The 261,674-nt window shown below is 36.9% G+C and overlaps 13 protein-coding genes and 1 pseudogene across 21 annotated transcripts in view; 9 read left to right on the plus strand and 5 right to left on the minus strand.

Moving 5' to 3' along the window:
* Nucleotides 1-5,601, minus strand: part of LOC121318280 (ETS domain-containing protein Elk-3-like) — an 11,461-nt gene extending 5,860 nt beyond the window's left edge. Inside the window, exons 1-2 of the mRNA XM_041254786.1 lie at nucleotides 5,333-5,601; nucleotides 793-1,001 (exon numbers count right to left, since the gene is read on the minus strand). Of these exons, the coding sequence (XP_041110720.1) occupies nucleotides 793-999 (207 nt within the window). The 5' untranslated portion in view covers nucleotides 1,000-1,001; nucleotides 5,333-5,601. The remainder of the gene's footprint in view (nucleotides 1-792; nucleotides 1,002-5,332) is intronic.
* Nucleotides 5,602-11,675: 6,074 nt separating this feature from the next.
* On the plus strand, nucleotides 11,676-23,464 carry LOC121318281 (leukotriene A-4 hydrolase-like). The gene is made up of 19 exons (XM_041254787.1): nucleotides 11,676-11,901; nucleotides 14,262-14,392; nucleotides 14,799-14,919; nucleotides 15,630-15,698; nucleotides 16,396-16,500; nucleotides 17,079-17,131; nucleotides 17,864-17,936; nucleotides 18,051-18,191; nucleotides 18,611-18,634; nucleotides 18,754-18,824; nucleotides 19,157-19,268; nucleotides 19,437-19,581; nucleotides 19,978-20,081; nucleotides 20,267-20,337; nucleotides 20,581-20,635; nucleotides 21,108-21,203; nucleotides 21,812-21,894; nucleotides 22,604-22,708; nucleotides 22,905-23,464. The coding sequence occupies exons 1-19, from the start codon at nucleotides 11,746-11,748 to the stop codon at nucleotides 23,041-23,043; spliced, it is 1,854 nt and encodes a 617-aa protein (XP_041110721.1). The 5' UTR covers nucleotides 11,676-11,745; the 3' UTR covers nucleotides 23,044-23,464.
* Nucleotides 23,465-25,697: 2,233 nt separating this feature from the next.
* On the plus strand, nucleotides 25,698-34,222 carry LOC121318282 (histidine ammonia-lyase-like). The gene is made up of 20 exons (XM_041254788.1): nucleotides 25,698-25,985; nucleotides 26,474-26,534; nucleotides 26,627-26,654; nucleotides 26,744-26,818; nucleotides 26,910-26,982; nucleotides 27,077-27,143; nucleotides 27,442-27,479; nucleotides 27,616-27,741; nucleotides 27,844-27,983; nucleotides 28,070-28,117; nucleotides 28,230-28,377; nucleotides 28,478-28,573; nucleotides 28,658-28,716; nucleotides 28,848-28,928; nucleotides 29,119-29,184; nucleotides 30,206-30,371; nucleotides 30,630-30,764; nucleotides 31,774-31,882; nucleotides 31,982-32,051; nucleotides 32,819-34,222. The coding sequence occupies exons 1-20, from the start codon at nucleotides 25,739-25,741 to the stop codon at nucleotides 32,957-32,959; spliced, it is 1,974 nt and encodes a 657-aa protein (XP_041110722.1). The 5' UTR covers nucleotides 25,698-25,738; the 3' UTR covers nucleotides 32,960-34,222.
* A 1,633-nt stretch (nucleotides 34,223-35,855) lies between these two features.
* Nucleotides 35,856-39,738, minus strand: LOC121319016 (annotated as a pseudogene).
* Nucleotides 39,739-41,371: 1,633 nt separating this feature from the next.
* On the plus strand, nucleotides 41,372-53,587 carry LOC121319017 (cilia- and flagella-associated protein 100-like). The gene is made up of 12 exons (XM_041256246.1): nucleotides 41,372-41,422; nucleotides 45,062-45,218; nucleotides 45,465-45,532; nucleotides 45,931-46,094; nucleotides 46,220-46,300; nucleotides 47,431-47,618; nucleotides 48,329-48,378; nucleotides 49,535-49,731; nucleotides 50,393-50,528; nucleotides 50,750-50,952; nucleotides 51,171-51,264; nucleotides 53,477-53,587. Exons 1-12 carry the CDS (start codon nucleotides 41,372-41,374, stop codon nucleotides 53,585-53,587), a joined length of 1,500 nt encoding a protein of 499 aa, XP_041112180.1.
* Nucleotides 53,588-55,156: 1,569 nt separating this feature from the next.
* LOC121319055 (small nuclear ribonucleoprotein F) lies at nucleotides 55,157-56,989 on the minus strand. Its single transcript, XM_041256278.1, has 4 exons — nucleotides 56,850-56,989; nucleotides 56,181-56,306; nucleotides 55,778-55,842; nucleotides 55,157-55,423 (listed from the first exon to the last, which is right to left on the minus strand). Exons 1-4 carry the CDS (start codon nucleotides 56,850-56,852, stop codon nucleotides 55,357-55,359), a joined length of 261 nt encoding a protein of 86 aa, XP_041112212.1. The 5' UTR covers nucleotides 56,853-56,989; the 3' UTR covers nucleotides 55,157-55,356.
* A 24,556-nt stretch (nucleotides 56,990-81,545) lies between these two features.
* On the plus strand, nucleotides 81,546-105,758 carry LOC121318283 (netrin-4-like). 3 transcript variants are annotated; one of them, XM_041254790.1, is made up of 10 exons: nucleotides 81,546-81,930; nucleotides 83,445-83,980; nucleotides 89,423-89,698; nucleotides 93,916-94,042; nucleotides 94,889-95,077; nucleotides 101,399-101,612; nucleotides 102,490-102,602; nucleotides 103,003-103,071; nucleotides 103,973-104,143; nucleotides 104,728-105,758. In XM_041254790.1, exons 1-10 carry the CDS (start codon nucleotides 81,765-81,767, stop codon nucleotides 104,865-104,867), a joined length of 2,001 nt encoding a protein of 666 aa, XP_041110724.1. In that variant the 5' UTR covers nucleotides 81,546-81,764; the 3' UTR covers nucleotides 104,868-105,758. The 3 variants fall into 3 exon arrangements, with proteins under 3 accessions (XP_041110724.1, XP_041110725.1, XP_041110726.1); XM_041254791.1 differs by having other exon boundaries at nucleotides 102,493-102,602; XM_041254792.1 differs by having other exon boundaries at nucleotides 89,423-89,497.
* Nucleotides 105,759-114,256: 8,498 nt separating this feature from the next.
* Nucleotides 114,257-126,678, plus strand: LOC121318284 (ubiquitin carboxyl-terminal hydrolase 44-like). 2 transcript variants are annotated; one of them, XR_005950589.1, is made up of 7 exons: nucleotides 114,257-114,323; nucleotides 117,885-119,385; nucleotides 122,105-122,303; nucleotides 123,105-123,213; nucleotides 123,627-123,832; nucleotides 124,472-124,654; nucleotides 125,252-126,676. XR_005950589.1 is itself a non-coding variant. In XM_041254793.1 (6 exons), the coding sequence occupies exons 2-6, from the start codon at nucleotides 117,946-117,948 to the stop codon at nucleotides 124,594-124,596; spliced, it is 2,079 nt and encodes a 692-aa protein (XP_041110727.1). In that variant the 5' UTR covers nucleotides 114,257-114,323; nucleotides 117,885-117,945; the 3' UTR covers nucleotides 124,597-126,678. The 2 variants fall into 2 exon arrangements, 1 of the variants encoding a protein (XP_041110727.1); XM_041254793.1 differs by having other exon boundaries at nucleotides 124,472-126,678.
* A 1,795-nt stretch (nucleotides 126,679-128,473) lies between these two features.
* LOC121318285 (methionine aminopeptidase 2-like) lies at nucleotides 128,474-140,865 on the minus strand. Of its 2 annotated transcripts, none has more exons than XM_041254794.1 (11): nucleotides 140,671-140,865; nucleotides 139,920-140,056; nucleotides 138,641-138,677; nucleotides 133,328-133,430; nucleotides 133,077-133,238; nucleotides 132,644-132,825; nucleotides 132,457-132,551; nucleotides 132,163-132,259; nucleotides 131,714-131,817; nucleotides 129,456-129,571; nucleotides 128,474-129,094 (listed from the first exon to the last, which is right to left on the minus strand). In XM_041254794.1, exons 1-11 carry the CDS (start codon nucleotides 140,831-140,833, stop codon nucleotides 128,842-128,844), a joined length of 1,449 nt encoding a protein of 482 aa, XP_041110728.1. In that variant the 5' UTR covers nucleotides 140,834-140,865; the 3' UTR covers nucleotides 128,474-128,841. The 2 variants fall into 2 exon arrangements, with proteins under 2 accessions (XP_041110728.1, XP_041110729.1); XM_041254795.1 differs by having other exon boundaries at nucleotides 139,926-140,059.
* Nucleotides 140,866-153,433: 12,568 nt separating this feature from the next.
* On the minus strand, nucleotides 153,434-171,110 carry LOC121318287 (vezatin-like). Of its 2 annotated transcripts, none has more exons than XM_041254799.1 (12): nucleotides 171,013-171,110; nucleotides 168,445-168,579; nucleotides 165,078-165,167; nucleotides 164,547-164,722; nucleotides 163,669-163,953; nucleotides 161,938-162,075; nucleotides 160,911-161,058; nucleotides 160,218-160,555; nucleotides 159,588-159,781; nucleotides 158,094-158,194; nucleotides 157,338-157,545; nucleotides 153,434-155,768 (listed from the first exon to the last, which is right to left on the minus strand). In XM_041254799.1, exons 1-12 carry the CDS (start codon nucleotides 171,046-171,048, stop codon nucleotides 155,215-155,217), a joined length of 2,403 nt encoding a protein of 800 aa, XP_041110733.1. In that variant the 5' UTR covers nucleotides 171,049-171,110; the 3' UTR covers nucleotides 153,434-155,214. The 2 variants fall into 2 exon arrangements, with proteins under 2 accessions (XP_041110733.1, XP_041110732.1); XM_041254798.1 differs by having other exon boundaries at nucleotides 161,938-162,087.
* Nucleotides 171,111-171,136: 26 nt separating this feature from the next.
* On the plus strand, nucleotides 171,137-207,035 carry LOC121318286 (FYVE, RhoGEF and PH domain-containing protein 6-like). Its single transcript, XM_041254797.1, has 21 exons — nucleotides 171,137-171,302; nucleotides 175,826-178,181; nucleotides 186,618-186,750; nucleotides 188,507-188,577; nucleotides 188,688-188,718; nucleotides 191,048-191,199; nucleotides 191,600-191,756; nucleotides 192,253-192,340; nucleotides 194,026-194,076; nucleotides 195,059-195,117; nucleotides 195,206-195,277; nucleotides 195,364-195,432; nucleotides 196,311-196,394; nucleotides 196,831-196,910; nucleotides 199,462-199,561; nucleotides 199,684-199,830; nucleotides 200,063-200,165; nucleotides 201,084-201,208; nucleotides 201,376-201,504; nucleotides 202,587-202,729; nucleotides 203,096-207,035. Exons 1-21 carry the CDS (start codon nucleotides 171,152-171,154, stop codon nucleotides 203,130-203,132), a joined length of 4,338 nt encoding a protein of 1,445 aa, XP_041110731.1. The 5' UTR covers nucleotides 171,137-171,151; the 3' UTR covers nucleotides 203,133-207,035.
* Nucleotides 206,948-222,442, plus strand: LOC121318288 (nuclear receptor subfamily 2 group C member 1-like). 4 transcript variants are annotated; one of them, XM_041254801.1, is made up of 16 exons: nucleotides 206,949-207,034; nucleotides 212,356-212,502; nucleotides 214,047-214,122; nucleotides 215,896-216,006; nucleotides 216,120-216,347; nucleotides 217,248-217,332; nucleotides 218,074-218,253; nucleotides 218,414-218,561; nucleotides 218,671-218,764; nucleotides 219,530-219,714; nucleotides 219,859-220,012; nucleotides 220,257-220,378; nucleotides 220,499-220,638; nucleotides 220,966-221,103; nucleotides 221,360-221,465; nucleotides 222,143-222,442. In XM_041254801.1, exons 3-16 carry the CDS (start codon nucleotides 214,060-214,062, stop codon nucleotides 222,315-222,317), a joined length of 1,929 nt encoding a protein of 642 aa, XP_041110735.1. In that variant the 5' UTR covers nucleotides 206,949-207,034; nucleotides 212,356-212,502; nucleotides 214,047-214,059; the 3' UTR covers nucleotides 222,318-222,442. The 4 variants fall into 4 exon arrangements, with proteins under 4 accessions (XP_041110736.1, XP_041110735.1, XP_041110734.1 ...); XM_041254800.1 differs by lacking the exon at nucleotides 212,356-212,502 and having other exon boundaries at nucleotides 206,950-207,034; XM_041254802.1 differs by lacking the exons at nucleotides 212,356-212,502; nucleotides 214,047-214,122 and having other exon boundaries at nucleotides 206,948-207,034.
* A 4,732-nt stretch (nucleotides 222,443-227,174) lies between these two features.
* Nucleotides 227,175-229,399, plus strand: ndufa12 (NADH:ubiquinone oxidoreductase subunit A12). The gene is made up of 4 exons (XM_041254804.1): nucleotides 227,175-227,288; nucleotides 227,873-227,955; nucleotides 228,697-228,784; nucleotides 229,152-229,399. Exons 1-4 carry the CDS (start codon nucleotides 227,200-227,202, stop codon nucleotides 229,330-229,332), a joined length of 441 nt encoding a protein of 146 aa, XP_041110738.1. The 5' UTR covers nucleotides 227,175-227,199; the 3' UTR covers nucleotides 229,333-229,399.
* Nucleotides 229,400-257,652: 28,253 nt separating this feature from the next.
* LOC121318292 (transmembrane and coiled-coil domain protein 3-like) overlaps nucleotides 257,653-261,674 on the plus strand; it is a 30,201-nt gene continuing 26,179 nt past the window's right edge. The window contains exon 1 of the mRNA XM_041254805.1: nucleotides 257,653-257,869. Coding sequence (XP_041110739.1) covers nucleotides 257,792-257,869 — 78 coding nt within the window. The 5' untranslated portion in view covers nucleotides 257,653-257,791. The remainder of the gene's footprint in view (nucleotides 257,870-261,674) is intronic.

Consider the following 261,674-nt stretch of genomic DNA (forward strand, 5'->3'; position numbering starts at 1 on the left):
CCACAACTACTGGAGGCATGTAAATGGCAGACCCAGAGCTGGATCAGGGGTGCTAGAAGATTACTGGTTCGGGAGACCTCTGTATTGTTCTTGGAAGAAAGGGAACTCTTTCCTTAAATTACCAGTACATGCTAGAATAAATTGGAAGGAATGAACTAGAGTACAGGTGGCAGGTATTATATTTTTGGGAAAGCTTGTTGAAGAACATCAGATTATCCCATTTCAGATAGGCATTTAGTGTAGCACAGGGGTCTGAGTTGTAGGCTGCTGTGCTCAGACAGCTTTGGCCATGTGGTTTATTGTCATCAGGTTTTTCCAAAATCACAAACACTCCTTGAAGGCTTACACCATGATGGAATGACCACAGTTTATTAATATGCACATTTGCATTACCAAGTTCCTCTACTGTACATTACAATACACTATCTCTCAACTGACGTCTGGAAAACAACCCATCAGTGTTTGCTGTGCCTCTGGGTTAATTACTCCTTCACACTCTTTCAGGGGCAAATTTCCAGACACAATTCAGTCCCTTAAATATAAAAATCTACAGTGATTCAGTAAATGTGGAACTCTCTTCCCTTTTAAAAATGTTGTCAAATCAGAGTCAGTGACTGGCTGATTCAAAAGAACTTTTTTGGTTTTATTTTGGTGTCAATAAGTATATTTATTGATTAGATATACCTGTAATTTATTATGGGCTTGAAAACATGTAGTAAATATAAGGATAAAGGACACCGTTGCATACTGAACAATGTTAGAAAGTAAACACGTCAAAACAGCAAGGCTCACCTTATCATAGTAGTAACGGAGCGCCCTGCTAAGTTTGTCGTAGTTCATGTTGGTCTTGTTTTTGCGAAGTCCCCACAGTTTGGCCACCTCCTCTGCCTTTAAAAGCTTGAACTCCCCGTCGTTGGATGTCCAGCAGATGAGGTGCTCGTGTTTCTGGTCCAAAAGCAACTGAAGCAAGAACTGCCACAGTGTGATAGCACTCTCCATAACTGCAGGGCAAAGGGACAGACCACCATTAAAATGTGATTTGGACAGCTGGAGTTACTTTGAACAACCTATGGTGAATCAGAAATAGCAATCCAAACTTTCTACATTTAATTAATATTTTTTATGTCTTACAGCTTCTTAGAAATGCAAGAATCAATGAACTTACTGGTCTTCCTGTCTTAATTACCTTGTTTATTTATGATGGAGAAGGGTGCTTTATAAGAAGGTTAAATTAGAGAAGAGTATTGCTGAGGAATGGGGTCATATTTGTGCAAGAAGTATGTTTGGGGTCATGAGTTCAATGCCACAGTAAGTGAACCTGGCCAATGGTGGGCTTTGTATTCAGAGGGTTAAGAGTATACCTTTAACATATGCAGGTTTCATAGTTAGTCTGTTTTAATGATATCTAGATAAATTAAGAATGAAATTTTGGTTTCTGCATTATATATGCTGTAACAGTTTACTTAGCTCTTTGCTTGTAATGGTCACACTTTCTATATAAAATGTACATTGCCACCGTACAGCTGCTTGTTATACTTTAAGACCCGATTGACCTTTGTCTTTTTAATGACAGAGACGTGGCTGGGGTTTCACTTTCCATAACATGGCACTAAAGTGGTCAGTCAGAAGCCAAGGCATCTCTTTGTGATTAAAACCAGGCCAAGTGTGCTATCCACTGAGGCTAAGATCTGAAACTTGTTGGCTTTGAACTCTCAGTTTTGATGCATACAGAGAACCTTCTGATTTCAAACAGGTATTGTTAAAAGCTCATTTATATACAGCTGCCTTTAAATTGTGAAGCCAGGAACTTAACCACAGCCAAGTGACTTCAATTGTCAAAGAACCAAGAGCCAAGAGGTCCTGAGTTTAAATCACACCCTTGCATATGTCCTACCAGCAGCAAGTTGGGTAATCCTTAGTCAATTGTTTTTAACGTAAAATAAGTAAAGGTCTCCACACACTGGACACAATGTGACAAGCGAGAATGTCATGACAACTGCACCATGACAAAAAAAACAAAACATTGTTTTTTTATTTTATTTTTTATAAATGTAGTCGTTGCCAATTATTTTTTTGTTATTTTCTTCAAATTTGAAATGCCCAATTATTATTTAGGCTCAGTTCACCGCTACCACCCCTGCGCTGACTCGGGAGCGGCGAAGATGAACACACGCTGTCCTCTGAAACGTGTGCCGTCAGCAGACCGCTTCTTTACGCACTGCGGATTCACCATGCAGCCACCCAGGAGCTACAGCGTGGGAGGACAACGCAGCTCCCGGACAGCTAAAAGGCAAGCCCGCAGCCACCCGGCCAGACTACAGGGGTCGCTGGTGCACGGTGAGCCGAGGAGACCCTGGCCGACCTAACCCAAGCACTATATCAACATGTATAAGGGTTTATAAAAGTGCCTGCCGCTCACTGCACATCAGGGAGTGCCTGGTGAAATTAAAATGGAATGATGTTGATTTTTCCACACAGAGCGAATTAAAACATTTCCTGTCAAAGCATCCTCAGAGTTTTGCATCTGCGTTGTAAACTATAAAACTGTCTAAATCAGGACTTCCTCCAATTCTAATTTAAAGGCGTCTTCCTGGGAAAGCAGATCCCAAACAAAAAGGTAGGAATTCCTGCCACGGGAGCCATCGCAGGAAATGTTAAGAAAAGGTTTTTTTTCTAAAGGGAAGATTTTCTTTCCGTGTCTGTGCCATTAAAAAACTCAAAACAAACTAAGCTTAATGTTCTTTCTAATCGGATACAACATGATAAAAAATGAGTCTCCAGAGTGCATTTTACTTGAAGCATGAAAATTGGCTTTTTTTTTTTTTTTTTAAAGCGTGGCACACTATCATCTTGTGCAACTGTAAAGAACAGGTTTTTCTGGGGGCGTGGTTCTACTGTATTTTTCAGTTTCTGAAGGGGAAAGGGGCCTGGAACCTTAACATTTTCTAAGAGTTGTGTTGACAATCCCGAACTTAAGATGAAGATGGTTTTGTGGAAGTTAACAACTATGTGTGATCCATCAACTATTCTTTCATAACTAGTTGTTCTACATAAACATGTTGATGCATGGTGACGACTAACAGGTATGTAGGCGTGCTAATGAACTCTGGAGTTTGTTTACCACAGAGCTAACATGTTTTTGTCATGATGCTGGCAATTTATTTTTATGTCTACACTTTCCTTTTGAAGCTACTTGTCCCTCTCATAAAAATTATGACTCATCCTTTAACGCAATTATCCCTTTCAATGACCAGGATGCAGCTACAGTATTTTATTTATTTATTTTTTTTGCTTTGGGCTTTTTAAGTGCTCTCCACATTTCTGTGCACAATGCATCATATGATTACTTTGCACAGTAGATCCAAAACAAACATCTTATCAAATGGCTGGCTGCTGGCAAAAATGGTACAATAAAGTGTGTTTCCAAAGATGCAACTTTACTTGGTAGTTATTTTACAATAAACAACATCTGTATGCAAAACATATTTTACAAACTGATATGCAATATGAGGCAAATACTCTATTATTCCCCTATTCAGGTTCTATTTCCCTGCCACTTACACTGTGTCTAATTATGAACTCTTAATAGTTTTGATGAAACAGAGCTTTCCTTAACATTAAGGTATATAAATGTTAGTCCATGGTGACCTTATGAATTCTGATTAGTTTCAGTAGCTCATGATGACATTTTCATGTACTGGCACCTGATAGCCCAAGCTATTGAAATCATGGTGACCTGCTTTTCTGATGGTACTGACACCTGTAATGTATTTTTCATGGCAGATGAAACATGCACATTGCTGCTGTTATGTGTTGTCATCTATTTTATTTTTTTTTTTTATTAATCTTCATTTTGTTTTTTAAGGTAATTACAACAACAGCGTTGGCATTACTGTTACTCACTGTTTATTTTTCAGACCTTTATTTACTATAAACATTCTTTACCATTTGTCATTAGTAATCTTACAACAACTGGTTTCTCCAAAGCCTATTAATAGTTGGTTAAGGTGGCTGCAGTATTCTGACTGCATAAAAAATGTACAAAAATCTGACAGACTTCTAGTGAACATGAATGACAGGATTTAACTAAAAACAATTTAGGACAACACAGGTACCTAGGGCCTCTGCAAAGATGCACAAGGCGGGCATTTAGGCAAGCTGTCTATGAATAAAGATGTGACTTGTTTCCTTTTCAATTGGTTTAAAGCCTCTCGGGGCTGCACAAAACCCTCCTGTGTTGAAGAACGGAAACTCCTAATGAGATTAGTTGGTGTGTGCAGACATGACTAAATCTACTCTCTTCCTGTACGATGCCAGTGGAAACTCCAAAGTGCCTCAGCCTCCACTTCTCTGCAGCATCACCCTACCTCTCCGAAAACAAACTACCCCTTGGAAAACAATAACCACCCCACATGCATTTTTTGCTCCTCCTGATAATTATCATTTCACAAAAGGACGCGCGCTAACAAATTCAGACAAAACTTGCAAATCTGTTAAAACCCGGACACGGGGAAACTCATGCCCCTCTTTGTTTGCTCCAGTGACTCATTTTCAAGATGCTGTCTGCTGCCAGTTTTAAACCGGAAGCGCATGGCAATTAGTCTTGCTGTTTCCAGACAAACCAGAAACTCTACTCGCGTCTTTAAAGGGGTACCGCCTTATTTCGTTAATAATTAATACAGTATTTTTTTTAGAACAACATTATTGGTAAATAACAATAAATGGACTTGACTGTTACAGATATAACATACCCTTTATATATATATATATATATATATATATATATATATATATATATATATATATATATATATATAAAAACAGTATTAAACTAAAAAAAAAGTTATCAATACACACGACAATAACTTTACTATTGTGGTTATAAAATGTCTCTACATTAAGGAATCTGATTAGCAGCACTTCAGCATCGCAAAGATAGAAGTTAAAATACACTTGTTGCTAATTTTAATAAATCTCCAATGGTACAAACTGGACCAAACTCAACAACATACACCCCTCCCCCGTTGGTTTCAATACAGTTGACTTAAATACTTGTTACCAGAATACAAAATAATGACTGCTGAGTTCTGCTTTTCCAGACAACGTACATACCATATCCCACATCATCATCTGTAAAGTCAGCAGTCAGTACTGTCTGTATATACAGCATTTCCCGTGAAACATTCTTTTTTTGTGGCTTGTACATGTTCCGTTTTTTTTTTTTTTTTTTTTTATTTTTAAGTTTAAAGTTGAATAATACTAGAATGTTACTTACAACACATTCTGAAAAATTGAAACTTCCCATAAGAAAATAAAACATGCTTAAACATACCCAGACCTGTGATGTATGTCTCTTCGATAACACTTTTAAAAAGAAAATTGTAATATCCCCTTGTTCTCCATTCTTACTGTCGTCTGAACTGTTCTGTTTCTCTGTAATGAGATCCTGATTTCGCAGGAAGTTGGAGCAGTCAGACAGAGAGCCGGCTCACTTCCTTTCCTGCATTATTCCCCAGGCGGTTTGCAGTCTGTGTAAACAGCCTTTTTCTCCCCTCTTCTCTGCCCAATGATGTCCAGCATCGCTCTAGTATTATAACACACATAGTAATATTGTAACACTAGCTACACACGGCTCCAAATGACGTCACCATCTTCCTGTTCTGTACCGCTGGGAGGAGCTCCTGTTCTTCCACTCGGCTCGAGCAAACTTCGGGGTTTTAAAGTGCAAGCAGATTAGTTGCATCAACAGCCAGCATGACCTGGTGCCACGCACCATTCTGTCCGAATTAAAGTTGTGAAAATATAAAGCAGAAATGCCCTAACTGGACTGAATACGCCTAGTTAAATTTTATAACTTGGTCTCCTGTCTTTGCCTGTAGGAATGTTCTACTGCACAGGACCTGGCAGACACAGCGGACAGGCGCTCAGTCTCAGCATATTGCACTGGGTTTAACTGCAGGCATGATGGCTCAACTGTTTACAAGCTAGTTCCAGAGGTACAGTTAAGTACTGTTATTTATGACAGATGCAGCAAGTGTTGAGCTAGGAACAGTATTATTTCCATGTCAGTAGTTTAATTGCGTCCATTAAATTGCATCCTGACGTTGATCTGAGCAAAGCAATAGAGAAGGCCTGCTGCTGTTACCGTCATCAGCAAGTCATTCTGGTTATCAACGCTATTACTACAACAAACATGCTTCTGGGCTTAGCACCTAGGAACTGTTTAGTAATCATGCACTGGATGGACAGTTTATTCTGTATAATTTACCATTATCTGTGGGTAAGTGTTCAGAGTCAGTCATTCCATTGACTGTGAGGTGGTCCTGTATCCTGCATAAAAACATTCTGTACCTTATACAAAAAAAGTAGCCAGCATTCTATTTGATAATAAGAAATTATGGGTAGTGGTCTTATTTCACAGTAACTCTGGGTATTAGCAGGTAGTAATGACAACAAACCTTACCAAATGTTATTTAAAATGGAATGATATACTGGGTCTTTACTATAGCAAAGTATGAAGAACCATCGGAAGAACAGTGCTAACAGTTATTTTTTTGTATTTATTTATCAATGATCCATCTAATGCATACCACTGGGCCATATCCGTACCAGTGCATTATCATAGCAGGACCACAGTCTGACCATTGTTGGTAATGCTGTGGTTTGCTAATGGGCCAGCCTGGCTTTCTTCAGGGTACTACTCTGATATCATAATTAATAACCAAGGGTTACCTTCCTGCAAGCGAGTGCAGGCAACATTTCAGCTTACTTTGCATTGCAACTCTTACAGCTGAATGAAACGATCAGTAAATCTGCTCTCTTTGGTAGCACTTTGATGTTGTTTTTTTATTAGTTCCAAAGTGAGATGCTTTACTGCAGCAGTTTCTAATGCAATATTTGACAAACCTCCATGAGTTTGGACAAAACACATCAGGTACACATAATAGTACTGGCATGTAAACTACACAAACTGTATTGTATGGTCGTTACATTATTTATTATACCAACGTATCACAAATAACAAATAAAATGGCAATTTTATTATTTTTATCCTGCCTGTCAAACAAATGTGTGGTTAGTACAGGGAAACAAATATTTTTTAAAAAAATGCTAACTGCTAGGTGTTGTTAATGTGCAGTTCCTGTTCTATGTTTTTTCTCCCATGGCTTTGTAATACAGTTAATCCACACAGTACCATAACTGCAGTTAATAAGGTTAGCACATTTTCTTAATGCACCACAGTAGCATGCATGCATTTTTATTTTGCCCCATCTTCCTTTTACAGTCTGTAGTTTTTCATTCTGCCTTTTCAATATCTCTGCAGAGGGGCGTTGTCCACATTTTACAACAATATAGAAGAAGGGTCCCTGTGGGGATCTGATCCACCTTCCTGCTTCCTGGAGGGATATCCTTTCATTTGCAGGAAACTTGGCAGGCACACATCTGTGTTCACATGACTTGCTTTGTCCTAAAATGACTCGTTTATAACATTTATAATATATAAAAAATTACAAATGTTCTAAATCTTATACCTTTATATCCCCATTTTTCATGTTTACTGTGATTCTGTTCAAGTTCATTATCAAATAATCAGCTATTTATTAAACTCCACATGTGAGTCATATCTTATAATGGGATCCATTTTACTGATATAAACAGCGGCAAATTAACAGGAGCTGAAGCATTCCAGTATTTCTACCAGTCACTGTTTAGATCTTTTAATAGCCTCTGCACTTTGCATGTTCTTTATAACTGGATGTTTTAAAGCATTTTAATTTAAACAGAAATAGAAAGTACTTAAAAAATGATTTATTATAAGCTGTGGTCAGAATAACACAACAACTACAAATACCCCCCCACCCATTTCTTGTAATACATCACTGACAGGGTCTAGCTGCCGTCCATTACCTCCTTACTTACTCTATTCGCAATGAAACAAAGAAAGCCTCCAATTGTAGTGAAAAGCTATTTGGTACAGTACCTATGACACTCTTGTGCCACTAGAGGTCGCTCCTATCAAATTTGTTGGTAATGTTCTTGCATTACTCACTTTCAGAAAACTGTATAGCACATATATAATATTAGTCTTGTTATTTACTTATTAACGGTTTCTATAAGTTCCAATTCCACCCTGTTGCTTGTTTCTGAGGTTTGCTTCTAATGCATTTTAAAGCTGCTGTTCTGCATTGAATGCATCTTACAGTCTTATTGGACAACGCAATCTGATCTAAAGTAGTTTGAGTTATGTAAGTCTATGGGGAAAGAAACTGTATCATACAGCTGAAGGGATACTTGTTCTTTACTATATTATAGCTTACACTTAAGGTTTAGATCATTTATTGTGTTACCCTTTCTGGTTTCAGTTCAATATTTCCAATACATTGCCTTACTTCTGAAGCTACACTATAGAGGGCCTCTCCCCAGCAAAATGAATGAAATGGCTTTCAAAACCCTAGTTACTACATCTTTTTACAATAAAATGCAATCTATTGCTATGTGATTAGTGTGGTCAGCAGTTTCAAAATAGTGGATAATGAAATATTTAAATAGTATTATATACTGTACAGCTTACCTTGGTTGATAGTCCTGAGTCTTGCCACTGACAGCTGCTTCTTTTGCTCTAAATCAGAGAAGTGACAGCAGAACTCAAATTCTAAAATAATTGTATTATTATTATTATTATTATTATTATTATTATTATTATTATTAGGAATAGAATTCATAGGCCAGCAATACCTTTGCAAAGACTTTTTAAAATGAATTTATGTTTTATTGCAAATAAGAATATGTAGCTGCTGTTAAACAAAACAAGAACTTCATGATTATTATAAGTTATATTAAAGAAGGTTAAGATCCAGTTTTCATCATAATTCAATAAGCATTTCTGGGACAGACAAAGTGCCTCCATATATCCCCAAATTATGTTACTTTCATTAACTTGTGCTAAAGAATGTTTTTAGCAAGTTTCATCAAATTGGACAAGGGGTTCTCTAAATGTAGGTAAAAATGTAACAGACACAGTCAAACAGAGACAAATACCTCTTTACACTCAACAGACTTGTACTAATGAATGTCTGTAACAAGTTTCATCACGTTTGGGAAAAGCCATTCTCTTTATATATGCAATACTGTCAGTGTGGCATACACAACCAATTTTTATAAATCTGTTTTTGTCTTTCACTTTTCTTTTTTTTTAATGCTGAGAGCATTTTATTATTATTATTATTATTATTATTATTATTATTATTATTATTATTATTATTATTATTATTATTAGAATGGTTTAGTTACAGATCTGCAACTTCCAATAAGACCAGTCACCAGTATGTATTTACAGTAAAATGTATTTCTTCAGAATGTTTACCTATTTTATTTTCTATAATAGAAGTTTTAATGAAGCAAAAAGAAAAGAAAATGCATCTCGCAAAACTCTGAGGCACAGTTTCATTTAGTGGATCTGGAGCCATCTGCTGGATGAGCATAAGGGACCAGGCCATAGAAACAGTACAAAGTTTAAAAGTAATTTACAGAATGTCTTAAAAAATAATGTTTTGATTAATTGTGTTATATATTCATTTTAATGGTTCTCGTCTGTTTATTTTATTTATTTAATAAATGTTCCTTTTTCATAGCTAAATTGCATTATTTGGTCTGTTTTGGGCTGTCTGCCAAACCAGAAAAAATATGCCTGTTTATAAAAAGTACTGAACATCATCTCACCCCTGAAAAATGCATAGAAATACAGTACATCAATTGAGCGTCACAAGCCAGCCCATCCCACTTAGAAATAATAATCTTTATATAGTGCCTTTCATAGTGGACCACCATCACAAAGTGCTTTACAAGATAAGGCTGTGTGAACTATGCATCAGCTGCAGAGTCATTTACAACAACATCTCACCCCAAAGATGGAGCACAAATATGTTCAGTTATTTGTTCAGGGTTATATAATGCATCAATGGCTGAGCTGGGATTTGAACCAGGGACCTCCTAGTTACAAGCCTGTTTCTTTAACTACTGGCCCCCTTCAGTACATGAAGCCCTGTCCTTAAAATACTTGTTTGCAATTGATAAAGACTCATACTGCAAGATTTTTTTTTTTTTTTAACGTGTTGCATTTGCAGACACACACAAATTATTTTGTGTACACCAAATATGTGATTCAGAATTGTCACAATCTTTATGAAAGGCTGCATAAAATAAACAACACAGGTAATGAGCTATATTGTAATTTTCCAACAGGTGGAATATATTGTATTTTATTAATGATTCAAGGGAATCAACCAAAATTACACATTTCTCAAATTATACATTTATTTCCCAAAAAATTGTGTCACAATTATTATCACCCTTGTTTTCAGTACTTTGTGCACCCTCGGCTTGCAAGGATAACGGCACTGAGCCTTTTTCTATATTTTTTTTTTTATGAGACTGGAGAACACATTGGATCTTAGACCATTCCTCCATAGAGAATCTTTCCAGATCCTTGATATCCTTCGGTCTGCGCTTATGGACTGCCCTCTTCAATTCAAACCACAGGTTTTCAATGGGATTCAAGTCCAGAGATGGCCATTGCAAAATGTTGAGTTTGTGGTCAATTAACCATTTCTTTGGGTGCCAATAATTTTGACACCTATATTTTTGAGAAAAAAATTATTACTTTTTAAAAATAAACGTTTTCTCTGAGCAATTGTATCAGTATAAAAGAATACAGTTATCTCATATTTTTTAGCATAAAATATAGCTCAATACCTGTGTTGTTTATTTTATACAGCCTTTTTTGCTCATCTTTATCAAGGGTGCCAATAATTTTGGAGGTGACTGTAAGTCCCTAGTACCTTAAAGGGTTAACTGTTTTTCATATCATTTTTTCATGTGTCAGTTTCAAGAATGCTGAAAGGAATGTGTAATAACAGGATAAGGACCCTGCCTGTTGTTTATGCTACTGTTTAAACAAAAGCAGATTAATTCCTTGTTGACCAGACACCGATGGAAATGGAATAATGCCAATTATTGTGGGATTTAAATGCTAATTCTGCTTATGTGCAGAGCGAGCTTTTTTCCAGTCACTACACGTGCTCTGCTTATTTTGTTAAAGCGCGTTCACAGCTTTTCAGCAGCTCATGTGGTAACGCGCAGCAGCTGCCGAAGTAAACACGCAGCTAACTGCACACTTTTATAGTAAAGCGCCAAAAATACACAACGTAACATCGAAAGAGTAAATTGAAAAGCACAGAAGTTGCAAAATTATAGCATTAAATCCAAATGTATTTCCAGCAGGCATTTACATTATTATTATTATTATTATTATGTATTTATTTTATCGCAATGTCTGCGCTTTCTAAATAAAAGCCCAGGGCTGTCAAATGTGCTTAAGCGTTTGTTAATATGTGCTCTTTCACCTCTTATGATGTTTGGAATCACTTATGCCATGGTAAAACATTTTAAAAACATTTATAAACACTGCATAGCGTACAATGTGACTCTTGTATTAAATGGTTTCCCGTTTTTTTCTTTTTTATCACGGGTTGATATTGACATTAGCTCACTGACATCGTTATTTCTTTATTGGAACATCTGCTAGGTGCGGTGTATTCTGGGGAATGTAGTTATCTTGCAATTCACGGAAGTGATCGGAACGGTAAAAACTACAATCCCAGTAAGCACAGCGCACTGCCCTGTCCGCGTGGATGTATGGTATAAGGCTGCAGCTGTGCTTTTTTGAGAACCTAATTGAACTGAATCATGGCTGCAGAGACAGATCCTAGCTCCTTGGCTTCTTTCTCCAAGTGCATCACCAAACACTTGAATCTGCGCTTTCATGTAGATTTCGACAGTCATGCTATTAAAGGGAACGTCGCTCTAACTATAGAGGCACTGGAAGACAAATTGTCTAGCCTGGTAACTTTGTCTATTTTCTTCTTAATACCGACTACAGTATATGCATGTAATTTATTAATCTCTAAATTAAAAGCAATAATATGTGAGCTATGTACAGTACATCAAGATCTATAGTATCAAATGCTTATTATGAGAATGTTTTTGTGATGCCTGCTTATATTGTGTGCCATTGTCGCTTTGTTATTGAATTACTGGGAATGAGTACGCTCAACAAACGCGGCCATCCCAGATACGAATCCTACTTATATGTGATTTCATTGCTGACTTTTAAATACATGCTGTTAGTTTTTGGAACAGTAAACTGCGTTAGGTACGGTAACGATAAGCACTGCCGTACCATCACGACTTTCTTAGCTTTATTTTGTCTGTCCCTGAGTTTGAAGCCTTAGATGTTTCTTGTTTGGCATATGACGTTACTTTGCGAAGTGCTGTCAAATGGAATTTACTGTGTGGTCGACATTTCCAAATGCAGACTGATTCGTTAAACCTCGAAGTATGAACTGTTTGAGCAACCACAACAGAAAGAGAATGCAAAAAGTTAAATACACTAAATTGTATTTGACTGTTAATCGCTTGTGTTAGGAAATTGTACAAGTTGAATCATGAAGCCCTTTTTGACGTTTAAAGCTGTTGAAATTTGATTCTCAAGTCATTTAAAAAGTGCTTTAAATTTCCTTAATGTTTTTATTAGTTTAACGTAAATTGTAAGGAAAACCAAACACAAGAGGGGCAAGAATCCGTACTGTGTACTGTGTATCACTATTAGTATGCATTGTGCTCAGTGGAGTTTGTACCGCTGTCAGTATGCATTGTGTTCAGTGGAGTTTGTACCATTGTCAGTATGCATTGTGTTCAGTAGAGTTTGTACCACTGTCAGTATGCATTGTGTTCAGTAGAGTTTGAAGACATTTAGAGAGTAAGCACATTTTAAAGAGTATTTTTTTCTTTTACTTTTACTTGTATTTACATTTGTAGCAATTACTGATTTTTAATTGTATAAATATAATTAATGCACACAATTTACATCTCAAAATAGATTACAATATATATTATAACATTAACAGAAAAAAAAAAAAAAACACCTTCTACCAGGTTTTTGTCCCCAAGACCAACCTGGACAGCACTGCTTCAAAATGATGTCTGCAAGGTATCTGAATGGCTGTGCAGAGATAAGTGACCATTCCCCCTTGATTCCCACCTTAAACTCCTACAGGGTCATTTTATGAGACTGTTTCTAGTGAAACATCAGCCCTCTGGGGTGTTTTTTGATAAGTAATCTCCTTCCAAGCAGTGACCATCGGTCAGCCCTGAGCTGTCAAAGTCTGTAGCTGCCCTTTGTGAAACAGACTTGCAAAAGGGAACGAGAGCTTTTACATATTACTGAATAGAAATGTACATCGGGGCAGGTGTTTGCAGAGCACATTCATTTGTCATGTGAAGGATAGCCCATTTATACAATAATGAGTGGTACACACAGCAGGTGTATCCAACTGTTTACAGTTTGAAATAATGCAAGGCCCTTTGGAGAAACAGTGAGGCTTCTGGGTTAACAATACAAAGTTCTGCCTTCAAAACTGACCTTTTGAAGCAGCACACCTGATAATGCAGCCTGTTGCCTTGATAAAATGTGGTGACTCAGGGCTTAGGCTAGATACTGGTGTGTGTGTGTATGTACGTAACACTGGCTTTTATGCCTATATTTAATGCAGTTTTTCACTGTTGTATTTAATGTACTATGCCCTGTATGTAATGTATTATGCATTGTTCCTCACTATCTTGTAAAGCACTTTGTGATGGTGGTCCACTATGAAAGGTGATAAGTATTGATTGAATGAGTTATAAAAGATTAAGACGCATTGATGTGTTTTAAAGCTGGAACGTAAACCTGCAATGTGTGCAATAATATTTGAGCCTTAGACTGTAGTCCTTTTGATCATATGTTTTTAAAGGCTGTATCAGTTGATGTGTTCTTTAGTTTTAGTAAATTCTTATTTTTCTAATTCTTTCTGGTGGCTCCTTTGTGTAACGTGTTATCAGATTTACTATCATTTGTGTGTCTTAAGCCTTTACGTCTTCCTCATTTTACATTTCCCTCTGTTTCTTTGACTTGTGCTGTTCTACATTTTGCTGTTCATTTTTGCAGTTTCACCCCTTTGTTTCTGTGTAGCTTTATGTTGTGTAATACTTGGCTATTCCAACATCTTTTACAAACATTAATTGTTTAGGATGCATTAGCTTTGCACAGCTTTGCCATATTAGTGAAGAAAATTGTTTTAAAAAATAAAAACATGAGGCAAATATTTATATTTATAGTGTTCTCTTTTTTTCAAGTTTAGTTGAATTTTTATGTTTGCCTTCAGATTTTGGACACAAAGGACCTGAAAATAAACAAAGTTACAGCCAATGGACAGGATGCCAAGTTTACTTTGGGAACGGCACACAGCTTCAGAGGCTCCCCCCTGGAGATCACCCTTCCGTTCGAGTTGTCCAGGTAAATGTGCAAGCAACAGCAGCTAAGTATGCATTTTAACATTGCTGCTTTGTGCTGTCAAAGCTTCTTTAGGCAGGAACCCTAAACTATAAACCTGGACGGCTAAGCCATTTATCGGTTGCAAAGCTCTCAGTATACACTTTAAAGTTCACACAGTACCGTGTGTTTTTTATTTATTTATTTTGTTCCGATCACACAGGCTTCACACACAGTCCTGACTGCAAGGTTTCCCTTGCCTTTATACAGGGGCTTATTCAGCCTTAACTCTGTTAATCCTGTGGCATTCTGGGAAATGTAGTCCTGCAGCTCCTGGACCTAAACCTTAAGCTTAATAGTATTTGCATGTTTAGTTTCACACAGTCATTTCTTAAGAATATATGTAACTGGGAGATCTGCCTTGTTTTAGGGGTCAGCACGTGATCATTGAAGTGTCTTATGAGACCTCACCACAAGCCTCCGCACTGCAGTGGCTCACCCCTGAGCAGACAGCAGGGAAAAAGCACCCCTATCTCTTCAGTCAGTGCCAGGTATGACACCTAGACCACACCCCCTTCCTTCAATACCACAGACACGGGCGCTGTGTAAATGTCCTCCTGCTGTAGATCCAGTATGCAAGTAACTGGTGCTGAACATGATGTGCAAAATAAAATGTAAAGATTTATTTATTTGTGTTCAATAGGCCAGGCCACTGGAACTGGGTCCCATGTCCTGTAATGAATTTGTTATTAACAAAAAAAAAACTAGATCTGGAATTTGATCTTTTTAGTAATTGCATGTCTCTCAAACTGGAGTGCAAATGCCATTGTTTTTTTTTTTGGTTTTTTTTTGCTGATCTCAATGGATTTAGTTGCTATCTAATGATAGGACAAAGGTTCCTGTACCTTAATCTGCAGTAAACCTGGCATGAAAATGTACTCTGATCCTTCATTATCAAGACTGAGCCAACCCACAAGTTAACTGTAACGCCTGTTTATTGCTCAGTGATGAACATTACAGCTGCTTTTATCTTGAATGAAAGGGTACATCAGCACTACATGAAAAATAAAACCATATATAACCAATTATAGCAGCACTGTGTTATTTCAGTATACGTCCCCAAAGTCTTAGATATAGCTCCAGCTGATCCAGAATGTTTGCAGAATGGATACGTATCTATAGCTAAGACTTGTTAAACTGAGCTATGCTTTACAGCTCTCTGGATCTAGATCATTATTTCTGTATAACTTGTTTGTTTCAGGCTACCCATTGCCGGACCATGGTCCCATGTCAGGACACCCCATCTGTGAAGCATACATACTATGCTCAGGTATGTTATTCTGAGAACACGACCCGGCCCTAGCATAAGCCAACTCTGTTATTAGGCTACAGTTGTATACCACAACACTTTATCAGTATACACTGTCTTATCAATACCTAAACAATACAATAGGAAACATTTTAGTCATTACAAAAGGGTATTCTATAGAGGCAGCAATGTGCAGTTGCTAAAAGAGTAGGTAGAAGCTTCCACTTCATTTTAAAGAGTCACAGGGAGGCTGTGGTTGGTGCAGTGTGTACTCCCAGCAGACTTTCCTCTAGGCTTCTCAAAGAAGTAGGCTTCTGTTAATTGTCACATAGCCTAAGATTTGATTTAAACTTTGGGTAACTATAGCACAGACTTACACATATTTACTACCCTGCCAACAGACGTGATTTAATCATGAGCCATCCTAATTACTCCTCTGATATCTAAAATGGTGCTGTACAAAATGTCCCAATATCTCCGTCAGTATTTAACAACCTTCTGTTCTTGTCGGAATTTTGTGTTCATTGTATTTTGGCATGTCCTTTGTGTATCAAGCTGAGACACGTTTTTGTACAGCCGTGTATTTGTGTTTATGTAACATTTAACATTCTACAGTACGTTTACAGTATTTAGGGTATTATATTTGCCATAACTGTAGTTTTATCATCATGTCACTTGGTTTATGTGTTGCTCAAAAGGGGTTTTCTCTTTGAACCAGGTCTCTGTGCCAAAGGAGTTGGTGGCTGTTATGAGTGCTGTCAGGGATGGCCAGGAGGCCGACCCCAAGGACAGCAGCAGGACCATCTACCGATTCAGGCAAGCTGTAAGTGCTAGAGCCCTTAGAGCAGGGGTAGGGTGACATGTATTTGATAGAATAGCTATTAAAGACAATAATTGAAAATTTGCCTTTTTTTTTTTTCTCTCTTCTCTCTCCCCCCATCTTGATAACACACATTAAGCCTTTATAGACCAGGCTTTTTCGGCCTGTCTATCGTTTTGCACCTGGAACGAAAGAATCGCAAAATAAGATGAATTAAACCTTTTGATGAATTGCATGTTTAGCACTATGAAACTAAAGATGTTGCTCTTTTTATGGTGGTGATCATTTTTAGCTGAACCATAGATAAACTAATAGTATGTTAATTGGTTGAGAGATTTTTCTAGGCACATCCTTTGGTAAGCGTGCAGACTGACATTTAAATACCACTGTTGCTGCTTTCATATTGACAAAGTTACAGGCAATGAAAGAGAATACTGCAAATAAACACAGCCCTTGAAGAGAGGGGGAATAATAATATAATGGCTCTTCTCTAGCCATTTAGAAATGACTATAAAGTAATTCTGAAGTTAGGATGTAAACAGAGTGTTTTTCGTCTAACAGTATGTTTTCTTATATAATAGGTGGCAATGCCGTCTTACTTGATTGCTATTGTAGTTGGTGCGTTAGAGAGCAGGTGAGTTCATGTATGCTTTGTTGGATTTGAGAATATGTGGTTCTGTTTACAGTAAGAGGAGGGTGTTATTTATTGTCGTAGTATATCTTTGGAAATTATAAGTAAGCTGTCAAGATTACTTGTCAATGTCTTGCTACAGCAGTTTGAGTTAAAAAAAATAATAAAAATAAAACAAAGAAAAAAAACACCAAACTTAATTCTGAAGGAAAATAAGTTGTGCATCATCTCAGTGTGTCCTAAGAAAGTTTGTTAAAGTCAGATCAGTCCTTCATAACTCTGTGGTCTCGCTATCTTGCAACAGTTCTGATTATTTCCTTGCTCCCTTACTTCAGCACCCGCCAATCGATAACATATGTTGCTTTGCCTCAATTGCACATCCTGTTTGCAGTCATACCAGCTTACCAGATCCAGCAGCAAAGCTGAATTTATACTGGCCAGACTGTACACCACTGTCGAGCGTTAGTTTTCAAGAAGGTTTTGAAGAGATTGTCTGTACTTCAAGGACATAACACTACTGCAAAAGCTTCCAATAAAATCTGGGGTGTTAACCTCCAGACTAAATTTTCATAAACTTCAGGCATTTTGCATTACCATTATTCTGGTAAATTTATTTATATACTTTTTCAGGTCCTCATTAGTGTAGGCAAGGCAACCCTAGAAACAATTTTGCATCTGTTCTGAACTCCTCAAGTATGAGTTTAAAACATCTGATTTTATCTTTTTATTTCACAGAGAGATTGGACCTAGAACTAGGGTGTGGTCGGAGAAGGAGCTGGTGGATCTGGCAGCCTATGAGTTTGCTGAGGTGGGTCATGTTTAAGTGTTTTAAAATGAATCTCTGTCTCTCTGATGACAACACATGATTAAACACAGACCTAATCGATTCAATTTCAAACCTGAATTTCAATTTTTTTTTCAGACTGAAACAATGCTGAAGACTGCTGAGCAGCTGGCCGGGCCCTACGTGTGGGGACAGTATGACCTGCTAGTACTTCCACCTTCCTTCCCTTTTGGTGGTATGGAGAATCCATGTCTCAGCTTTGTAACACCAACCCTGCTGGTAAGACAGGAGTCTTGTTCTAAACAAAATCCCTGTTTCTGTAAATAAATAAATACATGCCCTGTAAGGTTTATTTGCAAAGTGCTTGCCTTTAAATAATAAACAGGGTTTCTTGTCTCAATTTTTTTCAGTCTAAAGGATGTCGCCAATTTTTTTCTTCACATTTTTACTAGTTCCTTCAATGGAAGAGGATGTGGTGACTCTAAGCAGCCACTACAATTATAGATTTTTCATTTCCATACAGTAACATCCTATTGATATATGTGGATGAAATAGCTACAACAGGCTGGGTTATTTTGAGTGTGTAATAACTGGTGAATTGAGAAATTTCAAGTAAAATAATTTAGGATGAAAGATGAAAATGTCAGAGATTTCTTTTTAGGTTGAACAAGGGATAAAGTTTTTTGTTTCTATTTCAGGCTGGAGACCGATCCTTATCCAACGTAAGTAATCGTCTGCAGTTGTGAGTTTTAAACAGTCTGATTAAAAGCACACTTTGTTGTGTTCTAGTTCTGTCTAATTCTTATCGCAGCTCTTTGATTGTCGCTGTTTTTCTCTCTAGGTAATTGCACATGAAATCTCCCACAGCTGGACGGGCAACCTGGTGACCAACAAAACATGGGAGCACTTCTGGTACATTTTGGGGCAACAAGAACATTAAAAATACTCTGAAGTTTGCTGTATGTGCCTGAGGAGATAACACATATTGTAGTTAACAGTGATTTTTGAAATTGCAAACAAACTGGCTACATGCTGGCCATTATATTTTAATTGCAAACGGAGTAGATGGTGCCCCCTACTTCTTATATCACCTGTCCGGTCTGTACATCACTATGTGAGATCAACTTTGGTTCTGTTATTCGATCTGATGAAACCTCAATCCAGGCTGCTATGACTGCAAGAACTAAAACAGAAAACAGTAAGTAATCCCGCCTGATTAACATACAAGTTTGTTTCTCCATCAGGTTAAACGAAGGCCATACAGTCTACCTGGAGCGTATGATTGTGGGCCGTATGTTCAATGAACAGTTCAGGCAGTTCAAAGCTATGGGAGGCTGGAAGGAGCTGCAGGATTCAGTAAGTTAGTCAGGCTGTAAATGCGTGGAGGATTTTTATTTTTTATTTTAAATAAATACATTTTAAAAGACAACACCTTGTCAGGCAAACTGTTTATAACCACACATTGTTAGCTGCAAACCTGTACAGCAGGTGTTTGTCAACCTAAATAATTGTTTTCTGCTTTAGATTAACACGTTTGGAGCGAAGAGCCCCCTGACCAACCTTGTTCCTGATCTGAGTGAAGTGAATACAGATGAAGCCTTCTCCTCAGTGCCGTACGAAAAGGGGTTCGCTCTGCTTTACCATCTCGAGGAGCTGCTTGGGGGGCCAGGTAACCTGGAAGGCTGTAGTTGTGTATATGGGCCAGCTGTGCTGTGAAACAGGCCTGGCAGAAATTCAGTATTAAAAACATTTTGTTTATACAGCTTCCACTTGTTGATACAGAATCTTAGATTTGCCTGTACAGTGGATTTCATAAAGCAGAAAAATTCAATGAAAACAATTGATCGGGACCAAAACTTTGAAGTTCTCTTATTGGCTGATTTACTACAGAGTATTATTTAATTAGACAGTAGTTAAACCTGCATTTCTGGCAGCGCTTCTTAACAAACAGCGCCTCAGAAAGGTTATGTATGATTAGCAGTAAAACTCTTTACAGGAATGCCTCTGCATGGTTGCCTGATAATGGCAGCGTACAATTACTACATTGTTATTTTGTTTTTGACAGAGGTGTTTATGGGTTTCGTCAAGTCCTACATTCAAATGTTTGCCTATAGCAGTGTCACTACAGATGACTGGAAAAACTACTTGTATACATATTTCAAGGATAAGGTAGGGTATTCATATATTTTCATTCATCAAATAGATTAATACCTCTTTAAATTCAGAACAAGTACATAGCATTTCTTGTATTGTGATACGGGTTGTATTGTGCTCAGATTTTAGTTGGTTCACATCAGTATTTGTATGTAAACTAAATGCAGATAGTTTAGTTTACAGTATGAATTTCTTACCAGGTTGACATTCTCAATAAAGTAGACTGGAATGGTTGGATGCATACCCCAGGCATGCCTCCAGTAAAACCACAGTAAGTAAATGACTTTCTTTATGAAAAGCACACTTCTTGCTGGCTGGCAGTACTAGGTGTGGATGTGTTTCATTGTATTTGGTTCACTGTAGCTAGTGTTTTATTCCAGGACTTGCTGTAGTAAACACACGCTTTAGGGATGCCCATTGTGTGCTTCCTGAAGCTCAGTAGTATGTAATGGTTGGTATGAATGTAATTTAAAATAAGGAATGTTAAGCAGTAACCATGGATGTATTTCCACAGATATGACACAACATTAGCAGATGCCTGCATTGCCTTGTGCAAGAGATGGATCAAGGTTAGCATGGTTTTCATTGTGGATTGCAGTTTATTTACCAGTGTTGGCTGTGTGTGTTTTGTTTTTTTTATTGATTTATTTTTTTGTTTTTTGAACACACATGTACCGTGTATAGTATGAATAAGCGAAGTATGTTGTTAATAGACATTGATAACGTCTTGGCTTAAGTTTTCACATTTTCAGGAGAAAGACTAAATATGTCATTTTTTATTATTTTCCATAGAAGATATAGTCCAATGGTTTGCCATAATATTAGGATCCTTGCAAAGTATTGGTGCCAAATAACAACAGCTATGATATACTCTGTTGCATTAAAACCCCAAAAACACATTCGGTATCTGATGACAAATACAGAGAGCAGGTCAATCCAAAAAACACTGACTTCTAAGAGCACAGTGATCCCTAAACAGAAACCTTATTTATGTATTTCCTATAGTTGTATATTCATGTATTTATTTGTGTTTTCCTCAAGGCAAGCGAAGCTGACTTGAGCTCTTTCAGTGCCGCTGATCTGCAGAAGCTGTCTTCCCATCAAGTGATTGAGTTCCTTGCCCTGTTACTGCATGAGGTACTGTGTGGATTTAGGCTGCAAATTGTGTTGGGTCATCGTAAGTCTTGTATCGCTTGATTTTCAAGGTGTTATGTTTCAGGGTGTGAAGTACTGGCTGGTTAGTATATTGTATGTTACGCTTCTAAGTTTAGCCGTGAAAAAAGGTTTGATTGTGTACAGCACAATCTGTCGTATCCAATCCTGTAAATGCAATACCCTCTTTTACCCAATGGCCCAGTAGCATGTGTCATTTACACACACTACTGCTAACTGAACAGTACTGATGGAAACTGATTTTAATGCACATTTTGTTATGGGTTTAAAACAGTAAATTCAGCTCTTGGCAGGACAGATATTTTTACATCCGATGGATCCCTGGAACCAGCTCAATGGGATATGACCCTAATCCTTTATTAATAAGCACTTTATTAATAAGCAAGTAACGTTATTGGAGCCAAGTGTGAATTATGTTAATACTTTCTTCATAGTTTTATTTAGGTGTGTAACCTGAAACTTTGGACTTTCATACCAAGTTGTTGTGTTTTTTTTTTTTTGTTTTGTTTTTGTTTTTTATGGAGGACCTTTACTGTGGTTTATTATAAATCATTTCTGTTTGTCTATTACAGGACCCAATTCCTCTGTCGCATGTCAAGAGGATGCAAGAGGTGTACAACTTAAATGCTGTCAAAAATTCTGAAATACGATTCAGGTGTGTACAGGTGTTTTAGTTTTTTCAAAATATGTTATGTCTCTTAAAGTGCTGGGATTGCTTAAGTACACTCTGTGTACAGTACAAACAGCTGTGAATTTACATAACACCACTGTTTATATCGTTCAAATAGTCCTTTTTTATGATTTCATTTTAGATCAATTGAATTTTCCTATGTGAACTGTGTGTGTTTTGGGTCATGCTGGTGTACTGTAGCTAAATTTAAATAAGTTTTGGTTGCATTTAAGAATATTGAATCATCATGGAAAACTCAGCATGGTGTTTGCGGTATTGTAATTACTGAGAAAAAAACTACTGTCTGTCAACATATATTTTGTAGTTAACATGTTCTAAAGCTAGTATCATTAGATGGTGATATATAACTATATATAGACACACATTCAGATGTGAAATGGAGAACGTTTGTGTTTGGTATTCATTATTTTAAACTGCTCTGCCAGTTCATCAAGTTTAATATGAATTTGTGCTAAGTGTGTGATAAATAAACATTAATTACATTCAATGTCTTTAACATGGAATATCTGGCCCAATCATATACCATACTATTGGATGTCTTGTAAAGTTGGGTTATGTATATTAATACATGTTAAATATCTGCTCACCCCTCAGTTATCTGTTTTGGATGATGTCACATGAAATATAGCCATACTGTATTTAATTACATTCTATTATTTTGCATTTGCTGCAGGTGGCTGCGTGTTTGTGTCCTTGCTAAATGGGAGGAGGCAGTCCCTCTGGCCATGCAGATGGCTACTGAGCAAGGAAGAATGAAGTTTACTCGCCCGCTTTTCAGGTAGAGCCTCTTATCGGATTGAATTGTTGGTAGACAAATATTTAAATGCAGTTTCTCAATTTAATGATCAGTTACAGTAACTGATTTAGCGTCTATAAACTTATAGGTATTATTATTATTATTATTATTATTATTATTATTATTATTTGGGGTTTATGTTGTGATGTACTTTATTTGTTTTCTCCTTTGTTTTCAGAGAGCTGTACAAATTTGACAAGTACCGTGAGCAGGCTGTCAGTACCTTTCTGAAGTGTAGGTCTAGTATGCACCCAGTCACAGCCATGCTTGTGGCCAAGGACCTGAAGATTGACCACGGGAAAACCACTGCTTTCTAATGATTGGCTTAGACGTGCAGCATTGGCTTCCTCACTCTTGGCAGCAGCGCTTGTATTAGTGTAAGCTAAGGGGAAGTGACTTTGACCAGCAAAAAATTCATGCTGAATTGATCAAGGTTTTTCTAGCTTTGGTTCACCAGTCTTTGCAAGACTGTCTGATGCAGAAGATACAGATTTGGCAACAACAACAGCAAGCTTTTAATCACAAAAGAATGCGAAGGAGTGGGTGTCAAGCCCCTGATCCTTTTATAGAACTGATTTAAAAAAATAAATAAATCAAGTTAAATGATGTCCCAACCCAAGTGATCATATCGCAGCTATTACAATGGTGTTGACTGCTTTCCAGTGTGGATGATCAGCTGAAGTGTTCCACTAACTGAATGCTTGTTAAACACATGAAATAAAAATGCTTTTGACTCTTGTGGCGGATGTTTTGTGTTTTGTATCACAAAGAGATTGAGAAGCAAAACTTTAATTAAAATCCACATTTAGACACATTTCACATTCTACTATAGCTTAGGATGTAAAGCAAAATAAAATAAACTGGATCACTTTTGTTTTTCCTTTTTTGTTGAAATTTAAAATCTGTAGTAATAGACCAATGGTATTTGTCCCATAAGTTCTGAGTTTTGCCACAAGAGGGCAGACATGCTTCTGCAAAAGAACCCCAATGAGAGGGTCTACATTGGCTACTTATGGCCTGTGGCTGTAGACCAGGGGTGCCCAATCCTGGTCCTGGAGGGCAGGTGTCCTCCTGGCTTTTGTTCCAACTGTCCCCTAAATTAGTTTATTGGACCAATCAAGCCCTTATTAGAAGCTTAATTGGTCCAATTAAGCAATTTAGTGTACAGTTGGAACAAACACCAGGAGGGACACTGGCCCTCCAGGACCAGGATTGGGCACCCCTGCGATAGACTGTACAGATTTGCAGCTGTTTGCGTCAGGAAGGTGAGGGCTTCCTTGACACAGTCAACTCCCTAGTTAATTTCACTAATCAGTGTTTTGCTGCTATAGGGTTACTGAAACGGACCTGACACCGTTCTATATTATTTTTCTTCTGTTGTCATCAAGTTCTTTTGTCGTACAAATGTCCGGTAAACTAACATCATCCTGTCAGTAAAATAATGGATGATGCATTCCTCCATCCTGATGTTCAAAATGACATACCCACACACCTAGCATTACTTACAGCTTGCATTCAGCCATTTGCTGTTGAATGCTTGTTTTGTATCTACTGGATTTAACGATAATTGTTTCTTTCTATCCAGCTTGACGTTACTTGTCAATATTCATATAATCTCACGCATTAGACAAAATAAATAAAAAGGCCGATCTGATCTGTACCAATAAACGTTGCGCTGCATACCTGAAAATAACACTACACCGGCTATAATCGGATCCACTGCCCTTTTGATCATTAAAATAGATTGTTGTGTTAGTAGAGGGGGAAACTTATTGACAATGCTAAACTTAGTTTCCTAAACTTTTATTTATTTTTCTTCGTTGTGGATGTCCATGCTGTGTGGTCCAGTGAATAAAGAAATGGGCTTGTAACCACCAGGTACCCGGTTCAAATCTCAGCTAAGCAAATCACTGTGTGACCCTGAGCAAGTCTCTTAACCTCCTTGTGCTCCATCTTTCAGATGAGATGTTGTTGTAAGTGACTCTGCATCTGATGCATAGTTCACACACCCTAGTCTTGTATCTTGTAAAGCACTTTGTGATGGTGGTCCACTATGAAAGGCGCTATATAAAGATTATTATTATCATGATGATGTTGAAAGTCATTAGGCTGTCACATTTGTAAATACCCTTGCCATTTTACCTCGTCCCAGCATAGATAGTTTTGACACATTTACTGATAATACATGGCCAAGATTCAGAATTGTCTCTTATTTTTATAAGGCTGTTTGGATTTTCAGATTATCCTGCTAGTGGAAAAGCTGGTAAAGAAAACCTAATATGTTTAGTCACCTTCACTACAAACCCATGATAAAAGTTCACTGCTCTACACAGTGGTAAAAACATAACAAAAGTATAATAGAAGCACAGGCTAGCCTCAAAAATGAATCTTACACTAACTCTAAGATGATACTTCTGCACTCTGCAATTCTGTCAATTTAGACATTTCAGGGACCTAACCAGGATCCAAGAACATGGCTCAGTTTTACTATAGGATAAAGTAAATAGAATAACATGGTCAAAGTGGGATTGATATGTATATCTACACCCTTTCTGATAAACTTGTCACTTTAACATAATAAATGCCTGAACAGTGGAGAATACTCTTACCTTGACAACAGGATAAACTAACTACATCATGACGTAGTTTGTAAACTTTATATGTAGAAAAAAAAGTATAGAAAGGAGTGCACTGAAAGGTTGCTCTGTTATCCAGAAAGGAGATGTTAATCACAGTGGGATATTTTCCAGGTAACTGCAGTAAGCCTTACTATAAAGCTCCATAATGCATTCAATAACTCTTATGTGCTATTAATAAACAAAAACAAATTAACATCAAATACTCCTTTTCTTGACCAAAGGCCTATAATGTGTAAGAGTGGTTTCATTGGCTACTCGTGGCTTGTGGCTGTTCCCGCCCTGCCATATTAAGGGTTGATTACTGTGAGGTACAGCACACTTTGGATGTCAGTTTGGAGTTGCACTGCAAGCTTCCATCTCTGGAAGAAACACAATGCCGCGATTCACAGTGCATGTCAGGGATGAGTGGCTGACTGTCCCCTGCAGGGACCTGTCCCGCACAGTGCAGTGGCTGGGTCTCGAGGCGCTGAAACGATACATAAAGAACAAGCCGGATAATGGGGGCATCGGCTCCGTGCAAGAGGCCAGTTTCTATGTAAGAAGATGCCAAGGGCAAGGGCTGCTGGACGCGGATGACACTTTGGAAGATACGCTGGAAGATAATGATTTTGTAGAAATTGGTAAGGGGCAACCTCGTTCACTTTATAAGCCCATACAGAAATTTTAGCTAAACACTAGTTTTCTTCCATCTCTATTTTTAGCCCTTTTATTTCTTAATATATTACTGTGTCACCTGCGTTGTAAAAAGCCAGTTTTATGTTTAATTTCTAGACGTACAAAATACTGCTTAAGGTGTGTTTGCGTTTTTCAGATCGTACTAAAACATTTACTACTTGTTGTAATTGTATTTTGTTGCGTCATGCGTTTCCATAAGAGTTCTTATACTACTAGTACAAAATATGTTACCAATGAATAATATCAATGAAATATGATCAAAATAATTCCTGTTCTATTGAAATTAGTCACGTGTAAGCTCTGTAGAATAATCACCATATGTACTTTATTTTGAAAAAGTTGTGTAAGATTTTATATGCTTAGAAAATCATGTAATGCCCTCATTTATTACAACATGGTTGTATATGACTAAATATCAATGTTTTTATTTTAGTAATCGTCGGGGATACAATGTCTCCTGACTTCAATCCGTCTCAGCCAGGAAGCGGTCATCTGTATCCTTTTTAAATGTGTACTACTTTGGCTGTGATCTACAGTGCATGATGTGTCAAAAACAAACAAAAAAATCCTTAATAACTGCCCATAGTAATAGCCCATATCGAGAACCAAATGAAGTAAGTCTACCATACCTTACCATTACTGGGTTTGTTAACGTTTTAGTACGGTAACCCTTCATAATATCGTATTTTACCTTTGCTTGCAGTATATTTTGTTGGACGGGAACAATCTTACAAGCACTGATCTGGTCAGTTTAGGAAAGGGCCTCTACATGATTAAGGTGAGACACATTGGTTATGTCTGGATAATTTATTCTAAGATGCGAGTTTTACAGCTGGTTATACGACTATAATATCGTTGCTTTATTTTAGCTCACTCCAGAAGCGGAAAAGAAAGTCGGACAGTCAAGGGCACTTATAGAGAACATAGTGACAGAAAACAAAGGCAAAGGACATTTTATTCCCAAATACTATTTTTGACATTTCCAGTACAGGTATATGAATGGTTTATTAACTCTGAAAACTTTGTTTCCCTGTAGTTGTGTATGGAATCACAACAGGGTTTGGGAAGTTTGCTCGTACAGTCATCCCAAATAGCAAACTCAAGTAAGTGGTTGTATACACTTTCCAAATATTACCAACTTTTGAAAAAAATAGTGTAACCCAGAAGCAAGCTAATGCTTTAAGAAAGAGCAGTCTGTTAACATATTGAGTTGTTACAGATCTTGATAGTTAAAAAAGTCTATTGAAGTGTATAGACTGTATTCCATTCACTGCCATTACAATTTCAATACACAAATTAACCTAAAATCAATAGAACCATTTTTGTAGATAGGAATCATGAAAGATAGTAATGTGATTGGTTATCTGAGACAGCAAGTTTTAACTAACTTTTCTTTCACAGGGAACTGCAGGAGAATTTGGTTCGCTCTCATTCGGCAGGTAAGGAAGAAATTTCTTTGCCTTTTCTCAAATTGCTTTAATATTGTGAAGGAGTGGTAGATACAATGGGTAATGGGGAAAAAACAAGCCTAATTAAGTGTAGTCTATTGTTGATTCAGAATTTGTTTGATTTTAGGTGTTGGCAAGCCACTGAGCCCTGAGCGCTCCCGAATGCTCCTGGCCTTGAGGATCAATGTTCTGGCCAAAGGCTACAGCGGCATTTCCTTGGACACTCTCCATCAGATGATTGAAGCCTTCAATGGTAACCAGACCTTCAGTGGCATTGACTACATACAGAATACACAGCACATTATAACCAAAATGACTAAAACAGTAACCCGTTCCCCTTGCTGATTGCATGCAGCTTCCTGCCTCTCCTATGTGCCGGAGAAGGGGACGGTTGGGGCCAGCGGAGACCTCGCCCCTCTGTCTCACCTGGCTCTGGGACTGATGGGAGAGGGCAAGATGTGGTCACCCAAGAGCGGCTGGGCAGATGCCAAATACGTACGTTTTCAATAACTTCTTCACAGCCACCAGCCAGTACATTCACCTTTACACATTGAACTGATCATGAAAAATACTTTCTTTAGGTTTTGGAGGCTCATGGACTGAAACCTATATCACTGAAGCCTAAAGAGGTAAAGCATTCTCTGACTTCTGATGTAAAAATGTGATGAAAGCATATTAACTTGGATTGTAATCTTTAGTGCCTTGCTCCAATCTCAGGTTTAACATGTCTTTGCTACCTAGGGGCTGGCGCTCATCAATGGAACCCAGATGATCACGTCTCTGGGTGCGGAGGCAGTTGAGAGAGCCCTGGCTATCGCCAGACAGGCTGACATCATCGCAGCTCTGACACTGGAGGTCCTGAAGGGAACCACAAAGGCCTTTGACAGTGGTGGGTGTCACAGTGGATGACGGGAGTAATGAGAGGATGAGAACGGCTGGGTTAGCGATATGAAGCACTGTAGTGACAGTCTCTTTACATTCCCTCCTAGACATCCATGAGCTGCGGCCCCACCCTGGGCAGAAAGAGGTGGCTTTCAGGTTCCGATCCCTTCTGGATTCAGATCACCACCCCTCTGAAATTGCAGGTGAAGAGTTTAACGAAGGACTTAAAATGGATTGTTAAGCTTTTCAAATGAAAACACTAAAATGTATTTATTTATTTTTATCAGAAAGCCACAGGTTCTGTGACAGAGTTCAGGATGCATACACTTTACGCTGCTGCCCTCAGGTACTGTAATACAAAGCACTTGCTATGAGAGGTTACTTACTGTAACACAGCCTCGTCGCGTGTGTTTGTAGATATCTAGCTGTAATGGCAGTGTACAGTAGGTGTGAATAAAAGCATGTGTTCTCTTTCAGGTCCATGGAGTGGTGAACGACACAATTGCCTTTGCAAAGAATATCATTGACACAGAGATTAACAGCGCCACAGACAACCCTGTATCCTTAACACCCTTTAATCAGAATATCACCAGAAAATCCAGTAATGATGGATTGCAGCTGCGACCGTCTGTATGAAAGGATGGTTGGATTTGTTCTAGCTGAACAGGTGTTTTTAGTCTCTTTAAAATTGTTTTAAATGATACCTTTTGGATGGTGATTTCTGTTTTAACCTTAACCACTACTGAAGATGGTATTCGCAGAAAGAGGCGAAACCATTTCGGGAGGAAATTTTCATGGTGAATACCCAGCTAAAGTATGCATAATTTATTTATTAGTATTCATCATCATTGTTGTGGTTATTTACAGTGGTGTAGTGGTAAATAAGTGGGTAAATACCTCTTTAGGTGGAGTTGAACAGATTGATTGAACATATAAACATGAATAGATACTTTGTTATTAGCCCTCAGCCAACCAGAGCCCCTCATTTCCCCTCTCAGGTGCTGTTCACGTGTGAACTGTCACAGACCCAACAGTGCGCTTCACTGAACAGTTCTGTCAGCGTCCTTTTGCGGGCTAAGGTGAAGGCTACTAGCACTGCCCTGCAGGTCAAGTGTGCCTAACAATGAACATTAACATAACATAAACAACCAGTCACAGAACACACACACACACACACACAAAAACACGCTGTCCAGTGACCACGCCCCCGTGCTCATGCCACATTTCTGACTGAGCTCTTAGCTGTCAGTCTCACATGCAGCAACTCAACACAGATGCTCATCGTTAAAATATCTTCTCTTTAACTCAGGATTTGCATATCACAGGAGAGTAGAAGTGAGTAAACTCTGTATCCCTTATATGAGAAGTGGGTAAACACTATATTGCCCAAATTAAAAGTGGGTAAAAGTCATTTACCTGTGTATACCCTCCACTACACCACTGGTTGGTTAACTACCATCTGTTTTAAAGGCTAAATAAATGTCCTTAATATTATTGCCAATTTTTAAGAATAAATATTTGTACAAATAAAAACAAATACGTTTACAGTTATATGTTAAAAAAAAAAACGAACCAAAAAAAAGCAGCTACCATCAACTACCAAGAGCAATCTTTAGTGTCTCATAAATACATCAAAAAACCAAGCAGAACCAATTGTGGATACCTGGCAATCTCAAAGATCATTGGTGAAAGCAACTGTAACAAAAATACCTTAAAAGATTTGTTTTAGGACCAGGAATGTTCTTAAAATTGTTCATAGAGGAATCTATGATTTATATAAAAATAAAAAAAGCTAAGCATTTCTAAGATACTTCACACATCACTTCATTTTCCAGGCTCTAGACTACCTTGCGATTGGCGTGCATGAACTCGCTGCAATAAGCGAGAGAAGAATTGAACGCCTGTGTAACCCCTCTCTCAGCGAGCTCCCAGCATTTCTGGTCTGTGAAGGGGGTCTAAACTCAGGTTTTATGATTGCTCACTGCACAGCTGCATCCTTGGGTGAGTAGAGACAACACCTCACATTGGTTGTTTGTTTGCCATCTTAAAAGCACTATATTGCAGAATTTAAAACTACCTTGCAGAGCAGATTTCATAATAAGTAAGATCTCTTCTTCCAGGGCTATTTATTAAAGAGTACTTATAATTAAGAGTGCTAGTCAACAGGGCATTTGTTTTTAAATGTCCATGGTGTGTTGCCAGTAGTGGTACAGCTGTGATGGCCCAGGTCTTTACATTAACGAAATGTTAATCCTCTAGTTTCAGAGAATAAAGTGCTGTGCCACCCCTCCTCTGTGGACTCCCTGTCCACCAGCGCTGCCACTGAGGACCATGTATCTATGGGGGGCTGGGCTGCCAGGAAAGCACTCAAAGTGATTGAACATGTGGAGCAAGGTAGAACAATGACAACAATGCATTCTGTATGTACATATCTGAAAAACAATTTGTGAATACCATTCGGTTTTCAGTGAGTTCTTGCAGGAAAATAGGAAACTCCTTGAGAGTGCTCAAGAGACCACACATTTAACAATTACATTTTGTAAATTGAACAGGCACAGAAGAATCGGCATATGTACAAAACATGAATTTAATGATTTAAACAGTGGCAGAATTTCGATCAATTGAGGACCCCAGATAGGTAAAAAATATCTAATAAATAATAGTGAGTAATGTTTGCCTGTAAATGTATAGATAATAAACATGTCAGTGACATTCACCCCTCACAGTTATAAGTAACATACAAATGTAGCTCACCATGCTCTACATCTACTGTATGTGCATGTAAAAATGTAAGCTTGACATACAGACAGATGGACACATGGCATCTTATGCCCTAGATTCTGATACTGTGAATGGCTTGTGGAGACCAAGTTTAATTGCTATTGAATAAGCACTTCTCCATGTATATGCAAAACATTCAGGGCCTCATCCACTAAATGGCTATAAATGAGCAGAATTACTGCGTGGCAGGGGGAAGCCAAACTGCGTGCAAAAATGAACCAGCAATAGCTCTGTTCACTAAGCTAATTATATGTGCAAATAAAGCAAGCTAAATGATTCATATTGAAGTTGTCACAACGCATGGAATTCAACACGCAGAATTCAACACGCTGGTTTACACACACTGTTTTATAGCGTGTATGTATGTGTGTGTGTGTGTGTGTGGTGTGTATATATATATATATATATATATATATATATATATATATATATATATATATATATATATATATATATATAAGGGCATGTGAAAGAAAAGGTAAGTACAGTTCTGAGTTTGTCTCAATGAGTGACCAAGGAGGGCAGTGAGGAATCTAAAGTTTACAGACCAGGAGCTATATGTATTAGCTTAATTGAACGAGGAAAATAAATAACATCCACTGTGCTTTTTCTGTTGTTTCAGTTCTTTCCATAGAACTACTTGCAGCCTGTCAAGGGATTGAGTTTTTACGCCCCCTGAGAACTACCACGCCATTGGAGAAGGTCTATGACCTTGTGCGCTCTGTTGCAAAGTAAGTTAAACAGAAATAGCCTGTTTGTCTAGATATTTTCTGACAAAAGCACCAGATAGACTGGTTAATGTTTGGCTAATGTTCTACTGTCCCTTTCAGGCCTTGGATTAGGGACCGCTTCATGGCTCCAGATATTGAAGCTGTCCACAGGCTGCTTTTGGACCAAAAGGCAAGTCATAAAACAGTAGTTATAGAAAGCTTGTAGGAAAAGGTCAGGTCAGTCAGGGACAGCAACTTTTTTTGTACATGATTAATTAATTATCTGCTGGTTCTTTAAATCCAAGAGGATTCCTGATGCTGGGCTTGTGTTACTCTAAAACATATTATCATAAGTACCAGCCCTTTTTACCAAGTGTTTTAAAGCGCTGTGTCACATTTTCAGTGTGATAGTTTTGATAGCAGTATTGATTGTGGACATTTTAAAGACATAGAAATACAGAAAATAAACATCATCTTTATCTTATCATGTGATCGGTATTACAAGCTACAGCTGATACGCATTTATAGGCAATGTTTTGGAATACAGTCTCCTATTTTAAATATCAAAATGTCTGAATACAGTAGATGCCATACTGTACTCATAATTTCTAAATGATAACACTTGAGACTTTTAATATAAGGCTGTGAAGTGTCTGAAACAAAACCAGAAACATATTTAAATGGAATTACCAGGTATCAGAGGGAATGAGAACAATTATCACCTACTATATTGTGGGAAACTAGTACCTGTTCCTTATAAGCTAAACTCTTTTACATACTTCACTTTTTGCGGCCTCAAGGCAATAACAGAAGTCATATTTAATTGTATGTTTTCAATAAATATCCATTCAACTGGGGAGCATACTTTGATAATAAAATGGTTACCTTGCTAGGCAATTAACTACTGTATTTTGTGGTTATATATAACTGAATTCTTCTGATTTTTTTTCCCTACAGATATGGAAAGTGGCACATCCTTACATTGAAAAATATAGAATGGAACACATCCCTGAATCCCGGCCAGTCTCACCAACTGCCTTTGTGCTCGATTCTCCAGCATCACCACGCAAACGTCTTCGCAACGAGTGTGATCACTGATGGAGCGTGGGAGAACTCGTTACCTGTCATATAACTGTTGCTTATCTACCACTGTTAACACTGCTTTAGAATAATACTTTACAGTATAAAGTCTGATAAAATTGCCAGAATGTTTCTACATATACTTAACTACATATCCTGTATGAGTTTATCAATGAAGATAAAGCTTGCTGTGAAGACAGAAGTCTGGTTTCTACCTCAGTTCAGACTGTGTAAAGGTTGATGTCTGATCGAAATGGGTCAATAAATATAAAAATCAAAATTGAGGATTTAAAAGCAGGACTTGTTTTTTTTTTGCTAGGAATTTAAACATGTGTTTGTCTTAAACATTTACATCCAGTTTAGTATAACACCAGTAACACACTTGCTTTTTGTATGCTCGCTAACTTTTTTACAGTTGTGAACCCCCCAAAAATAATCATGTTGCAGCAATCTAATTACTACTGTATTCTGGAACCTGCATTTGTAGTTAGAACATGTTAATTGGAAACTAGTTAGCAACTTAAAAACTGTAGAAATTATATTAAGTTCTGTTGTATGGTATAGTACTAGGTATGACGCAGGATTTTCACATGATTTCCACAGATTTTGTTATAGTTGCACTTAACTTATTTTATGTAATAAAAGCACATCCAATAATTTCATATTACAAATAGAGCTTTCATCCCATTTCAGACCCTGGTCAAATGTCTTAAAATGAAAAAAAGCTAATTTTCTGCTCAACAGACAATTAGCTTTGTGTCATGCTGTTAAATGACAGCGTTCAATAATTCTCACTCTTGTCTAATGATAATTAGGTGTGTTCTTTAGGTAAGGGGCTTTCTTTTACAAACCTGTCTCTCAAGTCACTCAATTTTGCATTGACTCCCTGTCTGTGAGCAACAGAAAGTCAATGCACTTCAGGGGTTTCCATTCTGTTATCTTTCCATAAAATACACAGTCTGGTCAACCATCTAAATCATTCGTAAAACAGAAGGGGCTAGTTATATCCTTTTTAGTAAATATAACATAGATATAAACATCAACCAACTGTAAAACTAGAAAAGATAACATGTGTCAATATTTAAGCCTGTTAACAGCAGATACAGGGATGAAAAGGTCTGGAAATGAGCCCAGTCATTAGTTAGGGTTCAGTGCTGCTGGTGCAAATGTAAATATGCTGAGATTGTGTAGTTTTACTACAATGTGGCATCAGCACAATTTTTTGAAAAGAGAAAAACACCATGTATTGTGACAAAACTTGAAATAAAAACTTTAGAATCACTATGAGCTTTTGGATTAAATTTCTCTTATTCTAATGAAGTTTAGTTCATTGAATGGTGTTTTTCACCTTCCAGAATGGTGCTAATGACACTTTGTGAACTTCACACATTGTATAGTATGTAACCATACATCCACTGTATAACACTTGATTTGGAACATAAGCAAGTCATGCATAATTGAGTGGTACATCAGAAAAGCGCTTGCAAAAGCTAAATATGCATTTGCATCAAAATTCTTAGAACTGCTTGACAAATTCCACCAGAAATACTTACATTAAAACTACTGTATAACATGCTGGTAAAACACATTGTTTTTATCTGCATTACAGGAGTAGGAGCAATAAAAAAATACATAGTTAATAGTTAACTATACAAAGCATGTGACAGTGTTTCATTTTGAAATAAAGAAAAAAGAATTATCCATCGACGAAACAAATATCAAATAGACATTGGCTAGTTATTTCTTTATTATAATCAAATATTAGAAGTACATATTTTTCTGAATTTCTGTCATTGAAAACAGAAAATTAAAAATGGTTAGTTTTCCTGTTTTTAATTTTTTGTTTCAAAATGTAAAAATAAGTGCAACGAACATACACAGGCTGCAGAGCTTCACCAGGTTTTGTTAATGATAAGAACTTGCATGTACATCCAATTTTCTTGACAGTGTGTGGCTGTTTATCTTCTGTATAGTGTCAGTATATACATTGGTTTGCACTTTGCATACATTTTCCAACAGCATTGTTCCAGCTTCCTCCAGCCTACAGTGTACCTTCTGAACACAAAAAAGAATTTGCTTGTACTGAGCAAAGCAGTAATATCAATTTATCTGAAGCAGTTAATAGAATAACCGATTAACATACAACAAATCAAAAAAAAAAAGAAAAGGAAGTTTGTTTAAAAATAATTTATTTATTATAAAAAAGGAAAAACTAAGAAGACTCAAATATAATCAAGAACTGAGACTGTGGAAAGGCATTGCTTTTCATCTACTACCAGCTGGTCTGAAAACTTTGATTGTAAAATGTTATTGTAAAGTAAGCTCAGTAAGCACAGTGAAATCCTTCTGAAATTATGCTTTAACTGCATCAGTGCTTGCCTGTTGTTTGACAGAAACTAAATGTATTCTAAAAAAATGTGTCCTTGAACTTCAAATTGCATTTGCTGTATACCTAATCTTTTGCCCTTTGTGAATGTCCATTTAGTAGGTTAAGACAACAAAACTCACGTTGACGTGGCTGACATTGCAAACTCAAGCTGACTAGCGTGTGCCAGGCATGGAAAGACAGCAGCTACTTAAAACTATGTTTATTTGGCTACCAGGGTTATGTAGTGGCAAGCAGATTTCAAGGTTGGGGGATGGGTATAGATACTGTTTTATTTATTTATTTATTTTTTTTTAACAGTTGTGCTGGATAGATAGTATATATAAAAATGTTTTCTGATGTTCGGTGCTGAATTTATTGAGAATGCCCACAATCCTTGTCTTAATAAACATGTTTAAAGTAAAACTTAAAAAGAAACACCAAGAGCTTAAGAATGCATCCTGCATGTTATCACTAATATAATCAATGATCCTTGCTTTGTGTTTATTTGTACAGCGCACGTGCATGTGCACAGGCTGTGGCTAAGGCTCAGTAATCCACAGTTCTTTTGTTTTCATACACAACCTTTCCTTTAACAATTACAAATTTAATAAGCTCTTGATGACCTCCAAACTGATAAATCAGGTGTTCCCATCTAAAAAAAAGAAAAAAACAACAACAGATGCATGATCGTGAACATTCTTCTTGTGTAAATGTTGTATTTTCAAACATTGCAATAAATGATACCTGTGTCAGTATGTTGACAGGTAAGAGGGTTTTGCACCAGCAATATGCTGCTTTTTCTATTTTGTTTTATTTTGTTTGCATTACAGGGTTCCATATCATGGCCCTTAGTAATTTTCTGTTGCAAGGCTCCTCTTTATTGACTTCATTTCAATATTACTATTTTCCCATACCGTGATGAACTGAGGATGACGAGGTCTCCTTGCTTGTTCACCTCAAGAGAACCATGGGTGTGGGATTTTCCCAAAGAATAGGCAGCATTAGTGATGGCCGCTGCTCATGCCTCCTTCGTGGACATCTTCATGTTGACACAGGCCAAATGCATGACCATGGGCTAAAAAAGAAAAGACACAGTTTGTACCTTCAGTTTTATCCATTTATACTCTTACTTATCCCTGTACTGTGTATGTCATGAACATGAACAACATAACCCTACCTGAGTGCAAGAACACCTACCAACATTATCTAAAAACTATCATTCTTGTTATTTTATTATGTGTTTATTTAGCAGACACCTTTATCCAAGGCAACTTACAGAGACGGGTGTGTGAACTATGCATCAGCTGCAGAGTCAATTATAACAACATCTCACAAGAAAGACAGAGCACAAGGAGGTTAAGTCGCTTGTTCAGGGTCACAATGGCTGAGCCAGGATTTAAACTGAGGACCTTCTGGTTACAAGCCCTTTTCTTTAACCACTGGACCACAACCTCAATGTTACAATTGTATTGCTCTAAGCTAATTAAACACATGTAATTAATGATAGGGAGTCCAGATGCTATACCATCAAGTAGACAAAAGTTTTAAAAAAAGTTACTTATGCAATAAAGTTGGTGCATGTACCATAGAGCAGCAGTAGGCATTAGGATTGAAGTCACTCCCCAGAGCAACAATAACTACAGCGTCTAGCATATTTCTTGCTCTGGGTAGATTCATATTAATCTAGATTTTTCAGGCACAACCATTTGTGAAATTGTTTAAATTAAATGAAATTAATTAAATGAGATAATCATCAAATACAGCTTCCATTGATACGGATAGCTATCTATTCCGAATGTATTCTGCTGTATTCTACAAACAAAACAGACAAGATTTGAACTACATTAACGTACTACAGATTTAAACTTTACAACCTTTTCTCTGTTGTTGGTGAGTAAATGTAGTGTGATGATCTTTAAATTGCTTTAAAACTGTCAATTCCACAAAAACAAAGTGGAGGCGATGTGCATTAGGACCCGACGATGGTAAGTCGATGAAAAGATGCTCAGTTGATAGACAGTTGGCCTTGTAAGGCAGGTATCCCCCCCTATCCAGCTTTTAAAAACAGTCCTTAACAAAATATTTCAAAAAAGTACTTTAAATGTTGTAAATAAGGATCTTAGTAATCAATTCAGCTGAGTGAGCTGCAATACGTAAATGTCCAGTAGGTGGCATTGGTGTATATACTTAATATTGCACAAATGTTGTCTTAAAAATCGGCATGTTGAGGCTACAATATGTATTAAATCAACAGTAATAGGGTTATACAAATCTAAAATATTTATTACATATTAAACCTTTTAATAAAGACTGGAAGCTGCTACTATACCAAAGAACCCTGAGAGGAGCTTATGGTAGCAAACTAACATTTTATACCCTTCAAGACTGTTGACTCACAGGGAGTCTTCGCATATTCTCTTACCTCTGCAGAGTTCTTTGGATGAAGTTCATCACCATGGAAGTTAATCTGAAGCCCCATATCCTTCCCAGCCTGCAAGATGGCTCTGGTGCATTTCAGGTCAAATACACCTTTCTCACAGAACACATCTATATTATCAAAATGGAGTTCACCTTCGGACATCTTTTCCTTTAGCTTAAGAAGTTGAACTTTTATAAAATCATCCATTGCCTCAGCAGCAGTTTTTTCTCTATAAACACAAATACAAACAGGACATATATGACTGCCTTCTATATTACAGGGAGCGTGAACTATTCTACCAAGGACTAACTTTTGCTTCTATATGTGATGTTATACTATATTAGCCTACCAGTTTGAGAAACTACCTTTGCGTTTTACTGTGAAAATCCTCCTTTCATCCAAAATTACATTAACAGTATTTCATGATTTCTAAATAAAGTAACTTTTAAATGTTGTGTGACTATTTGGATTGGACAGAGAATCATATTGTATCTCTGTACCTGTGTTTGTAATTCTGCCTGTGATGACATTGCTAGGAGAGGCATCATTCTAACATGGTGTAGCAGACCTATGGTAATATAGACAGTGGTATCTGCTGTGTAGTGCCCTTAGCAGAAATGAAGAAGGAAGGTTACTTTGGCACAGAGTGAGTTCTGCAGTAAATGGGTGAGATGCCGATGGGCAGGTCCTTGCGAGCCCGCTCTATCACACTCAACATTTTCACTTCGGTGTCCAGCTCTAAACCGTATCCGCTCTTGCAGTCCACCAGCGTGGTTCCAGTCCTGAGCATCCGCAGCAAGCGCAGCTTCAGACTGGCCAGCAGCTCTGCCTCCGAGGCCTGCCTGGTGTGCTCCACTGTGAAGTGGATCCCTCCCCACCACCTGGTGAACCTCCATGCAGGTGGCACCTGCCAATTGACCAACAAACACACAATGGTCTAAAACACTAGACTATACTTATTACAATATTATTTACTGTGCATTAGCTGTGCAATTATACTATTTGACTGATGTCCATATTGACTGTTTTATGTATGCCACTTATTGTAAAAATAACATGAGTAGTTACACTTTTTAAAATTTTTTAATTATAAAAGTTACCTTCATTGCAAATTCATGAACTCTGTCTCCTGCCCAAACTGGGTGAGTGTGTGCATTTTTCAAGCCTGAAACAACATCAAATACATTATTGATATGTGTTCCAGACAATAATCTACTAATGCAAGGGCTGCTTTTCAAATAAGAACAAACATTATACCCAAAGCATTATTTCATCATTTTATCACTTTAAATAATAACTTCTGCATTAATTCTTCACCAATGACAACTGTATGCAAAAATAATGTAAGCTGTTTTTCACAAACCTGGTGTGACACACATTCCAGAGGCATCAATTATTGTCTCAAAGGATGCCCCCTTAAACTAAGAATCAATTCTGTCAACAGATCCTACTGCTTTCAAGAGACAATCTCTGTAAAAAAAACAAAACACACACATGAGAACAAGGCTCAGTTCATAAAGCATTGGAAAGAGGGTTACTTTGCAAAATGCCTCATAAAAATGTCAAATAAACAAAAAATGCTCAAGGTAATCGTAGCCAGTATACCATTCCATATCATGAAATAAAATGTTTTTTAACAAAATGTAAAGGTTTTCAGACTGTTAATAAATAACCACCTAATATGTATACAGGACAATTTGAGAGTGCAAAGGTCAAATTGACACAGCACTCTGTACTTCTGTTAACATTCAGGCTGCCCAAATGAAATGTGTAGTTAAAACCACTATATATATATACAGTAGCTTGCAAAAGTATTGACCCCCCTTGACATTTTTCCTATTTTGTTGCCTTACAACCTGGAATTAAAATTGATTTTTATTTGGATTTCATGTAATGGACATACACAAAATAGTCCAAACTGGTCAAGTGAAATGAAAAAAATAACTTGTTTAAAAAAATTCAAAAAAATAAATAACGGAAAAGTGGTGCGTGCATATGTATTCACCCCATTTGCTATTAAGCCTGGTGCAACCAATTACCTTCAGAGGTCACATAATTAGTTAAATAAAGTCCACCTGTGTGCAATCTAAGTGTCACATGATCTGTCACATGATCTCAGTATATATACATCTGTTCTGAAAGGAAGCAAGGGGCACCACCAAGCAAGCGGCACCATGAAGACCAAGAAGCTCTCCAAACAGGTCAGGGACAAAGTTGTGGAGAAGTACAGATCAGGGTTGGGTTATAAAAAATATACGAAACTTTGAACATCCCACGGAGCACCATTAAAGCCATTATTAAAAAATGGAACGAATATGGCACCACAACAAACCTGGCAAGAGAGGACCGCCCACTAAAACTCACGGACCAGGCAAGGAGGGCATTAATCAGAGAGGCAACAAAGAGACCAAAGATAACCCTGAAGGAGCTGCAAAGCTCCACAGCGGAGATTGGAGTATCTGTCCATAGGACCACTTTAAGCCGTACACTCCACAGAGCTGGGCTTTACGGAAGAGTGGCCAGAAAAAAGCCATTGCTTAAAGAAAAAAATAAGCAAACACGTTTGGTGTTCGCCAAAAGGCATGTGGGAGATTCCCCAAACATATGGAAGAAAGTACTCTGGTCAGATGAGACTAAAATTGAGCTTTTTGGCCATCAAGGAAAACGTTATGTCTGGCACAAACCCAACACCTCTCATCACTCCAAGAACACCATCCCCACAGTGAAGCATGGTGGTGGCAGCATCATGCTGTGGGGATATTTTTCATGTGCAGGGACTGGGAAACTGGTCAGAATTGAAGGAATGATGGATGGCATTAAATACAGGGAAATTCTTGAGGGAAACCTGTTTCAGTCTTCCAGAGATTTGAGACTGAGACGGAGGTTCACCTTCCAGCAGGACAATGACCCTAAGCATACTGCTAAAGCAACACTCGAGTGGTTTAAGGGGAAACATTTAAATGTCTTGGAATGGCCTAGTCAAAGCCCAGACCTCAATCCAATTGAGAATCTGTGGTATGACTTAAAGATTGCTGTACACCAGCAGAACCCATCCAACTTGAAGGAGCTGGAGCAGTTTTGCCTTGAAGAATGGGCAAAAATCCCAGTGGCTAGATGTGCCAAGCTTATAGATACATACCCCAAGAGACTTGCAGCTGTAATTGCTGCAAAAGGTGGCTCTACAAAGTATTGACTTTGGGGGGGGTGAATACTTATGCACGCTCAAGTTTTCTGTTTTTTTTGTCTTATTTCTTGTTTGTTTCACAATAAAAAATATTTTGCATCTTCAAAGTGGTAGGCATGTTGTGTAAATCAAATGATACAAACCCCCCAAAAATCCATTTTAATTCCAGGTTGTAAGGCAACAAAATAGGAAAAATGCCAAGGGGGGTCAATACTTTCGCAAGCCACTGTGTGTGTGTGTGTGTGTGTGTGTGTGTGTGTGTGTGTGTGTGTGTGTGTGTGTGTGTGTGTGTGTGTATATATATATATATATATATATATATAAGGGCTTGGCTTTGACTACACATTTCAATCACTGCTATATTCTGCATTTATTTTCAGGGTTAGGAATTTTTCACCATCAGTACAAACAAGGACTACTTGTTTCGCGTTTTTAACCAACAACTTAAAATCTTTCGACATGTTTGCAGAGATGTTGGATTCGGTCTGTAGTTTAAAGGAATTTGCCCAAGTGAGTACGGTAAATTGAAAAAAAAAATGCATAACTGAGGGGGTGGACACTGACAAAATACCACTCCCGCAGATCACAAACCTACGTATGTGTGAAATAATAATAATAATATTAAGAAGAAGAAGAAGAAGAAGAAGAAGAAGAAGAAGAAGAATCCAGATTATAATTTATCATAGTATTATGTGTGATTATTTTATTTATATTACAGACATCAAGTCATTTTGATGTTATTTAAGGACGAATGTATGGCGACACTGTTTCCCATTAAATGTGATGCAACAACACCGGAGAACACATTTTATTTACACGCTTACATATCGCTTTTGTTGATAATAAAACCAAAATCCCGTATCATCTGTTTATGTTTTATATATTGCAGTTGCCCTGTTTATGAACATTATGGATGAAAACTCTTTTAAAATCTGCTACAGTTTAACATTTCTAAAACTTAATTAATTAATTAATTACTGTACTTGTTTTTACAATAACTAGCCACATTAAGCAGACAACTCATCCCTAGAACACAGTCAGTTGTACTCGTTGTTTTCGTTTTAAATGCCCACGGGTACAGTATATCTCGAGCCAAACGTCAATATTCTTTGCTGACGTACTTTTTAATTCAGTTTATTGGTTGAAGCCCCGCTGCCTCTTTTGAATAGATTTATTTCAGCGCTCTGTAGACGTTAAGGTGAGTGCCAGTCTCAGGTGCGAAGGGTTAGGCAGTTTCTAGATTTATGTCACCGTGTAGATATTTAATAAACACAGAACAGTGTAGCTGAGATATTGTACCTGTTGTTGGTTTTCACAAAACTACAAAAAATACATTTAAAAAGAAGCCAAGCCGTGTCTGCTGCACGTAGTCTGCATTGACACACGTGTCAATTTCTGTTTTGCTGTAATAGTATTAACAAGCTAATTAAAGGTGATTTTAATCCTATTACCAGCAAGACGGCGCATACAGCTAAAACCTACCAGTACTGCAAACAAACTGGACTGACAACAGTCTGATAAAGTGCGGAGAAGGCTAAACTATGGAAAGGTATTATAAACAGTCACCAATGAATTACATTTCTGAGTAGTTGAACTTGGATTGAGCACTGTGGTTAATGACACACCTACAGATTGCACAGGGCCAAACTAAGCTAAGCGCATTATGAAATGCATACTGTAAGTTTGTTCCTGATAATTGCATATTCCATGACACTGTTAAGAATTTACAATTCATTTACAGCCACTGTGTTACCTCAGTATTTTGTGTATTGTGATGTCTAATTTGCTTTAATGAATTCTAAAGTTTAAAGCTTCTCAGAAACCCCCCAAAAGAAAAATGGCATCAGTGGACTTAGAACAGTCACCATCTACCTTTTCAAAAATTCCCCAAATTCATTCAGGTAGGAAATACATTGATATGTTGATTTCAGATTCTTTAAGTGGCAAAAAAGAAAGTAAAATAGTATAACCTTATATAGCCTACCATTACGACATACTGTATATTAAACTTTGTTGAGTGTAAAGCATTTTATACAAAATAAACTATAGATAAAAAAGTGTGAATTATAAATACAAATGATATAACATTATATTATATGTACCTATTTATATGATACTGTCACTCAGAACAAAGATTGTGGACAATTGTTTTCTAATTATTAAACTTGCTACCTCCATTTTGTCTCCAAGTTACAGAGTTTACATTTTAGAAATACTTACAAGCTGCATTTGATGTTTCTTTTACAGTTTATACTGAAACCCAAACGACAAAGAATACACAACAAATTAAAACAAGCCTGTCAAAAAGAGAAGCTTTCAGAGGTATTTTAGTATTTAAAACATATACTTTAGATATAGGAATGATAACCACAACTCGTCCATCTGTCCCTATGAATAATAGGGCAGTATTTTGAAAAGGTGTGTAATATAATTTATTGACATTGAAAAGTACACATATCAAAACAATCATTTTTGAGATAAGGATCCAATCAATCAATCTTTATTTTATATAGCGCCTTTCATAGTGGAACACCATCACAAAGCGCTTTACAAGATGCAGTAACAACAAGAAAATCCATAATACTTCAAATAGAGAAATGCATAATATATGATATACAGTGGAAAGTACATAATACATAATACATAGTACACTGAATACAGTGGAAAGTGCATAATACATGATAGTAGCATAATACATGAAATAGTACACTAAATACAGTGGAAAGTGCATAATACATGAAATAGTACAATACAGTGTAAAGTGCAGAATACATGAAATAGTACAATAAATATAGTGGAAAGTGCAGGATACATGCTAGTAACAATTCGTGAAATAGTAGCAGCAGCTAATAACAGATATCAGGCTTAAGGAGCATGGAAAGCAAGAGAGAACAGGTGGGTTTTGAGAGTTGATTTAAAGCGAGCTACGGTTGGAGCATCACGAGCCAAAGCTGGGAGAGAGTTCCACCCAGGAGTACATAACCTGAACTGAATCCATCATGTTACCAGTTGGCTACTGTTCTATAAGTGGTTTTGTAAAAGCTTACTTTCCATTTTATATAAATGCAAATGCTCTGTTATATTAGAATTTCTGATTGACAATGTTATGATGTTACCTTTTTGCATTTTTTTAATAAATGTATAAAAGGCAGTTCAATGTTTCTTAGATTATCCTGCCTAATGCATTTTATTTTTGTCTGCATTGACAGATCAAGATGTCCAAAGCCCTGGCAATCCCTTTGTAATACCTTTACACCAGGATTTATTTTTTCTGGGAGAAAAACTTCAGAAAAAACAAAAAGTAAGCATCCACTTTTAATTAAAAATAAAATATGTATTTTAACAAATACATTTGTTAAAGAATTGGAAACTTGTTGTCCTTCCGAAAGGAGACTCCACCCGTCAATCTCATACGTTACCGGTTTGACCAGTTAAATAGGTCTCTCTGCCCACAAACCCCTGTCCTTTCTTTGTTTGGTCCTCCTCCTCCCTACCTCCACGCTGCAGCATGCCTTGTCTAGGGGTAAGGTGGCCCCAAGTGCCACTTGTCCTGCCTGCTGGCCGAGTCATTGTTAATCACTGTATTGCATTAATCTAGCTGGGCCAGCATAGGGGCGGCTATCGAGCTCTTATAGATAAGGCCATGGACCAAATTGTAATGTGAATATATTATGTATCTGTCAGTTATCATGTCCATGTCGGGTATAACTGTTTGCCAATTGTTCATGTGCCATCAGGCATATCTTTCGCAAACCAATAAACTGTTATTTTTTACCACTAAGTGGATGTCTTCTTTCTGAATAATACAGTTTTCTTGTTTTCTGTTTCTTGTCTCAACAGTCCGTGCACACATAAAGTATAATCAATATTTTTTATCTTTTTAAGTAAAAAAGGGGTTTACATTTTTAAAGCTAGATCACATTTAGTCAAATTGAGAGCTTTATGTGAGCACCACATGCCAGCTAGTAACCACATTAATCTACTTTGGTTTACAGCACTGTTTGTAGAGTGCACCTCCTACAGGTGGATACAAATCTGTTTCCGACTTAAGGGTGCTTCTTGATTTTTTAAAGTGTGCTTTGTTGTAAAGAATTATAGTATTCAAGTTGACATTGATTTTAGAACATTATACTGTACAAATTGATTCAGGTTAAAGTTCTTCACGATCATCTACCAGTTCAACTTAAAACCACAGTTTTATCAAGATCAAGGTGCCGCACATCCATCATGAAAAAGGCTTCAGAGTTTTTAAACAAAACTGAAGAAGATCAAAGTTGTTCAGAAGAGGCCATGGTGGTTACAAAAGGTGAGAATCATGCATCTTGACTATTTTAAATTAAAGAAATTACGGTAAGAAAAGCTAACTAACTGCCTCTTGATTTTCTTTCATTTATACATATCTACTACAAAAATCCAGATTCTCTATATATATCAGCATAAACTGACACACTCAAACTGTTGTTATAATTAGACTTTGATCAAGAAACAAAACATAGATGGGATTGTCGTTTCAGCAAAATCAAATGTTAATTTACTGTAAATATATTGGCAGATCGTCATAGCTACAAGGAGTCCTTAAGAAATTATATGACAAAACAACGGGAAATGTTCCATATTCAGGTAAAATTCACACTAAGTATTTTTTTAATGTTGTTTAATGTTAATAATTTACATTATTAAAGTTTTGTCATACAGTGCAGGTTCTTGTCCTGGCCAGTCTTTGCTGGGGACCAAAAGGAGCTTTGCTTTGGCTTTGACGCTCTCGTGGGCTGGGGAGGCAAAAAAGGGGAGGCAAATTTATAAAATAAAAATAAAACTAATAAAGAATGCAGTTTTATGCCATTGCATTTTCATACTGTAAATGTAATATTTAGTGGTTTCCTGCCTTAAGAATGGATTAAAAAGGAGTTTATAAATGCATGTAGATCTTTAACATCCTCAGAATAGACTGGTCCAGAACTACCTGGTAGACAGTAGACAGCTGTGGTTTAAAACTTCACTTGTTTGTATTATTACAGTATTCTCTGTCGGTGAAACACGATACAATGAAGAAAATGGAAGAAATAGTTGCAAATGAAAAGCGAAAACTAAGACTTGCTGAAAAACATCTGGAGGAAGATGCAATCACTTTTGATAATTTTCTCAAGGAAAATGACTTAACTTCTGTAGAAGCAGTTAAAATGTAACTTTTTTAAATTAAAATATAAACATTTTTATTATGAAATTATTTTATATATATATATATAATATATATATATATATATATATATAATATAAGTTTAATTGTTTTTTTACTTTTATTTATAGAGCAGAGCAAGAAACAAGAATAAAACTTGAGAAAGCAAATGAAATAAAGAGGGCTTCTGCTAAAATGATGGCAATTAAAAGGTATATTTATGTAAATTTCAACAAAAAAATAAAACACTACAATACAAAAAAAAACTGTATAAGAAAAGTTCAAGCCATAATCAAACCAGCGACCTAAGCATTACTTTTGGCACTTCTTATCTCCTTACAGTCCTCTGTCTAACCTTGTTAAATTTTACTGTCTTACCAATTTTCCCAGTCTACTCAGTTCCCACAGTACAAAGCCAGCTGTTTACAGTAGTTGCCCCTTCCTTTATCCTTTATCTAAATTGTACTTGGAATATTTAGACAAAGCATTGTATAGAAACAAAACCATTCTGTCACAAGTGAGGCCGATATAACTGTTGTAATGAAAACACAATCATATAAAAATGAGTAAACAGTATGGGACTGGTGGTGTTTTTTTTCCTGATTGTAAAAAACAAATGAAAGTATCAGAATTCATTCTGGTTGAGTGTATGTACAGCTATGATCAAAAGTTTTGCATCACCTGGATTGAGAATTTTTTTTTTTTTTTTAAAGATATCCTGTATTAACACAAGTTCTTTTTATTTACATCAGTTTGTGATCAAGAAACTACAAAATGCAAAATCGCAGAGTCTACCAGAAGCCATTTAGTATTTCATGTTAGATTTTGAAATGTCACATTTTCCATTTTTGTCAGTGTTTCTTTAAGTATATGAAAAACTACAAAGTGTTATGTAATTCAGTATGTTAACGTAACATTATTCAGCAGGTTTCATTCGAACCTATGAAGAAACAGTTTTCTTTAATTTTTTGCTAATGCTGAACTTTTGGCCATGCAGTAGCTGTATAGTACCCTACCCAGGAGAAGTTCATGTGGGCCAGGTCTTTATTGCAGCCAACCTCCTATTATTATCAGCCACTTTGGGCATTGCCGTAATTTTTTTTATTACTTTAGAAATCTCCTCATTTTTCTTTTTGAATTTCTATTATAATATTCACTTGCATTCATAAAAGGAATGGATTTGCACCCAGAAAGTCTGTTTTATAATTATATACTCTGTTCAATGGTTTTATATATATATATATATATATATATATATATATATATATATATATATATATGTGTGTGTGTGTATGTGTACTATTAATAAAAACATAAACAATGTACTGTCTTTCTTCTGCAGTATAATTTCAAAGAATGAGGAAATCTTGAATGAATATTTGCTTTATAAGGATTTTTTGACAAATATGACACCCTCAGAGTGGAAAAAGGAACAGCAAAGAAAGAAAGATAAGAAAAAGAAAGCCAAAATCAAGGAAAGGGACAAGAAGAAGAAAGAAGAAAAGGCCCTGGAACCAGCATTTCCAAAAAGTAGGCACTGTTTGACTAACAGCTGAAACTGTGTTCTGTCTTTGAAAAAATTGTTTTTTGGATTTAAGAAACAAAAACCATGGGCCAGATTTATTAAGGCCTTTTCTTCAATGGTTGTATTGGGGGTCTGGAGTGTAGTCTGGGGGTCCTCCTGTGTCCCGGCTGCCAAGGTGGCCCTCAGAGGTGGCAGATGGGGGGGCGCGGAGGTATCAACTACCCTCGCTCTGCATCTTGATCCACACCAAGGCTAATAATCAAACAATTTATAACTTAAGTGTTGGTTTCTTACTAAAAAACAAAGCATTGATTAATCTGTATCTGGCTTACCATGATATCCAAACATATATTACCCTAGAGCAGCCATTTATTACATGTACAGTTCAGTTTTGTGTTTAAAAAAAAAAGGCTTGCCATGACCTATTATATATTTTATGTTTTTCTGAAGTTGAAGCATCAATAACTGTAACTACCCGGAGAGAATCAATCAAAGTTTCTAATGTCAGACGTCCAAGTAAAACACCAACTGACAAAAGGTTAGCTCACATAAAGTTGATACAAAATAATTAAATTTTTTATATAAATATGTTAATTACTGTTTGTGATTAAATAAATAATCAATACACCACCCATAAAGGTACTTACAGAAGTTGTATTACATATATTCAAATAAGTCGATAAACAAAGTTGATGCAGAGTATTTATTTTTATAGCACAAGAATTTGCATTGCTGACCGTCGAGCAGAAGAAAGAGACTCAGACAGTAATGAGGTTTGTTTTTATTTTTCAAACAGAATATAAATGTTTAAGTCTTTCATACACACACGCTCATTTTATATATATTATATATATATATATAGGATGTTCCATAAGTCAGGCATCATAGGAAATAGCATGTTTTTCAAAATATTTACACAGTGTATTCAATATGACCTAATTTTGCATTCATATGTTCAATTGTTCTTCCCAAAGAATTCATTTGTCTTTGTTTAAGACATTTCACACCTAAAAGAAACAGAGACAACCAATATTAACAATCATGTCAGTTATGTTTTATGGGACAGTATGTAGATTGCTGTACTTGTAATTACCCTACTAAGCAAGCCGTGGCTATGTTTACCACAGAAACAGAGGTAGCACACTATAATTGTGGCACTACATTTCCTGAAAAAAATCCACTTGATCCTGTCCTTTTTATTATGACATGGGTTTATAACAAACTTGTAAGTGCCTTGCCAGGGGGTGTCATGTTATGGTAATTAAGGAGGGGCTGTGCTAATATTTAAAAAGAATCGTACTCTGAATTAAACATACATTGCATTAAAAAGAGTGTTTACAAAAAGTTTGTAAGATCTAAAGTGATATTACAGAAACATTCCAATTTTAGTTTATTATAGCCTCTGGGGTTTACAATAGGTATATTTGATCATTCTACTACTTTTATTTTGCATACTGAGTTTCATTGCCCCTTGCATCATTTGTTTTGATGTTGTGAGATGATCATTTCTTAATACTATATTTCTGTCTCAGTAAGATGATGATTTTCAGTTTCAGTCCCTGGAACTTGACCTTATTTTTCCCCATGGAACAATGTCAATCAAATCAAACCAAACTGGCACTGGCCAAACCCCTCCAAGCATTCCATGGTTGTAACACGCATTTCCAAAATCTAGTAAGGTATAATATGGGTACATTGATGGTACAATGACATCAATAATTTAGATTGTTACACTGGGGGTGGGGGGGCAACAGTCATAGTAAACATTGCCAATTTTTCCTGCTATTCGGGGAGATATATTATAGATTACTTGAACCAGGTCTAGACCTGCATAGTCTAAAAATGCTCTTGCATGAGTCTTGGTGGTTTACATAAACTATAAAGACTTTATGTTTAAGTGTTTTCTAATTTGCTTCATTAGAGGCAAGGTTTGTACTGTGTTACTAAGATTTCTGTTTACTACCAGGAACTTGAGCTCTACTTCAAAGATCCAAAGGAGATGTTGAACATTTTAACAGAGCTAGAAGAGCAAAATCTTTCATATATACAAAACTTTCAAGAAACAGAGGAAGCTATGGAGGAAATGCGTACGAACGTCCGTATCACAAAGGAGAGAATGTATGTTTGTTACAGTTTAGTTAGACTAAACACATACTGTTAACCCAAAAGATGGATTGCTTTCTTACAACTAAAGGAGAGGCACCTCCAAAAAGCAGCCATCTATCTTAAGCTACCACAAATGTTCAATACCTTTCGTGGCTGGTTTCAGGTTGCACTATGTAGAATACGATCATGTATCGTAATGTCAAGTCAATGGAGGACATCTTCAAAAAGAAAATAAATACATTTTCTGCAGATTCCTGAAATGAGTTATACTTGGATATGTACTAAAGATGATCTAATAGATGTCTATGTTTTCTTCACTCGTATGGTGTTCTTACACTAGCTTGAGTTGTGCAGCATCATAGCATAGCAATGGTAAACCACATATGGCATACTGTATTGAAATACATTCAATAAAAATATAGCAATAATGTTAACTTAATTTAGAGGGGGGGGGTATATTTTTTAATCAATCATTGAGTGTATGGCAACAATTCTGTTTAATTGTAGTTGTTACTTATTTAATGCGCTTTATTGGTAGTCAATATTGGATTCCTTGAATAGCACTATTTGCTAGTACTGTACTGTTGGTTTGATTAGTGAAAAGTATCCATATCTGATAACCATATGACTGAGCTTGATTAGAATTGTGTTTTGTATTTGGTCACTTCTTTAGGAATTATGAAACAGAAATACTGAAGCAGCAGATTGTTATGCTTAAAGCAACCATTGTAAGGGAGGAAGAGAAAGCTTCAGAACTAGAGTTCAAGTCTAGAATTTTTTCCTATGGAGAAGTGAATTCACAAAAACAAGTAAGGCCAATAACAGAATTACAAGATCACATAATTGTATGCTAAGTGTTTTTGCAGTGATGAGAAGGGTCAATAAGATATGAATTTTGCCTAGATAATGCACAAGGATAGGCCTGCCAGAAAATGCTATATTCAAATGTGGCTGGAAAAAAAGAAACTGAACTGAATTGTTTACCTCTACGTTGAAACAAAATTGATAATTTTGTTATCTTTTACTTTAGGATCATGCACTTAATATTTTGAACAAAAAAGTGGATGATGTGTACAAATCTTGCATTGGTGATGTTCCAGCAAAAATCAGCACACTGCAGATGTTAACAAGCATAGAGAACCGAATGGAAGAATTACTGGAGAGCTTGGAAGCATTGCCACGAGATAAAGTGGAAGCAGTTGAACACTTAAAAGAAAAGGAAATGCGACTGAGGTATTGCATCTATAGAAAACATAGATGAGCAACTGCAGTTTTAGGACATGACATCTTTCAAGTGTATTATTATATAATATATATATATATATATATATATATATATATATATATATATATATATATATATATATTAAAATCACCTATTTATAGTGTTATACACTTATACACCTAGTGATAGTGTGTATAATTAACACACACTGTTCTGCATTTTAAAGGATACGTGAGGAACAAATCAGAATTAAGAAGCAACAGCAGGAGGAAAGACTAAGAACTGCAATCCAGAGAGCAAATGCAGACACAAAGAAAAGGGTTTGTACATAAGTCTGTGTTTTTAACATTTTTAGCACTTCCTTGAAACTCTCCTTCAGAATCAGCTTTTACTATCCGTTCATTTCATGAGGTTTCTGATCTATTCCGACTGCTTGGCAATACTTGTTTTATTTGCCTGTCCGTCACACTCTTGTATTGATTATTTCTTTCTGGATACAAATCGGCCTCCCATTGTCCACTCTTGTACTTATCACTGTATAGTCATGTAAGACCACGACCCCTTGGGTTTGAAGCTTGTTTTGCTTGGACAGAGAGCACCTCACCATTAATGATGATTCAACCCCCTGTTGCTCTCTGGTCAAAGCTTTGTCCAGTTTATTTCTTCCCAGATAAACCTTTTCCTAGACACCATCTACTCCAAGGATATCCTTAGTTAGATTATTAAAACCCCAAAGGAATATTTACATGGGCAAATCATTTCCTTCAAATCATTAAACTCAGAACGGGGCAGCTCTCAGAATTAACTGATCTTATTTTACAGTTAGGGCAGTGACATGCAGTCCAGATCTCCAGAAACAGCGATTGATCTTACGAACTGAATTGGACATTTTCTCCACAAAAAAGGCAAAACAATGACCGACTAAATCACGGAATAGAATATATGAACACATTGACAAGATAAGCAAAGTTTGGGCACATCAACTGTGCCAGTCTACTGCTTCACATTTGATACCACAAATTAGCTTGCAATCGGGCCTGCCTCCAGTAGATCAGCAGGAGATCAATGATCAATTTAAAAAAATTTACTCACTTTTTACACATCTGAGTCACCTGCAGATCCCTCCTTAACAGAGTCTTTTTTGAGAATTTTTCAATTCTAGTTCTCACTGTCCACCTGGAGAAGGCGTTTTCTCTATTTGAAGTAACTCAAGCTATAAGGTCAATGCAGAGTGGTAAATCAGCTGACCCAGATATATTTCCCATAGAGTGTTATTATAATTTAGCCCTTATGTCCCTTTATTTATCTGGAACAAAAAAGACTTCCTCCAAAGAATAAAATCAATGGAGGTATGGATCTACCTAACTTTAATACACTTACATTTCATTACTTACAAATTCAGAACTTAAAGTTGCTCCATTTCCTCTGCTGCCCCCTAAGAATCCACTATTGATTCCATACAAGAATTTAACCCAGACTCTAGGGGAATTGTATCTAAAAATTGCATAACATCTGTATTATCCTTCACTGTCTACACTGAAAACCCAGTAGGAAGAATTTCAGATTATGTATTGAAATTTATTCTGACCCATGCAGTCCTTTTAGGTCTGTGTTTGACATAGGCTGATACAATTAAACATTTCTACTCTCCTCCACTTGTCAAAGGTCAAACAGGCCTGAATTTACCCTGAACTGGATTCAATGTGTGACAGATGCAAACTAGCACCAATTTCTCTTGTACGTATGTTCTGGTCTTGTCCCAAGTTGGCTCCATTCTGGACCTGTTTTTGAGACCTTGTAAGTGCCCATTGATCTGACCACACTCATTGTGCTTTAGGGTAGTAACCACTGTCAATCCTCTGTCTAAGTGGCAGTCACCAACACCCTGGCCTTTGCAACCTTATTGACTAGACACCTGATTTTGTTTGGTTGAAAGCAGGCCAACGCGTATGTTCAATAGATTACAAATTTTACGCATTTTAATTGGACCAGCTCAGACTGCCGTCTTCCATAACTTCCGGCTAGGGCAGCGTTTCTCACAAAAAATTGGCAGTTCACAGATAAGTATTATAACCCCCTAATCCGCTAACATTAAAAACTTTTCAACTTACTTTTGTTCATTGGAATTTTGTAGATGAGTGAACTTGCTTGTAAGGTTCTGATAACGTGGCTCATATGCAGGAGGATGCGGCTCGCAGGCGGTCGCGTCTCATTCTGTTAGCGCTTGTTCTTTATTGTATTCCATTGTACTATAGAGTGGGAACTGATGTTAAACAACAACCACTAAGAAAAGCAGGCTCATGCTGGTGGTACTGATTTGATTGGCTGATTAACAGAAAAACTTAAAAACAGGCAGGCTAATCGATTAATGTGACGGCAGAGCATTGTTTTTCATTATTTTCTGCTATCAAATTGTTGTTTTATTTTGATTTTAGGTAACTTGAAAAAATAAAAAATATATCAAAATATTGCATTCTGTTTAACCTATAACAAAGACTAGGCAAATATACAGCTTACAGAATTGTTTTTCAGGCTGGAAGAAAGCTGATGTTCCGCTCAGAGCCACCAACAATAAAACAAGTTAACAAATCCAAGGGCATGACTACCAAGGAGCAAGAAGATTTGTTGTATTACTTTACCTAAGGCTCTTCAAGACAATTGGAGCAGTGGGTTTTTTAAAAAAAAAAAAACATATTTTTGATGTTTGACATGTAGACCAAATACTTTGTGTAACAACCTTTTAAATTTAAGTGTTTCTACTACTTTGTAAAATAATTGTGATAAATGTCACATATATGCCTTTATTAAACCTATTTAAGCTGAATATAATTTGTCCTCAGAACATTTAATTTCAGTCCAATAACTGGTATAGTTACTAGTGTAAACCAAGATTTTACATTGTACTGAAGCTTGTGCCACACAATTGTCCATAGAAGGTATTTAAAATAGCAGAGAGCATGGAAGACTGACCGATTCCAAACAGAACAGATGTGGACCCAATTTTAGAACCCAGTTTAGTATACTTGCGGGAGGAGGGGGATTGGGTAAGACAGACAACGACTACTGTAAAAATATATATTAGAACAACTTTAGTAATTGTGAACTTACATTTGAGACTATCTTTTTTTAAACATTTTAAAACCTAGATTTAGCTGACAATTGTAAAGATTTGCCAGGTACCCTTCCACTGCAAAATGTTTGAGAAGTCCCAATTATTTTCATTAAAAAAAAAAAAAAAAAAAATCAATGAATGATACATACATAATGAGAGAAAAAAAAAAAACAGTATTATTAAAACAGGCAAGTTGACTGGTTGAAGCAGCAGTGGCAGGTACAGGACTGGTTGCTTTCATAGTTGCACAGTATTAAATTAGCTGGTTTTGAGGCACAGTACCAATTGGACGATCCAGTGGATAATAAAACCAATTTGGACCAATTGTGTCTTTGTTTAATAGCTCCTGTCCAACAGATGAACTGAGATTTCACTATAGCAAGTAAAAATGAAAAAAATCAGTACTTGCTTCAATTGATTTTAAATTAAATTCTGTGACATTGCAGCAGACATCTGTCTGCTAGAGTGGGAAGTGGATTGGCTGATGGCATTAATGTAGTCCCATCTACATAGGAACTGATTTAATTGTTTTAACTTTTATCTCAAATGCCATACAACAAAGTAATACCTTGTGTAAAAGAGGTTTGACAAATATAAGTTGACACAGAACACAAATGCAGTTTTAGATGTCAAATAAGAATATTAGTAAGTGTAACTGTAAGCAGCACGGCCTTACTCACAAAGCAATAACAGCAAGGGGGCATCAATGGTGTGAGGAGCTGATCCAATTAGAGCCAGGAAGGGACCATTCATACTGCTGTGTGGTGCTTCCTTTCTCTAACAAAATATCTCAAACTGGCAAGCTGAAGTGTGAATAGAAGCCTTTGTGTCATATGTTTATCCCAACTGTATATCATGTCCCGTTACTACATGAAAACCGTATCTGGAATCCCAAGGAATGCAAACAGGAGAAATTCCACTTGTCATATAATCTTCAATTATGTACTAGGGATGGACAGACCAATTTCAAATATCAATCCTATAGAGATTACTATCAGTATTAAACTTAATAAAACATTACTATTCGATGTGTCATTAAATTCAGACAGTTAGTTGGCACTTACCTAATTTGACTAAGTAATAACACACATTAAACAATGTTAAAAAAAGTGCAATATGCACAATTTTATTATTTCTGTGCTGTTCTTGAGGCACACGGCATGGAAAACAGTGTTAAACCAACTGGTTCAGCAAGACAAAAAAAAAAAAAAAACATTAACCAACAACTTAAATCAGTTACAAAGTCATACAATTGATGCATCTGGTATAAAAGGAATTAGGTTTTCTTTTTACAAAATGTTTATTCTCTCATTTCTCCATCTTCCTCCTCTTCTTCAACACCTCTTATATACAGAACATTGTTGCATCTTTAAAAAAAAAATAAGAATTAGTATGGTACTGCAAACGTATTGGAGGTCAGTTTAGAATCTATTAATGCAGGCCCCTATACCAAACCATGCCACATCATAAGACTGCCTAACAAATCAAACTCAAGTTATGTGCCAGATACAGACAGCACTTTATTGATCCAAAAAATATAAATAATAATAATAAATAATAATACAAAAAAAAAACGATTCTTCTCTATTGTCTGAAATGTAATATTTGATAAAAGCTCAAATGGAAAGTGTATTTGGCCATGTGCTATATTTTACCATTTTGTTCAACTTTAACAAATAAAACACTTTTGATAGAATTACACCATTAACCAGGTAACTTACCTAACAAGAACTTCACCTAAGTGACCAGCCAATGCTCCATCAACATATTCTTCTGTGTTAGCCAGCTTATGTATGACAAAAATACACACATATTAATAAACTGGTTGGCTATCTTATGATGTATTTTAAATGTACTGTAAATAAGTTTAAAATCCATTATCCTCAAGTCAATCTGAAACAGTGTGTAAACTGTCAGTGTTACACACATTGCATTTAAAAAAACAAACAAACAAAAAAAACCCTACGGTTGAAAATGTCCTACAAATACCTGACTAAGGGTACTGCAGAATATTTCACAAGCTGCTTTTGTTTGTCCACAAGTAGCAAACAGTCCAAAACGAATGACTCTATATACAGTTAAACTTTCTGTTCCCTAAACTTGTAAACATGGCTATCTACCAACCTGCATGTTCATGTACCCATCCACTGAAACCAGGTAGCCTTTATACTCCATTCCCCACTTCAATTTTACCATAACTGGTTTACCGGTTAGACCATTGAGAAATGGCTTTGGGTTCAGAGGTAAACTCTAAAAAACAATCAAAAAGCAATACAGTAAATCTCAGAGACAACAAGCATTCATTTTTTCATAGAAAACATGTTCTACAATAAATAACTGTATTTATATATGTTGAAGTTAATACATGTTTATTCTAATTGTTGAGGATGTTATAACAAATACACTTTAGTATTAGAGAGTATGAAAGGGATCGCGTTTCTTAGGCTAGTGTTTGTTTACAATAACTGGCCAGAGCCTGGCACTGTTATCTTGCGACAGCCCATACACTTCATAAAACACCTTCATAAAACACGTTGTCGTAGTACACCAACATACGGGTTTGGTATTACTTGCAATCTATAGTTGCAACCTGTCTGTACTCGCTGTATCATATCAGTGAGCCAGGGCCTACTCATTACCGCTACACAAACAAACAAACAAACAAACACATAAATAAATAAATGAATGAATGAATGAATGAATGGTGACTGAACAGTATTCGAACGAAATACTACCGTAACCGCTTAAAAGAACTCATTTACGTTGACACAAAATTATAAATTACACACTCACCATTTTATTTTTTAATCTGGTATTTTCTTCTAGAAGTCTCTAAAACACACGAGAACCCAAATCCAACGCCGCGCACTAAAAAAAAAAAACCCAAAAAACAGGAGGTAATGGCTGCTTTCTTTGACCTCTCAACTTTCACCCTGAATAAGAAACGTGCTGTGATTTGCCAACGTGTCTGTGATGAAGGAGGTGAGTTCTTGAGTATTGTTTGGGACAGTAGTTTGCTATATCGCCTCACAGTGGCCGCCACCTGTGTAACACTGAGAATAAAAGGATAGACAGGTCGTTGATCAGACAAGGTTTTCTTAAAACTCAGATGTATTAAATATGTACCTTTACATGAACTGGTGTTGTTTCTGAAACTAATTACATAAAATAGACGCTGGGGATTTTTAAAAGTAGATCTCTGTTAATATGTGTTGTAGAGCAGCGTTGACCTCTTTGAACGTAGTTTTTAATGTCCAGCGCCTTAGGTAAGGTAGTCCAAGACGAGTGTTAAGCGGGATCCATGAAACCAGCCAATGGGCAACATGTTTCACAACCACGCAATTCTTTTTTTTTTCATTACAGACTATTGCCATAAGATGGCAGCATTACACCAGACCTTCCAAAACAAAACACACATCAGACTCTTTAAATACCACTTCAATGAACTGAGCAAAAATGGTGACAATAAGTATAGTTGACTTTATCAAGAGCTTACCAATAAGCTGTCAAAACAACCTTTCAGACACAAAGCTGAGATAACAAATATACCTGTTTTGCTTTGGCACTTAATTGATAGTAGTAGACATTAAGTTGACTGCAGTGTTCATTAAACGCATTGACATCAACAGGAATGATGACCCTTAATTGTTTCCTGTCATTACCAATCTCCTATTTAAACCGTAATAACACACACCTTCCCTGTCTAGTGTTTTTCGTATTGCTCCTCCTCCTCCTGCCTTTGCATAGGTTCCCTCTGGAGGGGGAGGGAGGGAAGGAAGGAAGGGAGGGAGAGGGATGGGGAGGGAGGGTAAGTGTGCCTCACTTCCACAACCTTAATTAAGATAGGTCCTCACCGCGTGAGTCAGAGGGGACCCCGGCCACACTATCCTTTCGCAGCTGTGCACTTATCTTACTTCATCGCATCGCAGTGAGGCTCTATCCTATATTTAACATTTCGGGACGTGGCTCGCTTTAATCTCTCAGTGCTGGAGTCGCAGCTAACCTAGCTATTCTTGTTATTTACAGGTTATGTAAACATTTACGCACTTCTGCTTCCGGCTTCGGAGACTGCAGTCTCGCCTCATTCGAGGGGCAGCACCACATCGGTCAGGAAACCCTTTTCCTATTATTTCCTTTCGGATCTCTGCGGCTGCTCTGTCTCAGCAGAGTATTTATGTTTTTCCTCTGGGCCGCAGCCTTCAACACCAAGCCCTCTGTTTTTGGTGGGGAATCTATTTTACACCCAGACCGCAGTCCACTTCTCTAAACTCGGGTCCCTTCGACCGGTACTGTCGCACTAGCACCTTTTTCTGACTTCTCTGTACTACACTGTAGTCCCGCCAGGCGCCCAGTGAAACGTACCATCTGTTGCCGTTGCAGTTTAACATGAACGTCCTAATGTTTCAGCATCTGTACCAAACCGCCTTTTTTATTTTATATAATTATTAAACTATAATTCCAACACAACATTATGTTTTAAACGGTTCATAATGGTATTTTTTGTTTGTCTGTTTGTCTGTTTTTCAAGGAATACAATAGGCCTATTGATAATTTAGTCCACTTTAATGCTGCTCCATTATCTCGTGGCATACTGACAAATTGGTCATTAACTACCAGGAATGGACCGTTAATAACTTATAAAAGAAGAAAAAATAAATAAATAAATCACCCTGAAAATATCGATAAGGAGAGTCTCTCTCATATCGGTTCTGCATTGATGTTCCCCAGCATTTCTTTGTTAAGCCAGCGAAGAAGCTAGTTACATGACTTTTTACATCACCTTCATTGGCTGATTTATTCAATGAATGAATAATGTCGCTTGTACAAAATCAACAGTCCTTTGATACTGTTGCTTGCAACTTGTAGCTTTTATGTCACTTTCTACATTGTTCTGGCAACATGTAGACCAGCGTTTCCCCGACTTTACTATTGTGTTAGTACTGGTAACCGACTTGCAGTTATCCATAGCCACTTCATTGCTGTTGTCAGGATTTGGCCTTGCATCTGATTCCTCCTGCTGCTTCTCTGTATGCCTCCCTCTAACGGCCACCTGTAGTGTCTATGTAAGTAAAACTTGAATGAACCAAGGACAACTTAAACAATAAATGTATTGTAAAGTCACACTGACTCTCTCGCCAAGCTTTGCTTTGTGCTAACTTGTGTTATCATCCTGTCCTGTCTTTGATAGGGTTGATTGGCTTATCATTACTGGCACATGTCTTAACTTCTTAGGAAAGTATGGATGTTTACTGTATTATCGTGTTACCCTTTTATTAACCTGCAGATACCAGGTTGCAAACTATATCTTATGGCTGTTGCTGATATATCTCTGTAAACATCTGTTCCTTTTTTTTAGATGGTGGTTCATAAAAAAAAAAAAACATGTAAAGAAGTTGAATATAATTATTCTATGACAATTGTTCAAGTTAGAAGATTCCATAGTTGACCTGAGCAGCAAAGATTTGTAAGATCACAGCTTGTGTTTGTTACAGAGAGCTTAAACATGTTCCTTTTGTTTTTGTTTTACTGTGGCAGTCTCTGAACCATGATTAAGTGAACAGTCATTTAATGTGGGCCTTAAAGTTTTACATTTCTTACCACTTAGCTCACATACAGCAGTCGTGGCATTAAAGTGAAATATAAGTTTGGCATTCAAAATAATGAAAAATCCATTGATGTACATTAAGGCTTAGTAACTTGATTTATTATCCGAAATGAATCCTAAATAATTTTATTATATGTTAGGGCAGAAGTATTTTTCTTGAACGTTTTTAATTAAGTTTGCTTGTAGCACATCCAGTTTAAACCTACGCAATTACAAACTTATTTTAGTCAAGTTATTTGTAATTCACCAAAAACTCAATTAAATTAGACTTTATTTAATTAAAATGATATTCTATAGGCATGTTTCATTATTGGCAGCCAATACAACGGTATATCAGTCAGGCTTTTTTTTTTATTGCAAAGTAATAATGAAATTATATCTGAAGAAGGATATCGTTTAACACAAGCAATTGAGTATCAGAATCTGGAGGTATGTGAAGGTATGTCTGGAGGTATGTCAAAGTTGCATTTTTACTGTGCTTGTGAATATGGTAAGGTCACAGTTATTTACTGTTTCATGTTACCGATGACTCTGACTCTGATTCTGAATTTACAGCTGTGGCCGGGTATTGCTTTTACGTTCAATGAGAGGCATTTAAGGAACCTCCCATTAAAGGTATTGACATGCATTATCATTTTTATTTTATAGGGATGATATGACTATAGAACCTTCTATCCCCCACCCAGGCAATCAATACAGTACTCTTGCCCCTTCACTAAATCCTATTTGAAGACCCATCCCACGTTTCACAGAATGTTCTGAAAGTCACCTCCCAATGCCACCTTTGCAACTGTAGCCATTAAGGAAGTTTGATGGTCCTTGGTTGAGTTCTGACTGACATTGGAGGTCACACGTCAGTCGAGGTTAGCTTTTTCCAGATTAAAAAACGGTGATCCATGGTTACAATATTACATTATTCCACACTACCTAAATCCATTACACATCAAGCTGTGCCCCAGTCTTTGCACTCATCAATAAAACAAACTGTCCAGTTTTGAGAAGAAAAAAAAACACATTTTAAAGCAAATATGAATTTTCATGTTTAAAATTGTGATGTATCTTGTACTGCTCTTCAATGTTTGCAAGCAGGTTATCTTGCAATTCCTTGGTTATTTCACCTGGAGAATTGCCCCCACTGTTCAAAACCATTTTTCCTATCATTAACCAAACCAATTGCTTCCTCTATTGAATGACATGCTTTGCAGCCAGTAGCGTGCTTTCACCCTGCTGAGGTGGAATGATCTTGGAAGTTTGAAATAAAGTTTCTCTATCAAAATTGCACACTTGGTACTTTTAAAGCAAATGGATGTACAGGAGAGGTAGAATTTATGGAATTTTGTTAACTACAACCGCAAGATTTAATTTAAATTTAAATACTGCAAAAAAAAAGTTTGCAATAAAGCAAGTTTACAAGTTTTAGGGTTTTTGTATTAATATCTGCAATTACTATAGTAGCTCATGTTTCCCTTATAAAAGTTCACTGCAGTCATAGTTACAGCATGTTATAGCATGAAAGAGTATAGTAAGGACAGTATAGTACAGTTAAATAGAATGTTGCAAAAAAGGTTTTTATGAGATTTTAGTTCCCAACACGAAATATTAGCTAAAGGTTGATTTCCCTTAGAAAAACTATAAACTTGTGAACTTCTCTTATATAAAAAAATAAAAATAAAAAATCCAAAAGCCTCCTCTCTCCACTCCCACTCATTCTGACAACAAACCTTCAGGTCGCCCTTTTCATCCAGGCTAAGCTTTCAGCCAGCACAGCAAGTAGCTCCTGTTAAGTGGACCATTGGACATCAGTAATAAATAAAGTCCTGCACCTTCAACAAGGAGAATTGTGACTAGAAAACAGCAGTTCAGCAATGTGTTAGATTAAATTCAATTACAGGTTGATGGTATATATCACTTATCTATACTGTCTAGCATTTAGTTTAAACACTGATTTAATTTTCTCTTAGTATTCATTAATTTCTGCTGAATTCAACCTTGTCAAAAAATGTTTAATGGATCATGTGTAAAAAGTTAATCTGGGTTTTTCAGGTTATAAAGGACTCTGGCAGCATTGCACATAGTGAAATTAAGTCAAGTTGACAAGAGTTCTAGCTCATGCCTTTATCATTGAACATTTAAAACATGCAAATTTAATAGTTACTTAAGGTGTGAGTCAGTTATCCAGCTTACCAGACTTCTTACACACCCCAGTTACATGTCCAGTTACTTTACGTGTTCTATACAGTGTGATATGTACTTCCGTTAATCTGAGGTGGAAGGGACGTAAGCCATGTCACTTTTTTGGGTTTGGGCCTAGCTCTTATATTTTAAAATACAATGTAGTTGTTCTGTCTTGCAGGTTGAACCAGTGTGAGTTTTGCACGCTATGTGTACAAATATTTGCTGTGACTGCTGTATATGTCCACAGAGTTAAGAAGGGATACATACATTCATCCTCTGCCTGAGCTGATGACTTGTAATGCCCTGAAGATCAACATTTCTTAAATAGACAAAAGTCATAATTATGTGCACCGTGCCACACAGAGAGTGTGTGTTGAAATAATGTGAAGACATGTTTGGCACCAAGATATTGGAAACATGTGGTATTTACAAAGTAATGCTTGGGATATCATTTCACCTGTAGTTGCTGAGACAGCATGAAGATGGCATTGCAATGAAAGGATTTTGATAGCATTCTTTTACAGTCTGGCCTTCAGAGCAGTCGTCAAGCTCTCCTTTCACACCAAGGAGTCAAGTTAAACACAGCATACTGGTTCTGATTTCAGTTTGGCATTCATTTTTAGCTTTTAGGCATGGCTTATTTGAAAGTGTTCCTGCACAATATCTGGAAAAACCCACGACTAACAAAATAAACAATTCACATATAGATAACTTGGCAATCTATTTAGTTATTTTCATGCATGACACTGGAATGTTATCTGAAGAGTGACTTAATAATCCCTTTCATGTGTCTGCCATTGGAACTAACAAGGGCTTTTGTAAAGAAGAAACAAGGAGATGGTTATCTGCAAAAAAAAAGAAAGAATCAAGATTAATTAAATTTCATTAAGCCTGTTTTAAGTTTGGATTGGTGCCGACTAAACCAGATCTATGAGAGTAAAGTATTCTGTTACAATATTTGCAATAATTTAATACCTGTTGGCTTTAAAGATGAACTTCAGGTATAACACCATAATGGTGTGGTTTTAGTTTGTTTTAAAGGATGTGATAAACTTAATGTTTATCTGAATTAAGGCCGATCCTCTTGGAAGCAGCTTTTGTTTTAATTGGAATGGTACTGCTTAGTACATTTTACATCACTATATACAAAAACAACACAGAATATATATTTTTTTAAACTGACAGGTGTCTTCAAAGGAATTTTTAGCAAGATGTGCACAAGCCTTCCCTTGTTATTTTCATTTTGCTCAGGGATATCCTGGCTTCCTATAAAAACACTCACAATACTTGACCATATAATTTCCCCTGGCACTTCCTTGGATGTGTATTTATTGGCACACACATACCCTCTCTTTGTCATTGTATCTGGATATTATATGTCTTGGGAAAAGAACAGGGAATTCTATGATGTGATTTAGCATAAATAACAGGGTCGTTGCAGCATTTCCCAGGCGACCCAGTAAAAATATATATGCAACACAAAAATAGTTTTGGCTAAATTCTTAAGAGAAACTTGGGCACAGTTTGCATCATGTCTATGTTTAACAAAAAAACAAAAACAATTAGGAAATAACTAGAATAACATCAACAAAAATGTTATTTATATGTAATTTCTATCTGCCTAACTAGCACCCTTTCACACATGTTTTCTTATGACTTCAGAAGCTTCCTTGTTTAAACAAAACAATAAATAAAGCAATTTATTTATTTATTTATTTATTTTTAATTTTTTTTTACAGCCTCACTGTTTCTTCTTTAATTACTGCAACATAAATATACACAGTTGACACATCAATTGTACAGCACAGTACTGATATATGGTCTCTGTGAGTTATTAATCTAAACGAAACGTAAATATACTAACAGGGAGTTTGTTTTATAAAGAATTTAAATATTTGAGCAAAATCGTTTGTTTTTTAATCCAAGACGAGGAAAACATGCCAGAAGCACTTTCAGAACATTCTGTGAAATGTGGGATGGGTCTTAAAAATATATATAATTACAGTTTAATAAAGAACCCACTCATACCTGTAATAGTCATAAAGAATTACACTGAACTTTCTGAAGTATACTAATTGCATTAATAAGTTAACAGTAATATTGATAGTAACTAAAGAAAAACTCTGAAGTAATAATTATATCACACTAAAAGCTTGTCAATTTTATGCAATAGCATCAAGTTGTATTCTATATGAAAATAAAAACAGTGGGCCATTCTACTGTCATTCTTATTTTAAAAGAAAAGGTCATATAGTGCCAGACTAATATAATGATACATCACTAGAGAGTCTCCTCCTCTCATGACTGTGATTTGGTAAGATTTTTTTTTTTCACTCCAGCTGTTTATAATAACACACAAGGGTTCTCTAGATTAAAGTGGCCTACAAATGGTAGCGGTTAAACCTCTCACGCACATCACACATAAATCTCAGACCTGACGATGAGTGAGTTTGGAAGAGTGCCCACTCCTCAGCCCCTATTAGAACGTGTTACTCAGGCACATTCTCGGCTCTCCTCTGGATTCTGTGATATGTTAAACTTGCTGGGATGTTTATAGCGTTATGCCTTAAAAAAAAAATCTGTAACATTAAGACTTGTTCCTACACAATATTATTAAAATGGAGATTAACCGTTTGCTTCCAGGTTTATTTATATGGACTGTTAAGACTGAAAAGTTGTCAGACTTTGACGGGAGATCAGACCAAATTTAAAAATGCAGACTACGCTAAGCATATAGACCGCTGTAAGTTAAAATCACCAAGCAGAATAAATGGAAAGAATTATTCACATGCCCTGCCCTTACCCTTTATACAGGGTCTACATTACTTACCTGAAGTTTATTTGGAGAGCACGGATATTTAGCAAATATAAAGAACTACAGTGGCTTGCGAAAGTATTGACCCCCCTTGGCATTTTTCCTATTTTGTTGCCTTACAACCTGGAATTAAAATTGATTTTTATTTGGATTTCATGTAATGGACATACACAAAATAGTCCAAATTGGTGAAGTGAAATGAAAAAAATAACTTGTTTAAAAAAATTCTAAAAAATAAATAACGGAAAAGTGGTGCGTGCATATGTATTCATCCCCTTTGCTATTAAGCCTCTAAATAAGATCTGGTGCAACCAATTACCTTCAGAAATCACATAATTAGTTAAATAAAGTCCACCTGTGTGCAATCTAAGTGTCACATGATCTCAGTATATATACATCTGTTCTGAAAGGCCCCAGAGTCTGCACACCACTAAGCAAAGGGCACCACCAAGCAAGCGGCACCATGAAGACCAAGGAGCTCTCCAAACAGGTCAGGGATAAAGTTGTGGAGAAGTACAGATCAGGGTTGGGTTATAAAAAAATATTCAAAACTTTGAACATCCCACGGAGCACCATTAAAGCCATTATTAAAAAATGGAAAGAATATGGCACCACAACAAACCTGGCAAGAGAGGGCCGCCCACCAAAACTCCTGGAACAGGCAAGGAGGGCATTAATCAGAGAGGCAACAAAGAGACCAAAGATAACCCTGAAGGAGCTGCAAAGCTCCACAGTGGAGATTGGAGTATCTGTCCATAGGACCACTTTAAGTCGTACACTCCACAGAGCTGGGCTTTATAGAAGAGTGGCCAGCAAAAAGCCATTGCTTAAAGAAAAAAAATAAGCAAACACGTTTGGTGTTCGCCAAAAGGCATGTGGGAGACTCCCCAAACATATAGAATAAGGTACTTTGGTCAGATGAGACTAAAATTGAGCTTTTTGGCCATCAAGGAAAACGCTATGTCTGGCGCAAACCCAACACCTCTCATCACCCCGAGAACACCATCCCCACAGTGAAGCATGGTGGTGGCAGCATCATGCTGTGGGGATGTTTTTCATCGGCAAGGACTGGGAAACTGGTCAGAATTGAAGGAATGATGGATGGCGCTAAATACAGGGAAATTCTTGAGGGAAACCTGTTTCAGTCTTCCAGAGATTTGAGACTGGGACGGAGGTTCACCTTCCAGCAGGACAATGACCCTAAGCATACTGCTAAAGCAACACTCGAGTGGATTAAGGGGAAACATTTAAATGTCTTGGAATGGCCTAGTCAAAGCCCAGACCTCAATCCAATTGAGAATCTGTGGTATGACTTAAAGATTGCTGTACACCAGCGGAACCCATCCAACTTGAAGGAGCTGGAGCAGTTTTGCCTTGAAGAATGGGCAAAAATCCCAGTGGCTAGATGTGCCAAGCTTATAGATACATACCCCAAGAGACTTGCAGCTGTAATTGCTGCAAAAGGTGGCTCTACAAAGTATTGACTTTGGGTGGGGTGAATACTTCTGCACGCTCAAGTTTTATGTTTTTTTGTCTTATTTCTTGTTTGTTTCACAATAAAAAATATTTTTTTATAATATTTCTTCAAAGTGGTAGGCATGTCGTGTAAATCAATGATACAAACCCCCAAAAAATCAATTTTAATTCCAGGTTGTAAGGCAACAAAATAGGAAAAATGCCAAGCGGGGTGAATACTTTCGCAAGCCACTGTACCTGGATTTATTTGGGTAGTGCAGTGAATTTGGTAACACCAGGTTTGTGGTTACCACAGAGTGATGATTAAAGTGATGAAACATTCAATATCAACATTCAAACTTGTGTCTTTTCTCAGGGATAGGAAACAATAATATTTCTAGGTCAAGAACCCCTCAACCACACAATACGGTTTACAGACAAGTTCATTAAAAAATGCTGGTGATGCAATAGTGCCACTAGAAAGCAGGTTTGTTGCACTACAGTGGCTACAGGAGTCCTAATATTTTGATTTAACACAGTATATCAAAAGCTGCCTTTTGGAGTTGATACCAGATAGGTCACTATGAATCAGGACAACTGCACATAATAGTGATAACAGTCATTTGTTTTCTAAATGCAGAATTTGCCAAGAAAAGTGTTTCATTTTATTTTATTACTAAGGTTTACAATCAGTCAAGTAATAATTGGTTCCCAGGTATATAAGGAATGTGGATCCCCCAATGAGCTCTAACATCCAGCCAAGTTGTCTAGTTTTCTAAGCTATTAAAATTCTGTAGTCTACTTAAATCTGTATAGAATAGCAGAAGAGGCCATGCAGTGCCCCCAGGCTGAGCTAATTGGTTCATTTGCAGCTTGTTAGTGCCTGGGTCAGTTTTATTGGTAAATTCATTTTTTATTGGATCTGAGAGACTGAGGTTAAAATTAAAGTAGACACAAAAACAACAATGGTGATATATATATATATATATATATACAGTGCCTTGCAAAAGTATTCAGACCCCTGACCAATTCTCTCATATCACCGAATTACAAATGGTACATTGAAATTTCATTCTGTTTGATATTTTATTTTTAAACACTGAAACTCAGAATCAATTATTGTAAGGTGACATTGGTTTTATGTTGGGAAATATTTTTAAGAAAAATAAAAAACTGAAATATCTTGCTTGCATAAGTATTCAACCCCTTTACTGTGGAAGCTCCCAGTTTGCACCAGTGAAATAAATTGCCCTAACGAGGACACAATTACCTTACCATTGGCCTCCACCTGTGAACCATTAAAGTTGCTGTCACATTTTCTGGATAAAAACCCCACTGTTGAAGGATCATTGGTAAGGCTGTGAATCTGAAGGAAAATGAAGACCAAAGAGCATTCTACAGAAGTTAAAGATAAAGTAATACAAATGCATAGATTAGGGAAAGGGTACAAAATAATATCCAAGTGTTTGGATATCCCAGTGGACACAGTTGGATCAATAATCAGGAAGTGGAAGCTGCATCATACCACCCAGGCACTGCCAAGAAAAGGCAGTACCTCAAAACTCAACGCTCAAGCAAGAAGGAGACTTGTGAGAGAAGCCACAGAGTGGCCAACAATCACTTTGAAGGAGCTACAGAGTTCAGTGGCTGGGAGTGGAGTAATGGTGCACCAGTCAACCATATCAAGAGCTCTGCATAACACTGGCCTGTATGGGAGGGTGGCAAGAAAGAAGCCATTACTCAAAAAGTACCATCTGAAAGCATGTCTGGAGTTTGCCAGAAAGCATGAGAGTGACCCAGCTGCGATGTGGGAAAAGGTTTTGTGGTCAGTTGAGACCAAGATAGAGCTTTTTGGCCAAAACTCAAAGTGCTATGTGTGGAGCAAACCTAACATTGCCCATGCCTCAAGACATACCATCCCTACAGTGAAGTATGGTGGTGACAGCATCATGCTGTGGGGATGCTTCTCATCAGCAGGGACTGGGCATCTTGTTCCAATTGAAGGAAGAATGGATGGCACAAAATACAGGAAAATACTGCAAGAGAATCTGCTTCAGTCCGCTAAAAAACGGAAGCTTGGGAGGAAATTCACCTTTCAGCAGGACAATGATCCCAAGCACAAGGCCAAAGCAACATTGGAGTGGTGCAAGAACAAAAAGGTGAATGTCCTGCAGTGTCCCAGTCAAAGTTCTGATCTCAATCCCATTGAGAATCTGTGGCACTATTTGAAAATTTCAGTCCACAAGCATCGTCCAACCAACCTGAACAACCTGGAGCAAATCTGCCAAGAAGAATGGGCCAAAATCACTCCGACACTGTGTGCAAAGCTGGTACATACTTACCCCAAAAGACTTAAAGCTGTTATTGCAGCGAAAGGTGGCTCTACCAAATATTAATGTGTGGGGGTTGAACACTCATGCAAGCAAGATATTTCAGTTTTTTATTTTTCTTAATAATATTTCCCAACATAAAACCAGTTTCACCTTACAATATTGATTTTGAGTTTAAGCGTTTTAAAATAAAATTTCGAACAGAACGAAATTTCAGTGTACCATTTGTAATTCAGTAATATGAGAGAATTGATCAGGGGTCTGAATACTTTTGCAAGGCACTGTATATATACCCTTACAGAAATGTCCTATAGGATCATATAGTGGTACTATAGGACACTCTATAGGACTAAAAAGGTTTTAAAGAAATATAAAGGATATTTTATAGGATTTGACCAATTTACTATAGGACTTTCTATAGGTTATTTCCATAAGAGTGTGTGTGTGTGTGTGTGTGTGTGTGTGTGTGTGTGTGTGTGTGTGTGTGTGTGTGTGTTATATATATATATATATATATATATATATATTCGGGATGGGATGAATACGAATCCTTTAAGGTCTCACTGAACAGATGCATTTCAAGTGAAAGCCAGTTAAACTTTTAAATCACACAATTAGGTGGTGCTGTGTGTATAATCTCCAAAGTGCTTTCAATTAAAAATAAATTGTCGTCTTTTAAACTGTAGCCAGGTAAGTTTTGTGTAGCCAATTACCACATTATAAACACTTAAGCATAACAGTAGTAATGTGTAATGTCTAATTGTGTGATTTAAAAGTTTAACCGGCTTTCAATTGAAATGTGTCGGTTCAGTGAGACTTTAAAGGAAAATGATTCGGAACCTGCTGTATTCATCCCATCCCTGTATCCACAGCATAATCAACAAGTACAGAGAAACATCATCTGTAATTGACAAACCCAGGACTGGAAGACCCAAAAAGCTGTCTAACAAGGATGAGCAATATTTTAATATAACATCCTTAAGGAAAAGAAAGAAGGCAAGTGTTTGAAGACAATTGACAGAACTGGCAGAAGGCATAGGTGTCCTTGTCCATCAAATCAACAGTACAAAGGTCATGAAATCAGGATTTCAAGGATGTGTTGCAGTAAGAATACTTATGTTAAGAAAGGGGAACAAGACTAAAAGTCTACAATATGCACAAGAACACAGAAATTGGACTATTGGTGGTTTGGACTGTTGATGGATGGACAACGACACCTTTGCCTTCTGCCAGTTCTATGACTTGTCAAAGATTTTTGCACAGCGGTGTATATATATATTTGACAATGGCATGGATGGTCCTCCTATTCATTTCAGTGGGCTTTGTGATGTCATAGCTGTGACGATATCTCATGTGCTATGCTACTATCATTTATTATGTACTTTCCACTGTATAGCATGTATTATGCATTTCTCTGTGAAAGACTCTATATAAAATAAAGATTGATTGATTGATAGGGGTGGGACAGTATTTTCCATGTTAACCTTAATATCACAGTACACAATACATCATGCAAGTTATAAAATGAAGGCTTACAGAAAATTGAGAAATACTACAGTAAACTACTTAAAGAGTAAGTAGTTCCAAAAAATATAGTTACACATCACCACATGTTGCTACAACTGTATAAATAACGTACCTGTAATTTGTCTTTTCATTGTTAACATCCTCACAACTTTTTACACTAACACTAAAACTTGAATGTCTTTTCAAAATGTCTGCTGCAGTCCACTGATCTCTTGCCCACATTGTCAAACAGGTAACACAGCAATAATGATCCATGATGTGGTATAGAATAGAAAAGTCACTGATTTAGACAGAGGACTGATCTCAAACCCCAGTGCACTAGAGCGACCATTTTGAAAAGAGCTTTGAAACAGACTTTAAAGTTATAAGTGTAAGGATGTAAAAGTTGTCAGGATGTTAAAAATGAAAAGAAAAATTACAGGTATGTTATTTAAACAGTTGTAGCAACACGTGGGGACGTATAACACTATATTTTTCTGAATCCTGCTACTTACTCCCTAAATTATGGCACTTCACAAAAAATAAGATTTATTCCATACATAAAAAAAAGTTTGAATACTGTAAATAACTTAACTAAACGACTTTGAGAATATGAAGGCAATCCTGCAGTCTCTTTTATCTACTATTGAGACATTAAAACTTGTATTCATTGACAGTTTTCTTCAAAACTATTATCAAAATACGATTCACAAAAAGATCTCCCTACATGTTTCCTGTAGAAGAATGTTGATGTCTGTAGTAGAAAAATGCAAAGTCAAAACAATTATTATACCTAAACCACGGTAAACCGCAAAACTGGTACACTGACTCACCCATAACGATATTCCCGGTATATTAAAGAGAGATATCTTAAAACCTTGTTGTTAGTGTGTTTTTAAATTTGAAAATATTTCATAGCCATTGTATAGTTACAATACGGGCCCTCTCAACGGACCTCAAGATGTGGCAATATCCCACAGCGACACACACTCTGTACTGCTTAAAGCACTACTAACCACTGCTGGGCTTATGGGCAAAAAATATTTAGTAAAGGAATGATTACAGGACTGTAATGAGCGATACCAGCACAAAGGATAGCTGCAGATAGATCAAGTTTTTAAAGGTTCAAGGCAAAGATAATACAAACATAAATTCCATTCTTAAAGCATTCAGATAACCATTATTTTAAATACACCATGTGCTAGTGTATTCATCAGTGTACAACAGATTGTCCAGTTGGAAAATGTTACCTTTCTTCAAAATTATTGCAATATTTTTCATCTGATACATGCAAATGAAAAACATAGAAACTTTTCAGTAAAGTTTATAAAATGTCAATACTAATTCCAGATAGTTTTGGTTTGTAAGCTTTGACCTTTTTTTGGAAATTGTTTCCATGTTTTGTAATTCTGTGTAGTTTCTTATAGTTTTCCCTCATAGTGAATGATAGATGGTTTGAAGTTATACTTGATCTGCAATTAACCATCCCCAGTGTCATTGTGAATCCCAGTATACTCTTAAAATCTGAAATCCACTGAAAACACAGTGAGTAAATCCTTCGCAGACCTTCATTGAGGCTTATAGCCCATGAGACCTTGCTAAGCTTTCCCTAAACCTCTAGAGCTGTGTTAGATGCCCAGGCCTGGCAGGTGCTGCTGGAGCGGCCATATTCCCACAGCTCCCTGCTGTTTCATTGTAAACAGACTCCTTGCTCCCCGCTGGCCAGCGGACACACTGCTGTCCCCTTCCTCACTGTCCCTGACAGCCCGCATAATAACCTGGGCAAAAGACAAATGACGCTGCAGATCTACGGCCAACTCAACAGAATAGGAGATGGCCAAGCCCTTCTCTACGCTTGTAATATGCTTCTGTGTGCATTTCAGCTGCACCACATAGCAATAACAGCATTATATGAGCAGCCAGCGACTTCATTCTAGTTGTCTGCTTCAAGACAATATCCATTGTCTGTAACAAAGTATGTCTTGTTAGTTGCCACTAAACTAGATTTAAAAAATAATAATAATTCAGAGGAAAAAAATGTACTGATTGTGTTTGCATGAGGTATAAACTCTTTAAACACATTTTTCCTTTGTGAAAGAAACATTCCTGCCACCAGGCTTTGTATGCATAATCTGATGTCTGAAATAAATGAAACATGGTCTGCTGTACGAAAACAGTGTTTCTTTTGTTAGGTAGGAAGTGGGTATGTTTACCTGATTCAGGAAACTGGGGGAGGTTATCTGTTGGAACAGTTTTCACTATTTACCATTTAAAAATGTCTCTGTATCTGTAGATTAGATTCAAATGTGCAAATGGCACATGCCCACTAAAAAAGAAGAGAATAACATATTGGCCGCAGTACACAGACAACATTTAGTTTAGGGTTTTTAATTTACAGGTCAAATAATTTTATTCAGGTAGGCATAGAAAGCAGAGTGATGCAATGTGTTGCAAAAGTTCCTCATTGCAACAGGAACCCCTGGTGACTATTAAAAATATATATTTGATAAGATATTCTCAAGAAGAAAAAAATGCTTTTAAGACTCCAGGAGACCCTTTAGAGCTATTGTGTGCCCCTTCCTAAAGCCATTAACACCACTTAAGAAGTTCAAGATTTTCCTTTTCTTTATTGCTATACACTGATATCCTGTGGTCAGCACAGCCATCGCTTTCTCTTGTTATTTACTTACTCTTTTAATACATTTTTACCCAACTTGGAGGTTGGGGTTAGATTAGTCTGTTTATATCCTAAACTGCACAGGCAGAAAAGACCCCAAGAGTGGCTTGTGAAACCTTTTTATACTTTACCAAATGAAGAAAGAAAAAAAAAATTCTGACCAAAAGCCACAACCCCCCCTCCCCTTCACATTTTAGGAATTTGCCCTCTAACAATCCAAATTTGCATTTCTCCATGCTGTACATAAGTGACTTAAACTGCAAACTTTTTTTTCCTATTGAACAAACTCAAGTATGTTAACTATAGTTACATAGGTCTATGTCAACCAAACTCAATTCGAGCAAACCAAGGCAATTTAGACACAGCAAACACAATCTTTCTATTGAATGGTATTTTGGAGCCATTGACATTAATATCTGGGTATTCAATTCAAACTAGCAAATCCTAACCAGACAGCAATAGCACATGGTGGTCTAAATTGGGAAATTAATCCTCCTTGAATGCCAAGGAACTACATGTGCGATCTGTAAAAGAAAAGAAAATGTAGTCTCAACACAATATGGTCCTAGGATTCAAAGGACTGAGTACTGCTTGACTTCAGTATTCCATTTTAATTACTGCAATGCCATCCTTACAAGGGCCAAATAATACTAAAACTGCATAAAATTCACAAAAGATCGATTGCCAAGAGGTATAGTTGTATAACCTGTGTGAAATTTCTTACATTGTGGTAAAAACATCGAGGGTGCATTCATACGATTTAAGCACTGGCATTTCTAAACACCAGTGTCTCTTTTCATGTCTTTGTCCAATAAAAAGTCTGGAAAGGTCTAATTTTATTGCTTGAATGGAAACAGCATTTAAATCTAATGTTGCTGAGACTGGTGGTGATACAGACCCCAACTCATCGTTAGCAGTGAAAGCAGTGCTTTATTTTGAAACACTTTGTTGATAGTTTCACATAGTCTAAATCAAACCTGAACAAGACACACTTATGGCTTTATAAATTGTTGAGAGCTTTCATGTTTACATCATGTGTGCTATCTATTTTGTAATACAGTACAACAATCTTATCCACTATGTTGTGTAAATTTGAAATGGGTTTCATCTGTCATTGTTTCTTATATGTGAAGTTAGGGTGGTTCAAAATGTTCATTTTTTTTCTACCCTGGGGTGTAGAGTTAAAAATGAAATTACTATAAATTATCATTTGTCTTCAGTAGTAGCTGTTTCTAGTATGATGGTGAAAACATACATACCAGTACCCATGGTCATGCCTGAACTTTATAATGACAAATCGAAATAAAGAAATATCTTTAAAAATGACAAGGCTGATATTATTATGCATGCATATATAATAGTGAATGGACAAATTCAAGTACAGATTTTGTACTGAGACTCAAAACTCTGAGGCTTCCCCCTAACCCCATACACACACAAACATCTTCCTGACACATTTTTAAACACTAGACCTGCGCATCTTTTCATTTATTTTTACATGGTGAGATACGTGAAACTCAACGCAAGTCCAAATTATGAATTGCTCTTGTGACATCCCATCCTGGAGACTCAACAGACCCATTTATCATGTCTCCCTCTGTCAGGTCATTGATGCATTGTCAAAGTAATCGTTTATTGGCTGTAGGCAAGGGGGTTCGTTTTTGAATAGCCAATAAGAATTTGGACATCTGAATAATATGATCTATTTTAATGACCTAACAGTGCCTGATCAAAATATCACCACTCCTTAACTCTTTTGTAATTCCTCCAAATTTAATTGACCCACTGTGGCAATGTTGCCCGCCTCTGTGTGTATTTCAATGTTATATGTTGCGTGTTGTGTATTAATGTTGGTGTATAGTCATTGGTACACGGGATATAAATGGGTCTGTGGAACACGAGTTGTTTAAAAAGTAATAATATGTGAGCACAGGGAATTGCACTTTATTAATTCACGTGCAATTGTACAGCGACTCCAATTGAATGATTGATTAACAATCGAGTCTCAGTACAGCTGCATAAAAGCAGCATGTTTTCACTCACTCGGGGTTGTGTGTTCAGTGAGTGGAGAACGGGATTGGAGACAGAGGTAATAATCATAGTAATAGTTAAAATATCAGCTCACCGTGTTTGTCTCTTTATTTTGGCGAAAGTACCGTGTCCTGTGTTTTGTTTGTCTTTACAACCTTTTATTTTCTGTCTGTTCATTATTAAATGCTGAACGAAACCAATCGCTCAGCTCCACCCAACTCCACCTCTCTGTTGTTTATTTCCTGGTTCCTGTTTCTGATCTGACGTCACCCACTTTGTGACACCCACTTATTTGTATTTTTTGTACAATTAAAAATACTATCTAATGAGGTTCATGAAAAACTGTGGTTTCTAAATATTAGGGTGGTGGTATAAATAACTCTGAATGTTTAGTTCATAAAAATAGACCATCAATTTTGTTAATCCTGATCGAAAACACTTGAAATCGAGCAGAATATCACCTTCCCTATATTCCAATTTGACATCATTGGTGGAGGACACATTTAGAATGGAACCCCTGTATAAAACTTTTCATTTAATGAAGTATATTAATAAAATCCATCTAAACATGTGAACCCTCAAAGGGATTGCGCTGCACTGAGGTTATTAAAAACAAAGCCAAACCTAGTGGTCTGACTCTACAAATGCCTTTCAGTCCAGGCTGGTTAAAACGGGGAGTTCATCATATGACACTTGCTGGTGAATGCAAATATTTAATAATAGGGTTGCTGCAATTTCTAAAAGGGAAAGGGGGTTAAAATATGTAATATGATTTGTGCTAATAAGGCATACTGTAGTAATCCCTGACACACTGGATAATATAACCCTAATGACAGTATAAGAATCCTCTGAAATTCCAAGGAATTGACTAAAACATGCTCTGTTGTAAAATGTGCAACTGAGACATTACCACATGTCAGATAAAGCCTGTTTAAGCGGTTAAAAACACGTTAGTGGTTAAAAAAGGCAGACTGGGGAAATAGTTATGCCTTGCAGTCAAGCTACAACATGATCTTAGGGGTTAAGGGAGTTTTAGGGAGCGGTGAATTGTAAAGAGAGCACGCAAAGTTAAGCTCATAAATAATGTAATAAAACTAGTGATAAATATGTTGATCCCAAAAGATCACAGAATCATTTCATCAGGGTGTTTTCCACAGAAATTGCTGGGAATGGTAAAGCATGGGAGAATCTGCTGGCAAGAAAAGAAAAAAAAACTAAAAGCATGTTCGGAATTCAACATAACTGGACTGTGAGAGAGGACATTCTGTACAGAGTGCACATGCAGTGACAACATAAGAACCTTTAGGAAGAGGAAAAGACCTGCCCCATTGGTTTGATTTCCTTATCTCTACTTCCTTGCTTTCTTCGAATGTCACTCAGTCCACTTTTTAGGAAACAAATCTACACAGTTATGTCATGATGTTATTATACTCATTGTTTCAGTGATATTTCCTAACCTATTCCAAATATTATCCTTTGCATGCATATTTATGGCCCTCAAGTTTCCTTTCCTTAACAGTACACATTGTTCAAGAAAATACCCTCTTTTTTGTTTTGCTTTTTTGTTCCCAGACACATTATTTTGCTCTACGTATATTGACCTATATCTGCCATACACTGTACAAGCCCAGCTGTATTGACACTGTGCCCTCGCAGATCCACTCCAGGGACTTCACTAGCATACCCAAGCAAGAAGGGACTTTTTTGTAACTGGGTCTAGAAATGCCTTGTGCAAATATGTTACATATTTTATTAACCTTAGTTGGGCTTTTTGTACAGTATGCACTGACAAGTCTGCATCCTAATGAGGCTACTAATAATTTAAGAATATTAGTAATTTCTAGACGAGTTCACGCAGATTCTCCCCAGGGATCCTGTTTACAGGGCTCACTAGCTTGATAAAATCTGTTACATATTTAGTGGGTGAAAACAGGAGAGGCTTGACAATGGGAACAGAGGCTGTTCATTGATCTGCAGTCCTCCTGAAAAAAATAGGGGTAAATTGATTAAAAAAAAAAAAAGAAGAATAAAACCAAGTTGTATGAAAAGTACGATTATTGTCCTAAAAATGACAAACAGTATTCTTAACGTCTGGCGATTATGTCCGTTGTGTATTGATATTCAATTCTGCACTCACAATGACTGGTGCCATGCTAATCCAGTATTATGTTATTGAGAGAGTCTGTTGCACTTGTATTGAAAATGAGCTGCTGTGCATATGGCCAGACTTGTTGTTTAGTTACAGCACTGGTATTTCATTCTTGGCAAAGCACGGTGCTGCAGTGCGATGTGTGTGAAGACCTGGAAAAAAGGACAGAGGAGAATGGGCTGATTTGTTTTGTATTCCTGTTTTGTATTCAACATACAAGATAATGTAGCTTTGACAAATAATGGGTTTAATATTCAGAAACTTCTAGGTCAGTTTCATGTGATACCTGTCAGCTAGCAGGATTCAAGTGGTGCCAACACCCTGTGTGTGTTTGGTTGAAAAGATACATCCCTGGTTATTTATCAAGTACTAGGAGTACTTAGAGAGTCTATTTCTATAGAGCTATGGACAAATGTTTTGCATCATGCTATATAAGTAACTCATTTTGCTTTATAAAGTCAAATTAACATATTGAATTACATACCGCTTTGTAATTTTCCATATACTTAAGGAAAAACTGCCAAAAATTTTAAAATGTGACATTTTGAAATGTAACATGAAATACTGTACTACTATTATGGCTTCCGGTAGACTTTTGTGATATCATGTTGTAGTTTCTTTGATTACATGATGTTAAATAAAATAGAGTGATTACATACCTGTCTCTGACATATAGTGTACCTGCAGTACCAAGTATAACCTTCCAGTATAGTTAAGAAAGCCTGATTACTTATTGTGTGAATGAGAAACGCTTTCAACAGCTAATTAGTAAATAAGATGTAAATAACCTATTGAGAAATAAATATATTTTGATATCACCACATATTTGTCTTAATGTACTTGTTTTTGTTGATATCACTTGTTCACGTAAGTGTTTGGGTTATTGCACCCATTCCCTGGCGCATTTCGAATGTCAAGACAGCATTCAGATCAGTCATTAACTGTCGCCTGGTAAGTTTTTCATTCCTTAAAAATGTCTGCGACAGTGATTTGATTTCCCAGTTACAGATTCAGATGCTCTAAATAACAAGTCCCTTTCCTTTATCAAACTGTACGTCCAACTAAATAACAGGGTCTAATATACTACAAAGGTGCTCAACAGAATACGACCATAATGTGGCCACATCCTAAACTGTGTACTACTTTTCAACCAAGTGGAGCTTTCATAACGCTTTTAAAATAAGGTCTTCCTTTTTCTGTTATAGCTAACTTGAAATCTGCGAACAATTAAAAAGGTCTCATTAAGCAAATTATCAATTCAATGAAGGGTCTAGTTAAATACTTGAGAGCACAGTTGGAATGAAAACCAGCAGACACAGGGGGTCCACAGAACTGGGGTTGAAAACCACTGCTCTAGACTATAAGGTCAGGGATCATTGCTTTTGGCTATGATGACCGAAGTATAACTGGCAGGTTGACAGGTGAAATAACTGGGCCTCCAATAGACAGTGAATAATAAGTACTGAGATACCTCTCATCCTCCCTCAAGGAATCCACATGATTGACATGAATGAGAAGAATGTGCCAATTGCAAATAGTTTTGAGGTATGACTTGAGATCATTCACCGTTGGCTTGCTGTGCTTGAAGTTGTTTCAAACTGACTGCATTTCAACACTGTTAAAAAACAATGACACTTGAACCTGATACATTTACTATGCAACTACACTGTTCAAACTGGTATTGTACTGTATTTGTATGGATTAACCCTAATGCCATTTCCATCTGCTTTAAAATAGTAAAATTACTTTTTTTCAGTGTCTTTGCTACCTTCGTGAAACGGTTTGTGCTTTGGGTCTCTTTTTTAGTTTTTAAAGTAATTGTTTTTGGCATCAATTATTTTCACACTGCGACTACACTATGTAACACAATTTTTGTTCCTGGGTAGTAAGTGTTATTTCCTAATTGCTTATGCCTCAAAAGTATAGAAAATGGCTATTATTCCCCACAGACTTTGCTTTTGTGACCAGGACAGTGATATTTAGAAATGCACCTATTTCCAATGAGAAAACGAGCAAATTTGTGTCCTTTCATTCACATAAAGTCAGAAAAAAACAACATATGAATCCAAATTAACATGTATTTATACTAAAGTAATACAAAAATGACTACAAAAGATTTAGAAGTGAGTAGTTTTTCGAGATTTACGATTATACCGAAAATCACTTTCATGAATCAGCCCCCAAATGTAGTCTCCCATCATGTTCTTATTATACTGTCCTTGGTAGCAGCGTTCAAAGTCCAGTATATCCTGGTGGAAGCGCTCGCCTTGCTCCTTCAAGTACGCTCCCATGTTCTCCTTGAATTTATCAAGGTGAGCATCAAGGATATGAACTTTGAAGGACATCCTACAGCCCATTGTGCCGTAGTTCTTCACCAGAGTCTCAACCAGTTCCACATAGTTTTCGGCCTTGTGATTGCCCAGGAAGCCCCGAACCACTGCGACAAAGCTGTTCCAAGCTATTTTTTCCTTAATAGTGAGGTTCTTGAGGAATTCATTGCACTCCAGGATTTATCTGTGGTCCGACAAAGACACCGGCTTTGACCTTTGCCTCAGACAGCTTAGGGAAGAAGTCTTGAAGGTACTTGAAGGCTGCCGACTCCTTATCTAGAGCTCTGACAAATTGTTTCATAAGGCCCAATTTGATGTGCAGTGGTGGCATCAGCACCTTCCGGGGGTCCACCAGTGGCTCCCACTTGACGTTGTTCCTCCCCACAGAGAATTTGGTCCGCTGTGGCCAGTCCCGCCTATGGTAGTGCACCTTGGTGTCCCTGCTGTCCCAAAGGCAAAGATAGCAGGGAAACTTGGTAAAACCGCCTTGGAGACCCATCAGGAATGTCACCATTGCAGCCTCTTGATGCCATCTCAGAAAAATGCAGATATGTGTCCACTTAGGCAGCTGGAACTAAACTGAACTGGTGGGCTTAAGGCCCCTGTATTTATACTACTATTTATATTACTGGAAAGTTCTAGAAAGTTCTAGAAGTTACTCCAAGTTTACTCAGCACTGAATCTATCTGGAATGTTCTGGAAAATAGGTCAATTTCAAAATATCACTGTCCTGGTCACAAAAGCAAAGTTTGTGGGGAATAATAACCATTTTCTATACTTTTGAGGCATAGCAATTAGAAAATAACACTTACTACCCAGGAACCAAAAAAAAAAAAAAATTGTTACACAATGCTATCATGGTTCTCAATGTCTGTCACATTACAATTAATATTATTAATAACAGTTAAAAAAAAGTTCAACAACTGTAAGTTACTGAAACAATTGCAAAAACAATGGTGCCATTGTATTCTTTAAATCCAAAAATAATGAAAAGTTGTAGAATATTGTTTTTAAATGATCTGATTAAAGAGACCTAGTGCTAAATGGTTTATTTGTTACATTGATTAAAAAAAAAAAAAACCATCTTAAATACATTGATAAGGTTCATTTGCGACACCATTCGAATCTTTAACATGTGATATTTCAGCCTTGTGTTTATCTGACGGATTCCAAACTTTTATAGCATTGTATCTTTATTTGACTTTCGATCTATAGCTAAGCTATTCAAAAAACAAAAATGTTTTGCATTTCTGAGCGTCCTTCTTCTCACACATTTTCGACATAAGCCTCTCTAAACCTCCGATTTCATTTCCTAATTCACTGGTACAAATATGATGATTATCCTGCCAATGGTCACTATTTCACATAAGGAATCATTAAACTTATCTGTTCTAAATACACGACACCAACTGTTTTTCCAGGTTATCGGCTATTAAAAAAAAGCAACGAATACTCAAAAGTTTGAAAGGCCATTTTGCAGCTAACATCCTATGCTTGTCATATGCATTACTGTTAAGATAGCTTAATAAACGCGTTGTGTTTTTACTGTGTTTAACGATCATGGTTACCATCGATTCACCTTGCTGCCATGCTTTTACTATGCTTTACTCATTTTGCGATCCGTTTACCACCGTTTACCGCAGTACCTTCACGATTTAAATGACAGCATATTTAATGGGCATGGCATAATTAATACATTTCATTGACCCTTTCCATGTGTTCCAGCCTACGTTATATGACTAAACTAGATTTGGTGCGATTGGTCCCACCATTCAGTAAATCAGGTTCTCTTTTCTTAATATATACAGAGAAGGTGGTAAATACTTACAAGTGTAGCAATTGAAGTGACAACTGCTGTTTTCACTTATTTCTCGCGAACATGAAAGATTTTTATTTGCATGGCCTTTCGACCAGCATTTCAATAACACATGATCAATGATTTATTGTTAAATATAAAGTGTTATTTATTATCTGCAGAACCCCCCCCCACACACACACACACACAAACACTTCTATTTTTATAACTACCATAAGTAGAAATGTTTGTTAAAATTGTTCTAGTTACTTTTGGTATTATTCATTTTACATATTTTACAATATGGTATTACAGTGATAATGTTACAATGTAGTATCTAATAGTTACACACAGTGTTGACAAACAATGAAACCATTTTCACAATGGGAGAGAATGCAACATTCAAATTGCTGATATTGATATATAAATTGTATATCCATTTGTGAAATGCATACTTGATAAAGGAACCTTGCGTGCAAGTGTTGATCTGACAGTGAGTGACTCATGGTTAACAGGAATGTTGCTTTAAAAGCTAGAAAAATGCGAAGCTGCTGGGCGGAGCTCACTGCGTCAGTAACTTTATTATTACCTTATCTACAGCGAAACCGAAGTGAATAGGCGGTATAGTAGCAGCAAGTATAAGACAGGCAGCGCATCTTCAACCCAAGAACGTTTTTTTTTTTCTTTCGCTAAACTGAAATTTAATATTTATGTGAGCACTCACAGTCTTTCAATGTTTGTTCTTAGCCTCTCAGGTTTAGGATCAAGGCAGCGGAGTTTAATAAGCCAGTTCGCTTTCTCCCACTGGTAAAACCTGTCTGCACATGTCATTGCAATGGCATGGCAGTGAAATTTCAGCACTCATCTTGTATGTTAACAGAGTGTTTTGGCTTGTCTGAGTATTTTTGCGTGAATCCAACATTTCTCAAGGCATTCACAAGGACTGCGATGTGTCACTGGATTCTGTTCTCCTTGGTTGCACTCTTTGGATTCACTTTTGATGCAGGTTAGTGTTTGGAATTGTATTAATATTGCATTTATAGTAGGATAACATAGGAATTGGCAAATCATATTCATCAAAACGAAAGCGCCATCTCATTAGCAACCCTCTAGGTCTTGCCTGCTGTAGTAGCTGTCCACAAACTTCTTCAGTGTTCGCGTGCGGTGTATTTAAAAAGTGTACACAAAGCACATACAACACGAGAGCTTTCTGACTTATATTTACTTTGATTTCATGTTGTCAGTTCATAAATAATAATAATAATAATAATAATAATAATAATAATAATAATAATAATAATAATACTGGCTAAATACCAAATACAAGGTGTTTTCGGTTTATTAGGATTTTTAAAATTATTTTTTAGGTTCAATTCAACTGCAGCATCTTTGCAAACGCGTGTTTAAATCAGGTGCTTTCATAGCAGAGCTTGTAAATATATTAATATTAATATCCTTAGGGCATTCTCCAGAACCCTGCTGGTAGGAATGAATACCTCGATCTACTGTATCTATCTATATATCTGTCTGTCTAGAATTAACGACTACAGTCTAGGATCCGACAATGGCTATTTAAAAAGTGTTTTGTCCAACTAATACCCCAGGAACCTCTCTTAGTGTTTGTTAAGTTACAACATTTTTTCTTAAGCTTTTGAGCTATTGATTAGAGAGTAGCCAGAGAATCAAGTGCTAGTTGCCTTATCAGACACTCAGTTATCTCAGTTATCAAGGAGCAGAACAGAGTGCACAGTACATGCACTCAACCATCTGTCACTCTCATTATCCAGCACTTAAACATGCAGCAATGAGTGATGAATATCTGAGCACAGGCTGTATGTTACTAAAAAAAAAAAAAAAAAAGTTTTAAATAAAGACAGTGATGTTCAAAATAGTGTTGACTTAAACAGTATAATTAATTGTATTATTTTGTGACCATTGAGAACTATACCTCGTTTACAAGGGGGTGCTGACTCAAACTAAAAAAAGGTTATGATGATCAGTACAGTTGCCTGGTGTCCTATTCATCCCCAGAAACTGCCTTGGCTCTGTGCTGAAGGTAGAAAGCTATTGACACTGAAAGTACTGAATGTCAGTGTCTTCTGGTCAGTGAGTGTACAGTCATTTTGGCATTGAAACATGCTCTGTTGTGGTAGACACAAATAGTATGTTTGCATGTTGAAAATTGAATTACCCTCAATTGAATTAGACATTGGCATTCTCTTCAAAAATCACTACGCAATTGCAACGTCCAGCCACAAGGCGGAGGTAAGTAAAGAATCTCATTATGATAACAATTACACCTCCAAGGTACACTATGTGTGATCGTAAACACTACAGCCCATTTTTTCACACATCCATATTTTGGCAGAGCAGGATCCGCTATGTAAAATGTTTTTACAGCATTAAAAGTATGAATATTAACATTTTTACCTCCTAAAGTAAAGGCTAAATCCTTCAAAAGACCAATCATAATTTCTCAGCTTGACTCCTAATGTGTTCCTTGTCTTTATTCCCTTGCAGGGCTTGGAAGGGTGGCTGCAGGGGTGGGCCATCGATGTGAGAACCAGGCTTGTAACCCCCGCATGGGGAACCTGGCCTTGGGCAGGAACCTGCTCACTGAGTCAGTGTGCGGACACAACTCCACCGAACTCTACTGCTCTATCACAGAGAATGCAGACGGGTCCTGCAGGCCGCCCAAGTGTGGGAAATGCAACGCGGCGCACCATCAGCACTCCCACCTGCCCGCGGCCATGACAGACTCCTCGTTCCGCTTCCCCAGCACGTGGTGGCAGTCTGCAGAGGGCGTGCAGCGGGAGACCATCCAGCTGGACCTGGGGACAGAGTTCTACTTCACTCACATGATCATGGTGTTCAAGTCCCCCCGGCCGGCCGCCATGTTGCTGGAGAGATCGCAAGACTTCGGGAAGACCTGGAGGCCTTGCAAATACTACGCCACCAACTGCACCGAAACGTTCGGCTTGGGGGATGACACTGAACAGGACGGGGCGGTCTGCACTACCAAATACTCCGGAGCCTTCCCCTGCACACGAGGAGAGGTAAGAAGGGAGCCAGGGTTCATGTGAGCAGCATAGTTCTGCTGAGATGAAACAGCAGTGAGGGCCCTCATTCACAACTTCTCTATTGTAAGGGTGGAAGTCAAATGATTCATCTGTCACAGTGATTCCTTTGCTATGCTGGACCTGATATTCTTCCATTTAAATAAAAAAAGAAGCTCAAGATATCGGTCTTGTTATTCACTTAAATAGTTTTAAAAGTGATATTTACATCTTAGGAAAAAGAGGCTTTCTTATTCTCAGAGAAGTAGAAGCTAAGAAGTACAGTATAACATAAAAAACCCACAACTTTACTCTGCAATCACCAACTTGTATAATTCCAGTAAAAATGTAACCTACACCAACAGAGGACTTTGCACAGCCATCTATGTAATTTGAATAGGGCAAATCGTACACTGCCTTGAAGAGAATACAGTAATGCTGTAATGCAGCCTAGTCAACCTCATGAAGCATTGTCTCAATGTAACTATGCTTGGACTATAAACTATGATTATAGTTAGCTTCACAGAGAGTTTGTCACATTTGTGTTTGTCACACAAAAAGGGAAACAAAACTGAACCAGGTAACTACAGACCAGTAAGCCTGACTTCTATTATATGCAAACTTATGGAAACTATAATAAGATCCAAAATGGAAAATTACCTATATGGTAACAGGGTACTGGGAGACAGTCAACATGGTTTTAGGAAAGGGAGATCGTGCCTAACTAACTTGCTTGATTTTTTTGAGGATGCAACATCCATAATGGATAATTGCAAAGCATATGACATGGTTTATTTAGATTTCCAGAAAGCTTTTGACAAAGTCCCGCACAAAAGATTAATTCTCAAACTGAACGCAGTTGGGATTCAAGGAAACACATGTACATGGATTAGGGAGTGGTTAACATGTAGAAAACAGAAAGTACTGATTAGAGGAAAAACCTCAGAATGGAGTGTGGTAACCAGCGGTGTACCACAGGGATCAGTATTAGGTCCTCTGCTATTCCTAATCTACATTAATGATTTAGATTCTGGTATAGTAAGCAAACTTGTTAAATTTGCAGACGACACAAAAGTAGGAGGAGTGGCAAACACTGTTGCAGCAGCAAAGGTCATTCAAAATGATCTAGACAAGATTCAGAACTGGGCAGACACATGGCAAATGACATTTAATAGAGAAAAGTGTAAGGTACTGCACGCAGGAAATAAAAATGTACATTATAAATATCATATGGGAGATATTGAAATTGGAGAAGGAATCTATGAAAAAGACCTAGGCGTTTTTGTTGACACAGAAATGTCTTCATCTAGACAATGTGGGGAAGCTATAAAAAAGGCTAACAAGATGCTCGGATACATTGTGAAAAGTGTTGAATTGAAATCAAGGGAAGTAATGTTAAAACTGTACAATGCACTAGTAAGACCTCATCTTGAATATTGTGTGCAGTTCTGGTCACCTCGCTATAAAAAAGATATTGCTGCTCTAGAAAGAGTGAAAAGAAGAGCGACCAGAATTATTCCGGGCTTAAAAGGCATGTCATATGCAGACAGGCTAAAAGAATTGAATCTGTTCAGTCTTGAACAAAGAAGACTACGTGGCGACCTAATTCAAGCATTCAAAATTCTAAAAGGTATTGACAGTGTCGACCCAAGGGACTTTTTCAGCCTGAAAAAAGAAACAAGGACCAGGGGTCACAAATGGAGTTTAGAAAAAGGGGCATTCAGAACAGAAAATAGGAGACACTTTTTTACACAGAGAATTGTGAGGGTCTGGAATCAACTCCCCAGTAATGTTGTTGAAGCTGACACCCTGGGATCCTTCAAGAAGCTGCTTGATGAGATTTTGGGATCAATAAGCTACTAACAACCAAACGAGCAAGATGGGCCGAATGGCCTCCTCTTGTTTGTAAACTTTCTTATGTTCTTATGTTCTTATGTTCTTACATGCAAACATGCAAACAAAAACAACAAAACTTCCAGCAGACAGATATCATTTTTGTTTTCATTTTTAATAGTTTCATTTTTAAGACTCTTGAATGTAGTTTATTTATATATAACATTTCTATAAACATTTACACATTTTATGATTTAATTTTGCATTATGACTTATCCTATCAGTTTGCAAGAAACAAGTATGGAGATAAGAGTTAGTTTTCAATTCCCCTAACCCTTTGTCCATCCCAACCTGTACAGTCTGTGTATCCCCTTTCAAGATAATGAAACCTTTCACAATTCTATATCACCTGCTTCCATGGCCATAGGGAAGATTCAGCAGGCAAGGTGGATGGTCAGAAAACTAAGATCCAGATGGAAGTTTGCTAGCGGATGCAGAGAATGAATCCTTGTAAATGTTTTACTTAACTATCAAACTTGATCAAAATGACGAGAGGGAAGTGTGGTTTGCAGGTTACAGCTAATTACTCAGAGGAAGGAGATCCCAAGTTTTCAATCCTAGCTCAGCCACTGACTTACTGATTCATGAGGTACTAAATCTGTTATTGCAGAAGCCCTTCTGGCTGTAAAATTGCTTTTAGTAACATCAGATCCACACAAATCACCTTCCAACAAGTACTGGCACAGTGCATTCAAAAATCATTTGTTGCTGATTTGAAGAAATGAGGCGCTAGTTTATTATTCTACCTATTGTACAGATACAAATCCACCACAGAAACATAATGTGTGTTGCCTTGTTGTGATGACTGTAAATTGATGTGCATGTAACATAAAAAATATATATACCTGAGACTAGATAATTCCTTCAGAACTAGATCAGTGTAATGCTCTGATCTTATCTTTTATAATATGAAGCCCTCAGCTACCTCAGCATCAGTCCAGACCCCTAAGCAGTTTATATACAGCTGTGTTGATTCAGAGCTTGTAAAGCATAACTCCACTGGGATCTGTGGAAATATAACAAGAGTGTTGCAGGAAAGTTGTTTAGTTTCATGTTGATTTTATTACTCTAAAAAATATCAGTTGCTTTGTTAACTTGCTGTAGAATATGTATTTGCCTCCCACCCCAATAAGGCCTTATATTTACACATTTCTTTGACATCAGGGTTGTTGGATAAAGAGTGTTTTAGGTTTTATAAATGTAGCATGCTGATGAAGTGGTTTTAAGTTGAATTCAACAGTGTGTAAGCCGTTATGACACTTACTGCCTACTGCACTTTAAGATGTTGATTGTTTTGGTTCAAAAGGTTAAAATGTTCCTTGTAACGCATGATACCTACGTCAGCTGTGTGCTTCTTATCATGATGGATGGGTGTGCCTGTGAAGCTATACACTGTAACCCCGTGCTTGTAAAGAGACGTGCAAACCCTCAACACTTGCTTTTACCCGCAGTGGGCTGAATTTCCAGTTAAAACATAAATATTGAACCTGAGCAACTGAAGAAAGGGGATTGCTGGTATATTTTTTATAGCAGTATAAACATTTAACCAAGCACTTCTCTAAAGCAATCCTGTGGAAATGTTTTTACATTTTCTTCATTAGCTATGAATGGGCCCAGGCAGGGAAACTTGGTAACCATCACAACATCTCACAGGGTTTTTGATTTCATGCAGCAGGGAAGCAACCTTGCAGAACATTTTGTATGAACATGTGTGCATTATCTGACAGTAATAACCTATTGTGTCTTTAATATTACACTGTACTGTCAGATAAGAGAAAATCGTGATGGATGTCTCTAAGTCTCAAAGTCAACAAACACACAATAGGTTTAAGATCTTTGTGGAAACGTTAAAACATGTCATCTCTTGTGCTGAAAGCTAAATATGCTATACAGAAATACATAGGAACTCAGGAAAAATAAATTGGAGACAAAATAGGCTGCAGACCTTTTTTTTTAAAAGGAGAAATTAAAAAGTTTTGATAATAGCTCATTATTTGCTATAGGATTAATTTTAAGTGGTAATTCAGTCTTGAGAATCTTGTATAGTATTGTATTTTGACAAACATTGAGCTTTTTGATAAAGAGCATGGAAGGCTATCAATAAACACCACTGAAGTTAGCAGTACTGTTTATATTTGTGTAAATTTGAACATGATTGTGGTGCACAAGGGGAGGAAATTCAATTAATGACATTCTTTCACATGATAGGTGTTTATTTTAAAATGTTCACGATTTAACCTAATACTTATTTAAACAGTGTAATATTTTAAACATTACACTCCCTATATTGCGCAAGAAATAATATCAGTCACCAAACAAAAATGTACAAAGCAAAAGTGTTTAGTTTTCCCTCAAGAGTAAAACAGAAAATTGTAATGGTAATTTACAAAAGCAGGCTTTGATAATGTTTTGCATAGATATTTGAATTTAAGTTGTATGTCACTCTGAATAATCACTCCTCAGCATTCACTGGCACTGGAGAATCATTAAAGCTTTTTAAAAAAAACTTTCACAAAACTACGCTCTGTTTTATGTTTTATTTTTTTTTTTTTTTTTTTTCTTTAACAAGAAAGCTAAGGCAGCTATTTCAAATCCAGTGCTTGTCAACACATACAAATAGCTGTAATTTCTAATTTTGAGACAGTTTCTCTTGCCCCATTGCCTTAAAGAAGCATCATTATCTTGTTACAGCTGTTGTTTGAAGTGAAGAGTGAGCCTAAAAGGAACTTTGTGAAGGTTCTTTATAAGGATAATATTTTATGATGCATTCACAACGGTCATAAAACTGAACCACTTCGTAAGTCAGAGGCGCTGTCCAAAACCTTTTGTTATCACTGGAGGTATGTAGGCCTAAATCCATCAACAGATTTTGCCAGCAGATTTTTTCAAGTAGCCTAGAACCCAAAGCCTATTTGTTATGCATCCTTAATTGAGGAACACAACACAATGACCTCCTTACCCCTTTGCACAGCACAGAAAATTATAGTGTTTCTTTCAATAGCCAGGAGAACTAAACTGTTATATCTCATCCAATAGTTTGCCTTGGCTTCTTGAGTTTGAAGTCCAGGACCCTGAATAGCGGTACTTCCAGAAGATTTTCCCCACTGCTAACTTAATATAAGTAGCTTTAAGTGTTATTAAAAGGCATCAGGTTTGTTAAGCTAAGCAGTTGTTTGACAGGGATTCGATGTGAGTCAGGATGTGTAGTAGTTCTGCACATTGTAAATCTGCCTCCTGCCTGAAGATAACCTGGGCACGCTCTGCAACACTTCAGCATAGTTTGTGGGTGCCATGTGCAGACAGCAGCTGTTCTGTGAGTGGGCCGTCAAACTAAAGTACTGCTAGAGGCATTTCTCAAGTAAAAGCAGGGTTTCTTGACCCCTGGTGGCTGACCAAATGTCTGCCAGGAAGAAATCTCCTCACCACCTCTTGGATAGTAAGACCTTGACGTCCGTAAAGGGCTACCCTGAATAGATGTCTCTAAATATAACTACCGGAATGAGGTTACAAGCTGTCACTCATCGAGTTCCTTTTCTTTTTCTTGCGCAGGTTATATACCGGGCCCTGTCACCCTTGCATTCAGCAGTGGATCCTTACAGTGCAGAATCCCAGGACCAGCTGAAGGTGACCAACATTCGAGTACAACTCTTGAAGAGGCAGCAGTGCCCGTGTCTGGGTAAAGACCCGGCCACCAAACCACAGCACCTGGCGCACTACGCTGTCTACCATTTCATTGTGAAGGGCAGCTGTTTCTGCAATGGCCATTCTGAGCATTGCGTAACAGTAGATGGGTATCGTTCAGTCAGAGAAAGGACACATCATATGGTATGTCTAGAAACCCCCCCCCCCCCTCTCTTACTAGTGATAGCTGAAAGCCATAATTCTCAACGAGATTATTCATTTTTTAATTATGGTGGTTTAGACCTAATATTCTAGCATCAACTGTATGCTTCAACAAATGTCCCAGTTTAACAAAGACAAGTACAGCAGGTGGCCTGCTGGTGGCTCTCTATGCTGTGCAGTGAATGGGCATTATAGGCTGAAAACTATTTTTTTTTTTATTTTTCATAAGGACTTAATATAATATTGTAAATAGTGTTAAATTACAGTATTTACATTTAGCCAATTACGTTTTTTTTTTTTAATGGATTAAGTATTTGCATTTAACTAAGTAGTACGTTTCTGAAAACAGTTCAGCTTGGCAGACGATATAAGAAATCGGTCCATTTTTCCTACTCTGTTGTGAGTTTTTGTACGATAGTTGGATAATTGTACTAAACCTAGAAAATAATCCACTACAATATCCAACTGGCACAGGCCTACAAACCTGTTGGCTTGACTAAAGGAATATCTGCTGACCACTGATGAATTGGCATGAACTAAACAGCCATATACAGTGAGTCTATTCAGTCAGGACAATCTTACGTTAAATAACCACCTTTATTATAATACAAAATCTCATAGATTTCCAAAAAACATTGAACCCAACAATGAGAGAAAAAAAATAAGTAGAGTAAAAAATAGTTGGAGCACAGCCTCATCCTTCGGAGTATCCCTGCACTGCCTCCTAAAAAACAAAGAATGAAAGAGTAAATCTATGTGACTTGTGCAACCCAGTGAACCAAAAATATTAGGCAGAGGAGCATGGTATGCTGCCCGCTCCCCTCTCCCCCCTCCTGATGGCTGGAAGTGAGCTGGTGGTGCTTGGGCAGGAGGTGGTAATTTGAAATCACGGCAAGACTGAGTTTGCAAAGTAGATTTATACACCTAATAGGTTGATGGGAACTTGCCGTTAATTGGCTTGTAGTTTGACCAATGAATACGTGCAATGCACTTGAAACTGTTTTAAAGATACTATAGATTTTTTGCCTGATAACCTTGCAAGCTTTATGTTACTGCAAGTTTAAGGGATCTAAAGAGAATGACCTGTATCTGAATGTATGTCCAGTAGAACAGCACACGCTGCTGGTGTTTGAATGTATGTCCAGTAGAACAGCACACGCTGCTGGTGTTTGAATGTATGTCCAGTAGAACAGCACACGCTGCTGGTGTTTGAATGTATGTCAGGTAGAACAGCACATGCTGCTGGTGTCTGAATGTATGTCCAGTAGAACAGCACATGCTGCTGGTGTCTGTCCTTTGCCATTGTTAGGATATATGCCTGTAGACTGTATTTCATGAAGACAGCATCTTTTGTACTTTGTGACGATTGCAAAACTGACTTGCTACTACATTGCAACAAGGCTAAAGACAGCACTTACCCACCTATGGATTAGGCAGTGTTAGTCCAGAGGCTTGGTATTACTGACATATTTGCTTTGTCCCATGTTTGGTGATTTGAAACAAGAACAATTAATTTTCTTGCTTAAACTCTTAGTCAGTTCACCATCTGGCAATGAATTGCTTTTTTTTGTGGTTGTCGCTTTGTTGCATCATGTTAGGAAATGTTTCAACATGAAAGGCTTTGGAATGAAGGGATTGCATAACCAACCTCTTCATGAATGTTGTCCACCTTTGCAGTGGGTGGGTGGAAAGCCTTCTTGACCTGAGGTTTTGATATACCTTGACCTTTTCTCCCACACATTTCCCAGGATAACCATAACCACTTCCTGCAGTCCTGCGTGCAAACCGAATCGCATTTATAAAGAGAGTCCTTGTTTGGAGTCATATGTTTTCAGGTTGAGTGACAGCTTAATCACTTTTCAATTCCATGTGCCATTAGCTTGTGCGTGCTTTCACCTGCATTTGTAAAATTGAATAACTGGGGCTAGGTCTGTACTAGAGAACACTTACCAGCACAAGGACTACTTAACCTTTCTCTCTTTATGAAATGAAGCTGGAAGTATTCAACATGACAGTCGGTCAACATGACAGTCGCTCTGGAAAACAGAATTTTTTATATCAACTGCTTTAACTGCTAAAAAAGATTTCATATATAGTGCAACTGATTTAGGGAGAGCATCAGATGTAGTCAGGTTTTTACAAAGGGCAAGGAGGTGCAGATCCTAGCTGTGAATGCCAATAAGTTGCTTTTATCTTGGTAAGGATTTCTGTTGTTCATTATGAGAAAAAAAAAAACCTTTCATCATCTGTCATCATTATGGGGGCCATGCGGTCTGTAAATGTAAAGATTCTCCATTACCTACAAGGTTCATTTCCATGGAGGTTAATGTTGCTGTTGTTGTTGTTGCAATGACCGCTGAAACAGTCCCACCTAAATGGAAGATTTGGATGTCCGTTTTTAGTCAGGCATCAAGTTCACACAACCTCGTGTTTTGTACTTTGTTTTGTTAATAATTAACTTGACATGGGGGGTCAGTTTGAAATGTGACTTTCCTTCAGGAAGCATTTTAAGTTAAAAGCAATATCAGTATCTTTATCATGCGGCATGCTGAAACCATTATCATTTTCCTAATTACTGATCACTGCGATAGTCCTGCAAGCTTGTGACAAAAAGCAGAGCTTTGATTTTCTGTTTTTGGTGTAAGCGATTAGTAATTGACATGGGTTCCAGGTATACGGTACTCTGAGAAACAATCAAGGGCCTTCCTTTAATATGAGCAAACAAATAGTTATCATTATGTAACAGTTCTAGTTCCTGATGTTATAGAAAAAGATAGAAAGTCTCTACTCTCACCACGCTATCAGTTCTGACTTAAGACTGGTGAAAGGGGCTCCCGAGTGGCACATCCAGTAAAGGTGCTCCGCTGTGTGACGAGGTTTACTGTGGCTTTACCCCAGGATTTCAACGTTTCAATAGCCCAAATAATTACAATTTTTTGGTAAACATTTTAAATATGGTTAACTATTAAATATTGTATACCCGTTGAACCATGGTAAATTTGCACTGTAGTTTTGCTTTTTCTTGTACTTCCCATACTTAGAAATGAGCATTTTATGGACTTTACCATACCTGTCTGTTTTACTTGGTTTGTAATACTCTTTACTACACTGCCTTTGTTTACCGTGGTTTTATCAGGGACAACAGTGAAGCAAGTTCAATTGAATAAGTTCAGTCCCCTGGCAGATAAATCACTGCACACCCGTTTAAAAGCTGCTGCACAACAACTGTCTCTGTTTTTCCCACTTAGCATTCAGGATGCCCAGTCGGCTTGTTCACAGTTTTATGACCAGTTACTGGAATTGAGATTTAAATACCAAACCCTGTTTTGCTTATATAACTTAGTTGCTTAAGGTCTTATTTTATCTTGTTCCAATATTTTCCCCCCATGTTCTATCCCAGTGCTCATAGACAACCAGCTTCTCAGGACTGCTTTGGCAAAAAGGCCCACAATGTCATTGGTGGTTCCGGCTTTTCATTTGTGGAATGCTGTCTTCAATGCTGTTGTGTCTGTGTGCAGTCCCTCAAGGTTTAAGGGATGTTCAATTATTATTAAGTTATATTTGGGCTGTACAATCCCACAGATGTTCTATTGTGCATGAGTATGATCATTCTAAATGTATGTCTTTGAAGTATAATTGTATGTAACATTAATTTTGTTAAACCAGGCATTTGGCCAAATTACTACAAAGAATTTGGCCAAAAACCCTGACATTTTTAGTCATTTGGTTGAATGCCTCATTTGAACTGTAACATTCACCTCAATTATGACCTGAACACCCCTTGCCATTCAGTCCCTTGATAGTTGTGTTTAAATGATCACTAGGGGCTAAGTTGAAATAACCAGAGTCATTTGACATTGAACTGCATTTGTACCCTGGTCTCAAGAGGGTAAGGGCATATCCTCGGTTTCATGCGTTTTTGATTGAAAAATTATTCATATTTGATCATTAATAATCTTATTAATATTTAAAAAAATAAAATAAAAATGCCATTTATAAACTGTTAACCTGATCTAAAAACCAATTTACTCTTGTGAGTCTTCATGTTTATGGGATACATTTGTCAAGAGAGAGTTTCTTTGTACATGTGTGCGAGTGTCATTCTGCATTTAATATCTTCATAATGAATCATCATAATATGAGGGAAACCTGACTATTTCCATGATTACACAATACTTATTGTTCTCTGCTTCTTGCAGGTCCATGGAAAGTGCATTTGCAAGCACAATACAGCAGGTGACCATTGTCAGCTCTGCACACCACTTTACAATGACCAGCCCTGGCAGCCTGCTGACGGCGCAACCGGGGACCCCCATGAATGTAAGAGTAAGTAACAAGATGACTGACACGCTGGCACCCATCATTCATTAGATTTCTCATGTGTCTCTTTGTGTTTCTAGATGGTAACCAAATACTGTTGCTAAAGTATCTTGGCACATGCATTGTTTATGACATTAGCCACTACATGTTTTAACATGTAGTTTATACATGCTTGCTAACATTAAAACACAAAAACAAGTCAGTCATAATTCTGTGTCGTTCTGTGGGGTCCACGAAGGGCCACCCCTTAACACCTTTCTCTTTAACTTATCCAGACCAAAAAAAATGATAATCCTGATGCAGTTTAGCTCTGATGGCATGGAGGGTTTGAATTTTAAATCGTTTCCTCATGTGTGTACTGTATATGTGTATACAGTTTCCTATTAAAATGCACCTACTCTTTTGGTTTATATTAGCCCATCCCTGAAGATAACTGTAAAGTCTACAATATTTTCTAAAATATAGTCTCTCAGACAAGCACGTGCACTTAAATCTTGTGTAAAGCGCACCCCTCACATGCTTGTGATTATACTGTATATACAATGTGAGTTTGTGTGCCATAAGAAAAGAGCTTTCTACAATTTTGTTCTGAGAATTTGGCATTGAATCTTAACTGAGAAACATCCAGGCTAGTACAGACATCTGAAACATCCCCTTCCTCTGTTGTGCTGCAGTATTTCCAGTTCTTGAAAGGGTATGCAGTTCCTAGAAATGCTGTTATCTATTCAAAACTAGCAATTTTTCTTATTTTTATTTAACTAGAGGTAGGGAAATAGTATCATTTTTACCAAGGACTATTGGATAGCATTGAATGACTGAAAACTAACCTCAGCTACCTTTCCTGTGCATCAGAGTGCAAATGCAATGGGCACGCAGACAGCTGCCACTTCGAGCATGGCGTGTGGTTGGCGTCAGGGAAGCGCAGCGGAGGAGTGTGTGACCGCTGCCAGCACAACACAGAGGGGCAGCACTGCCAGAGATGCAAGACTGGCTTCTACAGAGATCCTCGCAGACCCTTCTCTGCTCCAGATTCCTGCAAACGTAAGAACAAGAAAAACAATTCCCATGCACAGCGCCACCTGTGTTTGTATTCCATTATATGAAGTTAAAACATCCTTATGTTATGTAGACCTATTATATTGGGGGCGGATTGAAAAGCGGCAGTGTGTTGTGAATGCTATCAACTGTCTAAATGATCCTGCAGCTAGATAACCTCAATCTGTATTACAGTACATTAAACAGACAGCATTAGACCATTAGCTCAGCAACTATAATTATTTTATGCAATATTTTATTAATTTTAACATGATTCTGTTGTTACTTGGATTCCTGTAAAACTAATAGGTAAATTGCTAAAAGTATGTGCAGCCAGTGAGTAAACCAGACAGCTGCACCAGACACCTAGACTGGAAGAACTTCAGAGACTGAAAACTAGAGAAGGTTACAGTAGAAATGGAATTCCAAAGAATGGAACATAAATTTAATCATCAAGATAGCAGGAGAGCAAGTCTGGGCAGGCAAGATGATTAAATAGTGGTGGGCACCTGACTGTAGGAGTAGTCAGCATATAACTTCAAGCGACAAAGGTATAAAAACAGGAAGTGAGTCAAAAAGCGGAGAGCAAACAGAAGCTATATCTAGAAGTGCAGTGCCCACTCCCAGGAATGTCAGCTAGATGAATCATCAGAAATAATGATGGAAAAAAAAACCCATTTAGGTCAACTTGGAAGCTGATTAAATGGTTAGGGAATTTTTCACTTTACCCTTCACAGCTACTAGAAAGACAAGAGTATCAAATAATTTGATGTGTATCATAGTACAGGCTCAAAAACGTTACTGACACTACTAACAATCTGTAGCCTGGGGGAGTTTTGTAATTACTTGTATGTCACGCAAGTTGATCCATATGCCAGATTGAGGGGGTTATATGAGAATCGACAGCTGGATTGTTTGTCAACAGCAGTAACTAATTAGATTTTGACCAACTGCCGGCAGGGTCTCTTAAATGAAAACAGCAATTTGCCCAATAATGATGTGGGCAGCCTAGTGTCCTGTGGTGGGTTCAAGGTAACATGTAATTAAGACATGTATAGTTTGCTTTGGTGTTTACGTATTCTGGGTTATTGGAGGCTGCCTGACGCTCTGCTGTGGCAACAGTTTTTATTTATGATTTACATTTGTCAATCAGCTTCAAGGGATTAACCCATGACCTCTTTTTGAAGTTGCTTGTTCAAAAGCAGTATGTTTTTTCTGCAGGAAACTTGTCCTGTATGACCTGGACCTGACAGCAGCGTAAGAATGAAGCTTCTTTGCACGCAATGGGGCTTTAGGCTGCAAAAACTCTCTAACGATTATTGCTTAGAAATTTCTATATACAGAAATATTCTGCAGTGTAAATCATCTTTCCTTTACTCAGATATGTTAAATTATGCATTTTTGAAGTTTTATTTACACAGTTTTCTTTTATGTCTGGGTTTCTGCGTCCATGATTGTGGTTGCTTTGTTGTTAGCTTTGTTTCCTGGATTTTGTGTTGCCTCTGATTTGTTTGTGGTGCATTCTTCTTCATGTGGGAGTTCTGTGTGTTTTCTTTGCTGCTTTGTGTGTGATCTTTCTACATTATAGATAGTTTGCTTATGATCAGCCTTTTGATCAGTAAAAAGAAACGAGGCTGAACAATATTTGTATCCAGGATACTCCTCCCAGATACAAAACCGATCACTCAGACAAAAAGCAGGGCTCAGAACTACCAACAGAGCAGCATCTGAGTTGTGCTATAGTTAACAACACTACCACTGCAGTGGTGCCCTGCTTGAACATTTAACTAAATAGAAATAGCTATAGTGTTATAAGAAAGCAATAATGCACGACAGGGTGTTCAGATATGGTCCAATATCCGCACCCCTAGGGGTGTTGTTCGGCATGAGGCAAAGCCAGATTGGACCACTTGTTAGCTAATGAGATTCCTCCCTCTATTCCTGCCGTGTTATAACTGTACATATTAGCCATCTATCTGTCAAGAGCTGTCAATGTGCCTTGCCTTTGCACAACTGCATATCCATACTACCACTCCTAAAAACAACCTCTAATCAAGTAGTGCAGCTTAAATCCAAAAACCACGAGTCTAAACTCAAATTGTCAATGTTCTACTAAACAGTGTGTGCTGCATGTACTGTAGGGCTGAGTGCACAGGTGTATTAAGCAGCAGCCATGTCATTCTTGTGAGAAGCTACGGAGAAACTATTGAGAAACAAAGAAGCTGTCTCCTAAACCCGCCCTGTGATAATCTATTAATTATTCATTCTGCTTTCCTGGTGCTTCATTTATTTACAAGCCGAAAAAAGTGTTTCTGAAGAAGCTCAACAGTGTGCGGGGTATTTATTAGGCTGAACACATTTGGGACTGCTTAGTGCCGTTTCCATATGAAACCACATGCCATCATGTTAATTTATCAGGCATTTGGGAACACGAAGAAATGTACATTACAGATAGTGAGCCTTCATCTGGTCTGCTGCACTGTATATCTGCGAGCAAAGTTCTATTTATTCTTATACCCATATTACTGATTACAACTGTAGCTGTTGGTTAATATGTTGTTAACTAGAACAGCTTTTTTGTTTCTAAATAAAGAACAGAAATGGAAATTCAATTAGTACGAGTACATGAGGGAAACACACAATGTTTTTTGACATTGAAATGATTGATGCAGTAACTTGAATATTTAGTGTCTAATCAAAACTGACTGTTCTACAAAAATCTAGCCGCTTTAGATCCAGATAATGTGCGCCATTGTGACTATGATAAATGTTATACTGTAATTCCTAAGGCCATGCTATTGAAAAAGATTGTCATTTACAATACCTCTGTGCCCACATTCTTTCATTATGCTTTACCACACTTTGATGTGTTCTTATAACCAATTCTATCTCAAGTTAAACATGACATAAGTCATGTGTGCCTTGCCCAGCTCAAGCATTATTCATCTTTACAATACTGCATGTTGCATCAGAAAGAAATGTATTGTTGGGAAGAGAATTGGAGTGAAGCCTAGTTTCTCTAATAGATGGATGTACAGTTCTTTGTGTGTGAGGGTCACAGATTTTACATTTATTATATAGCTACAGGAAATGCTGAACGTAATGAAGTTATATCAGAATAGTAATATAAGCTTAGTTTACCAGTTATAATTTTGAAATAAGATTGTTCTACTCTATTTAAAGTACAAATAAAAAGGAATAAAAAATAATAATAACAGCCTACTACTACTGGCACGAAACTGCTTTAACTGAACAGCTCCTTCTTGAAATGCGGTTGTCTCTTAATTTTACAATTGTTTTATTACTCTCAGATTTGTGTCTTGTCTAAAATTTCATGGAATAGGTGCTACGAAAGAGAGGCAAGGCCTATTTGGTTTACAACAAAAAGAGAGCTTGTGACTAGGGAACGAAAAGCCAGGGCCTCCCTTTGCTTGGCAGAGAGACGTCCCAACAGGGAAAGGTGGTGGTGCCTACCTACAGCTGGGAAGCTAGCTTCACTTCCCCTAAGGGAAAACAACTTGGGAAAGCAGAAAGAAAAGGTCTGCCGCCCACCAGCTTGGAATACGAGCGCATATCACTTGAGGTGGAAGGCTGAGACAGATGAAAAGGGAAAGAAAGACAACTTTAGACTAGTAACAAAACTTCCAAATTTGTATTAAACAAGCAGGCATTCCCCATAATTGACATTGTGTTCATTCCAGAAAATACTTCTCAAGCCAGCTGAAATCCATTATCCTTATCTTAAGAATACAACAGTTGTTATAATACAATAAAAGTAAATAACAAAATCATAAAGGATTAAAGTTTTATCTAATAATAGGCATTATTGCCTTTAGCTCAAATTACTCTTTTTTTTTAACAGCTGTTTACACTTTACAATTCTGTCACTTTATGTGAAAATACTTTGAAAAAAGCTGTCATTGTTCTTTGAGCTGTCAGCCTTCTGGAGATAAAAAGTGTAGAGTACCACACTCCGCAATCTTCATCTGAATTATAAAAGGCCTTTCACTAGCTAGTGCCTGACAATGTTGTCTGATGAAATACAGTATTAATCTGATCTAAGCTGTAAAATAAGTAAAGAATTAAGACTTTTTTTTTTTTGCTGTACCGTTGACAAACAGCCAGTAGGAGACGAGGACTTGGAAAGTCATTGAGGCAGATGCAAGTACTTTCAGCGTGTGAAGAACTAAGCTCTTTAATACAAGAAATAACACAAAAAAAAATCTGATTGCTGGTGAGAGGAGTCTCTAAACACTGTGTACATTCTAACCTACCACTGGATTTAGGAATTTACTGATGAGCTTCTATTTGAAATGTCCTTCTGGATTAAAGAAAAAACTATATTCGCTGCCTCTAACCAGGCATTTGGGGTCCAGCATTGTCAGACTGGAGGTGTGAGGCATAATGCCTCTGGGGAATGTTCTTTTCTTAAGGTAATCTTGCCCTTGGAAATTGTGTACCTAAGGGCCTGTAATAGTCCATTTTTCTATTCTTCCTTGAGCAAAGGCATTTTCATTGAATAACCATAGTAAAAAATAAATAAATAAACTTTGCCCTTTTACTGAGCCATTTCTACTGGCTTTGTAAGTAGACTATGGCATAAAGCAAATGGGATTTGACAGTGATGAAGGAACTAGGGTTTACTTGTATGTGTCACAGTGTATTATGTCTATTGCATATGCACAGTATAAACTACTATTACTGTAACTGAATAAGACAAGCAAACCTTTTGTTTTCTTTCCAAATATCAATTTCCTAGGGCAAATTATACAGAATTGCATTTTAATCCTGTACAGTGTATAATTATTTTGACATTATTATGAACAGTAATGATAAGAAATTGGTTACTGCAGCTATGATTTTAAGTAAATTATGTAGAGATTAATTCAGTATGATTCTAATTGACTGACCGCACAACTTAGGGTGTGATTTGGTAACTTATTTTGAGTATCTCCTCCTGCATGATTACAAAGTTATAATTTTCTGCTGATTTGCTTAAAAAACATAATCAAATGTCAATGCAAACTGGAGATAAAGTTGTTGGTTTTGTATTGAAAATCAAATGTGTTTTGGGGTTTACTGACTGGTAAGAACAGGTGATTGCCTATAGTTAATGCAGGTTTTACTTTTAATACTGTGAATTAATAATAAAACTAATAAACATAACAACTGTTACTTAGCAGTAAACCCCTTTATCTGCTTTTGAAAAACAAGTAGTTAGCAGGGTTATGATTCAAAATATTTATTTCTACAAACAGGAGCATGTATAACAAAAAGAAGAGTGAGCAGCTAATCCCAAAACAAAATGACACTCTTCCCCCTATACCTTTGCTTCAGATATTGAATTAGTCTTCATTTTAACAGTGCCTAATCACGAAACACTGCGACAAATTAGAATGTGGCACAAGCAGGCATTGCCGTATGCAGGAGCAATTTCACTTGGCAAATTTGAACAGAGAGTGACAGAAAGGTTGGACTGTGCTAAGAGCAAGGCAAATTCCAGTGAGTGCTTTGCAGAGAGTGAGAGAAAGGTTGGACTGTGCTAAGAGCAAGGCAAATTCCAGTGAGTGCTTTGCAGAGAGTGAGAGAAAGGTTGGACTGTGCTAAGAGCAAGGCAAATTCCAGTGAGTGCTTTGCAGAGAGTGAGAGAAAAGTTGGACTGTGCTAAGAGCAAGGCAAATTCCAGTGAGTGCTTTGCAGAGAGTGAGAGAAAGGTTGGACTGTGCTAAGAGCAAGGCAAATTCTAGTGAGTGCTTTGCACAGAGAGTGAGAGAAAGGTTTGACTGTGCTAAGAGCAAGGCAAATTCCAGTGAGTGCTTTGCAGAGAGTGAGAGAAAGGTTGGACTGTGCTAAGAGCAAGGCAAATTCCAGTGAGTGCTTTGCACAGAGAGTGAGAGAAAGGTTGGACTGTGCTAAGAGCAAGGCAATTCCAGTTTTGTTTGTTTGATATAATTAACCTTAATCATGGAATATTTGCACATACAATTCATCCTAAACCTAGTGTTATCACCATATGGGGAAATGCCCTTCTGATGTTATACATATTGTTAGAGGAGCACCACAAATAGTTTCTGTGGAAACTTCATTCTAGAATAGCGCATTCATTGACAGTGCTGCTAGAAAATGATCACAGTTTTGATAATGTGGGCGACTCTACAGTTTAGTCACTGACTCACTACTGTAGGTAATTTATTGACCTAAGGATTCAGTCTCCCAGAGGTGTTAAAAACTGACCAAATTAGGTTGAATCACACTGGAAAAGAGATGATGGACAATTTTGAAATACTGTAATGAAATCATTAATGCTCCACTTTTCTTTAACTTTAGCTTGTGCGTGCCATCCTATTGGTTCTGTACCATATGAACTCAGTGCCTTGTCCCTTTGTGACCCGAGCAACGGGGAGTGCGTCTGTAAGCCTGGAGTCGGGGGCCCACACTGTGACAAGTGCATGGTGGGATACTGGGGCTTTGGAGAGTATGGCTGCCGACCGTGTGACTGTGCTGGGAGCTGTGATCCATTCACTGGGGACTGCATTAGCAGGTGGGTAAACCTGGGATCTCTAAACAAAGACAGGCACTTCAAACACCACTGTGTAGGCTCTTTATGAGGAGACTGTAGTTTTATTATGCTGTACTACATAGTAAAGAAAACTAAAGTCTATTCATAGAAAACTGCCAAGTTAAAGAATGATGGTCGTTATTCGTTTGTTTAAAAATGTTAAAGCTGGGAGAAATACACTGTAGAGAAAGAAGGAATGCTTTTATGAATCATAGAAAATGATGCATTTAACAGGGAAGGATTCAGGTGTTTTAAGTGAGCAGCTTTTTGGTTGTCTGGGACCCAGGCCAAGCACCCACCAGAGGTCCATTTGAAATGTTGTTATGTATATTTACCCTGCATTACAAAATAATGTTCCAATCTTAACAAATTGTGTTTGTTAAGAGCTTCTGTTATTACTAGACAGTGTCTTATTTCTTTTTACCACTCCTATAACAAAAATAAATAAAATTTAAAGGCGACCGACAATATTTGCAGAGCAGTCAAGATCAGACCATTCTAGGAGCAATAACTCTGTTACAGAGTGAGATTTACAGGAAGCTGTAAACCTGAAGTCTTCAAGAAAGAATTATATTCACACAGATCATCACTACACTAGTATTACTTTCAATATATGACACATTGATAATTATTGTAAACTTTTGCTGCTGGTCTTAAGAAAATTATGCATCTCAACTGCACTGACTTGGGAGAGGGCATCCTCTTCTCTATAACATGGTTGTCAATTAGGAAGAACTGGGAATATCCCACAGTGATTAAGCCAGTGCTGGCAGGGGAACCATGAGAAAGGACACCACTGTGCAGTAATGTTGAAGGCTGGTGCACTACATCTTTGCAAATATCTCTTTGAATCTTTCAGCAGTTCTGATGTAGACTGGTACCACAAGAGTGACTATCTCTCCCAGCACAATGAGACTGAGCCCGTGTGGGACTGGGTGGATGAACAAGGCTTCTCAGCTCTCCGGCATTCAGGTAAACACTTCTCTGCATCTTCAGTAGCTCTTCTGACGAACAAGCATTGGTACTGATTGACTACTCTTTGTTTGTTTTTTTGTTTGTTTTTTATGTAACCTACTACCAATTAAGGGGTGTAGAGTAACAGTGAGCTCATATGAAATGAATATGGTGTTGTAGTTTTGGTAAAGAATAAATTATTAATAAATAAAGGAGAAAAGCAACTATACATTTTACAAAACTGGAAACAAGTGATGTAATTCAAGGTCTTCTGAACACTTTCACTTGTTGGTTTTTCAGTTTTGTTACGTTGATGAGCAATTTTTTTTTTCCCCCTGTAAAAAAATTGTTTAAATACTGAGGGAAACTACTGATGCTCAGTTTGTGAAAATATTCATCAAGTTTCTCCTTTTTCTAGGTAAATGTGAATGTAAAGAGCAGGTCTTGGGAAACCCCAAAATATTCTGTGCTATGAAATATACCTACGGTGAGTTGCCCTCTAAAGAAATATTGAAAAGAAATATGTGAGAGGCACTTGGTATTCTTTGCATCTCTCAAACAAATGACAGTGTATATAGTACTAAAGATAGTTTGAAATTAGTATTCCAACTTGAAATGTGACTCACCTGCAAAGGCATCAGGTGAAGCCAGCTATGTTTGGAACAATATTCTTAGAATGACTAGTTTAACAATGGAGGACATATTCACATGGTTTTGAGGAACAACCTTCCATAGCCCTCTTCCCTTACTATTATCATTTATAAAGAGCTTTTTAAAGTTATGAAAAGTAAAAGGTTGAGCAAGTTGTTCTGTTTAACGCTAAATTTACTTGCTTACTTATTGACACAAATAGACTGTTTACAACTTAGTAGCATGATGCATAAATAGGATAGTCCTTTCATGTTCATGTTTGAACATGCAGTGTAACAATGTGAGTCACTCGATCATTTTGTTGTTTGATTTGAAGGAATGCAAAATTACCCTACCACCCCCCACCCCCCCCCCCACCCCCCAAAAAAAAATCACACATGTCTATGGGTCTAGTTTAAATTAACCCTACATACACCACTTACCAACCACCATACTAATACTCATTCAGATGTGGGTCCTTCTTTTTTGTGGATAATAAAAGTACCCTTTTGGTTGTCCTTTCTCTGTTAAAACAAACATGAATTATCACTGTGTTCTGCCCTTGAATAATAATAATTAAAAAAGTCAACAAACACTGCCAGTTGAATTCACTAAGATAGGTAAATAGCCTCATGTGTGTCAAAGGTGGGTCACAATTAGTTTGCTGGAGTACAATTCAGCAAAATGACACTTTGAAATAGGCATAATATCTCGTGTCATCATTTACTGCAAGTTTATTGTGATTTTTCTTCTTTCAGTCTTGAAAATAAAGATTCTCTCAGCTCATGACAAAGGCTCACATGCAGAAGTAGACGTCAAGGTCAAAAAGGTATTAAATCCCACAAAAATGAAGATTGTTGGTGGGAGATTGACACTGTACCCTGAATCCTGGACAACCCGAGGCTGCACGTGTCCCATTCTAAACCCTGGTAAGACATTCTCTAACATTGTTGTGGGTTGGGGGTTCATTTGTAGTGAAAATATGTTAAACCATGGTAAAGCATAGCCATGGTAACAGCATTTAACTCTTTCAGTCCTGGCGGGACCTCGTGGACCTGCTTTATCTTAGCACCGTTTAGCGCTCTTAAAGTACTGATGGGACTTTAAAGTCTCATTTACCGAAATGACAGCTTGATAAAGAACCTCTGTTATCTTGTATACTCAGTAAAGGAGTTCCTTTTTGAATTATGACTTATTTTATCGTTCTTTTAACTTGACTCAAATAATTCAGGACTGAAAGGGTTTAAGGCCTCAACCCTTTGTGATATAAAATAAATATTTCGGCTGTAGGTTATAAAAAAACGGTCTAGAAACAGGACATTAGCAAAATACATTTTTGAATCATATACAATTTAGTGATCCAAGCCTTAATAAATACATTTTTTACGCAGTCATTTATAGTACAGTATTTGTGGATCAGCCTTTCAGCAGTACTTAATTATTCAACAGCTAACATAACAATACTGTATAAGCAGTAAGATGATCTTTTTTATATTGTGGAATGCCCTTTCAGGAATGGAATACCTGGTGGCAGGACATGAGGATCGGAGGACGGGTCGATTGATTGTCAACATGAAAAGTTTTGTCAAGCCCTGGAAACCAGACCTTGGGAGAAAAGTAATGCAGTTTTTGAAGACTGACTGCAAGTGGTAAATTTAAGGTGAAGAACAGATAGTATTCTGTGCACTAAGTGGGTTTAACTGATGAGTGAATACCCAAGAAGCAGAAATGGATTAACATGCCATAAAAAATAGGTTCTGAGGTACGATAGGACTTGGGCTTGTGCTCAGACCAAAGCTGGCAATATTTCCTGCACACCTAACTTCATTCTCTAAAGCACTTTACTACCTGTCAGGCCAAGGCATTAAAAGACTATGGGATCAGATGTTTCTTAAAAACAAAATTATAAAAATAAGCAAATGTTGCAGAGAATGGCCCTGCTTCACCGGGAAAGACATGGAAAAGTCCTTTAATGAAGTTTGAAGTGGAAGATTGAACTTTACCGATCTCTCCACATCTCGCTGTTTGATTGTCGCTGTTATGAGGATGTCATCTTAATGAATCTTGAAGGTTTTTGTTTGACTGAATAATGCAAAGATGGGATCAAAAGTAAAAATGTATTTTTCTTCATGGTTTTTACATTGAATATTCAGCTTGTGCTGGTGCATTATTTGAGGAAAATATATCCCGTAATGCACACACATTACACTTAGCTATTCTGAGGACATGTCACATCTTAATGATGGATATCTCACTGTATTCCAGAAGGTAAAATAATTAGTGGATAATAGCTCCTCTGGGTTCAGATCACATAGCCATAACAAGGCATTTCTTGAACATTATTTTAAAATTATTTTGTGTAACGTATACTTAAAAAGTAAGTAGCAGGGTTCAGAAAAATACAGCATTATACATCCTCACGTGATACTGCCTGTCATTTTTCTTTTCGTGGTTAACATACTGACAACTTTTTAATCTTATAACTTTAAAGTCTGTTTCAAAGCTCTTTTCAAAATGTCCGCTCTAGTGCACTGGTGTTTGAGATCTGTCCTCTAAATCACTGCAGGTAGATGGATAAAAAAAAAAAAAAAACATAACAAGTCCTCTGGCTTTTCTGTTTTCGTACCACATCATGGATCGTTATTGCTGGTTTACCTGTTTGACAATGTGGGCGATAATCCTGACACTATCAGTGCACTAGAGCAGACATTTTGAAAAGACATTTGAAACAGAATTTAGTTATAAGTGTAAAAAGTTGTCAGTATGTTAACAATGAAAAGAAAAATTACAAGTATGTTATTTAAACAGATGTAGCAACTCGTGGGGGCGTATATCACTGTATTTTTTAGGAACCCCACAACTTTAAGTTAAAAGGAAAGAATGACATGATGAACTTTATTTTTCAAGGGGCCCTACACATAGCTTTAACTCATTCGTTACTTAAATAATATTTAAGTCTATTTTGAGAAAAGTTTGAAGTTCATGTAACTTTTTAACCGTTGTTGGTGTGTTTAGCAACAATCTAGAACAGTTTCTTATATACCAAACTTTAATTCAGAAAAACATATGTGTTAAAGCTCTTTGAATAGGGACCATTATTTCATAAAGTTGTATGTATGTATGCACTTACTTAAAGGTCCTGTGGACCTAAAGATGTCTGACAACTACTTTTTATATGTTCATGTACAGTATGTAATAAACATGTCAATTTGATTTAATTCAGAATTGAGGTTTAACTAACAGCTGTTTCAACTGCAAATGTCTTATGCATCATTTGAGATGCCAGCTTCATATTTTAGTGCTATGGAAACTCCTCTAGCAAAATATAATTACACGGAAATGTAAATGTCACCATAGCCACCTTTCGTAACAATGTCTGAATCATGGACTTGCATAGATCAACATCAACAATTAAGCACTTGCTGATCAAGGTAATGATACTAGTCTTGATAAGACGCAGACTTTTCATTTTTTATTTCAGGATTTCTAGGTCCCCTACGATTGGTGGAAATAGCACCACAGTTATAACCTTGAAGCTCACCTTGACTCACCTTGTTGGTCTCGGTCTGTTTATGGAAATATACATTACATTCTCTGTACTATAACATTCAAAAAGGCACAAACACAGTAGCAAAGGAGTAGGCATGAACTGAAGCAGTCAAACAAAGCTAACATGATTGAAAGTGTGAGCCATGCCCAGAACTAACAGAAGTGTATTCATGCAGGGCCGTTAAAAAAAATAAAATAAAAATTAAGTTAATCCTGAGTGTAACTCAAAAAATAAAACCTGTTCCATTTTCAGGTTCACAGCTTTAGAATATGCATTTTGTCAACAGGGCTGACATGAAATATTACCAGATTACACTCTTTATAAGGTAATGCTGAAGACAGGATGTCCTTCAGTAAAAGATAACATGTGGCCTAGTCTTTGTTTTTGACATTTTTGGTTTCTGAAAATAACCTTATAAATAGCAAAACGACCTTGGAATTGTTGCAGCTTTGGAGGCTCATGGATGTTAATGCATAGAAATTGTAGCTAAAATCCAGCCTGGGAGGTGACATGTTTTATCAGAAGGCATTACACTATTTAACTCAATTCCAGAATTGGTTTGCTTGGCTATCAAATGCACGATTTTCTTATCTGTTAAATATTATAGAAATTCTGGGAAAGGATTAACTGGGAAGAATCATAGATGAGAATGAAGTGGTATGTCAGTGCTCTAAAATATTCCAATAAGTTGAAGTGGTACTCATATAGCTTCCGAGGTTATGCACTTTGGTGCTGACATGGACCTTACACCCGGGTTAAAGCTGCAGGCAGTTAAATTTTCCCACAGCTTTGAATGAAAATATTGATGTTCTGCTAGACGGGAAGTCAAACACAGAGACAACAACTTGAGCGTGAAAGAAAATGATATGGTGCCATCTGTTTAAGAGCTGTGAAGCATAGAGCATTGATGCAGTTAAAAAGATCAATGTTCCTTGACTAACAAGAGCAAACTTTATGAGCGCAGTAATTGTAGCGAAATCACAACCCAGCTGTATATTCTCACTGAACATAACAGTAAAGAATGGTCGAGGTTATGCTTTCACTTTTTTTGCATAACACAAGCTGCAAGGCGATTTAACCAATTGCTTTAAAATAGCTTCATTAACATTACTGATCCCCCTTGAGAATACTGTGATTTATCACACCGATTCTGGTTCTTAATCAAGGATATGCAAACATTTAAAACCCAGGCGCTGCAACTGTAGTTTTGCTGTAGATTACACAGTGTGAGAGATGATAGACCACTGGAGCGAGTTTGAACACAAGGTGCTTAAGTACCAGTAAACTACAGAAGCTTGGTACAGCAGGGCAATTGACTATTCCCTGGCCCCTAGTGGACTTCAGCCCACAACACAAAATCAACTGCATCTGTGGTGCAGTCACTGGGCTGTTACAGACAGATTTATTGAATTTTTGTGTAAATCAAAAAGCAGATTTATTTCAGCATACTGTACTTGAATTATTTCCAGGCTGAGTCAGGCATAAACTGGTATGTAAATGTGTTGCTGTTTACACCAGTTGTATACAGGATCTATGGAATAATTAGTCTCATAGAAACACATAACTACTTTTGATGAATATGATTTTTAATGTTTTATTTTTTAAATATCAATTTATAACAAAGGGATAATGCATTTTTTAAATAGGAGCCATGGTAACATTAAACGCAAAACGATATTCTCCTTAAAAAAAAAAGAATTCAAATTAATTTTTATTTTATATTAACCTTCATATCTTTTCAATGTACACACAGAAAAAAACTTGCTTTCATGGAATCCCATCGTCTATCATTAATGAAGTAACAGCCTCACATTCCTCTGTTTTTATTGCTTTTCACTTTGCGTTCACAATGCCTGCGTTGAGCAGTTTGACCCGTTCTCAGAGACGTGGTATGACTTTACCTATGCACCTTGTCTGAAATATGTTTTATTTCTTTGTGTTATCTTGCACTTAGGAACACTCAATAAGTAAAATCAAATAATAAGCACAGTGAGGTTTTTGTTTAGAAATTGGCAGAAGACTTTTTAATATTGGTGACTGTAGCTTGCAGAGGTGAAATAAGAGTGCTGAGTATAGTACAGTTCAATTTGATCAAATTCTAAGGTATCAAGGAAATCACCTGGGAGTTTTTTTTTTTTCAATACAATTACATTTAAATTGAAATGTTTCATTCGTTCAATTAAGCGTTATATTATTATATGTATAGCACTAGATGTAAAATATGTAAGCCATACCTGAGTGAATATTTTTGTAAACGTATACAATTATTTATACTTACTTCTGCAATTCACAGCAGTCACAGGGAACACAAGGCCCACAGCGCCATACAAACCACAACTTTATCTGCTCTTTTTATTATGTACACCTGAGTAAAAGGTTTTGTAACCCTTTATCAATGTAAAGACTGTATGGTAACAGCTCAGTATTGTTGAGCTTGACTGTTTAAGTTTAAAAATTAAAAAAAATGCATTTTTTTCAGGGACATGCAAGATTTTTTAAACAATTTTTAGGAGGAGAAAAAAAAAATCGGATCATTTTTTAAAAACATTTGCTTGTTATGACTGTACAGTTTACTGTAACTTCTGTAGGGAAAACAAATATTTTTTTGTTTTGGGTTTGTCCTGAACAGCTTGTCTAGCATCACTAGAGTGTCTCTGCAGTGGACCTTGTACTAATCAAAACAGTGGAATAGCAAGAGTGCCTCTGTTTGAACCTAAAGAGTGAAGGGAGGAAAATACAGTAAGTGTAAGATTGAGTTTTCCCAGCCTCTAATATGTTCTGATATCAGTAAGGATTGCTAGGGAATGTCTAGTAGTCACAGGCAATGGAAAAGGCATCTGTCAAATGCCTGATATTTGGCTCCGGTCTACCATTTTCAAAGTCAATACTTAAAGTCATGTCATGTTTACAGTACCGAGTATCGGTCTTGCTCAGACTAAATATGAACTGTGGCTGAACTTTAGGAAGTACTCACAAGAGTAACACGCAAAAGGGTGATTCTTCAATTGAGGGCTACAGGATTTCTTTACACCATTGCATGCACTGCAACTTCTGAATTTAAAACCTTTTTTTTCCTATTATTTATCCAAACAATACAATGTTTATGATGGATACATTTGGCCACAGGTGGCAGTTTGTTGCAGTTAGAATTGCTATTATAAATGAATGCACATGAACATATTAAACCATCAGAGATAGCATATTCAAAGCTACTGTAATCCCTATATTTGCAGAGACTGCCTCAATATTCATTGTTTATCAGCATCCATAGGCATGAAATTTAAAAAAATTTTAAAACATTCTAAAACCAGACTTTTTCCAGTGCTTTCAAATGTGTTTGGGACAAAAACCTTGCCAACGCGTATGCATTACTGACAATTAAAAGCCAGTGAGTTCATATTTTTGTTTTAGTATTGAAAAGGGCAAGCTACTCTTAACTTTTGGAAGCAAGCATAGAGTCAGTGAGGAAGAAAGAATGCTGTACTGCACCTTTAAGCAACGTTGGTCTGTTCATTTCTTCCTGCAGGGGATATGACAAGCACAGACACTGTATTCCTATTAGTGTTTTAACAATTACTGAACATTCCACTCTCAGCTCAGGGCTCTCTGGCAGCTTTTGACCTTGACCTTCTTTAGCCTACAAAGTAGATAGAAAGTAGCCAATCACAGACCAGAACTCACTGCAACAAACACTCTGCCATTAGAACCGAGCAAGCAACTTGCTCACTGTTAAGCCATTTTTTCGAGTGAAACAAACAATACCGTCACAACAATGAAAATAATTTGTTGAGGCTTTGTGACCCTTTTTAATGTCCTGCCTTTATGGGTGCTGCTATTTAGAGATTAATAAATTACTAAATAAAACAAACAAGAAGAAGGACAAAAAGGTCAACCCCTTATTAAATCTGACCATGTCAGCTACTCAAAATTGCCAAATGCTAGTGAATTTAAAAGCTGAAAATCAAGTAATTGCTTCACAAATTATATAGTTCAGCCAGATGGCTCCTTTTGATATTATCGTCCCTTTTACATGTTTTTTTTTTCTGGTTTCATAAATAAAATACAGTTTAATGTTCATGAAATGGATCTAGACTATATAGTCTGAGATAAAGCAGGTAGCATTTGAAGCAAGTGCTGTGCCTTCTAAACTCTGAATAGATACAATCGATTGAGAACACCTGAAGAAGCTTGTGTAATCTTCTTTGCATCGTTGTCTGCTTGGTCTTCCTTCGTTTGAAGTGTTTTAAACAAGCAGCTGCAAACTGTTCTGCTTTGGTGTCAGCAAAGATAAAACAAGAAAGCTGCCTCAGGACCCATGACTTGAAATTTTCCAGTCGTTTGTACTACCAACAATCTCATTATATATGCACCTACAAGCTTTATCTTCGGGCTAAAGTGGTTGGTTTTGTGTAACATTATTGGATATTACTTTGCTGACCTGATACAACTGGGAATCACAACATTGTACCTACATTTTACTATGTCATGTATACTGTGTGTATGTGTGAGAGAATGCATTTGGAAAAGTTATATACCAAAAGCATTTTTATTAGATCTATTTTATAACCATATAGTGTTTTCATTTTATGCCGGACAGCTTGATTTGCCTATAGAACTTGTCTTCAGGTATATATTTATTTATTTATTATTTCAAAGATAAAGAGTATGATTTCTTTTAACGTAAAGAACCCAGGTATGAATGCAGTGTTTTATACCATTATAACAACCTTGACTTGAATAAAGAAGTAAAGTGAAATAGCTCGCATCACTCAATTTTCAAGGTGTGGTGTTCAAAGTATAATCAGCAAGTATAGAGAAACATCATCTGTAATTGACAAACCCAGGACTGGAAGACCCAAAAAGCTGTCTAACAAGGATGAGCAATACCTGAAGATAATATCCTTAAGGAATAGAAAGAAGACAAGCATTGAATTGACAACAGAACTGGAAGAAGTTCTTGCATTCTTTTATGTAGAAAGTGTTAAAAACCATCCCCCTGTCAATGGATTTTATAGTACAGTATTAGAGGTACATGAAAAGGTGTATTGGGCCAAACAGTAAGTAAATGGTTTGCATAGCATTTTACTAAGGAAGAAGCGTTTGCCCCAGTCTTAATATAATTGTGATTAAAAGAGAAGCGTTGCTGGACAATTAGTGATCTGGGAGTAATAAGAGCGCTCTTGAAAATCAGATTGATATCAATGTTCTTTCCGAGGACTCTAGAAGCTTCCTGTTTAAAGGTCTGTTTGGAGGTATGCCCTGCCACAATATGCAAGTACAGGCTTGGTTTTTGTTTGTGTTGTTTTATTTTTTTGCTTCATTTGGGTTGAACCAGGTACATGCCATACCATGAATTTGGTTATACCCTAGCACTGTGCTATTTGTTTTATTAGGCTATCTTGTTATTGCAAGGATAGCCAAGTGTATGCTGGTCTTTAGAACTGATAGTATTGCAATTGCCACAGCAAACCTGTGGGAGTACAATACCAAAGCACAAATGTTACCATCACATTGAATACGATAGAACTGTCTTACTATCACATACTGCCCCCTTACGGTAAAAATTTATACTGCATATTAAAAGTAAACATCAAACCATACTAACATGAACAAGCTTGTCACTGGCATCCTCTGCCATGCAAACACAAATATAACATGAACAAGTAGATCAACATAACCACACCAGCTGTTTACACATGTAAACATGTAAGTTAGATATACAGAGAGACAGACAGGTGTTTCCAATTGTGATGAAACCTGTTAAGGAACTTCTTTAGAACACGTTATTGTGTGTATTATAAAGTGATGATGGTGTATAGAGGCTGCCAGTCTGTATTTGGGGGTATATGGAAGCTGCATATCTGTCTGTGTTTAATTGTCTGCTGTAGGTATGTCACATTTCATTTTGTATGTATAACCAGAGAAGTTATGATGGTTATCTGGGAGAATTTGTAGGTGCTTCTGCCTTGACATGACATGTTTCTTTGTAAGGTATCTGGGTAGCTACTTTACATAGTCTCCAACTGCTATGTAATTACAGTGCAGTGCACTTGCATATGTGTAAATACAGCGTGTTCAACACACAGTGTCATTACAAAAGACGCCAGCAACTGCCAACGTTTTTCATTGTGTAATGTGTTGATTTGTAACGGCACAACCATATGTGTAATTATTGTGTTTCTATGGTGTAATACAGTAGATAAAGGGATGCGCATGGCTCAGGTAACATTTGGCTTGGCAGCACCGCAAGCTCATTACCCTGCAAGGACACCGGAAGCTTAAGGCTCCACGTCCTTCCGACTGTGGGACACACTTTCTCATTTGGATTTCCGAGATTCCAAGTAAAGTAGTATTAGGGTTAAGGTGTTCTTTTTAGGTTTTCTGTGAATGTACTTCACTAATTGTGCTGGTTCTACACTAAATCTAAATATAAAACATATATGAAAGAAATGCATAGGCCAACAACAAAAACAACAGTTCAAAAGTGGTATGAATAGTATTTTTAACAGTACTATTGATCACGGCAGTGTTTGTTCATTGGCGTTTTAGAAATCCCTCAGACATTCAGTTTTGAAACGTCAACTGGGAATACACTCAGCAATGTATAATAAAACCAGCTGAAGTGCTTCAAAGGAATTAAACGCCCTCTACTGGTTACAGCGACAAAATCCTACCACACCTTGGCTAATAACTCAAATAAAAATACAAATACATCTTGCATGTTTCCTATCAACACAATTGAGTCACTTTATTGTAGACTTAAGCTGTTTATGTCAAACTAGAGCAGTATAAAATGTCAATACATCATACATTAAAAAAGTGTGTTTCCCCTGACCAAATGAAGGGCAATACCAGCACAATGGCAATTCATATTTTAAAATACCCAATTCTTTCAATTACTTAAATGCTGTGTTTTATTGGATTTTCTAGTCAGTCTATTTAATGTTATTTTGACCTATCTGAGCCCCGTGAGCAGCTCTAGAGTGCTAGGTGCCAAATTATCTTTCATAGATCAGAAAGGTGTCTGTAACATTGCAAGCAGCAGCAGTCTTGTAAACGTCTGCTGTCGGCGTTGCTCTCGATGCACATAGCTGTTCTAGATGAACTAGCAATACACATGTCTGACAACTAAGCTGGAGAGCTGCTCCTGGGTTCAGGTAAAAAAAAAAAAATACTTAACAGACTACATTAAAGACAGTATTGAAGTAACTGCAAAAAGAGCCACATGATTGCAAATATCAAAAAAGGTAACGAATGTATGTTACAAAAAAGGACAGGCTCCCATAAAAAAAAGAAGCTGGTAGACAAATCAATTCAGATAGCAATAGTCTTATCTTTCAGTTACTGGAATACACAGCAAAAGCATTGAACGGCTATACTGCCAAATTAATAAGCACAATACCGTTTGGAGACCAAAAAAAAGGCAAATCACCCGCTACAATACAACCCCATCCACTATGTGGGAGGAGACCAGTGACGTCATGGGAGGACGCTGAGTGCTCCACGCGACAGACACTGTGAGCAGACAAGATGGCGTCGAAGTGAGTGCAGTGTCGTAGGTACGTTAGCGTTGTATATTCATTAAAATACAGAACACATAAAACAAATAAAGAGAGTGCCACACCGAACGACTTAAACCCGTGTAACCAATGAAGGGTTCTCTATAGTGTGACCGAACATGCATTTAGCTTTAACCCTTGTGAGGAGACACGCTGTGGAGTCAGTGCTGTTTATAATCTCCACCACAGCATCTCCAGGCGGGCAGAGACTCTGGAGGGTCGTTGTGTTATTGTTGCCGTTAGAACTTTTCGTATTGTCCATATTCTGCAGTGTCTGTAGAGTAAATATATAACTTATAACTAATACATGTACTGATCTTGTAAAGGAGCAAAACTTAGTCACCCGTGTGGGTTTTCATATCCTGGAATCCTCCTGACCTGATCGCTATAGTAATATAATAAACACAGTAAAGAAGCCCGTGGGAATTTATAGCTGACGGGGTCACTTCATGTGTCCGTTGCGGCAGTGTAGAAGTCCAGTTTTATCTTGAGTAATATACCAGTTGTTTACTATTCCGTTGTGTCAAGTTAAAACGGCGTGCAGCTTTAAGTATTACTGGTATTATATACAAATTATGTTTTTTAATTTTGTAATATGGTTTCCGATGCAAGCGTTTCGTTTTCTCTGTACTCTGCAGTTAAGTGTTTTGGGAGTTCTGAGTTAGGGCATCTTGCCACAACACAGACAATGTGTTCTCAGTACGCGGTGTAGTGACTGGTCTGATTAATGCACTGTGTTACGGTGAGCCTGTCACCTCTGTGCTAATCCATGTTTAATTAAGCGCTATTTTTATTTTATGCCGTATTTAACTCTACATCATGTGGGTGGAAGTAGTTCCTAATTAGAATGTTTGTATTAATTACTTTAAAAATGATAATAAATAGGCTAGTTTGTACAGCAACAAACCTTTGTGATCCACAACTAGCACTAATATATATTAGTGCTAGTTGTGGCTCATAATGAACAGTTTAAAAAAATCAGTGATTTAGTGAAAATCTGTTTGTTGCAATAATTTATTATGTTACCTTTTTAGTTCATGTTAGGCATGTGCAGTGCCCTTGCTTTGAATAGGGAGGGACAGCTTATGCAATTCAAACGTTTGTAACAACATAACAATGAAGGACATTTGGTAGGATCTCTTTCAGAACTTTTAAAATGTGCAGTGTTCTGTGCTTTTGTAGTAGGGAAAGAAGCCCACAAAGATCTAAGAATAGGTAAAGTTTTTTTTTTTTTTTTTTTCACTTTGGAAATGCAATCATAAATCATGCTTTCTACTGCACTGGCAAAATGTCTGCACATACACTGTGACGAGATGAAGAGTAGGCTACAAATGCTGAAGGAGGAAAAAAGTTTTAAACAGTTCCTTGTGTTAGATCCAAAGTTAAATTGAGACTTTAGGCTTCATGCTTCTGTTGTAAGTGCTCTGAAAGCCATTCATCGCTGTTTTTTTTGTCATAGAATTTGTGCGTGGCAGCAGCATCAACAAACAAAAGCCATTCGTTCATTCTTTTTCGTACAGACCTTAAGAGAAAAACCCAAGCTCCCCCCACAGTTGTTAACAAAGCTGGAAGCTTCAGTGATTAGCTTAATTGTGCAAAACAAGATGGTCTCTTCAAACCAGCTGAAAATGTGTATTTATTTATTTAACGGATTCTGCAGAGTCAATGACCATGTGGCGTTAAGGCAAAAGTGTGGTGATGGGAGGGATTACAGGCATTATTGCAGAGGGAGTATTTTTTATATTAGGTAGATAGATTGCATTTTCAATTAAGCATGCTTAAAATTCAAAGGTAGAGCACAGCACACAGTCATGCTAAAGAATCAAGACATGCAATTAACATACAAGGTGTTTTATTTAAAAGTTTAACCAATAAGAAATTAGAAAAATGAAGGTAGAAACTTAGAAGCTTCTGAACGACCCTGACTTTGTAAGCTTTTAACTTAAGCTGTTTTGTGGCACTAACATGATATGAGGCCCGTCACATTGTGCAGAGACCTGCCTCAGTGACACATGGACTATGCAGTTCTCAGTTAGCAAGGTTGAAGTGCTCACCTTTTTTAGGTTTTGGACAGAACCGGTGTCCCTTCATTTCTGCACGAACTTATGAATAGCTGACTTTGATGGTGGCTCCCCATATTCCTCAACAGGATATTTTTCTTTAAATAATTCTCGGCACATTTTGTATGATTTCGCTGTTTGATACTTGGCACCATACTTATTCACTTAAAAAAAACAAAACAAAAACAAGAAACGGTAAAACACGTGCTCACTCTTTTATAGCTCCCATATGGCAGTCAACTGTCACATGACTATTGTTAGATTTCCCTCTGTACATACACATCTTGAAAGAAAATCTGGTGAATGACTGGTGAAATACAATTCAAAGCTGTTGCAGTATATCCACTTTGTTTTGTCATTTAAAATCTTTAAAATCTTTTCACAAAACAAACATTAAGCTTTAAAACTGATGATGATGATGAAAAAACACAATTATGGGTGAAAAACTTTCAAATAAGTTGCCTCATGTAAAAAAATATATAAACACGTGAAATTTCCAGTCCACTAAAATAAAAGGCTTTACATAATTTCTGCATGTAAGAAATTGCAGTGGCAAGTGTGGGGGAAAACACAACACAAAATAATAAATTAACATCCAAAGTAGCACTATAACAAAATGTTCAATAATGGTGCCTGAGTTACAACCTCTTGCAGTGTCTAAAATAAAAATAAATGAATACAAATATTCAAAATGTAGATTGTAGAGTAATAGGAAAGCATATTCAGTCAGACTGCAGAGTTTGTATCATCTAATCTGAAACCACCAAACTCCACGTCTTCGTTATCTGAACCGAAGATAACCTTAACCCTGAACCATTAAATGCACAGAGCAACTACTTCTAGGCAGTTTTTCCCCTCAGGCATTATTTGCGCATAGTTATTAAAAAAACTAAAGTTAATGGTGAAAATTTGACTTTAATGTTGATTCGGCAGAATCCGGTATTTATTTCTGCTAGGTGGCACATTGGCCGTGTAATAAAGCCACAAAATCAGTAACTTGGAATAGTAGCAGCACTTGTTATAAAAAATGGCAAAATCTGTGGCTTGCTTCAACACCTTGTTGACGGTATTAATTACAAAAAATAATGCAAGGGGTGTGTAAACACCCCAGGTGTTCCTTTGAAGGTTAAATTGCTAAGAGCAAAATATTATTAGATTAAGTCACAGTTTCTCACTCTGAAAATGTTAAGGTTTATGAATTTAAGAACAAAAATCTGTGCATGTGTGTAACTACAGTACACATTAACTAGAAATACAGCTGTAAGCTTGTTACAATATAGAAACTCTTCTGGAAATACAGCCACATAAATTGGACATATTACTGTGAAGTAGTGAATTCCTGCTATAAATCTTAGTGGTGCCCCTATGTGAAACAATAGTTTTTGTAAAAATGTAAGCTTAAAGGAATTCATAAAACAGATTGGAGAAAGAGGCATGCATACAGAATAAATAAAAAGGGAAAAAAGTAAGGAAAATAATAGGTGTTTTTTCTCTAATTTAGGTTACGATGCATCGGGGTGAGCTGCAACTCGCCTTATTGAGAGCAGAGATCTGAAACAGATATGGATAAATGTAAACATGTTGGACGGCTAAGACTTGCCCAGGACCACTCGATTCTGAACCCGCAGAAGTGGCACTGTGTAGACTGTAACACCACAGAGTCGGTGTGGGCCTGCCTTAGCTGCTCACACGTGGCCTGTGGACGCTACATTGAGGAACATGCAATCAAGCACTTTCAGGAAAAGAAACACCCCGTGGCTTTAGAGGTGAATGAACTGTACGTTTTCTGCTACTTGTGTGACGACTATGTACTGAACGACAATGCCACAGGGGACCTCAAGTTGCTGCGCAGCACGCTAAGTGCCATCAAGAGCCAGAACTATGAGTGCACCACTCGTAGCGGCCGAACACTGCGCTCCATGGCCAGTGAAGACATCTCTGCAGGCAGTGTGCAGGAGCTGCTGTGGGATGAGGACCGCATGTTCACAGCGCTCTGGCACCGGAGACGCTCCCTAATGGGCCGTGTCTTCCGCTCTTGGTTCGAGCTGACGGAAGGAGGCAAGCGGCGGACAGAGGAGGAGAGGCTCAGGGAAGAGGCAGAGATAAGGAGGACAAAGACCCGGGAGAGGAGGCAGGAGCTGAAGCGTCGGCTGAAGGAGGAGCTGGAAAGCACCCCTCCGAGGAAGAGCTACCGCCTGCAGGAGCAGAGCCAAACAAGCAACCCCACAACGAATGTGCAGGCAGTTTTGCCCAAGACGTTTAGCAGAATACCAGTGCCGCCACAGCAACAAGCAGCAAGAAGAAAAGTAACAACAACAATTCATAAGCAAAGGAAGATATGCACAGGGGGGAAAAAAACAACCACATCCACCTCGCTCAAAACAGGCAAGTTAAAGTCTGGAGACTCTCCCATCAAACGGAGGCCCACAGTAACCCCTGGTGTGACAGGCCTGCGCAATTTGGGCAACACCTGCTATATGAACTCTATCCTGCAAGTGCTGAGCCACCTGCACATCTTCCGCGAGTGCTTCCTGCAGCTTGACCTCAACCAAGCCCTGGAGCTGCTTGCCAGCGCCGCCAATGGCAGTGCTCACAAACCCTCATCCCCCATCTTAAAGAGGAGGAACTTATCAGCGGGCCTGAGCGGGGGAGCCTCACGTACGAGGAGCATGGAGCTTATCCAGCCCAAGGAGCCCAGCTCCAAACACATTTCCTTGTGCCACGAGCTGCACACCCTTTTCCAGGTGATGTGGTCGGGGAAGTGGGCTCTGGTGTCCCCCTTCGCCATGCTGCACTCGGTATGGAGGCTTATCCCAGCCTTTAGGGGCTATGCCCAACAGGATGCTCAGGAGTTCCTCTGTGAGCTCTTGGATAAAGTGCAGCGGGAACTGGAGACCACAGGCACTATACAGCCTGCCCACATGCCTGCCTCCCAGAGGAAGCTTATCAAACAGGTCCTGAATGTAGTCAACACTATATTTCACGGGCAGCTTCTCAGTCAGGTAGGTTCTTTAGATTTAAATATTTCTTAACGATACCTGGTGCATAAATAGAGGTACATTTTTTTAAATAAAAATTACTGGCAGCTCAGTATGGTAACTTTTTTGCCAACATCAAATTAATCTTTGGGATCTATATACATATTGATAAACCCTTTTCTTATTGCTCACAAATGAATTATTCTTTTCATTTTATACTTGATCGCATTTCCCTTTTCAGTATTCAATTATGATTGTCATTACTGTGTTACATTTGGCAACAAATGTATATTTTTAGTTTTATGAGTTGAATACTGGAGATGGATACAGATAATGGCCAGAAAGTAGTGATATTGTTTTTGAAAAAACAGCTGGTAGTAGATCTCCTAGGTTAGAATTCCATTGCAGCTATGGAATTTTGTGACAGTAAAATATGTGTAATAGCAAGACCCACATTTGGGCTATCCAGGTAAAAACACATTTCTTCTTTGACTTATAAATTATATGTATCAAAACGGTTTCTGCCTTGTGCAAATGCATTGTAACGCTTCTTTACTCTCACCCCACTCACTCTTTGAAAAAATAATTGAAATAAAGGAGAAATTATTGGAGAGTAGGTGGTCCAAAACCTGCATTGAAACAGATACATTTGTAACCCACTGTTTTCTAGAGAAGTAGAAGCTTTGGAGCTGATTTGTATATCCCCACCCTCACCTCTTTATGGGCTTTATCTTGGGTTTAGCCCCCATGGGATGCATTCATTCAGCTTACAGGATGCTGCAGTTTAATTGAATGAAACCCAGCCTGACTCTGCAAAACCACAGATTAACATGGAGGGATTCAGTACCTAGGGAGAGCATAGCATAGCAGTAGCCTAAATTTATTTTTGTTTTTAAGGTTACTAAAGTATTACATTTACGTTTCTTTTTTTCTAATGTCTGTGAGATCATGAGTTAAATACAATTAAATGTTTTCCAAAAAAAAAACAGGAAGAAACTTCTAACCAGTATTTCCAGCTGTTAGTTTATATGGCATTACTTTTCAAGAGATTAAAACATTTTGACAGAGCACATTTCTTTAATCAGTTGAATATACTCTTTCTATGTGAAAAGGGTTTCCTTTTTTGTGTTGTACACATTTTTTTTTCATTAAAGTTTAGAAGCTGTTATGTTTAGAAAGGATTGAATAAACATCTGTTTTCTGTGGTTGCTTCTCTGTTGCTTTTTATTTTCAAGTTATTATGATGTACTGGAAACATCTGCAGTTTATAAGTTTTTTTTTATTTTTATGTGAGGGCTCTGTGCCCATTTGGAAAATATAAACTAAGGGTTTGCCACAGTATTTTCCCAAATTATCTTCCTAATAATTATTTTTGCAGAGTGATTATTTTTTGTGCTGCAGATCTTCTAAATGTGCTAAATTTAAGGATGTAAATTAATACGTTGGCAAGACAGCAGTCAACAGTTGTCGTGATATACAACCCCTTACTGTAGCTACATTGCTCTGCACCAGTCCAAGTAAGGCCTCTCCTCTACTTTGTTTTTTAGGCACAACAAATGTGATGACCCAACTCAGGAAAGGATGACATTATTTTTGTTTTATTGCTTACAAAAAAATTTAAAACCTACCTGCTGAATATGGTATCAACAGGTGTCTGTGACATGTAATCAGTAGACATGTGTCTGTGACATGTGATCCTGTAGGCCAGAAAAAAAAATACAGTAAATTATTAACATTATTATTCTTGGCCTTTACGCTTTTATGTCAGAATGGTAAGCTACTGTATTTAACACTTTAATACTGTGCATAAGATTACCTAAGGGGAAATTGGGTTTCAGTTACAATTATCTTTTTATTATTGGGGAATTGCCTAATACCTTTATTGCAACAATCTACAGTACATTCAAGGGCTTCTTGGCGTTTGCAGCGCTAGTGGTACCAACAGAACAAACCCCACAGAACGAAACTGGGTTTAACAAAACAGCAGATGTATAATAGAAGGGACAAGGGACTTTGAATGTGATAAGTAACGAAGCCTAGCTGGATTTCCTGTTACTCTGCATAAAAGAACATACTTTTATAGAGCTGTTTGCATGTCAGTTTGATTTATTGACAGTTTACAGAAGCATTTGCTGCTTTGACATTGCAAAGCAATTATTTACAAAAACAGTTAAATAGTTGTCACTGCTTGTTGACCCACAAAAATTGATGTTGAAGCTACATTACAGGGTACTATTTCTCCAGAGTAAATGGAAATGTGTGGTGGTGTTTTTTTCATGGAAATATGCCACTCCAAATTGTTTTGTACAAATAGGTGCTGTGTCTTTTCACTAGTTATGTTATTAGATTATCCCATTATGCAGCAGATCAATGCAGTAGGGATGAAAATGGCATGCAACACCACATAGTTTCACAAAAAGAAAACAAGTGTTTCTGACCAGTTGTGGTACACATTGGGTGGCTTTTAAGGAAGTGTAGTTGTATGGGTCAACTAATAGCAGAACTACTACAATATAGAATAGATTTAAAAATGGGCTGGTATTTATATTTGTCGCTGTTTGTATATTAAAATAGACCACATGTATGTGTAACAAAGATCAAAGGAAACCACTCCTCTGTCAATCCTGGATGAAACAGGAGAGACTAGAAGAATACTGGTAACTCTTCTGTAGGGTATTCTGAGGTAAAGTGAATGCCAACCATTTAAGAAATGCACTAAATTTATTCTGTTCTCCTTTGACAGGTTACCTGCCTTGCCTGTGACAATAAGTCCAATACCATAGAGCCATTCTGGGACTTGTCACTGGAATTCCCTGAAAGGTACCACTGCTACGGAAAAGAAACTGCCTCGCAGTATCCCTGCCTGCTGACTGAAATGCTAGCAAAGTTCACAGAGACAGAAGCCTTGGAAGGGAAGATATATGCATGTGATCAGTGCAACAGTGAGTAAAGGCAGTATGTATGCAATATCACATATACCCACTGGGTGCAGATTCAAAGTTACTGGTTTGTAAATCTAGAGTAATAAACCTAGAACTAATACTCCAGTCCAGTAGCTAATATGTATTCTGATGATGAATACATAAATAATATGCACAAATAACTGTTTTCATAGTTGTACGGGGAATGTATAAATACCCCCCCCCCACCAACTCACACCATCTAATAAATTCCCAGTTGTGTGTGTGTGTCTGTTACAAAGGGCGGAAGGCACACTATTTAAATTGTATTTATCTAATCAAAACAGACTTTAAATAACCCCTGAGTTAAAGCTTTGTGAAGCTTTAGTTTCCACATAGTTTAATTTGGTATTTAGAAGGTATTTCAATTAAGCTTGTTCTTTAGTATAATAGCAACAGAACCTTATGCGTCTTTCAGTTCAGATTGTGTTACTGCCATTATTTCTTTCAGATTACATATTGTTCTAAGTCTTTACTCGCACAGCACTGTCTGATAAATAATGTGGACTTTGACTAATGGTATGTGGGTCTGTTTTTCCCTCATATCATGCAGATCCAGTTTATTTATTTTTATTTATTTTAAATAAACATAGAGTTTAGTAGACCGGCATTAGGAATATTGTATACCTGAAGAAAACACTACACCTTTTAATGTTGCCTGTATTCACATCAATGTATTGTCAAGAACAGGATACCGAGCTAATCATTAACAGTAAGACATGATTACGGTTATCATGTGGTAAGACATGGTAACTTTCCTTTTTCTCCCCTTGTGTTTTTAAGGTAAGCGCAGGAGATTTTCTTCTAAACCAGTCATCCTGACGGAAGCTCAGAAACAGCTTGTGGTCCACAAACTGCCTCAGGTCTTGAGACTGCACCTTAAACGTTTTAGGTAACACCTGCTAAGGTCTCTGGTTTTTTTTTAAATGTTTGCAATGATGATTAAATACAGGTTTTAAATGTTTCTCAGATTTAAATATGACAAAAATAAAAACAAAATATTGAAGCCCATTCATGCATTTTTATTTTTACTGCTTCCCTGTGTTTCCCATGGTTTGTTCTGTGCCAGTATGAAGATTGTAGGTGTCATGCAAGGATATCTGCTGAGTGACTATGCCAGGCCTCTACAGTAGTCTATCAAGAAGTTGTAGTAATGCTTAATCATCTTTGAGAAAATCATAAGAAAATTGCTTCATTCATTGTTTTGATTGTAGCTTTGTACAGTGTTAGTTGTGGTGATGGATACTTGTAGTGGTCTCATTGAGTGCTTTAAAGTTCACCCTATTCACAATTTATGTCATTCAGGTGGTCCGGTCGCAATCATCGTGAGAAAATTGGAGTCCATGTCAGCTTTGATCAGATACTGAACATGGAGCCCTACTGCTGTAGGGATTCCACAGGGACCCTCAGACCAGACTGTTTCATATATGACTTGTCTGCTGTGGTGATGCATCATGGAAAGGGATTTGGCTCAGGACACTACACTTCATATTGCTATAATACAGAAGGAGGTAGGCAAGAATTATTACTGTTTGAAGTGCAATCATTTGTTTGTTGTTTTTTCTTCTTTTAAAAGCATATAGATGAAGCAGGCAGAAATACATTTCAGCTGGAAAAAAACAGGTGCTATTTTGTTTTCATAGCTTCATTGCACTGCCAAATTGTAATTTGCTTTCAGTAGAAAACCATTACAGCACTAACCATTACCATAAAGTAAATGTGTCTTCAATGAAACTGCTTTTTTTTGCATTAAAATACCACTCTATCTGTTAACAGTTATAGACTTTTACATGCATCACAGAATGTATCTCAAACTGTCTCCGGGCTGTTCCTTGAACACTTGAATGTCCTTATGAATCCTGTGTAAATAGGGAATTTATATACCTGGAATTAAAACAAACAGACTGTTTGCCTGCTTTTTAATCTATTAAACAAGCTGAGCTACATGCTAGAGGTAAAAAAAAAGGAGTACTTTATAGACATTGATATCCTGTACCAATGTAATGAGAGAATTAAGTACTTTTTATTTATTTTTAATTTATCCTGAATTATAGGATTAATGACCTTGCAATAAATTGATTCGACCTGAGATTCAAAAGCCTTCCAAATAAATAAGTAAATAAAATAATAAAATTGTGCTTTTCCCACAGGGTTTTGGGTGCATTGTAATGATTCCAAGTTAAACATCTGCACTGTGGAGGAAGTGTGTAAGGCACAGGCCTACATACTCTTTTATACCCAGCGTGTTTCTCAGGAGAAAGGACCATCTCTTTAAACAATGCCTCACCAGAGCAATCTTCCAGCAGCTGAACACCAGCATGGCATTGAAAAGGGTAACCCTTCACTTGAAAACATCAGCACATCCAAAGACACTGGGCTGTATTTTCCTCTGTGTGCAAACTGTGAGCAAACTGCCCACTCCATAGGAAATGGATTGGATGGGCAGTTAGCCCACAGGGAAAATCAGGCTCATTTAGTCTTTGTACACTGTTTAGACTTTTCTTTGTGAATATGAAGTAGTGATACTAAATATCGAATACAACACTAGTTTAAGGTTCCTCCTTTTGTGAATTAATGTACATTTTGTTTATAACGTTTTGTAATACAATGTTTGTAAACTGCATTTTGTTAAGAATAGTGTATATATGGCGGTAATTGATTTAAATTGGTAAAAATAACAACTGCATGTATGTGGCAACTGTTCAGGCATTTTAAACGAGTTGAACTGCCATGAGGAAATTCTGTAGTCTGTTTTGCTATGATCTTTCAGAAAGTATTCATTTTATAATACTGTTCTGAGAATAAATACATATCTAGATACTTGCCTTTCAACTGAACAATCTGTTACTTGTGGACTTCCTGTTGAATGTTCCCGGAATATTTGTTAATATTAGTTAACAATCAGGGAAGATTTTTTTTTTTTATTACAGAAATTTCCCTACCTGGGATGGGGGGCGGACACACGACTTATTCAGTACACAATCAAAATCTAAAGAAGTCCTGCAACTAGTCCTGGGTTTCAAATGGCTTTTATAAAATGTGTTGTAAAACTGATAATGTGCCAGCAGTCAGGCTCATGCCAAACTCCTACATAGTTACCTGTGTAGAGTGTTTTAGAGAGTGTAATGTTTTCTGTGTAATTAATACATTGAACACATACAAGTGAAAGTTATTACAGGCTGGATAACACCTATAATTACTCTGTCCCTATACTTTGGCTGTTTTCTCAGAACAGGTCTGAAATATTTTAAGTAATTTGATCCCTTTGCTGCTTAATGTCCAATATATTTGACATTAAGAAAATAGGCATTAGATGGGGATGTGAACATACCCTGGGTAGTAAAGGGTTGTTCTAAAACCTGTGGTATACTTAAGCAGCTTTTCCCATGAAGCCAAAACTGTTTTTGTTTCAATGTACTGCAGGAATACACAATGCTCCAAACAAAGGAATTGCATGCATTTCTTGCTGTGCAATACAAAAATAATAATTGAGGGTTGTGTTAGGAAAACTTGATATCCCAATATAAATGAGGAGTGTCTTGGAAGGGGGGATGCAAAATATCTACATAAGTGCTTTAGCATCTCAATCTTCATAGGTGTAATCATTTTTGAAACACAAGGTATTTCCTTTATTATTTTTTATTTATTTTGGTAACCAAAGCTCTTGGTAATGCAACATAAAAACAGTTCTAAGAGGTAGTTAGTTTAATAATGCAAGTGGCTTGATGTACGTGTAGATTTGTAGATGTAAATTCTTGTTTGTTTTGCTGTCTTTGATATGCTCTTCAGGGAACGTGGTGTACTGATCTGTCTAGGAGATTGCAGTGCACAAATCCACAGGGCTTGCCAGGTATTCAGATTGGTGTTTGACCCTCCAGGATTTATTTTTTGTTTTTACTCTCATCAAAGAAGCTTGTTCATTGCAAAACAGCAGTTTTCGGAAATAAAGCTCAGAATCAAATTGTCTTCACCTAGAAATTTTAAGCGATTTTTATATATTGTGATTTTTATCTATATTGATCTGAAATCTGTATTGCAACCTTGCATTCAGCCTTGGGGTAGCCTTAACTAAAATTAGATCATTTTAATTCAAAACACTATGTCAGAATACTATTGACAATATGTCCATGTTTTGCAATTTATAGGTTTCTAGTTCGGAATACCAAAACATCACATTATGGTTTATATGTTTCTAGTCATATTTAAAATTGGCAATTATTGGCAATATTTTTTGTTTTGTTTTTAAGATGTTTGTAAAAATTCAGTGTCCTGTAGTATATTGTTTTGTTTGTTTTTTTTCTGATGTAAATCTTTGGAAGTAATACTATGCAAATTGTTACCTCAATTTTAGATAACTTTACCTCAAACTGAGAACGTTTTTACAAAAAATAAAAATAATAAAAACAAGTTCTTTGCATTCTGGCTCATTTTATTCTGCTTAATTTAATACCAGACATTTGTGTTCCATGATTACTGTATAGCCTTCTTGTACCTAGGCAATTGTTATTTTTAAAATACTTTTAAGTGTGACCTGCATGTAATATGCAGTTTATTTACTTCATGCATACACTTGCTTAGTATATTTATTAAGTAAGCAAACATGAATAAAAAAATATGATAGGTGCTATGAACCCCTAAAGTTTTGCTTTTGTGGATGAGGGGGAAAAAGTTACAAGAAAGAAATACAATTCTTTTGGCAATTTTTTTTTGCAAAACTCCAGAAATGCCAATTCAAGTCTTCATACCCTTTCATGCTATGATAGTATTGTCTACAAGGTGCTAGAAATTTCAGTATGATAATGCAGAACCTCAAGACCTTAGGCAGAACATTTATTGTCATAAAGCTGGAGGATACAAAAAGTTTTCCAAGCATTTCACTATTCCAATTTTAACTATTGTGTCTATTATCAAGAAGCACAAGACTCATGGTACTGTCACAATGCTCCTTTGATCTGGAAGGTTCTTTCACCAAGAACAAGTAAAGAAATTGTGAGATTGACTGCCAAAGATATTCAAAGTGAATTGGCTACAAGTGGCATTGTTAGTTTGGAGAAAGTCTGGTGAGGCTCACAAAGAAAACACCATACCTACTGCCAAGCATGGAGGTATTAATATACTTCTACAGGGCTGTTTTATCTCTAATGGCACATAAAATTTAGTTCCAGTACATGGTAAAATGGATACCAAACGATATTGGCCAATCATCTGAAACCCTCCGCTACAAAACTTCAGGATGGTTAAAAAAGAATAAAATCAAGGTTCTGGAATGGCCTAGTCAAAGTCCCGAATTAAATCCAGTTGAGAATCTTTGGAACGAGTTGACGGCGGCTGTGCACAAGGGAAGTCCTTGGAATCTGAATGAACTGGAACAATTTTGTGTTGAATGGTCAGAAATTACTAAAGAATCATGCCAAAAGCTCATTGACAAATATCATTTTAAAGAGGTTACTATTGATAAAGGTCCATCAACTGGTCATTAATTTCATTTTTATAGCAGTAGCCATGGACATATTGTTGTCAACTTAAATGATCTATGCATTGGGTTTGTGGACATGCCTTATTTTCCAGTTATTCATTATTCTAGCCCAGATTGAAAATACCAAATACCAAAAGTTACCATCTTTAGTTTTCAAATATCAGTTATGCAGTAGTGAGGCTATCTATAGAAACCCTATACTGTTTTCACACTAAGTTCATACCTGGGCCAGAATCACATCTGTTCATCTTTGCACATGAAGAAATTAGTAACAGGACTTCATGTAATCCTGGCTGCTGCTCCCAAAAGTAGTTTTGGTACCAAATTAATTGTAGTGGGAGTGAAAAAAAAAAAAAAATAATAATAATAATCAAGTAGTAGTGTGTGTGTGTGAACACAAGTACATTCCTGAACGCGTTCCTTACTACCTACATAAATATCCTTAACACTCAGTTCTGGTTTATGGATGCTTTCCCAGTGTGTACTGCATCATGGATGGAAGTTGTGACAAGGATTGTGGAATTACTGGTAAATATAATCAAGATTAAATCATTTAAAAAAGTGTAACTTGCCCAATTAAAATCAGAAAGACAACAAATTAAAATGCTCTGTTCTAAAAGTAAGCGAGGCGGGAGAAAGATATAGACAAATCAAAGAATTAACACTGAAACAGTAATCAGATTTGAGTTTCATCTTTATTTTTACAAAAAAAAAAAAAAAAAAAAAAACACACAACTCAAGAAAATTCAAAAGGCAATCCTACACTGGACATAGGTGTTATAATCAGCAAAAGGATGAGTTTACATTCATCATTTCTATATCAAGAAAGCTTTAAAATAAAGAAAAACAAATATACAAAAGGTGACAAACGTATGTTGTTTTTAGTTATTTCCCATCTATTTCAAAACATGGCAGATATTACACAAGTCCCCTGCTTAGACATGGAGCTTCAGATTAATTGATTAATCAGTTTCTGCCAAAGCAAGAAAGGATAAAGCTTGCCAGGAAAAAAAAAATTAAGAAACAAAAGAAAAATTGCAGAGCTTAATAATCATCTCCACGGCTCACAACCTCTTTGCAAGTGGGGCGTAACAGAATAGTGTGCTCAAACTGTGCTGTGTAGGAGCCTTTAGTGTCACAGAGTGGAGGGTATGGATCCACTATACCCAAGTCACAAAGGTTCTTCAGAGCCATTAAGTATTTTGTCTCTCCCAGACGATCCAACCATCTGCGGCAAAAAGCCAGCGTGCCAAAATGTTCATTGACTACATTCAGCATGTGTTTAGCCCTGGGTAGCCTGGAAGATAAGACAAAGATGAAAATAAACATGTTTTTTAATGAAAGACTATAAAACATTAACATTTCTTTTCTATGTATATATGGCCTTAATACATATGCAAAATATCATAGGAAGGAACTGTAACTAGGTTCAATGGTCTTCTAAACAACATAGATAATAAAAGACCAAAATACCTACTCTATTTTGAAACCTACACCAGGTGTATTATACCATTAAAAAAGCATGTTATAATTTAGTGGTTATACAGTGGTTAGTGTTACACATGTATATTATACTATTTGGTGTAAACTTAGCATCTCCACTCAACAGCATTATATAGTACAGAGAACAAAGCCACTTGTAATGAAAAATGACTAACCTGATTGGCACATGTCCAACATCAAAATTCTTCATGTAATGCGAACACTCCATGTCATCATGAACGACCCCCTTTCCTGTGCTGCCAAAAGTCTCTATGGCATAAACTTCTCCTTCCTTTAAAAAAAAATAAAAAATAAAGATATTAATACAGTCAAACCCATTTACAATGTACCTGGGATATAACTTACACACTGATATAAAGAACCAGTATCATGGAACCAAATAAAATCGTATTAAATCCTGTTTAAATTCTACTTTTAGTACGTACTCTGATAATGCATACTTCCTGTTATTATGCACGCACCACGATGGTATGCAGCGGTCTGTGCTGCACATATTGCGTACTCGTAGGCCTACTTCTTGCTGTTTGAACTTGACCTCTATTACTGTAATTGATGCAGTATTATCATGGCCAGCGCTAAATGATCGTCAATTTCACTTAAGGACAAACTACACTGTTAGAGAAATCTTTAAGGGACGAAAGCAGTCAGAATTATGCTGTCAAAGAGCTCAGGTTTAAAAAGCAGCAGTCACTGAGGCAGTCTTCTAAGGCCCTGCCCACAAAAGAGCAAAAAAAAATAAATCGACAACCAAGTTCAAAACCAATTTACCTGAACGCTAGTCCAACTTGGCTGGATGACTGTATCCCAGAAACCACTGTAATGTATACACATTCTTATTTTTTCCCCTTGTAAATGTTGTTGTTTATTTTCATTGAACATGGGAGCAGAACGGAGGGAATCAAAAGGGGAATAATACATATGGGGGAAAAAATGCCCACGCCATAGTAAATAAATTAGATGGGCATTTGCACAAAGGGAAAATCTGGGGCCGATAAGATGTTCTTCAATTTAATTAAAAATCGAAATAGACCTTTAAGTTACTAACAACTCGGTTCTAAAACGCTAAAGTGGTGAGGGCCTAAAAGACTTCTTAAAATAGCGTACAGGCAATGATTACTGTACTGCACCTGAACTGCCAGTTTGTATGGCAAGGTTTGTTGATTTGTATATTATTTTTATTATCAGTTTTATTATTTTATTATTACTGTATGGTATTTTTTATTGATTAATTTATTTTACTAATTACAATACAGTATTATTCAGTACATTAGTTACATGTTTTTTGTTATTTTTTATAATTTATTTAGATGACCATCTATCCAAGGCAACATAGAATTACTGAATGAAAATACAGAATGTTACATACTGTATAGTACTAGTTACATTGTTTTATATTGTTCTGTAATAAACCTTTATACTACATACATTGTATATGTACATTAATTAATACTGTACTAGGTTTTGATTTTTGTGCTGATTTGGTGGGTATTTGCATGTATCTGGTTATTACATACCTCGGTTATAACATACTGTTTTTAAGGTCCCAAGGCAGTACGTTGTATCAGAGTTTTACTATACCTTAAAGTGCCAACAAAAATACCAGAATTTTCAGACATTATTTCACACCTTTTCACATTAAAAGGTATACAAGAGTCTGCATCATAAGCAACTCAAAGCCCCTCGTCAGTTTCACTAGTCCTAAACAACTTGTATGTTGAGGGGCAAAGCACGCATTACTTAGAGCTACATATTTAGAATTACTCTATTGGTTTCTAAAAGGCATAGCTATTAAATGTGGAAATAGGAACAGCTGTTACTCCACTAAGAATTGTTTAAAGCCACACACATCATTGGTTGTATACCTTTGCACCTGGCAGCTAAAGATTTAACGATACTGAGGACACCCTGAAACTGCACTCTGATAAACACAGAAGTCGTCTATCAGTAAGCCTTGCAGCATGCAGCTAGAAATGTATAACACTGTAGTCAGTTAGCATTACAATACTGCATAAAGCACACTACACATGGCTTTCATTTTCTCCAATACTAGGAGGCTGTATTCCACCGAGAATACTTCCACAATATAGCATGCCGATTGCTTGTTTTTTATATAGACAACTACTAGTCTGCAGTGTATTATGCAGTTTTTACAATTTAGCAGTTTGATATAAATGCATGTTTAAACCATCTTAAAATATTTTTTTAATGTTCATGTATTTTAATAAATGGGTCACAAACTGGACACTTCCCTTTTTTTGCTTGCTCCTTGTTACTTAGAAAAAGCCGATTACTATTCAAATATGTATTTAAAAATAAAATTAAAATAAATAAAAATGACTCAGACTCGCATCAATGGCAATTAAGTATGTTTTAAGGTGTACTTAATATACCAGATTTAATAAAGTCAACCTACCTCCATTCGTGTTGCTTCTCCTCCTTTGACAATGGGAACGGTTTTGCCAGCATGTATCCTGTACTGTCCAATGGAGTGCCCATTTAAGTTACGTATTGGCTTCACTATAAGAAAACACAGTAAATTCAACAAACCTATGGCAAATATGGAAGAGCGTTTATTACTTCGTTATTTCGTGACTTTTTTTTTTAACCACAATAGCATGAGAGTTCAATAAACAGATAAAAAGTCTTAACAGTATTTATATACTGTAGTTGTCTACACTTGGTGGAATAGCCTGTTACTGCAATTCAACTTTGTGGCTGGCTTGGCCACAAGCAAAATGAGTGGAGTAGCTAAAACTGTTACCAGAATAATAACAGGAAAGCTCACCATTACTGAAGATATTCCATCTCAATAGTTAGAGATGACCTCCATTACAGCTAAACCAGCACACAAAAAAAGCCCACCTTGATATGTTTTGCCATCAATTTCAACCTCATAGGATTCCATGACTTCCTGTATAGCTTCACCAACATCACAAAGGCGGACATCTATCCCAGCACACTAGAACAATAATCAAAAACTAAAATAAATGTACTGGAGAAATCACAACATTTTGTTTAGGGGATTGAATTTTACAATGTTACCTTTTATTTATTTCTGCAGAGTACAAGGGTACAATGTAATATTTTTTTAAAACAAATAAAATGTAAAATCCAAAGGAACAATACACAAAGGTGGCAGAGGGTAATCTTAAATACCTTGATTCCAGTATTAGTGGCATCTTTCACAGCTTCAAGAAGCTTATCATACTTTGGATTGAACGTTACAGTAAAAGCACAATCAATGATGCGACCTGTTGACAAATAAACAATGGGATTATCAAGATTAGCACTGAAAATGCTTGAGCTACATATGCTGTGTTTCAATGAAAAGTTTGCGACTAACCATTGATGTGAGTTCCGAAGTCTATTTTACAGACATCATCATACTGCAAAACTGTCGGGTCTCCAGCATTGGGCGTATAGTGAGCGGCACAGTTATTCAGAGAACAGCCAGTTGGAAATGCCAGGCCTGCATGTAAACCATTCTCTTTGATCAGTTTTCTGGAACAGTCTTCCAGCTTTTCACTGAAAGAGTTTTGTTACAGCTAGTTAAAGATAGAAGACCAATGAAAACTAAATGGCAAAACAGAGACTTTGTTCAAAACCAGCATTTAAATTGACTAAAACCACAGCAGTTACTGAAAAATTGTTGGATTACAACTCGATTAACTTAAAACAGAACATTTGCTTGCTAAACACAAGAATACTGTAAATACACAGATTATGGTGCCCTCAATAATCACTGAAAGACAACTTGAGAAAAGTAAAAATCTTACCAGATCTCAATCATGGTCATTCCAGGTTTGATCCAGCTTGAGACATACTTCCTTACTTGTCTATGAGCCTCAGCTGCTTGTCTGAAATCATTCCAAACTTCTTCACTGGCTTTATCCAATGCTTTCTTTTCCTCACTGGTCATGCGCCAGGCAGCAGTTCGTCTGAAAAGGAGAAGAAATACAATGAAACATACTGTGTGTTGCGTTAAAACTACTGTACTTCACTGCAATGCAAGTTGCATGTAGCTTACCCGTCTTGAGTAGATGGATATTCACATTCTTGACCCTTTGTAAAGACACCACTTGGATAAAGGTCACAGATTGGAACTGAAGGTGGATCAGTCTGAACCTTTGCTGTAAGAAGGAAATAATTAACAGTGTTCAATTTGCTTCAGACAAAGACTTACGACACTTATAGCAGCTGCATGAGGTTGTCAGTATATATACAGTACCAGTCAAAAGTTTGAGTACACTTGCTGGAAACTAGGTTTTCATAACTGACAATGTTTTACGTCGTATACGTTTCTGTAAATACTTGTAATGCGTTTTCATTTTCAGTATACAAAACAAAACATAAGGAGTATCAAAGCAATGTTCAAGAAAATTGAACATTGTCTCTAAATCTTGGATTCCTCAAAATAGCCACCCTTTGCCTTAACAACAGCCTCACAAACATGAGGCATTCGGTTAACAAGTTTCAACAGGAAATCACCCGACATGTCTTCCAGCTCTTCTGCAGCAATTCCCACAGATGTAGGGCACTTGTGGGTAGCTTTGCTTTGACTCTTCTGTCCAGTTCGTCCCATACAAGTTCTGTGGGATTGAGGTCTGGAGACTGGGCAGGCCAGGTCATTAGATTGAGTAGTCCTTCACTTACCTTCTTCGCCAGATAGTTCTTGCACAACTTAGAGGTGTGTTTCGGGTCTTTATCTTGCTGAAGAATGAAGGATTGCCCAACTAGCCGTAATCCTGATGGAATGGCATGCCTCTGAAGTATGCTAGGATAGCCATGCTGGTTGAGTTTGCCATGGACTTGGTAAAGATCACCAGCTCTGTCACCAGCAAAGCAACCCCAGACCATGACACTGTCTCCTCCATGCTTGACAGTGGGAACCACACATGCAGAACTCATGCGCTCACCCTCTTTGTGTATTACAAATACTCGGCGGTTGGACCCAAATATTTTAAATTTTAACTCATCAGTCCATAAGACCGACTTCTATTCCTCAAAAGTCCAGTTTCTGTGTTTTTTGGCCCAGGCAAGTCTCATCCTCTTATTCTTATTAACAATGGTTTCTTTGCAGCAATTCTTCCAGTTTGGCCAGCTTCACGCAATCTCCTCTGAACAGTTGATGTGGAAACATCTGTACTTCTACTAGCATTTAGCTGAGCTTGTATTTCAGGGGCAGTTAATCGTCGCTTTCGCAGACTTGTGACTCGAATTAACTGATTCTCTGATTCTGAGGTCACCCTTGTCCTACCTGACCTTGTTCGGTCCTCACGAGTGCCAGTTTCTTCAAATCGTTTGATGATCTTGGCCACAGCAGTTACAGACACTTGCAAAGTTCTTGCGATTTGTCTTAAAGATTGACCTTCATTTCTTAAAGTAATTACGGACTGTTTTTTTTTCATTGCTTAACAGAGCGTATTTTGCCATTTTCTGCTCCCTTACATTCAGGAATGATACTTGTGCCTATGCTACCTATATTTATAGTAATCATGGACCTTCACCTGTTAACAATAATTGGTGACAAAAGTTTAATTAGGTAACATGGTAGTTAACTCAGAGAACATCTAACAAAGACACTTTTATACTTAGGCCAGTGTTCTAACACCGTGTTATACATATTTCAGACTTTCAACTGACTTGGGCTTCAGACTGAAATCCCCTTGCTTTGGGTGACCATTTCATTGAAATGAACAAGATTTACATTTTCATTTAAAAATTAAATCTTTGAATGCAATTCACTGATGATTATCAGCTTACATAAGTACAGTGGCTTGCGAAAGTATTGACCCCTTGGCATTTTTCCTATTTTGTTGCCTTACAACCTGGAATTAAAATTGATTTTTTGGGGGTTTGTATCATTTGATTTACACAACATGCCTACCATTTTGAAGATGCAAAATATTTTTTATTGTGAAACAAACAAGAAATAAGACAAAAAAACAGAAAACTTGAGCGTGCAGAAGTATTCACCCCCCCAAACTCAATACTCTGTAGAGCCACCTTTTGCAGCAATTACAGCTGCAAGTCTCTTGGGGTATGAATCTATAAGCTTGGCACATCTAGCCACTGGGATTTTTGCCCATTCTTCAAGGCAAAACTGCTCCAGCTCCTTCAAGTTGGATGGGTTCCGCTGGTGTACAGCAATCTTTAAGTCATACCACAGATTCTCAATTGGATTGAGGTCTGGGCTTTGACTAGACCATTCCAAGACATTTAAATGTTTCCCCTTAATCCACTCGAGTGTTGCTTTAGCAGTATGCTTAGGGTCATTGTCCTGCTGGAAAGTGAACCTCCGTCCCAGTCTCAAATCTCTGGAAGACTGAAACAGGTTTCCCTCAAGGTTTCCCTGTATTTAGCGCCATCCATCATTCCTTCAATTCTGACCAGTTTCCCAGTCCCTGCCGATGAAAAACATCCCCACAGCATGATGCTGCCACCACCATGCTTCACTGTGGGGATGGTGTTCTCGGGGTGATGAGAGGTGTTGGGTTTGCGCCAGACATAGCGTTTTCCTTGATGGCCAAAAAGCTCAATTTTAGTCTCATCTGACCAGAGTACTTTCTTCCATATGTTTGGGGAGTCTCCCACATGCCTTTTGGCGAACACCAAACGTGTTTGCTTATTTTTTTCTTTAAGCAATGGCTTTTTTCTGGCCACTCTTCCGTAAAGCCCAGCTCTGTGGAGTGTACGGCTTAAAGTGGTCCTATGGACAGATACTCCAATCTCCGCTGTGGAGCTTTGCAGCTCCTTCAGGGTTATCTTTGGTCTCTTTGTTGCCTCTCTGATTAATGCCCTCCTTGCCTGGTCCATGAGTTTTGGTGGGCGGCCCTCTCTTGCCAGGTTTGTTGTGGTGCCATATTCTTTCCATTTTTTAATAATGGCTTTAATGGTGCTCCGTGGGATGTTCAAAGTTTTGGATATTTTTTTATAACCCAACCCTGATCTGTACTTCTCCACAACTTTGTCCCTGACCTGTTTGGAGAGCTCCTTGGTCTTCATGGTGCCGCTTGCTTGGTGGTGCCCCTTGCTTAGTGGTGTTGCAGACTCTGGGGCCTTTCAGAACAGGTGTATATATACTGAGATCATGTGACACTTAGATTGCACACAGGTGGACTTTATTTAACTAATTATGTGACTTCTGAAGGTAATTGGTTGCACCAGATCTTATTTAGAGGCTTAATAGCAAAGGGGGTGAATACATATGCACGCACCACTTTTCCGTTATTTATTTTTTAGAATTTTTTTAAACAAGTTATTTTTTTCATTTCACTTCACCAATTTGGACTATTTTGTGTATGTCCATTACATGAAATCCAAATAAAAATCCATTTTAATTCCAGGTTGTAAGGCAACAAAATAGGAAAAATGCCAAGGGGGTTGGGTTTACGGTCACTTTCATAGTGGCTTGTGATAGTATCATATATAAATATATATATATATGTACATATATATATATATATGTCTTCGTCCGGATTATATAACTCGACGTGAAACAAGTTTACTATCATAAATCTTGTTTTCAAATTTTAAGGTTTTTATATATTATATATATATATATATAGATATATAATATATATATATATATATATATATATGTATGTGTGTGTGTGTGACATATTGATCAATATATAAACAATTTGTTAATTCGTCAATCACAAGACGTTATTGTGTAAGAAGATAAATTCATGGTCATTGTTTTAGTAATGCGTTTCATAAATAGCAAAGATACTCCGAAGTGAAACAGTTGGATTGTTAATAAATGTACTGACACAGTGTCACGGACCCTGGGTAAACAGCGTACTTAAAAAAAAAAAAAAAAAAAAAAGTATATTTATATATAAATATAATATATATATATATATATATATATATATATATCCCGAAGGCTTCCAAAATTGGCTACTGGGGTGGGAGGGGGGTCAATTTAATTTTTTAAAAAAAAATGAAATCGGTGGATAGCCAATAAACACAGGAAAACACCAGAAAATCCGTGGAAGTGGTTCATCAATTCACATTGACTTTACCCTTTTCCCATTAAAAAATTTTTTTACTGCAAAAATAATAATAAATACATTTCCCAGTGCTGCTGGACAGTGTCCCGCCTTCCTGACTTGCATCTATCACTGCTTCGTTCCGAATACTTTGAACCTGCCCCAACTACTGAGCGACAGCACATTCCTACATTTCTATTGGAGACTCCTCTAAAACAACACTACAATCAGGATGGAGGTTTGTTAGTTAGAGGGATTTAAAGCTTTATTACAGTTAAGATAGAGGATTTAAAACAGAATTGTGGAGAAATGTACAAAAAAATGCCTACATACAAAACCCCCAGAAGAATGTGCCTGTGACCGTAGGGATTTCGTTGTGGAAGACCGCAAAGGAAAGAAGGTACAACTTAAGTGTGCAAGTACTGTCGAGTTACTACTACTACTATACTTTGACAGAAAAAAAAACGCTCAAGCATTTTGGAAAGTAACCAAAAACGCTAATTTCATACAGTATATCAAAAACGAAAGCCCTGAAAAAAAACAATTTAGATGAAACTCAAAAATAGCTAAAAATAAGCACCGAAAAAATACAACTAATGAAACCCGAAAAACAGAAGCCCTATATATCTATATCTACATATATAATCTCTCTCTCTCTCATATATATATATATATATATATATATATATATATATATATATATATATATATATATATATATATTTTTTTTTGTAGTACACCACCCACTCGATATATAGCAGGTGTCGGGGTCCAATACAAATCCACTATATATCGAGGGCCACGATATTGAAGCGAGCCATAGAAAAACAAATAGGCTAACAAATACTGTTCAACCACTCCCTCGTTTTATCGGGAGCACCAGGATCCAGTATAAATCCTCTACTAACCTGCTTTTTCATACAAAAAAGCAGCACACCATTTTAAATCGGACTGCAGAGGATAATTGCTTCTCATCAACTTAATTTCATGAATCTCCCTATCCTTTCTCACAAAGGCAACTTAATAGTATTGTTACATTGATTTAAGTACGTTTGTTACTGTGTGTGACTGAGGGTTTCTGAATTAAAAGGATATGTGTATTTGTGTACTCTATATATACTTTTGCTTTGACAGTTACGCTTTTTTTTTCATTTTTCATTCACAAATCATTACACAAATCTTGTTGTCCCGGGTGTCGGTCACATGAATTGCACACTCCTGACTCTCTATCCAGCAGTCAAACAGTCTCCATAATTTTTCAAATACTTTGTGTGTATAAAAAGCAGAGTAATATTAAAAGTGAAGTTTGCAATGAACCAATAAGGCCAAAAAAAATTACTTACATCCCTTTTTTTTCTTCTTCTTCTTTTTCTTGGTCGTCTTAAAAGAGGAAGGAGAGGTAGACATATATTTTTTTATATTTATTAATAAATATATATATATTATATATATAATATATATTATATATATATATATATATATATAATATGCAGTATACATAACTTGAATAGCATATTAAAAGAACGTGTTTGGTTTTTTCCAAAAAATTTTTACAAAAATAATTTTTGAAAAAACTTTTCAGTTTCATTCTTTCATCTATTCATTCATTATATATATATATATATATATATATATATATATATATATTACTACAATACCTGTGAATTGTGAATCAATAACATAAGGGAGTACACCAATTAATTCACATGTAGTTGTACCGAGACTCCAGTTGAATGATTGATTGGCAATCGAGTCTCGGTGCAGATGTATACAAGGTGCAGGTTTTCACTCTCTCGGGGTTGGAGTGTTCAGTGTACTCCCGTGACACACATTATGCACATTTTATCTGCACATGAAGTGATGTGCAATCTTTGTGCGTAAATATAAAATTACACTTTAAACACTCGTGCTCATTACCCACATTATATCCCACGCACCAATACTTATATACCAACATTAACACACCACACGCAACACAACATATAACACACAAATACACACAGGGGCTGGGCACACTGCTACACTGGCCAAAACAATTGCATCATCCTATAGAATTAACTCATTTAGCTTCATAAAGTCAAATGAAATCTGCTGAATAATGTTACGTTAACATATTGAATTGTATACCACTTTGTAGTTTTCCCATATGCATACTTACTAAATGGCTGTTGCTGTACACTTGACTAGCTAAAACATTTGAGTGACCTGCTACTAAAAAAATAAATATATTGCACACATCTGCAGTTAAGTCATGATGCCCCACTTGGAAACAAAGCTGTGCTTCCCAGTGGTTGTTTTCTGCAAACACTGCCATTTCAGAAACACTTGGGAAACTCTCCAAATACGTTGAGACAAGCTAGTTGCACGGGCAGCCACTATCTAGTCACAGAGATCTTTCTGCTTTCACATGATTGTTACCAAATAGTTCATAACAATACTCACACACAGCATGCAGGTCTAGTGGATCACATGACAACCCAAATCTGCATGCACTGCAGTCCAAGGGATTAAAAAAAAATGTACATTATATATATTTTTTGGCCAGTCAGCGTACAATTCTGCAATTCGCAATTTCTGCAACTGAAATACTAAATGAAGTCACGAAACACACATCTTAAATACAACTGCCATTAAGTGCTGAAGTGTCCACTTGCCTTCCTCTCCTTCCTCATCGTTGTCTTCCAGGGCTTGTTTCTCCAGCTGATCTGTCACTTTGTCAACACCAGCAGCATTGGCATTACTCTCATTTTCATTATTTCCTGCTAAAAGATTTTAAGATGTGTAACTGCCAATTGTTTTAATTTTCAGTAAAGGTAGTCCCAGCATTTTATACCATGTGTACCTCTGGGTGGACAACACACAGTTACTTTCTTAAATGTATAATTATGAACATGCTTTGTCAAAAACAATTAAATAAGTTACCGTATATAAAAATATGCATGTATGCAAGTAATCGTATAACGTGTTATCTTTTTTCAATTAATATTTTTGTTCATTAAAAAACAGCTTCACTGCATCATACGATCAATCAAGCAATACAACCGAAGTCAATGCACACAAGCGTACTGCTTGCTGTACAGTCAGGCGTACTACATGTATGCTTAAATTCCGCAACTCGTTTTAAAAGTGAAAACTTTCAAAAATAAAATAAAGTTCACAAGAACAAATATATAGCGCAAGCGAGCCGATTCGTGTTTTGCTTTTTAATATGGAAAAGAACCCGTCTGTGTTTTTTTTTTTTTTTTTTTTTTTTGCAAGGCGTGTTTTCATGTGGCCTTTTCTCATAATCTGGATGTTTCATCGGCACACTGAACTGACAGGCTAGCAACGTGCTGTTTAATCACGGCCTGACTATCAATATTTTTACTCTTACCGGGAGCAGTAGACTTGTTTTTCTTCTTCTTTTTCCTTTTCTTCTTAGCCGCTTCCTCTGTCGTATCTGCCGCTTCCTTGTCTTCGGGTTCCAGCTCCCCGTTCTGGTATTTCTCTTGCTCAATTTTTTTCTCTTGCCCCTGTTGCTCCACCACGTCCGCCATGATGGAACACAGCAAAAGAGGGAGCGCAAAGACTGCTGGGAGTCAATTAGGGCCTGCCTGGCCTCCACAGAGCAGGGGCGAGTACGAACCAATACAAGCTATTTTTGGTCCGCCATATCAGGTAGGGTGCCAGACCATTAGACCATAGAGCATAGGCTTGTAAGTATTGGCTGGGCAGAAGGATAATGAGTTGGATATTGAGTATATAAAGAGCCCCCCCCCCCCCCCCCCCTCCAATAAAAAGCTTCCCTTTTAAATTAGTAGTCAAATATTGTTTCACACTGTAAATGTAAATGTAAGTCTTTCTTTCTCTTTAAGTCTGAAACTATTTGGTGAGATCAGAGTTTGAGAGGTGAGCATGCGCGTACAGTACAGTTCAATAAGCCAAGCTATTGTTTATATTGTAGGGAAGAATACTGTAAGGTTTCAGGACACCAGATTCATCATCTCTAAAGAGCTCGGGTCATACTTACTTGGATCGTCTTGTGCACACTGCATTGCCAGTAGCCAATATAAACGTAATAATGTTTGGATCAAAACAAGCAATAAAGTCTTCTGAGGACTGATAGGTTTCAACAGCAGTGTGTTTTGTCTGCTGTCTTTTATTCAAATGTTTTGGTGAGTACTTGGATAGAAAATCAATTAAAAACAAACATCAAAATATTTTTATTAGTATTGCCCCCATGTTATTTGAATCAGAGACTGTTTTCTATTTGAGACAACTCCTGAAAAAAAAAAAAAAACTAATTTACACTGCAAAATACCAAGGTAGACCCAAGACAATTAAAAGCACAAATAAGGACACATTGAAAACATACTTAACATATAAATTAACTTTTAGCTGTAAACTAGATATGTTTCTATAGAATTACTTTTCTATATCAGGTGTAATTATTTCCGTGTGACTTCTAGCTTTTCTATGTCGCTGTTGTTTTTCAGAGTTATCTTTATTAACAGCCATTGTTCAGTACATACCTTTTTGGGTTACAATAATAGTGCTGTAAAAGGAAAGGTTATTTGCAGAGTACACTATGAGAAAGCTTGCTGTAGCTAAGCAACAAAGCCAACAAACTCAGAAGTGGAATGAGTGTATGTATGCTTGTGTGAGTGATACAGTAACAAACACACACAACCACTGCACAGTAGATATGCGCTGAAGAGATTTATTGAAAAATATATACCGTAAGTAGAACACAGGACAGTTATTCCAATGAAGTTACTTGCTCTGCTACTTACAGTTAATTATGCAGAAATTAATGATGCTAGTAAAATTATGTGAAATGTTGTTCAATTGAGCAAACTATAGGTAAGTACTAGAAATAAGAAAACATTCTTCATTAATTCGATAGAATATTAGCAATTAATATACTTTATAAACATATGTAATCTGGGGGACTTATTAGTGGAGTATGAAGGGTTGAAGAAGTACATTTCCTACAAGGTCTTTTAAATATTTTGAACTGTAGCTGGAAGGAGCTCGTTGAAGGAGCAGTGTACACAAAACACAACAGCAGTCCCTCGCGTGCAAAAGTATACCTATAGCTCAGAAGTTCTGAGCATTCCAACGAATTCTCTGAAGGCTTTACCGACAAACAACTGCATGGAAAATGTAAAACAAAAAAGAGAGTCACTCTGGCCGAAAGTGGGATAGAAAGGGGCAAAGGTGTGCACAGTAAACAGCAAACAAAGGGACAAAAATGTTAGCTTACTATCTTACCATCAAGTGTTGTTTTTTCTCTATTTCACAAATAACAGATTTATTACAAAATATTAATACAGTGATGCAAACGCAGCTTTAAAGTAGGGAGCCAATTAAATCCACACTAGGAGATATGATGAGGAAGGCAGAGTCAAGAAAGAATGGAATTGGGCACAGGGAGTGAAACTGAATGAGAGTTCTGATACAGGTAAAATCATTCCATTTTATTTTGTTTCATTAGTCATTGGTGTTAATAGTTTGAAAGAAACAAGAAACACTGATAAAGCAAGTGACACAATGAAGCTACGGACATGCAACAGTATGTGAGTGTGTGTGAGTTTATTCTAAGAGTGATAATTCAGGCTGAGGTGACATATCTTTATCAGTTATCTGATATACTCTTTGTGTAGTAATGAACAATGCAACAGAGCGTTCTGAATGTGACACATGCAGAAATACTATCTGAAAGGTGACAGCACTTTGGACTAGCAGATCGATTAGTTGGTACCTGATCTTGTTCAGACATGGCCTCTGTAACACTGATGGATACAAAACATTGTTTAGAATTTTATCATACTATTTTATGTGAATAAATAATAATTTCCTTGTTTTTATTCGTACAGAATGTGATCACTCAAAGTGAATAAGATAACTGCCAGGGTTTGGGTGAGGTTTTGTGTTTCACACAGATAGGTTTAATGCTGTGCAAGTTTAAATAGGTGCCTTTTTCTTTTTTGCAGGTGAATGACTTTACTAGTGTTCGAGTTGTGTGCCCGACCTCAATCAGTCTACCTATAGGTGGCAGCAGGAGAGTGCAAGTGTCCCTCTCCACTTACAAACGTAATCCCTCCATGACCTGACGAGCTGGTAAATTGTACATGAAGTTTGGGGATTTAAAGCTGCAGTGTCAGTATAAATTACTTGATGCTTGCTTACTATACTAGTTAAGTCTCCTGTGCATGCTTTACAGTAAGTTTAGGTCATTTTAGCCAAATTGCCTTAAGTTTAAGAACTGCAATCTAAGGCTTTATTGATTGAAGTCTGAAGGTAAGTATTTCTTAACTTTAGACTATATTTGTAATTTCTATTATTAAAAAAAAAAAAGAAAAAAAAAAAAAAAAAAAAAAAAAAAAACTCCAGTGTAAATGGATTAACCTGTTTTCATAAGTGTGTTGTGAATTTCCTAAAAATGTACTTTTGACAATCGTGTGCTAGCTCTACCTTTTCCCGGGTTGGGTTTATTTATTTGTATACCGTGTCATTGGCCCGTGCGTTATTTGTTTTCAAGTTGTGCAATAACACGAGATTTTGCAACGGGATTTACAGGAAATAAGGAAGCATACTTCTGTCTTAGAAGATGATGCGTCTTCGATTTGTCCCTTGAATGTGACCCATTTTGACCTATGGAATGATGTTAATTGCACCAAACTGGCACTATACTAGTACGATGACATAAACAAGAACAATCGCCTTCCATTCTGGATTTAAAAAGTCGATGTAAATATAGCCTGTGTCAGATCATGGCTAGATAGACCACTGGACCATTTAGAAGAGCAACTTACCTTGTAAGATCTATATTTATACAAGAAAAGTTACTTTAAGTCTTTCAACACTGCAGACCTGCATACAGATCTAGAATAGCTTCAGACCACTTATAGTAGTATAAGGAAGATAATTCCACTCAAAGTAACCAACCAGTAATCTTATCTAATAATAAGGATAAGACGCTGAAATAATTAGGTTACAAATGCAATCTAATTAGAAAAACATAAATGAGTTTGTATTCTTAGTCTTTATTTAAAGTTACTTAGTGATGAAAGAGTTAATTGTTTCTGTTAATAGGAAAACCTGTGCATCCCTTTTACACAAGTGATCCACACCACAAGATAGCGACCACTTTGTCTAATAGCACAATACCTATCTATAAGGGGTCATAGTAGAGATCAACAATTTCACAAAACCTTTTTTTTTATAGGGTTTTATATTAACTGAGGAAAAACTTTCATCAAAAGCATCTAAGGAACTTTCAAAGGCAAACAGAAAGAAAGTGATGGAAATAGAAGCACGAAAGAAATTCATGGCAAAAAATTCTGTATCAGAAAATAATGCTGATAACTGACATTTTTCTACAGATATAAGATTTTAAACCTCTTTTTTATTTTGAAAACGTTTCTACAGTATATTGAATTGCTTATATTCATAGGCTTAATACTAATGTCTTCCAAGAAATGGTTAATTATGTGCACGATTGACGTAATTAAACAGTAATCCTAGGGTTACATTCTCTCCTAACTAATGTAAAAAAAGCTATGCCTACAAATCAAGTAACATATTATAATTTTACATATGTTTACATATACAAATACCAGCTCACTGCAATCATCTGTTTTATATGCTAAACAGAGAACATACAGTAACAGAAGACAATAAAAAAGAGAATTTTGAACTGCGGCTCTTTTTTATGTAACAGGAAGCCACAAAATCTTCAAATTAATTTTCCAAGCTTGTGAAGATGTTAGAAATCTCAGAAGAAGGACCAAGTCATGTGCGGCGAGTGAAGGCAGCACAGGAACTGAGGAAGCTTCAACTGAAGATCAAGGATGATTGGATGGAACCCTGTCCTATAGCTACAGGCAAGCCAGAACAGATTGTTTTCCTTCATTCAGTGTAAAGTACCGTAAGGTGACATTGTTAATTTAGTACATCAGCTGCCATTCAGGAAATAATTAATTAGTGCACTTAGGTACAGTTTGGCTTATGTTTTTTTTTTTTTTTTAATTAAATTAAATAATTGATCACATTTCTTTTATATAAGAAGCCATTTATTGTCTGATTTTATCTTAGAGATCAGTTCGCCAGATATTTCTAGGATGTCTAGCACACCTCAAAGGACCATCCTGAAACGCAAAACTAAGTCAGCTGTGTCACCTTCACTGGTTCCCATTTTGATATGGATTGGAAGGAGAGTGAAGCAGTCAAGCTGCAGAGAAACAATCCTGAGGCAAGCCCCTTCCGTTTCCCCTCAGCCCCTGCACGGAATATCCTGCAGGATCCTCCCAGAAGCTCTCCATCATCAATGTAACAGGGAAACCAACTGTGTAGAGACCTATTCAGCCCATACGTGATTCACGTTACTTTTTGTTCCCGTTGGGTAGGGAGTGGAGAGAAATGTGTTAATTATATTGGACTTACAGTACTAGGTGTATCCCAATATCTGCATATTATGTCTAAAATAACTTTTTTTTACAATACTTTTTTCTTGTAATAGGATTGGTTTCCACTTGGCAAGTGTTGTAATTGCTGTTCATTTTAATGACGTATTTTACATGGCACACATACCCACTCTCTGTCAGCTGTAATTGAAATGATCAAAATGTTTTAAAAGTGTATCATCCTTGTTTGAATCCTAATGAATGCCATAAGCGCTTTGGTTACAGTAATATTAACTTGTATGCTCTCAGCTGTCAATGTGTTCATCCCCTCTGTGATAGGACCATTTTTTCAGTAAGTGGGAATGTGAAGGAGGAGCCCACTGTCACCACAGGCAACCTCACAACCAGGATACAGAACACTGTACTATAGGGGTAAGGACAGTAAATAGTTAGAGTGATCAGCTCTCTCTCCCCCAGGAGGTGGGTTACTTAGAAGATTCCCCTTTACAGGAATCAACCAACTAATGTATTTTTAATGCAGTTTTCAATAGATTCATGACACAAACGTGTTTTGTACTGAACATGTTACCTAAGAACATGCTGCTCAAATCAAAATGTGTTCAACCAAAGGTAAGGAACAATAAAGGCACAGGAGAGAAGGGGGGATGGTCAGGCTGGGGGGGGGTAGCTCTGCTGACAGTGTTGCTGTGGTCTACTAAGAAGATCCTTTATGCTGAAGAAATTTAAAATCCCATTGAGCTTGTCAAATTAAAGCAAGGGTATTAACCTCACAGCCTGACTGAACACCCTCTCTGAAACTTCAATCCTCTTTACCCAGCGTGTGGGAAATCATGAATACTCACTGGATAACAGAGGGTCTTAAACAGCTCATCTGCTCCCCAGGCCAGTAATACACAAAAGTCTCAAAAACTACAGGCCACTGCTGAGTTCTCACAACCCCATGCCCTGTGCTTCTTAGAGGTGTGATGATGGGGGAGGGAGAGAAGAAGAGGTGCAGGTGCAACAACCATCAGACCCCCTGCCTGACAGACCTGGAGTATGATGCCTTCATCACAGGGCAGATGCCAGGCATCAAGCAGATTGTGGTTGTTTGTGTGGTCTCCTCATCAAACCCCCAGAGCAGCCTCAGTGTGGACATACTGGAGAAGCTGTATGAGAAGAAAAACAAAAACAGAAGCATGTCTTGTGTACACGTGCTGAGACAATGAGCCTAAATAAGAAAACTGTGCTTGCGCAGGAGTCAGATAGACAGACACAGCAGTAATACACATATTAATAAAGAGGTAAAGAAGTAATTCAGGGATAAAAACACCTAGGACAGTATTTAGATAATCAAAATAGACGAACATTTTTCATCACATTTTTTTTTTCTCAACCCATCTTCTTGTTTTAATCTTTTTGAAGATTTCTGCTGTGACTAAGTTAAGACTAGAAGGCCATTACAACCTGCTGTAGCAGAATGCAGTTTGTTGTGAGAGAGTTATTACGTGAGCTGGAGACAGCGGTTTTAAGTTCCTTAAGTTGCTTTTTGGGGTTAATTCTGTTTAACAGCTGACTGTTGTCCCCTTAAGTGTAGCATTTGCATTTCAAGATCCCAGGCTAAATGCTAATTGGAAAATCCACAGGTTTTAATTGTGTGACAGTTCAGAAACTGCCCTTTCTTTTTTTTTTTTTTTTTGGTCCTGGTGAAACAATGACATGTGGAAGTAATGTTCAAAAGATTAGGAAGCACTGTAACAGCTGGTGACAAACTGTCCAAACAAGATCAAGAAGTTTAATTGATAAGTAAGTCTTGCTTATTTCCCTTTATAATTGTAATCACTTTCAAAGAGGTGTATGTAAATGAACATGCAGTTTGTGTAAGTGTTTGTTTATATTCAAAGAAGAAAAGATTTGTAAAGGAAATTCATGAAATTGTATCTGGTACAATGAAAACCTGTTTCTGAGCCTGCAGAACAAAATAAGTGTCCTTACGATCCTCCACTCTTTATTTTTGTATGAGGTTTTGTGGGACGTGCTTAGAAAAAGTGGTTACACCCTCCATAAACTTTTTCCAAACATGCAACAGTTTGAAACTGGCTTTCAGTGCTGAGGCCAGGGATACAGTGACTACTGAAGTCTTGTTTATATTTAACATTAATCTGTTAAACCACTTAGCGGCTGCTGTATTTTCTTTTGTGCCCCCAGTGTCAACTAGACTCATTCCGCCTGGTGAAGTATGACCTCGCCACAGCGGGGACGCAAACTGTCCTGCAGGGTTCTCTACTGCTGCAAAAACTCAATGTGGCTCCTGGTATGTTTCTGGTAGGTGACCAGAGCATTTCTACACACCTTATATACTGTAAATGGTCTTCTTTACTGCATTGGAACTTACTTGCGACTTGAAAACAAAAAATTGCAGATGCAGCACTGGAGTAAAATTTCGGGCCATAGACTATGTGGCAGCAATGTAAGCTTCAGTACTAGCATATAGATGCCCAGCGTACATTTTAAGCATAACTACTGCAGCCGCCGGGTTGAATTTCATTGACATAGCTTTGAATTTAAAGGTCCTCTGCTGAACCCAGGACATGTGAATTTCATTATTTAATATTCATTCTTATAGCAGGGTATATTGAATAATACTCCATACATTGAGTTATTTTCAGTAATACCTGAACATAAATTTTGTGAATTTCAAATTACAGCACACCCAGTGTTTTGGAGAGAGGAATTGTAATAATGTAGTTGACTCCCAGGGGCAGCTGTCTTTTTCTGATCTTGGCAAAGTCTTCCTGACACGTGCAAATCAGCCTTCCTTCAGACTCCTAAATGGTATCCAGTGGAACACTGCTTGCTTATTCTCAGTACAAAACATAGTTCACTTCAGAGTTATGTGTGTACTCATGAACATGTCAGCTTCTACGACCAGTTTGTTGCATTTTTGCTTTACATCAGCAGACTTGAATTCATAAACAATAAGCTAGTTTCTCAGTATAAACAGTTTTACAACAATATACATTATTTACATGTATATGTACCTACAAAATGGTCATGGAGTCTCTCTTTCTCTCTCTGTATATATTAATAGTTATTTTGCTTACAGTAAAAATGCAAATATCTTGTTTAAATTCTATATCAAGGCTAGTGTTATTATTACATAAACAAACATAAACATGAATATATAGCTTTGTTATAACATAATAAAAATGACGTGTCCTGCAGAATCTAGATGAAGGAATGCAGTTACAGCAATCTGCTGTATTAAAAGTGCCCTCCCACCCAAACAACTCAAAGCAAAATGAATCTAAACTAATCTAAAAACATTTTTGTGATCAAGATTATTATTGGTTTCAAAGGGGAAATAAATAGCTTTTCCTGACTTTAATCTTTCATGTTCCTTTCTTGGTGGTAAGGTCACGAACATAAAATCCTAGCTGTTTTATCAGAAGGGCATATCTGCTTTAATATGGAGCTGTAAAGCTGTAATGAAGGGTTATTTGGCTGTAAAAGTCTTAGTATGTCTCGATCAAAGGGATTGTCCAGATGTCCCTCTTCCAGGTGGGCTGGGAGTTTGTATTATTCTGGTTTATGTATTGAGCATAGACCCCTCCGAGCTTAGTTCACGTCCAGCTGTGCACTCTCGTAGTTGAAGATATGGCTTTGTCATATTAAGTGAGGCAGCAGACTCATTCAAAAGAATGGACTTTACAGTTTAATCTGAATCGTCCAAGGCAAATATTATTGTAGAACTAAAATGGATTATTTCTGCATTTCTAAAACATTTCTGGCATAACAGAAACAGAACAGAAACAGCGAGGGTTTACTGAAGCAACACCAGAGATCTTTGAAACATTATAAACACTGGTTTCCTTTTTAAAAACACGTTTTCAGCAAAATGTTGTAGGTTGCATGGTTTTTTAAACTGTTTTCCGTACCAGTGGTTTAGTGTGAGCCAATGTCCATTATACCCAGAAAACTGATTAGCCTGTGCCTCAGAAATCAATCAGTTCTCACAATGGTAACAAACAGTAGCCACCCATAATGCATCACCCAAGAAGACACCCCAAGCAGGCCCATTGAAATCCCAAAACGTTATCGTCATCAGTTTTCAGTGTTTTTTGTAAGGCGCTGAAAAATGTTCTGACCAACATCAGCCAACACTCCCCCGCTGAACAGATTCCAGGAAATGGTCCAGATGTTACTAATACAGTTGCACCCCACAGCGTCCAGATTTGCATATTGATGTTTGAAGTGCCTGGAAATGGAATTCAGATATGCCTCAAGACATTGTATAGAATAAAGTTGTTGTTTTTTTTTTCCAGTTATTTATTTTGAAAACCTCTTCATGTTTTCATGATATTGACTAAGCCGTCCAAAACGGGGGTTAATTATCACATTGCTACATAGTAACAGGACAGTGTTCATTAATTTTAAATAAAATGTATTCAGTGGACAGACAAGAGAGGGGATGAAGGGGATCATAACCCTTCTGTTTTGTTTCCCCAGGTATCTGCTGGGGTAGAAATCCAAGTACACTGAACTTGCAGTTCACTAATGGCTTTCCACACCTTTATTCACAGATGTACATTTGTGGAAAGCTGCTGTTTGCGGACTATATTTTTAATGGGTACAGCAGCTCTATTAAAGACTTACAAAAGCAGATTTCTATAACGTGGCAACTATCGCATGAGCCTCAGTCTTCCCTCAGATTTCAGATTCAGGTATTCTTTAGCATTTTTCCATATAACTTGTATTATTTATGTATTTGCTTACTTATTTAGGAATAGGAATCAATGCTATGAAGGTGTACATATGATTAAAAAGCAGATGGGCAATTTTTGCACTGCCAACAGTGGGGTACTACAAAACTTAGTGTGTCGTTAAATACAGCATGCTGAAGGGTGTAACCTATGACCTTTCCTTGCACACCATGACAGCTTCTAGCATTTTCCAAGGCTTGTGCAAGTGATAAAAGAAGGGCTGCTGTGGTCTTTTCAATTCAACAGCTGTTGCAGACTTTACACTGAGCTGCATGGGACCAGTTGTTGAACATTAACCCACAATTAAATAGTAAACATTACTGTTTGTTTTACAGCCTTCATCGGGAAATTCCACAACTCAAGGAGAACAGGGAGAGTGCAGCACATCTCCACAACGTGACAGATGTCAATCAAAAACTCCCCTTCACAAAGACGAGAGCACAGTCCAGGTTGCTGACAGGTACAGACATGCAATTATTTGCATTTTGTCCTGTAGGATAGGGCAGAGTAAATGAAAATAACCAGCAGAATCCTTCAGTAAAATAAAAACACAGTTATGCCTTGGAACTGGATGTGTTTATATAAGATGGCTAAAATAACAGCCTTATCATGTGTGTTATCCCTGACTTTGGATCTGTACACATTAAAGGGGATTTTAGAATCCAGCCCTTTGCTAACAGAGCTGTACCATCTGGTATGTAAAGACAAATCATTTATTATTTTTCTAGTAATACCACCAGCACACTGAATCAAAAGATTGATAAAAATCATTGAAACGGGTCATATTAACAATAGATGCAAAACTACAGATAATATACATAAACAATTGGTTTTAGCTTCTGTATGATCTCAGACGCTGTCCTATTACTTACATGAAGATTGAATGCGGGGGGCCCAGTTGAAAGCACAGTGCTCTGGTGTGTTCGCACACCAGCGATTGACACACCCACTTAATGTACTCTCAGAAACAGAATGGATACATTGTGTCTGGGTTTACATGAACAGGCGCTGATGTTCGCTGCTTCTTTGCATTACAGAGCAGTGTCAGCTCAAGAATCAGTGACGTTTAATATGTTCAAAAGGAGCTACCTGCTCTGTGACAGAAAGAAAAAGAACCAACCATCTTTCACTTTGAAGGGCCATTTCAGAAACCTGGATCTGATGAGAATTGTTAAACAAAACTTGAATGTATCCATTGGAACAGCAGTAGTTAAGGTTCTAGTTCAATCAGTGTTTAAAACATTCAACAGCAACGCAGAAGCAGATTAATCCAGTCACAGATAAAGAATCTGGATTCCCAAAATGCAAATGTTTTTGGCATGGACTAGTGAGTGTTGCAAGTGTACAGCTATGACCAAAAGTTTTGCATCGCCCTATAGAAGTAACAAATTGTGCTTCATAAAGTCAAATACTGTACTACTATTATGGCTTTGGTAGACTTTTGCGATATCATTTTGTAGTTTCTTTGATTACAAGATGTTAAATATTAAATATGTTGTTTTTTTTTTAGCTGTAGTGTTTAGAGGACATGGAGTGTGGAAACAAAGACAAATCACTAGTGAATCAATACTTTGTACAGGAGTAGTGCAATATTTATTTAAAATATCAGATAACAGAACAGAGTCAGTGGTTTGTGGTGACTAAGTGCAATCCAAACAGTACATGTGCCTTGTCAACGTCCTTCAAACAACATATCACAAAGCAACAACAGTAAGGAGGGCTTTTAGATCACACACAAAAAACATTTTTAATAAAAGGTCAATTTCATCATACAAATCTAATAAGTAAAATTGTTATTTTTTTTCACCAATTGTGGAATTATACAGTCTTGCTAAAATATGTATTTGCAGTGAACAAAATGGTAAAACTGTTTGTAAAATAAGTTGTGACAGAAAAAATCAAACATTTTTTGGAGCTCTATGTATTGTCAACAACAAAATATCACAACTTTGGTGATGGTAATCGTCATTTCTGATACAGAGCCTTGTACCATGTTTTTGGTTTACATTAGATTACAAATACAGTAATCCGTCACATATCCAACTGTGGTGGAACCAGAGTAAGGGTGCGTAAATTAATCATGTTTTAAATACCATTATACACAGCTGTAACAATTACTATATTTACACAATTACTGTTTTGAGATTCAGCTTTTATTAGGGAGCTCCCCTAAATCCCGTTTAGAAAGACACAGGGTGTTAATGCTTGTGACAGAGTAGTCGTCTGCCATGTGGGTCCATGCATTCGCTGCTGAGTGACAGACAGGAGATAGAGATGGAGGCTGACGTTGATAAATTGATACGTCTCACAGGCGAACAGGATTTATTTACATATCAACACACTGAACAGCTCATGTGACATTACCAGCAATGACAATGCACGGATCACATATGACACAGTGTACGAACACTTTGGTAGGATCTACAATATTTGAACTAATCTTCTCTGTTCAGTAATAAAGTAACACTGCTGAAGAGGTTGATCATGGCGGATAAACAGCTCGGGTGGATATGTGATGGATTACTGTATTAGTTTTAGGGCTGGTTTCACAGACCGATTAGAACCAATCTTGGACCAGGGTTGCTGATTTTTTTTTTAAATTGTTTTTTAAATAAGTCTGATTTATTTGATTTAAATCAGATTTTTTTTTTAATTTAAATTGATATTTTTATAATTGCTCTTTAATTATGGAATTTTTTTGTAGTACCGCAGTTGTAGCTCTACCGTCCCTCCAAACTGTAAATTTAAGAATGTTGGAAATGGTGGTTTGCGAACAGTTACATACCAAATTACTCAGTCTTAAATGAATACATAAATAAAGCAAGTTTTTTATCATTGTGGCATCCTCTGAATGTGAACTACAAGAATGTAGCGATGTACGCCAGAGAAAAATATCCCTCAGCGGAGTCATTCTTTTCTTTTACTTTTCTTTCTTTGATTTCCTCTTTCTGTGTCAGTCCAAACACACTCAGTTGTTACTTAGGACTACTTTGCTTTTTATAGTGTGTTCAGTTGTTAAAGTGCCTGATTGCCCCACTAAATAAACCTGGTTTCAGCAGGTCTTAACACAGCACTCAATTGTCTGTTTGGGACCCCATTGCGCTGTCATCAGAATCGCTTCAGCGAATATGTTAAAGGGGCAGGCTGTCTATAACGGGGCAAGACCTCACAATACCATTTCAGTGCAGTATTTTTTTTTTTTTACGTCTTCGCTCCATTTTTACACTTGCACTTGCGTTTGGGCTGTGATCAGAATACAGTCCTAAGAGTTTTAATTTATAGACGGCAAGAGTTTAAGTTGTTTGTGTTAATTAAATGTTTTTAAAACATAGTTTTTGTGTATTTTCCTTGAGAAAGTATATAAAATGGGTAGTAAATGAGAGAATTATTTAAAATCAAGTTTTTTTTAAATTAAATCAAGCGATTTAAATCAAGGCTTGTGAAACCAGCTGGCAACATATCATTTTACCCGCACTATGACATCAAAACCCTTTCATCCTTGTGTTGTAATTAAACAGCATGATGTGCAATAAACAACCTATTTTCTGTAACATCATTGAAAACCCCTTTGCCTTTTGTGAGCTGAGTTGTGAGCAAATGACTGCTCAGCAGCACACAGTCCTAGTATGTACATATTGGTAAAACACAATCATGGGTTCCCTTTAGCATAGAATGTTGTGTTAGAATACAATTGAATACACTCCTCCCATCTCATCATTTGCATATAACAAACACAAAACTGCATGCAATTGTAAACCGTTCAGCAGATGTTGGCTCAGACATTATGAATGCAGTATCACTGCATTTGGTTTACAGAAGGCTACACAGTTATGTAGCAGATGAGTGTCCAAAAAAAACCCCACACCTTAATGAAATAAATCAATCAGGTTTTAGAAATACATTCAAATGTACAGGTACCATACCCAAGAACACAACCTGTACTTTCAACTATACTTGGCATACGCTTTGTTCTCTACACAAAACACCACTACTGTGTAGTGACAGAGGCAAGGCCTCAGCAGCTGTTACTCTGGTCAGACACTGCAGATCAATCCCCATCACTGATTAAGTGTGTTTCATTGTTTAAAGCAGCATGGTATGTCTCTGCTTCAGTTGTCTGTCCGATATTGTCACCCACCATCAAAATACTGAGAGAAAATCTGTTGAATTTCAGCACCTTGCTCCGTTGGGTGGACGGTAGGGCAGATCTACTCCTTGCAAGGTGCTTTGATACTACATTTCCATTGTCCAGTGTTGCCCAGCTCAGACAGAAGCATGCTCTAATGAGTTCTTGTTAACCACCGTTCTTAAACCGCTCACAGTGGTTTCTTACCATCTCAGACATACTACCAAACAATAAACATGTATAGAACGCATTTGTGGGAAGACCGAGCCATCCTGACCCATTATGAGGTATTCATCTTTTGAACTGCACAGCCAATGTTGACCCTCCCCCCACCCCACCCCCCCCTCATGTAGAGGGGAAGAGGTACAGTTAGAAAGGGGGTTCTAATCAAGAATGATTTCCAGAACAGTATTATGGACAGTGGAAATGAGGTACAGGAATATTAAAGCATTCTGGTTACATATTCTGTTCATCCATAAAAGACAATACTTTTCTGTCATTAAAATAAAAGTTGTGTTTTAAAATGACACAATTAAACAGACATAACTTTACAGGATTTCTATAAATTACAGAAAATATTAAATTAATATCCATTTGTACAGTTTCCAAGAATGCGTGCCAGTAAAGCAACTCCACCTTCTCTATTCCTCAGAGTCACTGCTCAGTTTTCCTCCGCCCTCCCTCCCATCCCCATCCTCATCCTCATCCTCTCCGAAGGTCTGCTCCTGCATGCTGGAGAAGGCATACGATCTGGCCGCTGCCTGAGCAGCTAAAGCAGAGCTGAAACTAATGGCTGCAGACCCATGCAGTCCACTCAGCCTCTCGTGGACAGTGGCTGGCAAAACTTTCTCCAAAACGTCCTGGGAGGGCATGGTTTCAGCAGCAGCTGCATCATTCTCAGTATCTGCTTCCGTCCCGTCGTACTGATAGTGCAGCAGTCCCTCATCCCTGTGGGAGTTCAATGTCTCCCTGTCTGTACTGTCCTCCTCACTCTGCTCCCCCTCTGGCAGAGCACAGCAATACTCTGTCTGACAGTCTGCAGCATTGCCAGTGAACTCACTGCTACAGTCACCCTCCTCTTTAGGGACATGATTATACCGACTGTACTCCTGTGGAGGGGAGGCTGTGTCCAGGGGTGAATCGGGGGTACCAACAGGCTCCAAAGTCTCTGCAGGCACTACAGGCTTCAAAATAGCTGGAAAGCAATATAAATTAAATGTATATGAATAAATATGTAAAACGCATTAAAAGTTTAATAGACAGGACTATAAACCATTCAATACAGGCTACAAACTGACATATCTGCATTACAGTATGTGGCAAGCTGTTTGAAAGGACCAATGCTGCTGGCTGTGACCACTCAAAACCTATTCATTCCTATTCTCAGCAACTGTAGCATGAACCTGCAACCCCTAAATCCATGCCATTGGGCATAAATTAAACGCCGGCACCACTCTGAAAAACCATCTGAGTTGCCAATACCCACCTCCACAGTCTTTATCACTCTCCCACACACTTTGGTGGAATTGCCTTTTTAGGATCTAGAATATCAGCACAGACCGTTTCGCTATGTGCAAGCTTTTTCGGCCAGGCTGGGTGTCCAGCTGGGTCATTCACTTCACATAGATTAGATTCCTCTTCCTCTTGGCAGCATTTACTGTATAGAATATTTCATCCCATTTTAACTCCTCGGCACAAAACCATAGTTAGTACCGAGATGCTTCCACTTTAAAGTTCAAGTTCAATAAATAAACATCTGGTTCCCACAGCTTTTTCCAATGTGTTTACAGTATGATCATGCTAAACAGCATCACAAAATGCCTTGTTCAGTGTGAAAATACAAATATTTTGTCCGTATTTGTGCATTAGAAGCTGGTTTCCAAAGCATTAAATTAACATTTTTATACAAGTTTTGTACTTGTTTTTTTCATATACTGTACCTCTCATGGATGTGGATGACATGAAAGTAGTTTGCAATAGATATATGGGAGGGATATATGCATCTTCCATTCTAATTTTCTTTTTCCAAATCTACCACTGCAAGTCCTCAACTCCTCTGTCAATTATGTATAATATAACCACAGTCAATAGTGAAATGCAGTAAATACAAACAAAAAAGCAAACAAGGGGCTCCTGAGCGGCGCATCCAGTAAAGGCACTCCACGCAGAGTGCAGGATGTGCCCTACATCTTGGAGATCGCCAGTTCGAATCCAAGCTATGCCACTGCCGACCGTGGCCAGGAGATCCCTGGGGCAGCGCACAATTGGCCAAGCGTTGCCTGAGCGGGGAGGGTTTAGGTCAGCTGGGGAATCCTTGGCGCACCAGCGACCCCTGTGGCTGGCTGGGAGCCTGCAGGCCTACCAGCGTGCAATTCAGAACTGCGTGCTCCTCTGACACTGTAGTTCCTGTAAAGGCTTCACAGCGGGCTTGCAGTGCGAAAAAAAGCGGATGGCTGACGGCACACGTTTCGGAGGACGCGAGTGCTTGTCCTCGTCTCTTCCGAGTTAGTGCAGGGGTTGCAGCGGCGAGTCGGGTTGAATAATTGGGGATTCCAAATTCAATTTAAAAAGCAAACAAATGATAATAATAAAAAAAAGACATGTTTTATGTTTAGTATTCCGCAAGTAGGGATGACTCATTCGAAACTGTCCGACCTAATGCATGTGCCTTATTCAGTCCTTACAAAAGTTACAAAATGTTCAACGTCACCTACACTCAAAATTACAGTCATGTAATTAACACAATCTCATGCATCACCCTGACCTTGATCGCTGAACAGCAGTTGCTTCCACTTCTGCCTCTCCATCTCGGAGGCTCGGAGACCCAGCACTGATTTGAGCTCCAGTAAGACCCTCTTGGATTCCTCGCCTTCCTTCTTCTGCCGCTCTCTCTCCTCCAGAGACAGGTAGTCAAACCCCGCCCCCCCGCCCTCTCCATCCGACTCGGAGTCATTCACATAGGCTTCCAGCTCCTGACGAGGCAAATGTGCTTTTCAGTAAACAAACAAAAAAAAAAACTGCAGTGATTCTGACTAGAGTCCCCTCTTTATGCAATTCCTGTTTGGTCTACAGGAGCAGACCTGCCTCCTCTTTCGTCACTTACTGCTTCCAGTTTATCAACAACAACAACATGCTCTGACTTTATAAAGCAAAGAGCCTGACTTTCTCAGTGCAAAATTGCTCAATTTCCAAATAAAAAACTGCTTATCTTTCAGAACTAGACAAAACAACCCTGTGTATATTGTAAGAGCTTCTACGTACACCTAATTTGTTCTTTTCAACAGCAGCAATTTGTTTATATCACTTTACAAAAGTATTGAAGCAAAAGCTTAGTAAATCTGACTCAAAATCATGACACCTCAAACACATTTCATAAAATCCCTGTTTTTGTCAATAGTTGTAATTAAATATGTGATGATGAAACACAGTGGTTTTTAGATGGTAATAAGACTACTTATATAGTAGACCCTCTTGTTCCTGCTCTCTCAAACAGCTTGTGTAACACCATCATACTTAGTACCTGCTCCTCTGGGACGGGATCTCTGTCCTCGATCAGTGTGACAGGACGGGACGTGGGAGTGAGGATAGGAGTGAAGCTCTCATCTGGAGTTTCAGGCTTTCCTGCAGTGAATATTAGAGGGCAGCAAACATTAGCTGACTGTATCAGCAGTAATATATTGATTAGAATACCACATACTGTACAGAATAAAAACACAGAAATATATTTAGTTCAGAAAACGCAGCACGATTACAATAAAACACAAGTCCCTGCACCCAGTCCTCAATGAATGTATATTGTTGACATCATCAGGTGCCAAGAATCTGAGCAATCAGGTCCCTGCTAAACCTGCTCTGAACCGACCACACTTACAGGATCGCAGCATTAAGTCTTACTCGAGTCTGTAGGTTTACTATTAGGAATTGTTCATGCAGCTATAGAGGAGGAACATTTTATTTAATAGGACCCTTACTGCTCAAACTCCTGGCTGCTGATTATTTTAATAATAAACTTGATTGATAGGGTACAGTGGACAAGTGTGAAGTTACATAACCTTCCAATGTTTATCTTCTAGTGCAGGATTAGCCTGATTTTAGAAAGAAAAATAGTTCAGTAAGGCACGTTAAACAGAACAGCAGACAGTTTAAGGTTTTGTAAATTTAGAGGAGTATTCCGAGTACTAAAATCTTAGTAAATAGTAAGTATGTGTGTGTATATATATACATACACACACATCTTTATTATAGGACTATACATCTTATGACAAACATTTTAATTAATGGGTGAACTCTTGTGGTTAGATAACCATTGACTGAACATAAAAACTGGCCTGTTTACCATATGAATAGATCTCCCATCTGTTGCCTAATCTCCCAACAGGTGATATGGAGGAATGCAACAGTGGTAGTTGTAAGGAAATGAGTCACAGTTATTTCCAATGAACTAACTTAACCTTTCATAGGCCCATGACTACAAAAGAGCTACATAGACCACCGATGCACTGAATAGGAACAGTCATAGGCAAGATCATCTTTTTACCAGAACTCACTTGAGTGATCTTCCTTAAATGAGCAGACATTTCAAAACTAGTCACTCTTCAAACACATACAAAACATTATTTTAAGCTAGTGGTACCCCTAAATGTTATCCATTTACTATCAATGCAGAAGAACTATGTGAAAAATGTCCACATTTCAAGCCAGAACTCTTTAAATTTCTTACTGCCTGTCAGAGCTAAAAGAAGAGCAAATGGAAGTGACGTGGGTCTGTGTGGAATTTTATTTTGTTTGGGTTTTTTTTCCCAGTAAATGATCATTTACCTGGCACCCCAGATCACAAACCATCACAGAATCCAGTCGGGTGCAATCTTCTCAACTCAGAGGATCTGTTTAGATATTACTGTTTTTGTGAATTCCTCTTTAGGTAGGCATCCCTGCACAAGGTTACCAAATGGGCACCAGCTAGTTAAACTCCTCTGTGTCATGCTTAATATTTATACTATAAAGCAAATGTTACCTTTGCAGTTCGTGGCTCTGCGTACCATTTTGTCAACCTGGGACACCGCCTCTTCCCAGCAGCTTGAGCTGGCCTGCATGTGTGGCTGGATCAGCTTCAGTTTCTGCTCCAGGTCCTGGTACACTGCGCAAGTCATCTCCAGAGGCTCCCCGGAAACCATCAGCTTCTCTAGGTCATCCTCCAGAATGATCACTCTGCAATAAGGAAGGAAAATTAAAAAGTAGGAAACAGAAAAAAATTCCTACCAATATGCCAATAAACCCACATCCAAACAATTAAAATAAGAAAAAGCATGACGTGGAAAAGTAATAATAAATGTTCCCAAATAAAATAATTGTGTATAAAATGGGTAATAAGGCTACACAATGCTTTCAAATTATTGAAATCACAAGTGGTGTGCTAAATAGACCTGGCTTAAATGAAGATGTAAGGTGCAGATTGTAGATGACACCAAAACAAACAAATGAAAAAAAAAAAACTAAAAAGGGCCAAGAAATACATCTGCTACATGTCACACTCAAATAGTAATGTCTGATCACAAAATCGTGTAACTGTGGGCCTAAAGCCCACTATTACCACCAAGGTAAAAACATAGCAAATTGCAACCACAAGATAGCTGGCAGCACGTACTCATTGAGCAGGGCTTTGAGATGGAGCTGGAGGCTGCGCACGGCAGTGTACAGGCTGTTGAGCTCCTTGCACTTCTGCCTGGCCCTGTTGGAGTGCTCTCCCCCTCCCTGCGGCTGGTGTTGTGTCTCGAAGTAGCGGTGGAACTCATAGCTGCGGCGCAGTTCCTCCAGGCATGTGGTCAGCGTGCGGTGCAGCGGCCCTGACACCTCCATCACTACTTGGTGCATCAGATGCTCAGGGCTTAGACCCAAATCTGTGGGCATGTGCACTGGGGACAGGAGCAAAGCCAGCCTCCGGAAGAACTCAGAACTTTGCCCTACCCACAGCTGAAAAAGTACCTGTTAAAAGCACAAAGCAAAAACATACCTCAGGGTATTACCAAAATATGTGATATTTGGTGTTAAAAGCAAGCACTGAGAAGTTTGCCTCAAGGACATTAAATTCTGCTGAGATATTTAAGAAGCAGAATGCAACATCTTGTTTACAGCAGAAAAAAAAAAAGTTTGCCTCCTTGATTATTGCAAAATAATCTATCTGTATGGATGTAAATGGTATGAGAGCTATATAAAGTCATCAAACTCTCCAAATAATATATTATAGGTCAAATCAAACTAGTATAAATACTGTTCTACCATAACGTTTGTACCTTTCCTTTCTGGGTTTAGTGAAAAAAAAAAAAAAAGGCCCCGTTACCTTGAGCGCGGGGAGACTGTAGTCGTCGGTGAGCTCCTGGGCCTGCTCATCTGACAGCTGTTCCTCGCTCAACCCTAAACCCAGCTCCTTCAGGGGCACCGCTGACACATAGTTCGTCACATTGTCTATCTCTGAGTTCAGGGGGTACGTGCAGGAAGGGGTTAAGGAAAGATCAGAAAATATGTGTCTCTTTCCCATGTACTACAGACATTGATTAAAAAAAAAAAAAAGTGTGCAAGCATGTGTGTGAAAACAAAAGTTATAGCTATAGATTTGTAATGCCCATAGGCCAAAAAAACAACTCTCTAGTCTACTCCATAACTTGTAGAATACCACTGGTATTGTTCGTATATATGTTTCGGTAAAAGTCAGAATCTGGTCAATCTTAAGTTTTAACGGTAAATACACCTTTTCCATTAATAAAACAATCATTAGTGAGCTTACAATAATGCACAATTGAGCAATTTAAACTAGTTTAAAATGTCACTTAACAATACTGGGATCCACTTATGTTGAACAAGCATAAATGTAAAAAACAATTCACATTGGTGTTGACGGCTATTATCCGTAGTTTGATAAAAAAAATAAAAATAACACTCTGTTAAATGCAAATTAAATCATTTAGGACCTTTGTTTTTTTCCCCAACAGAAAATCATACTTTGGTCATGACAGGTCGTTTATAGATATATTTACTTATTGCAGTATTTTATGGCACTTGGAGTTACACAGGACTCCCGAAGCCTTACAAACTATGCACGAAAGCGAGATATTCAGTCATTCAGTAAATGCCTGAAGTAAAGCGCCATCATGTTTATTTCAGACATTAGCCAGTAAATCTTGAGATAACAGAAGTACTGTTGTCTTTTCCAGGTCAACAGCAGACCTCGCCCCTAGCAGTAAAATTCAACTTGAGTCTTACAATAAACAGCATAGTGGACAGATTAATGAGAAGCAGCTTCCTGGTCTGTGTTCTTCTGCTGTTCATTTACCCAGCAACCGCTCTGCGGCCTCAGATGAAAAGGATATGACTTCAGCATGTGGCAGGTGGCCAGCCGAGAGGCTCGGAAGGCGGCTCTCAGGGCTTTGTACACTGCTTTCCGAAGGCCGATCAGCTGCTGGCTACGATGTCGCCCGGCTTTATTAAATGGACAAGCAGCACTGACCCTGTCAAGCAAACTTGAAAAGTGAAATGTGATACAACTGTACAGATGTCCCAGAACATCTCGAACTACACACAACAACAAAACAGATGGCTGAAGGGGCTGGCATAATGGCTTTGCTTCACCAAGTTACAAGAAGCTAATGGATAGGGGTCTGGTATGCACTTCAGTCTGTGCTCTCTGTACTCCTGTATATCATAGTGAGCAAGCTGGTTGTCAACTTTCTAAATATAAAAAAGTTACACTGCTGAAGATGACAATTCAGACAGTGCCTCATAGTACAAGAAGTCAATTTTCCAGTCACAATGAATTTCTTAAGAATTATTCAGTCTTTATTAATTTTGAGTACTACATATTGTTTGATGTAAATAAACTATTTTGGAGGAAGAATAACTGGAAAAAATGCAAATTCAACACCATATGGATATTTAACCAAGTGGAACCAATGGCTTTTTTGTTGTAAAATTACTCTTTGATGTTGCATATTTTTAAATTTAAATTTTAAATTTTAAAAGAGTAGTTTCTTTATCTTACATAATTAAACAGTTATGCAAAGATTGCATTTAAAGAAATTTGTGTAGCCAGAGACATTTCATCAATAGACTAATACCCCTTCTCCACTGGCACATCTGACCCGTGAGGGCTTGGCACGGTACGGGTATGGGTGGTCCTCCACTGGCTATTTGTAGAGCCGAGCGAGAACCAAACCGTGAAACTCCAGCCCCACAAGACCTCTGAATGAATCCGGATGCAAGCCAAGGGCCAATTAAGGATTTTCCGTCAGTAAAATCATATATAATAGTAATATATATATATTATATATATATAGATATATATTATATATATATATATATATATATCATATATATTAATATTTTAGTCAACAGTGCACGTTGTGATACATACAGATACGGCTCTCGTTGCCCTTGCGCAGCTTTTTTTTTTTTTTTTTTTTTTTATAAAGACATTCCTAAATATAGTTACAAAATATAGCAATACAAGATACAGCTGTACTGCTGATCTATTCATTTTTGAACAGCATTTGTTTTTGTGCATCTTTTGGCAAACTGAGTTAATTAATAACAACTGTCTTTCGTTGCTTGCGACGTCAGTAGTGCGGCTCAGCTCTGCAGTGGAAAAACAACCCAGGCTCTCCTTAACCACACCGTGAGGGCTCAGTACGTCCCTGGCGCGGCTTGGCTGTACAGTAGAAAACAGGCATAAAACCTTGGTACAAAATATGGAACTACAGCACTGGAAAAGATGACTGCATGCAGATTAGGATTATCTTCCATACCTAACAATGTAATCTTATCAGGACTGGAGTTTCTGTAAACCAGCATCTGCTGCTGTTTCTCTCCTACACAATGCAGACCTGATAAAGTGATGGAATGACAAACTTCACAGAAAATACAAGGAATTCCACAGTTCTACTTTACAGGGGTGAGAGATAGAAGCTTTAACTAGTCTGTTACCAAGTAACCTGAACAGCTTTCAGAGGGAGGTGTGTGTGTGTATAGTTGTATTATTTTGTACATGGAAATATGGTATTTAAAAAAAAAAAAAAAAAAAAAAAAAGAAGTGAAGAGAGACTTACAGGGTGAACCCCCTGGAGATGACTTCTGTTTCCTGAACGAGGCGCAGTGCTTTCCTCACCAGGCTGGTGAAGGCGCGGCTGTTGGCTGTCAGCTCCTCCAGCTGGACGTTGCACTTTCTCATAGTCATCCGCAGGCTGGCGGTCTTCCAGAGGCTCAGCCCCCTGAGAAACATGAAGGTGGTGAAAGCGAGGAGGCCGGGCCCCAGGGCCACCCAGGACACATCATCACAGAGCAGGTGCAGGGCGATCAGGACCCCGATAAAGGCAGCCAGCACAGAGAGGTCCCTGAGGAGACAAAATACTTTATGATTAGTTTTTCATTGCTTGTACCTGCTCTCAGTTTAGATTACAATTTACATTATTTTAACTAATTTGATCATGTCACCCAGGCTGCCAACTGGCAGTAATATTTGAGTTTTATACATTATAGGTAAAAAGATAACCACAAGGTCAGAATGTTCTGTGTTAATATGGGGTATAAAGCTGAATAGGCTGGACACAAACAGAATGCAAGAGGGAGAATCTCTAAACATACAACAATAATATTATAAATGGATAAAAAAAACAGTATTCATATGCAGGCATGTTTATAGGATGGTATTCCAGAATACCATAGGAATGGCCAGTAAAAGTCATGTGGTACTGAAAAAAAGGAAGGAGCAACCAACTTAAAGCCGCCCCCCACCCCCAAAAAAAGAGCAGAAAGTCCATTGTGCATATCAATCAACATACTTGTCTCAAGAAGTCTACCACCCTGTCCTATAAAACCTTTCAGTGTATTATTTACTTTCAGATTAACCTAGAAACTAGTGCTCTGGCCAAAGCATAGTTAAACATGTCTGCGAGATAGGATAGAAGCAGCATTTTCAAGGCACTACCAAAAATTTAGAGTTGCTATGAAGCGCAGGCCTAAAGTGTTGCCATTTTCCACTTGCTCAGAGTGTCCTGTGGACAGGATACTGGGGTCGAGAAGCTCAATCAGCTCCACATCCTCCTGTAGCAGCACTTCCTGTTCCAGGATGGTATGCAGCGAATACTGCCGAAATCCCACATCCTAGTTAAAGGAGAAAAAAAAAAAAAGAGGCGAGATTAAAAAAAAAAAAAAAAAAAAAAAAAAACACAACACTGTTGACTCATTGGCTCCCAGAGGAGCCTGAAACCAACTGTGGGGTCTTTCTCTAACCATGTGCATGATTTGCCCTGGGCTCCAGGGAAGCAGAGTGCTCCACTTGAGGTTTTGTAACAACAGGTGTGGCTAATGGAAGGTGTGCTTAATCACCGCGAGTCTGATAAGCTACAGCTGGCATGGGGCTGTGCTAAAACACCAACATTCCCTGACATGGAAGACTAGAGAGAAGCTGGGTGTGTACTGGCTTAGTTACAACTTATTAAGAAATAATAACACTCACCAACTGCATCTCTGGGCTGTTTGATGCTTTGCCTTGCTGGAAGGGGTTCAACCTCAGAATAGCGTCAGCCAGTTTCAAGAAAAGGCCTCGCTGAAAAACAGCATACAAAACATTGTAATCCTTTCGGATAGGGCCCACTGATTTAAAAACATCAATATAAAGCCACAATACAAGCCAAACAAATAGCTGTATCATTAGAGGACTAGCCTGCAGAACACAGAAGTGCTGAACTTTTGCAGGAGACCTCATGCACATCAACCACATCAAAAATCAACTCCCACTGACCTTGAATTATCAATCTACTCTAACTCTGACTTGTTTCAAAGAACCTCAGTCTACTGTTTGTTTCAGAGAATGTAGGTTTTCTTTAGTTAAGTGCCCCAGCAGACAGCATTACCATGCGCACTGAAGTCACTTTTAAACTCATAATACTAATGACAGCACTGCAGAAAACATTAAACTGGCATTGCCTCCCTTTGTCTCTCGTGACAGGGGTGGAGGTTTCTAAACGCAGGGCTGAAAATCAACTATATCCAAGTAAACAGTTACAGGAAAAGGATTCTACTGAACTGGCGGGACTTTTGTATTTAGGAAGAGGAACATCCCATATGATACCTTTATTTAAATCTATGGAAACAATGGTATTTGATAAGAGCAAAACACAGAAGCCTCTAGTACAGCGTGACAGTATAAAATAAAATAATTACATCTCCACCACAGACGCAGAGTCATTTGTGGAAATAAAGTGTACTGGAAAAAACATTATGCAAGCTCTTTTGCCAAGCTTTGTTACAGCATGCTTATCTTTTCAATTGCATTATTCTGGCTGACTCATTTAGACCAAGATGCGTAATTTCATTTGCTGGTGAACATTATATAAACCCAAGTCAACCCAGTAAAGAAAAAAAATAATAATTAAGAAAAACAAATCTGACCATGCAGGCAATGCTGTGAAAGGAAACACAGCCCTTGCCTTTTCATATCAGGAAAGAGAAATTCCACATTTAGGAATGCATCCTATTTTAAATGCTATATCTGGTCCTGGCCTTGAAAGCTGTATTTGTTAGCATGCTAAACTCATCTGACTAAATTACATTAGCTTACCATGTTCACTCCTCTCCCAATTGTTGTGTTTGATGCAGCTCACACTCACTTTTCTCCCTGGCTTAAAATGCATGAATATTAAAAATAATAACACCTTAATTCAAATACTCTTCTAACAAACTCAATCTGCCCATTTCAGGTACATTGTTATTGGGAGGGGAGTGTTCCCATAATTAGGCTAATCATTTTGTACACTCTAACTCAACTGGAAGTTTTTTTTTTATGTATTTAATTTGTTCATGTATTTATTAATTAATTTAGCTGTGAGTGACACACAGGCTAGTTTATGCTGTAACTTCTTGATTTCAGCCGTACTAGTTAGGCATCCTAATTGGATCTTGTAAAATGATACATAGGTGATGAACGCTTCCCCTAACCCCACCACCCTCTGTCTAGAACCAATTCAGCTTAAACAAAAGGCCTCGGGAATAAGCTGTGCCAAAGTACATTAAAATCCTACATGGCAATAAAGAAGCTCCTGCTAGTTCACCACTTTGTCCAGAGGGTTCTGAGGGCATGTGATTAGAAACAGTCGGGTTCTTGTAAATCCTGCAGAAGAACTGGACTACCCACTTAGCCCTATGAAATACATTTCAAAAGGCCTAATTGCCGGTCGAGCTTCTCCCTGTGATCACTTTACTTCTGTATCCCCTCCCCTGGAGGGCAGTCACTTACTCAATCACTAAAGAAGACTTGCCCGTGCCATTACATCTCTGCACTACTGAGCTCTGGCAAGTAGCCACGCTTTAGTTTGGATCCCAGCCAGTCAGAAAAGGAATTAGACTTACTCACATCCTGAAAAAGGATGAATACAATTTAGTGTACCAAGCTCCTGTATTAGCATGTGTATGAATACAGTGGTGATTGAGCCAATCTTGCATTAATGTATTTTGCATGTAACCTTTTAATCTGAATAAAACAGGGCCATCCAGGGTCAGTTAAACTAACAAGGTGTACATTAGTACAATAAGAAACATGCGCAGGTCAACAGATAGCACATTGGGCAGCTGGGAGGTTGTTGAGTTTCAGGACAGAAATGTGTCTGATCCTTGCAGTTTCCCTAGTATACAGAGGTAAGACCAACTTGGACATGTACTTTCTGTACAAGAATGACTTCACACAATCTTCAGATTGTACAGCACAGTAATATATACTGTAGCTATGTAATCAAATACTTGCATTTTGTATTAAGTTACCACCAAATGCAAAGATGCCATACTACAAATTTGGCAACATAAAATCCTTCCCTAATAAGTGTCCAAACTTTTCATTATAAACCTCATCTGATCTCAGCCAATGGTTTCCAGTACAGCATACATTATTCCACAGTGTCTGTCCTCTAAAGGGACTTACACAGAAATACACAAAAAACATTTGTTTGGTTTCAACTTGAGGGAACTGCATCGGACAGTCTTGCTTAAATGTGCAGTACTGGCCGGCATTGCTTGTAGAAGAAGTTCCCTTCTCCCTTAAAAGAGATTCATGCTTATGACAGGTCATGTGATACAATAAATGCAGCAAGAAGAAATCATAGTTGATTGCTGAAAATGTACAGAACAACACAGAACACTCAAAGTCATCATCCTCCAAAGTCATAAGACTGAACTCCTAATCAAACAAACAATCTGACCACAAACGAGCAAGACAAAAAAAAAAAAAATAATATATATATATATATATTATATATATATATATATATATATATATATATATATATATATATATATATATATATATACACACACACACACACACACACAATTAAAAGAAAGGCTTGAGTTTCAACCAAAAGCCAGTAGGGCTATGCAATTGATCATAAGGGTGCACATTTAAATAATGCCTTCCTTTAAATCAATAATAAAAAAGGCAGTCCCCATTGTTTTGCACTAAATGAGATATGCATGCACTATTAGAGGTTTCATTTTCATAACCATGACACACAAATTAAATCAGTGATAGTATTTAGATTTGTCAAGTTTACATTTTAGACAATTCAGGGTGTAGTCAAGCAGGTCAGAAAACTGTGTTTTATCTACAGTCAGTTTTATGCAGTTGCGGTTTTAAAAACCATGGCCACTACCAAAAAAAAAAAAAAAAAAAAAAAAAAAAAGGTCTAGTTAAAAAACACAATTCTATGGCAACGTATTACGCAAAGGATTATGCTACTGTAATGGCTATGATAAAGCCAACCAAATTACAAAAGAGGAAAGCTGAAGCAGCATGACCTGGAGGAACAGGGCAGTGGTTCATGAGCAGCACTCACTCTTGGTGTGGTGTGGAAATCCTGTTGGTGGAGCCCCTCCTCTCCTGGGCATTGTTCTGCCTCCTGGAACACAGCTGCACATGTCTCGAAATCTGTGTGTCCTAAATCCTGCAAGTACTGGAACAGCGGGGAATTCTGGTGACAGGGAGAAATCTAAAGTTAGATCTACAAATTACTGAAATTCACAAGAATTCAAGCATGTTATCAATGACCTTTAGGAACAAATAATGTTAACAACTATAAGATTTGGTTTCTCAGGTCTAAAATACTGTACTATTGAAAGATGAAATTTCACATTCCTGGTCCACTGTAGTATTATTATTATTATTATTATTATCATTATTACTATCATTATTACTATTATTATTATTATTATTATTATTATTAATAATAATAATACAGTGAATAAAACTTTTCATGAACCAAGTGACAAATGTGTAAATATACCTTATGGAATATCATATAAAAACATGTAAATACCAATTAAAATGACAATCTTTTTAGTAATAATCACAGATCATACTGCTTTCCTCACTGAAACACACAAAGCTCTTGGCTGCCAACAGCACCATCATACTAGCAAAACACAAACACTCTAGCTCAGATAATGAAAGGATTTCTATAAAGAGATAAACATTTTACTTCCGTTATCCAGTTGCCAAACCACTGGCAGAAAGCAAGCTCCTGCCACTGCAGGAAAAACAAAATAAAATAAAGTTCTTAACATCTGATTCCTGGCCTCTTGACCCACTGAATCAACTGAGGACTAAAGTATAAAAGCTTAAATTAAGAGGTGAAAGCTTCACTTTACTGCTAAATCATTACCAGTTCTGTATCCTAGATTTAAAATAACGAATCAATAAACTTGGCACAAAATGGATTACATTGCAACAGCATGGCAGGATTTACATATTGCCAGTGGAAAGAGTAACTCTGCTGCAAATCCAATTAAGAAGCACATGCTACTGATCAATGGGGTTGCACATTGACTGAAAAACATACATTATTCTAGTAGGGTCCTTTGACATGCATACTGGATACTGTAAAGCAAGAGTCCAAAAAGGATATGCAGTATGCTGGTATTCAAAAATATATGTTTTATGCTGCCTGAAAGGGTTACTTATTGAAAACTGTATATATAAAAAAAAAAAAAAAAATCTTTACACATGGTCTCTTTGATTCTAAATATATAAGCATGTACATTCAAGTGTATAAAAACAAATATTCAATTCATGTAATTACATATTTCTCAAAATTGTGGAGTAGAAGGAAAAAGAGCACCACTATTTGAAGTATGAAATCTACTTTTGCACTTTATCATAAAAAAGAAAATGTCTGTGAAAATCATTCAAAGGTTTTTATACTGTAATAAACATGACAGGTTTATCACTCAAAGATTGTACAATTAATTAATTATTTTACAACCATGAAGCAGCCAATACAACACCCCCTTCGATAAGAGGCATCTATGTGAACTGACAAACTCTGAAAACATAAAATATTCTTGCTTTATTTATTTAAGATTATATATATATATATATATTTATATATATATATATATATATATATATATATATACACACACACACACACAGCATTGTTCAGTTGCATTTTGATGCTGTGTACGTGTTACTCATTTTAATGCGTTTTGAATTTGTGAATATTGCTACTGTATCTGTGTTCCAAGTCTGGTATTGCCTGGAGACTGTCAGCACAGACCAATAGCTTGCACTAAATACTGATTCTAGTATAATTTAGAATGATGACTCTGATCCCCTGCTTTGAACTACGCTGTAAAAACAGTATTACACTATCTAATAATCAAAAAGTCTGAATAAGGTCTCATATATGTTTCGTTTCTGTTAAATCCAGCATTGCATTTTATTTTATTTAATTTAATTACAGGTACAGTAGTTTGATAAACGACCTCTGTATGCAAAGTGATTGTTTTCAACTGAAGTGAATCACGACATGTCATTTCTCAACATGTCACCCGAACAGCAGCAATATGTTGTTATGACTAACGTAGTATAATGAAAGAGCGGTCTATGTTATAATATACAACTTAATTTCACACATACATTCAGTCATTCTATACATACACTGACCTATTTTTTCCAGTCTCCGCCCAATTCACAGTGCCAATTTAAAATGCAAAAAAATGCTTATAGTACCTGGTGCTTGGGTTACACATTAAAGTGATTAACACAAATATACCAGATAAAACGGGTATTTGTGTAAACACATGCAAGCGTATTCTTATGAATCTCTTACAACACTGAAATAACATTCGGTATCTTCCAATTCTTAAAAAACAAACAAAAAAAAATATGATACGCGTTTTAAAAATGTAATGTTTAAAATAGCTCGCTAACAACAGCAGTAGCCTACAGACTGACATTACACGAATACATTCATTCAAACAGCACTGCGTTACACTGTTTCAAACGTTTTGCAATCAAACATAATGTATAACGCAAAAACTGTCACTCCGATGTTTCTGTTGTTTATTACAGAGGTGATCTGTTACAACTGTTTGCATAACGCATCTGGAAACATTGCACCAACCTCGAATACCACATCTTCATCAAACTCCTCAGTCATTGCTCTCCGCCATGGACCTCCAACTCTTTAGCATTGTGGGATTGTAGTCCAATTCAGGCGCAGGCGCTGTAGGGGATAACCGTTAGAGTTGGGCGGTCGCTGAATGAAACGCATGCTCATTTGTAATTATGAAGCCTTTCTGAAAACGTCATTGAGGGGCAATATTCTTGAAAGACTCGCTAGTAGGAAAGTACAGCTGCGAGTAGCAGACTGGAATTCGCAAGACCAAGAGAACAGAGAAGTCATATATTTGGGTAAAGGAACAAAGTCCGTTGGGATTGTTGGGCTACCGGATCATCCCATGGGGACAGCATTTATTTACCATTGCTTCTTGGAGTTTGAGATGAAAGGGGGAAACGATGGAATGAATATCCCGATTAAAAAACAATTTGAGTGAAATGAAAGAACATGGAATGAACTAAGAACAAAGCTTCGAAATCATGAGTGCAGGTTAGTTTCAAATCTTGGCTCCGTACCTTCGGTCCCAATGAGAAAAATGTGTCATTAAAATAATGAGCAAATTATACTATTAGCCTACGTTAGTTCCAGATTTAAGCGTATTTAAACTGTTTTGAGGAGTATAGTCAGCAGTTATACTGGTACACAATACTGCACAACCAGCATTACTGTAACGATTCTGAAAGAAAGTCGTCAAGTTTCACAGTATATTTTAACGTTACAGTAGGCTAATATAATACAAAAAGTAGATTATGGAAACTGTAAACACTTTTTTGTTAACATAAAAAAATAATAATAAAACGCCAGTCTTTGTTGTATATAGTACAGCATTTGTATATTGGTTAATAATGAGTATATTTAATTAATGTGCAAGTCCTATTCAGAGTCTTCTACGGGCAGTCGTGCCCACGGAACACAATTGGTAAAACAAAGCAAAAGCAACTGAACAGTTATTTTGGTTTTAAACGCCTCCTGGCCACATTAAACAGATTGAGTACAGTTGTGTTTATAGTAAGTTAGTTTTCAGATCTACCAACGTGTTTTCAGATTGCACGAGAAAAGTGATCCATTATTTATTTGCTCAAAGGCATTGTATGTGTCAGTACAAAGATGCTATATAGCCTATTGCTTTTATATTGTTCTTTATTTTAATAACAAGGTTTGAAACAAGAAACTGCAAAATCAGGATGACATCGTGTCGAATGTTTACTGAAACGCACCTGATGCATACATTATGTTTAATGTTATCAATATTGGACAGGGCTTCAGCAAGGCAAATCAACCTAAACAAAATCGAGAAGTTATTGGTGTAATTGAAAAAAACAGTTGTGTAATCACCACCAGTTACTGTTGCACGTCTTTTAATTTCGAAACACTTTGTTCCATTATACCAATAAATTTGTTGATGTATCATTTATTCCATGGCTGTATCATTATTTGAAGTAAACATGTAGGTTCGCGTTCTTCTTATGTTCCATGTATTACCGAAGACAAGCAAATAAGGTGTTTAATTTAGGGGACTGGCGCGCATACGGTATTAAAAAGCTATTTTATTTTGTAGTGCACCATTACGTTATTTTAATTGTGTGCTGTGGGACACATTGCTTATTGCTTGCAGTGGAAAAATATTTCAGAATAATCTAAAGGGTCCAAAAGTAAGTTGACTAGATTTAAAACTGCTGAATTCATCGGAAGTACTAGCCTATATTACAGCAGAAGTGTTTTTTTTTTTTTTGTTTTTTTTGTTTGTTTTTTTTAACTTTTTCCAAAACCTATTTCCCTTACTTAATAAAAACAAGCCAGCCTCTTAAAAAATACTTTCAAGACGATGTACCTAACATGGAAATAACTTGCCTAGCATTTTGATTTATCTTCAGTAATGGAGAAGCTTGGGAATAGCTTCTGCTAATAAGGCAACCATCACAGAAAAGTTGAAAAACGACACATTTACTTTATAGATTAAATATGAAGGCACATGCATTTGAAAACGATTTGCCATGACACTGAAAAAGATTCACAATACACTACTGTACAAGCATGGCATGGGAACAAGGCCAGCCCCTTACTAAATGTGTTATTTGTTGTTTTCTGTGCACAGCACAGCTGTACAAATATAGGAATCCAGTAATGTATGTGGAGTCTTACTTGGGTGTTAACTGATTTGTATAGTACAATTCAGCAGAACAGCGCAACATGCCTTGGACAGCTCTACAGTGCAGGATATTTTACAGAAACTACTTTATTAAATCATTATTTTAAGTTTTCTAGATCTTTTAATAGAACATTCTTTTAACATATGAGCTACTGCCAGTTGGTATGTATTAATCTATTAATAAGATGTTGGCATAATACTGTGTTCTGTGATTCTGTCATTCAAGTTTGCCTGGTAGGCATTTAGCCCATCGATCTGATATAACATTCCCCTTAGATTAAGCCCCTTGGAGGAATTTTTGTTTTTGTTCAGAAAACTCCAGCTTGTAGTTTATTTTGGTTAGGAGCCAGGTATATACTGTGTTGATTTTATGTTTTTTAATAAGCCGATTTACCTTTGAAGTCTTTAGGGATGGAAAAAATTCTCAGATGTTGGTACAGAGTGTTGTATTTAATGTCAAGCTGTAAACCCCATCTGCGTTTTTAAGATGTCTATTTTTTCTCTGCCTCCTGAGCCTAAAGTTTCTTGCAGTATAAAACTGGAAGACTTTTCTAATCAAACACTGAATGTTAAATCTTTTGTATATTCAGAAGGAAAGACTGAAAGATTTGACTACAGTATACAGTATGTACATGTTTAGTTTTTAGACTCAAGGTAGATAGGATTGTACTGTAATGTAGGCATCTTCAAAAGTTTCATAGCCTCATTTTCCGAACCAAGTTTATAATTAAACGCGTAGTGCGTGATAAGTTAAGAACACTATCTTGACTAGGCTATGCCAATTCAGCTACTGGAATTCAATTTGATAAACACACATTTCTTTTTCAATTTTTAACTTCAGCGATGACATTTTCAGAAACGGTAGCAAGGACTGTGACATTAAATTATAACCATGTAGCATTTGAAATCTCTTAATCTCTTATTCTCATCATTGGGTACAACAGATGTACAGTATGACATCTGCTGAAATAAAAGTTGGCAAATAAGGGGGTGGCTAAAGCCATTCACTGCAGATTTGTCTGTAAATGTGTGCATTGCATTTTGAAGAATTGTTTTTCAGAGTACATCGTTATGGTGGTAGTTAATACAATTAGCCACAGTTGTTGAATGACAATGTGTTACTTGTGTTTAATGCAATTAAGTGTGGCTCACCCTGATTTTGGCTGAAGATCCACAGGGAGTTGCTTTGGTCATTGCACTCCTGTGGGGTTAAGGAGGAAAAAGTGGACCAAGATAGTTCACCTCATTCTCCAGTGACCACTATTGTTCAGGTGCCTGAGGGGTCCAGGAGAAGTCTGGGTGAAAAGGAACAGTTGGCTTGACATCAGGAAGTCATCCATCTACTGGGCTGCAGTAATAGGTAGAAAAAACAGGGTTACAAATTGTTAAAAAAAAAAAAAAAAAAAAAACAGCTTTTAAAATAAAAATAAAAGGTGATCATTTATCTAATAAACAGTCTCTAAGATAGGCAAGATAATTTAATTCTGATTGAATTACATAGAGCAGACAGTAGGTGCAGTGCAGCAGATTGTTCAGCAATGGGGACAGTCTTGCTTTATTATGGTCTAGATTGTTTAATCATTGGTACAATGTTTGTTATACAAGCTCCACTGTAATTTGAAGCCGAGAAAAAAAAAAAAAAACTTCAGTGCAGATGTCTTGCATTCCATCTGAAGTTTTCTTAAGGACAAATAAAGCATTGTTTCTGTGACTTCTTTTTCTATGGCTGCTTACTCTACCTTTTTAGCAGTTGTCTACTGTCTCTGTTTCTCTGCCTCACAGCACAGCTGTGGTGGAGAGGCTCCGTTTGACCTTCTTGTAACCCCGAAGCTCCTCAGTTTCCTCGCTCCACCATTGATTTTGTTTTTGGGATGTGCAAGGAGTAGTTTTGGGGCTCCAGTTGCCACAATGGATTCATGGACACTTTTTTTTTGTTTTTAAGAATAAACTGACTATTTTTGCTGTGATTTACTATGACTTTTATTTTTAAATACACAAGACAGAAGATCTAAACAACCTATGATGGTTTTTTTTTTGACATTCACGCCGTTAAACTCTTGTGCCAGACACATGCTTTGTTTATTGGGATATGCTTAGTCAGTCAATCGCAAGGGATATGTATTTGTGGGCTATTTGGTAGGACGTTTTAAAATTCACTTTTTAAAATGTTTTGTTAGAATATATAAGCTATTCATGAGAATTTAATACTGAACCAAAAAATGTGAATTTACAACCTCAAAATACAGTAAATAAATAATAAAAAATCTACTGCACGTATCTATTGCTGTATTCGTTTAAGGTTTGTTGTCTTGAGTAGGCACAATGGATTGCAAGTTGTTTTACTGTAAGTGGCCCCCTTATAAATATTCTACTTTCCAATAAAAAAAACTTCAAAACTTTGTTTTGATAACAAGTTAAAAGCAAAACAAAAGGGGAAAAACAATGTATTTACAGTGCATGAATTGCAAAAGAGCATTGAAAATATAAGCTTATTTGATCACATTACACATTTTTGGAAACTTGATAAAGAATAGAATGTGACATTTATTTGTATTTAAATAACTGTTCAACCTTAGGAAAAGTCCATGCTTTAGGCAATGTCCAAAAGTAGTGTATGATTTTTATTTTTGTAAGACAGGAAACTAACAGTTTTTTTTCTCTTTGTAGATATAAAGAAGCCACCAGTGGCCCCCAAACCCAAGTTTGCTGTGACCCAGAAGCCTCTTCCTCCACCAGTTGCACCCAAGCCAGATATTGTTCTGTCACATTCTGCCCCTTTGCCGAAGAAAACTAAGCCAATAGTAGCCCCAAAACCAAGACTTCCGAAAAGCTCTTCTTTTCCTGAAGTGAAACCTTGCCCTCAAAAAAACAATAAAAATCTAAAGGAAGAGAAGATTGATTTGTCACAGAACTTGGGTGTCCTTAATTCTAAAAATGGCTTGCAGAAAGAACTACATGAGATTAATTCCAGCTATATCATACCAACATGCACCTGCAGCTTTGATTTCAGCCATAAATGCAATAGTACGGACCACTGCAACGAAAGTGAAATGTTCATTGGTCAGCTGGAAAAGCTGGAGGTCTGGCAAATTGAAAATATTGATGGACAACGGAGTCCTCCTCTTCCACGGACAGGAATCAAACAAGACACTGGCCAGGAAAAGGCTTTGAACACGAATCAGGTGGTCCTGAAGGCCAGCTTTTTGGAACAAAAGCTCAAAGATGTTTTGGTCCAAGCTGTGTCGCCTAATAATTATCACATAAAGCAAAAACCTCTGGAGAAATCCAATACCATGAAAGAGACTTCTGACACTGAACAGTTTTCATCCACAGCTAATTTTGGTGATCTTGCAGAAAAAAACCCTGACGAATCGGAGAATGGTGAAGTGGCCATTTCCAATGTGATTCAGCATCAAGAGGGACCAGAAAGTGCCGACAACACAGTCCTATCAACTGAGAGTAGATGTGAACTAAGCAAGGAGACCAGACATCCGCATGACTCTTCAGTACCACCAGCTGCACCGACTAAAGCTCTTCCAGTGCCAAAACCCAGAAAACCAAGAAATCCTGGTCTTATCAGACAAAACTGTATTGAAACATTTGTGGATGAAAAAACAGATAAGAGTGAGCTATTGCTAAATGAACCAGATAGACTCGTCAAGTGTAGTCAAATAAAGTCCCTAAATGTTTCTATTCATGCTCAGAGTGTTTCGTATACCAGAAAGAGCAGTGAAACTCCTGAACTGCCTGACACAGACAGTGCTCCTCAAACAGTTGAAAAACCTGTGACGCCTGATGTGCTATGTAATCATTTTCCATCATTTGAACAGGACAAAGCTTCTGAAATATCTGGGAATGTGGAAGATGAAGCTTGTAAACAATCCAATATAGAAACTGAAAGTGAAAACACCACTGCGACTGAGCAAAATAGAAATTTTATCCGCTGTAGCACTTTGACTTTGAGTTTGCCCAAACAACTCAAACTGTCTTGTGATGTGCAGCTGTCTGTAGCAAACAGCCCAGCTGTTGTAGAATTGAAAAATGGCGACAAGAAATTGCCTCTCAAAGCAGAACGGTCCCCGAGAGTGGCTCCAAAGAAGCCCCAAAGGCACAGTTTGCCAGCAGCAGGCTTGCTGAAAAAAGACTTATCGGCAGAGTTGAACGAGACGAGTCCCAGTGCAACAGTAGAAAAAAGCAATCCTGAATTCACAGATCATTTACAAGGGCAGCAACAGGAGAAACCAACATGGAAGCTGCCTCACCCAATTGTACCCTTTTTAGGTAATCCTGAATCTTTAAAAAATGGCAGTGCTCAGAATGTTTCTTGCACTGCTCCTCATATCAGTCTTGGAAAAACCAGGGCAAAGTCATTTTCATCAGCAGACATGGAAAGATCTGAGATCTCTCCCAAAACAGGCCAAAAGAAGAACTCTTTAAGGAAGTTCCTGGGCATGAAGCTTGCTGTGAAAATGTTTGACTTTCCCAAGTTCTTTACCAAGGGGAGCCAGTCGCTAGACAGGGGCACAGCAGTAGGAAATATCTCTTTGGAAGGAAATGAGGCAGATGGTGAGTTAAACCCAGGCTCGCTGGAAGGTGATAGGAAAAGCAAACCAGTTAAATCACTCTCTGCTGAATCACACAGTCCTGTGTCCCAGAAGCATGGGATGAAACTGAAAGATCAGTTTGAAATGCAGAGTAGCAGGCCTGCCAAATGGGATTTAGTGGATGAACCCGAAGGCCCTTGTTTACAGACCTCTGAGGAGGGGAGTTCACCGACGCATTCATTAACAAGTCAAGGATCAGCTGTTGAATATGAGAACCTGCCTTATTATGAGGAAATCCCTGAATACATGAATTTGCCTTTCCTACATGCTTCTGGAAACCGCACCCCACAGTCTCCGGCTTTTGGCTGGCAAAATTCCAGCAGCCTGGAAGACTCGGAGACAAGCATATATGAGGTACAGGAACCTTATGAACCCGCGAGGAGTTATGTTACCTACAGGCAAAAGAACATATACCGCAGGTAATGCAATACTTTAATATATGTAATGTTGTATACATGGTGGAGGATAATCAAGGTTAAGCACAGCAAAAATAGTAATTATGAAAATAATGTTTTTTTTGTTTTTTTTAAAACCATAATTCAGTCAATTAAGATTCATAATTATATTGAGTGACACTTTTTTTTGCCAGCATTTAGCAATTTTAATTTGATACAGTAAATGATTAAATGTTCTCAAAATGGAATTAAAACTCTTGATGAAATTGAAAAGTGCTGACAACTACAGTGTTAAAACCCTTCCAGTCACACATGCCCTAGGAGTGTCCTAATGAAGCAGCAGAGATTATAAATGGGAGGAGTTGGCATCAACCAGATTATTCCTGCCTTGATTTTCCATTTAACTTTTTACTATAGTGTGGTTTTAATTTTATCAGTTGCTGACATACTGCTGAAAAGTACTTTCTCTTGACAATATAAATGTGAAAAAAGCTTAAGCCCCTTTCACACTGGCACTCATACCCGGGTCCGGACTCCGGTCACAATCTTGCGTAGTATGAAAACACTTACTGTACCTGGGCTGTACCCGGTCCCAACGACCCAGCTCATGATGTGTGTTGACACGCTTTGACCCGGGTTGAGCGAGAAGAAATGCATGACGGTGGTTCATAAGATGATGAAATAACAAACAGACACGTCTGCGTGAAGGTTTCACTTTTGCAAGAAACATTTTTGATTATTCTATTTAGCCATATTGTTGTTGCTGTAGACACACCGTGAGACAGATTGCAGCAGGGCTGAAGAAACATTTGCTCTAATCAACATTTGGGCCCACGGTGGACCCAGAGAAGCTTGGGTGGAAGCGTCTGTAACAAGCTGCTTCCGGGGGATACAGCGGGTCCTGGTAGCTTCCGACTCGGGTAGAGCATGCCAGTGTGAAAGGGGCATTACACACCTCATAGTGCTGTTCAGTTGGTATTGAAGAATTGTTTTCTTTGTCAATTTTCTTAATCAGGTGAGGTTACATATAGAAACACTCTCAGACCTACTGTAGCTGTAAGTGTATTTTGTTCTTAAAATGACTTTGCTACAACCATGAGTAATATTTTGCCTTCCCTAGTTTTCTGTTAGCTCTCAACAACTTGAATTTCACTGATTTCATTAGACACATGCTATGACAGAGTTGAGTGTACTGTAATTGTGTGTGAGAAACCCAGAAGCCAAAAACTCATTAGAACAGATTAAGTAATTGGCAAAGGAATTTGTCCCCAATAGGTTCACTGTACGTTTACCCATTTTGTTAAACTTCATTGGAATGTCAATGAGATGCATTCATGATATTTTAGGTTGTTTTTTGCAGTGAGCATTTTCTTGTTCAGTAGATTTAATGGGGTTATAAATGTACATATTGCAAAACAGTACTAGTCCCACTCTCTGTATTCATATCTGTTCACATTATATGTAGATAAGTTAGCAAAAGTGTGTTTGGGGGTGATTAAAACAGATAAATAACAAACCTTAGCGTGTAAGAGCAGAATAAGACCCTGTTTTACATTACTGGGCTGGCTCAGGTCTGCGCCATATTTAGGCCTGCAATCCCATTAACATTTGCATTTAAGGCGTCTTTGCGCATTCACATATGTGACTGAAAAGCAGGCATAAAATATGTCGAACTGCTTTTTTTTAAAATTTATTTTTTATTTTTTAATGGAATGATAGCCTGCACTCTGAATGGAAGAGCTACCGGGATATACAATAATGCTTTTGTAGCAGGTGTTTCTTTTTCTTCTTTTTTGAATGCAGCACAGTAACAATTTTATGGTATATATTTAAAAAAAAAAAACAAACAAACAAAAAAAACCACCAACATTGTCTGACTATTTGACTTCCTGTTATGGTGTGTAATGGGGTGACGGTCAAAGCGTACACTCGACCACATCCCCTGACATACCTTCAGTCACGCCCCCTTTGGTAGCGAGTGCAATCACGTCTCCTCCAATCCATGACTGAGACAGTCAGTCACACCGTCGCATGTCAAATACACTTTGCTCAACAACATGCACGATGCATAATAAACCATTGCTGTAGCACCAGTAAAATAACATTAACAATAACAGGCATTGAAATATTACAGTGAGGGTCTCGCATGGTGCATCAATAGGAAGAAAATTTAATTGTGACAAATTAAGCATAATTATTAAATCAACGCAGCTCGTATATTATGTGAAAGAAACCAGCTGAATGTTAACTTACTAGATTTTTTTTAAATTTAATTAAATAAAAAATAAAATAATTCAATCTGGGCCGGCCCTGACCCTGGGCTGCCTTTTCTTCTTCGGAGCGTTCACATATGAGAAATCACAAGTGTGAACAGGGTCTAAGAGGAGTAACTCTGCGAGAGCAGCTGCCCCAGATGTGGGGACCCCTTGCAATGCTGTTGAAACTATTCAGGAGCAGGTGTGCTTTGTAAACACTAAAGGGGGAAAAAACTTTTTTTGCACCTCCCATCAATGTGGATAATATGATCTGATATTCAAGGATTGGAATTTAGCCCCAAATGTATAGATTGAGTAATTTCAGGCTTAGCAACTGCTTGTCATAGTGCCTGTACAGTGTTGGGGAGAAGTGCATTACTGTAATCTGATACATTTGAGTAACTTGTAACTGTAATGGATTCCCCAACACTGTAGCTGTACCTGGTGGCCACTACCGCTCATGTTGCCTGGCAATGGGAGTCCTACAGTAACTCTATCCCTGTGTATTATATCAGAATGGTTTACACAGTTGGTCTGATTTAATTTACATTTACTGTAGTAAAAAAAAAAAAAGCTATCTAGATGTTTGATACCTGAACTACAATACATCCACCTCTTCAGGGAACCGCAGCCCTGTAATGGTATAAAAACAGGGTAGTAGTGAACTCTTCTGAAGATGTTGGGCAGGTGGCCATGTCACCTTGTAGAGTGGTGACACAAATGAACAGCTGTGAGCCTGCAGGCCTGGGTGGACCTTGGAATTTAGAGGCACTATAATGAGAGGGTGTGTATTTTTCATAGCTGGGCAAGCAAATGAAATGACTGTGAGGCTTATCGAAGGCTTTTGATTATTATTATTATTTTTAATCAATAGTAACATTTGAACATCTAACAAATCTGTTTTGGAAAGCTGTTGAAATGAAAACGTTTTATGATTGCTGTTTGTACTGTATTAAAATCTAAATCCTCTCTGGTGTCTCGCTGGGTACATTGGTGTTCAAGCTGAACCTGAAGTTAGGATGATGAAAGAAGCATTCATACTACTCAAACGCTTTCCTGTGGGGTTTTCAGTGGCTGGGCAGGAAATGTTTGAAAACAGTGGGCTTGATGGATTTTCCTGGGAAAATAAGCGTTTAGTATGTTTTTTCAGCTTTTGATTCTGTCTTGTCACCACTGTATCCTCTTCTTGCACTTCAACATGGTGTACGCAGACTTACTGAAACAGGACCACTTCTCTAATAGGGTCTTTTTCAATAACATATCTTTTGTACTTCAATTGGCACCTAAACTCCCAACTGAGATATTCTGTTTAGTTTCTGCTGGCACTGGGTCACAGTGTTTATCTGTCTGCAATTGCAGGGATGGAAATAAGGCTCCTTTAGCATAGCAGTTTCATCCATTCCTGGATTTACTAAGAGTTTATTAAGACACACCTGAGCGTGTTACCTGTACACTGCGGAGAATCAAGCTTGTAGTAAAACCTGACATGGGTGAAGCTGCTATGCAACAGGATTCTTCTTTCCATCCCTGAGCTGGGCACAATACCTTTTAAATAAAAAATACACCAACACTTCTGCAGCCTAAAAGCTATTTCTGTTGTACCTTTTTAAATTGTGGACTGACAGATGCTGTGAACCGGCCCAGCTGCTTTCACAGACTGAGCATTTTGCTGGGTCAACACATGACGTCAAGCACGCAATCCTGAATTAAGAAGTATTATTATAAGACACTGTCAAGCACACAAGCGTGTAGACTAAGGTATCAGATGAAACTTTGTCGTCTTCACTTTCTTATAGTTTTACTTGTTTAATGTGGTCAACAGACTGAGACCACATGTCCTCCACATGGTCTTGGGTCAAGTTCTTTTAGAAGTGGATTTGGACAGATAAAACCCTGCATTCTGGCTGTTTAAAATGTTTCTGATGCTATCCAGGGATGCATAAAGTGCGGGAATAAAAACAGCATAAGTTGTAAGCATTTGTACAATCCCTCTGATCTAAAAGAGGTTTTAGACACAAGACTTTTACTTGCCTACTTCTTTTACAAATGCAGGTGCCTTGATGTTAAAAACCATACTGTGGAGTCTGCAAGTTCCACTTTCAGTATAGTGTTACTGTTACTTGTGGTATTGTATGTAATAATCATACTAGTATGATTAAGTGTTATGACATACAAGACAGTAGATTGGAACAGGTTGCCAGGGCTACTGTAGAAACACAAGCTAGTCCTACACACAGTACTGGGTGTCAGAATTTCCCTTATTTAGATCTATTATTGAAATGACAGTGTGCCAAGAATTTCTGCCGTCAGGCCGCTGCTGCAGTAAATCTAGTCTGAACTGATTGTATAGCATGATTCATTCTCACTTAGACCTGTAGGTTTACTACTAGGCATTGTTCATGCAGCTGTAGGGGTTAAATATATTTCAGTATTATGGAGAGGGTGGTGACCCTCTTGACCACCTGCTGAGGACTAATATCAGGGCTTCTGGGCCTACTGGAAAGTAATATTCACTGGAGTGTGAGTGCTTCCAGATGAGTGTATGCTACCAGAAGGAAGGAAGCGTGTTTCACTATTCATACTAAGCATGACATCTTGTAGAAGAATTCAGACCCGATTCCTGGAAAGGGTTAATTACACTGTTTTTGACCCTAAAGCATTAATAAAGCAAATAACCAACTTTGAAGGTTGTTGTAGGGCATGGCTGGAGAAGGGAAGGGAATACAAGCCAGCTGACCGCACGCGTTTCTGTGTGTTCTGCTTTCACATTTTTAAAATGGTCAGTTTGAGAAATAAACTTTGTTCAACAGCTGACTCGGCTTTAGTACAAAGCAACTGTTTTACATAATGGTAACGTTGCGCTTAAATTAATGTGGCTGATTCTTTGGCTGAAGAGATATTATCAGCTCATCGTCTAACCATGGAATATTGTGCAATTAAAGCAATTGAACTCCTGACGGTAAACCATGTAACAAAATCTTCTGGGACTCAAGAGACGAAAAAAATCTATTCGTGTTTACTCATCACTCAATGATTTGATTGGCGAAACATAACATTGGTTCATTGGAGTTCACAAAGACAACGTTTTTCACTTGGTACGGTAACCTTTCACGTCCATATTTATTTAATTTGTGCTCTTTTTGGCTGCATTACAGGCCTTCGTTAATTACGTTAAGTTTTCAGGGCATTTTGTTATGGCACGTGTGCAAGACACAAACCTTAAGGTATTTTTATTTGTTGCTGGTCTTGTTCTAAATTTCCCAAACAATTGTTCATTTTAGTTACTTTTTTTTCTTTTTTTTACACAAGTCACCATCACTGTTGTTGCAAGAAACTGGGGTTCATGTACCCTCGGGTGTTAATATAAATGAGGAAGACACGTTAGTGTCGAAACGCGATGATTGTTTTACAACTGTGCCCTTTTTTTAAAATCACTAAAGAGATTTTCATGAAAAATATAAACAAGCGGGAGTCAAGTATTTACCTCTTTGAAGCAAAACTATGAGTTTTGTTTGGTAAGCCATTTCAATATAGTTTGGCTGAAAGAAATCTGAACGCTTGTATTGCCATAGAGAATTTCATTGTGTGTGTGTGTGTGTGTGTGTGTGTAATATATATATATATATATGCATCTCTCATTCGTATATATTGACACTTGCTTTTAAAGGGAGATGCGGCATTTTTGAGCCTAACACCTGAAAAAGTTTGATACATGATGGTGCTAAGAGCATTGTGTTTTGCGGAATCACATGGTCATAGAGAAATGTCTGTGCGTACCAGTGGCAAGCCTGTCGCATACCAGTAAAGGTACGCGCTCTACAGGTTGAAAACCACAGGTCTAGCTGGTCAAGTTGAGTGGTTCCTTCATTGATATTTCACTTGAGTAAGATTAAGATTATTTAATACAGACTACTTACCTATTGCATGCAGTGCCTTTCACATTAGAATGGAGAACTGTTTATTTTAACTTGAACAGATAAGATGTAAAATGTATTCCCATTTTATAGGTACCCACAGTTTAGTTTCTATTTTTTTTCATTCAAATCATCTCATACTGTGTTATGCTGATTTTGCTAAACTATGGATAGAGCAGTTTTATAGCCAACATGAGTCATCTGTCAGTTGGAAAAATAAAATGGAAATGAAATCATAAAAAGAAGATGTTTAGTTGGCTTGATACTGAGTATGTATACAAACTGAGCAAGTGCCGGAATGAAGCACAGAATTGTTTTTATACAGAATGCCGGGTGCTGGAAGGTTATGTGCTGCTTGTTTGTCAAAGTCACTGGAATGGAAAAACAGGAAACAAATTTGTATGTTGTTATATTAATGGAAAGAAACTTAACCTTTCTGGTCATCCTTATTGTTTTTTTTTTTTTCTCAATGATGAAAAATCAGTGGCTGTACACATTTTATTTGAATGTTGCTGTAAGCATTGGCACACTGATTCAGGATGCACTGGAAGAGGGAGGCAATGCATTTACTGGCACACTGATGCTTTACAAATACTGCCCTGTGTATTGCCACTTACTCACTGTTATGCCCTGGATCTTTAGACATAAAAAAGGGGAAAGTGTTTTAATGCCTATCTAAGCCTACAGTAGTCATTGTGGTATAGAATCTAAATACAAGATTAAGTGTAACCCAGAATGGTTTACTGTACTGTATCCAGTTCACAATAGCGAATGACAGACAGAGGCTTCCTGTTTGTTGTTGCCTGTGCAGGTCATAGGTCAGGTGTTTTTGTTCGGCACTTAAAGTGGCAGCCAATGAATGTGGAGGAGAAAGAATTATATATTGTCTGATATAACTTCATCATTACAGTATGTTATAATTGCCTTTTGAATTTCCTGCGTTCTTAAGCCTTGCAGTGTCTGTGTACAGTTGTTCTCCAGCTGGAATAAAATAAATCAGCTAACTGGTCTTGAAAGAAGTTTGTATGTCTAAGCAGTTGCCTAGTAGCCTCCAGACAGATGACTGCCTTGGTGTGCCCATTTTAGACTAGTGAGTCAGCTCTGGCTGCCAATCAAACCCCCTGTCTACTTTTCCACAGGTACCATACTCCACCAGTTGCTTTACCTACTGGAGGAACTTGGCACTGGTTATTTCTAGAAAATAATTGGGTCGGGCAATGTGCATGTTTTTTTACTGATGTGATACATTGTTAACTCTGGGTCTTTGTTCATACATGCTAGTTGTATGGCTTCCAGCCTACTGTAGTGTGTCAGCCCTAATAATTTTGCTCAGGACCATGTCAGGATAAAAAGCCTTTCTATAGCTGATGTACTGTACTCTTGGCTTAAGTCGTTTTAATAATAAATGAGTTTATCATGTTTGTGGCCATTTAGTTTTCTTTGTAAGAGCAAAGCAGCTGTATTTAGCAGTAAGTTTCTTTCTGGACAGACGAAAGATACCTGGTTCCCATGGAAATACTACAGAATCAAGCAATTGAAAGTAAATTAGGGTGAGGCAGGGAAATGTAGTGATTAGGTCTAAGAACTACTGTAGGAGCCATAGGGATCCTACAGGTTGAAAGGGGGTGAATTCACCTTTTGCATCTGGTAAACTGAGTATTATAAGCAGTAACAGAACTGAAAATACAAAAAAATAAATAAAAAAAATCTGAGTCAGGATTTCCTGACTGTGTTTACCATGTTAGTCACTCCATTCATTTGGTCCCTAGAGTAGTCCTCAGGACAAAACCTTTTAGGCAGCACAAGCACAAGAGGCTGAATGTACAGTATATACAGCTGCTTCACCTTGAAGGAAAGCAGACACTTCTTCAGGCCAGGGTAGCAGTATTGAGCTATAGCAAATCATACACTGGACTTGATTTGAGAGTCAATGGCTATGTAAGTGACAGCAGTGTATCAGCAGTGTATCGCTTAGGTCAAAAGAAATATCGTTTTTTAGTGATTCTCTGGATATTATGGTTTTATTGCTAATGTATATATAATTTATTTCTTTTGTTTCATTCGATGCATGCTGCTATGTCCTGGATATCTGGTCTCCCTCATGGGTTTTGCAGTGACAGTGACAGTGGTAATTAGAGGATTGTATTTTGTGTATACATATAATGTCAGAGTGACTTTCTATCCCTTGTTCATTAGGCTTTGCTCTAAGGCGTTGTGTCTAGGCGTTTGTCCTAGTTCCCAGGTGGGAGTGAGTGACTGGGTTTTCCTGTGTTTTTTTTTTTTTCTGCCAGACCCTCGCAGGACAAGAATCCTGATCTGGAGGATGTCCACTCTGACGAAGAGGAAGTCAGTAACAGCTCGGATGAAGAAGATGCCAGCTCAGCCTCCAGCAAAGGAGAGTTTGATCTGCTGGAAGGAAGCCAGGTGCCAGCATTTATTTATTTATTTATTTTATTAAAGGAAAGGCACAGAGGTAATCTATGAGGACTTTGTTAATGGCCCAGGCCTGTAATTTTCTTGGCCATAAAATATTTATTTATTCTTAATTTTTAAAAACCCAATATTTCTTTCAAGATTGTGAAGACATCTACATTCCTGTCTTTAGAGTTCATACTTAAGTATTTTCATCATTACATTCCAATTCTTTGTGGTGTAAACAAAAGAAAGTATTGAGTGAGGCCGACAGTGAGGGTGAGTGTTTAGAATTTTGGGATCTAGATTTGCACTGTTGACAGTCAGGTCAACATTAGGGGTTTAAGAGATGATCTGGTCTTGTCAAGGAATGTAGACTGTTTACTATAATATTGTATCTGGACCATCAAATATGTGTAGCTGAACAACTTCCAAAAATAAGTAGCTCTTGTTTTTGGCTCAGCACACTCAAAAAATTGGCTGACCTCTGGTCTTGTGCATTGTGGGATGAATGAATTGGAGACTGAAGTTGGCTATCATGAATGACATTCTTCTACTGTGGGTACAGGCTGGTTTTATAGTTTGAATTACTGTGCCTACTTCAGTATATTCTGTAAGTGTGCCTACTTGTTATGTCTTCACTTTTATCAGCTTGAAAAATACTGTTTTATATATATATATATATATATATATATATATATATATATATATATATATAAGTATAATATAATATATATATATATTTGGACCTCCAGTGGTCAACATGACACTACCCGGGTCTCTTATTTTACTACTTGGGTTTCGATTGATCAATTTGAGAATTTAAAGCAAATGTAGAAAATGACAATACAGTTGTAAGCGTGGGTCCCTGGCTGGCATAATAAAGGCAACGTTAAAACAAGCTTTTGCATTAAGCCTTTTCTTAACTGAGAGGATAACAATGTTTTACAGGAAACAATAACACACAGTGAGCGGCAAGTACACCTATAATAAGAACACAATAAGAACTGTGGCGACTACTCTTCTTAAGAACTAAATCGGGAAAAAAAAAAACAGCGCAGAACAAAATGTGCTTGTGCGAACGAAATTTTTAATTTGGGCGCACTAAATATTCCTAAAGATTGACTATAAAAATAAAGGTACATTTTTATTATTTTTTTTAGCTGACAGTATAAAACCACACACACACACACACACACTCTAATTCTCATATCTCAATCGTAATGTACTCTGGGAATGTAGTTTATGGTGTTCATTGTCCATGCACTGTTAATCATACAATAAAAACTACAAATCCCATACTCCGCCAATTTCACTGATTTATCAGTGCGGTGGTTACTCGTTTCCAGAGAGTTTTGAAAACTTGTCAAACCAAAAGAAAACCGTGATGAACAACATGCATGTATGTCTTTATAAGAAATTAGCAAAGAAGGCAATTATTATTATTATTATTATTATTATTATTATTATTATTATTATTATTATTATTATTATTATTCAAGTACTGAAAAGGTTTACATTAGTCTACAGATCTGAAGGGACTAAATGTTTTTGTACTGTATAATATTTAAATATGATCATGCACATTAAGACATTAATATATGTGATTTATTTATTTTTATTTTTTTGTAATTACCGAAAAAGATCTAGGTACCTGGTTCCGGATTTTTCTACCTGCGCAACCTCTAGTAATAATGATTATGATGATTGAATTAGAATCATAATTGTATATACATGGTGGTTGCAATCGGTTTTCTTTCAATTGCAGCATGATGAGCTAGGAGGCAAGAACACGAAAGTTGTCCACATCGCCAAGGAGATCATGAGTTCAGAGAAAGTGTGGGTATATATTTTTTTTCTAGAAAGAGATATTATTTATTTAAGGGCAGCTGGCTCTTTGAGCTATATATATATATATATATTCTATTGTATTTTTTATTTTTTAACAGGTTTGTGGATGTTCTCAAACTCCTTCATATTGTAAGTATATTTTTGTTACTCTAAATACAATTCCTAAATTGTCTTTAAAGTTCTGAGTTTACAGTCCTCTGTATGGTTCTTATTGCTATGGCTCGTAGTGTGTGTGTGTTTTTCTGGTTTTTTGGCGGCGGGGGGGTGACGATGACGACGAGTCTGTGTTAAGGTGTTTTTACATGAGATCAGAAGTGGCTCTTCTGTTCTAGTTTCCTGTCAGACATATGGAACTAGACAAGCCTATAAAGAAGCAAGAACCAGCTGGCACTATACGGCTGAACTTTATGGTGCTGGTGCTCACTAATATAAAGACACTAGCTGATCTAACCTATGTTGCCTATGTCTATGGCAGTATTGCACATACACTGCATTTGAATGTAAATGATAAAGCATTACATAGGTTACTGAACCACTGCAAGAAAAAAAAACTAATATATTTTGCATGCATTTTATAGCAAATCATCTTTTTAGTCCTCATTCAAAACATGAGTGCACACACACAGTAAAAAGTATCCAGTGTAAAGTGATCAAATGTCTTGTGTCACCACCCCTGGGACCTGACAGGTGGTGTAATATTATAATGAGTTTCCGTTTAATGACAGGTGTGTAATAGGAGCCTCCTGAATTGCTCCTTTTTTTGTAAGTTTTGTGCAAAGTTGGTATTGTTGAACCACAACAGCAGAGAGCTTTCATCAGGATGTTTTCTTTGGGATTTAACATCTCGCTGTGGTTGCTTTGAAAGTTAAAAAAGAAAAATGTATGCGTAGTATGTAAATCCCAATCTGGTTTCCTGGGAAGGTCTATAAACTGATGTGAGCATGAAAGGAGTAAGGCTTAATAACCAAGGTGAACCTGATTAACATTCAGTGCTTTGTTCGTATTGGTTCCTCAGCTGTGGTAAGGGACAGAGTAGTGAAGAGGTGCTGTGTTTTGGTTTACGTTTCAGCAGTAGGCGGAGACGTGCATTAGCCAACCACCTGTTTGGTGGTTTTCAAGCATTTGCCATCTGTTACCGTTGCACAGCTGAGCTTTAAGTGATTGGAAGGACAACAAATCCAGTTAAAAAATTAAGGCAGCTGCTTAGAAGCACACTGCTAAAATTTGTAATTCAATTAATTAATTGATTTATTAAATTAAGGGACAGAATAAAACAGTAGCGTTTGTGCAATTAAGATTCATTCAGGTTTTCATTTTAATGAATCAAGTTATAAGACATTATTTTTTATTTTTTTTAAAGCAACATGTTCATTCAACCTAAATTAATAGGTCATTTTATTAATTCACTTGGGGGGAAAATTCACCAAGCCTTTTTACTCAAGTGTCAGCACATTGCCATCTGTTAATGTTCCACAACTAGAAGTAAACAACTCAAACTTTAATTTGAGGTTAAGTTAAAGTTATGTAACTTCAATGGGAGAAAATGATAAATTTTAGTAAGTGGCTTTGTGAATCTCCCTCCTGGTTCTCTGTGCTTCTGATTGATGGCAACACTGTGCAGGTTTAACTGGAAGTTTTCCAGGGATGATGAGTTGAGGAGAGAGCCAAGGCTAAGTTTTGTCATCTAGAATGGCATGTGTTCTATAGCGGTGCCAGTTTGCCACTCTTATTGATATGTCTGCAGTATGCTTGCTCTAGATTGTTCAGTCGCACTGTAAGATACACATTTGATTGTGATTTGTCCTGATCAGAGTAAGATTGTTTGTTTATCCCTGATTAAACCATGCAGTTGTTTTGGCTGCCATAGTGGTAGATATACTTTTGGCTGCCACGGTCTATAACCAGGAAATAAAGATGCAGCCTAGGTTGTTGGTGTTCTGTATGTTACAACATACCAGACTTGTTTGTATGTTGAGAACAGCTAGTTTCATTTAATCTTTTAGGATCCCCAGTGACTGAGTTCTACATGTCAGTGGTTGTGAGTGTGTTTCTGAGTTCCGGCTATAAATTAGACCATGTGAGCAAAAACTTGGAAGTTTAGGAGCCAAGGGTAAATACCTTTCTATCCAAGAACTGCGTCCGTGTTTATTATCATGGCTGAATTATATCCCAGACACTGGATGTGGTAGTTGAGCATGTGGGTCTCCACTAAATTCCTCTGATGCCATGAATTTAGCAGTGAGCGAGCTCCAGTTCAGTTGATTCTTTAGAATATTGCTTGTGCAAAATAATGCACTTATAAATGTCTTGAATCTGTCTTGTATTCTCATTTACACGATTTGCCAGGAGAACAAACTGACCAACCCCCCCACCCCCAAAAAGAATTTTTTTTTTTAATGAAATATCACCTTTTAAAACTTCTGTCCTTGAGATACATGGTCTATTTCTCTGTCTGCAGGATTTCCGAGATGCTGTGGCTAAAGCCTCCCGGCAGATTGGGAAGCCTGTGATTGAGGACCGGATACTGAACCAGATTCTCTACTACCTTCCCCAGCTGTATGAGCTGAACCGGGACCTGCTGCGGGAGCTGGAGGAGCGAATGGCTCACTGGTAAACATCCTTGTCACAGTACTCCTGGTCACATGCTCCTGCAAACTCAGGAGCGCTAACACTGCTGATTACAAGGGGAGTTTTCACATTTACTGAGAATAAAGGCGCACTAACCACACAGGTACATGAAGAAAGTTACCTTAATTCTGAATAACGTGTCCCTTTTATACCACGTAACTGGTTACTGTGGTCATGGCTGTCATTGGTCCCATAAAACCACTCTACCAGCACTTGTTGCCTTTAGTTATAAAGTAGAACACAAATAATGCAGCCTCTTAATTCTCCCACCAGCAGAGTTTATAATGGGGAGCGCCTTATTTGTTTTCAGTTGGACCTTTCTGTGTGGTGTTGGTATTTGTTTTGTTTGTTTCGTTTAAGTGGTATGTTTTGGTTCTTGTAGGAATGATAATCAAAGGATAGCTGACATCTTTGTGAAGAAGGGACCATACCTCAAAATGTATTCCACGTATATCAAAGAATTTGATAAGAATGTGGCATTGCTGGATGAGCAGTGCAGGAAGAACCCTGTGTTTGCTGGAGTTGTGAAGGAGTTTGAGGTAACCACAAATATAACGTTATGATGAAGGTTACCTTTTATAATGCGACATATAATAAGGCTGTATATACCAGTGGTTCTCCACTACAGGCTCCAGTCTGTCTGTCCAGGTTTACATTTTTAACTAGGTCTAATTTCCCTCCTTGGGGACTCTGTCTGTAAACACTGTTTCTGAGTGCTGTATTTTGTGTGCTGTTGAAACTGCTTCAAACATTATATTTAGTTCCTGATTGAGCCAAAAACTTGCTCTTTTGGTGAACTGGAGTTGAGAACCAGTGACATGTTGTTTTGTCAACCAGCCTAATGAGGCACCCTGTGCCACAAAATGTTAATTCTGTACACTAATACAGCCAACAGTTGCCTGTGGATTAAGTGTTTGAACACTCTGTAGAGATCATTTAAGCAAACAGTGGGTTTGTACCAGTTTTTATTAAACTAAACATTTTTGAATTTCAGAAGGGTTGCTCTCGATCATATCATTTTTTCTGTGCTTTCAGATGAGCCCGCGCTGTGCAAGCCTGGCACTCAAACATTACCTGCTAAAACCTGTGCAGAGAATTCCACAGTACAGACTGCTGCTCACAGGTACCACTTCATTACCTCAGGCAGGCATCTTATAATTCCACAAAAATGGATTAAGCTGCATTTCTAAGAAGAGAAAGCTATCTCCTACTTTAATGGTGTTAAATCATTGTTTTGGAGGCAGATTTGACCTTTTCCCTTTTCCCTGGCATGAGGCACCAGTATTGCTAAACACCAGCAGTATTAAGGAAATCACCTTTTTTTTTAAATATAACAAAACCATGTCAGGTCTGAGTCCTAGCTGTCCGTGAAAGATCTAGCTCAATTCTCTGACACTCTTGTTTTTTATTAACAGTTTATATTTGCTAAAAGAAAACAGTGGAGTTTTTGTGTTCAATACAACAATATGAAATAAACATAAGCTGAATAAAACATAAGTAAAACAAAACAAAAAAAAAAAAACAACAAAAAAAACCACCTTCCTTTACTGAGTTGCACAAGCAGTTTAAATAGTCACAAGACATTGATTTCCAGATGTGGGTGGACCACTTGTCACTGAGGAAAACGTGACCATATTTTACGTCATAGACGCTTGTTCTGAAACCAGTTGTAAAACAAACTACCACAGGAATCATAGTGGTTTTTTAGAGCATAACTGCAGTTCTGTAGAGCAGAAGTAGAGCACAAGAGTTATTTTACCTTAGCCTCTGTCTTAATATATGCATGCCGTGTAGACAGTAGCTCCTGTGGAAAGGTGTAACCCTGATATTTATACCATGCCCATTAATTGCCAAGCAATCGAGGAATAGAGCTATACTGAAACAAATCCTCCAATCTTTGGTTTTCTTTTACTTTTAATTAATTTTATAAAAATGCAATGAATGTTACTGATATTGCCCACTCTCAATACAGAAAGACCTTTAGGGGAAAACCAGACAAAAGAAACAAAGCTTTATGAAGGGCACCTTTTATTTTTAGGTGTGTGCATATTTTGTCAACAATCAGTCTTTAGCAGTCTCAGTAAGATTTTTTTTTTTAATTTAACCAGGAGATAAGTGAATCATCTGTAGGGAACACTCTTCCATAGGTTACATATTGGCACAGGGAACGGTCTGGCACTTCATCTCTGTGTTGTTTTATTTCTTTTCTGTTGGCTTTTTTCACCCTAAATTCCATGCCTTGTATCTGATCTCTGCAAAATAGTGTGTACTACAGTACAGCTGTCTAGACTTCTTTTATGGTAGATCATATTGAATTGCAGGGAGATCAGGAAACAGACATCCAAGGGGTGTCCTTTAAAGATAGGACTACCACACCAGCTTTTAGACACTTCAGGCTGCAATTGTCTGTACGTTTTAGAAAAAAAAAAATGTCACACTAGAAAACTGATTTGGCGATAGAACAGTCTGCTGTTATTTGCTAATGTATGAATATTCATTCTGTGAAAATACTGTACTGTAGCTTATCCTTTTAAACTGCTGATCATTCGTCCTCAAGTAGCAGAACTGCCATCTAGTGGAATAAGTTTCAAATTGTAACTAAATGAATGCAAAGAAAACTACATTCAAAAAAGCCTTAATAATGTTACATAAACTAAATTAAATAAACTTCACACAATTATATAACATGTAGTCAAAAAATAGTTATTGTATTTTTATTCCTAAAATGAAATTGTAATGTTAGGTGCTGTGAATGTTACAATTATTATTTTCTTTTTCTTACCAGAAACTTGTACTTTGTGTTTGCAGATTACTTGAAAAACCTCATTGCAGATTCCACAGATTATAGAGATACACAAGGTACTGCAAAAACTACATTCTTCTGGTTTATTTTCCATAGCTTTGCATTTTGTAATGTGTGCACTGTCCCTTTCCAGTGGAATATAATATGGACATAAATTGGTGATTTATTTTTTGCTAACTGAAGTATTCTCTGCTAAATGACCAATGAGTGGGCTTCCATATTTCTGTTCTGGCATTGTGTCCACTACATACAGCTGTGAGCTGATCAGGACTGACACAGCAAGCAGCTTCACTCAGGTCTCAGAATTGAGAACGATTAGAAAAGCATTCTTGGTGGGGTTTCACAACATCAATCAATGACGTAGTTGGGGATACAAGTCCAATAGCTAAGACTTTTGACCCATCAACCACACGTTTTGATTGAAATACAGGTCTTCACCTTGCTGTACATGGAAACGATTTCTTTTAACTGTGGGCTCAATAAGAACACATCGGAGCAAGCACACAGCAACACAAGGCACTAGGATCCCAGTCCTGATAATTATATACAACAGTTAAGAAAAGAGTTAGCTGTTGGATATAAATCCAGCCATTCCTGAAGACACACTACCATCATTTTAAAGCTATCTGAACCTTTATAAGAGCAATACTGCTTAGCTTTACATATGGTAAACCTGTTACGTGTACAGCCACACTTAATGAAGTATATGTTGCTTGGCACTTGACTTGCGTTAAAATAGTTACCTGGTGTTGACTGGTTTATCTTGTGCTGTGGTCGCACAAACTACCATCGTTTACCCCAGTTTTACCTACTGTAGGTGGGTTAATGGTTTACTCTGACTGTGTGGTGTACAGTATTTTCTGGTTAGTTTGTGAATAAACATGAATGAACGTCAGAGTTGTCTTTGGTTTTATGCTGGCTGTTATGGAGTAATTTTCTGAAGATGCAATACAACTTTAAATGAACAATTCTAATAAGCTGTTGCAATGTTGCCTTTACATATACCAACGCATTCTAAACATGTTCCTTTACATGCAGCTGCTCTTATCGTTGTCATAGAAGTGGCCAATCATGCAAATGACATCATGAAACAAGGGGTAAGTCCAACAATAATAATGGAAAATTCCAAGTCTTGGGAACCCTTTTATTCTTTGGTGCACTCATGTCATTGTAATTGCCCCACAGGATAACTTTCAGAAGCTCATGCAGATCCAGTATAGTTTGAACGGTCACCCTGAGATTGTTCAGCCGGGAAGGGTAAGTGTGGTTTTGTTTCTTGTTCTTTTTATATTGCCCTGTATACAGAGCCAACATTAACATTCTCTGTGGCTTGACTTGGCCAGGTTTTTCTCAAGGAAGGAACCCTGATGAAGCTCTCCCGGAAAGTCATGCAGCCCCGACTGTTCTTTCTGGTGAGTTCCGCCTCATTGCTCTTGGAAGCAGGTGTCGTAAGAAACAGTTTTAAGGTTGAATTGTGCACAGGAAATAGACTTTATTATAAAGAACAGAGTGGGAGAAACCATGCTGCTTGTACACTTCAGGAGTTCACTGCTACAGATGAAGCCCATCCTACCATGCATCACTGAAAGACTATTCAAACCGTGACTTTGTTCTTCCAGTGTGTATTTAGGTCTAGGTGAACACTTTATAGCGTCAGTGTTTGGCAGAATGGGGTTTTGCTTTAATAAGATATTCAGTGTTAGGTAGTCAAAATTGGGTCCTCATGAATAAACTCCCAACATGGAAGAGATTTTAATTTGGACTTTAAGAGTTAGTATCTTTAAAAACAATGTGGTAAATTAAATGTGTCCAAATTGAATTGAAGCAAGTCTAAATGCATTAGTGGTAAAAATTGAGCCATCTGTGGTTTATTTAAAATGTGTATAGATCCTCCACTGTTTATAGAGCACAGTCTATGCATTTATTGTTTACAGATTTGGTTAATTGCAGGATTGATTGTAATTAATGTTGTGTCTTAATGTGCTGATTGTTATATTTAAATTCCCATGTCCAAATCACAATGACTTGAAGTGCATGATTTCCAGGCTGGTCTCTCTGCTATGTTAATACTGGTGCCAATTGCTGTGTGGTTATGGATAGCTGTCCAAAGACAACAGGGGTGAGGCTGCCTGCACTCATTGCTCATACTGGCCATCAGATAAAAATAACCATTGTGCAGTATTGATTTGAACCACATTTTTATTGTGTCTGTGCTGGCCTGTAGGTTTTATACTGTATTACATCACAGAACGGTATAGTTTGGTAATTTTTAAATGTTTATAATTTTCAGTTTAATGATGGCCTGTTGTATACCACCCCTGTACAGTCTGGAATGTATAAACTAAACAACATGTTGTCGTTGGCTGGAATGAAGGTAAGGCCATTTTTTATTCTTTTTCCCCACCACTTACATGGCTAGGTCTAGATATAACTGTGCAAAATGCATATGGCTTAATATATGGATTAATGTCATAGATATAGAAATGTAGTAGTATATTAGTAGTAGATATATAATCCAGATTGATACAACACAGACATTGAATGTAGATATAAATCACCATTCTTTACCAATATATTCTTGATTTTAGCGCAACCAGGATGGGACTGAAACACATGGCAATGTGGTCACAGGGCCCTCTTGGTCAGGAAATAGTGAGTCAGTAGCTGTGTTTTCTTTATTTTAGTTACCAGAACTTAAAACAGGCTTTAACATTTAAAAAAACGTGATCAGGACTCATTTTCCAGTGATTCACTAAACGTCAAATGCCAATTATAAGAACATGCCCCTTAATCCCTTTCCTTTCATACAGGTTAGCAAACCAACCCAAGAAGCCTATCAGAATGAGCTGAACATAGAAAGTGTGGAACGCTCGTTTATTCTGTCAGCCAGGTATGGAGTTGGAGCTGTCCATCAATAGATCAGCCTTTATTTACGAGACCCTATGAAATATTTGTTCAATAAAGTCTTGCCAGTGCAGTGGCTTGGAACACTAGATCCCTGCCTTGGTGCCTTGAGTCCCAGTACTACAGTGTCTCTGGCTGGAGTCCTGCCAGGGAACTCAAACGCCCATTTGATACATGGTATTAAATGGCAGCATTCTCCTACCTTCACTTCTTGTTCTGCACAGAACAATATCCTTTCAGTAACTCTCACCATAGTGAAGAGGGGTCACACAGACTTTGTTACAGAAGGAGCTCTCTTCTGTGAAACGCATTGTATGCTAATTGTGATCCATCTTGTAATACTGAGCCATTACAGAGGATAACTTTAATCATGAGTCACGTGGAATGGTTTAGATGGAACAAAAGCACAAGTAAAGTCTGCAGAACAGTGCATCCTCATGATCTTCACTGGTCATGAAAACCTTATTTATGTTTGGAGAGATGCAGTTATTAAGCTTGAACACAGAATAGGCATAGACTTGCTGCAGGCTACAATATAGTACTAGGATTCAAACTACTGCTTTAATTAAGCTGTTACTTATTATAACAGATCAATAAAATAATGTGGACTGGAATTTCTAAAGGAAACGTTACAGTTCTGATTTTGACGTATCATGCAAGCAGAATTTAGCTTTAATAATTGACACAGTGGGAAGCCAGGTTATTGTTCCATTCAAAGAAAAGAATGGCCCAGTGAAATGGTCTTTAGTTCATCATTCTGCCAACACCATGTGGCAGATGCTTCTGGTGTTGTGTCAGTGGAGATGACAGAGATGTTGGCTAAGGATTCTGTGTCACACAGACACGGGGTACCAAGAGGTACTTCAGAACTGGGGACTGTGCATTTGCAAGGCTAGTTTGTGTCCTGCCAAACTAGTGAGACTCATTTCTTCTAGGTTTTGTTATGTAGATGGTTTACAGTGGTCATGCAGCTCCTGAATTATTATTTTTAAAATATGTAATACTATTATTATTTTTTCTTAACGTGAAGAGATTATTATTATTATTATTATTATTATTATTATTAATTTCTAGCACTTTAAGTGGTGTAACCTATTTGTCAAACGCTTTTTTGCAACACTGAAAGGGATGATAAATGAATGGATCACTGCCAATAATAAAATTCATATATCAGTACATATACTGTATAGAAAACATTTAGTACATAAGTTGCATTTAAAAAATGTACTAAAGACAAAAACAAAGTTAATTTGTCCAATAGATGATACAAGTTCATTACAGACTGAAACTCTGCATTTTATTAGTATAAAGTCATTAGTTAAAACTAGATTTAACACATGCATGGTATTTATTTTTTTAATGGTATACTGACTGCTTTACTAGGATGGACTGTGAGGTTTATAATTAAAAGTAACATAAAATAAACAGTTTGTGTGCTGCTGCCAAAATTCTCAGAAATTCACATTGTGAAGAAGCCTTTACCAGTGGAATGAATCCGTTCATTTGTTTTTGGATATCTTGCAACAGTCTGTATCGGAAGTGTTCTCTTACTGACTCTGCAATCAATAGGTCCAGTTTAAAGTTTGGTCTGCCGGTATGAAACTGTTGTCAGGGCATTCCCCATTTCCAGCTTGGCTGTTAGTAACAGATGTGGCACTATGTAAAAAAACTGTGCTGTAGCGTGGCACCTTTTCCTCACAAGAAGATGACACACTGTTGCAAAAATAGGCGATTTAAAAGCAGCAGCAGCTTTCTGAACACACTTGTGTTCACAGAATAGCATTTCACCCAATAAACACATATAAATCATAGTAAGCACAAGTATATAACACAGGTGGGGAACAGAGTCTGAAACAGTCCCTTCATCCAATCAGGAGAATCACAAGAGTCTTGTACATCATAGAAACTTGGATTGTGAAACACATTCAGGAAAAAAAAAATCAGGCCACTCCCCATGGAAACTGTTAAATAATGTCACTTGGTCACTTTACGTTTCCTGCCAGCCTTCCTGCACTTGCTGACTTTTTATTTGCTCTCGCCAGGATGCCTGTAAAGAAACGATAACATCTTCAGTTTGCTAAGAAAAATAGATGTATCTTTGTTGGAAGTGAAGAGGGGAAGAAGGACAATTCTGTCTGTGTAGTGGCTAGGTTATAAATAAGATGTGAATGGGGGATGTGTTTGAAATAAATAGCTTTGCAAATGTGAAGCTGTTTTTCAATGAAACTTGGTACTTGAGAATTGAAAGTCTACAGTGCATCCTTATGGACACCACTATAAAGTATTCTTATACGTGGGATGTTAAGTGGTATTTATTAAAACACATACTGTTTGCATGTCAGTTCTTAACAAAGGCTTTCAATATCGGAGTACAGACTTTTTCTTGCTCATTAGTGCTCCCTCAGAATAAAGCAGCAATAGATAAGCTGTGATAGTGTATATATACCATGGCAGCTCTGTTTGTACTAATGTTGTTCTGTGTCCTAGCTTCTGTCATTGATTTGCTAAAATTTGTATTTTTTTTTGTATTTATGCAGCTCTGCCACAGAGCGGGATGCATGGCTGGAAGCCATTTCAAAAGCAATTAATGACTATACCAAGAAGAGAATTACATTTAGTGCCAGCAAAAGCGAAGAGGTATGGTAGTTGACTACAGTATGTGTTACATGGTGGCGTTTACCTTGTTAATTGATTTAAATGCTGGAGATTAAATTAGACAATTTCCCAGGTTGTAACCAGAGGTTGAAAATGTTCCTCAGGCTGATCCAGTGGAAGTGGAGAGCGACACCCCTCTTGGATCCAAGGCTCCCATCTGGATCCCAGACCCCAGGGCCACCATGTGTATGGTCTGTACCTGTGAGTTCACTGTCACCTGGAGGAGGCACCACTGCAGAGCCTGTGGGAAGGTTTGTGAAATACGAGATCCAGTCAACAAGGAGCAAACCATGCATTTAGATTAATGGGTTAATGAACACCCAGCGAGCTTATTCTCACTACTTTTCATTGTTGACCTGCATTTTTGTGTAAATCACGTTTAACTTTGCTCTTGAAATTTCACTGCACTCCCCTGTAAAGTAATATCTCTCCAGTCTATAGATATGAGTTTTCCTAACATTTTCCTTTTTACTCTCTCTTCAGATTGTGTGTCAAGGCTGTTCTTCAAACAAACACAGCCTTGAATACCTCAAGAATCAACCTGCCAGAGTCTGTGATCACTGCTTCAGAGAGCTTCAGAAGAATGGTGGGTTATATTTTCATATCTGGCTCTCAGTTTTACATAAGAACTATAGGTATCAACGGGACTATAATACCTGAAGCTGCAGGAGGTAGCTGTAGTTTGAACCCAAAGCCGCAGGAGGTAAAGATAGTCCTTCCCGAAGAGCCTTTAGTTTCCCACTATAAGCCGAGGTCTACAGTCCAGATTTATTCATAAATCAGTCAACTTTCTCACTGTGGCATAGAAATTTTGGAGGAGTCTGAGTTTGTAAATGTTGTATTTATTTACATGGTCGAGTTGTTAGATTTGTTTGAATTGTAGGAAGTCAGAAAACACAAAGTTTTCATGACGATTTTAGTGTTTGCTTTGTTTTGTAGTATATTTTGTAATTCATTTTTGTTGTGTGTCGGGGGAAGGACGCTCAGCGTGATGGCATAATTTGAGGGAGTTTATAAAAAAAAATTGACTGTAAGCAGCATCACAAGGTCAATAGTTGGATCTATTTTTGGTCATGTGATCAGGTTTTAACCAATCACATGCCAGAATTTAAGGGTTGATTTTTAATTGAAATTGTATGTAATTTATTTTTTTTATTTTTTGTAACTTAGATCAGCTTAAATACAATGTTAAATGAATAAACAATACAGTAAAATATAAATAAAACAGTATATATAAATAGAAAGAAAATATAGGCATTAGGAACTGTTCCCAAGCATGCAGTTTATTGTTTACAAGCCTAAATACCTTAAATCCAATTTGAATGTCTAATTTCACAGTTTTGCTAGTGTGACTATTGATACCATGCTTCTGAGACAGGAAATGGGAAAAGTGTATCCTCATGTAAACTGTGATTTATAAAACACACAGCATTAGCCACGTAAAATGGAATGTGTTTTAGGATCAACATACTTATCGGTTACATATTTGTTTTCCTTTACCTAGATAAACAATCTTCACCCAAAGTTCTGTCCCCTACCAGCAAGTCTCCATCGAGTGCCTTGTCTTCCGTTCTCCATAGCATTCCTTCAGGACGAAAGCAAAAGAAAATCCCAGCCGCCCTGAAAGAAGTAAGCCCCTTCATACATTTCCCATTTGCCTGATTGCCTGCTCTTGCATCTGAAATCTAATGCAGGCTTATATAGTGTACCACCTTATAACCCCACCAACTGTGCCATAAAGGAACAAGAGAATTCAAGCAATGGCTTTGATTGATTGTTTATTTTTTTTTTTAAAGGTGTCTGCAAGCACTGAAGACTCTTCTATGAGTGGCTACCTGTACAGGTCCAAGGGTAATAAGAAGCAATGGAAACATCTATGGTTTGTCATCAAGAACAAAGTATTATACACCTATGCTGCTAGCGAGGTAAGCCATTGACAGATACTTGGAAAGTTTATGTATGTGCAACGCTCCAGATAAGGTTTTGGGTCTAGGAGTAACTTACCCTTTCTAATTTGAACACAGAGAGTTTTCAGGGCGTAAAATGCAACATTATCTCGAAGTCATGAGTAATCTCGATAAATACTGTACAATCGTTAATGGTAATGGAATAGGCAATGTTACAATGTTACTTTGAACTACTGTACAACCACCAGTGTGTTCCACAGGTTCTTTATAAGCTCAACGCATGTTTTTTCGAGGTATCACACAGACTCTGCAAATGAATTACATTACTTTTTATTTTAACATTAAATTCTTAAACTCGGTGAACATGCTAAGACTTCAATATAATACGATACGGATAAATAAATAAGGAAATGCATTAATAAGTTATAAACAGTTTAATATTATAGGTAACTCTTTTTTTATTGGTTGCCTCTGACAATGGTTTCAATTGGATTTGTAGCTGGACTGGGGTGTTTATGCTTCAGCCTGTGTAGTTTCGATTTTTTCTTATTCTTACTATGATTGGCTGCAGACAACTGGGCTAGCCAGAGATTGGATAATGTTTGTTGGGTTGGTTTTTCTTGTGTACAGTTTCCTAGTAACTGAAGCCATTGTATTCTGGGAGCTGTAGTTGTTAGTGGAAGTTTTAGGGGAGACAGACAAGCTGTGCAGCAAAATTGTTATACGCATTTTGACACATTAAAGTTTTGCGAATTTTGCGTAATTCGTATGCGTAAAAACGGCAGCTACACAGCTTATCTGGACCGCTGTATATATGTATTAAAAAAAAAATAAATACAAATGTTTTATTGGACTACACAGAGCTTCAGTATTATGCTCATTAAACTGACTGCATATTTAAATACTTACACAGTTATTGTTTGCACTTTGACTGGCTTCTAACAAAAACTACCATATGTCCAGCATTCACCTCTAAATCAAGAGAGCCATACTGTGGAGCTCAACAAGCCCTGTTGACGGTCCTGAGTTAAAGAATTTAAATATTTGTGTGTTTCTGAACAACTGCAGCTTTTTAAAAATGTTATTTATATATTTTTCAGGATGTGGCTGCTTTAGAGAGCCAACCCTTGCTAGGATTCAGTGTGAAAGATGAGCGATCTGATCATAATCCACAATTCCAGCTCTATCACAAAAACACCTTGTTTTACATCTTCAAAGCAGATGAACCTCACACTGCCCAAAGGTATGCTGTAATTGTATTCCTGACACAATTAACTGATTTTATAATGTGTAATTTAAAACCTGAACGATACGCAATATCCCGAGTATCAAAGTGATTAATCCAGTAAAGGTACTGTATAATATCATGGTGTGCTGAAACAAAAAATAATTTGTCAAAAATAATTTGTAAGCATTTGCGCGCTGTGTGTGCATTCACTTGAGACTTAAAGTGCAGTTTGAATACCAACATTTTAGACTTCCTTGCTCTGTCAATATAAGCAAAAGAAAAAGATGTTAAGGCAGACTTAAGTGTCTCTTGTAAACATTGCTCCTTAAAAGGAATTTAGTATTGGTTCTAATTTACTTTGTGGTTTTGTTGTTTTTACAGGTGGTTAGAAGCTTTCCAAGAAGCCACTGTCCTCTAGCAGTCTCTTGTACTTGTTTTGTATAATAGTATGAGCAAAGCCAGCGCACACAATACAGTAAAGCACTGGATCCTGTGGAAGAAACCAACCTTATTTCACCAATATTGCACATTTACAAAGATGCTACAGTTTGTTATATCCCATGTAACTTATTTAGATTTTTCTAAATATACTACACTACCAATATGTCTCATGCTGGACGAGTCTTTTAAAGAAAAAAGCAGTAATCACTCCTCCATTGTGCAAAACAACATTATGATTCTGATATAAGAGGAACAAATTGCCAAATATCCTATCAAAACTGGAAAATGAAACTGCCCAAACCAACACTACATTGACTGAATCTTTAATACATGTTGGGAGATTTGTCAACAAAATCACCTGGTGCCTTTTGGTTAATAGATAAAACTACCATATATTGGTGCTGTAATTTATATATTTATTTATATGTATTTGTTTTAGTAAATTAGCGTGCTGCTCTACTTGCCATAATTATTAAAACAAATTCCATGAAAGCCTATTATGATGTCCTTTTGCTGCGAAGTAACACTTGACTACCAGTAATTGTCAACTCTTCTGTCACGATCCAATATTTAAGTGGTAGTGTTTTTGTTAATCGTTTGTTGCATATCTGGTCTATTTTTGCTAATCACAGTTAAAACATCACAGTTTGATTGAAAGTAACCAATGATTAATAGAGAAAATGTGCATTAGGACATATGGCTTGCAGAATTTATAGGCCAGGGTTATTCATGATAAAATGTGTATCCTGTGGAAGGAGACCAGTTCATATGCTAGTCCAGGGCTGTGCAAGCAAAACCAGAAAGTACCATGCCTGATACTCAACTGTTAACTTCAAACTGGTCTGACCAGCCCTTTGAGCTTTTTTAATTGTGAAACTTACTTTGTCTCAACACCATTATATGCGGGATTTTTAAACTATGTATTAATTTTAAAATGTTAAACAAAGAAACTGGAACATGCGTCTGTACATAATTTTCACTTCCATTTTGAGATTGCGCCTTGTATTTAAAAATAAAACCTAATATATTTACATTTGACAAAATCTGACAAAATAATTGTTTTAAAAGAAGCACTGTTGGTGCTGCTTTTATTTCAGATTGTAATTGTTCCAGATATAGCAATGTGTATTTTTTCTTCAAGTTTTGTTATTGTATAAACAGTAATGCCTTTATCACTTGTTAATCTTATAAATGTTGCTCAAAGGATAAACTAGATACAGAACGATTTTAACTGTATTAAAGGATTAGTTCAGCTAATGCAATTAACTATTTTCTAAAGTATGAGTTTACTGTACATTAACTAGAGAAGGTATTTTAAAATGACTGTTAAAAAGGATCAATTTGTAGGGTCATCATGCAAAAATAGGGACCCTTATACACTGATTATGTCTCTCTGACATAGTGTACTGGTGAACGTGATAACTTTTTTAATGTTGCACCAATATTAACCACCATACATTCCTAGCCTCCTACAGACGTTTCAGAATGCATTTGTCTATAATCCGATAAACATTTGATTTTTATATGAATATTTTTTAGCCTGTACATGCACTCATTCACTTTCTTTAAGTAGTCTAAAAACATTACATCTTCGCTTTACATTGTGTCCACCTAATGCACGTGCACAAAACATACTGGAAAGAGTGGTTACAAGTTATTCAAGTTACACACTGGGGTCTACAGTAAGCCTTCTTTTTGTTGTTATACAGGCAATACACATAAGATTACTTCACAAGGGAAGATAGAAAATGATATGATCGTATTTTAAACAATGTAAAATGTTATCACTCACTTTTAGTATTTTCAAATCTTTTTTTTCATGGTAGGTTGATCTAGGCCTATTACTTTTTGCTGGATTAACCTGTCGTGATTTAGTCGATAGTATTCTGTTTATGTATTCGAGAATTATTAGACACTACTCTATTATTAGACACCCCTGTGTGGTGTTCAGTTTCCAAAGTACTGTTTTGTCCTGAGATACCCAGGTTTATACAACACAATTTCATGGTGAATTTACTTAGTTGTGGAATAATATACCGGTAGTATTTATGTTTAATTTTTTGTTTTCTTTTACAATGTTTGTCACATTAATAGTACAGTGTCATAGGAAGTATGCAACACTTGAGTGACGATGCAGTAGGATATGTATTTATTTGATCTGCGTACTGTTATCGTGCGTACATTTTAACAGCAGTTTTTTTTTTTTTGTTTTTTTACTACTATCCAATGTTTTTAGCTGAATAACTATTTCATTGGCCCACATGTCCGTCCGTGACATTCTACATTCTGAACAAGATAACTATTGATTTTGCTCCAATCTGCAACAAACTTATTTTTACACTCCAAGTCTTCTATGAAAGTTTTCTCTGTGTGTGCCTGCACTGGTTGACTAGATAAGGATTTTAAAGTGAAATGACTTGCATGTTTTGTGAGCAGTGTCATCCATTTCTGTGTTTTTATGTTTATTGCATAAAATGTAAAGTGTGCTTTCTTGTTTAATAGGAGTTTGGCAGAAACTGGTCTGGTCACCATGGATTGCACTATGTTGTATAAATACAAAATTAAGTTTGTATTGTAGGTGAAGAAGAAAAAACATCTTTGTAATTGTCATAATTTTGTATCATGTAAAGTATTTGTACAGTTTATAAACAATCAACTTTAAACAAGTTAAATTGTGTTTGCGTTTTGACAATCTCTCATGTTTGTGCCTATAGCATACAAAAAATAGCAGACACCAACAATCTAGTGTCCCAGCAATGGAATTGCACCCTTACATAGAGTATCAGTTAGTCGGTGTATTGCTTGAGGATAAGATTGGCACTGTAGTTTAGAGATTATACATAATATTAGGCCATATTGTGAAGGAAATGTTTTGTAAAATAAACCTTGTTGGAATAAAGACAATAAACTGCCAAGGCCAGAAGACCCGTCCCATTAAATGACTTCAGTGATGCAGTTTGGCATAATTTTGCAGTCTAGGGAGCTGAAGATTGGTATCATGAGCAGTTGAGGCATAATAAAGGGAAATACAGTCATCATTTTTGGTGAAATAAAAAATGTGTTAGGTAGGGTGGGATACAGAAAGTCAACATCGTTTTTAAAAAAAATAATAATAAAAAAAAAAAAGCCTTATATACTTAAACCTATCTATACATAATCTCCTTACAGAACATTAACAGTAATAACACAAAAAAACATTTATGGTCGCATTACGTTCTGGTAATGACACTGAGTTACACACAAACTTAAAATATTTTCTGTACTTCAAAGTTATTTTGACAATAAAGGCCTCAGGGTTTAAAAAACAAAAATATGTTGCTTTTCAATTAAAAAAAAAAAAAAAAAAAAAATGGCGTAATACATATTAAATAACCAGCATTTGAAGGAGTGAAGCAATTTGTCCAGTATCTGTAGAATGAGCCCGGTAAGTTTTAATTTGAACAGTGTCCAGCATATGTATTTATTATTATTTATTTCTTATCAGACGCCCTCCTTAGCCACGGCGACACTGCCAAAATACAACATTTACAAAATACCACATTACAGATAAGAGCAGTTATAAAATACAATAGGAAGTAGTATATGCAGCTAATTCAAATAATTAGAAAAATACAGTAAACAGTTACGTTTGAGAGCGATTTAGACTAAGGGCCTATCGTGAAACCTAACTACAAAGCGGATGGCGGCCTGAAGCAGAAAGCGAACTGCAGCAACGAGGCCTCCATTTCATTCCACACTCCTAATACGCATGCCCGGTAAAGAGGCGGAGAAAAGTGTTTTGCAGAGAGGTTATGAACTCTGACCCTCTCTGGAGCTGCAGCAACCAGCAGAAACATACACTTTTATTAAATATTAGCGTACAAAAAACTTCAAATTCAGGTAAGATTTATTATTTTATTAATAGAAGCAATTTAATGTTATAAACTGTGTGTATATCTGATAAAAACAAACTGGGAAAGACTGCCGGAAAATGGCGAAAATATTAGACGGGAGCCGAGATACCAGACTAAAGCGGAACAAGAAATCTAAAAAGCTTAACGTTAACAACATACAACAGAAAAATCTCAATCAAGTCAGATGTGTTTTCCTGTGTATTCGGTGCACTGGTTTTGATCAAATTAACTGGCTAAATGCATTGATTAAACAATAATAAAAGAGCATTATAATTTGCTGATCGTTGCAACATTCATCAGCTTACGCTCTGGAAAGTCAGTCGAGGAGTTTCTCTGTTATCAAAAATACAGAAAACCACAAGTCGCTTTATAAAAAGGTTTTACATAACATTGTTTTAACTCCTGAAGTTTTAGAATTAGACTACTTCCAGGTACAGCTCTCTCTCTTCTCCCTAAATCACCGCCGGACTATTTCAAGACCAAACCCTTTACCTTTGCCTTTAGATGGTTTGCATATGAACTGTCGGCAGCTTTAACCCTTCAATCTTGACCTTTCACCCACAGAAAAAAAAACAACAACTTATCTTCCTCCATTTTGAATTTAAATCTTTAACGTTTGCCAGAGCGTCCTAACATTACAGTCGTTAGTCTTGCCTACTTTTTAACAAACAAACAAACATGGAGGTTACTCTTTTGTTTTCTCTGTCACAGTGGGATAGCACAAGTATAATATTATGAATACATTTTTACCTCTTTCAAAAAAACGACATGATGCATATGGTTTATTGTCATATTAAATAATATTGCTTTTGCAGCGGTAACACCACGATCTTCAACAGTGACCTAGAAATTAAAGTACAGTGTTGTAAGGAAGGACCAGTTTTTAACCACTTCGAGATCTGGGTCAAAGTGTTACTTAGTACGCGTTTCAAATATGTAGTACACGTTCTCATTTGACTTTAGTACGTGTTGTAATTGTAAACAGTACGGGTACTAATTTGGCCAATCAAATCGCTAAAAATTAAATGCGAACCAATATAAGAACATAAGAACATAATGAATGAATTTAAAGAAAATAGTACGTGTAATTAAGTGTCCAATTAAAAGTCGCTTTACATCTGCCATTCCCCTCCAGTTCGTGTTGGTATATGGAATTGGCATTGGGTGAAGTGTACTGAAAGATGGATATGGTTGTAGTAGCATCAGTTTTTAAGTATTCTGTAAATATTTGGAATACCTTGTGTGTGCGGGGGTGCTATATACAGCATATATGTAGTAAAAGAAAATGGTAATGTAGGTACACACAAATATGAATAATTGATTTAAAAAAATCAAGCTGAAGAAGAACATAGTCTGAAACGTCCTGATATTTTTTAAATCAATATCACATAAACATGTATACTTACATTAAAAGGAAAAATTTTGCTAAAACGTCTACAACAGTCTTAAGTTTTCTTTTTTAAAACAATATATATATATATATATATATATATATATAATATATATTACATTTAAAAGTACATTAATTAAAAATTTTATTATTTTATTTTATTTTTTTAATGGAGAGAGAGAATGTGTGTCTCCAGTCATATGTCGTTCCCTTTCAAACTTGAAATCTCAACTGTTACCGAGTTGGGAAATAACCCTTGTGTCATATGACCTGAGCACATATTCAAAAAGCTGCCTGATAGGCCTGCTGTGACCACGTGTCTGTTGCATTTTGGAACAAGACAGTATGTCACACAGCAACCTTCTGCATTTGATTCCTCACTCCAATCTGAGCAGATGTGTCTTCACTTGCTCTGTTTTAGCAAGTTATTACCTTGCGTATGCCTCTTCAGAAGTTGGCTTGCCCCTTCCTTTGGAGGCAATGGTAGTCCTTTTCTGTATTTTTTTCAACTAAATCACACGGTGGTATGTTTTTAGTGAGGATTGCTGAGGAGCGACACCTGTCGTTCCAGTTTTGTTCGCATTTAGTGACAGACCGAATATTTGTTTTGTGTGTCTTAAAATCTATTACTGTCTAAACAACACATTAACCTGGTGCATAGCACCATGGGCTTTATTTGGTGGTACACAGCACTTTGTGAATAGTACCACGTACAGTCACCCAGTGCTCTCGTGCTCAGTGCGCTTCCGTGCCTCATAGCACTTCTGTGCAGAGCACTGGTGGATTATTACTCTGTGCTCCGTGCTTGTGCATTACTGGTAAGTGTGGCCTTTCATGACTGTGTGAGGTGCAGGGCCAGCCTCCCTCCCTGTCCAACGGGCTCTGAACATGCTGAGCGGGCGCTGGTAAACCACACCTTTTGCAAGGTGTGCGCCAGCTTCCAAAAAGGACCTGTGCTAAGAGGGACGACCGTGCTGAAGGTCGTTCCACCTCTTCTTGCTCTCAGAGGCCTTTGTTGTTGCTCTCAAGAAGCCCCTCTCATGAGCCTTCTGTGGGTCCTGGTGCCCTGTCTGTGGCCTGCTCTCCAGAGCCCAAGACCAAGAAGCCTAAAAGGTGCAGGCACTCCCTAGATAAGGAAATGTTCAAATGTCTCAGCTAGCAAGCACTGTTGCAAACCAGCAGTAGTTGCTACAGCGCCTTGTTAATCTGGCAGCTCCCCCTGCACCCACTCCGGTGCTTGGGGTACAACACGCTCACTTGGCCCCGGTAATAGTCCCTCCTCTCCCTAAGTCTGAGGTGACTGAGGAGGAGCAGGACAATGTAGCGTTTCTGGTCGGCTCCACGGAGGACGGCTAATTTGAAGGGGGAACGGAGGAACCCTCCGTCCTGGAGGACTTCCCGTCAGAGGGTTATTTGGCTAATAGCGGTCCGCTGTTGGACGAGCTACCAGCCCCTTGTGGGCAGAGCTGCTGCCCAAGTCCAGATTCCATGGACTGAGGAGACCCAGGTCCACATTTCAGTTTTCGAGACCTTGGCTTCAGCTGGATAATGCTGTAAGCCCCTCCCAGTCCTCCCGGATTTGTTGGAGGTGCAGTCCTCGTGTGGAAGCCCAGTATCGGCGCCCACTGGCTCCAAGCAGGTGCAAGCTTTGTATGCCAGTCTGTTCATTTTCATTAAAAGTAGGAGGCTAGTAATCCTAAGTAGAAGACGGGGGTATGGGGGATTTAAAAGTAAATGTTACTTATGTCTGTGAAAAGTTACAAAATAATTTATTTGTATTAGAATTTTAAAAACACAAACTTGTTTTAGCACACAGTCAGTTTCAAAGTAAGTGAAGTCTACATATTTAAGCAAACTGTTCAGTTTTGCAGTAATTTATTACACAGAAAAAACTGGTGAAAGAAAGACAGAACCAGACACCAATGAAACAGAGAAATTATATTTCAGGAACAAAAACAAACAATGTCACGTTTATATAGATACCATAATACCAAGTGAGCCAGAAGAGAGAAATGTAAAGCAATTTCTAAATTAAAGACAGAAGTTAAGCAGTATTAATTGGTAGTAAATTTGATTACAGAAAAGGTTAGCCATAAGCTGTGTTTTGTATTACATTTTGTCTTTTGCATTTCATACAGGAAAAAACACAAAAAAACAAGACCAAGTTCGTAAAAAATATTCATGGAACCAGCCAGTCCTTTCCCATGTCGTCGTTTCTCATTAACTACCGAGTCAGAGAATGCGCAAGTGCATTAAATAAATAATACATTTTTTAAAATGTGCCTGCGAGAACTGCGATTTCAAACACTGTTGAGTTTACTTTTCAGAAGTCTGTTTCTCTTGCATTTTCTACAAACATTAAATGCGATTTCTACAGTAAGTTGTATTTTTTTTCTTTCATTTTTCTTTCATTTTTTCAATTCTATTAACTGTTGCTTCATTAAAATAAATACAAATAACAATAACTAATGGATTGGCATTTATTTGAACAACATGGTTTGAAATTAAAGGGTAAAAGTTACTAACATAGCTAGCATTCACTCTGTATACACTCTGTTTAAGGCTTTGAATGTACTGTTATAGCTCAATTTTCCAGAACGTGTCACCACAAGAGGCTCTCAGATCAGTGAGCCAACTATACAGCTGGTGAGCGCGTGGGTATAAAAAGTTTCAAAGTTAAAGTAAGTGCAGAGTTAACCCATTCATTAATGCCTACATATGTTTGCACCTTGCTTTTTTAACTCCCAGTAGACAGTGCCACACACCAGCGCGTCTATACCTAGGCATCATTTCCCTTCCTCGGGTAAAAAAAGTACTTTCCAGCATTACGTTTAGCGTGAAACTCCCCTCCCTCCCCCTCTGTTGCTATTGCCTGATATACAAAAAAATATATTTGTGTTTTGGGAAGACATGGAAAGCGTGACAACAACAGAGGAGGAGGAAGGAGACATTTGTATTGTACATAAGTTTGAACATACATTTCCATTTGAACTTCTTAAAAAGGTAACTTTAGATAGTCTTCTAAAATGAAGAACCTTTGTCTTGAATCATCTTTAGTACCGTGCAATCACAGTTTGCTTATGTGTACGTGCGTGTGTGTGTATACTTTTTATCTGTATATACATGTTGTATGTAAACAGTCAATAATATTACTAGACCACAGTTTTACAGCAACTGATTATGCAGCAAAATATCTCGCTGGTACATCTTGTAGGTCATATATTGATATTTTTTGTTTAATAAAGACTGAATCAGAAAAACAAAGCACATAAAAATACAACAATCAGTCATGTTAATTAATTGTGCAATGCAAATATCGTTTCCTGAATTGATTGTATATGCTAGGTTTCATATCAATCTTCTAAGTCACTGCATAAAACATTTTACAATGCTATAACGTATACTCACTGTTTTGACACTTCGAGTAAAAACGATGATCTTACATAGAAAATATAGGTTTGTTTATTTTAAAAAAAATACAATTTAATAACTCTGCTGTATAGTTACAGACTCAGGTTTATGATTGTGCAGTTTGGCCTTCATCACCAACATCACTTGTAAGCTCAAAACTGATTTGTCCATCGCGATTCATGGTGTCCATGGAAACATAACTCAGGGAAACGAAATGCCCTCATAGAAGGAATGTTTTACTCGACTTACAAACGTAGTGAATTGTGGAAGTTGTTGCTATTTTACTGGAAGAAAATAAACATTTTGAATACTATTCACTGGAACATCTGGCAAAGTAGATGGCAATTTAGCCGGCTGCCAGCTGGAAATGAGAAGGCTGGTATGCCCTCAGGGCGCTGTGAAGCTGGAGCTCCAGCATTTTCCTCCTGTTGATTGCTCGGTGGCTACTTTGGTGCAGACTACTGGTCTGCTGACTCTGTACCAGACACATCTCCTGGTTTTCCCAGGCCAGGGTCCCCGCTCAACATGCCCATCTCCCCTGGTTATGCATTTGGGCCAGCCGTGGAGGAGATGCTGCAGCAGTCTCACGGGGCGAGGGAGTCGTCAAAACAGAGCTACTGCACCCCAGACCTTGCTGTAAATTAGATTACCAGGTAATTTTATTCTGTCACTCTCAATTGTGGTTATACACAGATGGGACCGAGGGTCTGATTTGATGAACATATTCCAAAGGACTGTCAGATAAGTGGACCTGTAGGAACAGCAGGCATTTAAACATGTGCTGTGTGCATTTTACCCTCAAGGGATAACAAGAAAGTGAAATTGTCATGATTTATTTTCTGAAAACCAGCATACACAGGAACATCTTGCATGTAAACGGACTGGGATTGTTCAACACGGGCATGCAGTCACATGAAACTGTTTTCCCTGGTTCGTGCTCTGGGGGGACGGGGGTGTGGACTACAAATAAAATTCATAATCATTTGTCATTGTCGCAACCCTTGTCCTTTATGTGTATCCTGTTTTCTGTTGATGCTGTTGACGCTAAAATAGCAATATTTCATAGTTTAAAAGCAGGTGTAACTTCAGTGACAAAATACTTTTAATATTTCACCAATAACAAAATTGAAGTTAACTGTAGCTACAAGTGAAAACTACATATGAGCTACAAATATACCTCAATCTTTACTGTAAGCTTTTTTTTTTTTTTGTTATTTTGCTTATTTTATTTAATAAAAGCAACTTTAACCTACTAAAATTGACAGCATGGTAAGAACAACTATATGTAACTGCAAAGACGTTCTTCAAATTCTGCTTGAGTTCAGAATAGGCTTCTGTGCTAGACACGAGACGTGTGTTTCACAACAGGTGGGTCTGGATCTTCTACCATGTTTAAAATGGTGATGCACTGGTCATCATACTTGTTGCCCTCTCCCCAAGAATCAACAAACTTGCTTTCTTCATTCGGTCTGCATTCATCATCTACATCCTCAGTTTAAAGTTGTCTTTGACTTCGGCAGTGTTACTCTTTGAAAGTTCATCTGTTCAAGCCTTCTTTCGCATTAGTTGGCTTCTGGCTGGGAGTAAAAAACGATCTATCTAAACTGTATCTTTGAAATTTAGATGCGAACAATATTGGCCTCAGTAAAATCAATGTAGAATTACAGCACCTCACTGCTCCTTGTTGCACACTGTCTTGTCAACCGTCCCGCACCAGACCAGTTGCACTAACTTACTAACATAAAATGTGATTGGCTCTGGGATCACTGGACTTGGATCATAAGGTGTTTTACTACAAAGATCTGGATTAGGCTCCACTGAACTGTAATCTTGAGCCGATCCTAGAACTACACACGCCGAAACTAGGGATACTGCGAACATATGTGGTGTATAGTTTAAAGACAGCTTGAGATCACTGTAATAGGGGGGGAGGGGGGAGCTAAGGTACATTTCGGGGAGGCTTTAGCACCCCTAAGCGCCCACCTTGCCACCGCCCCTGATGGTTCATTATGCTATCAGCATGTTTAAATTAACACATTTTTCTTGGACTTGTAAACAGGTCCATAAAATTTAGAGGCAGAGGCACTTCGTTCATTCGGACTAAATACAAAGCCGTTTTGTGCCAGATGGAAGACCCCAAAACAAAGCAAAAAAAAAAAAAAAAACTTGAACATTTTTCTTATTTAATCAACATTAGGAAGTGCCAATGAATGACCATCATGACGACTGTGGAAGAACTGGTGCGTCAGATAGTTGAACAGCAAATGGTAGAGGTATGTTATTAATATTTACCATCAATAAAATGTTCTAAAAACACTCCTTTTGTGCATTTAAATACAAACGTGTTCTTGCAGTTACTGTTATCCTTGACACTCAATTGCAAGTTATTCAATGATACTAAAAAGAAACATTAGGCAAGTGTATTTTAGTGGATGGCTTAGGCTAACTGTCTGAATTAATCGTTTACAGTTGCTTAGTTGTGTCCAGTCAAGTGTGGTATGATAGAGAGATGCCAGTTATGTTGAAGCATTTGTATCCACAACACTGAGAAAAATTGTTGTGCAGTTGTTTTTTATTTACTGCACAGAAGACGACAAGGGAAGTGAAAATACATTCATAGTGCAAAATCACACTAAGTACCTGTGTGTTTAAACAGGTTAAATAAATGTTATTGCTAGACGCTTTACTGTTTCTCTTCAATCTAGTTCCTACCAAAATCTTTTGTGTGTGTGGATGACGTTCAGTTTCCTTCAGAGTTCAGATGATGATGTTTTTCATCCATTAATAAACTGGGTAGTATTGCTTAATTTGGATTGTTGTCTCCAGCAAGATGCAGGAGATTCGGTTGTGATGGTGCGTCTGAGTGGTCAAGCGAGAATTTATTAAAAAAAAAAAAAAAAAATTATTAAAAAAAAAAAAAAAAGAAAAAAAAGTTGTTGCTTCTCTGTTGTTTTTAAAGGGGACTTCAGCTCACCCTGATACAGACATGCTCCTGTTTGAAGAGCGTCTATTTCATTCACTTTGTTGTGAGCACTTGTATCAGCGATTGCAGTAGATATAGCCCATAGCTGAACTCTAACTGTCTTTTAACATTACCTATGCACATGGCTGGTCTGTACAGCTCTTTACTTATATCTGTGACTGTTAAGTGATTGCCAGTAATAACTCCTGTCACCCATGACTGGCATATGCACGGGATGTGTACATATGCTGATGTTCGAAGTGTAACAGAACTGGATACATTCTGTAGAAACAAACAATATTTATGTCGGAGTAGGGGAGGCTTGACACAGGCTTCCCATCAGCCCATGGTCACACAGAAATACTGTGCCCTTGCACAGCGACAGCCGGGCACTGCCACCTATAAATCCAAGGCAAAGTAATATGGGACAGGACAGTGGTTTAATTGAGCAGCTGTTGGAATACACAATGAACAAATAAAACAATAGAAAATCTGATAAAACTTGATGATAATAATAGAATTAGGGTTTGAATTGCAAGAGTACAGAGAGCTCAGTCTACAGTGTATATATGCTACTGTATTGGCAGTTTTGAATTTCTGTTTATTTGTGGTGTTTGACTTAAAAATGTATTCCTACATCATGTGTGAGGATATTTAATCAGTTTAAGAGAGACTTTCCATCACTAATAGTTTCACATACTATGTGTTATGCCTATATTGTCCATCGCAGGGGACACATTCCCTTTTCTGGCTCTAGGGACACCATGATTCCTCCTTCTGGTTGCCTGCATGTCCTGCTTCTGCTTGGACTAGTAGAAGGATCAGTTCTCTGTTTTACTGAAGTCATTGTATTTTGTGTCTTGCTCTTAATTGTACTGTAATTCTTTATGTATTTTTTTTGTATACAGGTCGCTCTGGGTAAGGGTGTCTGCTAAGAAATAAATAATAATATTGATCACCTTTTACAGGAAATGCTTATTTTGTCAAGTTAACAACCTTCATAAATCTGTAAAATCTTTTTTAAACAGTGTGGAGCACTGGACCTTTACATCTCTAAGAAACGCTAACCTGCAGCTTCTTTCAGGTCTCTTCATCCCATGGGACTACAGTAGGACGACACGTAATGGATAGCACAGGACAAAGATTACAGATTGTTCCTGCAGACAGTGGCATGGCCTTAGCACAGCACATACAGGTACATTTATTAGTAAAAACACCATGTACTTTTATGACAATACTACATTACCCCCCCCCCATTTTAACAAGATCTGGAATGCAGTTATACAATGTATATATTTTAATATATAGATTGTCACAGACCAGCAAACCGGCCAGAAAATTCAGATTGTAACGGCTGTTGATCAGGCATCAGCGGGGAAGCAGTACATCCTGACCAATTCTGGTTCTACACCGGGCAAGGTGATCTTCGCCAGGCAGGACCACTCACAGGGAAAAGTCATCTTGGCAACGCCCGATGGGACCGGCGTCAACCAGCTGCTTTTTACTTCATCTGACATGGCGACACAGCAGTTCCAGGTACAGCATCACTGTTGAACAATTTGCCATTCAATGAGCAATGTCCCTCTATGTTTATGTAACCCTGGTTATTTCTGTGTTAACTACTTAGAATCATCACAAGTCCTACAGTGTTATGTGTATGTAAATATCCAGTAGTGAGGTTGCCTTACCGTTCAAGAAGTGAATATTATTTGTACATGTACCCATTACACCCCTTATTTATTTTTAAATAATTGTAACAAAAGATTGATAGTAACTTTCAGTTTTAATCAGAATTCAAATGGCGCAAATCATTTACAAATGAATATGAAAATAACCGACTGGTGCCAACACACTATTCAAAAGTGAGCTATTCATACAAATAGACTTGACTAAATTAATTATATTTGCAATATATTTAGAGCATATGCCAACAATCCCAAGCAATTACCGTAAATGTATTTACTGTTGCTTAAACATGTCAAGATAGAAGAAAAATGGTCATTCAAACTGCTGTGCTCGCCACTTCTCAGTCCTCTGAGTCTAGGGTACCTAAATGTATCGGATGGTTGTTCACAAATGCTGCTAACTGGTTTGACTTGCATGTTAAAATGATACTGTAGGGTAAGAGCTCAGGCTTTTTCTTATGGATGTCATTAATTCAATCTAATTATTTTGCTACGTTTGTTAAGTTTAGTTTCACGTAGTTAGACAGAGAGATGTTTAGTGCAAATTCTGTGTGGGTTTTTTCATCAGTAAGAGTTTAAATTTTTTTTTTTTTTTTTTTTTTTTTAAAACCCATAATCTTATTTCTCGTCTGTTGCATGTATGCCTGTGCTTTAAAATGCATTAAGTATGATGACTATTTTGAGAATACATGTTGCACTAATGAAAGGATAATAATGTTTGCTTGAAAGATTGTATTTTTGTTTTCCTTAGATTGTTACAGATTCTGGATCAGCAGAGCTATCCCCATCAAAACCTATAATTGAATATTGTGTGGTGTGTGGCGACAAGGCATCGGGTACTGTCAAAAGTCACTGCAGTTTTGTTACTTTTTGCAGTCTGTTTTTATGTGCAGTGCAATTAAATGTGTATACTTGGAATTCCTATAATAATGGCCAGGACAGCTACTGTTTTTGCTTAGTTCTTGTAGCTGTTTTTCTTGCTAAGACTATCACAAGAGACTGAAATACAGAATAAATGATAGAAATATTAATTTGTAGAGATATTAAACATTATCTGTTGTACTGACAGTTTTTTTTTTTTGCTCCCTTATTTCATCAAGAAATATTGAACAAAAATTATAGACAGATACAGAATCTTTGGGAATATATCTCTGGGTTTATAAGTGCATATTACAATAGAAGCATTAGAACTTACTTTTAGGAGGCAGTGTGGTTCAGTTGTTAAAGTCCAGGGCTCAAATCCCACCTCTGCCACTTACTGACTCACTGTGATCCTGAGCAAGTCACTTAACCTCCTTGTGCTCCATCCTGTGGATGAGATGTTAAATCAATGTCCTATTGTAAGTGACTCTGTGTTGGTGTGTATATATAATTTTTCTATACAATACAAAGTTCACAGCCTATCTCTGTAAAGCACTTTATGATGGTGGTCCACTATGAAAGGCGCTATTTAAAAATAAAAATATTATTAGTAGTAGTGAAAAGTATAGAAACTAGACTTGGTACCCAATGTAGGAATGTGCTTTGATTTTCTAAATAGTGATGGTGATGATTTTGATGCACGACTGTTCCCCCAGGGCGCCACTATGGGGCAGTGAGCTGTGAAGGCTGCAAGGGGTTCTTCAAAAGAAGCATCAGGAAGAACCTTGTGTATACCTGTAGAGGGACCAGGGACTGCGTCATCAACAAACACCACCGTAACCGTTGCCAGTACTGCCGGCTGCAGCGGTGTGTTGGCTTTGGGATGAAACAGGACTGTAAGTCAGCTTTTTAACCTACCCCGATGTTGCTCTTATTACTGCAGAATGTTTTTAGTCTTCATACTAACATTGTCTCGTTGGTTTGTTCTCATTTGGTAAAACTGCGTTTGGTATAATACTTCTACAGTTCTCACTAATATGAGCCGTACTCTTGCAGCTGTTCAGTGTGAACGGAAGCCAGTTGAAGTTTCCAGAGAAAAATCAATAAACTGTGCAGCCTCCACGGAAAAGATTTACATCCGAAAGGATTTGCGCAGTCCCCTGGCTGCCACTCCCACATTTGTAACAGACAAGGAGACTTGCAGGTACCAATCTAGAAATCCCACCGGGAAAATATTTAGTTGTAAGTTTCCAGGCCTTTTTTAAATTTTTATTTATTTATTTATTTTTTTTTTCTTACCCTTGTTATTTTAGGGCCACAGGTTTGCTGGATCCAGGAATGCTTCTGAACATTCAGCAGCCTTTCCCAAAGATTGAGAATACAATGACAATGTCATCACCTGAAAAGGTATACATGCTGCTGTATTACCAGATTTCATTAAAAAACAATCATAAAATCGATTTAGTAATAATTTCAGTGCAGTGCAAAACTAAACAAATTGTACTAAATGTTGTATTATGTTTGTAATAGTTTATGATTAAGTACATTGTGTGGTTCTGTAGTCTGTCCTTATTTATTACTTTATTGGTAAAATAGTACAGTCACTTCATTGAAATGTTATCAAACATCAGTAAAGACATTCTAACCCATGCTTTCAAATCCCCTTTGTTTACATTGATCCTCCTTTTATTTCACTGATAATCATTTGGTTCTTTTAAAGTTAATTCAGGATATGTAAATATTACACCTCTATAGGTAAAGCACTGTATCCTGTACCTTTGCTGTAGGTCACATAGCCTTGAAAGGGTTAACAACATTAGCCTTTAAATGGACCCTAAGAATAGAAGTAAAATTATATGTACAATGAATAGAGATCAGGCTAATACAGATTAAAAGGCTCTCCTCCAGTTAGCCTTTTCTTCAGATAGCTGCTGGTGTTGCTAAAAATAAAATATTTTGCGCACAAGCAACTTGTAAGAAAGAAACAATGGTAAGAAATTCCAGTACTTGCAGTCTGGGTATTTGTTCCAACCACATCCTTAATTATTACATTGAAAGAACAGCATTGACTATAACAGTTGCGTTGTTTTGTAATGCTTGTGTTAAATAAAAAATAGGGAGTCCTGCTAAGAGAAGTACATGGATTAAAAATTGCTGTGCACTTTCTTACAGAGCGACTCTTACGAAGGTGATTTAAGCACGCTAGCGAATGTGGTCACATCACTTGCACACCTGAGCAAGTCAAAGGATTTGAGCGACAGCAACGCAGACTTGTCAACAATGGAGACCTTAAGTAACGGCGTTAGTTCTGTGACTGAAATACAACAGGGAGAGCAATCAACAAGTGAAATCACAAGGTTGGGCATTTTCTAATTTTATTTTCTGTTTTATTTTCCACAGTAAGTTTTAAGGTGGATCAAATTACCAAAAGTACAGTCATATTTTGTTATTGTATTGTGTTATGTTTTTATGTACCAAAAAAAATACCATCAAATTTTCAGAGCCTTTGATACACTTGCAAAAGCACTGGACCCAGCCGAGCATCTCCCAGCTGAACATGTGGAATCCAACATGCAGCTGGTGTCAGGAGATCAGTCTGGAAGCATTATAGAAATTGAAGGTCCTATCCTAAGTGATGTCCATGTTGCTTTTAAGGTATAACAACTATTTTATATAGCTCCAGATTCTACTTAATATTTTGTAAGGGTTGGGATTAGTTGAAAACTGTAATAACCATCGACTTTAGGTCCTATAAAATAGCTGTATGTTTGTTAAAACAGTTAACTGATGTTGCAGTAAATATAAAGACTATGGCATTCTAAAAAGAACTACGATAAAGTGTGACAAGAAACTATTCTAATTGTAATGAGAATCAATGGAATGTATTTTATTTCTCCAGCTTACAATGCCTTCACCTATGCCTGAATACCTTAACGTTCACTACATCTGTGAATCCGCGTCAAGGCTGTTGTTCCTGTCTATGCATTGGGCACGCTCTATTCCTGCTTTCCAAGCACTGGGGTCAGTAATTCATTGTTCCCACATTGGAAACATTCATATCATTCTCTTAAGGTTTTAGCTATTTAATATTGGAATGAGCTGTGTAGGGAATTACAAAATGTTTTGTTTTTTTGTTATTAGGCAGGACAACGAAATAACTTTGGTGAAAGCATGTTGGAATGAACTCTTTGCATTGGGCCTAGCACAGTGTTCACACGTTATGAACGTGGGCACCATTTTAACTGCCATTATAAATCACCTCCAGAGCAGTTTACAACAAGGTAAGCTATGGAGAAGCAGGGACTAAGAGAAGTGATAGAGCATTGTTTACACACACACAAATTGTACTATGTAAAAATGAAATAGTTTTCAAGAACAAATGAAAACATGAAGTATTAGTGAAACTGCTCATTTTGCAGCAGCCTCATGGTAAACCAGGAGCAGGCAACGGCTGTTCTTGAGCACTGCCTCTGTAAAACTGCCTCAGTGAAGTTAGACAAAGCAGTTGCATGAAACACTAAGAGCTTTAGTATGGGAATTGCATTTATTCATACTTGCATGATACTCTTGACTCCAGTTTTGCACTTTTTCTAAAACTTTATCCACAGATAAATTATCAGCAGACAGGGTCAAACTTGTAATGGAGCACATCTGGAAGATGCAAGAATTCTGTAACAGCATGACTAATCTGTGCCTGGATTCTTACGAATATGCATACTTGAAAGCTATTGTTCTCTTTAGCCCTGGTAAGTGGCGGCCTGTGGTTCTTTCATGTTTCTGGTAAAATGCTAATTAATGTATTTCCTGTAATTGCCTGCCTGGGGAAAAATGATCTGTGGCTCTTGCTTTTATTTCTTTACAACATGGGAAAGCTGCTTTTTATTGTTTGAAAAATACAAGAACCTATGGTCATTCTCAGTGAAAAATCCCAATTTTGCTCCCCAACAATCTTGTGAGTTAATGTGGTGTTGTTTTTTTGTTTTTTTGTTTTTTTTGCTTTAGATCATCCAGGCATAGATAATACTCTTCAGATTGAAAAGTTCCAAGAAAAGGCATACATGGAATTACAAGATTATGTCACCAGAACCTACCCAGAAGATACTTACAGGTAGCATTATTATTATTATTATTATTATTATTATTATTATTATTATTACGAGCGCAATTACGACTTAGCGCAGTTAAACTTAAATACTTGGTTATAAGAGTAAATTCCATTAACGACAAGTAGTAAGTACGATAAATGTATAAGAACGATTTCAAATAAGAGCAATTACAAAAAACAAGAATACAGTTACCTTTAAGAGTAAAATCAAGTACAAGGTATAGAAACTATTATGATTGAGAGCAGTAGTAGAATGCAGCAACTTTTCCAAACCTTTTCTACTGTACTTGGTAGAGGTACCCAGTGGAGAAGCGTCTTGTTTTTAGTGTGGTCCTGCTTCAAGTGTTTTAGCTAGGATAACGGATTCTGAATTGAGTAGCCCAAGTTCACTCACACTAACTTAGACTCCATGGAACGATGCCCAGGATCTCTCTTCTCTTAGTGGTAATCATTAAAGCAAACAGCTGCCTGAGAAAAACTAGTTATCAATCTTGACAACTAAACAGCTGTATGCAATAGTGAGCCTTGTATGATTATATTGGAGGATAATGTTTCTTTTGAAACTATGTATTTTAATTACAGAATTCTATTTTGTTACATATTTTTGCAGTAGACTGTCATACCACTGAACTAGTTGGGTAAAATGTGATTTTATTTGGGGAAAATGTTTTTTTTTGTAGATTGTCAAGGCTCCTTCTGAGGCTACCGGCATTGAGACTGATGAGTGCAGCCATCACAGAAGAATTATTCTTTGCTGGCCTCATAGGAAATGTACAGATCGACAGCATCATCCCCTATATTCTGAAAATGGAAACAGCAGACTATAACAGCCAGATAATTAGTTCTTCCCTTTAAGTATAGCAAGTAGGTGAAATAGGCTAACAGCAAATTTAGCATTTGTACATAAATGAATTGTTCAAAAATACAGTTAAAAACTGTACAATTGTTGCAATTGAAATAAACCTGGCTTTTACCTATAAGTTTTTTTTTTATTGTTAGCGCCTCTTTGTACAGTATTTTTTTTTTGTGCCGATTTGTAGTCTGTTTTAAGAAAAACTATTCCATCTCATTTCAACTAGTTTCTTGCCTGCTAATTGATTGAACTATGCATTTTGGTTCATATTACAAATTATTTTGATGTTAACAAGTATACAGCTGACAAATACTAATGCTTGAAAACCAGAATAGAAAAAAGTACATAGAACTTAGGAACATATTCTAGTTCCATATATAATAGTTTAATGGTTATGATTACTGTATCTTTGGATTGTTCTCAAAAATAAACTTTGAGATGTTTGTATGTAATATAGCCACCTTGAGCCATAACTTGCACCCCCCATTATCGCTGTAATAAATTGTGAGGATACATTAATGAAAAGACTTATAAAAGTTAAATGTAAAATAAAAATACAATTCCTAATACCTTAAAGGTATTTTCAGCCTGTAATATATGTGCACTTTAAAATCTGTTGCTTTCTTTTCTTATGGGAACATGTAAACGCTGATAGAGGTGGTGACGGTACATTATATATCACTGCAGATATGCTTAAATTGCACAGGGTAGGCACATTTTATTTTACGGCTCATTTCTTCTTCGGTAACCTAGTTTCCCTGCCAAGACGGACTGTTCGGAATACATTTATATTACAATGGGCTTTTTTATTAATCCATGTAGATGAAGTGCTGTATTAAATACACCAGAAATGTGAGTATATATGTGTTGATGGCCTAACCACATTTATATATTAAGTATTTATGTACAATATGCATACAGTACCTCCACAAAACAACATTAGAAACTACTTAGACAAGCTCTGAGAATAGCAAAAATTACAGAGCCATATTTTAAACCACATCTTTAGACAGACTGAAGTGTTTAAGGTTTATTGTCATCTTAAATCCATTTGGAAATGAAGGATGTTAATCATTAAATCGTAGTTAAGAGGCAGCATTGTTTTAACATTTTATTGCTATGCAGTACAATGTTAAAGAAAATATTTGTGACAGTTTACTGAAAGTGAAATAAATTTAATTCATTTTTGTTATGTTACAGATTTTGTAGTGTAAAAATAATTTTCCGTAGCATTTTACAGAAAGTGCTTTTAGCTGGAGGAGAGCATTTACAATGGAAAGTTTCACACTAATGCATAACTCTCAAAGCAGTTAAAAAACACTGTAAAATGATTAACCTCACCTGCTTTGCCATATAAGAAATATATGCCTGATTAATTTTATAAGCAATGTACTGAACACTGAAAAAATGTCAGTGTTGATCATGTTTGAAAAAAATACATATGATGACAACATTTAGATGGGAGTCCAAAACTGTTTTGAAAAATAAACGTTTAGTGGGTGTTTCCTGGAATTTATATGAATTTGAATAAGAATGATGTATATTATTTCCAAAATAATTGTAACATTAAAGTAAGTGCTGGTAGTGCAGCCATGGTACTTTATCAATACAGTGTTTTGGAAAGTGTTGTGTTGAACTAGGATTAGTTTACATTCTGCAGCTTCATTGAAAAGCAACCCAGTACAAACACAACAAGGGTGGGTTGTTTAAAGAATAGCCTTGTTTTTGGCTTGCTTTTTAATTTTGTATTGTATAAAAGCAACTGTAAATGTATTGGGATTCAAACTAGAAGAGCACATTTTATTTTGCCTGTATTTAAAAAATATATATATATTGTTTAATTTGTTTTTTATATTACTGAGCAAACAAATCGCTCAGTTTTATGTTTGTATGTAGCTACTGGAAAAGATGTTGGTCACCAGTTTAATGCATTAAAATACCTGCATCCATTATAACTTAATGTGCACTTGTGTTTTAGATGCCATTTTTAATAAAAAATATCAAAACTATATCAGGCACAAACAATTTCTATATATTCTAGTATTTGTTTGGCCAAATGCATTTCAGTGTGCAAGTCATACTGTTTGGTACAAAATTGAGACTGCGTAATAAATGATGATGATGAACAATATGTATAAAAAGAGTATTAATATGTATACCTGTATGTCTGATTTCTACATGTTTTAAACAAAGCCTATATTGAAGCAAAAAACAAAAACAAAAAACATTTCCTAAGTGGTTGTACTGACTTACTTGGACACCTTGGTGCGCTGTTTGCTTTGAGCCTTCAACCAAGTCTGTATCTCAGGACTGGACACCCTAAAGTTGTTATTGCACCTATAAAAGGGCTTTATATTAAGAAATTGTATTAACAAAAGACAAGAAAAACCAATGACCAGATACTAATCGATCCAGACCCCAACTGCAACTTAGCAAGTCAGGTGCCCCCTTTCAAACATGGTTCCCCTCCCTGAATCTTGATGTGCCTAAATTTTTCCTGGCTCTTTTCCTCTGCGCTCTTGGAAATTAGAACACGCCTAGGAAACTCATGGAAACGAGACCATTATGTTACACATTTTAAAGAATGACCAATTTCACGGAGGACTACATATTAATATGCTATCGGAGGCAAGTCACTGATCGGGGAAGACATCAATAAGATCACAACATTACTCAAAGACTGAATGCAGCTGAAGAGGAAGCTATATCGGTTAGAATTAGGCACAGCGAGTAAGTTAGGCGGAATGGTTTTTAAAGTTGTGTTTGGTAATACATAAATTTCTACTTGTGTATTTGATCCACTTAGCTAACTAATGCTCTAAATTAAATGCAAAGAAATATATTAATTGCACAATGGAATTAGTTCATCACATAATGTGATCATGTCCAATTTGGGTGTTCATCAGAAAGAGTCCATTGGAAACGATCGCATGAAGTGCAGGAACTGAATCCCGTAGGCTGTAAATAATGTTCCTTTACTTTTACTTAAGTTATTGTAGCTTACAGCTTTGTTTAATTATTTATCCAAGAGCTTTACGCATTGAGACGGAGGCCTCATTTACAAGGGGGTCCTGGAAAACAATAAAAGGACAAACACAATGTATATACACAATAAAAACATGTGGTTCAAACGTAATCAGCAGCATAAAGAGATCCAACAACAGAATAAATAAAACATCTGAACGACAAGCATTGGCCGGACGTTCCAAGTCATTCCCAAATACCATCTTTAAAACAAAGAAAGAAAGGTGATCAGATTGTGTTTGGGAGCTGACATGCAAAAGATCATTCTCCCATTCCTGTTCAAAAATGTTAAGTAGCTCACTGGAGTGTCTTTGTGAAGGGTTACCCAGAATGCCTCACTCAATACAACAATGGCAGTTTAATACAAATGCTTTATTAAAATTCCATGACAGCATTTGAAATACAGAATAAGCATCATTTACCTATGTTCCACAGAGGCCTGCAGTCTTTGCTTCATTCTTCCTGCTGTAACGAAGAGCTCTCAATGAGCTTGTTGTATACAGCACTTAATGTTGACATCTTTCATAACCACTTCTTTGTTTCACCCAATAATCCACATTGTTCTGGTCACATCATTTCATTTGCATAAAATACTTATCTTTTAAGCTTTGTCTGGGTCAAATATTTCAAGCGTGCAAACCAGCCTTGGACGGGACTCTGTGCCACTATGTATATGCACACTCATAGGAAGGTACCAAGCCCTTAAAGACCTTAAACACAAAACAAAACTAATGAAAACACCCACCGTTCATAACTGAGAGCCAGGCTAGTTCTATGAACATATGACAAGGATGTGCCAAAGTGGAACGCTTGAACAAATCTGCCACACTATTTATAAAATTAATCTAACTTATATAGAGACTGCTTACAAGCAAACTGATAAATATAATCACCATAATCTAAAACAGGAAATCCTAACATTAACCACCTAGAGTGGGGGAAAAAAAAACCTTCCTTTCTAAAAAGAACAATGTGTATACAGTACTTTAATTAGTTGATCATTTTGACTATCAGTAACACAAAGTAAAACAACTGAGTCTTATAGTTTATCATTTTGAAACCTGTGGTATCTGGCTGCTACTATTGACCTACAAATTTGGATAAATTAAGATTTCTCTGTTGGGAGCAGTGTTCTTAAACCTATTAGTAATAGTGTGTGTGTGTGTGTGTGTGTGTGTGTGTGTGTGTGTGTGTGTGTGTGTATCTACTGTGTAAGACTTTATATCACCTACCTAAGACTTTTTTGAGAAAGGTCAACGTAGAAGATATAATGTCCTACATAAGAGACACCTTTTATTTGAAATCTGTAAAATTACAAATGAATTTTTTCTTCATTTTCCAGAATATATTGGCCTATTCACTGACTTGCACAACATTTAAACGCTGCTCTTACAACTACATTTATTTCCTCTGAAACAAGTATTATGCCCCCACTTGTGCCTCTCGCTCAAATTATATGCAGCACAGACTATATGTGGGTCTAGGGACCATAATACTTGCTGCACATGAAACGATCTTATACTGTCGTAAACAAAGTAAATCTAAAGTCTGCAATCAGTGGTCATGATGTCACAGAGTATCTGCCATCTTAGTAAAGGAAGGACTTGCACATTATGAATAAATCTTAGGGAACAAAATGTTTTCAGACAGAAAAAAAAAAAAAAAAAAAAACCTTTAGAAAATCCTCAAATTAAAAATGTACCTTTAAAAAACCTTACCTGCAGATTGTCCTGAGCAGAAACGTGAAACATCTGATCTGGCAACACTGGCTGGGAGGAATAATTCCTTGACGGAACTAACTTTTATTGTGACGTGTTTACCCGAACACTCTGCTATTAGAACACAGTGTCCCGTCTAAACATGGCGGAGTATGTGCAGGTTTTTCGGAGAGCTGTTCAGCAGTTAGGAGGTCATGGAGGTGTACGCGGGTTTGTTATGCAGCTACTCAGGTACATTTTAAAAAAAATAAAGAAATAAAACAAAAATCAGTGTGCCGAGTGTTTAGCATATCATTTTAATACATCTGTGTAATGAAAGGGAAGTAACCTTGTATCATGACCTCTTTCTGGCAAGCCTGTGTTGTTAGGCTATATAGCGGTTATACCCGTCTTGTTCTGTGCCAGACACACACACAGTATAACAGTTGGACGATTTAGAAATTTGGAATAACCCCTGACGTATTTAATATGCAATATATCTAGTTGAATGTTGTTTTTTCAGGGGCTAACAAAAATTAAAGTCTACACCGACATGCAGCTGTAAATAAAAAGCTACGCATGGTCCTGTAAGCAATTGTGTTATTTTATTATTATTATTATTATTTATTTATTATTATTATTATTATTATTATTTATTATTAGTAGTAGTAGTAGTAGTAGTCGTCGTAGTAGTATTGATATTATTATTTATTAAATGTAATAACTTGGATTTCAAGGTTGTCAAAAATGCCTCTCTCTCTCTCTCTGGGCGTTGTTATTGTTGTGTGTCCCTTGTGTGCACTTTATTTACTGTACTTTCCTTTATACCCCTCTAGGGTAAATGATGTGAAAACTGGAGCTCTTGTTGGAGTGGACAAATTTGGCAACAAATATTTTGAAGATAACCGCTACTTTTTTGGTAATGGCTTCTTTTCTGTATCAGTTCTGTATGTGTGCAGGTAGCCAATAGTTAATGCATTAATAGGTCATTCCAGGTCAAGTTAATTCAGCAGAGGTGCTAGATCTATACCTTCAGAAAGAACTCTGTAATAGGATGGGAGGATAAACATATGACCATTACCACTGTGTAGTTTTTCCCTGCTCTTCTGCTTATATAATATGTTTTTAAATACGATTTGAATGTTTTGCCATGAACGGAACCATGAGCCACCCTTTGATTTGTATCTGTGGGTATAATGGACCTAACTTAGTGTTTAAAGTCCACTACTTTCATTTTTACTGTAAAAAACAGAGTATGTTGACTCAGCTGATATTCTGGCTTTTCCACTCCAGCTAAGACAGAGTCTCAGACAGCAAGTTGAGCACTTGCTAGTACAGTACTATATGCAGATCATCCCCGGGTGTTCGTACCAACTGCAAAAAAAAAATAAAATACTAGGAACAATGTTCAGTACAGACCACATTAACACTGTCCCCTGTACCAACCACTGGATCATCCTGTTAGTTTATTGCCAAATGTCCCTATCAAACAGTGCAAAAATGTGTAAATTAGGCTCTTTGCACAGGCTGTGTGGAGCAATGCTGTTGTGCCTTGTCCACTTTCTAGAACTTCAAGTTGCTGATGCGTCTCCTTATTTTGTGTTTTATGAGCACAAACAGTTAGGGACCTTACCATGATTTTTCTGATGTCTCATCTCAGGCCGTCACAGATGGGTAATATATGCTGAAGAAATGAATGGAAAAAACACATACTGGGAAGTAGACGGAAGCATGGTGCCACCTGAATGGTAATTAAATAATTTTATATTATTCAATTCCAGAGGTAGGCACTAATTAATTAAATACTGTAGGACTTAAGTACTGTACAAGAAATAGGAAGGAGCATTTCAATTAATGTATTCAGTATTTGTGTTGCTAGGTTTTGTACTGTTAATTGTATTCTGGAAATTTCTTTATACGCATTCGTATAAAGATGCGTAGCGACTGTTGTATACATTTAGTGTTTATATGATAAAAACATTTTTAAATGTATATTGTACTAAATTCCCAAGTTGGAATATCTCTGCCTTGAAAAAGTGATTACATACAGTTGCTGTTTATCTGTCTTATTTAAAAATAAAAATAAATCAATTTATTGTTATGTGCGCTCTACAGGCATCGCTGGCTGCATTGCATGACTGACAATCCACCAACAACTCACCCTCCAGTGCCTCGCAAGTTCATCTGGGAGAATCACAAATTTAACCTGAGCGGTTCACCGAGTCAGTATGTTCCGTACTCCACCACCCGCAAGAAGATACATGAGTGGGTCCCACCCCAGGCAACTGCAAAGTGAAAAGTGGAGCTTGTTTGTAAATTATTCTGATACCAAGTCTTGCTGATAATTAAAAAATATAAATATATATTTCATGTTTTCAGCTGTGTCTTGTGTCTCGGTGGTGGTCTGACAGTTTTAAGTCTTTAAACAGATTTTTTCAGTTTTTTTAATTCACTTAGAATACATCACACATGGTTACAGCATGGCATACAAGCTTTTGAAAGACTTAGTATTGTGAGAGATTATCTGGCACCAAATATATTTCATGTATAGATGTATACAGTATGAGGGGGCATGAAAGTTTTACTGTGAATCATTTAACCTCTATTATAACGATTATATATTTGTTTCAATTAAAAATAATGATTCAAAAGAAATTTTTTATCATCCGTTTGTGTCTATAATCCGGGTGTTGTGTATCCTTTGATCTGCATAGTGCTATAATATACAACAATTATAGACCTAAAAGAGATCATTAGCAGCATACACTTCTGCTGATTTTCAGGAATCTACAAAATAGACAAACTATAAAAAAATATATATATTAAAAAAAATAATAACCTAGTCATCTTTTCCAGTGGTTCTCTTGTCTGTACTTGATGCCCTCCTCACTCATGTACATATGCTAGTTAAAAAAAAAAAAATACAACATGACACTGCTGTTGTGTTCTTTTCTTTTGCACGATCATAATAAGAACAAACTTAACACTGCAAATAATAGTTTACCAATTGTGTCCAACTATTACACATGTAGAAAGCCGATAAACAACGGTAGTCACCAGATGGCAGCGGACTTAGTCCAATACTAAGCACTCTTAAATAAAAGGAACCAGTCAGAAGCACATGTAGAAACTTTGACATGCCAAGAGATGTCAGCAGTAACATTTGCTGTAAGTTAATATATAGGTTAAGATGTGGGTAGTAATTCATTTTTTTTTTTTTTTAAATGCTGAACCTTCTCACATCCCCAGGATACATTCTGAGCCCACCAATTTGAGAACTGCTGATCTCTCCCACAACTGCACCATCTGGGAGAATCACAAATTTAACCTGAGCGGCTCAGCGAGTCGGTATGTTCTGTACTCCGTATGGTTTGTCCTCACAAGCTGACAAATACAAGGTAATTGTTCCACAGGCAATAATCCATATTGCTATTCTTCCCCCACCCTTCTTACCAGTATTGACTGGCTCAGGGACTATCAAACGTGTATAAGGATATTTTCAATTTTAGATCTATATCTCAACACAATGACAGAATCCATGTGAGAAATGACAGCATTTTTGATACACTGCAAGGTTGTTTCAGGTAAATTATTGCAGGCTGCTACACAGACTACAAAACTAGTATGAGTCAGCCGTGTTTGTTTATTGAAGTTGCAATGCTTTTATCACAACGTCTGATGACACATAATTATGAGAAAATTACATTTGACCAGTTTCTGAAAATGAATATTCTTACAATGCAGTTTGTTTACAAGCTTTTACAAGTGCTTTGGAGCCAGAGGAAAGAAAAAAAAAAAGTTAAAAATAAAACCTAAAAGGTATAAAACTTAAGACGAGACATCACATGTTGAAAAATGTGAAAAAACACATGCTTTATCATTTATTTTTTTCAAATTTCCAGTTTCATTTGCAATAACTGTTTTTTCCCACTTGGGTGCCGTGTTCCCACTGTCTGTTTTTACATACTGTTTATTAGAAGCTTTTTCTGAACAAACATATTAGTCAAGTTGGAAAAAAATCAACCAGGCTTTGCAAATATTTTAGGTAGCGTATATTAGTGTTAGAGCTTCAGCAGTTACTGAGATTGACATGCTCTGAGTGCAGAGGTTCTGCTTGTAGTGGTTTATCCTCTAGAGGGCCCAGTTACTCTGTTATAAAAGGGTTGGTAATCATAATGGCTTGCTACCGGTCTGGCTACCAATTTTTTAGTTTTATTTTTTAAATGTAATGTTATTTATATACTGTGAGTCAGTATTTGAGGCTGCACATGCACAACAGTTTGTGGTAAATAATTTACAAACAAGTGCCTTCTTTTTTGTAAACTAATGATAAGCTGTATTTTGTATTCCAAAAGCAAGCAGCTTCGGGTATTTTTGATACTTTGGATTTATATTATTAAATGAGGGAGTTTTGTAAAGAATGTTATCTACACCACCAGATAGGGAAGCAAAACAAAAATGATATAAGTTCAAATACATACACGGTTACATTAAATAGTACAGTGCTGCAAAGACACTGCTGTTTTTCAAGCAGAACGTTTGTTTCTATGTGTTTTTCTGTTCTAGCAGGACCCACTCAAATACAGTTTATGCTACAAATTTTCAGTTATTAGAGGGAAGACATGGAAGACAAACTGACTGACATCAGTGGAAATTTAATTGTTGGAGCAGGAAGAACATATTGTACAGAAACGGTTATTATCAAGCATGAGAAAGCTACAGCAGATCTGGAAAATAAAAAAAAAGACTTTTATTGTGTATGTAGTTTATATCTGAAATTTCACTGAATATTTAGTGTTTACATTCCTGTAGTAAAAAGATTGCCATAAACCCTACACAGAAAAAACAAAACGCTAATAACTGGGACTCTGTTGTATATAACTAAGGCAAAACAAACCCCAGTCAGCCCAGGAAAAAGAAACCAACTTGTGTTTAAATACTGTATAATGCTGTACATAAACCCTCAACAATTCACATGTTAAAACCTACTTTGATTTTCAAACATCTATTTTGGTTTTAAAATAACTTTATTGCAGAGATAAACCTAGAATAACCCAGCAAACATGCACGATACTGAAGGGATCAGTTAAATTGTAAATGCCTTCAATACTTGACATGCATTTTTGCTTTGAAAATGAACAGTTTTTATGTACTAAAAAAGTGTGAGGGTCAGAAAACAGTTTTATTGTGTGAGCCTAGGAAATAGGGATCTAAAGTATTTTTTTAGAGTCACGTTATAAATGGGATAAATAAATAATTTAGAACATTGAAACTGTGGTCTCAAAGCATACTGGGAACATCAGGAAAGAGGAAATAACTAATCCCCCAGTGAATATATATATATATATATATATATATATATATATATATATATATATATATATATATATATATATATATATAATTCTGTGCCTTTTTTATTTATGTGCTGCTTCTTAGTAATTGTTATAGTTAGTTATATATAGTTTTCACACTAATATTCACTTTCAATTAAACAAGTCATTGAGTAAAGTTGGAGTGGATGTGCAGTTGCAATTCATTAAAATACACACTCAACCCCCAGAGAGTCTATAGACAACAGGTACAATTATAGAAGAGCCTGACTGAGGTAAAACGCATGTCGACAAGCACTTCGTGAAATGATTTTAACATTTATTTGAAGGTGCATTTAAAGCCATAGTGATGTATTGTTATCACAATACATGAAAAAAAACAGTTCATATTCAATTTTAGTGAAACGAAAACATGCTAATTGTCCATATTAAATGGTTTAATTCATTTGATGCTGTGACACTTGCTAAAGTATTGAAGCTGCACAATCTTGTTTGCATTTAGGGATAAAACAAAAACATCAAATAAAATATCTAATTCATTTCATAGTTCAAAGATTTCTTAGTTTTCAAGTTGTGTCAGCAGGATAAGCATACTGGTGAAAGAAAAGGGGCAAGTAAGGAAATATTTGGGTTAATGTTTTGCGTTTGATTTATTGCAGCTAACTGGATGGAATGACCTTAATCTGTATTTATTACTTTACTCAATTGTCCTAATAAAACATAATCTACCCTTTCTGGGCAGAAAAAAGGCATCACATTTAATCTTATTTTGTGATTTCTAGTTCAACTTCCTTTTTTAAGTTTTGCCACATTGAAATGTTACTTCATCAATTAGTGTTAAAGAGGCTATTTTAATGTGGGTCTAGCTGGCTTAATAATGCAATTCAAATAACCTCAATCTTACAGAGTGGGTGGGAGGGATTTCCAGCAGGGCTACACGCTGCCGCAGCCCGAACGAAGCCCCTGAGTTTCTTTAGTCAATTAACTAAAATAGACTTCGGGAGCCTCTGCATACCACCTTGTGCAGGCTCTCTGGGTGTCACACCCTTCTGCCTTTTCATAAAACCCCTTTAACAAGGAGGACTCTACTGTCATGGTTTGCTCCGTTAACAATAGATATCCACATGAATTCACAACTGGAGACTCACTCTAAATTCCAAAGAAATAGCTTCCCATTGTTTCAGTATAGTCCTTTCTTATCCCTCATTTTGACCTAGCGTTACTCGTCAGTTAAAAAGATATGCTTTTGTTTTTGACAGTTCTATATTTATTAAGCATGCTAATGAGGGGAGCTTGAGCTTATCTAATTGTCATTGAACCACTGCAGCCACCACGTTGCCTTTACTTCTACTGCTAATGTATCATAAAACATTTGAATTTCATAGTTTCAACGTTATGGAAACTCCTCAGTCAAAATCTAATATCAAAATCTAATAACGATAGCTGCCACATTGTAGTCATGTGTCTTTTGGGTTTCTGTTGCAATGTCAAAGTCTCATATCTCAGACTATAATCACTGCATGCATTAATGTGCTGGTGACCGTGAAATTGAGCTCTGACCAAATATGGATGGCATTTTGACACTTTTCTGGGATATACAGATAACATTTTAGAAAGTGAAGTTCACAAAAAAATTAAATGTCGGTGGAAAGGAGGAAAGAATATCAGGTCATATGCTTAATGATATGTTAAATTGATGTGAATTCTTACAAACATTCATCATTGTATGCTTTTGATTGATCAAAACATTGTATATTATAGAAGGTAGGCATGTGTATGTAAAAATAAATATATATTTTTATATTATATTGTTGGTAAACGGTATAATCTCCCTTTTCCCTTTTTAAAGTCTTTAGTTGTGAAATCATCCATCATAAGAAGTATGCAACACTGACATAGTGAGTGACAATGCAGTGGTATGTTTATTAGGCTTCCAGGCCCATAGGGCTGGGAAGCCTATTGTTATTGCTGGGATTCTTCTTCTTCTTCTTCTTCTTCTTCTTCTTCTTCTTCTTCTTCTTCTTTCTGCCAGAGTTGCTCAAAAAACTCACCAGATTCGGTAGGTTGGTAGATGCTTATGGGAAGATGGAAAATGCTAAAAGAACTTATGTCGTAGGTCACATGGTTTGGCCTCCATACTGGATTGAAAAAAAACATTTTGCCTAAATGTAAAAATTCGTCTTTCGAAAACAACTTATTGCAGAGTGCTGAAAGTTGGTATAATAAGATCTTCTCCCAAACCGCTAGTCCGATTAAAACAAACCCAATGGCACATATGATCGTAGCGTGGTTTTCTTTAAAGGGTGTAAAGGGGAAGTTACTACAATAAAAAACATGGCGGATACATTGGATAACATCATTAACATACAAAACTGGCTTAAAAAAACTTTGTCTCTGAAATCACTAGTCCGATTGAACCAAAAATTGGCAGATGTGATCCTAGTGTGGTTGTCTTTAAAATTTGGTCAAGGGAAGTTGCTACAAAAAAAAAAAATGCCGGCCACGTTGGATGACATCTTCAACTTACAAAACTGGCTAATAATTCCTTTTCAGAGTGCAGATTGGGCCACGGTTACTATGGAACACATATAGTAACACATGTGTGCATTCTGCACTATTTGTTAAAGTGCTGGGTACTGATACTGAAATTCCGCACTATTTGCGAAAACATTTGATACTGGTACTGTTACTGGTACTGGCATTCTGCACAATTTGTTAAAGTAATTGGTACTGTTACTGGTACTGGCATTCTGCACTACTTTGTTAAAGTGTTTGATACTGGTACTGGTACTGGCATTCTTCACTATTTTGCTGAAGTGTTTGGTGCTGGTACTGGTACTGGTACAGGTACTGGAAACCATAAAATTGCTGGCAACTCTAGTTTATTTATTTAATTGTTCTATGTAGTGCAGATGTGCACACGCATTCAAACAACACGTTTCTTTTGACTATTTGGCAACATTTTTAGCCAAATTGATTGTTGGGCCACTTCATTTATATTAAAATTCCCACAGTGTAACAAACAAGTTTGATACAGTCTTTAACATAAAACTGATGCAAAACACCATGATAACACCGGTGACTGCAAGTTTATGTTTATCCTCCAGCCTCTTTGTTATGTGTGTGTGTGTGTGTGTGTGTGTGTGTGTGTGTGTGTGTGTGTGTGTGTGTGTGTGTGTGTGTGTGTGTGTGTATATATATATATATATAATCTGGGTTATGCATATCTTCTCACAACTGATATTAGTGTTATTGTAACCCAATTATACTACAAGTTCATCTTATTTATAATTGAAGAGCTGCATATTTAAAAATTCTCAGATTTTATGATATTTATAATTCCACTGTATTTTGTGTACTATTTCATGTATTATGCTACTATCATATATTATGTACTTTCCACTGTATATCATGTATTATGCATTTCTCTATTTGAAATGTTATGGATTTTCTTGCATTTATTGCATCTTGTAAAATGCTTTGTGATGATGTCCACTATGAAAAGGTGCTATGTAAAAAAATAAAGATTGATTGATTGATTGATAATAATCCAACACATCTACACACCAATGAATGCATGTATATATGGCAGCTGGCTCTTTATCTTATATGTATATATATATATATATATATATATATATATATATATATATATATATATATATATTATCTACACACCCACACACACACCACAAATATTATTGTAATGGTAAACAATGAGCAAAATGCACTAGAATTACATACTAAAGCCAAAACGTTTACTTTTATGATATTTATAATTTTATGAAAGATTTAATGATTTTGGTTTCAAATTTATGTACAAACAGTAAATAGGCAATGGATGTTTACAATTGAAAATGGGGACTGGTACACTGTTGTTATACCTTTGTAATACGATAACATTTTTGAGGGTTTACAAAAAACTTCATGGCAAAAATTTTGTTTCTGAGACCACTTTACCTCCTCTTAGGAAATACCAGGCCAAGCTGTTCTGATATCTTTACGACCATTTGATTCTCTCTTCAATAATTATTAGTTAAATCCTGTCTGCACCTGCTGCATTTTTATCTTGGTGTGACCCTGGAAGAATAATAGCTTCCTGCAATTATTGACTTATTGCTGTAAAAAATAATACAAGTGTGTGGAAATCTGGCTGGATCAGTGTGAGTGGGTGGTGTTTCGTAGGGTTATTTTGGTCAAATCTAAAGGAGAAGGAAAAGCTATTTCTGCTGCACAGGAAGGTGATTTCTCTAAAACAAAGACATTGCAAATTAAGCTTTAATAAATGCATTTATTAGCAGACATGCACAAGGGCACTGGAACTAGGGGTGCTGGGGGTGCAGTAGCACCCCCTTGGCTTTGCATGGCTTCCATCATATTCAGGGGTTACAGTTTTGTTCAATGGCTTTCAGCACTCCCACTTTAAAAATCGTTCCAGTGCCACTGGACATGCAGGGGATTCAACATGACAGTTACCTAAGAGAAAAGAAAGGAAGAAACAAATTGCTATAATGCCAAAGATTTATATCACACAGGCATGTTTCATTATCATTTTTATTGGCATTTTCTGAGGACTGTGTATTCTCCTATAAAAGTTTTCCGATAGTAATAGCATAGCAAAGTGTAATACAGCATAGTGAAAGCATAGTAAACGTAAAGGAAATCATTTTAAAGACCAGTGAGGTATGGTAAATCATAATAATAAACCTGGAAAACCAGGATAAACAGTACATTAATGATATAGCCAGGGGAAAAACATGGGGAAAGCTAAAAAATACTGTGTAAAAATACCGTGGTAAACTTTTACAAGGGTTATTTAACTAAAACTTGTGTTTAACAGAAAAAATAAACACATTTTCAAATGAGTAAGAATTTTTTGAGGAGTAAGACTAATCACAGGTGGGGAAAAAGAACAATGCATTCTGTATATTATTCTCAAATGGGTACCCAGTTCATTGATCTTCCATGGTTTCCATGTTTGATGTTCATTCTTTTATTTTTCCTATAACTAACACACAGTGCAGTATTACATTTCACACTGTGTAAATACATTAATTGTTTCTATTAAATAAACAGCCGTTGCTTTTATTTACTTGCAACCAATTTAGTTTTTAATATTGTACTGTAATTGCTTTGGTCTCCAGAGACACTGGTTCCATGCCTAACCTAGATCATTATGTCCAATGGATGTGTGCTGACTCTTTTCTGATTAAAACAACCCCCTTTTTTTATCATGTCAAACGCTGTTTGAATACAGAAAAATTAACAAAGCTATGGTTATTGATGTGAGGACATGAAACACAATGTATCTTAGAAATAAACCACACCTTGGATGTGTTACAAAAAGACATTGCACTCACTTTTTTCAAGTGGCTTGAAAAGGGAAAATTGCATTATAATATAAAGGATTGTACAGTATTATTTTGCTTGTGATACAGACAGGTACTTTGCGTATTTATTGAGCGGCAGGATTCCCGTGGGACTATATTTCAATGCAGCTAACTGTCTATCTGCTAAAGCTCCCACTGTACTTAGGCCTACATGGCAGGCAGTCATAGAATACCGACAGTTATCATGAAGTGCAGAAAAAGCTGTTCGTACAATTTGAAATATACACCACATCCTTGATTTATACCATAACCAGCAAAATACTGGTACTATCATAAAAAAAAACCAATACAGATATTAAAACATTTAGACAGTGCTAATAATTTATATATATATATATATATATATATATATATATATATATATATATATAATATATATATATATATATATATATGTGTGTGTGTGTGTGTGTGTGTGTGTGTGTGTGTCATTCTTGTGCATTTTATCAGTTTAACAATAAAGTACAAGTTTAGACATATTTAATCCTAATATAGATTTGTTTAATACTTTATCCACTGACTGGCCACTTTATTAGGACCTGTCTACCCAATTGTATTTGGAATGGTGTGGGGCACTGTGGCGGAGTGTTCCGCCCCTTTGTATTATTATTATGATTTATTATATATGTTATCATTCGGGTGCAGAAGAAAGTTGCCTCCATTACTGTGTTACTGTTTTGTGTTTATATTAAGAACCTTGTGAAGATGGGTGACTGATCAGTAATGAGTATTTAATTAGCTGACAGTCACGCCTCATTATTAAACTCGTGCAGACTCTGGCCGAGGGGTAATAAGATCATTATTAGCTAGTTAACCCCTCCACCAGAATATAAAAGACCTGCAGACTGGCTGCATGGAGAAATGTTCAGAGAGGAGAGTCAGGAGGTAAACGACTAAAACTAAAACCAAAACCTAACAAACTTGTTTGTTTGTTCGTCCACTGTTTTGTTTGTCTATTTAATTTGGCTCAAATGCCTTGTGTTGTTTTGTTTAAATCTTTTATTTATTTGTTTAATAAAACACTGAGCACAGACACTGCATCTCAGTTTCAACCCCAGTACTGCCTGTCTGTGTGTTCCTTCTGGGTATGTAAGTTCATCCACCAGCCATCTTGTCACAGTCATGTTCTCCTGTCATACAGCACCTGCGTCCCTTGATTACCCTGGAAAGACACCGGCCTAATAAAGTTGACAGGGAGTACATTGTTGGCAGAAAAATATACATCCTGGGATAGCAAATCGGTTACAGATCAACCATTTTAGCAGTGTGCTGTGAAGTAGTTTTTTAAAAAAGCAGTGAGTAGTTGTTTCTTGATGAAAGAAATGCAGTCCTTTTTCAGATATTAGTTTGGTTGATATTATATATACAGGTTCGATTCCGAAACAAAAAGAATGCTCTAAGCAAAACAGTACAGATCATACTTTCATATGCTAACTGCAAGGTGCAAAACTTAAGTTAAAAAAAAAAAAAAAAAAAAACATAACAAAACAAAATAATACAATGCAAAACTATAGGTTTGATCCTCCAGAACTTCTAGATCGACAAGTCTCCAATACTAGTCTTAATGAAAGAGAGAAGTGAGCTGAGCTGAGTGCACCTTGATTAAGTAGCCACTGACCTCAGCCCCCCTCCTTTCTTCTCTTTGTGGGTTCAATCACCCCGGGCAACCCCCTGTTACATATGTGTTGTAAAGAAAACTGGTTCTGCCTCACACTGCCTAAGATGGTGTTATCTTGGTGTAGCCCTTTATTCCTTTATGCTTAACCTATGTTATCTCTTGAGCGCATCGGTTCCTCCAGCAATGTGCGATTGTTTTCATTCCAGCAGTCAGTCGGTCGTTGTCAGTGCAATGAAATGCAATTTTGCAATCTCGCTTTTACCAGTTACTATACCTCCTCTGATAATCTCCTTTTAAAACTAACAGAGTGTACAAACCTGCAAACATGTGTATCTTATATTGCATTCAAACTTCTTTCCATGTTATATAACATACGCCACTTTCAGAAATAAAGATGGGGGGGGGGGGGGGGGGGGGGGGGGGGGGGGGGGGGGGGGGGGGGGGGGGTCCTACCACGACAGGGTCTCCCACAAGCTAACCTGAGCCTCCTGCTGTCCTCTTCACAGGGTATGAACTCTGCATACGCCCAAGTCTAAACTATCATGCTATGCTCATTACAGTATGTGTAAGTATTTATCATGTGTTGTAGTTACAGTATGTGTCTCTTGTGTTTCAAGCTACAAAAATAATCTTAAAACTGTAACAACTGCCAGCTTTTCCATTTTGTTCAACTTCTTTCAGTAGGCAGCAATACAATTCTTAGAAAAAATGCCAGTAGTGTGATATGTTTACACATTATTCGGTATACACAGAAATAGGGCAACAAAGTCAAACTGTGTTTTTATCCTTCAGAATCTTTTTTTTAAATATACTAAGATAGAGAAGCGTAACCAACCATGCTCAGAAACAAATGCCAAGATCAGTGGCAGGCAGCTAGAGAAAGCGACGTTTGCTGTGCCAGCATAGGGCAAGCTGCAAAGCCTAAATATAATCAAACCCTTAGGAGAGAGAAGGAACACAAATGAAGCAATCCTCTTTTCTTCACCACAATCTTCAGTAAGAAAGACTTTCTTTAGCTCATAGAAGTGATAAACTGGCACCAATTATAGCCATTGTAATTTAAGCTGTAGAGCTTTGACATTGCCAGAGAGCTTTACTGTTAAAGATAAAAACCTAATTCTTTCCACCAATGTAATATTGAGCAGGTTAAACATACTTATAATTATAATGCAATACATACAGCGTATGCACATTTTTCATTGTCTTTATGTGTGAAAGAGGTTGTATAGATGAATTAGTCTTGATCTCGACCTGGTTAGGAGGAGGGAGCAGCTCCATAGATTGTGAAATATTTCTATCTGGACGCTGCAGTTTACCTCCAGAAGGGCAAGATGTTACAAACAAGATGTTACACCCCCTTACTAAAGAAAATGAAATAAATAAATAGAAACAAGCATCATGGTGTGATTATAGTAGCTATACAGTGTAGAATGTTCCATTAAGAATAACATAATTAAATAATGAATGACTCTTATTCATATTTGTAACCTGACCACGTGTTTGTTTATGATGATTTCATAACAAATTAACAGTGAGGTTGGGGTTTAATATGAATACACTTGGAATGTATAATTAATGAATGAAATCATTGAAATTCTGAAATGATGATATTGAAGGTTGGTTTCTACAGCTGCTATCAGCATGGTTTGGACTGCAGGTCAGTTTGGGTTACTAGAGTTCAGAATAGCGAGAGTATACCATATTCATTTAATAAAACTGAACAGCAACACTATGCTTTGTTGATGGAACCTTTGTTGATTGAAACACGTCATCTCTGCCTGTTTCAATGCATTTCATCATTCTTTCACATTTGTGAATCTGTCATCAATGTTGTTTACTACAAACGTGTGACTCTATTGCCTAACTATGCTGATTATTGGAAAATGCATCAGCACCTCACACTGTCTCTCTAGTCACATGCTGGTGGTGGAGGGCTTGGCCTATGGCACAGCATGAGTCACAACAATGTTGATCAATTCTATTTTGGGTGTTTTGTAAAGGATTTCCACTTATTTTTATATCTTATTGGCTTCCAAAATGCAGCCTTTTAACCCCCCACATAGTAGTTGATAGAATGTATTGAGGTTCATGGGGCCATGGTGTGTAACACTAGGAACAAATGACCAGCCAATGGCAGTTGCAAGTAAAAACTATGATATTCAGTTCGTAAATACAACACCTCCATTTAAATACAATAGAAAACAATAAAACATACTGTATAACATGGTTGCCTAATATTGTAATTTTCCAACAATGATGCCTTTGCGCTATTATTCTGGTTAATGCAGCATTTCAAGAGGTGATAGAGAGGTCTGATTAAGGATCAGTTATAATTTCTCTTTAGGGTAGATATATTTTTCCTCCATGAAATGCCTGTAGACTGATATGGGCTCGCTATATCATTCAACAATAGAGTATATACTGTAGGTTTAAAAAAAAAACAGCATATTAGACAAGGCAACATTTTTTTTTTTTTTTTAAGCAGCTGCCCCACTTTCTTCTTCCCTATTTTAATCAGAATGGACTGTGTGTAATATTTTCAGCAGTGTAAGTGAGGTATGACAATCACTCACACACCAAGCAACGACTATATATTGCATACTGAAGGATAGGCATGTTGTTAATGGCTTTGCAGGTATGTTTTTTGTAACAGTATTCACATGAGTTGTTCAAGAACTGAGGATTATAATGTAGTTCTCAAATACATATTTTTATTGTTTTATTATGGGTGTATTTACCCATATATATATGGCTAGCTTGTGTGGAAAATAAAAAACAAAACACCTAACAACCACAGGCCAGCAAAGCAGAGTTTAAATCAAGGCAAAAACAAAACTAAATGCCCTAATTAAATCTATAAACCCATGTAAATGGTTAATTACGTATTGGAATATACAGAAAACACAATGGTTCTTCATTTTACTCACAAAATCAATTTGTGAGTGAAAACAAACATGTCAGGATTTCGTGTTTATGTCTTCCCTCACACACTGTCAGGCATCATTATCTGCTTGTAATACTCAGAAGGCTGTTCAATTACAATTATCTGAAGGGGATTACTATTTTTGGAAGATTACTACATTTCTATTCTAGGAATTCAGAAATACAGCATTTCTACCATTAGTGTACCATTTTTCCATTGAGCTAAACTCTCTTTGTATTTCTGTCGCAACTACATTTACCGGACAGGGTTGTACAGTTCAATGTGTTCCATGACACAAACATGAATGTTTCTACGTCAAGATGTACTTCTCCCTTCCTGCAGATAGCCAATTATCATAATGTGATGATTTTCAGACTACGTCAGACAGACCACAATTCTTTGATAGTTTGATCTTTTAAATGCAGGGCTAAGATTAGGATGTCCTAATCCCTTACAGAACAGTGGTCATTACTGGTATCTTGGCATGGTTCAGAATTCCTGTCTGCACAATCTAAGGAAGACTTATATATATATATATATATATATATATATATATATATATATATATATATATAAAATACTTCCAGGGGCTATTTATATAAAACGAGCTGACCTAAGTTATGTTAGCTGTGATGTTGTGTGCCAAAAACTACACTGGATGCCTAAAGTGGATAAACAAAGAAATGACTGTATTTACCTGCTTATCAATATATGGTTTGAATTTTGTTATTCATTTTAATAAATTGTAAAGTTTCTTGTTACATCATTTTAGCATAACAAGATGTCCACTCATTAACCTTGTGTTTCCTGAGGCATAATGGTTTGTTTTATAAAGCATATTCTTTCGGAATGTAGCCAGGCTATTGAATATTTTATTAGGGCGTAATATTAAAAGCATACTTTAAAAATGAAGTAGAGAATAATTTCTATTCCTGCTATATTGTTCTTTTTCCTCTTTGGTGGCAAAAAATGTAGTCATGTATAGAGCTCACAGGATCGTCACAAGAAGCACTAACAGGTCTTCTTGCTTTTTTTTCACAGAACCACTTGGTATACTTTAGTTACTAAGCAAATGCACTCTTTTGCTCTTAACTTTTTCTATCTCCGCAAGCTAATGGGAACAAGTACCACTCCCTATACTTCCCTTGTCACTGTGAATTTGTTCCCACGGGATTTGGGGGTAATGCTTTCTTTTGTTTCACAGTGTATTTATATGAGGATCCCTGCGCACTCATATTTTTTTAAATGAAAGTTTAAGAGCCTTGTTTTGTTGAAGCATGGTAGAGGTTCCAGCAGTGGGAATAAGTTGTATTCAGTATGAGAAGCAGTCGCCCTCCTAAACACATACTACTCCCACAATGAAATAGGTCAATAATGGAATGCATTTAAGTCATTCTATAGACTAACTTTAAAACCTTACACTAACCCAGAATCATGGCCCTGGACCTCATATAGTGCAGTAAATAGCTAAACTGGTCATGGGTGTTTTCAGCATTTAACTGAGTTATTCATCTTCCTGAGAGTTTATGGGTCTCTGCATCTCACAGACCATGTTTCACCCATGTGAAACAACATAATGCGATATTTAATTTATAAAAGTTGATCCATACAAGTGTTAATTGTACCAGTACACAGAAAAGTGGGGTTTTTGTTATCTGTAAAGTGTATTTGTCTGTAGGAAGATGTTTCTGCAGCTAGCTTTTTAAAAACATTTTGGACAACCAATAAAAGTAATACAACCATCCACAACAAGCGACTTCACATTCTGTTACTGTACCCTAACTTGAATAGGTTAATAAACATTTCTGAATTGTTATTAATGTCATGGGATTAAGAAATGACATGATCTTTCCAGGGAATGCCAATAGCCATGAGGGATAGTCAACTTGTTTTCCTCCATCAGCGACACATGTTTTAATGGCATGCATGCAGTGGTGGTACTGATTGATTTTTCTTATCGGCTACCTGCCAGCTAACAGATTTCCTCAGAGAACAGTCGGCTTTCTTCCCTTCAGCTGTTAAGCGCTGTCCCCTTACCTTAGCTGTCACAAAAATGACCTTGCTGTACGTCACATAACCGGTTCTACGGGCCTTAATGACTTTAACGGCTGTCTCGAGCAAACACAAGGACTATGACTGGAAATAATGGATTCCTACATGATTTCGTTTTCTAAAGGGAGGAGCTCATTTAGTAAAAAAAAGATAACTTTTAATTGTCTACTCACAGCTTGATGACATCAAGCTGCATTCAGATACGATTGTTTGCTAAAACATTAAGCCAGCTTTTTAGACCTTTTTAGACAGTAATCCCTCGCCATTCGCGTATTTGCCAACCGCGGAATTCATGTATACATGTTTTTCCTTTCTTATACCAATTTGACAACCGCGGGATACAGATTTGTATATACGCGGTTTTGCACGGAAACATATGACGCATCCGCGGCATCATGTGTATTCTTGCGCGCTCCCATCTCGCCTACCAGCATCTCTAGCTTTGTCTCGTGTACTAGTCACAGTCTAATGCGCATGCGGTCTCGTTGCTCCGTGTTAACTTAGCGTAGTTGTTACTGTCAACAACACATTCAACTCTAAGGATGCAAGGTAAATAAAAACATTAATTTTATTAGGTTAGAATTGTATTAATTTTACATGTTGCATTACCTAGTATGTTATTGTATTTGCATTGTTTTATGTTACTGTGTTTTTCATTTGTGTTTAGTGAAGGGAAGTGGAACTTAGATAGGCTTTGATAAGTGTAACCGCGGCCGAGGAGAACCTAACCCCCTATTTCCCATAAGCGCCTGTATTTACCAACCGCGGCTTTGCCAAACACGGGGGTTTTCAAGAACGAAACCTCCGCGGTTGGCGAGGGAGAATATATATATTCGCAGAATCACTTAAATGAAGTCACTGAAGTTTTTTTTCCCCTTCAGTTTGTATTTTCTGTTTTAAGCATTTCCTGTATTTTGAAATATGTCTCGATAACTTGACTTCGCTGTCTTCTTTTTAACTGAACTCAGAAAAACTTGACCGCGTAGACTTCAGCATTCTCATTCCAGTTAGTAGTGTGATATTTTTCTAAGTACTGCATTTCAAACTGTCAGTTCCAGTGTTTGAAAAGTAGTCAGTAGACTAACCCAAGCCAGTGTAGCACTATCTGTTTTCTATTCTGGTCTCTTTGATTTTCTGCTTTAATATTTAGAAATAACATTTAAATGTTCTCGCCTCCAACCACAGTTAGAAGTCAGGCTTTTTTGATACAAAAACAGGTTTAGACTGGACGTCTAGAATCATGCTGACTATTTATTAATAATTCAACACCTTCTGCTGTGAGCCCCCACAACAACCTCTGCTTTGTCTTTAAACAAATCACACTGATATATTATTCATTAGAGGACCGGGTTTGTTCGCACACTCCAGCCGTTTGTATTTATGTGAGCACATTCCATCAATTTAGTTATCAATTCATTTAAAATGGTTCACGGAGAGAAACTCATTATGCAAAAATGTTTCATTTGGTTCTAGTCGTACTTTGAGACATTATGCCATGAAATAATGCAACTACCAAAATAGCCAAAATGACGGACATCAGAAACACAATCGAACCTCAAAACGCTAATGTGCGCTAACAAAGTAGCATAATAAAGATGACCTAATGAAACAAACAAACAAAAAAAAAAGAACTTCCCAACAGGGTGTTGTAACATATATTTTGAAACATAAGAGTGACACGTCGAAATACAGCAATCTGAAACCCCAGCCTCCTGGTTGTATTGTTCATTTGTGTATTTATTCATGTATTTGCTTCCTGATTTGTTAATTTACCGCAGTACAGGTTACATACCACATTTAATTGCCAATTACCAGACTTACACATGTACAGCAGACCTAGGCTGGGACCAAATCAAAACTTTGACAACCCGCTAATTGCACTTAACAAAACTGTATATAATAGCGTTTTCTTTTTATGAGTAGAAGAAATAACATGCTTACAAAAAAAAAAAACTATTCAATACAGTTTTGATTTGGTCCGGGCACCAGTCATGAACATTTTTTCAGATGGCATAGCACTGCATCTACGAACATAAGAGACTCGGCTACATCAAATAAGTAACTACAAAACACTATGGTTACGGTGTAATTAACGGCACATCCTGGTCACGTTTTAGCTACATTAGGTGTATTTATAATTTTCTTGTGTAGATTTGTTTTACTGACTTAATTACCACTGTACTTATTAAATGAATAAAACATGCTGTTTAATAATCCCTGTCCAACAGTTGTCCAATATTTAAGCTCCCAGAAATCATTCTCTGTGAAGTTTTTATTATATATATATATATATATATATATATATATATATATATATATATATAATATATATATATATATACACACACACACACACACACACACACACACACACACACACACCTATCTGGTTTACAGAATATTGTAGAATAATTAAGTATTGCTAGACAATGTAATTTGCTTCCTCACAGAATTGTTAAATTGGTGTTGGTTGCTGTCTTCTCTCTATCATCTCTGTATATCGCTCACATCTTTTTAAATCTAGATACAAATAACGTGTTATAAAAAACATTCTGTCTTGTAATACATTCTCTGTTTGTTCCTTGTGGCTTTTTAAAACTTGAATGTAGAAACTATATGGTTTTCAGGTTGCAAAAACACTGTCTCATATGATCCCTTGAAAAGTAGGTGTACCTGACAAAAAAAACAAAAAAGATAAACTGAGGGTTTTTTAAGCACCTCAGACTTGGCGTTGTGAAACCAGTTTATGTATATTATTTAAACTTTCCCAGTTCTCTATGAATGTCATAATGCTTTGTAAACTCAGTCTGGGGAAAATAAATGGAAAGTATACCATAAACTGAGTTTCATAGCTTCTTGATTTTATGTTTTAATCGGATAATTATAAGATTATTATTTTACAAGAGACACGTGCTGTTTGTGTGAAAACATTGTAAAGCGAAGCGATTTGGTTCTTGTATAAGAGACACCCTTAACACAGAATGTTGATTATTAATCACAAAATGAAGATTTAACTCAGGTACTGCTTTTAAATTAAAAATGTATATGTGTAAATGTAATTTCTTATATGTTTTAATATATACAAAAAGGTTTGTTGATTCACATTTCACAATAACGCTGACATTTTGATATAAAGCTTATATCCCACACCAAAAAAAAAAAAAAAAAAAAGACATTAATCGTGGTTTAGATTTATAACCCACTCTATTTTGACCTTAATCCTGTGGAATATTTGTGGGCAATTAAAAAAAAAAAAAAAAAAAAAAAAAAAAAAAAAAAAAAAAAAAGGCTGCACTTAAATGAACTCTGCAGTGTGCAACAAATCAGGTAGCAGTTGCCTTTAATTTTCTAGATGTGGATGTAGTGAAGGCCACAGATAATACTGATAGGAGCAACTTGTTATGTACAGTATGTAACAAATCCAGGTCATACCAAAATGCTGGGTTACTGGTGCATTTCAAATGAGATATATCTCCAATCTGATCCTTGGAGCCAGAATTACACTTCAGCCATCAACACCAGGCAGAAGGATAGCTACCTCATCAGATGGAAAGAAACGCAAATGACTACTTCTTAGTTGGTGCTTATCTTGCAGAGTTTAAATCGGCATGAAGTTTTAACATCTACTCTCATGTAATGGAAATAATAAATCCCAAGGCCCTATGCATTTATGCATTCTCATTACCTGATAAAATGGGTGTTTTCTCTCATGGACTATGGCATTGTGCATTCCAGTCTTAGCTGTTCTGCAGAGAATGAACAGGCATAACAACACATAATGAGTAGGTGCAGCTTATGAATGCTGAGTTACTGTCACAGAAACTGAAAGGCTAGTACATGTCAACCATGTAAAGAAAATACACTCACAACAATCGGTTTATCCACCTGCTTTATAATCTCACCTACACCTTCTCTTGCCAGTGATACCATGTTATAAAAATAAATGTAATGGTGATTTTTTTTTTTTTAATTGATTTCGGCGGCAATGTAGGATTATACATTTTGACAAAACATGAAATAGCTTGAAATCCGTTGAGCAGCCCCCAGAAAATACTTATAACAGATCCTGCGAGCACTGCTACATTAAAAATAAAGAAATTGAAAGTTACGATATAAATAATAGGGTTACATGCTTTTTGTTCTTGGAGGGTTTTCTATCTGGTTCCCGTATGTCAACAGTTTTGCCAGATCCGCTACCCTTTATAAACAATTTCTCTATTTGGAAGTCCTCACACTTATTAGCTTTGCTTGTGCAATATTAAGAATGCTTTTTTGTTGTATTATCATCTATGTTGTCTGATGATCAGGACTAAAGAAGGAGGAGACCAGTCACTGATTCATCATGCAGACTCTGTGCATAGTGCCTATAAGATGTTACTTTTGCAACTTGGTAATTAATTTGATAAGGGATGCAAGTAAATGTAAAATGCACTACTACTACTACTACTACTACTACTAATAATAATAATAATAATAATAATAATAATAATAATAATAACAATAATAATAACAATAATGTACACTTAAAAGCATCCCCAACAGAGAATAAAACACAGATCACCAAACTATAGAACAGAAGTCGTGTGCAGTCCCTTTATGAACTCCATGAACCTCCATTTATAGTGGCAGGGTCTAAGGAGATAAAAGGTTATAAAGCTGGGTGATTGTGGCGCCCTGTGTGAGGGGCCCAGTTTACTGCTTAGATCTCACTTCAAAGATTATAGCTTCAAGAAATCCAATAATCTCCACAGCCGAGGGGAAGGCAGAGAATGTTGTTTGTGACTTTACAATCTGTCATTTTCACAAATTACCACTCAGAGTTGATTACATTCAGCAAGCAATTAATTAACAAGGGGAAATAGAAAACCAAGACCTCTAGAGATGTGCAATGTGGTCCTGTAACCTTTACCCTGATGAGTTGCTTTTTAACTCTAAAGTTCAAAATCTATTTAGGCTTTTTAATTTGCTATTTAAATGTTTTAAAAGGTAGTGGGCTTTATAAATTAAACTTGTAACTGCTCTATAAGGAGGGAAAACGGCAAGCAAACATTTGAGAAGTGACATGAATACTAAACTATATTAAATGACTGTTTCTAAATCGGCATCAACATGTTAATAAATACAGTATGTTTCAGTGTCTCCACATGACTTCATTGACATGGTGGTATTGATAATATTTTGCCTCTCTATCTGGTGTGTGTGTGATATCAAGACGTGAAGGTACCATCCAAATAACGTTAGATTACTTTATGCAGCTGAAGTAGCTAGCTAGCTTCTGTAATGTTAACAGAGCGACTGCAAGAAACGTTACGAATCAGTATACAGGCACTTTTTCTCTTGTAGATTTTATTATTTTAAGAGCAAAACTGTATTCAGCTTCAACTACATCGGGAAAATGCTCTTTGTACAGTATTGTAGTTTTGGTGTTCAACTTGGATCTTTTGTTAGGGAAAGTACTACTGTAGTAACAGTACCCGGCTACAGTTTAAATTTTTACTGTTACATTTCTTAGCTACAGTACAGTAGCTAGTAAGATGTTACGTAGCAATCGTATGTAATTGCATAAAAAGAACCAAAGCAATGGCAGATAATTTATGAATAATTAATGCTGCACTTTAAGTAGAAATGTGTAATTATTTCATTGTATTCAGAAAGAATAAATAAATAAAAACATGAAGGTAAAATACAGTAACATCTGTGTTTTATTTCTGCACATTTACTATGGAAATAGCTCTATATGTCCACACCATGGGACAATTTACATAATTTGTTTAATTCGAATTTTGCACATCTCAAACTATTTTGAATTAGAGATTCAGAGATTTGAATTAAGCGGAGTTCACTGTAAATACAGCTCTCAGTGAAGTGGTTAGTTGTACAAGTCAAAATGCATTCTGCCTCACTACTGAAGAATAACCCACAAACGAGTTTAATTGGTATAGTTTGAAGAGTATCTGTTTCAGTATTATCTTTAATTGTTGTGACCAGGACAAAGTGTTGCAGTGGTAATAATATACATTCCTTATTTAAATACAAAAATGTATAGGAAATAAAAAAGGGGTACAAAGGGGTAAAAAAATGAGTGGTACATTTTCTTGTGCGGCCCCCCATCCCTTGCAACCTCCGGACCAATGAACAGTAGAGTAAAAACAGTGTAATTCCTTTATGGAAACACATTTCAGTTGTTTAATTTAGGTTATTTTGAATACTTTGGACTTGTTCTATAAAAAGATTATATGCACAGAGTGCTGTGTTTATTTCACTCATCAGAATGGTCATTGCTTATTCAGCTTCCATAATTCATGAAAAACTGCAGTACTTCATGAATTCTCATGATGTAGCCCTAGCCCGAACAGTAATTCTAGCCCTAGTCCTAACCTTAATCGTAACCCTTAATCTATTTTTTTTTTTTTTTTTCCAGATCCACTTTGGAATCCATCCTTGCATTTATTCAAATATAACAAGGTAACATAATGAATGAGTGAATCTCACTGTTCCAAATTACGCCTCATTGTTAAGCAGAAACAGCTTCATTTAAGGAAATCAAGTTTCATTAAAAAAAAATTCATGCTGATTTGAACTTGGCTCTCGCCAAGATAAGCACCAACTAAGATGTAGCTGTGAAGTAAACTAATGTGATCCATTTGCATCTCCATCAGTTTGCGTTGTTTTCCATTATTTTTTTCAGTGGGCTTTAATAGACTTTTTATTTCCTTCAATTTTCTTTTGAGGCAATTTGTTTGAAAACCAATAAAAAACATGTAATTTGAACTGTAGCTCAATAAAGGTCAACAATAATTAAAAGAACAAACAAGTATTTTTTGTAATCATTTTTTAAAATTTTATTTTTCTACAATTGCTAATTCCAAGCTGCAAAACCCTGGAGGCAATGGCTTAGTCTGTGAGATCTCTGCCTTGACACACCAGAACACTGCTCAATATGGCTCAATACAAGACCAATGTAGCACTCTCTGTGGACCTGGAGGGAGTCAAGCACACACGACTGACTGTAATCATCCAGCAGCAATGCCTTTGTAGTAGCAGTACCATGTATCATTTCAGTAGTACTGCTTGTATCAGGAAAAGGGCATTGGAATCTACTGTTTTGCCATTGCTGCTACGCTACAGTCGCTTAGTGGTTAATTAGGTACAAACCAAGGCCCCTAGGAGATCATGCTCTAACTGTATAGTGAAGGAAATTGCTAGCACACCATGAACAGCTATAGTGGGCTTATAAAGTGTGAGTGGGTGTGACTGTTACTTTCAATCTGATCTATTTGAAGATAATTAGAATATAACATGCCAATTTAGAGTTAAGGTTAAGATTAGGTAGTATTTCCCCAAACTGTTGGGATGATATTTGTAACATATTTCCATTACTAAAGGTGAGCATTTTATTTCTTCCTATAAGGTGTGTCAGTTATAATAATGTAGGAGCAGTTAGGTGATTGAAATTTGCAATCGAACAAACAGTATTGCCAACAGTGCTTGATCTCTACAGTTTTCTTCTTATTACTGTAAATGAACACGAGTTAAACACATTCAGCCAATGCATGAGATCAGGGCAACAACCAATGAAACATGCACATCCCTGAGAATTTTGGGGGAAAATCCATGATTAGTATAACAACACAGACGTGTTGTTATACACTTTGCACAAACCTTCAGTGTAGTCAATATAAACAAGGTCAATGAAAGGGTGGTGAATGAGACACAGTAAGGCTGGGTTTTTGTTAGTAGGGGACAGATATAATATTAGCTGCATTTGAAGCCAGCAGTGATATAATTAGATCAGCATTTGACTTGCCTCAGTGGACTTTCCTTTATTCTATTTATATCCTAAATTAAAAATATCTATTATATCTGGCTAAATTACTAACGAAGTATTATGGTCTTGGTAAAACTAGATTGATTGATGACTCACATCTTAGTTTAAATGAACTTTGGGATGAATCAGCAAATTAAGTTTGATTTAGAGTTTATGGAGTTAGAGTTGATGGATATTCTAGTTATTAATGCCATCTGAGTTCAAGTTCAGACCTCTGCAAAAGATTACACAAAAATGGGATGAATTGTGGAACTTATCTTAATGATGTTGCTATGGTTTTTTATCAGTTTAGGGTGGAGCACATTCAATATTGCCATTCCTCTATGAAGGGTGTTTTTGATGGGTATCTGTCACTTTGTATTGAGGGGTGGCATTGTATTTATGCAATATGCATCCAAAAAATAGCTTTGCTGTTTTGAATATGCATATTGTGATATTCATGATTGTGTCCTATTTCTTTTTACTGTTTGGATGTAATGTAGGTTTGCCTGGGACCAACTAAGCTTGTTGCTTTTCCAATTAATCTGAGCATATAAAGAAATCAGTGCAGTGTAGAATGAAATATACAGTGCCTATAGAAAGTGTACGCCCCCTTGAACATTTTTCACAGCTGTGAGTCTGTTGGGATAGGTCTCTACCAACTTTGCACACCTAGATTTGGCAATATTTGACCATTCTTCTTTACAAAACAGTTCAAGCTCTGTCAAGTTCCTTGGGAACAGCAATCTTCAAGTCATGCCACACATTTTCAATTGGATTTAGGTCAGGGCTCTGACTGGGACACTCAAGGACATTTAGATAAAAGAAAAAATATGTATTTGAATGAATTTTAATTCCAGGCTATAAGGCAACAAAAGGTGAAAAAGGGAGTGTAGACTTTCTATAGGCACTGTAATTACTGAACCATCCAAGTATTGTACCATTCATCAAACTTGATTAATTGCTTATTAATATTGCATTGTGTATCATTGATATATTTTCAACATGGTTAACCTCAACAAAGCAAGTGTTTGAACACAAACAGTGGAGGTACCACACGTGTACAGTGTAAATTACAATTACATTTTATTGCTAATCTTGGTGTCTATAGGCATGTGAACTCCGCTGTTCCTTATAATTGGTATGGGAATGGTTTAAATAACATGGAGAGAAATCTTCATCACATAATTCCTGAGTGAGATTGGGGGTGATTAATGACAAGAGTTATTTACAGGCCATTGAAGGTGTTGACAAAAAATAATCTGGTGCATCTATAGGGCACTAGGGCATCCAGGTTCTGCTAAAGTAATTAAAGTGGTTGAGTAAAGGAAATTGCAGTACATTACAGTTTTAAAGTTTTTTGACTTGGGACTTGGGTACCATGTAAGTACTAATGTGCTACCACATCAGACCCCTGTGAAATACTGTGCAGTTTCAAATCCATTGTGTTTCCAAGGCTGGTAAGGCTGTACCAGAATGGTATTTTTCAAGTTTTGTGTGTGATTGTGTAATTATAAGCTGACAAGGTCACTTTCTGTATTACAGCGACTCTTAAGGTTGAAGTTGAGGTTGAGGAAATGCTGAAGACGCTGTGCATTCAGATTAAATGTTGTGAAAATGTGGTTGTTGCATTATAACAGCTTTAGCCTTACTTTATCACCGGTACTATTTATAAGATGTGGATTCACCCCACTGAACATTCTCTTTGATATGTTTTTTAATAGTTACTTTAATAAAATGGCTGAGGTGTTTGACATACAGACATGAAGCAATAGAGATCAATGCATGACAATTCCAATCTTAATGGAATTTAAGACAAAAGGGAAATTAGTTTTATTTAAGTCTATTAAAAAACAACAAGATAAAATGAGCAGCAGACCTGCTTGAAATGGGGTTACACTGGAACCTGTCAAATGCAGCATTATGGCTCTATTTTCAAGCAAGTGTAAAGTCAAGAAGGACTTGCAGAGAATATTTATTTTTTATTTTTAACAATATAAAACCATCAAGAAAGGACTCTGTAGTTATTTCTAATTTTACATCGTTTGAGAAATGTTGCCTTTGCACTTGATTAAAAAATAGACTGCTGTGTCAAAACCCACTGCAAAACATCTAATGTACAGCAATGCAGGAGGTGTCCTTGCTATTTCCATCTACCAGTTTTGGATAATTCTTTAGTTTGCTTTAAATGCCAATAGAGATTACACTTATATTTAAAAACAAAATATGAATTTGTATATGTCATCTTTTAATTACAGTTTTATCTTACCAGTATGTCAGTGTTGATCTACTGTGTTTGAACATTAGTGCAGTATTATACAAGTCTATTTGTGTATTCTATTTTGCATCAACCGTCTGGCTGGACATGTTTAGAGACAGCACTGTGGTCAGTTGCTGCTACACTGATATGAGTCATGTGGTAAACCGTACTGTATGGGGCGCATCCACCAGGTATCTAGTGTATCAGCTGTCTAGTGTCAGAACCCTGATGCACATCACATACTGATCATGAACTATATGATCAAGAAAAACAGTAACACTAAAGCATCTGCATATAAACTTGTTATGAACAAAGTAAACCTCATATACCCCAGACAGTATTTCAAGCTGAATGTGTTAGAGTACGAGTTCTAGAAAACTTTAGTCAAATTTGACAATGATATGACAATAAATAATTCATAGGGGCAATCATTCTCTTGGAGACCACTGTGATGTTTAACACTTCTTCATCAAGAATTTATGAGAATATTTTCTGGTCAAATTCAATAAGCTGTCTTATTAATTCATTAGTAGTTTATGAATTCTTCACAAGCAGTCCATGCTTAATTAATTAAACATTTTCTAAAGTGCAGTCATAATGGGCCTCTGTGATTCCACAATTTAACGTAAGCTTGTAGGAAAATGTAGGCAGAATTTACCTCTATTTTATACAGGGGTTATAAAATGAAAAAAGAAACATTATTTAAAAAAATAATAATAAATAAATAAATAAATAAAAAACTGGTGTAATTTTGTAAAATGTGGATTTAAATGCAAGCAAAATAAGATGGTCTTGAGCAGGCCTCATTCTGATCATGCATTTATAAATCGTGGCCACTAGTGAGACCTGACTCTCTTTTTTTTTCATTGACTTAAAGGTGTAGTGACCTGGTTTTATTATGTTCTTAAGACTTGTGCACGTTTATTTAAAATAAAATAAAAAAGTCTGTTTTGATAAATTAAAGTCTAGCATATAGAAAAATTAGTCTAGGCTATAGTTAGAGAAGACCAACCATAATTTAGAACAGTTTAATCAATATCAAACCTAATTCATAAAAACACACACAAAAATATTACTTAAATAACTTTTGAGTTCAAACTTTGAAAAAGGAGACTGATATTTTCAAAACAGCTGGTTTTAATTTGATGCAACTTCACATTAATATTTGCCAGCTATTTAACATGTTGTAAATGTACCTCACAGTGAGCTTTGATCAAACTGGGCATTTTTCCTGAGAAGCTATACATGCTACATGGTGCTCCTGTGCTATTTATTGTATATCCTTGCAAGATTAATATTTACTGTATGTTTCCAAAATACCTCGATTTGCCTTGGGGACTTTGAAATCAAGCTGGTTTTAAAATATGTGCAACAGCTGTACATTCTAACAAAATAATGAACGAACTGAGGGCAGATTGCTTGAATGCCAATGTAAAGAATAAATATGGAAATGTACTTAAAGAAGTCTCTCCCCACTTTATTTCGTTTTTTTTTTTTTTTGGCAGCTTAATACAGGAACAAGTCTGATTGGCCAAGCTTTAATTCTGATGAGCTTTGATTTAGCCGTGCATCACAAATCTCCGCCCATTGCTTAGTTTTAGTACTCCATTGGTTGAGCAATGAGAAAAGGCTTCGTGCAATATAAAAACAGCGGTAGTAATATTTTCGTTAGTCCGAAAATAAAACAAAAAAAAACTATATGAATATTCTTACAAACATTGCTGCCCATTAATTCCAAGCCAAAAATCCACGTCTTTATCTAAAATGGTAAGCGATGTGTGAGATTAACATAAAAAGTGATGCATCAGATTTGGCAAGTGGGTTTGAATCGAGGGATACAGATGCAGTAATGCACATCTCTCGACAATGCTTCACACTTTCCAGACACTTGCCAAACTAGCAAAGGAAATGTTACTACAGTGATCAACGTTTTGTTTTGTTGTGATCCTGTTTTCTGTCCAGAGGAGAGTAATGAACGAAAACCAAAATGGTGTTGTTTTTCTTTGTACAACGCCCCCTTTTACACACAAACAGAGTTTAAGTTAAATTTGACAGTTTTCACTTGCATGCACAGCTTTTAAAAAAAGTAAACCCCGCAAATACCATTACTAAAAAAAAGAAATGAAAAAGAAAAAAGCGATGCCTACTTATGTACTGTTTTTCTGCCTGAAATACACACGTGACAAAGAGTATAATTTTAAGTTTGCATCCTCTGCTTTATAGTTAATTCCGTGGAGCAAAAAACAAAGCCTTCACAACCTATTCTGCAATATTACAGTTTTGCATATTATTTTAGGATAGATAGTATTGCAAATTGCTTTAATTTTGTAAGATTAAGCTGGGAGTTGTGCAGCATTTGATTGGAACAGGAAAGTGAAAGAAATGTTCGTATTAATTTAATTTAAATACGTTAGTAATGTACTTTAGCTTAGGTATTGTATTAAGTTATATGTTTTAATCTTCCAAAACTCCAGTTTATGTAGAAAGTCATGGGAAGTTGCGCGGGGCTGCTGTGTATTTTAATGAGAAACAGTTTGGTTTTATACATGAAGAAAACTTAAGTGCATATATCCTATGTTTCTTTTAATTTTCATATGATAAACGAAGTATTGTTAGGGAAATTAGCAATGCGGCCAGCAGTAAGTGTTCAGGTACAGGGAATTGGCCGAAGAAACCGAGCTTGTCAAAGATCTTTTATTTGGGCTTAAAAAAACCTGTTTAGTAACAGTAAGAAATTGACCTACGGCACGCCTCTCAAAATGGCACGGTGGATATGCACTTCAGTTTATTTTCCCCTCTGTTTACTGTCATGCCATGCATTTAAATTAGAAACTTTTCATTTACATTTAAACACACTGGAGCTAGAACATGCACATTTAGACACAGCGCTACACTTTTAATCAGGTGCTTAATAAGATGCTTATACAACATAAGTGTTTGTTAACTTGAATGCTTCATGCGCAGTAATTGTCAGAACATTTTCTAGTTTTAATAAAATTAATAACATGCTGTTTTAATAGCATTACAGTGAGATTCGTATAATTGTGTTTGCAAGATGTCGTTTGAATACTGGTCAGGAAATTATAATTTCATTATCTGCAGATAATGTAATTGAGTACCACTGTAATATATATTCGAAGGGCTGAGTGTGGAAAGAGTTAACTTAGAAGGCGTTGTCAGGCCGTGTAAGAGGCGTGGTTTACAGACACATAGCTGTGCTCGGCGGCGCTAGCTCCTTGACACACTAATAGTAAAATCAGTGATAGTAGTAGTTTCTGCTTGTTACACGTCGGAAAAATACAGTGTTCGAGGTATGTACCTGAACTTGGAGACGAGCAACCTGAATACCATCGCGGACTGGGCAATGTGATTATGTTGGGAACAGAGACAACAACAGCTGCTGTGGATAAAAGTTTATCAGAACCAGAAAAGAACAGCCAGAGCATTATGGTAAATAAACAATTCTATATTTTTATTCAAGCAAGTATTCTGGAATGTGTGAATGTTGTAAAAACACATGGTTTGTACAAGATGTATACGTGTTGAGTCTTTTTTCAGAGTCTGCAAAAGCCACGGGAAGTCCTCAGTCGCAAAAAGGCTCCTGCGTATTTCCTCCGTAACTGCTGCTGTATTTCATGTAGCAATTGTTTATTTTTTCATATGAATCGTACTTTTCAGCACCTGGTTATATAGCGATGCTCTTCAGATAACTATCTGCAGCAGATTGTGTAACTCGCTGCAGGGTAGCAATATGTGTACCACAAGTGATTTAATTCAACTTGAAATGAATCCTTTCACATTTGGTCAACTGACTTAAAGCTAATATATTTAGAAAACTCCTCCAGGAGCTCTTGTTTTTAACTTTGAGAATACATGATATATTTTTTTACAGGATTGTTTCTTCGTAGCCCACATTGAGTACTAAAACGAAAGACCAGAAACGACACAAGCACAACAGAAATAGATTTAGACATTATTTTATTTCAACAGCACGAATAAAAGAAAGGTCATCTGGCCCTTTACCTCATCATTATGAGCTGTCTTGCGTTTTATTAACCTGGCCTATTTAAAACAGGAGAAATTAAACGCAGCCAGGCTTCAATGTAATTGATGGCATTACAAATCCAACACTTACTGTACTGAATGGATTATACTGCAAATCTGGAGTCTTTCTTTTGTTGTCTCTGTAGGGTTTAAACACTGCTTGGATTTGTTGAAGTACCGGTATTCCTTTTGTAGTTTCATTAACAAACTTTATAACATATTGTATTGTTGGTGTCCATTCCATGAAGGGCTATATTCAATGCTAAGGAAGATGTGGATTTTGAGCTTAGAGGTCAGTAAAATCCTCAAACTCTTATACATTTAACTTATTTGTAAAAGCCACAAAATGAAGTTTAAAAATTCACCGCCCCAGGAGATCTCAATTTGGTCTGTTCCCTGGATATGTTAGTTTAAAAAAAATCTAGGAACATTGTTTGCATATGAAGAATGCTTTATATGGGAAAAGGGAAAACCAAATAGTATATTATTGCTGTTGTCAGGCAACTGGGAAGATGTAGCCGAAGTTCTAAAAATGTAATGGAAGAACACTTTGAAAAGAAACCTAAAATAACATTACAGTGAACATAAACATGAACATAAACTTTGGAGTTTGTGCTTGATTATAATCACTAATGTGTGAAAGCTGAAGCTGAAATAACATTCACTGCCTCCTAAATAGTAATCACAAAAACTAGAATGTGTGTGTTTTAAAATGTCTGATACTGAATTGTAGAGACAGTGGCAACAAGTGTGTATTTTATTGGGGTATGGCCAGACTCCTTATTACAAGAACAGCTGATAACAATTTAAAGTACAGTGTCAATTTACATCAGTAAATCTACTGATCTGTAGATTTTTATTTTTTTTCACACTGTAGGATGCAGTTACTGTACGTGTTCCAACAGGCAGAATCCTATATCTTACAGCTTTTTTTTTTTTTTTTTTTTTTTTTAACTTTGTTGTGATTTTGTTGTGAGTTCTAATTAGCTGTTGTGGCTAAGAGGCCTATTGCTGCTTCTTCAGGCACCCTGCTGGTGATCTTGAGAGACATCCTGAGGAATGGGTTTAATTCTTTTCAAACTCTGGTATTTACTTTCACAAGGTAGTTTGGTGGAAACACATTCAGTGATCGTCCATGAACATATAAAAGAGGATGTTAAGTATATACAGTACACATCAGATGTTCTCAGACATGTGTGTCAGTATGTAATGAAATACTTTGTATTCAGACAGTATTTGTTTATTGATCTTTCCCAGGTTATGTGTAACTTACTGTAAGTAACTTACTGTAAAGAAGTCTCAAGACTCCTTGTGTAGTTTTCTGAATCGCTGCATGACTTGACAATGGACCAAAAAGTGTATGTCCCAGCTCCTTTCAGTTTTATTCTGAGATGAGGCACTTGACAGTCATCAGACCAGCTTATCTGAGCTGCAGGAGGAAGACCAGAGCCAAGCTCCAGGAAATAACAGTGGACCAAGTAAGGCTGTGAGGAATAGACCTGCGATTCTGTGAACTTAACTGACCTCGGGGTTCTCCCCAGGAATTCTGTACAACCGGGCGGCACAGCATTATAGCCGGAAGCACTTTTAATTGAAAAATAAACTTGCCTTACCTTAAATATATAATACAGCAAAGAATTTTAAATGTGTTGTCTTTCGTTGACTAAATCTGGTTCCGCTTTTTTATGTTCTACATTTTCTTTTTCATTACAGTTTTTTATTATGGTAAATGACTGTGCTTATTTAGGCTCTCTACGATTGGACTGGGGAAAGATAACGCAGGGTTATTGGAGTTCACAAAAAAAACTGTAAACTTTTCACTTTCATAGCTTATTGAGTTTATTGCTTCATTGAAATAGTTTTCTTTATGTTAAGTTTTCAGGACATTTTGTTAATGCACGTCAGTTTTTGTTTTTCGCTGTTCTACATTTTTTAAATGCAACTATTCATTTTAACCATTTCTTTAACAAAACAATACTCACAAATGTTTGGTCAGCATCGTAACTGTTGCATGAAACCGGAGTGTAATAATCCAGCACCTCTGCATTTAAGCATTCGTATGTAATTTGACAACGGCTAATATCCCGTCACGCCTTTCTTCTTAAGGCATACAACCTCTATAAATGAACCCCCAATATCTCTCACAAGCACCTGGGTACATATTGGTACGGTGCATATGTATAGCTATTATGTACTATATATCACCTTCCCGTACAATAATATGACAAAAAAATTACTTAATGGTAATACCCGAACTGAATACTGTGACTGCAAACGATATAATATAGCTGACAGAGGATCCCAGAGCTGGCCACACAGCTTAATAATAAAAGAACAGTAGGAAACATGTTCTACCCACTAGACAGTTTTGAAACCGATTAATACAGTAAATTAAGCTCTATATGGTACTGACTTAAGATATTTTATTAAAACGTTTTTCCTGTAATATGTGGCGAGGTTTGTGTCTCATAATAGCTTGAGAGTAATTAAAGTTCTATAAAGGCTCATATAGGGATGCATTAGTAGCTGTGTGTACACGTAGATCATTTGGTATGTACAGTATAACATATGGTAGGCTACAAGGTACTAAAAGTTTAAAAACATGATACACCCTTACTTTTGACTTTGCCCCAACATGTTTGTTTGGGTCGTCTATGTGTGGTATGGTTCCTTCAGCAACACTAAAATGCTATTGTTTTGATCCACTTGGAGATAAACTTTGTTTCACTATGATAGATAGGCAGAGTTTTTATACATGCCAGTTTCCTGGAGTTAGCCAGGACCATCCTGTCTGCTAGGAGTGTATTTCATGTACAGTTGGAGCAACACGATTATTTCTTATTTAATCTGCAGTACTGTCACAAGCAGGAAACTGTGTTTAGAATCTAAGGAATACTCTGGGAGAACCCACATACTATATGGTAGCATGACTTGGGATTTTGTTTACCTGTCTTTTAAAATTGGTAGACATGGGTAGAGTTTTTTGTTTTGTTTTTCCTTTAACCATTTCCTGGTTTGTTCTAAGCCAAATGGAAGACGTTCTGTTCACGATAAACTCTGTAGGGTTGAGGGGCAAGATTCAACGTGTTTGATAAACAAACATGCCGCTAGCAAAGTACAAGTGGTAATTGCTTTTGATTGGTTGACTTCTGTAAAAGTTGAATGCTTTTTAAATGTTTTATCATGTAAGATATAATAAGAATCCCATTAG

The sequence above is a fragment of the Polyodon spathula genome, chromosome 7 (genome assembly GCF_017654505.1).
Source record: "Polyodon spathula isolate WHYD16114869_AA chromosome 7, ASM1765450v1, whole genome shotgun sequence".
In the NCBI taxonomy this organism is placed as follows: domain Eukaryota; kingdom Metazoa; phylum Chordata; class Actinopteri; order Acipenseriformes; family Polyodontidae; genus Polyodon; species Polyodon spathula.

Coding starts and splice junctions, on each gene's coding strand:
- LOC121318281 (XM_041254787.1), top strand. CDS start 11,746: ATGGCTGCAGAGACAGATCCTAGCTCCTTGGCTTCTTTCTCCAAGTGC. Junction 15,699..16,395: donor AGCATACATACTATGCTCAG/GTATGTTATTCT, acceptor TCTTTGAACCAG/GTCTCTGTGCCAAAGGAGTT. Junction 22,709..22,904: donor TTTACTCGCCCGCTTTTCAG/GTAGAGCCTCTT, acceptor CTTTGTTTTCAG/AGAGCTGTACAAATTTGACA.
- LOC121318282 (XM_041254788.1), top strand. CDS start 25,739: ATGCCGCGATTCACAGTGCATGTCAGGGATGAGTGGCTGACTGTCCCC. Junction 28,574..28,657: donor CCACCCCTCTGAAATTGCAG/GTGAAGAGTTTA, acceptor TATTTTTATCAG/AAAGCCACAGGTTCTGTGAC. Junction 28,929..29,118: donor ACAGCGCCACAGACAACCCT/GTATCCTTAACA, acceptor CCACTACTGAAG/ATGGTATTCGCAGAAAGAGG.
- LOC121319017 (XM_041256246.1), top strand. CDS start 41,372: ATGTTTGCAGAGATGTTGGATTCGGTCTGTAGTTTAAAGGAATTTGCC. Junction 50,953..51,170: donor GAAAAGGAAATGCGACTGAG/GTATTGCATCTA, acceptor TGCATTTTAAAG/GATACGTGAGGAACAAATCA. Junction 51,265..53,476: donor ATGCAGACACAAAGAAAAGG/GTTTGTACATAA, acceptor ATTGTTTTTCAG/GCTGGAAGAAAGCTGATGTT.
- LOC121319055 (XM_041256278.1), bottom strand. Junction 55,843..56,180: donor ATGGGTACATGAACATGCAG/GTTGGTAGATAG, acceptor GTCATACATAAG/CTGGCTAACACAGAAGAATA. Junction 55,424..55,777: donor TTAGGTGAAGTTCTTGTTAG/GTAAGTTACCTG, acceptor TTTTTTTTAAAG/ATGCAACAATGTTCTGTATA.
- LOC121318283 (XM_041254790.1), top strand. CDS start 81,765: ATGGCAGTGAAATTTCAGCACTCATCTTGTATGTTAACAGAGTGTTTT. Junction 81,931..83,444: donor TGGATTCACTTTTGATGCAG/GTTAGTGTTTGG, acceptor ATTCCCTTGCAG/GGCTTGGAAGGGTGGCTGCA. Junction 94,043..94,888: donor GGACCCCCATGAATGTAAGA/GTAAGTAACAAG, acceptor CCTGTGCATCAG/AGTGCAAATGCAATGGGCAC.
- LOC121318284 (XM_041254793.1), top strand. CDS start 117,946: ATGGATAAATGTAAACATGTTGGACGGCTAAGACTTGCCCAGGACCAC. Junction 122,304..123,104: donor TGCATGTGATCAGTGCAACA/GTGAGTAAAGGC, acceptor TGTGTTTTTAAG/GTAAGCGCAGGAGATTTTCT. Junction 123,833..124,471: donor TTGCTATAATACAGAAGGAG/GTAGGCAAGAAT, acceptor CTTTTCCCACAG/GGTTTTGGGTGCATTGTAAT.
- LOC121318285 (XM_041254794.1), bottom strand. CDS start 140,833: ATGGCGGACGTGGTGGAGCAACAGGGGCAAGAGAAAAAAATTGAGCAA. Junction 138,678..139,919: donor TTCAGCACTTAATGGCAGTT/GTATTTAAGATG, acceptor TCCTCTTTTAAG/ACGACCAAGAAAAAGAAGAA. Junction 131,818..132,162: donor TGATGGCAAAACATATCAAG/GTGGGCTTTTTT, acceptor GTTTTCTTATAG/TGAAGCCAATACGTAACTTA.
- LOC121318287 (XM_041254798.1), bottom strand. CDS start 171,048: ATGACTGAGGAGTTTGATGAAGATGTGGTATTCGAG. Junction 164,723..165,077: donor ACAGCCCAGAGATGCAGTTG/GTGAGTGTTATT, acceptor TCCTTTAACTAG/GATGTGGGATTTCGGCAGTA. Junction 160,556..160,910: donor ACAGTCTCCCCGCGCTCAAG/GTAACGGGGCCT, acceptor TGCTTTTAACAG/GTACTTTTTCAGCTGTGGGT.
- LOC121318286 (XM_041254797.1), top strand. CDS start 171,152: ATGAAACGCATGCTCATTTGTAATTATGAAGCCTTTCTGAAAACGTCA. Junction 188,719..191,047: donor TTCTCAAACTCCTTCATATT/GTAAGTATATTT, acceptor CTCTGTCTGCAG/GATTTCCGAGATGCTGTGGC. Junction 196,395..196,830: donor TGTCGTTGGCTGGAATGAAG/GTAAGGCCATTT, acceptor CCTTTCATACAG/GTTAGCAAACCAACCCAAGA.
- LOC121318288 (XM_041254801.1), top strand. CDS start 214,060: ATGACCATCATGACGACTGTGGAAGAACTGGTGCGTCAGATAGTTGAA. Junction 218,562..218,670: donor ACAGACAAGGAGACTTGCAG/GTACCAATCTAG, acceptor TTGTTATTTTAG/GGCCACAGGTTTGCTGGATC. Junction 218,765..219,529: donor CAATGTCATCACCTGAAAAG/GTATACATGCTG, acceptor ACTTTCTTACAG/AGCGACTCTTACGAAGGTGA.
- ndufa12 (XM_041254804.1), top strand. CDS start 227,200: ATGGCGGAGTATGTGCAGGTTTTTCGGAGAGCTGTTCAGCAGTTAGGA. Junction 227,289..227,872: donor TTTGTTATGCAGCTACTCAG/GTACATTTTAAA, acceptor ATACCCCTCTAG/GGTAAATGATGTGAAAACTG. Junction 228,785..229,151: donor AGCATGGTGCCACCTGAATG/GTAATTAAATAA, acceptor TGCGCTCTACAG/GCATCGCTGGCTGCATTGCA.